This window comes from Trachurus trachurus (genome assembly GCF_905171665.1).
Source record: "Trachurus trachurus genome assembly, chromosome: 22".
In the NCBI taxonomy this organism is placed as follows: Eukaryota; Metazoa; Chordata; class Actinopteri; order Carangiformes; family Carangidae; genus Trachurus; species Trachurus trachurus.
Window position 1 is genome coordinate 13,276,269 of NC_139907.1, and position 251,454 is coordinate 13,527,722.

At 41.5% G+C, this 251,454-nt stretch overlaps 13 protein-coding genes across 28 annotated transcripts; 5 read left to right on the forward strand and 8 right to left on the reverse strand.

Moving 5' to 3' along the window:
- Window positions 1-14,581: 14,581 nt before the first annotated feature.
- Window positions 14,582-37,530, reverse strand: LOC311005389 (uncharacterized protein C14orf132-like). Its single transcript, XM_083997778.1, has 2 exons — window positions 37,466-37,530; window positions 14,582-14,853 (listed from the first exon to the last, which is right to left on the reverse strand). Exons 1-2 carry the CDS (start codon window positions 37,490-37,492, stop codon window positions 14,617-14,619), a joined length of 264 nt encoding a protein of 87 aa, XP_083853904.1. The 5' UTR covers window positions 37,493-37,530; the 3' UTR covers window positions 14,582-14,616.
- Window positions 37,531-65,782: 28,252 nt separating this feature from the next.
- Window positions 65,783-71,432, reverse strand: tunar (TCL1 upstream neural differentiation-associated RNA; the record flags this gene model as incomplete). Its single annotated transcript, XM_083998667.1, has 2 exons — window positions 65,783-65,968; window positions 71,397-71,432. The coding sequence occupies 2 exons, from the start codon at window positions 71,430-71,432 to the stop codon at window positions 65,783-65,785; spliced, it is 222 nt and encodes a 73-aa protein (XP_083854793.1).
- A 41,207-nt stretch (window positions 71,433-112,639) lies between these two features.
- LOC311005712 (kelch domain-containing protein 1) lies at window positions 112,640-118,168 on the reverse strand. 3 transcript variants are annotated; one of them, XM_083998241.1, is made up of 15 exons: window positions 118,028-118,168; window positions 117,519-117,632; window positions 116,893-116,963; window positions 116,551-116,668; window positions 116,331-116,443; window positions 115,979-116,066; window positions 115,757-115,840; window positions 115,530-115,610; window positions 115,355-115,413; window positions 115,032-115,141; window positions 114,867-114,939; window positions 114,593-114,677; window positions 114,357-114,409; window positions 114,007-114,141; window positions 112,640-112,785 (listed from the first exon to the last, which is right to left on the reverse strand). In XM_083998241.1, the coding sequence occupies exons 2-15, from the start codon at window positions 117,624-117,626 to the stop codon at window positions 112,728-112,730; spliced, it is 1,236 nt and encodes a 411-aa protein (XP_083854367.1). In that variant the 5' UTR covers window positions 117,627-117,632; window positions 118,028-118,168; the 3' UTR covers window positions 112,640-112,727. The 3 variants fall into 3 exon arrangements, with proteins under 3 accessions (XP_083854367.1, XP_083854368.1, XP_083854369.1); XM_083998242.1 differs by having other exon boundaries at window positions 118,024-118,150; XM_083998243.1 differs by lacking the exon at window positions 112,640-112,785 and having other exon boundaries at window positions 113,747-114,141.
- Window positions 118,169-118,574: 406 nt separating this feature from the next.
- On the forward strand, window positions 118,575-123,628 carry pole2 (polymerase (DNA directed), epsilon 2; the record flags this gene model as incomplete). The annotated part of the gene is made up of 19 exons (XM_083998721.1): window positions 118,575-118,645; window positions 119,113-119,213; window positions 119,303-119,378; window positions 120,236-120,313; window positions 120,472-120,565; window positions 120,643-120,717; window positions 120,814-120,897; window positions 121,024-121,119; window positions 121,188-121,233; window positions 121,351-121,423; window positions 121,777-121,949; window positions 122,035-122,124; window positions 122,228-122,282; window positions 122,372-122,431; window positions 122,515-122,592; window positions 122,742-122,850; window positions 122,963-123,139; window positions 123,291-123,358; window positions 123,478-123,628. 19 exons carry the CDS (start codon window positions 118,575-118,577, stop codon window positions 123,485-123,487), a joined length of 1,614 nt encoding a protein of 537 aa, XP_083854847.1. The 3' UTR covers window positions 123,488-123,628.
- A 279-nt stretch (window positions 123,629-123,907) lies between these two features.
- klhdc2 (kelch domain containing 2) lies at window positions 123,908-129,325 on the forward strand. The gene is made up of 14 exons (XM_083998722.1): window positions 123,908-124,019; window positions 124,706-125,014; window positions 125,121-125,200; window positions 125,301-125,418; window positions 125,583-125,695; window positions 126,006-126,090; window positions 126,269-126,352; window positions 126,501-126,581; window positions 126,696-126,754; window positions 127,118-127,227; window positions 127,327-127,399; window positions 127,563-127,650; window positions 127,741-127,793; window positions 127,901-129,325. Exons 2-14 carry the CDS (start codon window positions 124,724-124,726, stop codon window positions 128,022-128,024), a joined length of 1,359 nt encoding a protein of 452 aa, XP_083854848.1. The 5' UTR covers window positions 123,908-124,019; window positions 124,706-124,723; the 3' UTR covers window positions 128,025-129,325.
- nemf (nuclear export mediator factor) lies at window positions 129,010-138,190 on the reverse strand. Of its 2 annotated transcripts, none has more exons than XM_083998720.1 (32): window positions 138,019-138,190; window positions 137,798-137,866; window positions 137,353-137,455; window positions 137,079-137,204; window positions 136,837-136,985; window positions 136,684-136,751; window positions 136,496-136,585; window positions 136,301-136,374; window positions 136,144-136,214; window positions 135,981-136,056; window positions 135,716-135,856; window positions 135,313-135,521; window positions 135,052-135,225; window positions 134,887-134,950; window positions 134,497-134,585; window positions 134,303-134,406; window positions 134,140-134,202; window positions 133,901-134,013; window positions 133,698-133,755; window positions 133,521-133,579; window positions 133,316-133,436; window positions 133,002-133,227; window positions 132,850-132,889; window positions 132,699-132,745; window positions 132,139-132,316; window positions 131,487-131,564; window positions 131,091-131,315; window positions 130,461-130,496; window positions 130,246-130,352; window positions 130,120-130,163; window positions 129,923-130,002; window positions 129,010-129,605 (listed from the first exon to the last, which is right to left on the reverse strand). In XM_083998720.1, the coding sequence occupies exons 1-32, from the start codon at window positions 138,075-138,077 to the stop codon at window positions 129,528-129,530; spliced, it is 3,219 nt and encodes a 1,072-aa protein (XP_083854846.1). In that variant the 5' UTR covers window positions 138,078-138,190; the 3' UTR covers window positions 129,010-129,527. The 2 variants fall into 2 exon arrangements, with proteins under 2 accessions (XP_083854846.1, XP_083854845.1); XM_083998719.1 differs by having other exon boundaries at window positions 132,850-132,892.
- A 691-nt stretch (window positions 138,191-138,881) lies between these two features.
- mok (MOK protein kinase) lies at window positions 138,882-143,450 on the forward strand. The gene is made up of 12 exons (XM_083997530.1): window positions 138,882-139,070; window positions 140,458-140,572; window positions 140,975-141,064; window positions 141,162-141,232; window positions 141,354-141,432; window positions 141,516-141,564; window positions 141,665-141,843; window positions 142,092-142,193; window positions 142,315-142,488; window positions 142,645-142,804; window positions 142,882-143,076; window positions 143,284-143,450. Exons 1-12 carry the CDS (start codon window positions 139,037-139,039, stop codon window positions 143,359-143,361), a joined length of 1,326 nt encoding a protein of 441 aa, XP_083853656.1. The 5' UTR covers window positions 138,882-139,036; the 3' UTR covers window positions 143,362-143,450.
- A 1,489-nt stretch (window positions 143,451-144,939) lies between these two features.
- On the reverse strand, window positions 144,940-152,444 carry wdr20a (WD repeat domain 20a; the record flags this gene model as incomplete). The annotated part of the gene is made up of 4 exons (XM_083997666.1): window positions 144,940-146,301; window positions 147,763-149,112; window positions 149,665-149,847; window positions 152,181-152,444. 4 exons carry the CDS (start codon window positions 152,442-152,444, stop codon window positions 146,248-146,250), a joined length of 1,851 nt encoding a protein of 616 aa, XP_083853792.1. The 3' UTR covers window positions 144,940-146,247.
- A 515-nt stretch (window positions 152,445-152,959) lies between these two features.
- LOC311005622 (uncharacterized protein) lies at window positions 152,960-154,953 on the forward strand. Of its 5 annotated transcripts, XM_083998086.1 has the most exons (6): window positions 152,960-153,076; window positions 153,152-153,212; window positions 153,410-153,465; window positions 153,568-153,642; window positions 153,911-153,997; window positions 154,075-154,953. In XM_083998086.1, exons 2-6 carry the CDS (start codon window positions 153,176-153,178, stop codon window positions 154,681-154,683), a joined length of 864 nt encoding a protein of 287 aa, XP_083854212.1. In that variant the 5' UTR covers window positions 152,960-153,076; window positions 153,152-153,175; the 3' UTR covers window positions 154,684-154,953. The 5 variants fall into 5 exon arrangements, with proteins under 5 accessions (XP_083854212.1, XP_083854213.1, XP_083854215.1 ...); XM_083998087.1 differs by having other exon boundaries at window positions 152,965-153,212; XM_083998089.1 differs by having other exon boundaries at window positions 152,965-153,212; window positions 153,571-153,730.
- A 1,170-nt stretch (window positions 154,954-156,123) lies between these two features.
- On the reverse strand, window positions 156,124-183,670 carry dync1h1 (dynein, cytoplasmic 1, heavy chain 1). 2 transcript variants are annotated; one of them, XM_083998602.1, is made up of 78 exons: window positions 183,324-183,670; window positions 181,962-182,049; window positions 181,601-181,774; window positions 181,208-181,463; window positions 180,904-181,090; window positions 180,536-180,807; window positions 180,217-180,444; window positions 179,381-180,034; window positions 178,828-179,250; window positions 178,530-178,709; window positions 178,245-178,394; window positions 177,968-178,114; window positions 177,646-177,786; window positions 177,286-177,462; window positions 176,950-177,060; window positions 176,715-176,834; window positions 176,366-176,605; window positions 176,089-176,244; window positions 175,830-175,943; window positions 175,617-175,727; window positions 175,275-175,484; window positions 175,000-175,146; window positions 174,732-174,898; window positions 174,397-174,570; window positions 173,940-174,294; window positions 173,662-173,856; window positions 173,293-173,575; window positions 173,068-173,168; window positions 172,733-172,892; window positions 172,359-172,599; window positions 172,082-172,265; window positions 171,752-171,964; window positions 171,364-171,602; window positions 171,112-171,268; window positions 170,782-171,006; window positions 170,467-170,697; window positions 170,221-170,361; window positions 169,864-170,097; window positions 169,512-169,718; window positions 169,021-169,142; window positions 168,725-168,890; window positions 168,454-168,617; window positions 168,187-168,316; window positions 167,936-168,069; window positions 167,713-167,827; window positions 167,462-167,623; window positions 167,106-167,320; window positions 166,812-167,016; window positions 166,543-166,716; window positions 166,301-166,420; window positions 166,053-166,173; window positions 165,162-165,357; window positions 164,673-164,790; window positions 164,361-164,576; window positions 164,037-164,249; window positions 163,619-163,746; window positions 163,352-163,505; window positions 163,111-163,257; window positions 162,811-162,961; window positions 162,392-162,645; window positions 162,171-162,305; window positions 161,984-162,078; window positions 161,726-161,900; window positions 161,521-161,596; window positions 160,938-161,098; window positions 160,731-160,842; window positions 160,580-160,640; window positions 160,374-160,497; window positions 160,123-160,236; window positions 159,853-160,023; window positions 159,492-159,709; window positions 159,271-159,374; window positions 158,062-158,270; window positions 157,658-157,811; window positions 157,369-157,511; window positions 157,075-157,243; window positions 156,727-156,851; window positions 156,124-156,598 (listed from the first exon to the last, which is right to left on the reverse strand). In XM_083998602.1, the coding sequence occupies exons 1-78, from the start codon at window positions 183,571-183,573 to the stop codon at window positions 156,470-156,472; spliced, it is 13,923 nt and encodes a 4,640-aa protein (XP_083854728.1). In that variant the 5' UTR covers window positions 183,574-183,670; the 3' UTR covers window positions 156,124-156,469. The 2 variants fall into 2 exon arrangements, with proteins under 2 accessions (XP_083854728.1, XP_083854727.1); XM_083998601.1 differs by lacking the exon at window positions 165,162-165,357 and adding an exon at window positions 165,527-165,722.
- Window positions 183,671-185,083: 1,413 nt separating this feature from the next.
- tmem30b (transmembrane protein 30B) lies at window positions 185,084-187,924 on the reverse strand (the record flags this gene model as incomplete). The annotated part of the gene is made up of 7 exons (XM_083998021.1): window positions 185,084-185,385; window positions 186,091-186,297; window positions 186,532-186,669; window positions 186,759-186,849; window positions 186,940-187,047; window positions 187,177-187,284; window positions 187,739-187,924. The coding sequence occupies 7 exons, from the start codon at window positions 187,922-187,924 to the stop codon at window positions 185,207-185,209; spliced, it is 1,017 nt and encodes a 338-aa protein (XP_083854147.1). The 3' UTR covers window positions 185,084-185,206.
- An 866-nt stretch (window positions 187,925-188,790) lies between these two features.
- Window positions 188,791-201,379, forward strand: kdm1a (lysine (K)-specific demethylase 1a). 8 transcript variants are annotated; one of them, XM_083998901.1, is made up of 22 exons: window positions 188,798-188,855; window positions 189,577-189,613; window positions 190,166-190,459; window positions 190,741-190,927; window positions 191,038-191,171; window positions 191,283-191,361; window positions 191,496-191,588; window positions 191,788-191,894; window positions 192,040-192,121; window positions 192,464-192,558; window positions 193,579-193,596; window positions 194,358-194,500; window positions 194,634-194,724; window positions 194,901-195,035; window positions 196,458-196,531; window positions 197,066-197,177; window positions 197,374-197,506; window positions 197,617-197,804; window positions 198,771-198,885; window positions 199,089-199,216; window positions 199,765-199,911; window positions 200,289-201,379. In XM_083998901.1, the coding sequence occupies exons 2-22, from the start codon at window positions 189,584-189,586 to the stop codon at window positions 200,487-200,489; spliced, it is 2,586 nt and encodes an 861-aa protein (XP_083855027.1). In that variant the 5' UTR covers window positions 188,798-188,855; window positions 189,577-189,583; the 3' UTR covers window positions 200,490-201,379. The 8 variants fall into 8 exon arrangements, with proteins under 8 accessions (XP_083855034.1, XP_083855027.1, XP_083855029.1 ...); XM_083998903.1 differs by having other exon boundaries at window positions 190,741-190,909; XM_083998902.1 differs by having other exon boundaries at window positions 190,744-190,927.
- Window positions 201,380-210,279: 8,900 nt separating this feature from the next.
- Window positions 210,280-221,988, reverse strand: luzp1 (leucine zipper protein 1; the record flags this gene model as incomplete). The annotated part of the gene is made up of 6 exons (XM_083998946.1): window positions 210,280-210,697; window positions 211,423-211,716; window positions 217,944-218,123; window positions 218,235-218,824; window positions 219,356-221,603; window positions 221,857-221,988. 5 exons carry the CDS (start codon window positions 221,986-221,988, stop codon window positions 211,465-211,467), a joined length of 3,402 nt encoding a protein of 1,133 aa, XP_083855072.1. The 3' UTR covers window positions 210,280-210,697; window positions 211,423-211,464.
- Window positions 221,989-251,454: the final 29,466 nt, after the last annotated feature.

Genomic DNA, 251,454 nt, shown 5'->3' on the forward strand with positions numbered 1-251,454 from the left:
CTACAGGCCAGATTTCTGTATCAGATGAACAACAAGTCTTCCTATGACGTGTTGTTTTATGGAAAGTAAGGATGAGTGACAAAATCACAAGTATTTTCCTGTTATTACATGATACCCTTAAACATGATTAATGCAGACCCTCATACCTCTTCCTCCACTCACCCTCATCTTCCAAACTAACAACAGACAAAACTGTGTATGCTGTGACCTCAGAGTGACCTTCAGCAGATGGGAGCCTTGTACTGTAGCCGGACAAGCGTTTTGCATTCATTTGCATTATTATTTAGTTGGCACTGGCACCATTCTGTCTCTGCCAGTAGGTTGTCAACATTGGCATTAATAATGGAGAAGTTGGTGTTGCGGTGGACAACATGTTTCTCCCTTTTCTCATCCTCCCTTTCTTTGATTCTTATCATTTCAAGAAACAGATTCAGATGTCATATTTGACGGATGTTTTTATTCATTTGTATGGGCGACTGCTTTGTACACTTCCACTGTAATGGATTTTCATTTAAGACATTTCCTTGGAAGGAAATGCGTGTCAGTTGAAAGTGGATGTCAAACAATAGAGCAAAAGTAGTTATGTAACACCTTTAATGTAAATAATTGAAGTTGTCTAATGGCAAGTGTTTATATTAGAATATTAAAGCAGAAGTGAGTGGTCCGGTCGTTTTCGCTAATGCTGCGTTCCAGGCAGGCTTTTGAAATCGTAAATTACAGCTTCAAGTCACAACTTACGACTTTGTAGCGTTCCAGGCAACCCACTCGTGTTTTTCCGACCTGTTTTACCGGTGAAAGTCACTATAACGGCCACTCGTAACTTCCGACCGGTGAACTCGTACCAGATCGAACTGGTACGACTTCACGGTCGGAAAAATACGAGTTTCCTTGAACGCACCATAACAGTCCTCGTCGCTACGTCACCACATTCACGGCGTTCCTTGGCTGCACACACAGCCCTGCATGCCGTTCTCTCTCCTCATTGGATAAAAACTGTAGGATACGATAAATGTTTTCTCCTCGGCTCAGAGCAGAGCAGAGTGACTGACAGACCCGTGTTTCGGACCAAACACTCTATAGTGATTGCTGTCGGAAGATATAACTATTTAAGACTTATATTAACACAAATATATCACTTACTTCTGCTTTAACTTATTTAATGTTTAATACTGGCATCAAGTTGTCTTAGTTTTGGATTTTAAATTGTCAACAAAGGCTGCGGCCCCTTGTTTTTTCTGTGAATTTCCATGGAATCTTTTGTCTCCTGCCAAGTTTAATTCTGAATTTATGTGCCCTTGAGCTTTTCCATTTGCTCTGCCCTGACTAGACTAGACTTGTCTTAACTTGGAGAGAAATACAGTTGTAAGTTTAGTTAAACTATTTTGATTTGTAGACATGTATAGACAGTTAATATCCGCTGTAAATTGTGTTGCCTTATTGATGTGGATAAATGTTTGATCTGGTTCACACCTTTTGTCTTTGAAGAACAACTGATCCACAGCCTATTTCACCTACATCTTTAATCCTAAATTTATTTCTCTTTGATTTTAGTAGAACATTTTCTCCAGACCACCTCAGTTGAATCTAAAACAATAATTGGTGTTATAATTTAAAAATGCACACAGTGTTGTGTTGGTACTATAGGTGACTTATGACTTGCGTATCGTATCGTAATGCAATGAATCTTACAATGAAAACTCAGCGGGTGACAACATTTCTCCTGCAAATCATTATTTTGGCATTTTGAAATGTGCAACTACTGATTATTCTTAGCAGCAGAAAAACATAATTGTGCAGACTGTCTATTCAAAGATATGTAATCTCTCTTCCTGAAAAATATCCTTCAGCAAACAGTTTTAGTTATAGCTTTGTTTTTACAATGTCATTTGCACTGTTGCTGCCCAGAAATAGCTCCTGTATGTCGGTCCAAGCTTCTTCTTTTTTTTTTTTTTTTTTTTTTTTTTACCAGCAATTGAATAGTAAATCGCTGCCAAGGTAGGCATGGCACTCTTATGATAGTATGTTACAGGAAGTTATTTGCATTTTCCTGTTTCCTGCTGCAGTACAGAAGAGAACTTGAAGTTAACAAACACAGTTTATTTCTATTGTCTTGGGGACAGTTTTCATCAGGATCTATAGGCGAATGTAAAAACAAAAAACAAAAAATAAAGTGTCAACAATGAGGTCTGTGGTTTATCCTGTGTAACCCTTGTGTTGTTTATGGAAGACAAAGCTGCTCTTTGGTTTTTTAAATGTAATCTTTCTAGTAATTTGCCCACAACAGACACAGATCTGCTTACCTATGTCACACTGAGATGGTGGTTATCACAAAACCACAGCAAATAAAGGTGTACTTGTCTGCACGAGTGGTTTGTCTAAGTAAAATAAGAAATCATCATTCAAATGTCTGAACATAACATTTATTAAACCTCACAGCCTTGGCCTATTCCTTCATACAGACTCACTCCATGAACCGCTTACATTACAATACATTAACTGACGTGAAGTAGACTCTAAAATAATTTATTGTAGTCTGTCTGCTGCTGTTAGTTATGTCTCAGTAGTGTGTAATGAAGTATATAACAAATGTCTGGACAAGGGGGCGGCTAGGCTCAGAAATACTAGCTCATTTCCTGTCTCCTTCTGCTTGTCTCTTAAAGTTTTTTCCAGGCAGTGAGCCACCCCCGCTCCCTTTTTCATAACTCATCACAGATTTGAGACGGCGGGGAACAGCTCCTCTTGTACGGTTTACATATTGTTTTCACAGCTGTCCGCTACAATCAGGGCCTTTAATAGGGGAGTGAATGAGAGCTGGAAGAAATGGAATCAAATTAACCCCAGGGTTTTGGATGCTGGGAGTGGCCCTGGGCCTCAGCTCTTCTTTGAAACCACTAATGCAACTTTGATGAGCACTGTGTGACACCACTAATGCAGCCAGCCAACACAAAGCCATTTCTTCAAAAAAGACCCTAAGTTAAATTCAAGCCCTTCTTCAAATGTTACTGTTAAAATATTCCTGGCATAAGATTAGACAACCGAGTTCTTCTCGACTAGTTGTGTGTCTACAGCAAGTTTGGGGAAGTTACTGTATGTGTATCCTGATTTCATTTCTGCTTTTAAACTTAGTATTTGATTTCACATCCACTTTTTATGTATTAATAATCCAACTACCACCAGACATTACATAATACTGTGAGTCAGTAAACTGGTGATCTTGTTTTTTTTTTTTTTTCAGTATATTTGAATGTCAAGAAGAAAAAAACATTCAAGTTACGCAAGGAAATATGCCATGTATGGTGAAATAAACTTGTTTATGACCACAGACCACAGACCACAGACCAAGCTGAAAGCTTGTGTTCCTGGCTGAGTTTAGATAAGAACTGAATTTCAAGCCCTTTCAGGTAAACTATGTGGGAGGAAGCCACTTGATTGGGAATATTTGGTCATTCAGCTGCTTGCAGTGTTGGTAATCGTGCGTGTGACAACAAAGTGTCTGTTTAACAGTCAAGAAGATTTTCCATGTGGCATACCACAGTTGTAATTTCTACATGCTGTATCACCACCATAGCAAATCATTTAATCTCAGTGAAACATTTTCTTCATAAAAGTATCTATAATTAAACCCATTAAAATAATTTCTGATAATTAAAAAAACACACCACAAGACAAACAGGTGAAAGGCATGTCTTATCTTGAGCAAGTTGAGTATTTTGTCATTTTACTCTGATGCAGACTGACAGACGACGTAGTCAACGTTTGCCTCAGAGCGCCAAAAGAGATGACTGCATGTTTCACTGAATGACTTTTGACAACATGGTGACACTAACAGAGGGTTGCTACTACATATCCCCAACTTGTCTCCTCCATGGACCATGTCCAAAAAGCATGTCCTTTATTCAAAGAGAACAAACCCTGATGCAATGACAAAACACTGTAACAGTACTGTAAGATTACTGTTGCAGTAGTTCAATATTTTATCAAATTGGCCCATTGCCATAATCCCTATAGTCATACAGTACTGTAGGTTCTTTACCTTTAATTGTCGGTGCAAGCTATTTTTAGAACGGCGGAGCAGAGCCGCAAACCGCTCAGAGCTATGCTATTGAGGCTCATGGGATTTCTTGGTTTCCCTCATCAAACTCATCAAATACACAATTCAACATGAACGCATTGCATTAAGTTACAGTACCTCTAAAACAACTCTGTCTCATAACGTTTCCTTATTATCTCTATATCTCAAATTCAATGATTTTAAATCTGTTGGGAAATTGTCTTTTGTTTATATTATACATATTAATAGTGAGATCATACAGTAGCATCAGGAGACAGGGGAAGAACAGACACTTCCTTGGAGTTCAGTTAACCTCCGCTCTGTGCTGATAAGTTGGAAAAGAACGGGAAGTTTCTCAGTTATCCCACACAAAAAAAGATAAATTTGTGCCAAATGAACAAGAAGCATCAAGGACAAGGACACTAATGCACTTCAGGTCATTTGAAAGTTTACAAAAGCAGAATATTATCTCCATGTTTGTATGGTAATATAAATACATTTTGGTCCCACAGGATCATCCTAAATTGTGTTGCAGCAAAACAAACAAAACAAATGCAGTCACACATTTTAATTGTCAAAATGTAATATTAATTGTGTACAGTTCTCTGTCCATCAATAGATACATGTAAAACATGTATAACATGAATAGAAAATAACTTACAGTACTGGACTATGCTGCTGTTTGTTTTTGTGAACTCTGATTCTATTGCCATCAGTGAGTAATGCATGTGGGGTATATGGAGCCCTCTACTGGACAACATGAATCCTAAAGTGTCCTTTGCACAGAAGATGCAATAAAACTGGGAGGACAGTCAGCTCTCCTCCTTTGAAAACACACATGCGAATCTAAGGTACATGAAAATACATACTGTTACACACATGTAGTGTAACAATACCAAAAAAAGAAAATGTTCTTGAAAGCTATGATTAATGATTTCTTCACAAATTAAGATCATGCATTTTATCATTTTATAAAACATAACTATTTTCAAAATAAAAAAATGTAAATTTAAATAAAAAATATAAAAGTAGTCACTATTCTCAATTCAGATCAAAATAATAAATCCTTTAAACTGAATTATGATCATTGATGCATTAATGTATACTTCACGTTAATGCTGTGGCAAGTAGAGGGGTGACTTTAATTACTTCATACTGCCTTGTGAATTTCCCTTGGGGTCTTATCTTGAAATCTTACATTATAATGTATGTGTAGTTATACTGTATATTGATTTATTAATCTGAAACTGCAACTAACAAAAGTGTTTAGATTTAAATATAGTGCAGTAATTACAACATGCTTTAGATTAACAAAACATTTTTGCTATGTCCTTTTCTGCAAAAGTTTTTTTTTTTCTCTTTTCTTTAAGTTGTTTTATTTTTGTAGGTTGGGGTTATCTAATCTTTCCTGTCACGTCAAATTTCACTTTCTGTCATCATGTGTTATCCTTTCCTGTGATTGTCCACCCTGCCTCTAATGCGTTGCACCTGTGTCTCCTTAGCTGTGTCCCAATTCACAGGCTTCATTCCTTCAAAGGACTCTGCCTAATGAAGGTGGCTGAATGAGACGGTCTGATCTGTGGAGGATTTACACTGTGTCACCAGCTGCTGTGTACTGTTACTTTTATTCAACAGAGCTAAAACCCAATACTTATATTTAGAAGTCTTTGTTATTTGATTAATTACTGGCATACAATGGATTTGGTCCTGACGGATCTACCCGTTGGATCTTTTGTTACTCAGGATAAGAAGAAAGCATTTCTTGGCTGCAATTGAAGGCCTCCGAAATGGGACAGCCTAGTCATGCGGCTGTGATGTAATTGGCCTTCAAATACAGCCAATGTAGGATATGACCCCTGAACTGGGACACAGCTAATGTCTTCCTAGTGTATTTAGTCTTCACACTCCCTGTGTCTCTGCCAGCTCGCCTGCATTCTCTGTAGCAAGCTTTCCAGCAGCTGCTTCTGTTTGACCTTTAGCGTTTGAACAGTTTCTTCTGTGATCTTGAGTTAAGTCTTAGCCCTTGGATTTGTGTACCTACCTGCTTATATCACACACCCTGCCTCTCATCCTCATGTGTGGGTCACCCTGTGGTTGTGTTGCATTGGAATGTAAATATGTGTCTTTAATTCGCACAGAAACGACCTCACAGGTTATAAATTATACACAACACAGCAGATAGTCGAGCTACCACAAACAGGAAACAGTCTCACCGACTGACTTGTTTGTGTTTCTGAGCGAGCTTGAGATGACAAAGATCCACATCGATCAGCCTAAGCTCTAAAATAACACCTGTCAGACAGTCATCACAACAAAGAGAAATGGACAGAGGCTTCCCACTGTTAAATCCTGATCCCTTTCCTCCCTATTCTTTTGAATTTCTTTTCTTTTCAATCATCCTGTCATTTTCTGTCAGCCTTTGCATCTGTCCATCTGTCTCTCTACGTGTCTCACTCTCCGTTCAATAGATCCTCCATTAGCCCCCAGGAGTAGCATCTACTTCAATTTTGGCCAGCAACCATACAAGTGGGACTCAACTATATATCTTGCCAGTGGGTGCGACACGTGACGAGTGATACATGTCAGTCTCCATGGTGACAGGCTGCATGTTCTGCATGCTGATATCCAATCATATTCAGTGTGGTGAGAGGGCTGTGAGAGTGGTCTGCTGAGGGACGGGTGTCTCATATTCCCAGGACTCCTCTGGTCCTCTCTGAGACATGCATTTACATCTGCCACACTGTATTGTAAGACCATCGAATGTCATATCTGCTTTGAGTGTAATGATTGAAGAAGTGCTTCTGTGACTTGAGTGTATTTCTCTTCAGCCAGCATCATAATGACAGCTGGGCTGGTGGGTTTTTTTTTATCTAGTCTCTGGCTCAGGGGATGGTAATGTTCGTCTGTCAGTGGATTGGTCCATTACTTTCATGTGGAGTGAAATATCTCAACAACAACAACAACAGGATAGATTGGCATGGGAATTTGCATTTGTTATATTACTCAGATGACAATTCCTGCTTATTTTGGTTTAAACTTGGTACAGATTATTGTCCATGGTGCAGTCAATGGAGGTCAAAGGTTGCACTTATCTGCATTGATATCTAAACATAGATGGATTTGGTATGACATGTTGTTCAAACATTTGAGACTCAAACCCTAACACTCAGTCAAAGCATAACCGTAACCTCTAAACTGGTCTGATTTAAATCTTAAAGAGGAGCTATGCATGATTTTTACCTTAACTAGACAGCTTCAGAGTAATTGTGTTACAAGGGGATTGGAGGCTCTCTGCCTTTCCCCTTGTGTCTCTTGGCCAAAAAAGCAACTTTGCAAGAGTCTCTGACGCTGTGTCCCAGCTCTTGTCTCGGTGTCACCATGTTACAATACTACAGGAGGCTGGGATTTGAATCCTTGTCAGGATGTGGTCATCCAGTGAGGATGGTGGTGGACTATAGCTTGAACATCAGGTGTGAGGTAGGCTATTCAGGAACCATTGAAATGTCTGTAGATTAAGCCACCATTGCAATTGATGAGGTACTATCACATCCAGAGAACAAGTTGCTGTACTGTGGATCTAAACCAAAATGACCATTGTGAACATTATACCTGTTACATGATCATGATAGTGTTCTCATTGTGAGCACACTGGTTACTAATATTAATAATATTTTCCTCACAGACACCATGATCATATACTCTTGCTTCTCTATCTCTATCTATAAATAAAATTGCCTTGCCTTGCCTTGCCTTGCCTATCCTACGGACACATTGTTGACAGTGTGAAATAATAGGCTACAATACCAAAAAAACAAAAACAAAAAAAAAAGCAGTGATAACAGTAATGAGCTTAAGAAGTTATATATTTATCTCAAAGCACAGAGGGGTAAGGATGCATCCATCTTGTTCAAAGGGCAGCTCCCTCATAAATTCCTCTCTCTTTTTAAGGATGTTTTCTATATTAGCTGACAGGCAGAGACAGACACTTTGTCTGTCCCCCTGCCTCATTGCAGAGAGAGTTAGCCAGTCCCTCAGTGGTAACACTAAATCAAAAGAATAGGGCTCCTGTCTTTTGGATGACGTGTGATGCTGAGCTCCCATCATGGAGCAACAGTAATGAAGTATTTTCACTGACGCTGCTGCAGCGTCAGGTGGTGTAGGAGCCCATGGGATTGCATTAAAGACTCTCCGTTCCCTGACACACTTGGTGCAGCATTTTCCATCCCATGTGATTGGAGGTAGAAAAGGAAGTGTAATGCAGAAATGGCTTACATGTGACTTACTTCAAATTTCACCTGTGTCCTTACAAATCAACAGTCAGTGAGAAGTGAAGCTTTCAATTACTAATCTTATTACAGATACAAAATATCAGATAACCTCCCTGTGTCAATGCTGTGCAGCAGCGTTAATGCCATCCTGTCACAAATGATCCTGCTCATGGGGTTATCATCTTGCCTAATCAGTCTGATTAGTCAGAGCTGTAGGTGCTGCTGTGTGTGCTGACAAGCGTCTGTAATGAGCAGCATCATGAGAGACTGAGGGTGTGTTCGTGGGTGAGAAGGAAATCATGGAAAGAAAAGAACCCAAGACAAAAACAAACAAAATTAAGGTCCAGAAATGGCTGCCACAAGCCAAAGGTGCTGTCCAAATCCATTATAGCCTGCTGTTTCCATGGTAGCAGCCCACCTAAAATCCTTTCCTCACCAACCCTTCTTCCCTGTTACATGTTATCAAGAGATAATCACACAATGGCAGCTGGTGAAATCTATGTAAAACCTCTATTAGCCTGACGACACCTCATGCAGTCGTGCCGATGTGCTCATTTACCATCACAAACTGAGCTCTAACACTTTGTGCCATATGAGTGCCTGTTTTAATCAGTTAAACAGTTATGCTGCCGGTGGGCTGCTGATGAGAACAACCACTCACTGTTCTTCTGTGAAGGTGGCCACAAGCAGGAAACTTTGCGATCAAAAGCGCGTTATTGATTTCGATAACAACCAAATCTTATGAGTCAGAAAAACAAATCAACATTAACCTGCAGCAAAGAAATGTATCTCCATTATCCTCTCTCTATTGTGGTTTGCTGTCATGAGCTCATTTCACCAAGGGACATCTGGAGAAACAGTTAATAGGCTCTAGAGTCATCATTTGGGTTCAACAACCTAGTGCTGGGAAGTACAAAACATCATTTTGTTTACTAGCCAGTAGCCACACCCAAGTACTCTCCAAAGTTTCCGCTGTAGGTTACATCACCACTGTGTTAACATGTCCATGTGATTTTTATTTATTTAGTATTTTATTTAACCTTTATTTTAGCAGGTAAGTTGCCAAACCAGTTCAGAACCCCTTTGAAATGACAACCTGGAAATATGAGAATGTGTTTCTACTGCGGGACTCTAGTAAACGAATGACAGTCTCATAAAATTGATTTAGACAGCCTCGCAGATATGTCACGAACCAAGCAACCAAAATAAAGCTAAAGCCTTGTCAGTACTGAGAAAGCGTCCACATTAGTCGCTGCCAGTTACAAGCTAACAAACCAGACAATCAAGTATGGTTACTGATACAGTACGTCATCCAGTCACCAGTTTATGTCTCAAATAACTCTACGTCTGACTGAGGATAAAACCTCCAAGATTTCCCTCTGCTAACTATCTTGGTACTGTATGTACAGTACCATTATTTTACCTGTCAACATGGTGCAATCAGATGTGATGGGTGATGGGCTCAAGGTCTGATCCACAATCTCTCAGTGAGGAAGTATAGATGTGCGTCCGGGCAGCAGGATTGACAGGCTAACAGGATGACAAACACTGTCTACTGTATAATTTTCGGTATATGCATAAATATGTTGAGCCCTGGAGCTCTTAAGCATTCTTCTGCACACAGTCCGCAGCCCTAAGCCTAGCCTTAGTGGAAGTCCAGTACCCCCTACAGTATGTATACATATGGTTTTGCTACTGAGCAGTCAATGTACAGATCCAGGTATGCCTGATGAACTTGAGGGGAAATCTGTCAGTCAGCACTGCACTGTTTAAAGCTAAACTTTGTCACAAAATACTCATGTGTGTTTGTATAAAGGCTGTGATGTCTCTGTTTTGATGACTGCAGTATGTGCCAAATGAAGACCTGCTGTAAATCTCACAAGCAAGTTTGTTTGTTGCTCTGCCAATTGGCAATGCTAATGTAAGACACACAGACAATATAATTGTTTGGAGCAATCCAAGATTGTGGGATTTCTGCTGCATAGACTGACGATGACGGAAAAGTAAAGCTTTGTGAGAAACAAATGTTTCTTGCTCCACACCAAAACTTCACAAAGGCCACAAACCCAAACTGGCTGGTTTCAAAATAAAGCTGGTATTTTTGCACAACTTTTGATCTCTCAAGGCAATCCATGTTTGCTCATATAGCATCAAGCTTCTTAATCACTAAAACTACACTTGCGTGGAGCACTTGTCACTGCCAGTTTTATTTATTTGTTTTATACTTCATCTTAGACAAGGCTGACAGCTGTATTTGCAATGTAATTAAATCTACCCAACCATTAAAGGCAGAGAAGTGCTACGAGCTCTTATTTCTCAGTGTTAGCATACAATGCCAGTTCTCTCTCAAATTACTAAAGAAGCCTAATCACAATTCTCAGCTTATTACAATGTCAGATCAGTGTGGGAAAATTGCAAAATAAACTGTAAACATAGATAACAGTGCTGTGGGTACTGTTGATGTGCAAAGAGTTTGCAGTTCTGCATGTCTTCATTGATGGATAGGTTTGTGTTGAAGCTGCACTTCAGAGAAGTCTCCAGGCTCTGGATGATACAGTATACGTAGCACCAGTGTTACTCACTCCCTCATACACCCACATAAGCAGAGGCACTTGTGCACTGTAATAGATATCCTCCCTTACCTCTCTGCTAGCTGCTGCACAAATAAAAACCTCTCTTACGGGTACATTTATGTGACACATTATATACAGTAGATAATAATGTATAGTCTTTGTTATGGCACAGAATAAGTATAGACGCACACTGTACGTTTCAATGCCTCTGAACTGACAGTTTGACGAGATGCGTCTAAGCGGCTTGGCATACATTAGCATACCCAGCACCTCATCGCAGAGCTGTCAGTCTCAACTGGACGAGAGTGGAGCCAAAGTAACACATCCTGTGAAATTCAAGGGCAACAAGGAGTAAGTCGACTTCTCTTTCTCTGCTTCTGTGTCACGTTCCTTTCCTTTCCCTTCCCTTCCCTTCCCTTCCCTTCCCTTCCCTTCCTTTCCCTTCCTTTCCCTTCTGTACTTCCAGACTGATTAATCTTGTCCTAGCCTTAGATTAACAGGCAAAGGAGCCTCATCTTGCACAGACCACATAAATGAAGTCTTAGCCACTGTGGATTTCTTGCAAACCATCACCTGCAAGTGTAATTATTACCATGCACAGAGCATTAGCACAGATTAGCCCAGGCAAGGTCACTGGTTATCCATCTCATCTTGCTCTTTCTGAGGGATTTTATGAGGCTCTGTTGCCTCTAGGAGACAGAGACTGCTTCCAAGACCCGTGGGGCTTTTATTTTTGTTCACAGTCAACTCGCTTGACAGGATGCAGAGGGAGCACACAACAAGCAGTGAAAGCAATGTGAAGGTTGTTGAAAGATCATGTGCAGCTGACTTCACTTCCATCCCTTATCTCGTCCGCTGAGGGGGATCAGAAAAGCCCACGGCGAATTTGAAGGGAGATGATCCATATATTATCAACCCAAGCTGCCTTTTCAGTGGGGAACTGGCTGGTTTAGTCTGTAAGGTGGCATAAAGGTTGAGGAGTGTAGATGAATATGATTTCTAAATGTATTTGACATCACATCTCTGTAGAGGGACACGGTCACACTGGATATAATTGTTATGGTTATAAAAAGCACCTGTGACTGCTGGCATGTTAAGTTACTATGAAGTATATAATACACATTTTCTATACAGCAGCATTTAGTATATCACACCTACACAACTCACAGAGATGTTACTGTACTTCACTGAATCATTCATAATTTACAAATAATTGTATCTACAGTATCTTAACTTCCTGCGTACTCTGCCTGTTTGCACAACAAAACAAGTATGAAGATAGAGAGAAGGGTGCGTGGGGATCCACAGAGGTGTGAATCCCATTGGTTTCTAAACAATGTGAGCTTGTGTCAAAATGACAAATGGCGCCATCTACGATTAACATCTCACCTGATGCTCAACAGCGCCTAGCGATGTCTGCCAGGCGGTTGGCTTCAACTGGAGTAATGCCAGGTGATTGAGGTGGAGGAAAGGTGTAACTTAAACACATTCTGACATCATCAAACACTGAGTTACTTTTCTAATCATCAAACACTGATGATGACCGAACCAAAAGTTTACATGCAGCCACCGGTGCTCACAGTGCATGGACTGGTTCAATGGATATTCATCAACAGAGACAAACAATTCATATTGATACAGAAAGTTTAATAGTAGCATATCTTTACAAAAGGAGCATTGTGTATGTGGTTTACAACATGTCTAAATATCTCTACATCAACCATTTATTAAAAATAATAGGCTTGAAAAGTCCTTCTTTGAACATTGTATAGGCTACTTACACTCATAATAACAAGAGATTTGATTAGTGTTTGAATTTCTCCTTACACGGTACAGCAGATACACTAAGCCAGTACTGTTTGTTGCAGTGTATGAACATTTGAACAGATATGGTGTTTACAAGACAGGTTTGTATCCTTAAATCTAAAAGCACATTGATGTCGTCTAAATCCCAGGAGGAATATTTGTCACTGAAAAACGTGCTCTCTTTCTCTTTGTATTTGTGTCTAAAGGTCTGTCTAAATAAATAGATCAGTCAGGTTGTCAGGTACATAAAGACCAGTTGACAGATGCAACATTGAACACACATTAAAAAATAAGAAATAAAAAATAAAAAGCGGGACAAAATCAATATTATTTTTATCCACTTTTGTTTTTTAGCCAGATGTCATAAAAAAAAGAAGAAAACTCTGTCAGAAAAGCACAGACATCAGTTAGCAGACTTAAAATCCAATTCTACCAGTTATATTATGTATTAATGTGGTGCTTTGTATAGTACACGTGTATTCGCATCTGTGGATGCAGGTTAAGTTACTTTTCTAATTACTGTAGGATGATGATTGGTTGCCATGGAGACAGCTGCCTCCAGATTCCACGGTAGCACAACTAAAAATAAAAATAAATAAATAAATCAACTGAATTTAAGATGGGAGGCATCACTCCTCCAATCACACGATGTTCAATGAAGATCTGGTCGGTGACACATTATATTTTATTATTTCCCCACATCATCTGCCCTAATATTTGCAATAGCCTACCGGGAACTTTCATCTTCTGTTGCTGTCAATACTTATTCTGCAAGATGAAAAACAATAATTTACAGGCTGTACTTACGGAGAACAATCCACTGCAGAAGGTGAACAAGTAAAGAAGGCTACACATGTTTAATTTGTGCTTCTAGCTCTATTTTGTTTACATCTGTAGGTAACAGCCATATATAACCCAACAGACCACGACTATACAGTTAGATTTTCTATCAATCCCCAGTGGATATGACTGTATACATGTAGGTATTTGACAATAAGATCATCCATTTGCAAGGGGCTGACTTAGTTTTACAGAAAACCTAATTATTAAGTCATTATTCATCACATGTAATTGAGTTACCATTTGCAGAAAACATTATCATGACCTTTAAAGTGTGTACCGAAGAGAGTTTAATGTCAATAGCTGTCGCTGTGTTCTCTGTTTCCTGTCAGTGCAATTGTGTAGGCTACTGTAGAAACATACTATATACACTTGTACTATACTGTATATCAGTGTCCATACTATGTTTCATCCACAAATAAGTCCTTAAATGACCTTTATTGTCCTTAGGACTGCCTGACATGAAAATAATCCCAGTACTTTCTAAATGTTTTAACATTCACCATCTCTGTTCAGTCGCATAATTAAACAGCACTGGCCTAAATTGCTTAGCAACTATCCGGTGCATGTTTAAAATGGCCCAGATCAACCTGAATCTTAAGCCCCATTTAATCTCCATTCTTCTCTCTGTATTACAAGTGAGGGTGTTATCTGAGGAGAAACACGGAAACAAACTTAGGATGAAAAAAAAAGAAGTTATTTTGATCTTGGTTGAGAGAGCGTAGGTCTGTTGTTTCTGTTTTTAACTACACAGCTGTTGAACACAAAAGCTTCTTCTTGAACTTCCCGCTGTACCTGAAATCACTTGATGCTGACAAATGAGGCCAAGTCCCAGTCTTTCCCTCTGATAAAGAAATATAGTAGTCTATATATCATTGTCTAGTATTACTACTTCCACACCCTTTCTCAAGGGCCAAAAATGATCCAAAAGCCAAGTGTGAGGAAGAGAGAGAGAGAGACAGAGACAGGGGGAGAGGGCAGACATAAGGATGTGTAACTGCAAAGCATGGCCTCACTCAGGGGTCCAGAGATCCAGAAAAAGGATGTGTGTGAGTTTGTCTTTGTAAGCATATGCTCATCAGAAAGTGCAGGCGTAGACAACACCCACCACCACTATGTTTCCAATAGTGGCGACGATGGCGATCCAGAGCCAGATGGCATCACTGGACATGGACTGTGACTCGTCCTGCTGACCCTGTACCGAGGCGGCCGAGGCAGCGGCGTGGACACTGGCTGAGGAGTTGAAGAGGGAGTGTTCACCGCTGTAGTCGTCATTGGGTGATGAGTCCATGAAGGCACCCGTCATGACTGGGATCTGTGACGAAAGGGTAAAAAGAGAACAGACAAGGTTAAAAAATTATTTGTAGTTTTAGCTCTGTGTTTTATGGAGAGAATATGGCATTTTCACCAAGGTTTTACTTTTTCATTTACTGGCAACTGGAGCCATAGCTACTGTTAAAGACATTGTCCCTGTATCTTTCAAGGAAATTGAGGGTTTACGCAACCTGAGGGAGCAAAAACCTTACAAATGGTGGGTACTTTAAATGTGACTACAATGAAGCCTTTCTGCGAGAATTTCATTGCTGTTAAAACATTGTCGAGAGGCCATTGAAAAAACATTAACATGGGAAATAAAATGGTGAAGCCTCATTTTATGGATCTGTAATTCCCTAATAATGTTTCCTGGAAAACATTGTGCTGTTCCAAGTTTATAATCACCTGAGGAATGTGCTTGAATGAACCAATCAACTTAAAAACAATGTGCAGAAATAATAATGAATAAAATATGTATTTATTTTTTTTGAAAGACTGACTCACTTAGGATCTGACCTTTTTTAATCTTAAGGTCCTAGACTACGGCCTTAAAAAATACTGAAAGAAACAAACAAACCCCTCTACAATGGATGGCAATATTGGTGGTTTTGGTCAGACCACCACTTTGGTTTAGGCTGAAATATCTCAGCAACCACTACTTGGTTTGCTATTTTGAACTCACTTACCCCCTGACTTTTCTTCTTGTGCCAAAATTAGGGCATTTGTGGTTTTGACTGAAATATCTCAATCTGGGTTGACATGAGGTTGTACACTCATCCATGCAGGATGAATGTTGATCCTTTTCCTTCTAAACTGGAGGATTCTGACTTTAGCATGTTTGCATGTTGTTGTTAGCATTCAGCATGGCTATAGGGCTTGTATTTTCAATGATTTTGGCAATATCAGTTTTCAGAATAAGAAATGTCATTTATAATAAAAAACAAGCAGTTGAGGATTCTCCGTTATGGTGTCAGGTCATGGTGTTGAGAAAAAGAAAAAAAGCTCCAGTGAAGTGAGTCAAACCTCCAGTCAAAATCTTGCTTTTCCCAACATTCATAGCATGTCAGCTTTGTTCCTATTGGTCGAGCATTAGCAAGTTTGAGTGCTATATTAAAAGAAACGAGAGGCAACTGCATCACGACATCATTAGTAAAATGGTTACAAGGTTTCCCACACAGACATGCAGGGTCCCAGCCTGTCTCACACACTGTGCTCTGTGTATGTGTGTGTGTGTGTGTGTGTGTGTGTGTGTGTGTGTGTGTGTGTGTCCCTTTGTATGTGTGTGTATTTGGGAAGTAGTGCTTGATTAACATGGAATAAATATTTCAGATGTGGCAAGTGAAAATGATTTATTGCTTGGGACAATCAGAACCCTGTGAAGGTTAGCCATTAGAGCAGAAGCAACTGAATGCTTTCATGAATTTGTATGTGTGTGTGTGTGTGTGTGTGTGTGTGTGTGTGTGTGTGTGTGTGTTACGTGAGTCTCCGCAGAGGGGTATATGATTGAGAAATGCATGAGAGACCCGTACCACGCTCAGACTGGAAAACAGACTCTGCTGAAGATAGCTGAAAAACAATGCTATAAATACCTCAGAGGGATGTCGAGCTCTTACAAACACAGAAATTCTCTCTAGCTCGCTCATTTGCTCACCTTCACTCTCTCTCACACTCACACTCACTCTCACTCACCCCCTCTCTCTAATGTACACACAGGCTAATGCAAAAAGATGTTAACAGACACACACACGCACATACGCACACACACACAGAGGTCTCTCCCCCCCACACAAGGGAAAACACTGTTTAGAAACATGCTGCTGCTCTTTGCTCATTGGCCCCTGGTGGTGAATAATGACATGACACATCCTGTGGAGCGCCTGCTGTTCACATGAGCATGATGGAGGCAGACAGGCATGCATGAGGTCCACCAACCTGGGTCTCCCTGCCCCCCACTCAGTCACTGCCACTGCTGACTCCTCTCACCACCGCATCTCGTACAGTAGGTATCTTTCATCCATTTTAATATTATTTTTCTGTAATATGCCCATCACGCCTCACCTCAGCGCTAAGATATTGGAAATCAGCATGACACGAAAAGATAGAAGCACAGTGGCTCCTAACCACCAGTTTATTTTAATGGACAACTTGGGGTCAAACGTATGTAAAAATAGTCCCCACTGCCGAACTCACCCAAGGATATAAACCTCTATTATAGTATATGTATACAGTAGGCTACACATTACTGACAATACTATACTGACAGATATCAATGCTATTGCAAAAACATGTAAAAACATTTACAAGATTTTTATTTCTTACTTTTTGTTTACATTCCAGATCCTAAACACGTTCCTGGAGATAAATGGTGTGAACAACTGGGGTTTGTCAGCTAAAGCACAAACATAAATACAGTACAGTATACTGTATGTCACTTGGGGAAAAAAACAGTATCACCCAAAGTAACCTTCAACAGAAACTATGAAAAAATAAAAACTTTGCAGCTTTATAATGTATAGCTTGCTCTCGACTGTCTGCAATGTTTTGCCTTATGTGATTTATTTGTTTTCCACATGGAATGGGTGCCTTATATGCATGATACAATGAATAATATAACCAGCATAACCCATTAACTTATCTAATGATAAAATAAACAACATTTATGTTTAATATTTAAACTACCCTGCAGTTGTTAGAAAGTTATACTGGGCCAATTTCAAGAGGTAATAACAGTTTATTTTTCCTGACATGCTGCCTGCATTGATCTGCATGGATAACTCAGGCTGGAAAAGTCTGTGTCGTTCATTATTTTGGTTTCTACTTGTCACTTTGAAGGAGTTCCTCTGACCTTTTTTTTTTTACTCTTAATCACACCTCTCCGTTATCTCCAGACACTACATTGGTGAAAGCCTGATGGTGCATTCAAAGCTGCATCTTGCCTAATCTAACGTTCAGTTGGACGATAACTGAAGCTCTCAACCCTGTCTGCATTCTTGATATTTATGTTTTATTTATAAGAAACTCATTGTCCAAAGGAGTGAGCTGTTTGCATAAATGGGGAAGTGTACCGGATAAAATGAAGTGGATACTGGGAGTGTGTGCAAAAATAATCCAGTAGTAAGCCTGAATCTAAATATTTGATTGCCCTGGTTTACTATTTTTTGGCAGACATGTGTGCCTGGGTATATAACATGGAGATAGGTGTTTCTATCACATGGCAGTATATCATAATATTTCCTGGGATGCCCCATTATCCATTCATCCAAACCCGCAACTCCCACATGGATCAAGCACATGAGGTTAGTGCTGCAAGTGGTTGAGCGATAATGGAACACAGGGAAATAGCGACCTCAAGACAGAGCGCCCAGAAGCATCTGAGCACTTATGTCGGTAATGATGGTCATCCCCTATGAATTACTGCCAGGAAACCCATACTTGTTGACATGCATGGATGAGCGAGTCCAGAAACAACATTCTATGGCACACCAAAGTTTCCTGGAAACCATAAATGTTCCCCTCTCCAACATGAACTTTTAAGTCAGCATCAGATTAGCTTAGCAATCATTTCCTGCCAAACATTTGGGCACTTATTGTTTTTTTTTTTTTTTTTATAAATATGTTAAAAGCTTCCTAAAGAGCTTCCTATTACCACACAAACTCAACACTAATGGAAAGGAATTCAGGATTTATTTCTCCTAGTCGTCCTATAAAATGTTTTCTATAAACATCCTTGGAATCAAACTGATGTTAAAGTGAACAAGCAAACAAACAAAACACCAAAAATGTGGTGTGACACTGTTTTTTACTGTGTAAACCGATTGGCTAGTGTGAATGAGGAGGCTCTTTATGTTTTAAAAAAAATACATTCAAGACTTCCTATGTCTTTCTTTGTCTCTCTATCCAGACTTTTGGTATATGACTACACCAGTGTCTAATGATCAGCTGTAAGTGATTAGTGAGTCACATAGTGAAAACGGTGATAAACAATAAAAAGCAAGTCCCTATTAAACTGCATGCTATCTAATTTATTTTTACTTGATGGCAAACAACAAAACTGAGCATCATCTGGTAAGGAGGGGGAATGACATCCAACCAAATCTTTACATATGATGATGATGTGATGTTTTATATTAATAAAACTAACATACAGACGTATAAAGAAAAGTAATGGGCTATTTTTTTTCCTTGCACCATTGAGACTATTTGGACAAGCTATTACACGGAGGGGGCTGAAACGTGTAAATGACACCAGACTTACAATCCCCATGGAGGATGAGGGTAAATGATAAAATTAATTCATCCAATTAATATGAAAGTTAGAAGAACATGAACGGGGAGTTTTAGGAGAGAAAGATGGTCCAAGTTAAAGCTACTGAGAGAGATGTCTGTGTCCATGTCTATTCAAAGCAACAGGACACTGTTGTTTGCGATGACATGTAGCCACTGAATTTTTCAAGTGTAATTTTTCACTCCTCTGAGCAGCATGACATGGTCCACTCCACTGTACTAATGTTGTGTCAGAGCTCTCAGTGCATGTAGCTATCTGTATGGCTAGACTAAAAATCTGGCCTTTTTGTGGTACAAGCCTTTATCCGCTGTGGATTATTTTACCACACATAACTGAAGTTTGGATTTGATATTACAAGAACAACTGGAAAATAACTTTCCTGCAGCGCCAGAGGATTCTCATGAATTGCATATTCCACGCCCTCCTGGCTGTGAGTGATGGTTCTACCTGTGCAACCCCCGCCCCCCCCACACACACACACACAGCGAAACCCCGCTCTACAGCAGACGACACAGTGAAGATCCTCTCACTGTATGACTCCACCTGCTCTGCTCCCACAGCTTTGATTTATTCGTCCCAGCTGTTCCCAGAGCTGTGCCATCCTACACGGATGATCACAGTAATTGTGAAATAGAATGGTCTGTAATTGCCTCCTGTGGGATGTCGCCACCAGGAAAGTGCTCGGTGAAATGGCTTCAGAAGAAACAGGCAAAAACCCAGATAAATGTGTTTGGATAGCAGACCAACCAAAACATACTGTACCTAACCACATAAGCACTCAGGCATGGCTGTTAAGACAAACCAAAAACACCAAGTTGACTTTCTGCGTCCTGGGACAGTATATGAGGTCAGTTTTAAATCAAAGTCGATGTTTGTGTCCTTGTGAAGAACAAACTTCAAGATGTTCTTTTTTAACATGCGCAGAGACGGATCCCTGCAGTGTAAGGAATGGACTTTGTGCTTGACATCGCACGCACAATCGATGTAAACGTGCAGCTGTTGATCTTCCCAACTGTCACAGCTATTTCTGCTCTATTGACTACAGCACCGTGTGGACCGGTGATGCTCTCACAATGCATTTCAGGGCTTCATATTTGTCTCCCCACGATGCTGCCCTCAGTTTTGCTGGACGTCTAACTGGCTTTTGTTTTTATCACACAAGACTGCACTTTAACAGAGAGTGCTGTAGTAGCCTCTGAAAAGTAGTGATTTGAACAACTTTTTGCTTCTGGGTTTATTTGGATTCGATATGAACAAAACAAAATCCACAGCTTCTAGAAAAACAGTGCCCCAGATTTGGAAAGAAATGCTTTTTTAAAGACTGTGCAAGCCTTTTTCTCTCTCTAGGGCAGCTCGGAAAGTTTTACAGCTTTCAGCGCTGCACAGGAGAGTGATACTACTTTACAATCTGGCCATATCAGTTTTGTCATCAGACTCTGAAAATAAACTGTTCTCATGCATGTTGACCTCATTTTTGAAGCTTGAAGTTTCGGAAATCCATATAATAATAAGAGTCAAGTGCAATTTAAAACACAGACTTCTATTTTTCCTTCATACATTGTATACTATTAGGATATACTATTCCATATTTTATGTTTATATGCTCGTTATATTTGTGTTTATTTTTCATCTTCTCTTGTCTTTGCTGAGGGATCAATTGTATCTAAACCCGATTTTCCCTTGAGATGAATAAAATATGATGATTCTGACATTGCAATACCATGGCTTTCTTTGAATTATGCTTTCCTTTTCTTAATAACTTTGATGCAACATTACCACACACTTGATTTAAATACAGTTATTTTAATAAAATAAGCTTGAGTGATGAATACTGTCCATTTCTATGACTGTCACACTTCTCTGTGAATTATCTGTGAGCCATGAAAATATTTTATCACACCTAAAAGTTAATGGGTCTGTTTCACAGCAGACATTTTTGAGTGCTCTTAGCAGGAACCACGCAGGTGTTAGTGATAACAGCGATGATAGCTCTGTCCCAGTGAGCCACAACAGTGAGACAGTGAGTCAGCATGCACCACACCAAGACCCCGAAAACAAAGCAGCTAAATGGAATTCAGCCGTCATCAATTCACCTGTGCTTTCTCCTACTGTGACCTGTCAAACTGTCAGGACAAGTTCCTGGATAAACAGGGCTTTTCTCTGTGAGCTGAAAGCAGTACACTGTGTCATCCTGCAGCAGCCACCGACACACACACACACACACACACACACACACACACACACACACACACACACACACACACACACACACACACACACACACACACTCAATCTGGCACACAGGATTTAATTGCACACAGATGTGACTTGTTGTTCTGACGAGCTCATTGGCATCTCGCTGCCTCAGCGCTCAATCACCACCCTGCTGAACAGGTGGGTGTCACCATGCAGATGAAAACATCAAACGCAAACGTGCACTGTTCATTTAATCCATAATGAGAAATGCTAAGTGTCCAAGGACAACAATGAGGAGGATGTATCCTAGTTATGTCGCATAGTGCTTCACAAGGCATTGTTGGATTGTTATCAAATCAAATCAATCTTTATTTATAGAGCACCTTTCATACATGGGAATGCAACACAAAGTGCTAGTGTTAGTGTTAGTCCACATACCATCAACACTTTTCTTTCTATTGTGGGAATGTTGGAGGAAACTATACGAAGCATACATCTAGTCTCAAATAAAAACACATGATTGTAAATTGAAGTGGCGAGGGAGATATTTGAGCTTTAAGCTGGTTCACACAGTGATTCCCATAAATACTGTGAAAAAAGCAGAAAGTGGAGTTACAGAAAAACATACACATTTGCATAATCATCTTGATTATTCAAATTAATAATTCATCTGATTTTGGTAGTCTAAACACTTAAAAAAAGGAAAACATTTCCCACTGCAACTGCTTTCATCCTGTGATTCTGACAGTTCAAAATCTTTTTATCTTCAAACTCTGGCTCATTTTTGTTTATATTTTTATTTATTTCTTTAGGGGGAAAAAAGCGACTTTCAAGCTGTAAAAAGTTGCACATCATCTCTGATTTCCCTGAGGGACGGTAAAAAAAAAAGTCAGTCGATTCAATTCATGTCGTACTGTAAGTATTGAAGTAAAGTATTGAAAAAGAGCAGAGGAGTAATCTCTAATAGTGACCAGTAGAAATATGTAGCCACCCCTTGCACACAACAGCCACCATAGTGAAAACAATAGATTTGACCTGTAGGCTAGTTTACATCACTGGAGCATATTGACCGAATCATGCCTTAAATCCAGAGGGAGATTTACAGAGGTTGTATAGAGGCTTGTTCACCTGGGCGAAAGTGGTGAGACCTCTGGTTTCAAGAATGATTCCTGCTGGGAAGATTTACAGCTGTGCATTCATTGATTTTCTTTTTCAGCACCCCAGCACCATGTTTTAATAAATCTTATAACTCAATTGAACAAGTGTAGCCCAAGTGATCCTTGGTTGATGCCTTGGTCAATCTCTCAGAATAATGGAAATTCTGCAGCACAGAGGAAAGTATATTATAGCCTTATTATCTCTTTGACATCATGACTTGTACATTTTTCTTCAGCGGTGTTCCTGACCACAGTGTGATGGATTTTTGTACAGTATCTACATGGAAATGATGAATAATACAGAATGAGGGCTTGAAAAAACACTTCTTTAAAACATGACAAGTGGAGGAAATAATGCATGTTCACATCTGGGACTGTTACTCACTCATATATGCTGCTACTGTAATTACCAGTTGCGTGATGGCTTGAAGTATGTGATGAAACTTAATTCATCAGCTATGAAACATTAAAATCCATCAGAAAGAAAGAGTAATTTCTTATTCCTGCCAGATGATCACTGGGATGCGGTGCCCAACCTTGGCTGCATCTTCTGTTGTCACAAAAATCAGCATATCAGTCTCTGAAAGTGTGTGTGCGTGTGTGTACTGTATGTTTGACCTACGTGACAACACTAAATGTCTTTTTGTCCCAGTGTCTGACTCCTGTGTACATCTGAGTTTGTAGTACTTTGGTCTGTGACTACCCAAGCTGCACAGACTCAGTCCACACGGGAATAAAGAAAGAAATCCTAAAACTAAACATGACAACTGTCATGTTTAGTCCTCTGACGGAGGATGAGGAAGTGGAGCCGGAAAGTTAAAACTCTTTTACATCCTGATGTGAAATCTGGATCCCCCCCCCCCCCCCCCCCCCCCCCATCTTAATCCACCAGAAAATGTACTGACGGCACCCTGCTTTGCTCCCCCAAACAAGGAATTAAGAAACTCAGATCACAGATTATGGAAAAGTTCTTTGAAATCTCCACTGACATCCATAAATACTCTTTATTTTGGTATGTTTGGAACTGATGAATTCACATTGGTGGCATTTCTTGATTGTTTTCAAAATTCACAGAAAAAAGACATTATTCACCAAAGCCTAGGCTTCTATATTATTCATATGAGCATATATTTTAAATATGTATAACCTGGGATTATGTGCAGCATGTGTTTTATGGTAAAGTTTACACCAAAGAACACATCATACTATAGCAAAGGAGGTTTCTTGCTGTGCACTGTAACGCACACATACATAGACACACGGCAGAGCTTCCTCATGTATTTTACATCGTGAGCAATTTCAATTAAAACACACCCAGTGGAGTCGCATGTCGCCTGTTCAGCGGTTGCAGCTAGTTACAGCTGCAATGAGCCGCGGTGGAGGGGATCTGAACCTGCTCCCCCTTGTGCCAAGACACATGCAAACGTTCTTGTATGTAAAGAGCGAACAAATTCAACGCCAGCTCTGTTGCACACACTGAACATGCCATGAAAAGGTGATTCTCTCTCCCCCCGGAGAAGCCTGAGGGCGGAGCTGATGGTGATTGTGGAAGATTTACTGTAGTCCACCTATGCTGGTTACCTATTGCACTACAAGAACATGTAGCCGTCAGCTTGTCTCCCCTGCACCAAATTTTAAGTGTTTGTTTGTTTTCTACATTTTTTGTTTTGTTTTGTTCTTTTCTGTTTAAATTTGTGAGATTTACGTTGGTTTTAAAAAGCTGGCTACTCAAAAACCATATTAAACAATACACAGATACAGTCAGGAACACAAAATGAAACCAGTGCTTAAAAACAGTGCTTGGGCTGCGGATATCAAAGTGGAGAAAGAGGGTGGCGGATTTTTAAAAATTCATATATTCTTACTAGGAAAAAGAAATATAACACAAAATAAAATAGAAAAATTATATTCACATCAGAAGTTGCGTAAGATTTCTGCCTTACTGAGGTAGAGAAAATAAATTCTTCTCAGTGTATCTGCTACTGGTGTCGACCGCCCCTATGGCTCCATCCATGTCTGCTCATTCACTGTGCAATACTGAGAAGTTTCAGGCATAGAGATGGAAGCCCTTAATTGAATCTCCACTCATGTAAGACTTCAGGGTGAGGTGCAGTAAGCGAGAGGGGGTGAGGGGGGTGAGGGGGGTGCGTGGCCCTGCTCCGCTCGGTACCCACTGTACGGAGCCAGCAGAAAGACCCCAATCTGCTTTGATCTCTGAAGTGCAAGGCAGACGGCAATGAAATGAAGAAACGTCTTCGCCTCTTTCGAAGAGATGATGACGAGTAGCTTTTCCTCAGGGCCACTCTAGCTATGTGATTCATACTGCCTTCGCGTGTGTGTGTGTGCATCCTTCATTCAACCACTGCCATTTCTAGGTAATCATTAGTGGAGATACGGATTGTGACAAATTGTGACGTTGTGCAAGTCACTCTCATGGTCAGCCACTCTAGAAATGAAAAGCCATCATTTTCACCTCAAACACTGACTGAATATCTTATTTTTTTTATTATCAATAATTCAATGTATTAAAGAAAACTCCCTGTTCACATTGGCCAACATTTCCTATAAAAGAACACAATTCTTCCAACTCTAATTTCTGTCACTCATAGGGTAGAAACACACATTTTATAAGTCATTAAAAGCCAGTTTCAGCAGAGATGTCTCCTCTGCTTGGGGTGGCGTGGGGGGGTTAATCCACTGTCACAGTTAAAGTAAGGGTGAATATATCCAACAGCGCTTTATGATGCTAAAACTGAAATGTGCTCGAGAGAATATTTTAACCATCTCATTGATATTCACTTCCTCTGGTTTAGTGTTGGTAAAGATGAAAGCGGTTGTTTGAATGTTTTGGTTGCGTTAAACTCTACTAAATTGGAAACAGGGCTGGTAGTAGCGTCTTAAACAATGCATGTATCCTTCACTGTTTGAAGTGTTGCGGAGAGAATTGCATCAGCAGTATGAACAAAGAACATTGACTTCAACCCCCTCAAAATCACTTCATCCTGCTTCTCTCACTTCAAAAGCCTAAGAGGCCAAGGAGAGATCTATGCTCCAGCTCCGGGTCATGGTTTTAGTCCCGGATGCCAGACCTCACTTTGCCGTCTACCGTCTCTTTTAGCTTTCTCTGCTCTGACCTCGTCATCACTGGTCTCCAATATTTTCCCTCCTGCCTGCCCGAGGCTGCCATACTCACTGCTCATCTCATGTGGGCTGGAAAGTCATCTCCTCGAGAAGTAAAGCACCTCACTCATTCCCCTCCTCTCCTGTCTGAGTCATATCTAGTATCACACTGTACTTTCAGCCAAAACTCCCTTTTTTAATTTCTTTCTCATGTTGCTGTGAGGGCTATAGAGTTGTCTTATGCAACATCCTATGGCATACATTTAATATGTATGATTGCGGCGCTAAAGTAACTCTAACATGTGTTACAGCATCTGCTTCATCTTCATCAGCATCTTTTCTTTTTTCACCCGGATAATTTGTATTCAAACATCCCTGCCCCTGTCTCATTACTGTAGCTGGAATATAGAAATTAAAGTGATATGTATTCCTTGCATACCATTATATCTTTACATTGACAGACGCTCTTAACCACAGGAACTTATTGCTATGCTTTACTGTACAATAACTCCACTGGGAAATGTGAGTGAAAGGTAGCAGGAGTTAGTCATTAGCGATAGTAGGATAGAAGAAAGTCCTCTCCCTTGCACATATACACAACATGTACTATGCATGTGCACAGGACTGCAGGCACACTGTACTGTACACAGATATCATTAAAGCGCTTGCAGCTCTGCTTGGTGCATATAATTTGAAGCTGTTTAGAGATATAACCTACAGTGCAACATTTTTATTAACTTCCAAATACACAAATTTGAAAGCACTCTTATTAAACGCAATCAGAACTTTCTCCACTCACATCTCTGTCATGGTCTTGCAAGTGTGTAATGTATCACTAGAGCCGGTTTCTATAGGCACACTATGTTATTAATGAAAATCCAACCTCACTTTTCTGACCAGCCAAACACTGCAGCCTTTCTTGTTGTTCACCATGTGTCAACCTGCTCTGCAACCCTCCACTACTGCTGCAAACTCCTCTATACCACCACTCTTCCTGTCAAATATATATTAAACAAAACATGTTTCAATTCCTTAGAGGCTCCATTGTTTTTTTTAAACTCTATTTCTTACATATAAAAGCACCTTTACAATTATTTTTTACCTTGTTGCGGTCCTCTTGTGTAATAGCCCTGCCTGCTTCTGTCACAAACTGTCAATCTCATGGAGAAACATGATTAATTATACTCTCTGTTCCAGCTAAGAAGTTGTAGCTTGCTTACATACCAATTCTAAGCCGGGGTTGAGTGGGTGTATTATGTTACCATAATTTAAAAGAGACAAAATTAAGCTTAGTTGGAAGTAAATATGCATACTAAAAACAGCCTGTCTCAGTGCATTACACAAAGGAACTGAAGTAGGAGGAGGAGGAGGAGGGTGCTGCTGCTCAGCTGAAGGAAGATCTTACAAAACAAAAATATAAGTCATAAATCTTTGAAAACATTTGTCTTTTGAAAATTTGAGGTTTGATGTCTGTCAGTGCAGATTTCACATCTAAACTACAAAAGCTGCATTGATTTTTTGCACACTGCAAAAACAGCATAGTAGGGACGTTTCATAACGCACCCTTTACAGGTACAGTTAAAGCTAACCTGGGCTTGTGAGATGGCTGTCAATCAAACTTTGAGATGATGACTTGAAAGTGAGACAAGGTCCAGCTCCGAGCTGACTCAAATGACATACTGTAAGGGTCAGTGAAGTGCTGGATGACTGTCCAATGAGTGAGTTGCTTGCAATATGAAATCATATCCTTGTTTGTTTTGCCCTTGGCATTTAATACATTCTTTAAATAATTACTATACAGCAGCACTGAATTGAACCATATCACTGGCTGTTCATATTTATCTCAGTCTCTATGATGTATTTCTGTCTAAATACTGTCCTTAACCCAATTCAACCCTAACCCCCATGAAGAAGGGACTAACAAAAGTATGTGCCACACCTACATGAAACCTTTGGAGCTATGGTGGATCCCACTGTTCTCTACAATGTGTAAATTGCCAACAGCACAACAGCACAAATGCTGTAAAATTAAATTAATGTTATCACCGCCTGTGGTGCTCCACTGTACAGTATATACCACTTCTGGTTGGCATCAGCATTTATGAATGGTTGCTGTATGCATTTCCCCCGTGGGAGGAAGGGATGTTATGAATTTGTCACGCGTGTGCCATGTTGGCCTAGTTACAGTACAGTGTTTTCAGATACAGAAACAGTTCAGGAGTCCTCTTTCACGATGCACGTCCTCACTACTGAAATTATATGATAGTTACAGTATGTTTTCATGTCTGTGTTTGTGTAAATGTGCTTGCAGCTACACTATGAGGCATCAGGGAAGCGCATGTTTGTTTGTTTTTTAATGCGTAATGTCATTTGCAAAGTAGAAATATTCATCTAATTACACACATTCATACACACACACACACACACACACACACTTGCACTTTAAGGAGCTGTATTTATTGTTTCGAGCCATCAGTCCATAAATCACTGCTACAAATAAGTGGATTTATGAGCCTTTCACTATCTGAGATGGATATATATCACAAGGTGGGCGTAAACATGGATCTTCGCCTTTTCATGTTTGTGTGCAGGCTGGGAGCATCGCATAAAAGTGAACAAGACTCTCAGGTGTGAAATTAATCAATTACAACATGTTCACAGTCTTTGATTACTAATTGCAGCAATAAACAACATCATTGCTCCTAAATGATACCAGCCTTTGAATGTTTTTTTTAACACATGGGTGGGTAAGTGGTAATCCTTCACAGCTCTGACCATAGGGGCCATGTAATGCTTACAGAGTAGCTGTAAGCCCAAATGGGTATGTGATGTACATGCTGCATGCCAGGTTGTTGTGTTGCACCACAGGTTGCAAGATGAAGAATCCTAATAATCGTTCAGTCATTTTTACTGGAACAAAATGCCTGAAATTGTGATGAAAACCCCATGATGTGATGTGGTGTTATATGCTGCTCCTGTAAATAGCTCGAGGGCACAACAGTGAAACACAGCAGCAACAGAGAGACCAATACATCCATACACACTATTGAAATCAATGCTTGGGACTATCGTTGAATGCAACACCGGGATATTTAGCTTAAATACATCACAACATCCGCCAAGGAAAAGCTTTAAGGTACAGCTGTGAATTGATTCACAACTTCAAGCAGAGGTCATAAAAAATTCATAATTTTAAGAAAATCAAAGTTGGTCTACTGCTCCACCACTCATGCATACCAGCGGGCATTCCAAATGATTTCCATACGTAATACAGCTGACTGTACTCTAAGTGCCTGATTCATCATCTGGGCATTAAAGTTGCATGCAACCGAAATGAGGAGGTCATAGTCACATTTGCATCATATAAAACATGGGCATTAACAGAGGCTTGGCTACTACTGTCTGACAAAAAAATAGGGCTGCTATAAAGCTGATGGTGTGAAATGTCAGGGAGCTATTTGCAGACGGCATCGGCAACACATTGTAGTAAAGAACAGAGAAGGGGTGTAATTTACCTTTCACAGAGTACATCAGGAGGAAAATTGAAACTAGTCCATTAGTGGTCTGAATAATCAAATGGAATATAACCCAAATGAGCCATGAGACTGACATACAGTGCTTGATTTCTAATAGGAATTGTGTCATATAATCCCGGATAATTAGATGCTGTACTGTTATCAGGCTCTTAGGCTGTCGCCAGGCACTGACACGGTCACTGAAACCTTTAATACTGCTCTGGATTTTTGAAGAAGGATTGTTGTCTTAGGGCAACAGTATTTCTTGAGCCATGAAGGTACATTATGTGCTATAACCTCAGCTTCTTTGCAGACTGGACAAGAGGTGAGTGAGGGAAAGAAGGAGCTGTATATATAAAGTTGTTTGCTTCAGGGCAGCTTTCTTTGGCTGAATCCAAGGTCAGACTCAAAGAGTGAGGTCCAATGAAACAGATCAAATTGGGACCCAGTTTTGCTGTTGGTGTTATTATAGAGGCATTATTTGAGGTCGCTGGGTTTTACAGCTCAAAAGATGAAAAAACAACATGAACCAGACATTTAGTTGTCTAAAAACTGTAACTGTAAAACAATGATGCCTCTTAAAAATGTATTTTGTATTCCAACCAACAAGAAATAATTCTTCCCTGACTATTTTTGCTTATACTCACAAGGGTGATTTACTGAAATTGCATCCAGGGATGAAAACGTTTCAACTCACATTTCCTGGCAAACTGGAAAAGCTGTGCTGGAGGAAACAACATCACACACTTGTATAGTTTATTACTTTATGTTTAGCATGCTAATGATTCCAAAAATGTATAAAGATCCCAATAAATTGCAGCAGCCATGGCATTGTTTAACTACAATCATAACTTATCTCTGCTTCCTCACTGATATTGTGTAATCAGCTGCTGCCATTCAGCATTTCGGCAGCCAACCAAAGAAGCACACACCCCCACTGTTTAACTCTTCCTAATTTCCACCTGTGTTTCCATTTCATCCAAAGAACAGCTCATGAGCTGAATTCAGATTAGCGTTTTACAAGAGCCTAAATGGCAAAAATGTCAGTGTGGAGCTTATTTTCATGATGAACAGGTTGAAACAATAATCATCAAAGCTTTACCCCAAATTATAGCTCAAATTTACTCTGAAACATATCAATACAAAGAACAGAGCTTCTTTGAAATCATCTTAGGATGGTTGGAGAATAGATTATTTATGTAGAAATACATAATGCATACCTGCTGAATATCACAGGCATATATAGGAAGCATCATGCAGTTAGGGGGTTAGGTCTATCAGGGAAAGATGTTATTACTTCATACTTGGCTGTCACAGTCCATTAAGTCTCCCTTTCATTCTCCGTTGGACTTCTTTCGAAATGCAATCACTCATTTCAGGTGCAAAACAGCTGGGAGATGTTTACAGTGCAAACATGTTGTAAGACGAGATGGCAGAGAGACCTGGGGAAAATTATGCACAGTGATGTGGCAGCTGATTCACATTATTTTCATCAATCACTGGATTTTTTCTCCAACCAGTTACTGACAGTAAGCTAAGCCCCGCCTCCCTCAAGTACACCTGTCAGGTTATGGGTCCCTTTATTTCAGAAAGAAGTGCAGAAAAACTGATTCTCATGAGGCACCTGTCAGTCTTTCCAACAGATATGACTGCTGATGTTAACGGTTATCAACTATAAATAATAGATAATATAAGTCTGGGGTGGCTTTTTGAATGTTTGGGAGTTACCGCCCATTTTATAAAACCTGTAAATATGGACTCTTGGCACAGTGTGCAAAACCATACACACTTCACTTGCATGTGTTAGGCATAATTTTGGCATCCTCAACAGCTGACAATCCATGCAGAACACACAACTAAAGAAAGATCGCTTAAAGTATACCAAGACCATCAAGGCAGATTTAAGTTATATTGCTCATACAGTATTTATTCCAAAAGAAAGGCTTTTAGCAAAGGACAAACCAATATGTCAGGTCAGCGTAATATTATCTCAGGTAATAAGTTTGGCTCTTGGGAGTGTTGAATTCCTCACATCCAAGAAGCAGGACAGAGCGGCTAATGTTCACCATTATATCTGATACAGTGATATCTATGTGTGGAGAAACAATACACTTGTTTTATATCATAACCTGTAATCCCCCAAAAATTATAATGTAGAACAAAATGCCCACATACTTTGAGGGGATGGTGGGTTGTCACTGTAGGGAGTAAACTGGTTAACCTGCTAACCTTTGTGAATTACTAATTTTTTTTGAGTGGATGAAAACAACATGCTCTTTCTTTATATACTGAGTGTTGAACTTCCTACAGCTCCATGCAAACCACTTGAACATGCAGAGAAATCTGAAGCTTGATGGACCTGCTGTGCCTACTTATGGTTGCTAAGCTACGCCTGGAAAATTGCTGTTTGGAGGAGGGGTCTAACAAATAGTCAGATGGTTCCAAGACTGTTTGGCACCTGCTTCAAGAGTGATCAAAGTCAATTACAGAGACCTGCAATTTCCTGTTCAATTGTTCACTGAGAGCATGAAGACATGTTACACTGTAACAGGGTCAGACCTGAACCTGGTGCTGCTCATTTGGCACCAGCATGTGCAGGAGCAACAGCTAGAAAACAAACAGCTATTCATTTAATGAGTATTTGGTTTGGTTATGAGGAGGATGACACAGAAACCAGTCAGCCAGAGCAAACCTCCTAAGTAGAGAGTACATTGTGTTTGTTCTGAATGCCCCCGTCTGCCATGCATTCTGTGTTCTCGCTGCATGAGGTACATCCATCAAGTGAGAGTAAACTATGAAGTGGCCCTGTTGTGAGGTGCCGACCTCTCCTTCAACCCTGCAGTGAAAATCATCTATTAATGGAGATGTGTCAAGCGGGGTTACATCTTCATTACTGTGAGGCTTTTTGTATAGGCTACATGTTCCTCATTGACAGTGTGTGCTTTTTTGTTGGTGGTGTCTTTGAATGATCCTGCTGGTTGTGTGAAATTGCACAGTCATAATGTACTTGCACAGAAACACACACGTTATTGTGCCAACTTTTGATTGATTTTTACGACTGAATGTGCAAGATAAAATAACACGTGAAAAGCACCGAAATGAAAGGGCTTCAAATCTTCACCTTTCTGAAAAGCTGCTAAAAATAGATTCACCTGTTTTTCATCTGTTTTAAAGCATTGATTTTCCCTGAGCATACAGCTTCTAATTGATTTGTGGTGATTGTTATTCCTGTGGTCCGTTTACAGCCCGGCAGGGTAATAAAAGTGGAAGAAGACTGAGAATTGGGGCTATTTAAGTTTTGACTATCTCCAGACTACAGCTTTCATATAAAACCAATCACTGAAAAACAGCAGACAAAAGACCAGAAGGCAAATCAACTCCTTCAGATGAAAAGGCTGGTATTGTGCCATTATTACACTCCTCGAATAATGCTCCACTATAGAGACCATGAGATCTCTTTCTTTTTTTTATTTATTTATTTTTTAAAGGGACAGCCTGGGCTTGAAGAATGCACACTGAGATAATATGATTATGTAATTGGATTTTTTTTATGCAACTGAGAACAAAGATGGTCTTGATATAGGCCCTTGTGGAGTCTGCCATTTTTGAATACATCATTTAATAGGAAAATAATCTCATCTGTGAACCTTTCAATTCACGATTCCATATATAGCTTCATATTGTGGGGATGTGATGCAGGCTCTCTCTGATCCTATGCCATGTCATCCTGGTAAATCTGGACCAGCTGTTTTATTATGATCTTTTAATGATCAAACAAGCTGCAATCATCCTGGACATTACAAATAAATGCTGGTTTTAACTTGCATGCCAGTGTGTAGAGTTGAATTCATTAAAACATGCATTTAAATGCATCTACTTACTTTAAATCATCTGCTCTGATTGCAGCGACTTTCTGGCACTTATTATGTGACTTATCATTTGGCACCAATGTAAACTAAAGTGCCAGCCCTGGCTGATGCTGATCTGGGGTTAGTGGTGTCTCAGTCATCCTCATCCTTTTCACTGTCGTCTGAACTCACAAACATTAGAGGAGATGGACAAACCTGTCAGGTACAATGACTCAGAGCCACATCTTCTCTGAATAAGTAATTCAACAACGAGAAAGGCTGATGGCCTGTCATGAAAAGACAAAACATCTGAAGTGAGAATATGGAAAATGACCTCTAGTGTCTCATTTATGAGCAAACTGTCCAGACATGAAAGCAATAAAATGGAAATGAAATAAACAAGGAGAACTCTCCTCCATCTGTGCCTTTTCCTCACAATGGGATCAAGCCTTAACTATAGCACATTTCTTAAAAAGGTCTGTGCATGCATACTCATGTATCCATTCAAAGTGAGTAAAAGGCCGAGGCCAGTGGGTCACTGTGTATTGGATAGACAGAGCCTTAAGGGCTTTGCTGCCTTGTGTTGCAGATCTGTTAGCTGAAGCCAGTCTGAGACTGGCAAAATTCCCAGGATGGCTCTGGAGCCTGTCTGCAACACATCAAACTTGACCTTAACATCAGCCAGTAACCGGGGACCACATTGACTTAACATCTGCCATTTTAGTCATTCCAATAGTCGCAGCCTGCGCCTGCAAGTTTACAAGAGGCACGCAACGTGATTAACCTTCAGTTGTCGGTGTGACAAGAAATTCATAAGTGAGTGCAAGTTGAAAATAAATCTTAATATCCATATCTAAAGAGCTGAAGGAAAGTTGTAGAACAAGAAACGTTAACTAAACGTTAAATTCTGTGTATTTCAAAAGACGGAGAGCAAATCGCCTCATTGCTTGCAGCTTAGTATTCAGGAGCTTCATTGTGATTGTCAACTATTAATCCATGTATTGCAAAGCTTGAGGATGCCACCACTTTCAGCCTAATGAAGTATGCCCTTTTTCATTTCAAACCAGTGAGGCATCGCTGGCAAATGCAAATCAGTCACTAAACACAAAAGTGTGCACATTTTTCTGCAGAGAGCTATTTAGCATGTTTCTATGATATCGTACAAATCTATCTCAACAAAAGGAAGAGGGACAAATGCAGCAAAACAATAGCTGCTGCAGTCTGAGCCCGTATTCTGTGGCGTCGTGCGCACATAAATGAAGTTCCTTCAAGAAATTAAACTGAATATATGTAGCTTATAGCCTATTACTAATGAGATGCATATGTTCTCTTCAAATGCACTGTAGCAATAACAACCCAAACATCCTCTACTCATTCTTCATCCTCTGCTGCGGGGAGAAAATCTGCAAGCGGCTTCTCTGAGTTTGGCTTCTTCTAAAAACTTTTCTGTGTTTAGGACGGAACAGTTATGGCAGCATCCGTCATCTTTTAGAGACAAAGTGACGGTGAAGGGCCCAATGATTTGCAGGCAGCAGGGCTACACTGAGATGGATGGGCAAAAAATAATCCATTGCAAAGTCAATCTTCAAACTCCAGGGACATTTCCCTGACTTCATTCACAGTCACCATTACAGAATGACTCTGGAATGAATTTCACCTCAGTCAAATTAGCCATTAGCTTTCTGAAGGGGCTGCATTCTTGTGGAGGAGGTACGTGGATCTTGGGAAACAAAGGTGGACTGGAAGTAAGAGTATAGGACCCAATAGAGATAAAGTAATGCAATAATGGAAAAGTGGGAGAAAATCTGACTTTTTCCACCAAATATCTGCTCAACAAACTTGAACATTTTATAGCAACTGGTACAGTTTAACTCCATCCACCATTTTGTGACGAAGCAAGTCTTTTGTCTACTCTCTAAATGCTCTTGTTGGCACATCTATATCTATGGCTATTATGCAACCTGATTTGTGATTTATTATTTGGTAATTTATAGCTCTCTGTAAATAGCTCATTGCTAACCTATAGCCAGCCACTGTGCAAACTGCCTGAAGCTGAGCTACTGTTAAATAACAGTCAAGGCTCATTTATGCTGTATGACAGATAGGAATACAGATACTGACGAAGCCTCTGTCTGTATTCTGCGCTCATTACTGGTGTGTATTTTTGCTCGGATCACGGAAGCTACATTTAGATACGGACCAAACATAACAGTACCACCAGAAACTGTGGGGGCAGTGTTGTGCAGTGTAGCCAGACCAGAACATTTTGGAAAAAGGTGGAAGTTTTTGAGGAACGATTTGTATGTATTGTTGAGAAATTGAATAATGTGACATCTTTGGGGCACAGGGTCAGACAACATATTACAGAACAACAGAGATCAAATGGAGGAACTGAGTATGAGAGATTTTCGTTGGATGCACGCCCTCTAGTGGACAAACTGTTCAGCATCCATCCACATGTAAAGGCTGTGTGGTATTGTCTGGTCAGTGATGGTTATAAGTAACATTAAAAAATGTGCATATACCGTATTTGATAAAGGAAGCATTAATGACCCTTAAGAGCAATCTATCGGGTTTTCCCTTAGAGTTTTGTGGACTGTAATATTATTGAGCTGCTTCTAATTAGCATTTTCAATCTTTATTCATATGCTCATACTGTAGCTTTCTCCATTAGTCAATCAATATTTGTCTATCATATAATAGCAAATAATGAAAAATGTCCCTTTGTTTCACAGAATCCAGGACCAGGGCGATATCTTAAAATGTCTAACTTTGACTGACTAACAATCCAAATCCCAAACATCTATTCTCTGTTTTCTATCACAGGACGCTAAGAAATCCAAAAAATACTCATGATTGAGAATCTGGAGAAAAATAATTGTTGCTGGAAAAATTACTAAGACAATTAATCATCTATGGTTTGGATGTGAAATTAATTTTATGTCATTCTTAAAAATCAATTCATCAACTAATTGTTTCAGCTTGAAATGTTACATGAATGTTTACAAGATTAATAACTGTTGTAGTTTCCCATCGGGACTTAATGTTGTTTTTGATTGGCTATACTTGAGTGACACTGTAACTAATGTCACAGTCTATATTTAGTTTCCTTGTTGCCACACTAAGTCATTTTACAGAGCCTTTAGTCAAACACTTGTTGGTGGTATCTCTATTTTTTGAGTTGTCATAACTGTCACTCTTGTTTGGTTGTATTTTCATTATTTCCATAAGAATTTGAACCTTTTACTAAAACTACATTATGTTTAGCTTCACACTTTACAAAGTTCTTTCATGTGAACCAGGTCCTTGCTGCTCCAGCTTTGTGGTTTCTCTATGCCACTCAGCCATTGAGAGAAGCTGACTCCCCACAGCAGCTCTTACAGATGGAAGGTTTTCATCCTCCTTCACTGTGCTTCGTCATTTGCTGTTAGTCTGGCTCCTGTGAACTGCTACACAGCCAAAGTTTTTGAAAACACAAGAGGTCATTATATCCTTGAAGATATTGTATCACCATTAGTTTTTGTTTTTTTGTTTTTAATTTACTAAAAGTTTAAGCAATGACGTTTTTTTTTTTTAAAAACGGATGATTTGAGGTCATTGTTTCACACCCTCTTATGGCTCCACCTCTTTTTCAATCAGGTTACATTGGACTGAAATTATATTCTCCACATGCTCTAATGCATTTCTATTCAGGGGTCCTTGATTTTAGAAAAGAATTGGCTCAGTCTGGCCTGCACAACAGCCAAGATAATGCTATAAACCCCTTTAATAGCAGCTGCGCACAAAAAGGCAAAGTAGTCTGTCACCAGACAACCCATCAGGAGCCAGACGCCGGAGAGAGAGAGAGGAGGAAGGAATATAGCTACAGCTCTTAATGGAAACAAACCACGTGTGTGGAACAGATACACAATAACACATGTCCTCTGTGGAGGCAAAATCAATTGGGTGTAACATATTCAAATGAATCGCTATGGAAACCATCACAACTGAGCATCTGCTTAAGAAACACAATATGCCACAATGTCTTGGTCCAATTGAGCCTGTGCAATTTGAAATAAACAATATAAGGAAGTTTTAAATTGTGTTCTGGTGAATCAGCTCTTGCTCCTTTGTCACACAGAATTAAAGTGTCAACATCTCAACATGGACAACAAAACTAAAGCCTAATTAACTTTGAGATGACAACAGTAGCACTATAGGATGATCACAGGGAATATCAACATAAGTATAAAGCATTGTGCAGCTACAGAAATAATGGAAATATTCAGTGAGTCTTTTTTGCCCCCCAACTGGGAAATCATAAATAATGTGACGCCGTCTGATATGAGCAACAGTGTCCAGTCTGCTTACGGTCTTCAGTGGTGAAAGCCCCACATGAACTTGTTGACCGACCACGCCCATGGCATCAATGGCCAGAATTATGTGTAAAAACAAAAAGAAAAGTTCGGACGAGCCGAGAATCCGCGAAGGGAACTGATGGAAACGGACTCACCTGCGCGGCCATGAAAGACAGATCCATGCTGGCTGCTGCTGCTGGTGCTGCTGCTCCGCTCAAGCCGCTCAGTGAGAGATGCAAACGCGCCCGGTTGTTTCTCTAATTCCCCGACTGAGCATTTGCCTGTTTGTTCTTTCTCTTTTCCTTTTTTTTTCTCCACGTTTTTTTTTTTTTTGAGTGTGTGTGTGTGTGTGTGTGATTCTTTGTACTGATGACACTAGCTGTGCAAATTGGCGGACTTCACGTGAGGAGCATGTCGACGAACTGGAGAATCAACAGAAAAAGAAGAGAGGGAGAGAAGATGAAGGGATGTGAAACAAAAAAAAGCATGAGCAGAAGCGGAGCGGACGGAGGAATGAAGAGATGTGGATGCGAGACGGAGATGGAGAGAGAGAGAGAGAGAGAGAGAGAGAGCGAGAGAAAGAGAGAGAGAGAGAGTAGGAGGGGGGGGCTGTATGGGATGGATTGTCACATAAGGAAGGAGGTGCAAGTCACTCTCTCCCTCACTCCTTCACTGTCTCTTTTCTCTCTCTCTCTTTCTTTGTTGTTTCCCTTTTCCTTCCAGCTTCTTTGTCCCTTCTTGTCTTTGCCTCTCTTTCTCCAGTTTCCCGTCCTTCAATTCTTCTTCATTCTTTTACTCTTCTTGTAGTTCATAGTTTCAATATGCAGGAGATGGCCAAAAGTATTTGGAGACGTCGTGCTTAATGCTGTCTGCTGCTGGGCTACATGTGCACAAAATCAGGAAGGGGATTGTTCTTCCTCACAGAGCAAAACGTCTGTTTGCCCCCCCTCGAGACCCAGGAGGTTTCTGAAGAAACTTACCTAATCCTAAAAGACTGTCTCACTGTCTGGATGAAAAATATTCTGTCTACTGCATGAAAAAAACATTATAATGGCATATGTCAATGTACAATTTGTATGACATGAAGCAATATTAAAATTTTACTCTCATTTTATTATTGATGTTACTTTCTATTTTCCATTTTCCACATTTACTTCATTTCCCCCCTTGATATGTTCTATTATACAAGCATTTTACAAACTGGCTAATCCACCAGAAAAAAATAAATATTTACTCTATTGGAAATAGATTTATTTTCCTGTGTAAGAATCAATCCAATAGTGCATCACTGGCCTTTTGATATCAGGTTTGTTTAGGTTTTTTAAGGGAAATCTATACAGTGAGATGTCAAGTCAAGTCGATGTTATTTCTACAAGATTAATTCAAACAGAGACAGGGCAGACACAAATTAAACAGACATTAAAAACAACAAGTCCGTGGGAATGATGGGATGGGAAGTTCTCATGAGACTGAATTAAAAGCCAAAGAGAAGAGATAAGTTTTTAGCTGAGTTTTAAGGATGTCTATGGAAGGTGAAGATTTGTGGGAGACTTCAGCTATATGGCAACTATTGGATTAGGACTTTGTCCTGCTTTACGTGACGATGCCTATACAGAGCTCTGGCTTGAACCTTAGTGATATTTGGGAGGGAAAAAAAACTGCAGCAGATTTCTGACTGGAATCTGACACGAGACTGTAAAAGTGTAAATGGTTTCAAAATACAATATCTAATGGTCATATCAAAATGTGTCAAGGTGTCCATGTATTTTAAAGATTCAAGAAACAACATAGAACCTACAGTAAAACACAACAACAAACATACAGTATATGCACATCCATATCATTCAAGGTGCCAAAGAATGCAAAAAAACATAGTGGTTTAAAAAAAATGAATAAATAACACCTAATAAAATTAATAAAATGCTAAAATTGTAATAAGTAAAAGTGCTAACCTGTGCAAAACAAACAAAGTCATCTGTCGTATTATCCGACCTTGTTTACCAGCTTAGTTGACACAGGAAAAAACAAGTTTTTGAATCTGTTCAGTCTACTGTAAAGTGAGGAACTCTAAACTCTAAAGTATAGTGTAACATGTACAGTAAAATTTCATCCTTTTAAAAAAGGAACCTCATACTGTAGTCATTTTTTGGAAACGGTGTTATGACCCATGGGCAATACCTTTTAAGCAAAAGCTCCAAAATGACAAATTGTGATCTAGTGACAACGTAGAAGGCTAATTATTATGAGCAAAGGAGGAAAACAGATGATGTTATATAACCATATTGTCTGTGTGGGGAAGAGGTAACCAGAGAGGTACCATAATAACCACAATCAATCTCTCTACCAGCCATGTCTGTCTGCCTGTCTTCCAGGGTGCACACAGGAACATGCTGCATACATATTTTGGGATTGGGCTCAGTGGCCCATCACAACAAGGTTTCAACGCTCAAGAACCTAACCCAGGGACAAACCAGTAAACCTGGAGTGTCCTCAACATCTGCACTGCAGGCGTTTGAAGTTCACAGGTGAATAGAAACTGTTGATGAACAGATGTCAAAGCTGTTGGCGTGTGCTCTTCACTCATTCTCCAGAGCCCATCCAAAGATTCATTGAAAACTTGTGACCTAAAACTAATGACACACTCTTGAATTAACTTGGCTTGTTGAATAGAGGATGCTGCTATTATTATTCATTGAAGACTCTCTTCAAAAAGCCAATTAACAAGCTCTACTTACAGTATGTGAATTGTATTCATTTAATAGTGACCCAGTCTTCACTCTGAATACAAAAATTTGATTTAGTTACGACAACAGAGTCTACATACAAAGTAGTTTCAAAGAAGTCCACCGTGGCATAGTAGATGTTCTCCAAGGTATCATATCAGACTATTTGTTTAGCTTATCTCACAGTTAGTCCTGCTCTCAAACTAAAAGTTATTTTCCCTTGCAGATAGAAACTGTTGTGAAAACACAGGACTAATTACATTTGGAGTTTGGTGTAAATGGATTCCTCAGGTCCTGGCTTGTCTTAACATCTTGAGCCTGATCCCATGTTGTGTTTTTGCTATATTTACCATAACCTCTGATAGATCTTCCAGATCAGCAGTTCAGACTCTTTCTCCCTGTCGGATTTTTGCTGAATGAGCAAACACAACATCCAGTCCAGTCCTCCAGCGAGGGGGATTTTACTACTGCTTCACTTTCAGATTCTAACAAGAAATCTTACAGTTCCTTTATTACGATCCTTATCATTTTTGTCTCATTTTGAACTACTACATTCTCCTGCATGCTAATCTTGATGTTAAAGAGAGAGCACATGCACACAATATTTGTATTACTGTGCCGCCATGCATATTGATCTTGCATTATTTAAGTTTTCTCTTGCATTTATTTTTTTCAAATTAAAGCACAATATGTAAATGACTTAATTACTGGTTTATTACTATAATGCCTGGAACTGACACTCTCACAGTTAACATGCTTATATTTTTCTTTTCAGTATTCAATTAGCATAAATTAGAGAGGTTCACAGTTTTTTTTTTTCAACCAAGAATTTATTAAAATGTTGTTTCCCACCATTTAAAATCATACACAGCAGAGCCTCAATAATCTGCTGCAGCTTTCTCACGGAGATTAAACACAGTCCAGTGAGGAAATCGTTGAGGCCTTCAAACGCAAGGATAAATCTCCCTTTCACAAACGGCAAGTTCACAGGATTGTCCGACTCACACAAGTCTGTATGTTCTGTCACTGACAGGATGCTGGCATGTTTTCTGTCAGGTTATTTCAGCTGTATCTGTATCTGCATCTTTAATTCAATCATGGAAAGAAAGTTTGTGGGCTGTTTAAGAAGCTGCAGCAGAGAGAAACTAAAGTCATGGCTGATGGGGGAAAACATTTGAGTTTCTCCAGGCCCGAAAACAATGAATTCATCCTGTGACATCTAGGTTTTTCCTTTATTTATTTATTCTTTTATTTCATTTTTATAAATCTAAATAAAAGATAAATTACATCGAGGTTTTTCACAGAAGAAATGTTGAACTCTTCAGTAATATTCTGACACTTTGCGGACTGTCATTTCTTAAACCATACGGTGGAACACTTTGCCTCGAGCGACTCACTGATCCAGTTAGCGAAGCAGCTTATATCTATTTCCCTGCTGATGCTCTGGTTTATTACCATCAGTGAATCTTGGGATTGAGTTTACTGAAAGAATGAGCTTGAAAAATTACATTGATTAATGATCCAATATTGCTGTAATGCATGATGGTGTTTCAGAAATGTTATTTTTAAGTCATTATACCTGAGCACAGATCAATGAACCAAATCTGTGCTTTACAATATTTACAGTATCTGTTTTATATAAGATAGGATACATTTATAATATAAAAATATAAGATAAATGTGAATTTTTTGAGAATAAAATAGAAATTTAAAAGAGATGTCAGGATTTGTCGACATTACTGTACTTAGAGAGGTTTCATATTGTTAGGGTTATTTTGATTTTCAGTTAAATTAAACAGGTGATTGAAGTCTGGTGGCCTTTATGTGTTAAATGAGGGACATGAAATACCTGCGGTTTAGTGTTTCACCAATAATTATCACAGATTTGAAATGAAATGAAACTCAAATTACTTGATTCATGCGTCATCTATATTATACTGTATGTATACATACTACATTTGTGCTCATGTAAGTTGACTTTTTCCACAGCATTGCTGTCGGCAAACAAAGTGTCACAAACACTAGACACTAGATTCTCTGTCACCTTTGGCGTGTGTTGAATGTGATAAAATAGCAGCCACAGTAACACTGAATTTAGCCTGATGTGTGTCTTGGTAACAAACCTTGTCTGTTGTGCAGCCTCCTTCATTTTGCAACGGCCAGGCCACTGGGCATTTGCTGGCCCCGATTCACAGCAGTATATAATCTCGGTAAAAATAGGTAATCAACGAGGATCAAACAGGGTCTTGTCGTGTTGCGATATTACAGGTTGATGGTAATGAGTTGGAATAATGCCATGCCACCTAGGTTGGCCCGTGTGTTCAACATTTATGACGCCCTGTGGTGTGACTGATGCGGTCACCCGAGCCTAGAATCCATGTGTTTGTGTTTGTATGATTTTTATGTATTTATGTGTCCTCTGTTTGTGCATGTGCGGGAGGATCCTTGGGAGATCAGTCATGCTCTTTGATTAATCCTAAATATCCCTAATCTTGGGGGACCTAGGTTGTAGTTTAGGCTGCGACAGTTGCATGTCAGAACCTATGAATAGCATTACGGCTGTTGAAGATCTTTGCGTAATCAATCAAAAACCAATGTATCATGCATGAAATATGGGGATTTTGTGTCAAATCCGCCAGGGAAACAATATATAATGAGAATTTTCACACACCCCGGTTTATGTTTTGTCAAAGGAGATATGAGTAAATTCATATTCCTCCTCCTCCCACACTTTGACACACAAACACATCATGCCACACATAGCCACAAATACACACACCTTTAATGCGCTGTATAACCTCTTTTCTCAGCTCCATGGGCCCACTACACAGTACGTCTTAGTTTGCCTCTTCTCAACTGATGCATAGCCAACAAGGCAGGTGATTCATAATTAATGCTCAGCTGAATATATTGAAATTCATCATGTGTGTGTTTGACCATGGGTAGCCCACAGGGATGCAATCTTCACTCTGCTTTACACACCATGTTTCTCTACACATTTCTCACATGAGCCGCCTGTGAGCTCATATTGCAGACATGCAGTCAAGTTTCAGCATCTCCCTTTGAAACTATAGTGGTTTCCTTACTTGTGACTTACATGAAACATAAACACATGACCAGAGCCACAGCCATTTATTATCAAATTGCCTTTTTTAGTTTCCACACGACCAAGTCAGTTTACTTTTCATTAGCTAACAATACAGGATGAAGATGAAGCTGTCTGGATGAGCCTGTCTGTGCATCTGCGCTCCACATCTGCTCTGGCTAAATTAATGCATTTCAACCATATCACAGTCCAAAATTGCAATGGGCTCACTGGCCTTGTTTCCGTGACAGCGGCTGTTATTGGCCAGTCAGATGTGATAAAGCACATGGGACCAGATGTACAGTATGTGTCAGTGTTGTGTGTCAGTGTTGTGTAAAGATGCGTTGTCCATGGTCACATTTTTCAATGCCCACAGGTGAGAAAGCAAATTCCTACATGTGCACAGAATGGCTCATGATTGTGTACATCACCTAAAAAGTGTATATTTTGTTATAGCAGATTATAGAATATTCACATTATATTTTAGCAAAATTAACCAAATTTGTATGTTCTTCTGTCTGCCTCTTTTCACCCTGTCACTTGGGGGCACTAAAGTGAGAATTAGACACATAGTGAAAAGAGGCATACATATACATATACATATGGATATGTTTCTTTTCATAATAATTCTATTTCTAATTCAGGTTTATATGTTGTCATCAAAAAGACCTGTGTTAGCTCTTTTCATAATATTCTTTCTTGGGTGCCGCAGCCACTTTGTTGTGCTTTAATGCAACCAGGCAATTTCTTCAACATGGAGGTGATTACCAGTCACATCAAAAGCTCCCAACTGCCAATCTCAACCTGATGAGAACAGGAGAGTTTCTTCCCTTAACTTAAAAGGATTCCCAGAGGCAATCCTCCATCCTTCCACATGTCGGCCCATGTGCGATCAGAATACCAACAAGAACCCAATATATTTCACATTTAGTTGTTTGTTTCAATTTCAATGTCCTTACTTTCTTTTAAAACATATATTTCTGTTGCCAGAGCCACTCTAACACCTCTTACGAGTTGGATTTATGCCAAGGGCAACTACACATCCAACTAAATTGGTATTTACGGAGAGGACAAGCATGTACATATGTACGTGCATGTGTGTGTGTTTGTATGTTCACTTTAGATGGAGGAGAAATAAGCACAGCGGTTTGACCCCTGACCGTTTATCCTTCAGCTCTCATTGCATCAGTACAAACACTCCTTTTTTTGCTGCAGTAACAATATCAAGGTCCCACGTGAATAACCATGGCCCCTGGCTCTCGAAATGGGGCCACACACACACACACACACAAACACACACACATGCAAACATACACAATAAACACCTGACCTGGGTTAAGCTTTCATTTAAAACTCCTAGTTTTTAATCTTATGAAAATGTTTTGAAAATCTGTTTATCATATCACATTAACAAAAAATGTATTGAGCAAGAGCAGGAAACATTTATCATCTTTATTCTACACGTTGTCACAATAGCAGGTGCATTCATAACAGGGGTTGGGCTGAGTAGATCTTTATTTTACTTACATAAGGTGACAATGATTTCACAGTCCGACCACTGTCTCATGAGAGGAAAAGCCTTGGGGTGATGATTGCAGAACAATCAGTGCACATAAAAGTGCCACTGCAGACTGAAGGGCAAGATGTTAAACACAGTTGATGGATGTATAGAGCAGAGTAGATGATGATCTTTGATGATGATCTTGCATCTCCTTGGAAAGATTTTTTATTCAAGACTATGGGCATCTCATGGAAAAATACTGAACACCTGCTCACCTGAATCGCTCATGGTCAGCTCGTTAGCTAGTGTAAGTATCGATGTGTGTTTATGATTTTTTTTTTGTATTTTTGTGTTTTCGCATGAGTATAGTGGTGGTTGTGGTGGTGGCCTAGCCTAGACGCACGTCAGCCAAAACCTAGGGGTTTAGGTTTTAACAAGCTCTAGCATCCACATCAAATTTACTTTTTAAAGCTCACACTGCTTTACACATTCAAATGGTGAGGTCAACATGTAAAACAAAAAAACAAAAACTAACAGAAGATCACTTCTCCTGCACATGTCGTACTGTGTGGCTGTTCACTCATTCCTTAAAAAGTAACAGTGTTCAAATGGGTCAAATGCTGACAGCAAATTTCCCTCAGGGGATCAATAAAGTGTAACTTGCCGTGAATTCTGGTGAAAATCAATATTTATTATCAAAAGGATATCACATAACATGCACAGCACGGCTGTCAACACACCCTTTTAGGCGCTGTCTTCCTTTTGATCCATATATCTGTTTAATCCCATTTTGGTTGCCTCCTCTTCCCCCTTAAGTAACATTTAATACAGTCTCGTATCCGTTTCCTTTTAATGGAAGGCTCATGACATCCTCACCCTGGGGAGAATATGTGACACAGTCAAACATTTATTTATTTCATTTTTGGGGGTCTGTTTGTCTTCCCACGTCCTCCATGTGTTCTCAACCATCCGAAATGAATGTAAATGAGCTGCTCCTCCAAAATCTACCTCCATGATCACCTGATTAATTTTTGGTATGTCTATGTAAGATATTCATCTTAGCCCAAGGCTCTGCCCTCCATTATAAATAAAATTGACTTTCAAATGTCCTCTTGTCATTTTTGTTCACTTCCTGGCGCTGATTGCTTTGTCCTCTGCTAATATATTCAAACTGAAACGAACCAAAACAAGTTATTAAATAAAACAAGCTCTTGCAACAGGTTTGGTTTCACACACGCACACGCACGCACACACACATGCACACACACACTCTCCGCTTAGTCAGAGTCTCTCATGCCTGAATGCCACGGCACACTGCCACTCTGCCGGGCCACTTGCCAGTGTGTGTGAAAATGTGCACACGTTTGACTTTTAGCAGCAAATGCGGGGGCAAAATGTCCTGACCTTTTTGTGTTATTCCCTCCCTCTGTGGCTGTAGTACGTGAGTGAATGTGCGTATGTGTGCATGTGTATAAACACACTTTAGTGTGAGTGGAGATCATCACTGAACATCAGACAAACGAGAACACCTTGGAGGCTCCACTTGGCTCAGGTGCATGTCATGTAGCAGGAGTGTTGCGTGTGATTCCAGCATGGGATCATTGTTGCATGTCATCCCCTGTGTCTCTCACAGTGGGTTTTTTCTTTCTATTTCTACAATGAATGATCCAGTAAAGTGGTAGACAGCCCAAAGTAACACCTTTTTTTTTATGAAGACAACAATAAGGTAGAGATCAGCTAAAGAAAATAAAGTATAGGTGATCTATAGGATCTATAGGAAAAGTGATTGCAGCATCCACAGTGCAGAGAAGGGGAGAGATTAAGAAGAGATTACAGAAACATTGCATTACATGTGTGCAAAAAAAAAACAAAGGTGGGCTGCTTATCAAACAAGTAACCAGAATATCCATTGCATGTACAGTATACATACAGTACTGTACAGCGTGAATCAAAGCAAACACTGTAACTGACTGACAAGCAGCAGCTCGCCTCCCTCCCTCCTGGTCTGTACTTCTGCCAACGTATTGTTCTGATTTTACACTCTGTTGAGTTTGTAGTCATGTGTCTTTCATCAGTATGCGTGTGTGTGTTTGTTTGCCATCATTACCAACAACATGGTTATAGGCTTCCCTTGTGACCTACAGAGACATACTCTCACAACACGACCAGGTCAAAGGTCGCACTGAACCACGAATTGCATTCAAGGACAATGGGTGATTCATCTCTCTGATCAGATCAGCTACAGTAAATGTCATCTGCTGTTTTTTTGATTAGGAGTCAATTTTGGTATCAATTTCTTTTATTACTCTGTGTGCAGTCGGGAATAACCCTCATGTAACCTGCACAAGGTCATTTTATAAGAGCCATATTTTATTTAGAAGCTACAGATAAATGTCAAAACACAATGTTCAGCATTTAATGATTTCATTTGATATGAACTGTGAAAAAATGAACTGCATCTAATATTTAACTTCAGCATTTAGCCTTAAAGGACAATTCCGGGCAAATTCAACCTGGGGCTATAGTTTCCTAATATTTTAGGTCTAAAAGAATGAATTTGAAGCTTGTTACTGCCATGGTTAGGCTACAGGTAGCCTAGGCTATTATTCCGCTGGCATGGAGGCAATTACCAAGTGAAGTAGAGTCCAGCAGCTCAAGGATGAAAATGTGTGATTATTACTCCATGCAATGCAGTCAAAGTTCCTATGTATGTTGCCTATCAGTTTATAGGCTAAAAGTTATTATCGAGTGTTCACAGGGAAATGAACGGAGAGAATCACGTAAACAAGCGCGAGATTAGACGCAACGTTGCGCGCGAGATCAGGACGACATTTGTTGCCGGAAGAGACTGTCTGTAACACAGTGAAGCAGACATCACAGAAGGGACAACACGGCTGAATTTATGGAGTTTGAGAACAACTACAACTGGTTTAATTTCAATGGGCGCCCTTATCAGTTTGTAATTGGACCATGGGTTAAACTTGAGCATTGGATTTGTTTCATTATTTGAAAAGTCATCTCACTTTCCTATGTTGGAGTTAAATAACTTATCCGTTATCTAACTCTTAGCTGAGGCAACAAAGTTTCAACAACAACTAACTGTATGACACATATTTTCCCTGTAGACTGTCATTAAGTAAATGTCTCTCGTTATCTTAAAGTTGCACCTTTGACAAGTTATCCTCTGGCAAAGTGAAAAGTCTGCTGCAGTAGATTTGTTCCTTTAATCTAGGAAATGAGTTACATGTTCTAAATCATCGTGACAGCAGGATTAAAGATGTTGTAAACCACAAAGTAAATACAATGAAATAGGCACTTTCTCCGCATGAAAAGCCCAACCTTACTTTCCAGTTTTGCACAATAAATAAGCTGCTGTGAGCTCCTGCTGTCTCACCTGCCACCTTTCTCACCTCTGTAATGTAAAGTTTTGCTGCAAGCCAGTTGCTTTGTCAGCTACTCGTTATGAGTCTGATTTTAGTTGAATTTCAAATCTGAGCTCAAGTATTTGCAGGCCAGTTTCTGTTGTGGTGTTTGGGATGTAAAATCGTGGGCTGTGGGTGTGTAATTCAAGTTGAGTGAATTTTATTTACATGGCACCAATTCACAGCAGAAGTTATCTCAAGGCACTTTTGGTCTAGACCTCTTTGTAATAATATTTACAGAGACCCAACCATTCCCACCAAGACCTAGCAACCATGGCAGCAATGGCGGGGAAAAACTTCCTTAAAAGAGGCGGAAACCTCGAGCAGAATCAGACTATGGGTGGGCCTCAACCGGTTGGGTTGGAGAGGAAGAGCGATGATGAAGAAGAAGAGATACAAGAGACAAATCACAAGTATATGTTGATCCTAAAAATACATCAAATACTGACAATAAAAAAATAGAAAACTTGAGAGTGTTGGAATACATTAATATGCAACACAATAAATATTAAAAAATACTGCAGATAATATTGTACTGATATTGATGCACATGTGCAGTTGATGATACATTAATATACCTTCTAGTAACATCGTGGTGTATTTTGTGGAGAAATGAAGTCCCTGGTTTGTGATGGAAATGGCAACACTTCTGTCTCTTTCTTGCTACACTGCAGGGCTCACCATCAAGACAGGCGGTTTATCCCACTGAGTCACAGTTATCCTCTGTGATTTAATACAAATAACATGGCCTGTCCATCAACTGGCACCCATGAGGTCCTCCTGGATGGAGCTGCTGTGTCCTCATTGTCGGCTGTAAACCATAAACAGCAGCTATATTTCTCAGAGCTATAACATGTACCTGCCAACACGCGCATCGACAATCCCCAACTGTGCACTGTGCTGTCACCCGCAGCCCACAGCTTAACCTTTCCCGCCTCGATGTCCATATCCACCCTTTTCCTTTTCTGCATCTCATATTCAGATTGCTTCCCGAATATGTGACGGTGCATTGGGACACAGGAGGTTATGACTTTGTGCTGAGTGATAGCTGGGCCATGCCGAGTGTCACAGAGTATCTATTGAACATCTGGAAGCAGGAAGTGACAGGTGCTGATGTGCCCACTCTTAAGGCGATGCCCTTTAGATTGTATATGAAGAGCAGCTGTATTGTTCTAAGAATAAATATACACAGTGCTTCATGAGCAGGTTCTTAATTCCCATTTGGTGCTTGAAAAAAAAACGTTGCACTACTAAAAGACAAAACGACTGCTCAGGAGAATTGTTATTATATTATTGAAGAAAATACATTTGCTTATTCCTTTTTGAATCCAGATGATATCAAGCTTTCACTCAGGCTTCAGGCTGAGTTTGTGTGTGTATGTTTGTGCGTGTGCTCATGTGCAGGACTCTGTGAGTGCTCGAGATCCTGATGACAGGGGTCTTATCCTCCCCCTGAGTCTCCCCTTCAGCAGATTTCCCTGTGGAGCCAACCTCTACCTTTCCACACACTGTGTTGTTTTCTCCTTCCATTTGTGTCCTGGCTTTTTACTCTTGCTTGAAGTTGCAGGCCATTTCACAGCTTTCTGTTTGATCCTGAGCACCAGCAACACTGTGACAGTACTATAAAGTACAAATGAACTGAATGTAGTAATCAAATTTGATCATTTTTATCTGCAAGCATGCGGACTTCAACGGCATTTTATACCAGGAAAAAACTGGTAAGAAGGAATATCAATTAGATCAGCACTTTTCTATGATGCATTCATACATGTAATTACATGCTACTGTATGAAATGCTGTTGCAGCACTTTTGAGTTTGTTTACATTCTGCTTGATTGGCTCTAATTAACAGTAGGCCATATAGTGTGTTGGTGTATCACAATTAACATCATCATAGTTAATTTGGATCCAAACAAATCTAATTACACACCTGTGTGGTTGATACAAAGACTTTTGGGGGAGTCTCAAGGAGGGCACAGTGAGAGGTGTTATCCGCTATCTGATGATGAGATGAGAGATTTTTTTTTGTTTTTTAGCTTTTTTTAGCTGGACCATTTTTTAGCTGCTAAATTAAATTATTGCTGTTATTTCACTAGCTTGGTAACCATTAAATAAATAAATCAGAACATTTCCTTAACTTGAATGGGACAAAGATGTAGGCTTTCCCAGAAATTCTTTTCAAAACAAATAATAACTGTCAGAAGAGGCAAAGATTAACATCCACAAAAACATCTGCAAGACTGTAGAACACAGATGTTTTGTGTCATTTTGTGTTTTTGAACCCCACATTAAATGAATTCTCGCCAGCTGAAGGGAAACCGGAAGTGAGTTCACGTTGCAGGCTGAAAGATGTTAAAAAGCTCTGCCGAGTGGGGCGTCATATGGCTCAGTAGGTAGAGCAGGTGCCCCACATATGCAGAGGCTATCGTCTTTACCGCAGCAGTCCCGGTTCAATTCCACTTGCAGACCTTTGCTGCATGTCATTCCCCCTCTCTGTCTCTCTACTCTCCTATCCATTAAAGGCCTAAAAAACAGCAAAAAAATACTTAAATTCATCATTTGATTCATAATCAATGTAAAAATGTAGATTATATCAGCATTGTTTTGGTGGACGGTTTAAAAACTTCTTAAACTGAATAATTACAGGAAGCGCCCAGATACAGACATGTGTGTACAGCCATCATAGCACTTTAATACTAGAACTGTGTTGGGAGTTAAACAGCTCTTTTGAGGTTGCTGCTTCTTTAAGACAGTCTCCTTGTGTCTCACAACACATAAAGATAGGAGACCTGTTTCGTATTTCTTTATGATAGCGTTTAAACGGTGTGTTTTATCTGTGGACATAAAATACTCTCCAAGGACCATTGCTTCACACCAGAAGGCAAGGAAAGAGTTTGTGGGGCCAGTGTGTGAATTGTGGGAGGATTTTCTTCTGATGATGTTGGTGGGCAGGAGCTGTGCTATTTAGCCCTTTAATTAAGAATCCTTCAACCTTAAATGTTGAGACATTTATCAGCACCTCGGGGTCTCTTCAGAGAAGTAACTAAAACTCAGCTTCTTCAATGTGTGGCTGGTAGTTCCTGCATGTTCCCGCCCTGTGATTTATCACATCAATCAGCCAGTTACTGTACGTATTGTTCTCACAGTCGCAGCGGCGACCCGGCTAAATGAGTTAGGATGCAATTGGGTGATGACGTCCAGAGGAAGCTCTAGCGGCCAGTAATGAGCTTGTATGTCAGAGCTGTAATCTCATCTAGATGTAAATGTATTCTGGTACAAGTTGGCCACTAATTTATTCATCCAAATGTAACTTCATCAATTTATCCCTCACCTCAGTATCAACACATAAGTCTGTCTGGAGAGGAGTGGGAGGCGAGGGGACATCTGATGCCACTTTGAGAGCAAAGGAAAACATGGAGAAAGAGAGGGCACATTTTTTTCTTCACCTCAAATGTGAGATTGAGAGGCAGCGTGGCTTGTGTAGGGCTGTGTAATTGCTTCATATTTAATATGACAAACATGCAGCCGGGTGGATGAGAGGCAGCCTCAGACGAAAGAAGCAGTTGCGTGTCCTGTGCTGGTACTCTTGCTTTTATCCTTGTTGGGCCTGTTTCCGGTATGCACTTCTTGTGTTTGCTGCAACGGTGCATGAAACGTGTCGCCGGATGAGTGTGGCCAAGCACTCGAGGTGCGCCTGTCTTACTGGTGTGTATGTGTGGACATGTGTATATGCGTGTGGTAGAGGGTTAGTCATGTAAAATCTGTCTCGTCTTGTTGCACTCGCGAAATGTACTTCGACTATTTTTGGAAAATGAAACGGAAACAAATTAAAGCTTGAACTATTTTTTCTTCCCCCGAATCTCAGTTTCTTGTTCTTTCGCTGCACACTGGAGAACTTCTTGTTGCTCATTTGTTTGCAGCACTGTTACTTTACAGTAAAGTTCCTGGGTTTGAACCCTGTAGACATGATCATTGTCCGGGCTGGACACCTAATTCAAAGGTTAATCCATAGACTGTCACAGTTCTGGTAGGAGATGAAGTGAGGTTCAGTTAATCAGTGATGAGAGAAGAGGTCAGCAACAGATGATCAAGTAAACTCTCACTAGAAGCATTATGGAGTCTAGCCCCATACAATCCTGCATAGTTAACCAGGTATAGAAAATGGATGGATGAATGAAGAGATGGATGGAAAACCGTTGCATGTTGCTGCCACGATTCCTAAAATATGAATCCTCACCACTGAAATATTGATTTTTGTGTTTTCTTGCTGTCACTATGCTGTCTAGGGACAATGATTCGATCACTGTGTTTCATTGGACGGCCTAATCTTGTAGACCAGATGAATGGTAAGTGGCCTCTAAAAGGCTGTCAGTGTTTATTAAACGATAGCTCTCTGAAAAGGTCACCAACCCTGTCTGTTCACATACAAACACAAACATAACCATCATTCCTCTCCTGCCATCCCCTCGAGCAACGAAGATGTGCAAGCGTGAGCCGCAACATTGAGGGATAAACACGGAGGCTGATCGCACTTCCTCAAGTCACTGTGCCTGGAAATCATGGTATATCATTTCCAATACGTTAGCTTTATTAAGCTGGTTAGATTTGTGAAGAATGATGGCCGATGCTGTTCAATACCACTACAATTGAGATGAATGAATCAGATGGCAGGTTGGACTAAGAATTAATGCTTCCAGGAAATGTAGTGACCATGTGATTCACTGGTTCCCTGAACAAAAACATTTGTATTTCAATACTGCAAAAAAAAGAAAAAGGGATATCTTAATCCTCAAATAATGGCGGTCTCACCACCAGAGGAACCTGTTTACTGTGGTTCTGTTTTCATGTGTTTCACTTGAAAAGCCTTTGGTTTGTTTGTGAGTGAGGGTTAGTTGGTTGGTTGAGCAGAGTTGTTAGCACTAAAGGCATCTTTAGAATTAAAAGAAAATGTGGGGAACAGGAGAGTCTCACAAAATACCTCACATGTCAAATGTCACTCTAGGAGTGATATGATTGTTTTAAGGTCCAGGCTTTTTTTAAAATGAGGATAATAAGTTTTCTGTCCTTACATCATTTCAAATTCTGTCCCAAACCCATTCACCAGCACAGTGTCCAAGATGAAATATGTAATCATGTAGTTTCTTTTTGAGGGGGTTAGATAAGGTCGTACAATAAGGCGCAATTAACGATTATGAATTATTCATGTATACACGAAGATGCAATACATTAGCCATTCATTCCCAGAAGGTGACACATCCTAGGCCCAAGCTAATGGAATAATTGTCTCCTCTAATTTTATCAGTAGAGTCAAATGAACAGACACTTGAAAATTACTAACTCTAAAGGTCATATCTCATGATTGACTCATATTTTACCACACATTCAAGGAAAAAAGGGGGCGATTACAAGGTCATGTGCGTTGGTAGACTCATTAGGTAATTGGTCAGGTGCCTGGCGGTTGGCATGGATGACAGATTTACTGTCAGTGCTAATGTGTAAATCTCTAAAAACGCTATAGTTCATGAATGTTTGATGTCTTTATTTTCCTTTCCAACATATAGCATTAAGTGGTATTAACGTGGGAGCTGTCTCGCATAATGATGTTTTGACATAATGTGAGTTACTCATCAGCCTGTTAAACAGCTTAACTTAGCGTCACATGGACGCAACACGCCTTATATGTCGAAACAACCTTCATGTGAAACATGTTTATTTCACAACACTCAGCTGCAGCCAGTGTGGAGGCGGCACACTGCTTAGTTCTTTAAGTAACACCAGAAATCAATGAAACAATTGATCAGCATTTACAGTGCAGGCTCCCTCGTTGTATTATTCTCTTGTTTATGTGTGAGTTGTTGAGTCTTTGGGTTCACAGTGATTACTTGCACGATGATTTCATTCAGGGGGTGGCTGAGTAAGCTGTAGTCTTGACATAATCGCCTGCAAAGATGGACAACTACACCCCCCTCTGTACTATGGTTCACTGGTATACACTATATAAAAAAAATGCTGCGAAGAGACTTAACCACGGTTAAATCACAGTTTCCTGTTTCGCCTCGCCCTACCCCCACGATCCAATCCTACAACACAGAAACACTCAGCTGTCACTGTAGATTCTGTGTTTATGTGTAATTTTTCAAATATCACTTCAGTTTATTATTACTGAGAACACAAAGTCAGAAATGAGATTTTTGTTCGGAGTAGAGCACTACCTGTTTAAATCAAATGCTCCCCCTGTTGAATATCAATGGACTCTGTCAATGCACTGCCAAGTGGAGTGGACACTTTGCTGCAGACTGAATACAGATCAGGCCACAAAGTCACACTTTTAAATGTCCAAGCAGGATGGAGCCAGTGAAACAAGCTGTCAAAGTCTCAAGCAAAAAAAATATGATTTTACATTTTAGTTTACATGCTGCTGTCTTCTGTTTGTTTGCAATTAAATTAGTTTTAGTTGAGTTTAGTAGGTATTACTCTTTTGCTGTTACCTTCTGTGTCAAGTAGAGGTCAGCAGCAGACAAATTTTGGCGTGGTTGCATATTTGTGCAGATAAGATGATGGGATGACCTAATATCATATATCCTTCTGGATGTTATATAGAGTATGTATTTATGTAGGAACACAAGCACTTTCTAATGCAACCCAGTCTAATGGTAACACGATAGATATCTGGTTTTCCTCCTTATATTTAAATTGTATGTTTAAGCTCAGAGGTTTATGCTGTTTGTGGATCATTTAAATTTGATGATAATCTGTTTATTAGACTCTATTTGTCATTCATGAGTGCAATGCAATTCATTATTGCATTGATTAAATTGTGTTTTGACTGCTTATTTAGTAATGTATTCAATAAACTGTCATCTATAAATTACATGAGGAACATCTTTTCATATGCATCTCATTCATGTGCAGAAATCCTCAACCGAGTATCAACCGTGGCAGTGGCCACCAGCAGAGGGCAGTGTGTGTCCACTCTCCACTTCACTCCTTTTCTCTTTGAAACAAACTCATCTGTAGAGCTGTGAAATTACTCTGGCGGCTCCAATGAAGACATCCCCTCCGCTCCTTGGCAGTCATCTGCATACTTGTTTTGTCTGCCTCTGTATCCTACGCCTGTCCTCACTGCTCTGTTTAATGTAGAGCAAATCAATGGCTCTGTGTTTTTCAGCCTGACAGCTGAAGGTGCTCAAGGCCAATGAGCAGACAGCCCCTGTGATGATCGTGACCCCATTAGAAGGTGAACGTGCCAAACTGCACTGGACTCATTCTGCCTCTGCTGCTGCTCAAACACTTGATCAGTTGTCCACTGATTTGAAGTGTTTCTCCAAAGTGGTCACTGGTCATGATAGTGAATCTGTAACTCACTGATAAAGTAGGCCTACATAGTAGGTCCATTTGACTTTCACCTATAGTGCCAAACTTAGCTTGTGAAAAATGATTTGAAAGGATTAGTGAAGACATTAAAAGATATTTATCCTTCGAGGTCACTATTTTTACTGCAGTATAATTGCTCAAGTTTAAATTTAGCTTCACAATTTTAGCTTTTCAAGTCATGCTCAACTGCCAGGAAAGTTACAGGCTATACTTGATTGTTTTTGTAACTTAGCTGACCTGAGACATACATATTTTTATAACTGCTTGACATTACAGCTTCTTTTTTTCTTTTTCTTACCTTAAATATGATGAGCATTCTGTGGCTCTCTGTTGTGTTGCACCTTTGTATGCCCCTTGCTGAAGGACAGGGACTGAGAGACCCTCTGCAGAAGCTAAGACAGGCTTTACATACTGTACAGTACAAAGTCTCATCTTACATGTCTAAACATTGTTTACCTTGATGCTGTGATTCATCCTTCCAGATGGAGAGCTATTAGTGGTTTTCAACTGCATTTTAGTATTTCTTCACAGCGATATATTATTGTTGTGGGAAAACCTTTCCAAAAACCCATATATTTATTATTGATACCACTTCCTAATAAGGCGCCTCATGTAAAGGGTTTAGAAATTGTGACTAATGGATGTGGTTAATAATTGATGCCAACACTAATATTGATCATATATTGTTGCCTGAAAGCAGTCTACATCATCGTCCCCCATTTCCATGTGAAGTTATATACCACCCGAGCAAAAAATCATACAAACATTAGATGCTCCATATACCAGAGATGTGCTTAAAACAGCAGGAATGAGTGAATGTACACTGAGAAACTGCACGGTGTGTGTGCTACCTCAACAACCGGACTGATTGAAGTGCACTGGGGTGTTTCAGCACTTGAATACGGCTGTGTCTGGTCAGTGGCTTTTTTCTGCTTAAATCTCGCCTCTACACTGCCTTAATCATTTGGCCAGGGAGTCATCCATTCCTATCCTCTGGGTACAAATCAGACTCAAAGTGAGAAGTACAGTAAGAGCAAAACCCATTCTGCTGAGCTTGTCCGCTACAGTGTAAGTAGTTAGCAGGGCATTGATTTCACACCAGATCAAATCTATCTTGTACTTTCTGACTGGCACTCTTTGCAGTTTAATGCTAAAGTTCCAATGCAAAAGAAATGAAGTTCTTATTTGAATCAGTAGTTTTCATACACACTGTGCTCATAAACAGACATTCCACCATAATAGTCAGTTTTCTGGAGGCCCCGTGGTCTGCACTCTATCGATCAGCTCAGCAGTCTTTGTTTAGACAACAGTGACAGATACTGGGAGCTGAGTCGTCCAGTCTCAGCTTGAGACAACACAGCTGCCCCCCCCCCCCAACCCCACATACACCCCTACCCCCCTCCACCTCACCCTCCACTTCCACTTCTCCTCTGCCTATTAAAAAAACTGCTTGCTGTGATCTGTCCTTTTCAATGCAGGCACCATTTCTACGTATTATTCTGAGTCCTTGTGTCTTTTACAGTTCTTTTCCTGTAAATCTATTCAGTGATATTAGGTATTTTATTACCTGTGACTTGTTATTAACCTATAAACTATTACATATTGTAAATCGTATAAAATGTTGGGAAAAAGAAAAGGCAGCACAGTAAGCTGAGACGCAGCGTGATCTCCAAACCACAAGTGAAAATCTGCCAACTTACTTTAAGACTTTCCAGTTGGCTAACACAATACTCAGGCAGATCAGCCTGGATTTCTCAAAAAAAAAAGAAAAAAAAGTAAAAGTTAGCTGACAGTTGACAAGAGAGCTGCTTAATCATGCTGCTCTTTACCACCTAACCCTAAAGAAATATTAGCTCATCCCTCTCAGCGAGATTTCAACACCTTTCACCTGAACAGAGCAGAATGTATTAAAGTCAAGGTGCATTTTCACTTCACTGTGAACACAGATTTTAACCTGGTTGCAAAGAGAAAATATATATTTCATGGTGATTCAGGCTGCAACGGGCTCATTATTCTCTATTTCATCATTTGAGGCTGGACTGAGCCTTTAGATATTTCCCAAATAAACATATCTGCATTTTCTGAACACTTGGAAATGACAGAAAATTCCAGTTTAGTGTCTGAAGTCACAAACCAAGGCTCAGAAAGTTTCATATTCCATCCTGTGTTGATAACTATGACCCACTTTCTAAGGTAAAGATGACTACAAAGCATGTTTGCTCTGTAAAATGAGCATCCTTGGCTCGTGTCCTAAATGCAAGACAAACTGCTTTGAAGCATCTCCTTCTAATGACTTTCTCTCCCTCACCCTGTCTGCTGCTAATAAAGCAGCATGAGGGGGTATGAAAGTGTCTGAGTGTGTGTGTGTGTGTGTGTGTGTTTGTCAGGGGAAAGAGGAGATCCACGTGCGGGTGTGTTTTATGATCTTAACACAAGCATAATGATACGAGAACACTGTGGTTCTCGCATTGTGAGGGGGAAACTAATGACTTCTTCTTCTCAATATTCTCTGCTGGTCATGCTTTACTTGAGATTTTTACATTGTGCAAGTATGGCAAACACATGATAATATAATTGTCCTTACAAATAATATGTGACCATTTTGGTCATAATTGTGTAAACAAAACAGTCTGATTGTCAGGCCTCTGGGTGGGTGTTTCCATCATTGGTGTTGAAAGCCATGGCTAAGAGACAAACCATTAACATATATGTAGCTACTGTACTATATCATAGCTTTTTTTTTTCTTTGTTCAGCATCTCCACATATTATACGTTTGGTCATCATTTAAACTATAGTATCTGACCCTTAGTAACATTGAACATCTGGGTGGATCTGTTTCACTGCTTGGCTTCTTCTTGTAAAGAGGAGAAAAGCAGCCAGCTAAGATGAAAACACCTAACCTTTAAATTGAACTTAGTATACTGAATCCCCATTGTCACAGACTGCTCATCAATAGCTTACAGCAATAGCTTCTCGCTGTCCTATGATGTGCCAAGTCACACTAACTGAGGTCCCTAACCTAATCCAGCCTTTCTCAAAGAGTGGTCCGCGGACCACTGGTGGTCCGTGAGCGACCCTTAGTGGCCTGCGAGGTGACATGGTAACATATCATGTTTCAAAATTTACAGCTTTTCAAATTGCCTGTGACATACAGTAGGTATGTTGTTTTCAATAATAAGGGTCTTTACACACATAGGCTACTGGTGTGAAAATGATACATTGTTTAATTTCTTAGCCGGTGTGTTTGGCATTCACACACGTTTGTTTTCACTCTGGTCCGATTGTGTGGTACATGAGTCCCGATGTAAAATTTGAACTTTGAGGAGTAACGCTAAACTTTAACAATGGAGACACACATACGGCTGCACTGCCCAGCTAGCTACGTGTGCCTTTTTAGCTCAAACTTGTCGCCAGGCAGTTGGAGCGGATCGAGGTCCGGCCGCATTCACATAACAAAAGGATCACACCGTTGTCCGACTGTAGTTCTTTCATTGCACACCTGAATGCAACGGTTGTGTTCACACTGAACTAAACACACCGAACTCAGGCCCACAGTTAAACTGGGCCGACCCAAATACTACTGATGTGAAAACACCCTTAATCAGCTATGTAAGTATGTAAAATCAGAGATATGATTGTAATTTGTGAACTGTTGACGCCGGCACATTGTTTTGGGCCTATGTAGAGTTAGGCGGTCCGCAAGTGTTTTTTTTTACGGGTTAAGTGGTCCCTGGTCTGAAAAAGTTTGTGAAACACTGCCCTAATCCTCACCCCAACCCGGACATAAGATCTTGAACCAACATCTAGCTCATAGCTGCTAGAAATCAGCACATTGCAATTATATACACGGTGATGCATTTGCTTACTGATATGTGCGGTGATGTGCATTTGAACAAGTACACAATGACAAACTGAACAACTAGAATCAGCAAAGTGATCAGTAATTTCCACCTCTACAGCAAAGTAGGCCAAGTAGCTTCCATGCTGAGAGGCTGCATAGTCTTGCCTTTAGCGCTGATTCCCACTAAATGTTGTTTTTTGTTCATATACTTAAACACCTGCTGGGAACAGCTCCCACACACAGTGTTGTGTTTGGCGCACATTACACAATGCAAAGGAGCTGGCTGCTTTCTCTCTCACTATCTCTGGGTAATCCTCTAACCTCAGCACACTTTACTGTGTGATTTAATCATGACAAAGCACTACAAATGCAAAATAAATTGGACTTAAATATCATTCCATCTGAAGAAAGGGCAGACAGACAATACAAGCAAAGTATCCTCACTTGCACCTCCCATACCTTTCTAATCCCCCTCACCTCGCCAGTACAATGAGATCTCCACTGAAGATCCCAAACGTTTGTGATCTTTAGCACCCGTCTTGGCTGACAGGTTGATCTTCTCTAGCATAACGCAACTGAAAATATTTCCCATGCAAAAACAAAACAAAAAAAGAAAAGGAAAAAGATTTGTAATCTCAGTCAAGCTGAACGTGACACTTTGACACTTTCTTCTCTCAAGTTTTACATTTATATCAGGATTTGTCACGGCTTTCAAGTCCGTTCCCCGATTTTGATCACAGGATTTATTTCTCTGCATGAATAAATGTGGAGAAAGGCAGCTGGATATGTGCACCCTTTGCGACAGGAAATCTATATAGGACACATCTGTTGGGGAAATCGTCTCAGATCTCTAATTGAGGGAGGATTTTGGATTCAGGGAAGTCACGATGTCGATGCCCCAGAGTGAACTCTGACCTTGTTAGGTAGAAAAAGTGTTGCTTTGTTGTCTGACTTTCTTTAACCACAAAAGGTTAGATGGAGTCAGTGTGACCCCGGTTGAATCTAGTTGACACTTTTCCCAGTTTGTTTTTATGAGTGCGTCACGGAGGAAATATTGGGGTAAACTCTTCCTGCTATGCTCTGTTTATTCCAGGAGGTGTTTGATTCATACTGTTTCATCCCTCAATCCACCTCAGTGCCAAGTAATGATTAACTGCATTTCCCAGAATGCCTCGAGACAACCTCCTGAGAAAGTACCTCCAGCCGTCAACCTTTTATGTGTCTAATAGGAACAAAATAATAATGCTGCCTGGTCTGTTGAAGGAAATGATCAAGAGCAACTGACCTTAAACTTGAGTTCTTGCTTCAAACACTTTTAATTTGAAGATTGCACGTGTATTTCAATTGAAACTACAAATTTGCGTTTGCAAAAAGTTTAGCTGGGAATACTTTCACATTTTGCACCCACAGTAACACCTGTGGTTGTTACTGAGAAGAGAGGAGGTGGTTCATTGATGTCCATCTTATGCGTGACCAGGACCAGGCTAATGTACCCAGGCTTTTACATTTACCCAGACTGCACTGATTTGTTTATGTGAAATTTTCCTTTAAAGGAATATGAATAATAACACACTTGCTGGTTCTTTTATAATGATAAATTGTAGTGTAGTGTCTTTGTGAATTCAACAAACAACATGCAATATAAGGTATTAATTATGAGCCCTTGAAGCGCTGGTTAAGGTGGATTTCATTAACTTTGGTCAGTGCCACACTTTCTTTATCCACCTGATTCCCATACTAAACTAAGCTAATGAACTGCAAGTGGTAGATTGATCCAAGACTCATCTTATCGACTTATCTAATAAACACATTTCCAATGGTGTTGAAATTCTTTCACTCGTAACATGAACAAAATACAGAACATACACAGAGAGTAGAAAAGGGATCGAGTCACATTTAGCACCATGCTAGAAAAAACCCCACAGATATTCATCACACACAAACTGTAATGTTTAATTGTTTTGGGTAGGGACACACAGGTAAGAAGGTTGGTATGCAAAATATGTAAAATATCAGGTAAATTGATCCTGGATCAATTCACTTTCAAGCTGCAGCCTTACACATTATCTATCTATTTATCTATTTTTGTGACTTGATCCACGTTACAATCCAAAATGAAAAGAAATAAACCATGCACATTTCTTGTAGAGAATGTTTTTAATAGAATAAAAATGCAATCGGTTTAGACGTGTTTGTGTGAACCCATAGTTAAGATCAACTTTTAATTCCAAAAACCCATTTGACCCCTTGTTGAATTATTTTCGTACTCCGTGTGACCGCACTTGACGGCTTCTGCTTTGTGATTTAATGATCTGTATTCTGCTGATATCATTATGGTAAAAAAAAAAAAAAAAACGGCAGTGACTTTGTGTCCTTATGAAAACTATGCTTTGCAGTTTGCAATGTGGCATTAAATTGTGGCGAGCGTGTGTGTGTGTGCAGCTGCCACAGGTTGAATTGCCTTTGAATAGCAACAGAAGCAGCCTGATGTTGCCAGCCATGAGTATGTCTTGTTGATTTGGTGTGGCTTGTGTGGTGGATGGATTAATCGCCTGCACAGCTTTTCTGTGAAACCATCAAAACGATGTCAGCTCAGCTAGATAGAGATGGAACGTCTGCGCGGACAATCTGCTCGCTTGAATCATCCATCTGCGATGCACAACAATCTCCTGCACATTGTTCACCAAGCATCTCTCAGCTTCAAAAGAGGGAGGGATTTTCGGATGCGGCTGGCTCCTGGATCCAGGTGAAACAATGGCTTAAAGAAGGCTTCTGGGCATGGGAGAATTTAAGCAGCTGGGGTTCCTCAAACAACACTGTTTTTTTCTTGGTTCAATGCCTAATCCATTATATTTAAAGAAAATGGAGTCAAGCTGCCCCATTTTTTTCTTCTCCAACAGGATTATTCCAGTATGTTTGCAGTCACAGAGCACTCTTAATGGAGTGAGAAATCATTCTGACACATACAGTATATGACCTAAAAGATACAAACCAAAGGGAGATGAAATTAAAAATAAATCTGTAAAGACCAATTTGGTTTCCATGTCTTTGTCCTGCAAGCTCTCTGCTTTGTCCCTTTCTCTACATCTCTCAGATTGATTTGCAACGAGACAGCAAAATATGTCTCGTGGGATGTAACACTGTAGACTCTTTAAGGGCTTGGTTTTTTCCTCTATCTTCTTCTTCTGCTGTAATCTCACATAGCTGTCAGATGCAGGAGAATATAGATTTTCAAAGATTTTTTTCTCACTGCTACTGAGTGAACAGCTTCCATTTAAACGCTCTCTATCTCTGAATGACGTTGAAAGAGTCTCTCAAAATTGATGTATATTGTATTTAATGAATGTCGTTGATGTGCACTGATGCTTCAGTTGCATTACATAAAACTGAATATTTTACCATGCATCTCCATCTCTCCACACCTAGACAGCACATCCCAAATCACACCAGTTTTTAAGATGTATTTATTTGATGTTTTGTAACAAAACTGCAAGCTGAAAAACTTTTCACCCTTCACTTTGTCACCGAGAGACTATTCAATGAGTTTAAATAGATTTAGCATACACATAAATAAAACATGAGAAGAGTTCAGATTATCAAGCTTCAGGAAAGATAAGTGAACAATAAGAATAACAGGAATAATCAACTTTTACATCAGGTATGAATACATTCATAAGACTTGTCCATGTGCTTACTAAGCTTTCAATTCCCTCATTCTGTAAAATAAGAAGGGCTCACTCAAAAAGAAAAAAGAAAGGCTGACTTTATATTGTCTAAGCCATGTAAAAATCCAGATCCAGTCACATTGTGAATGCAGTGGAGTAGATTAGGATACACGATTTCCTGCAAACCTCTTCCACTCTCCTGGTCTGGTGACAGGTGGCCTCATAAAGATACTCCCACTGGTTCCTGGTTTGTGTTTTTTCTTTCCTTCCCTTCTCCATTGGTGAGGGTGAGACACTTTGATCTCAGGCACTTTCTGAAATCATGAGGTTGAGACTCACAAAACAGATGCAATATTTTACAAATGATAATGTAGCTTGTTGTATTTACCCTCACATCCTCCACATCCTTACAGGCATCTTCCCTCTCATATCTAACTGAGTGAAGTCCTTCTTTTAAAATGAATTCCACATTTTGGTAAATACACTGATTCACATTCTGTCCAACCTGAACTCAATAGCTTCTCAAAATGTTGAACTTGAATGCAGATCTGCCAATCAACCCTTTAGATGCACAAAATATTCCAGTTTCTACCCATATGCCCAAAAATACAATATATCCACAAAGCTGTTAACATCATAAATGAAAACAGGTATTCCACTAATATCCCCCCGTATATGCAGGTTGTGAATTCTCCAGCCCACTATGATTGCAAGGACAGTGTTACTTTATTTGCAGGTATCCAAAAATACTTTTGATATTTGGGTCTTTCAAATGATAAATAAAAAATAAGGGCATTTCTTTCTGATCAAAAATGCATCTTGACCCATTTTGTGGTCTGCATGTCACTTGTGTGAGCAAGTCTTGCTAGCCCTAGTTTGAACCAAAATGCTGTTAAACCCCAACTGAGGGATTTCCAAAATGCAATGCATGCTTGTCCAAAGAAATGTCTGAATCAGACACTGGAAAATTCAGAAAAAGAACAGTTAATATGATCAAATTCAGAAAAAGAACAGTTAATATGATCATATTCAGAAAAAGAGAGTTGGAATATTTTCAGTGCATGTAAACATACTGAGTGAAAGTAAATCACCTGACAGGTCTAGTTATTGTAAATTCAGCTCAGTTCAAACTGTCAAATGACCTGATTTAATTTGTACAAGCTACAGTTGTCTGTGTACAGACCCAGATTCTGGTCAACTCGTAAATGCAGAAATCTTTTTCCCCCTCTTTCTTGAGTTATCCCTAAATACAAAAATTCAGCTTTATTTCCAGTCCTGGACCTGCTTCACTTCCCAGTGGGACAGGAGTGTATGACATCAAGGACAGTCAGTCCAGTCAATCGAAGAGAAAAGATTTGTGTGACTATATCATCTTCCACACAGTATCATCCAGTGTGGCAAAACCCACACCTGTCTTACACCACAGAAATTAACAAGCAAAGAATAAGAATGAAAAGTTGACCCAGGTCTGGAAATAACTAATTTCATTTCCTAAAATTCAATTCATAATTTAACCATTAATCATTTAATTTAAAAACTCATTAGTTTTGCATGTTGTTTAAGACAAGAGCAGAATACGATAATAAAACTACCCAATAAATTACCTTTCATCAATAAAATGACATTGTTATTGAATTACATGTATATACATTTCTTTCACAAAGTAGTAATAACCTGATAATTTTATACATCATGGAAATTGCCATTTCCTCACGTTTTAAGGCAAACAGTCATTATGCACAAGTCTTAGAATCAATGATGTACAAGCTGAAATCGGTAGCTGAAAAAAATGCAAACTATTGTAAGCTCTGAAGCTCAGTAAACTATGTACATTTATGGGTGGAGATTTCAGTCCCATATGTAAATATATGTAAATGTGAGTGTTTATATACTCATGCAGCCTGAAATATATGGTGGAACTCACTGTTTAATAGCTGCAGCTGGCTGAAGAGACTTTGTTTAAAAAAAAAAAAATCATTACTCACACATGGATGCATCTTATTTCACTGTTAATGACACTTAAAAGCTGAAGTGGTGTATTGAAAAATGAATAATAAATGATAATCAAGCCATTTTCAGCTAATCTCTCGCCACCATTTTATGTCGAGCACAAAGTCAAGTGCAGCCATTCATGGATGCATCTCAGGGATTTTAAGCTAACACATTGCCCCTCCATGTTTCAGTAAATTTACATTAAACAGCAGAAAATTGTGTGAATGTCAGGTGATGTAGTCTTCAGCAGAAAACACCATCAAATGTTGTGTTTTTCCCCAAAAAGTAGTGAGAAATACATAAAAAAAAAAAACAATACACCAAGCTGAATAACAATTTTCTAATAATATGTCTATATAAATCTCATGTAATTTGATGTATGTTGTGTTTGAGAACTAATATTCAGCAATTAAGATACCTGTGTTTACTGCTTCTGTACATCTTCATCTCTCATCCCAAACCCTTTTATAACTCAGATAATAAGAACATTTGAAAAATATTTCTCAAAAGTGTCTCTCTGCAGTCTTTCATGTCCCCCGTGAAGGTAGAAGCTGCATCTTTTGAGCGTCTCTCATTAGATTCATGCATTTATGTACAAGTCAAACGTGTCCGGATATTCTGGATTTAATTCTACCTGTAAAAAGGGACAGGAACAAGCCAGCTTCCCATAGTCTCAGCTGATTGAAGTGATGCAGGATGGACGCCATATGGCGATCACACAGTCTTAGATCCAGTTCACCACTTGAGAAGGATGGCCTCATCCTTCCTCCTCCCATTCTCATCCCCATATCAGTCAACATACTGTCGCTGCAACAGCACAGATTAGCTCTGATCTGCCTGCTGGTGTAACACAATACGAGTTCGAGGCCTACAAGGTGGTGTAGATGTAGACAAAGATGATGACTACCAAGTTGAGGATGGTCCCAATGATGCCCAACATGGCCAAGATGCTCTCCTCCTTACTTTCCTTGTCTTGGATTCCCTTTTCCTCATCACTGTAGACAGTGTTTACCATTTTCCCTGGAAAAGTCTGCAGTTTTCGTCTCAGACCAATCTGGAGCAGGCAGATAAGAGAGAAGAGAAAAATCCACGTGTTAGTTAAAGCAGCTGGTTAATTTTTATTTTATTTATTTATTTGCCTTTGTGGTTGGTCTTTCCATAGTGAATGGTGGCCAGTGATAATGGCAGCAAAACAACAAGCAAAGCTATCTGCTGGTGAGATTGCTGGCGATGCAATAAAAGAATTAAAAAGTAATTAGGAAAGTAATATTTTTTCTTCTTTGATCACCATGCTAATATGTGTTTTAAAGGAAATGCTGTGAAAGTTAATTGGATTACACTGAACAGATGGAAAGCTGCCCAGCAATGTCAGTTTTAGTGACACAAACCGCATTATTATCAGGAGTCGAGCCAAATCTGTTTCAGGAAATTTAAATGAGAGAAAATATGTGGAAAACTGTTCTGGTCGAGGGAATAAATGAGCAGATTTAAGAGTCTGTGTCTGGGATGAAAAGACGGGGACGTGTGAGGTTTGCTTCTCTTTTATTCCGACAGAGCTTTTACTGTGGGTTTTGTGCATGAAAGATTAAAATACAATTCGTCGACCAGAGCCGTCCAATAACCACACCAAGACCAGTGGCGTACACAGACTTTTTGAAGAGCAGGGGCAAAAAGAAAAAATAAGGCAGCGTGTCCTTGCCACTGAAGAGGTTCATTTTAGCACCTCCCCTAAGAGGGCATTTTAGCACATGCTTTTCAACAACTGGGCCAAGAGGGGGGTGACTGCCCTCCAAGCCCCCCCCGCCCCCCCGTGCACACCACTGACCAAGACAACTGTAAATGTGCAGGGTTTACTGTAGTGCTGCTCTCTGCATGTTGCACTGTTTCCTATAAGCCACTATAAAGCAATGTTTTATTCAAGGGTATGAGAAAGATTTTCCATCAAAAATAAATTACTTCCTTCAATAAAATATAGTCATCTCCTGAGTTTAAATGCCGAAAAAAGGAAGGAATTCAAGAGAACACACGAGATTTATAACCTGGTGTTCGACAGATTGAACTATTTCATTAATATGAAATGCAGAACCAAACTGGTTGAGTTCAGCCCTCCTGCATTCATGAAGTCATATAGATGCAACACTTTGTACTTATATTCAAAACAAACAACCTGAATACAGGTCTCAAAATATATGTACAGCAATCTCTTTTTGTCAGTTTTCAAACTGTACACAGTGTTCCTTGATAAGCACACAAGGAAGTTTAACAAAAACAAAAACAAACCAAAACATTGATTAATCAGAACAGTTTGATCTTATAGATTCTCAAGGTTGTCAACCAATGGTTAATTGCAGGGTTAGTTTTTAGTTTTTAGTTTAATTGGAAGCTAAAAAAGCTTTTGGGTATGAATGTATCAGTCAACAAGTATGTCCCCAGTATTTCTTATTTTGTCTGTAAGGCATATATTATTTTCTTAGATATGGTCCTTGCAATGTTGACATTTATTTTGAAAGGTCTGCAAGATGTTGCTCAATTCCTGTTGACACACAGGTCTAATACTATACCCACACCACACTTCATTTATTTTTCAAGAATTATGAATATGTTATAAAGGGTGATGTAAGTAGCGCTGGATTTTCGCTTCATGTGAACTGCTGTATAACATTTTGTAAGGATGATAACAGTGTTCTTGTGAAAACAGGCTCCAGCTCTTCTCCTGAATGACACACTGGACATAAGAGGGATGGCTGTGGTAGCACAGTAAGAGGATGGAGGGGAGAAAGAGCAGAAGTTCCTGCACTAGACTCCATTCAGCTGTTTTATCTGATAAAAGTTCTGAGTAAGCCTGCCCACGTGTGTGTGTGTGTGTGTGTGTGTGTGTGTGTGTGTGTGTGTGTGTGTGTGTGTGTGTGTGTGTGTGTGTGTGTGTGTGTGTGTGTGTGTGTGTGTGTGTGTGTGTGTGTGTATTGATTTGTGTAGCCTGGGTTGGGGTATTAGAAACTAGATGTATGTTTTTAGCAGCTTGTCCAAGTTGGCGTCCAACCCCCTCTCAGGAGGAAAGCGCTCCTTGCGGGTCAGTGGGTTTTATACGCATTTTATACACAGTAAAGCATGTGAGTACATGCAGACCAAAAATAAACCAACAGGAAACTTTCTCTTAGTAAAAGCTTAGATGCACAGTAAAATACACTTTTTTTTCCCTCCAGTAAAAGTTAAGAGAAGTATCTGAAGTACTACCTGGGTACACAATGTGCCTTTTTTTGGCTGATGGACTTAATGGGTCTTACAAGAATAAAGACAATCCAGAAGTTTCTTTTTAGGCCTTTGTAAAGTGACACTTCATGGGATATCGATTGGACTGAGAACATCCTGCTGTGACAAGTGATCCAATGATCCACTCATTTGCCATGACATCTGGATTGCTGGATCTGTTCACACTGTGCTCCCTGTGCTGAATTCATTTGAAGAAGAATGATCCCTTTTAAAAAAAAGAAAACTGTGGTATCATCCATTCCCCTGTTCGCAAATTTTAGGTATAAAAACATGTCTTTCCTGAGCTGTGTACTGGATTTTACCTTTGCAAAGCCCAAATTATCAAAGCTCATTTGCAGGTATCCTTTGCTTTAATTGAAATGTGTGTAACCTTTCTGAACAGTGCTGCCAAAGCAAAGATTTTTATGTCACCAGTAGCAGCACTTTCCCCTTTTGTCTTTGACTCACTGATTGCATTTTCAGACAGATTGGCAAGAGATAAAGGTCTTGCCTGAAACCATCACATGCCAGGAATTGGCTTCAGTACATCAAAGTCTATGTGTTGTCTGGAGATGGATTATAGAAAAGAAACTGATGAAACTGACTGAGATGATCACAACAAGAGAAAGTCAGTCATTTTAAGAAACTGAATGTGTGGCCAGTGCTGCTGTAGAGTACAAGGACAACTATGAGGCGATGGTTTTGTGTTTATAGATGACTAATACGTTTATATAAAAGGTGTTTTATACTATAAAAGTCAAAGGCTTTTTTGTTCAGGCCTGTTTTATAAGAGCATCAAAATGACTGTCCTCTTTAAAGGCAAACATCCCACACACCGACTCTGAACAATCACAATGTCCAATCATCGACATGCATTGTGCTCTTGACGTTCATAAAAACCCCATCAGGCTCTGTTTCTGTGTTAAAGTGCGTCCTCCTCCTCTGATCTGTAACAATGGGCTTTGATTGCCTCTCCTGGGGTTCGCTATAAACAGGGCTTCCCTCAACCTGAATGCCGATGTTTGTGTGGCGCGCTGGATGTGCCCTCATGCATGAAGACGCCTGCTTGCTGCTGATATAAACAAGCGCTCAGCAAAAAAGAAAGAAAAAAAAACGGTGGGGAAATTGTGCCTAGGGGAGATCGAGAAGGAGGAGGAGGAGGAGGAGGAATGATGATGATGATGGTGGCTGTGGCTGTGGAAGTGGAAGTGGTGGTGAGTTGAGAGGCGGAGGGGAGGGTGGTCCAGGTTCTGCCAAAACCTGAGTGCTGAGGAAACAGCTTTACCACCGAGTACAGCTGTATGTCACACAGAAACCCCTCTGGACGCCTTCCAGTGTTTCCACCATCCAACATCTCCGGTCTGAACAGTGTTTAACAGAGAGCGTTCTGTCTCCAGCGCTGGCATCCTGCGATGGACCATAATCATTAACCACCCATAATGACTTCTTCTGTCTGTTAAACACTCGGGCTGGACGGTGTGTGACAGGAAAAGATCAGAGCTGTCATAACCCAGGACAGGCCAGAAAGGAAAATCACTACCACGGCTTTAACACGTCAAATGAAGAGATTATTAATCCAGCCGAGATACAGTGCACGGTTTCCTCTTTGCCACCCCTTATTGATTAGTCATTTGACTTATTCCAAGGTAAAGCGGATTTAGTTATCTCAGTATTGATTCCTGTTGTCACTCTGGAGCACATTTCCCAACACTTCCAATACTCTTATGTGTTAACTTTTCCCCCCGGTGGTTAATCCGAGGAGGCCTGTGGCTGCCAGGGGAAATCAGGATTCAAATATGAAACATTGTAGCACGTCGTCAAAATGAACAGCATCTCCTCCCGAAGAGAGTTTTTCTCTCACACCTGGCTCTTCACTTGTACATCAACAGCCGTGAGCATATTTGTGTAAAAAAAGGAAAAAAAAGAGAGAGAGAGGGAGGGGGCTGCCAGACAGAGACACAGAGAGAGAGAGAGAGAGAGAGAGAGAGAGAGAGGAGGAGAGAGAAAAGGGGAAATGGCATATACCTGGGACAACAAATCTGGACACTTCAGCTACACCTAACAGAAGCTACCATCCTCAGATCAGACCAGTGGAGAGTGAAACCTTTTGCCACTTGAATAGTCGCGAGCATGTCAAACAACTCCAGATGCTAACAGGGTCTGACAGGCAGAGTCGCTTTTGGCATTGTTTTAAAGTGGAATTAAAGCAAACAGCTCCCAAACCCTCCCGAGCGTGTATGTACACACACAAACACACACACACACACACACACACACACACACAGACACACACATCTATACAGGTTGACGCCCATAACTCACACTGACACAAACACACACATTCAGAGCATCACATGCAGAACCAAGTATGTGGTGAAAATTAAAAAGTAAAAAGAAGAGGAAGAGGAGGAGGACAATGAAAAGCATGAGAATGATGAGAATTCAGTTTTTGGTGAAATCAGATGAAATGTTTCCAACACTGAGCATGACCCATTTTCCATAACCAGTGCTCATTGTTCTGAGAGCGAGAGGAAAGTGAAAGATCTATTTTGGATACAAAAGGAATCGAATATGCAGAGGACATTTTTTATTGATCAAAAAAAAAGAAAGAAAGAAACTAGTAAAGACCTGAGGAAAAAAAAAGTTCAGACATGCAGGAAGTTGCATCTGGATTTGACAGATGTAGAATTTAAATTTCACTGGGGATTTTGTGCTTTTTGTTTAGTTTTTTATTCCTGCGTGTCATTTTCACAGAGAGATAGTGAAGCAGAGCTGCTTACTGCTTCGTTTTACATGAATTCAAACTTCATCAAGAAAACACTATAGGAGTGCAGAAGCTTATCAGACATCAAATGAACTGTTCCTGGAATGAGAGTCTGAAGAGATGATGTGACATAAGTTGGTGACAACATGCACGAGGAGCAACTCAGAGAGAAGTGTTGTGAGGATGTATATGGACAAATAACCACCATATCCTTCAAAGTAAAGCAGAAAAACCGTCCTTTCTACCTCAATTAATGATTCATACAAAGACAACTGAGCCTGGAAATATCCCACATTTCTAAAGAATATATCACAACGCATGATAAATTCATAGCTACACCCTGTCATGACATTTAAAAACGGTGAAAGATTCATGAAGTATTTGTTGACAGTTCACAGATGCTCTGCACATGATGATGAGTTTCAGCGGAAAAAAGCTGAAAAGGATGTGGCGTGACTGTGGGACCTACCTTGCAAAGCATCAGGAATAACATAGCATTGGACATGCTGTGAGGGGACGTCTTTCTGTAGTGCACAGACATCCCTGGCAACTAAGGTGAAAGTCGACCCCTCTCATCCTTCGGCTGTGGAGGGGCACAGGATCCAGAGAGGGCTGGCTCGTCTTCCGGGCGGTCCAATTTAAGGGCTCTCGTTGGATGTCGTACCCTGCAGCGCTCCGGCGTCTCCTCCCCGAATTTCATCTCACTAGTGCCCAAGTTCTCGCTGCCATCACTTTCTCCTCCTCAGCCTTGTGAGAGCTGAAAACTGTGCTGCCCACCTCCTCTCGTGCTCCTCTTTCTCTGCCTGTTTTGTTTGCCTCCCCACCTCTGCTTCTCTCTTCTTCTCCTCCTCCTCCTCTTCTTCCTCCTCCTCTTCTTTTTCTTCTTCTTCTTCTTTTTGTCTGTGTGATGTCAAGTTGAAGAATGGAGTCAGTTGATGGGCAGATGGGGGTGGGAGGGTAACAAAGCTGTTTCATGTGAGTATTTGCATCCTCCTTTGTCTTTATTCCGCAAAGCTTACAAAAAAAAAGGATGTTCAGCCTTGTCTCTCCTGCCAAGACAACCTATCAGCCCTCATTAAAGACTCACCTCCTCCTCCTCCAAACTTTTATACTGCTCAGCAAGGTAACGCATGTTTAGCTGATGCCTTGCCTTTTCAATGTTTAATAAAAGCTAAAGAGGAAAAAAAAAAGAAGGCACCCCTGCTGACGTTGTGGAAGCCCCTGCTTGCTCTACACAATGTGTAACCTAACATACCTTTTCTTGCGCTCCAGTGGCTGAGCGTGTGTCCCTAACTAACTGAGCAGAGCGTGAATGCCGGACGGCTATAAGGCAGAGAGAGAGAAGGAGAGAGGGAGAGAGAGGGAGAAAAAGAGAGGGGAGGGGGGGTGCTGTGAAGGAAGCCGTCGCCTCACACTGACGCTGTTGTGGTTGCTTTCACTCCACAGGCAAGAGGTAGGCTATCCCCTGCTCCCTTTCTCCCGCGCATATTAATGCAGCCACGGTTGCCTGGCAACCGACTCAGGGGAGTCACACAGAGCCTGACGACAAGAGGCATTTGTGACATGAGGCCGGGACGAGGGGCGAGGGGCGAGGGTCTCCTCCTGCATGTTGTTGTGTGGATTTTTGTTTTGTTTTGTTTGTGTGTGTGTGTGAGTGAGTGAGTGAGTGAGTGAGTGAGTGAGTGAGTGAGTGAGTGAGTGAGTGAGTGAGTGAGTGTCTATATGTGTTTCAAATGTTGCCTTTAATGGAAGATATGAGTTAAGTGTGAGTTTGAATAGTTCATACAGGAGAGTAATTTTCTTTTAGTGCATAATATTATAGACACTGCACATTATAGGTCTACACACTTTTAAAATGCAGAAATATGCAGAAAAAACTAAACTTTGACCTCTAAAAATTAACCTCGGAGAGTCTAAAAAGGCTGGAGTCTTGTAGCTTTTTAGCAGTGGTTGCAGACAGTTAGGCTAATGGTGCAATTACATGCCCTTGTTAGGTTAGCGAGTTCGCAAGTTAGCAAGTTTGCTGATTGTGTGGTGAATCAGAGCTACGCAGCCTGAATGAAAAAGAAGTCTACCTTGTTTTTTTGTTTCATCTTTATCTTTTTTTTTTTTTTCTTTTTCTTTCAACTAACAGACAGACAACAAAAAACACAAGACAATGTGATAAAGTAAAATAAATAAATAAAGAGAGCAACTAGCCTACTAATTCAAATAATTACATTAGGCTTCAATCAGAGGATACATTTTCATAAACATATGCACTAGGTACCATAACAACAAACACATGTGGACTGAGTAGCTACTTACTTACAATTGCATATGCCTATATTCAGAAATAAAGACAATGAGGAAGTATAAAAGACAAACAATGAAGGCTACCTTGTTGTATTCAAGGTGGGGGAAAGAGGTAGGGGGGGTTGTGTTTGTGCTACATGTGTCACCTTAAACATTCACTGCATCTCTTCATCATGTACATCCACAGTACAGGGCTGCTTCATCCCGCCGTCGGACATGCGACACATCAGTGTCAGCAGCCGGAGCACGTAATGGATACGCTGATCAAACATGAATAACCTCTGGGACATTTACTGTGCAATCCGACACCGGGACGACGAACACTCCAAGAGTCAACCGTCCCATCCGGTCCCCTCCCTCCCTCCCTCCCTCCCTACCTCCCTCTCATCCCATTTTCTCACTTCACGTCAGCCAGAGGGGAGGACATGAGCTTTCGTTTTTTTTTAAACTGCAGCTGAGAGACTTATCTCTCTGTCTTTGAAAAGAAGTGACTCACCCGGGCCATGCCACACATTCCTCATTTAAAGAAATAGGCAGTTTCACCACTCGCATATTTATAGTTATTCGTCAGTTCACATTCGGGGCCTTTAGCGTTCTGCGTGGGATGTAGCTTTCCAGTAAAGAGGCCAGAATGAATGTTAATATATTTCGTTATGATTTTTGAGGTCCCCAACTCCCAACAGCACCATATTTTCCTGTTGTCCTCTGCCACAGCTCTGTTATTAATTCTTAAAGAAAGACAACGGTCAAGAGTTTGATGCCATATTAAGATGCTTACATGCTGAATGATGAGGTTTGTATTGTCAAATCAAATATAAGTTAAGAAACGCATTTTCCTCTGAACAATATTTCATGATGTGGATGGGTTTGGCAGCTAATGGGAATGTTTAGAATGTGAAACAGCTGCCAACAAATTAGTTTAGGCTAGATGTTGCTTTGCGCATGAAATGACCTGGAATGGACAGCAATAAAAATGGAAATGTAAAGGAAACATTCCCCTCCGAACTGGAACCACTGGTGTGCATAATTTTATTGCCGACTTCCCATCCCTCTCTGTGCTTCAAGATTAACTAACTTAGACTGTCGCCGCCTGCGTGGGCATTTATAACAATTAATCAAGTTGTCGGTCGAATTTGTTTTTGTCATGTGGTCGCTAAATCACAGAGAGAGTTTCTCCGATTGCACCATGATCATTCTTTGCCTTATGTCAGTTTCTATTCAAACAAGCACAAGTTCAGGCACTTCAGTACAGATCTGAATTGTTTTCAGACAATGTGTCTTCATATTGACTAAAGAGTGGGCAAACAGTGTGTCGTCGTCCTACACTCAACTCCCATTGTTAGAGCAACACTAATGATTATATTTGCATTAACAATCAATCAAATGACAAGGTTCACTAGTAATGGTGAAAGCAAAGAGAATTATCATTGTGGAGCTGTTATTTATATGTTTGAGGAAAAAAAGCTCAGATATACTGCTAACAAGCCAACTGTCCAACTAAGATGACAAATAGATGACAGTGGCAACTACCGACGGTGGGGACCACAATGGAGCTAAAAACAGAAGGAGTGATTATTGCATGTTTGTGTGTTGGACAAAACACACCTTGAAATGAAATTGGCAGAGGGTAGGCTATTACAGAAATGTGTTTTATGTAAAGCAAGCTGAAAAGATTGCTGAGAGGGTGTCAGATTTCAAACTCTGAAAAGCCTTGAGTTTACTTTAATTAATTTCACAGGGTAAGCAACTCTAGCATCTTACATTTCACGAGGTAGATCTAAGGACACAAAGGCCTTGTTGTAAATCGGTGTGAGAGAATATCTCACCCCCACAAAAACTGGGTATTAATGTTTTAGATTCAAGGGTAAAGCTAATGGAATCTCAGGATCTTAACAAGCCATATTAGTGGAGACGTAATCACCGATCAATGCCTCTGGTTTTCGTCTTTGCATCGGCTCTTTTTAGCGAGCTTATGTTCGCTCATTCAACCTGTGCTCTCTAATTTGTCCTTCAGAGAATGAAGCTCAGTGCTGCCACCTCATTAATTATTGAGAGGCCAGAAAGTTGTACCCCTGAACGAACAAAGTTTACCACAATCACAGCGCTCTACACACCGCGTGTCAGCTCGCATCAACTCCCATGCACTTCAGCTGATTTCAGAGGAAATGTATGAAAAAGTTTAATCCAGTCAGTGCGTTGATGTCAGTAAACCTTGAAGAAACATCAAACACTGGCAGGTTTGAGAAACCACAAAAGCATTGGCCAGTGTTGAAAGAAATCTCTACAACACCTTAGTCTCTGCAGGCTTCTTTCTTCTGTGCAGAGCAGAAAGACACGGTTGAAAGTCAACTGGGATCCCATGAGCGGTTGAATTAGGCTAAGGAGTAAGGCGGTGTCATGACTGCCATTAATCCTAATTGGCGGAGAACATGACAGTAGCATATGGGTGTTCTCCCGTCAGAGAGGCAGACGCTTGCTCTCCCCAATCCTGTCCCTGTCACTAATAGAGATGCCAAGATGAGGGAAATAAGAATTAAAACTTTGAAAGATGTTTTATTCCTTCATTCTCCCTGGGAAAGATGGATGGGTCAAAAGCAGAGGTTGGACAATGTAAAAGCATTCCTGTTGATCCTGTAGTAATGGGATCCTGGTAACCTCAAATTGGTCCTGCGTGTGGACAAAAGAATGGAAAATAACAAGAACAGCCATTAAAGATTGATTTGAAAGTTTTGTGATGTGAGGTTTTTTTTTCTACTTTGGTGCTCAGGTAGCTTGAAGCCTGATAGAATGAAAAAATGAAAAACGCTTGACCTAGAGGGGGGAAAAAAAAAAAAAAAAGTAAATCACTCAGAAATAGTTGTAGTAATGCTTTTAGGCTTGATTGGTCAAAGCCTGCTGCGGTCCAACCCAAGACTTGGCTTCTTATTAGCATTTTCATTCAATTATTTCATTGGGGAGTTTCATAATCAAATAAGATGCTATATGTTCATCAGGAGTCTGATTTGACCCCAGGTTCAAGATTTTATCAGTCTTCCATATGGGAATTATGTATTCCATTCAAAATGATGGATGGAGGATAAATTAGTGCACATACTGTGATTAGGAGTGGTTTAGCTGGAAGGCTACCATAGGCTTCATTTCTGTAGTCGTTCAATTTATTGCATATTCAGATTATGTGTTGTTGTGACAGATGTGGTGTCAGGACATGTAGGCATGACAGGTGCTTGTTCACCGTGCAGGTTTGGGATTATAAGCGCTTTGTTTCTTAGATAAGCAAGCACAGCAATGGTTATGTCCAAAATTTATTTTTTTTAACAACATTTTAGGAGCAAAAGAGTTTGACTCTCCTCTTCTCTCTTTCTCTAAAGGCCAGTCCGATATCCTCGGAGCCTAATCTCAGACTCTGCTACTTACATCAAAAGCCTGTCAGCTTGAGCACATGAAAGCCTGTTTTCTGAGAGCTGCTCGTCGTCTGACTGGAACACTCAGCGCTGCTTTTATTTTTATCCTCCGAACATTCGGCAGAGGAGCGGATGTGGAGGCCCATCCTGAGATGTCCATGGGTCAGCACATATTCATTTTTTTAGAAGAGTTTTCTTCTAATGGAAATACATTCAAATCTATCCCGCTTTATACGTAACCCTTTGACTATAAGCAGCATAAACTATAAAGTCTGAACTTCTGCAGCACAAACAAAACCTCATCATCAATCAGGCTGATACATGGGATAAAAAAGGCATCAGGCAATCAGCTTTGATGTTCAGCTCGTTCAATATTACTGTCAACTTTCAAAGTCAGTTTTGGAGGCCGTCTTTGTTCGCCAGCAGGCATACAACGTTTCGACACTCTGACTTCAGCAGCTACAGTAAACAACATCTGGCTTTGTTGGAGATCTTTTCATGACATTTATGCATGTATGAATAATTGCCCATAGTGACACAAAACAAATGGATGTAGAATTGTGTGTCTTAACAGCTTCCTGAGTCTTGTGGCGTGTGCTTGTTTTCTGGTATGAATGACTAAATGAATGGGTGACTGTCTGACGATGATATAATGTCGAGTTGCCAGCAGCTCCAGGTAGGAAATAGTCTGCAAATTAATCAGTTTCATCGTTTCTGAAGCGGTTGATTAATAGAAAAAAAAGGATCAAAAGCAACAGCAGTTTGAGTTTGTTGGGGAGAGTTTTTCTAAGAGCGTGCTGTCTTCTGAGGCTCTGGTGGTACAACAGAAGGTGCAGTAATAAATCATGTGTTGCATACAAAAGCATCATAATAGCTCAGAGGTTATTCAATATTGAGATTCTGAGGCCTGAATCCGAATGTAGGGAACATTCTTTGTCTGCTTCTCTTTGAAATCAATGTCTGCAGAACATCAATTTGTTACTCAGGTGGATTTCACTCTCAATTCTTTCTTCACAGTCATTATCACACTTTATTCAAGTCAACAAATACACAGTGTTGTCGTGGCTCAATAAGGCACCTCACATATAGAAATGCAAAGAAAAAAAATGTGAAAAAAATTGGCCATAAGCTATTAAATAATAAGGGTTATAATCAAGAACAGAGCAGCATTAGCGAGACTAAGAGGCATCCTCCATGTTGAACGATTATTTTTCTTCTCCAACTTAGATAAGTAGGCTAAGTAGGACACTGTGGAACTGAGAAATAGATCATTATCTTGATGAAAAATAACATGATGAGAAATGATTCTGGCAATTCAAACATACAAAAGCCTCTTTTATGTTTGGTCTTCTGGGTAGTGACAATGTGATGCTCATCCTCCACTCTGCACCATCTTTCAAAAGCCTGGAAAAAAAATGATTTCGGGTAACTCATTGGTCCTGCTTACAATGGATCCTGTTTTTTTGTTTTAACGCATGACTACGTGCATTTATTGTTGTATCGACGGTGATTCAACACACATGAAAAACACACAGAGATTTAAAAGAGGGTTGTTGATACATCTGCCTTTTTTGAAACAGTTGCAAGCCCATCTGCCAAGTCTGTCTGATGAATGATCCATTTGGTGAGAGATATTAACATATTGAACATGGAGGATATCGAGCCAAGGGATTACAGCAACGCAGTCCTGGATGGATCCGATCTGAAGGTATTAAAAACGAAATAAGAAATCTCATGGCCTTGCACCAAGCTGCTCTGTTCTGCTCCGCTCGCTGCAGGTGATTTAAGAGGTTTAACAATAGTACTGATCCTGCGGGAAGATAAGTCTTCCTCTCTCTGACCATCACTCCCACTCATTTCTCTCTTTTTCACACTCTGGTTCACGCTGAAACACCAGTTCTAACTCAGACATGAGAGATTAGTCGTCGCACCTTTGGATTGAGTTCATGTAGAGATCTTATTTTTATCGGTACCACAGCTGGTGCCATATGTGAGCTCAGTAACTGGGTCTGCAGTGGATGTGTGAGGGTTAGACAGAGGGTTAATAAATGATTCAATACAATAATGAGCCTCTGTCACATGCACAGGCAAAGAAATACACTGCATTTGCTTTAAGTTTTAATAAATGACTGCTTCCTTTCATCCATCAATGAATCAACCTCTGAAACAGTTTGTTTTCTCATGTTGTGAACATAGAAAAAAAAACTATTGCACATGTACCAGACCAGAAAAAATGCTGCACGAGAAGTATTTTTGCCATAGACAAACAAAAGACTTCTTAGTGTCTTAAAATGTTGTTCTTTAGGTTTAATGTTTCACTTCACATGTTGATATTAGGTAAATTGAGTTTAATCTATGTAAAATAAAGCCTTACTCATTTAACTATAATCAATTTGATCCATAATCCATCCAAATCATAATATGTAACGTTTCCACTTTGCCAGGTTTTCATCATTTGTTTAATTCATTTGTTTTTTTAAGAAGCAAGCATCTGTGTATATCTCACACCAAATATCTCCTGGACATCAACTGATAACTCAGAGAAGCTGACTGCAAGGATGTCACTAGGATGATGACAACAACTCCTACGCTACACCATGTCACCAAACCAAACTGTCTGTTGTTATTCTTTGGTTGACAGATGATGTTTATGTGTAAAAGCCCATGTTGATTTGAGCACTGGATCATTCCCTTCAGTCTCCGAAGACCAGGTCTCCCCCGGTGAAATCTCCCCAGTATCAAATCTGTTCCTTACTTACTTACTTAGCTCAGTAGATACAGTACTGGCCCCAGTAGGAAGTTATACATTCTCAATGACTGCTGATAACAGTCTTATTTCACTATCTTCATGATTGGCGAAAAGCAGAATCGCCATTCGCTGTCCGCTCAGTGAAAAAGGCTGATATGGAACATGTCATTTTTTTAGATGATAAACTTGTTTAATTCCACTGTACTTGACACAGCGCTGAGAATATGCATGAGTGAGTATGCATTATTAAAGCGGCCTGTTCAGGCAGCCCTGACGCAATAAGGAGAGGGGTCCTCTGTTTTAATCTTACAGGCGTTCCCTGCTGCTGACTGTGCATGTATCAAACCTTAGAAGCTATGTTTCAGGTCCTACTTCATAATTACATGCAGCATTTGCATACTTTACTGAAGAGCTCAGAAGAGAAGGAATCATGATACTCCCCCGTTTAGACATTGATTATATCTAAACATAGATATCAGATAAAGTGATTGAAGCGACGAATGTACCTTTTTATGTTTGTAAATGTCAGGTGTGTGTGTTGATTGGCAGAAAAGAAAAGCACAAATATGAGGCAACTGAGCTGTTACGTTTGAAAGAACATGCAGTTGCAGCTGCCATTTATTAGGAAAATTGGATGAATGTCTACATAGTTTTGTAAAAAAAAAAATATTCTGATTTCTAATCTCACTTACAACGGTGTTTATCCAACAAGTTGTAGTAACTGAGATCCAGTTTCACACATTAGCATTGGCAAATCTATAAATTACCCATGAGATTTAAAACATCTGTGGCAGTGTCACAGTAAATATAAAACTGAAATTGCTCTCTACATCTTCCCTCCCTCTTGTGTTAAGTTTTTGAGAGTCTTGAAGCTCCCACCTCTTTATGCAAAAAGAGATTTCATCAGCACATTTTGAGAATTTATTAGGATCCGTGGGAAACTTTTGATTGTCAAAGCCATAATTTCATAAAATCACTGGAGGAATGTTTATCTGTTTCCAGCCTCCACCTTGATTTATATTACATTTCATTTCAAAAGGAGCAATGAGCAACACATGTCTATGTCAGATTTAAGTGTTTGTAAATTGCAGTTGTGGATGGAAAGTTCAGCTTTTTTTCCACAGGCAAACGGGGGAAGCACTGTAAACTCAGGAGTGCACATTTTGATTTGTGAGAATCTGACACTTTGTCATCCCAAGTGTGTTTATCAATCTCTTCACAGCCCCTGAAAATTGACCACAGGCAGACACAGGCTTATGAAAATGCCCCTAATAAACGTTTATCTGAATTGCTATTGTCACCCCTCGTTAGTCGTCATTTCATTCAGCGAACAGCTGAGTATCAGCAAATCTTCATTTGCTGGAGCCACAGCCCAGGCCCTCGTGTGGCCCCGGAGCAAGTCCAAGGAGCTGAGGGAAGCACACGTCAATAAGAGTAAGTCAATTAAAATCACTCTTCATTTAAGCTGTGATCTCTATTGATTTGGCTTTCAATTCTCATCCATCAAACCAGCAGACTGCCTTGAAGGGCTGGAGGGAGAGGCTGTCTGACTGACTCAGTTTCTCAGCTGCCACTGTACCCAACCAGAAGCAGCTTTTCAGAAAATAAAGGCGGCTGGTTACACAAGCTTTTTTGAAGACTAAACAAAACCCAGAGCCTTCAAAACTGAAGGCTAGAGGATTTGATTCTATTGCAAAACTGCAGCAAGTGAAATGCTGACTGCATACCAAAGCAACTAAACACAGAGCACACAGAAAAAACTGGACATGAGCAAATGTTGTCAAATGCATGTTTTACGTATCAGATCATACTTTACATTGTCGTCATAAACTGATGTAGAATCAGTGCAATTCACTGTACTTCCAAAATGAATATCAGTTGTGTATTACAGCAAATATAAAATGATATTGTGAGAGAATACTGTAGCATTAATTCATGGCATCAGCTGTTTCATTCATGTTTTGCTCTCATTGGCTCAATCAGTTGTGGCGGTCAACTGACTGTTCACATCCAATCATATTCATGCAGATGTAGGCAGACACTTTTATCTTGTGTGTGTGTGTGTGTGTGTGTGTGTGTGTGTGTGTGTGTGTGTGTGTGTGTGTGTGTGTGTGTGTGTGTGTGTGTGTGTGTGTGTGTGTGTGTGTGTGTGTGTGTGTGTGTGTGTGTGTGTGTGTGTGTGTGTGTGTGTGTGTGTGTGTGTGTGTGTGTGTGACCGAATTCTGATAGCTGGTGCTCAGATTCTGTCATGGTTTCTGTCTCATTCCCTGTTTAGTTCCTGTTTTATTTTGAAGCTCTTGTTTTGTCTTCCTGTGCTCTCCCTACTCTGTGATTACCTCTTGCCTGTGTTGGATTACACGATCTGTGTCTCGTCTCCTTGTGTATTTAACCTCAGTGTTTTCCTATTGCCCTTTATCAGTTCGTCTGTTGTCCATGCCCTGTGTTGATTCCTTATGTCCATGTCTTGTGTTCTTGTTTTTTTCCCCTGCATGTTCCTCTGTTAACTGTAATAAAATCCTTTTGCCTCATCTACCTGTTTTGTCTGCATTTTAGGTCCAATTACACCCATTTACAAAGATCTCTGGTTGGAAGTGCCTCGGGCCTTTGAGCAAGACACAAGATAAGAAAATATATTCCTTTAGTCCTGTGATTAGCAAATTTGCAACTTCACTGGTTACAACATGATCTGACACCTTTGATAATGGGACAAGATTTGAAGCATTTTTTGTCACCATTAAAACTACAGGGTCAGCATCAGTAAAAGATTATGGTCATGAGTGAAAGAACATAACTGTGTTTCTCTTGAAAGATAAAAAATGGATTGTTAAGGCATTCGAAAAGTTTAATGCAGTCTGTGTCTGAGATAAACTCAAGGTCCACTTAGTATTTTTTAATGATTTTACCTTATCACCACATGCTGGTGTTTTTCTAGGTAGGACGGCCTTGAGAGAGAATAATAAATCACCACAGGTTAACCATACCAGTGTCTAGTCTTTGTTTTAGTCAGAACATCGGCTCTGTTGAGATGAGTTCAAAACACGTTCCTCACCGGTGTCAAAAAGCTGTCAAAAACAATCGGCTTGATGATCAGCTCCATGTTGAAGGTCAGGTATAAGTTGTGCACTGGCCCGGAGGCGTATTTTTCTTCCTTCACTTCATTCCTCTGACTCCATCTCTCTCTTTCTCTCTCTCTTTCTTCCTCCAAAAGGCAGAGGGGGTCAAACAGCAGTGTGGGGGTTGGTGGTAGTGACTTGACATGAATTGTAAATGAGTGAATAAAAGTGTGGACGTGAGTGTCCATCTACACCGCACTGCTTCAGCCTTTCTTTCTTTTTTTCTTCTTTTTTTTGCTTACTTTGATGTAATACTGTCTTGTAAGCATACCTAAATGTTAATAATTCCAGTGCTTGCGGATGCATTTCTACCAAGCTCTCTGTTTTCTTGCAGACTCAAAGGCCTTGAACTGTCAGTGTCTTCCCCCTTGAGCACATGCAGCAAACTGTATCAACTTTCTGGTTCAGCAGCTTTGATAATAATCTGACCTCACCTGTTTGGTTGACTTGGGCCGTTATGATTTTCTGTATTCTGTACGCTCCCTCCAAGTGGGAGTGAATATTCATCTCACCATCTGAAACGCTACTTTATTTTACAAAGGTTATTTTGTGACAGCAACCCTCCTCTAATGCAATGTCGTCTGAAGCAGCTTTGTCCTGGACTCCAGCCACGTTTTTTCTACAAATCACTGCCAATTAACATTAAAAGCCGGCAAGATGTGGCACCTCCATTTTTATTATTACCCCCTGATAAAGAGCACCCGCACAAACACACAGGAACAACACGTTAAAAGGTCACCATGCCACAGTGACAAGCTGGTGATAATTATTAACTTTTTTTTTTTTTGGGGGGGGGGGGGGGGGGGGGTCTTACAAGCCAAATAAACTGGATTTTGTCATTGCTTTGTATAGTATGGCTGAAAAAGCCGCACCTGCATCCTCCATACATTACTGCTTGTAACTTTCATAAAATAATGATACACCGGAGAGGAAGGTTGCTGTTATGTCTTTGATTTATTTATAGTGACGTTCCAGAGAATGTGTGTACAGCTGACAGACCTGAAGTAGGTTATCTGTACTTCTACACTTAATACACCCTGAAAGTCCGGGGCACATCTGGCTCTCTTTCAGCCTTTGTTCCTGCCTGCAGGCTGTGTTTCCTTTTCATGCCTTGTACACTAGGTTTTACAGCCCTGACAAGGTATCAGAGGTGGCAAATACATTTATTCAAGTATTATACCTAAATATAATTCTAAGGTGCTTTACTTGAGTATTTTTGATTTGTTTTGTGACACTTTTTTTTCCTTGTTAGATTTCTGAGGACAACAAATGCTGTTCTTCTTCCTGTTCAAACTCATATTATGTCCAATCTGGGAATGAGTCAGGCACAACAGTAACCCCGTCTTCCCCAAGTCACAAGTCACGCTGTGGCACAAAGTGTTATAGTTACAACATTTTTCCATTACAAGATTTTTCCTGCACAGTGGCCACAAACAAAACAATAAGAAACACACGCAACCAAAAAATAATACAACCTCAGTCATAACACGTATGTACATTTTACTTCTACCTCAATTCAAAATAAAAATAACAATCCATCAATGGCATTTATTTGAAAGAAAAAAGCAATGAAAAAAATCCACGCTGAGATGGATTTTTAATATCACTGATGATTTAAACATTTAATTAAACATTATGGAAATGTAATTCTCTGCAAAGATTTTTATGTGGGTATAGCTAAACTTAGCTGGGTCCTGGAGAAAAGCTGTTTCAACACAATTAATTCCATAGAGCTGTTCAAGAGAGAAAATCTCCTCTGAGTTTGGTTCTTTTAAGACCAGAGAGTCTGCAACTGCAAAGATGAATGGCTGAAAACTCTCAACCTCAGTACCATTCAAAGTTTAGAAGCGTCATACGTTAATCTTTCTTTATTGTCCACAATGTAGACATGTGTCTTTGGCTTCACCACATAAAATCACATGATAACACACATTAAATAAATAACACCAGTAATATCAGTTAACTGTCCATGCCACCTTGGTTTCCTAAATGCTGAGTAACCTGTGATTTTCAACACTGAAAGTTGTAGGAGCAACACAACCAGTAAATTCATTTATAAACATTTATCTATTGTACGTTCAGTTTCAACCTTTTAATCACAAACATCTGTCTGACTGTGTTAGTGATCAAAGTTCAAATAGAGTTTCCTACTGACTGTATGACTGAGCTCAGAGTGGAAGAAATGCAAAGAGATAAGGGACTGGCAGATTGTAAATATGAAACAATGTCGGTTAACAGTTTTCAGCCATGTACTCCATTGTCCAGCTATTGTACAGTATAGCCTAAATAGGCTTTGACATTGACATGTAACTTGAATAAGCACTCTGGCACTCTGAAGCTTCTCCTCTCTCTCTCTCTCTCTCTCTCTCTCTCTCTTGTGCATGCGTACGTGCACGTTTTAGGACATGGATAACCTGTCCATGCCTCATTGTCATAGATAATGGAAATATACGTAAATTAAGCCAATAATTGTCTTTTGAATGAAACTTATATATGTATATTAACCTTTTTCTCCAGCTGCAGAGATGGAGATATTGATACAGTGTATTGCGATACGTAGTAATATTATGGAAGTATGCATTTGTACAAATATATATGCACAGCACATATTCCTTGTGTTTAAATGGGACAATATTTGAAATTAATGTATAAAGATATATTAGATAAGCTGCTGTCTTGCTGTGATTAATCATTTGTGAATGGATTTGTTTGCTATCATTTTGTGCAGACATGGACCATGCTTCGTAGGTTAGAGTGGCTGCCAATGATGCCAGCACATGTCCCAGTGAGATGATGGTCCTCGATGCTGCCGAAGCGTCTCCATGGCAACGCTTTGCCTGTCGCACCCTGGCGTGTGCCAAAGAGGCCCTTGGCAGCCCCTCGCTCTCCCCTCCTCGGCACCGTGGCAGCCATGGTGTTCTAGGCCACCACATTGTTTCACCAATGATTAATTACCGTCCTGATGAAATGTGAAGGCTCTGGAAATGTCACAGGGATGACACGGGCTTGTCAGCGTGGGCCAGCAGGGAGGGGCGTATCACACACCGACATCTGGAGGGATACGGAGCTCCATCCTCTCGCTGCCTTTTCCAGGAAAGAACTTACTATTACCTGTTACTTTACAGATGGTTTCTGTTGGATTTCAGGCAACTTCATTCCTAGTATTCATATTATGTTCTCATGTAGGCAATTGTGCGGCCTGGATTTTAAGCTTCACCAATTGAAAGCCTCGATCGTTTACCTGACTTCTTTACTCATCTCCTCACTGATTAAATGCAATGTAAACCCAATTAAAGTCAAACCCATTCATCACAGACCTGTCAGAAAATGTGTTTTCTCACCTAACTCAACAATCAATATTAGCTCACAGTATGTGAGCAGTAAACACCTGAATATATTAATTATTACGATGCCTCTGCACATGCACTGAGCTCTTCTCCTTACGCTGTCGGCACACAATAACCTCTCATGCAGATTTACTGTAGGTTCAAGATGTCTGCATAAGTGTTTAATCCATTTGTGTTCGTGAAAAACGCGGAGGAAGGTATCGCTTGATGAAAAACACAAATGACATACCAAATTTCCCTGATGAATTGGTCCATTTACTGAAATAAATTGAATTGATGCAAAGGATCCCAGAGGAGCAGAAAATTGTTCAGCTATGGATGAAAACCCTCTCACAGAGCCACAGCACCTACGAGCAGCCAGGCTTATTTGTATTACACATAAGACTTGTAAAGATGTGCTGACAGCCCCTGTTTATCCCACTTAATAAGAGCAGCAGATTTTTTTTCCCCGAGATAAAATGTTTGCTAATTAACTTGGGACAAAAACAGGAACAAATGCAATCATTTAAATGAATAACTCTGATGCCTGTGTTATTATATGAGAGATGCATGTCTTGAAATCTAAATGACAGCTTTGATTTACACTATGGAAATTCAGTTCTTGTTTACCTGTTATTTTTAGTTCATCTGCATAAGGTAAACCATTCATCAAACACGGGTTATCCGTATGGTGCAGCAGATTGTGAGTTATATTGAAATCAAGTATCTGGGCAGCCATGACCATTTGTTCATATGTTCAAAAGTGATAAAGATGCAATTTCATACTAATCACTAGTTTAGTTTGGATCTTTCAAAGTCAATTTCAAGGATCTTGTCACATATGTTCGAGCCTGTAAGTGAAACAACATCATCAGGGCCCAGTTGTTCAAAAGGTGTAATCTGGATAAAATTTATCCGGATTTTGAAATCCCTTTTTTTGCTATCCAGGATCACGTAATCCGTCTTACTTCTATCCCAGTTGTTCAATGCAAAGTTGGATTGGATCAGTCTGATCCAAATCCAAATTTTCAAGATTACCAAATCCGGATAATGAGTGCTCTAGATGGGACTGTGCATCACACTGAATGCTGATTGGTCGGTAAACAACAGGTAGAACAGCAGCATGAGGTCACTCAAAGTGTATTTATTTGAAAACGGAGTGCATGTGTTTTCTGTGCTCTTTGTTGTTTCTTCACGGCCAGACTTTGTTTATGACTTAAATACTTGTTTGGGACTTGTTTTTAGGACACTATAATGTGTTACTTATTTTATGTGACCTTTTTTTTCTCTTTCTTTATCTTTTTTAATATATTCGTAATAGAGACTAATCAATCAATCAATCAATCAGTCAATCAATCAAAACAGCCAGACTCCATGTGGTTGGGCTGTTAAAATACATTTTAAAAAGCAAATATACAGTACATTAGGGAAATGTGTTTCAAATTCAAACATCAAATTTCAAAATTCAAACTTCAAATTTTAAAATTCAAACTTCAAATTTTAAAATTCAAACTTCAAATTTCATTACATTCAGTTTGGGGAAAAGTAGTTGGTGAAAAGTTTTTCAGTTGTAGAATATTCAAAAGTTAACATTATTTACTAATCACTGTTGTGGTTTAAAATTAGGTGCAAAATATAAATCAATACATGTATATATACTACATTATGAATATTGTTTATTTGACCAGTTTGAATTTAATTTAAATCGCATTTTGTTCCTGAAATCCCCCCTGAATCCACCCTACTGCTGGGATCAGAATAATCCAGATTTTTTGGATCAAAGTTATCCCGATCCTACTGAAAAGTTTTGAACAACACAAACTGAGGGTTTTATCCAGATCAAAACCAAGATTGGATTACGTGATCTAATCCGATCTCAGAATCCGTTTTTGGTTTTGAACAACCCATTTTCAAGATTTGATCCAATCCATTATCCAAAATCCGATCGGATTACCTTTGAACAACTGGGCCCAGGGTTTATGGATTTTGATCTTTTCTGTTTCTCATTTTGGCACCAGACAAGTCACGCATCCATCTCTCGTCATCGCCACTTGGAGGTTGCGAAACATATGGCAAATCACCAGAATGGCTGTGTGAGCAGATGTTATTGGTTAATTGAAATGCATTTGATCTTGAATGATTAGTGTCCATCAGAGCATTTTGTTGTTTTGTGTCCTAATGATCGGGCTGCTGTGACAGCGTGTTTCCTCATGCCGGCTTTATGGGCAACTTATCCACACACCATTACCAGTTCCAGATCACTGATGTCAGCTGCATAGGTCAATTTATGAGCATTATCAACTTATCTGGATGCACGGAGAACAACATTGTTAATTCAGCAACACAAGAATATTTACTACTGATATTTACTGTTTTATTTAACAATAAACAGGGCAGTTTCAGTATATAACTACTGTAGGTCCAGGGAAAGGGCATTGTGTTGCTTTTACTTTCCCTTGACCCAATCTTACGCCCACAGAGGAAATCAAAGGTCAGCTACAGTTGAATTCCCTGTGTCAAGGTAGATGTTGGGTCAATTGCTCTAAAACAGAACCATTCTGTTTAAGAAGTGGCACTAATCTCATAATCTGCAAGTCATTTCTGTGAAAGAATGAGAACGAGCTGGTTAACACATCCAGACCTGGTGGGCACGTTTAGGCAATTGGGAAAATACAGAGAAAAAAAGGCCTTGAAACTAATATACCAAAAAAAAAAAGTTTCTCTTCCCTCAAGACTAGATTTTCAGCCTTGCAAATTGGATTTTAACAGGACGTGGGTAAAGATTCAGCAACGTCTAATAATTTACATGATTTAACTGGATCCACTAATGTCAGTGTGCACACTGGACAGACACAAAAAACATGACTTTGGTACTGATTTCTCTTGTCACATCAGATCATACTGGATAAGTACACATTTAACAGTTTACTTCCAATACCAACAATCAGGGCCAGTGCAGGAGGTGGTGTAGGCTCACAGCCAGGCAGAAACAACAGTTGTGGACTAAACGGTTGGTTTGCAGAGCGGTGGTTGAACAGAAGTTCTCAGACCTTTAACTTAACAGTACCAACACAACAATGCAAACTAGACATTTTATGGGAGTGCCACAGGGGGCACTGCTGGTGATCTCTGTCAACATAGGAATTAAACACACAACCTTAACATAGAAGTCACACACTGCACAGACAGAGCTACTCAGACAGACACATAATCATCTCTCTTTTTCTGTCACTGACATAAAAGATCTGCCAACCTGTCTGTGTGCATTTATGTGTGTGTGCCAGAGTCAGAGACAGGCGGCCATGCACATTTTTCACAGTGCATTTACATCGTGAAAAATTGGTATTGTGTACAGAAAAGTAATATCACACCAATCCTGATCGAGTCGCACGTTTTGGATTTTTTCTTCTTTTTTTTTAATTCGAAGTCTACAGTGGTTCCAGCTGAAAGCTCCAATACAGGACTAAAAATGGAAACAAATCATAGACAGTACTTGATCTGCCGAAACCGTAGAAGATCAAGCTATCCTCATTTGTGTCATTCATGTCTAGTGTAGGATTTGCTCATTAAGCCATTTAACTGGTATAAATAGCATAAGATGTAGTTTCCATGTATCCTTGACTTGTTCATTTCTGGCTGAGGAGGTAGAGACAGATAAAGTGAGCTAGACTACAACAACATTTACAACCTTCTATCAAGATCATTTCACAGATTCCCTGCTGGATGGGAAAACATCAATGAAATTTGTCTCATAGTGTGAGGAAAATTAGACCTTGGCATCCAACTTGCAGTAATATAATTTAATAATCACTAGTAGCAACCTATGTTAAACTGTTCACTCGTCACATATTGATTTCCACAGAAAGCAGTCAGTTAGCATCAAACTAACCAGTGTAAAAAAAAAAAAAAAAAGGGAAAATTATTTCTGCGTAGAAAAAAAAACACTGCCTCCAGTGTATACAGCATTGCTGTTACATTTTAATCACTCTTACTTCAAACCGTCTCCCGACATCAAAGACGGTGTTTGGGGCAGAAGTCAGACAGTTACCTCTAGAATCAGAAAGAGTGGGAGCTGATTTACAGGAGGAATATTCCTGCCAAATGGTAATTTGCTGCTTCGGCTTCATATTGGCAGTGACCCTCTGCCCCTTATGCTTTTGAAATGCTCATCTGATTAAGGGGGGGTCACGTAGAAAGAAGCAGAAATGGAGAGCAAGTTCTTCATATACACAGGCAATTATACAGCTTCCTGTTTCATCTGTAAATGAGGGTCTGCTGCAGAGTGTGGTCCAGACAACTGTGTTTGTTTGAGTGCATGTCTCCTTAAGAAATGTCATTTTGACTGTGCAATTTTCTCTTGCTTGGTCATCAGTGGGTTGCTCTTTCTCACCTTGCATTTTTACATTGTTTTACTTCTAAAAAAAAAAAAAGAAATGTTGCAAACATCAACTTCAGACTATAGAATTCATAATAAAGCACACCTCTAAATTGCACCAATAAGCAAACATCAGCCACATCAACACACTTCGCTGAACAAAACAAAACAAGGCAGGAACCAGCAACCGTCCTTGGGCTTGGTTCAGGCTGGACGGAGGGGAAACCTAAAGACTCAGAAAGTGTGTAATGAGGATTTTACTGCTCATGGGGAATGGAGGAAAACAGTGGTCTGCTGCCCTGGTACTTGTGCCGGGGATCAATGGTCATTAATCTTCCTAGAGAGGCTCCGGCTGCACTTTTTAGGGGGTAGAAGGATTGCTGACCCAAGTACAGGACGTCTTTCTGGGTCCAACAAGCAAGGTTTTCTCTGTTTGGACGCCAGAGTGCTTCTTGTCTGTTTTGTCCATGGTGGATACTAAGAAGTGAGATACAGACATGAATATAAACATACTTTTCTTCTCTTTTCATGCAGGAAAATAATCACAACCAAAAATGTATATTGATACTGTGCATACATAAAAACAAGTGCTGTATTGATAAGTAGGAATTTGAAGTACTAATGATAGCAGCACTTAATATGTATTGGGATTATACATGGTTGCCCTTAAAGTTGGAATAAAATATTTACCTCTTCTTGTGAAATGATTGTGACAATGTGATTTATTCTTGATAGATAAAGTGTATCTTCTCAAAACTTTATTGATCAATCTCTTCCAAACGTATCACTGTAAAAAGAAAAATGTAACCAAATGTGTCACAAAATTATTCCAACTTTATGGGCAACCATGATGAGTTTGTAATAGGCACGTCATGGACACCGTTACAAATATAATGCAAAAATGCTACTTACTCATCAATGCATCAGTAATAATGACCCAACAATTTATGAAATAACAAGCACAGTACCGTGTTGTCCAATGATGAGTGACATTATGTAAATAATAGTTACATACTTGCATTTGTCTCTTAGTGCAGGATAATGTGTAAGTATTTAGATATTGCAGCATTCACTCCAGCTTTTCAACTGGATAATGGCTCTGTAGAACACTCTGTCTTCACTAGGCATAATAATTTAATGCAAAAAATGTTTTAAAGCATCAAAGACAAATAGTTTGAAAATTACCAATAAAACCTCCAGGAAGGAAAGAACAGACCTCCCTACTGCTGTGAAAAATATTTGGTGGGTACCTTTCATTCTCAAGTGAAGTTGTGAAATTTAATGACATGAAAGTATGGTTGAATAGTTTAATGAACCTGCACATATAATCCCTGTGTGATTCAGCCGCCCACGCAAGTCTTCCACAGAGCAGCAGATGTAACAGTATAAAAAATCATAGGCAGCGCTCTAAAGTAAAGTATATAGTAAAGTAGAGCCGTCATTACACAAGAAATGATAACAATCTTTTATGCCGTCACTCTGTTGACTGTCTTACTATAAAGGTGGTTGTGATAAAAGACAGAAAACATTTTAGCGTATGAGAGGATGTCTCCAAAGCTAGTCAGTGCTTCAGTTTCTCCCTCAGGTCGACACAGCTTGAGCAACTAAATGTCTGTCACTTGTGGAGGAGTTAGTATCCTTCATCTGTCCTACACTTGTGATTCTTGGAGGTGTGTAGACTGTAAATGTAACTCCAACCTCACCATCAGGCGCGGCACAGCTTGACTGGAGTCAAGGGCACTTAGTGACATGATACTAATAGAGGTTGGCACCAAGACATAAAAAATACAAACACATTTAGTTAAGAGGGCTTCAAGGATCTCATAGGGCAAAGCTGTAACTCTTTACACCCCAGTAACAGCACTGGTGCTTTTAAGGAACCATAAATATGAGGTTTTCAGACGGAGCAATTCATCTCTGTATCTGACATCTTTTAAATTTAGTTCTCAGTATAAAGAAATACGTGAAAAGCCAGAGGCAGATTTCTCAGTTTTCATGTAAGTCGTCTAAATTCTTCAACAAGACAAAAGAGTCTGTACAATATGTGCCCTTGCATTTATTGATGGCGTTCCTGGTTATAGAACAGCCTTAACTTTATAGAGAGGCAGCAATAACTTAACCTAAAGTCCAAATGGGCAATGGCACATACAAGTTTGTTTGACCCTTCTATATAAACAGTGGGCTCGTCATGCATCACAACCTTCCCTCTGTTTTCTAGTGTCCACTTCTTCTTTTTTTTCTTTTGGTCATTGGCACAAAGGAAATATTTTATACATTCGACTCATTATTCACTATCTCTAATTAATGCTACGCTGGAAATAAGGAAAGTGCAATTTAGCATCTCCTACCTGTCCCTGTAGGGAAATCCATTTAGGTGCTGTGTAAAAATCCGCTTTGATGTAGAAATCTATTTTCATTGGTATCCCAAACTGTTGATGTGCAACACAACAGCTGACCCTCCCTCTTGTATCCCAAAAGGAATTAATTTTGCTGCAGCCCGTGTAGCTGTTTATACTTTATAATTTCAAGTTTGTTTTTATTTATTTATTCAATTATTTATTTATTAATTTGTTATATTTTGTAGGATTAACTGAATATCTTTTTCACCCACTCTCACCAGTTGATATTTGTCTCGCATGTTGAAGAAAGAAATAAGCAGACTAAATCCACCATTAGGAATGTTGACACCATTCCTCTTTCACTATAAACCATTTTAACAGAATAACAGTAGACCTACAGAAAAGACTATAATCATCCACAAAGTTTAAATATATATATACAGTATATGTGCTGGAGGAGGTCTATCACTTTTTTGTCCCCAGAAACACCAACAGTTTTTGCAGAATACGCTTTTCTATTCTGTTACAAATAACTCTAACCACCGTCATGAATGGGGTTGAATAAAACGTAAAATATTTAGCTCTGAAATTATGTGAAGTTTACAACAACTGATGATAAATTAAAATACCACAATTCTTGATATATACATCATACAACAACAGCACAACACATACTAAGTGCATGTTAGTGACATACACTCAGTATGTCTCCTGGCACAGCCTCTCTCCAGAGAGTTTATTCACAGGGAAAAAAGTATTACACTTTTTCAATTAGAGTGTCCCATTTTTCTTGGACCTGTAAGCGCAAAAATAATAATATAAAAATTAAGCTCTCAACTGCAAGATGAGGATAAGTAAACAGGCTTCTTGTTATTGCAAGAACAGAGCTTGGCCCATGGCAGGCTGTGGTGGTTTAATATTTAATGATCTTCTCTGACTCCAGGAGCAAACCTTGGCAAAATACAACTGTGAAGAAACCCTGATAATATTTACAATGCTACTAATGTTTTAGACTGGTCTGTCTTTAAAGCTGTGTCGCACATGAGAAGTCAATATAGTAGATCCAGCAAGGTTAAAAGCTGTTTCTCGTTCAAATTGCAGATAGTTTGTCGATTGTCTGGTTTTTATAGTGTTGTGTTGTGTTGTGTTTGGTGAGTGTACGTATGTGTGTGAGTGTATATATGTGTGTGTTTGTGTATGTGTGTTGGGAGGTCTTCCAGTAAAAGGCCCAGATGACCCAAATCGAGGCCAGTTGAACTGAGCAGAAAACAAGGGACCACTGGGATCTCATCTGCTCTTCACTGTGGCCACATGTAGAACCTCAGCTGGGTTAAAGTTGACCACAGTGGAGCCAAATAAACACATTAGTTACATAAAAATGTACTTTCCAAAACTAGATATCAACCATCATATCAAGCCTGACTCTCTATTCCAAAAAAGCAGAAGATTCAGAAAAATATGTGTGTCTGTGTGTATGTGTGTGTGTAAATGTTGTAATGAGCAAACGCTGTGCATGGCTGTCAGTCTGTGAGTCTTTGTATATTCATAAGAGTGAATTACCATGTCGTATACTTTACAGACACCTATAAAACAGTGCTGATTTGTTGTCAGAATAACTGCGGTACATCTGCATTTTCTTGTATAAATGACAGTTTTCCTGTAATTTTACACTCCTAAAAAGCAGAATGCCCCATTAAATCTCTTTCAACATTCTTTACGCTCATGTGTATGCCATCCTACAGGTCCTGCCCTAAAATCCTGACAGACACTCTTCCCAGTAATGAGGCTGACGCTATAGCTCCCAGTAATGCCCCAGCAGTGTTGAGATTCCCTGTGACAGAGTGGCAAAAAGTGTCAGGTTTAAATTATATTTACAGAAAACTCAGCCAGGGGAGTGTGTTCAGAAAGCCGTCAGCCCTTCAAATGACATAGTTTAGTTTTTCCTATCCCATGGTGCAACATTCACCATGCAGCATTAGCAACAAATGTTTTAGTTGGTGGTTTGGGGCTCACACTGACTTGAGCTTATGGATCCACTAATATTGACTGCAGCTCTTAAAGGGACAACAAGGAGTTTTGGAAAAGCGAAGAGTTTTCACACTACATTTATGAGCCTCCGCGCGCACCGTAAAATTCTTTGACCGGCGCAAGACGGACTCATGTTTTCATTCATCAAGAATTAAAGTCAGAACTTCAAAGACGATCACATACCGTCGTAGTTCCGACCATAAACGGCGATTCGGCTGCGTTATTCTCATGACTCGCCACGAAGGAAACGCTGGTCGGCTCGACCAGCATTTCCGCCACCACTAATAATAACAAAATAACGATAGAGACAGAACGATATATTTATCGAAAATGGGCCCATTAACAAGTGTGGGTAGCGGAGATTCATCCACATTAACGTGAGACTTTTTTTATAACCGAATAGAAACTCCTCTTTGTCCCTTTAAGTCACTGACTTCATTTTGTTTTATAAACTGTATTACTCACACTATATCCCTCATTTCTGCACTGTCTTCTTGTGTATGTACATTCAGGTTCTGCATTTGCTTAAAGCAGAAGTAAGCGATCCAGTCGTTTTGGCTAACTTCTTGTCAGCCGATGGAGTTTGCAGTCCCCGCCCTCGTCATGGATCTATTGGTCCTCGTCCCTACGTCACCACATTCACGCGCATCCCTTGGCTGCACACACAGCCCTTCATGCCGTTCTCTCTCCTCATTGGATAAAGGTTGTAGGATACAAGGAAGTATACAAGAAGTTTTCTCCTCGGCTTACAGCAGAGCAGAGCGACTGACAGACCCGTGTTTCGGACCAAACACTCTATGTAAGTGATTGCTGTCGGAAGATATAACTATTTAAGACTTATATTAACACAAATATTCCGCTTACTTCTGCTTAAAGTATGCCATACAAATATAAGTAGATATAGAGATATAGAGAAATAATGTTTAATCTTTACCTTTGTTTTAAAAAGTAAAGCACTTACATCCCTGGTTCGTGTTGCCTCTGGTTGAACTCTGTTGTCGCACAGCATAAAGAAGTAAATGATGTTATGTAGATTGAAACCATGAAGGGCCGTGTCTATCAAAACATTTGTCATCCAAACTAATCAAGGCGAGGCAGCTACATTCATTAGCTCGCCTCAGTTCGTGCCCACTTGTCTGCAGACTTCAGGCTCCATTATTGTTATGGGATAGCTCAGTGACATTTGGCTACCACTCTGAATATTCATAATGCCCAGAGTGCAAAGTGAATGATCAGCAGGCCTGAGATGCTCAATGTATGAACATCAATTGGGACTGTGTGCCAAAATGAATTTCAGTCAATGAATCACGGTGTAGCAGTGTAGTATGTCTCTATTTAATAAAGACTTCCATAGTGTAGTGGTTCCCTGTTGTTTTGGCCTGTTTCAACACTATTGCTCATGTTTACAGCCAGAGAGCAGTTCATTAACACACCTTGACCGCCAGTTTGGGAGCCCATGGAGCCAAATAAGGTGTACATGTGTATTCTCAGCTGCAACCATAAAATAAAGGACTTGAATAAGACTTAACAGCTGTATTGTGAATTTTAAATAGGAATAGTATAGTCTTGTTTCTGTGATCTGTTTCATTTGTGTTCAATATTACAGGAGTTCATGTCCCAGACTGCTAACCAAACTGACTCTCATGTAACTCCAAGAAGACAAATATATAATGTACTGTATAATATAATTTATTATATAATGCATTACAATAGAAAAATAATCATTCAAACATGGATAAAATAACACTCAATAGATTTTATTTTGAAAATTATTCAAATAACTTGCAAAAATTGTGACAATGAATAAATAAATAAAAATCAGACATGGAGAATCTTGTGCAGCTCACATTTTCAGAAAAACAGACTTGTCCTTCAGTAGATGACTTGCTAAACACAGCAGAATTTCAGTGGTGGGTGGGAAGCTGGTAAACAAAGAGAACCCCCCCACACACACACACACATCCTCACACCCCCGTTCTTGTAGTGAAGATGAAAGTAAGTGTCTCTGTCAAAATAAGGGAAGAGAGCCTGACGTTTTTCTTAGTAATGATAACTACAGGCAAGATGTTAAAGATTAATGAGAGGACTCTGTCAGGAAGGAATCAGTCAAGTTAAAGCTCAGGCATCACAGGGAAAATTGGTGTCTTGCCTTATTCTTATCACCTCCTTCTTTCTCTCAGTCTGCCACTCTCATTGTGGATTTTCTCAATAAAACAGACAAGATGACAGACTCCAGTGTTGTAATGTACCAAAGTGCAAATACTTTGTTACTTTGTATAAGTAGAATTTTCATGTATCTGGACCTGACTTTGACTTTTGAGATTTAAGATAAGAACAGTAAATATTAGATACTTCAAGAGTAATATTCCTAAAGGTGACCATAACTTCTACCAAAGTCATTTTCTGGTAAGATGCTTGTACTTTTACTCAAGTATACAAGAGAGACTCCACAATAAACACAGACTGCATGACTAACGTACTGCACAGTACATGTGCCTTGTGCTTTATGATGCTGCCTTGCATGCAATCAAATCCTTGAATAGTGATTGGTGTTATCCTGCAAAGTGACAGACAGTGAAAGGTCAACCACAAAAGTCCTAGACAGCATGCAATACTAAAAGGCTGCCATGACCTTCAGGCAGTGGCATTCTGGGAAGAGAAGTGTGCTGTTATGATGTGAGGGTAATTGAAACACAGTGCCGTGATTAGTGGAGGTTTTTATTCGTGACTTCGTGGTAGTGAAAGGTCGCGACGGAGCCGGGGTCTTTCATTTTGATCTGACTGGTGCTGAAGCATCACAGATGGTAACAACGACAAAACAGTGAACATGGTTGGATGTCCCAGGAGGTAAACCAGATTTTAAATAAAGTTTCTTATAAATAAACAAAGAAAAAGAAATAAGTAGTTGCAGGAAATTCAGGAAATTATAGTGGGAGATTGTTCTGACCCTTTGTGGTATCACAGTTTAGAGGATCAATAGTTTACAGCTTCTTCCCTATCAAGTGATCATCAGATGTAGCCTACACACTCCTCATGTTTTTAGATGCATTCACTGGCCCAGAGGCATATAGGTTTAATAAGGGCACAGCAAAGTTAGTCTTTTTAAAAGTCTGTCAATACAGGGCAGAGCATCTTATCTTTTTTTTTATAAGGGAGAAACTAAATGACCAAATTATTCAGTCAGTATAGTGAGTGTTGTGTATGTTTACATGCATGGAGACAGGGAAGATGTGCCGGTGATGGTCGATTAGCCTATGTTGTAATTAGCTAGCAAGCCCAATCCCAGAGCAGACATGAAGCATGTTCTCATGTGCATCCCAAATGACAGGCACACACTGAGGGCCAATATTGAGACTGAGAGGGCTGGGAAAAACTTAATGAACTTTCTGACCATCCACTATCCCACAGATGTGTCAATGCCACAAGATCTGATCATTTTTTGTTTTAATCACTGAAAAAATACCAACGAAAAAAACAACAACGTATGTTTTATCCCCACTTTTTATCCAAATAATGATTGATAGTGCAGCCAAAATACCCTATAATATTAGCTTATCTGTTGTTGTTGTTTTCTTTTTTTGTGACATGACTAATATCTACATAAATTCTACTCTGTCAAAACACCATAATCAATCTTTGAGCTGTAACCGCTAAGGCACTACATTAGATTTAGGTCTAAAGAACAAAGACAGGTGGGTTTTTTCATTCCCTAATGTCCAACCAGTAAAATCTATGTACAAATCAAAGCATAGATGAGTTGAACTACAACAGAAGGCCAGCTTGCTCTATTGCTGCTGACACTCGGGGTAATTGCCCTGCTCCACTGCTGAAATGTCACGGCTACTCTTATCCCAGGTGGGCTATTCCATCAACTAATAAATGCCATTGCCCCTCTCTCAGCACCAAAGCACCATAAGATAATATGACACAACACGCATAAAAATCAACGGACGACACACACCTCACCGCAGATGTAATTAGCAGGACTTACCAAGATCTAATTTGCTCGCTGCTAATATGGGTACTAATTTGGATGTGTCTGGTGTTTTAGTGTTCTTTGTAATCAGATAGCATTAAGGGGATTAACTGGATTCTAAATAAGGCTGTTTAGCTGTGGTAATGTTTTCATTTGGTCATATAAACATGTTTGATTTCTATATGGCAACACTACAATCCCATCTTTTTTTGCAATAGATAGATGTTTAAGTTAATAAACTGCCCTGGTACCTTTATAAAGTAGATTTCTCCCTGTGAACCACATTTGGTTTCAACAAAGACAAAAGCTGTGGAATAAAAAGTATAATCTGAGATATCCATTTACAAATGCATTAATTCAGAAGAACCATGTCAGTCTACTGTTGGGCATCACGATTTCCTTCCACATGCAGACAAACTGTCTCCAATGGATTGACTATTTGGCTTTAATTTCAGCCAGCAATTATCAAAGACCTTATCTCATTTATATGGTAATAACACCTCTGATGTCAGCCCTGGCAGCGCAGATTGCGAGCTAAGCAGGGATGGCCTTTTGTGGCCGGGACTCGTTCGCTTCATTCTTGTGCCTGACTGCACTGACCGGCAAAGAGAGGTCAGTGTCTGAGGGGATAAGGCAGCGGCTCCAGCCTGTGTAGGGAGGAAATTTAATTTACTGTGACATATAGTTGGGAGCACTTACAGAGGTAATGTGTAGTCTTTTGTTTTGGGATGCCTGCACAAGGGGGGTATTTTGACCTTCAGCTGTGTTTATTAGCAGTAGGGATGTTCTTCTTTATGTTGTTTGCGAGCCTGCGTTACTCAAAGTTAAATAACAAATGATGGCATTAGGTTTATTAACCAAAACAAAAAACAAAAAAACACGAACACATAACTGTGGCTATTTTCTAAAGTGAAATCTGCTGTTGTATAGAGTTTGGAGGGTGGTGGCTTTTATTAAAGTAGCCTAAATCAATAGAAATAGTGTTTTTACAAATGTTAGCGTATCCAGTTAGTTTAGTTTAGTTACTGTAGTTTAACACTTAGGCAACAGAGCGGTTCATAGACCCACATCTTACAAGTTATCTTCAAAAAAGCTTGACACATCAACTGTGTTGTATGAAAGTGCTATATTGTATACGCTGGCAGCTATATCCTTTTGTGTTGGTTTTGTGGAAGCAAGGGAGCTCATCTGAGATTGTGCCATTGTAGCACGAGGAAGGCTTCACGCTAGAGGCCTTTTGTCTTTTACGTTTTAATGAAATATGCCGTTTGATCATGGAAACCGTAATCAAACCCGTCTGGATTTCTAAGCAGCTAAACAGCCAACCAACCAAGCATTGTTATGATAGAGAGAAAATATCTTCCCTCTATCATATTGTACATTAGTGTAGGACTTAATAGTGCTACACTAATAAACCTTTTTCACAGCAGACATTGTACTTGTCAGAGTGGAAAACCGTGGGGGCAGCAATGATTCACTTTTTATTTTATGTCCCAGTGTCCCAGTAAGTCATGCCAGTGAGAAACAGAGTTTTTCTTTCTTTCTATGTATCAACAACTGGTGATTGTGGCAAATACTGTATAACTTAATCTGAGTTGGCCACCTAGCACCGAGCAACAGTAGTAAAATCAATAACCAATGACCTAGAAAAGGAGATGCTACGTTAACCTATTATTTGAAAATGATTAAGAACCATTGTTTCATAAAGGACTAAGAATTTCAAGTGGTAAATTGTTGACATAAATGAAAGACAATGTTATATTTTTAGCAAATATGTCTGTTGTATGAATCGTAACTAACAATATTCTAGAAATGAAACATTTTATTTGAGTCTAACAAGAGAGATTTTTAGTTATACTGAGCCACATGGCGGCTAATTTTTCACATCTAATCAGTATTCCAAGAAAACCTCTCACAAGTGTTTTAGGAAAGAGTTTTTTTGGCAAATGGGGATATAATTCTTTGGTTTTTGCCCAGAATGGATTAAGAGAGACTTGGCAGGAAAGGCCACTCCACATCCGAGGTGCGATTTGAATATTGACCTGAAGCAGTGATATCCATGTCAGGCTGCAACCACAGACTGTCATAGCTGCTGCTAATGGGAGGTCGGCCAGAGGTCAGAGGAAAGTGGGAGATGTGCCGCGGACATGGGAGGTGAGAGTAATGAGGCTGCCAAAATATCTCTGGGTGCAATGGGGGAAACTCTTTCAGTTAAAGGAGATCTTTGAAGGGGAGAAATGATAAACAAGCTCCTCGTCTGCTTTGTTTTTGAGGTAAAAATTTTGTGTATTTACAGCAAGAGCATTCCTCTCACCTGACCGTCGAGTGTCTGCTCTGAGCTCTAATACTGACACATACCGCACTCTGTTTGATCTCTCTTTCCCTGAGTGTTTCCTGCATGTTGAAAAATCTGACCTGTCTTCTACACAGCAGTACGAGGACATTAATGAGAGACACACTATTGATTTTCTATGAAAACACTACACTGCTTTGTTGCATTTCCTTAACCTTGGCTTGCCTGAACCTGAGGCTGCCCAATTCAATTTTTCTTTGTTGGATTTTTCATCTCTCTCCCGGGGGGAAATTTCATTAACTCTTTACTCTGGTGCTTGGCATCTGTTGTTCCACCAATAATTTAAAAGGAGAAAAAAAGGAAAAGTCAATTTATTTACAAATGTAAGTGCACTGCCCTTAGTCAGTGCACAGAGGGAAAGGCATTATACATACATTTACAATTTCTAAAAACTTTGTGTTTTAAGACATGAATTTTGTGTGACAGATGTGTGCTGTCACCTCTCAACAACTCTTGTATCCGGAGCTTGTGGCGAACAGACTCCCACTCGCAGATGAGTGTCGACAGCCTGTGTTTCATGCCGCGTTTTAAGCTCATTTGGGCTCAACAGTCTTGGCAGGTCAAAGCCACACTATGAGCACCACCAGGCTTGTCACTGAGCTGAGCTTTTGGATGTTGGAGGTCTGTTTAATAGGCGTAACATTTCTCCTCTGTCAGCCTGGCAGGTGGTTGAACTAACACTGCGCCTCTGGATGGAGCTCAAAGTTGGAGTCCTGCAACCTGTTTGGCTTCTCGTCTTGTGCAGCTGCAACTGTTGTTTGGAGATCAATTCCAATTGACCAAAAAATGTACATTTAGACAGCTTCAGTGCAACACAGTCAACAACTTCTAATAACGTATTCTGACTTAAATTTTCATTGCTGTCAAAAACCTGACCAGGTATTTTTTTTCCTGACCTGGGTTGATAGACACGGCTGTAAGGCTGCGAGTCTCCAGCCCCCAGCCCAACCTGTATACTCCTGATGTAAACTAGGTCGGTGCGAAGAGAGAGAGAGAACGAGAGGTGCTGCTAGGAGCCTTGAATTATGCAGCCCAGTCCGCTGAGCTCTGATAACACAAGCAGAACAACAGCCGCATATATGAGTTTTGCAAGACAGCCAGCAAACCAAATCAGCTCATATGGGCAAAACCTCACACCATGTTTGGACTCAGAGTTAGCCTCACTCACTTTTCTTTTTTTTCTTTTTTAGATCAGAGCAAGGTGAAAAGAAGAAATGCCATGAATCTCTGAGCGTACACAGACAAGAACGCCTCTTGTGCAAACAGATTAAAACATTTTTGTGTGGTGCTTTCCCATAAAAAATTGCAAATGAAATTTACATACATGTCAAAATTACAAGCTTTCTTTTAGATATTCAGATAAAAAAATGTCATAAAGTGAAGAAACGCTGAAACCTCGAACCCCCTCTGCTTGCCCCTCATCTAAACCCCATCGTACGGCTTTGATCAGCATAAACTGCCATATGTCAGAGTATGTTTACTGCATTTCTATTATATGCAGAGGTTGTTAACTTTTACAACCTCTTTTGAATGACAGGGAAGTGCATACGTCTTCACAAAAAACTGTTGAGAAAATCTCTTTTTTTTTTTCTCATCATGGACTTTCTGCCGTGTCTGCCTGATCCAAGTGAATTAGATGTGGATGCAGTGGTGCTCATAAATCTTACAAACACTGAGGTAACGTGTTTCAGACTTGCTTACCAGGTGTAATTTGTCAAGAATGGGTAACTCTATTCCACACAGAGCGCGGCCTTCTGCTTCAGTAGCTTGCTACAGCCGTCAGGGTTTGGTGCTCAGTGTGGCATCACTACATCAGGCCATGGCAGAGCGGCTAAAGGAAGGTGTCTCAAAACCAATATCACAACAACACAGCATGCCAGTATATTATGTTATGATATTATGATTACATAACCATAATGGTATGTTTTTCATGAATCAAAATCTCCAATTTATATGTAACTAGATGGATTTGCTTTTTTTTCATGCTGTAAATATTTTATTGATAATACGGTATTTTTTCAGGAAGAATTTTTATATTGCTACTTTTACTTTATAAAGCAATTGATCTGGACTTGAAAAGTCTAGTCCAATACATCAAATGACAAGATTTAATAACTTAAGCTCCATAAAAATTTAATAATTTAAGTAAGAAATCAACAACAAGCTAAATATATTTTCAGTCCAAAACAAGAAAAAGCTGTTGATATAGTGTATGTAATAATGTCTATTTACTGCTGTGAAGTCCTCTGTGCAGTATGAGTTAACCAAGAGGTCAATTGGGAGCTAAATAAAGAGCTCATTATCTGAAACAGCTTAGGCCTTTTATACTAATGACATGCTAACTGCCTGCATAATGTATTCCTATTGACTGTACATGGCATCGTGTGCACCAGTTTGTCACGTGTGTGTTAGAAGTGTAAGGGGGAAAAAATAAATAATCTGGGCTCATGGATGCAGCAAATGACAATAAGGTCGTACCACTGACTTTAACAACATGTTAATCGAGGGAAACGTTTAGCCAATAATGCTGCTCTAATCACACTTCAGTAGATTCCCTCCCTGGAGTCTGATCTGTAAGCTCAAGATGCAGCGAAGGGAAGAGCGGAGAACGTCACTCTAATAAATAAACAAGGAATTACCTCAGTACATCCAGATGCTTCTACCTGATATGCACATGCTACATCAGTGATATGTATTTTTTTAATTTTTCATAATAACTTAATCCGTAATCCCATGAAATAATGGAGTTAGCAAATTATACGATCCTAGGAAGGGCTTGCTTTAGAAGCAATTCTCTTTTATTAGGCTACTGTATTGTAGGAACAAGCTAATAGTTGCAGCTTACATCAGAGCAGAAACACAACGTTTCTTGGTATTTTGCTCTTGTGTCTTAGTTTTTTGTAGAGGCTACAACTCTCATAAGTCTAAGTATTGCCTTACACGAGCCCCATGCATATATTTTTGAATGTGGAGAAATTAGAAGATAGGGTGTAATGACATTTTGATCTTTGTTCATAGTAGGGGTCGGTTCAAGGTCACGCTCTCGAAACTCAGTGAATCCACTTCATAGCTGTGTGGGTGTGGTTCCTTCAGATTTGATTGACAGTGGACTTGCAACAGGAGCAAACAAGTCCGCACCTGTCAGATTTGAGGTGTTGCTAAATTTTGATTGGTGCATTGAAGTATGTGACACCTTTTTCACCACATCAAACCATTGAAGAGGAAAGACCAAACAAAAAAAAAAACGGAAATTACTTGTGGAGAAAAAACTTTTCTCATTCTTAAACATGGCATAAGGCAACATCCACCCGGAGAAGAAAGCTGGTGGTCGCTGAAGTCCGGTAGCAAGAAGAGGCAGTGAGGTAAACAGTCCAAACAGGGCAAGACGTACAATTAAAAGCAAGCACAAAGTTCTTTGGCATAAGTGTCCATGTTATTGTCCATGTGAATGTTAAAAGAAGGATCCCAACTGGGCTGCAATATGATGAAGAAGAGGGAAAATAGGAGAGCAGAGCACACCTGGGATGCCAGGTGTCGCTGTTGAGCCGTCTGGAGGTGTCATGGGCTTATTAAACCATAAACCACTTGATGACCCAGATGAAGTCTTTACCCCATCCACTCGATATCAAGAAAGTGCAGATTAATCCTGGTATTGTAATCTCAAGCCCTATGAGCTCAACTGGCAGAGGAATATGTTTTTATGTCAGGTCAGTTAGAATAAGAAGCCATTAGTAAGTGAAAGTGAATGCTATTTTTTTTATTCTCCATTGACTCCGTGACCTGACTGATATTTAGGGCTGTTCCTTTAATTTGATGAACTTTATTTACAAGATGAAATTGAATTATTTCTTCTCTCTGTTCATCAGAGAGTGCTGTTGGTTTGCAATAAACATTAAAGGCATAATACCATTAAGGGTTGCAAAATTAACTGCATGAGGCTGTTAGTGTAACGTACTGTTGCATTAGCAGAAGATAAACCACAGTTTGAAGAAATGTGCTGCAGATGTGAGAAAGTTTCTTTGTAGGTGGCTCTTGCAGGGACATTTAAAATGTGCACAATAACGGAGCTGAGACACCTCCACCTCCTCCACACCTCTGCCTCTACTCTCTCCATCTCTCTCTCAACACTCCCCCTCACACACACTCTCACACACAATTCCCTCATGCTCTCTTTTTACTCTAGTATGGATCTCTCCTCCTCGCCCGCCCTCACTGTCACATTGGCTCTGGACTGTCATAGAAACAGCTTGTGATCCAAACCCCTCTCCTGTTCTCTACAGTTACATAAATGCCACATACTGTTGGAGTCCTGAACCATATTTTTAGACCGGCGTAGACAGGGCCGATAATGATGCCAGCCATCAACAGTCCCATTACATAACAAGGAATATAGGAAGAGGAAGGGGATGGGGAGGGGGGGCGGCACATGCATAGCACTTTTTTCAGCAGCACACTTACACTATACTTTTTCCCGCGTCTGGAAGGCTTGCTTGAGGCCAAGTACAAGCATCCACACACACGGTAAACACAGAACTGTGTTATTGTACGTCATGCAGTGCATCCATGCTTGTTGCAGCAGGGAAAAATACACTGTGAAAAGTGATCTTTCTGCAACCCACACATGCTCTGTTGTCTGACAACTCTGCAACCAGACCAAACATGGATGTTACTTTCCTGTTCAGCCACCTGTGAATGTTTAAACAGATCAGTTAAAAAACAAAAACAAAGTGTTTGCTGCATAACAACCCTTGAAAATCTGCTGCAGAAGAACAGGTAATGTTACTGTATAATCCACATACATTTTAAAGATCTGTGGGCTTCTCCTGAGGCAGAGAAACCGTGGCATAGTAGTTGTTCACCCGTGGGACCTTGTCAATTAAAAAGTAAGGTTTATAGTTCAGCTGTCCATTCAGTGCCATCTGTGGCCTGTCAGCACCACGGACAGCATCAAACCGCTGCTGCTTCGTCTTCTGGACCTTCTGTTCTTTTTCTCTTCCTTCGAAATGTTTTGGAACAGAAATACCTAGGGAGAGGAATAAGATCAAGTTTCATATTCTGTGTGTTGTACTGACAGAGAGTAAAAGAGAAAAGACAGAAAAAAATCCCTGACAAAAACTTTTTGAGGTGCTGTTCAGCAGCTGGTTTTGTCAACAGGATATTACAGTCGCAGCATAATATTTATTTTTTCATATTATGGATTTCATTGGTCTATATGTTAACATCAATATGTAGTTTAACTATCAGGGTCGTGTTTAAAGTTATTTAAAGGTTGCTTTGGCTGCAGCGTCCCATGCTGCTCACAGAGAAAAAGTAGTATAATCCACATCTAAAATCGCTAGATATGTTTTTTTAAGAAGCTGTGAGCGCTAGAAATGAAACTCTTTGGAGATAAGACTTAAGTATAGAATAATTACAATTAAAGGTGAAGGGATCACCAAAATATGACATTTTCCCCAGGGGGGTAACGTATGTACCACATTTGGCAATCCTTAAGGTTTCTAAATCACTGCAACTACAGCTGTTAAAGTGCTGCTGGTGCTACAGAAAAAGTCAGACAATCACCAAGGTCATGAAGTTTCCTCCTCTGCGGAACATGAACAGCTGCTCAAACTTTCATGGCAATCTACCCGGGTGGATGTTGAGATATTTCAGTCTAGACCAAGGCAGTAAACTGATAGACCAATATAGCCATCCTTCACTCGCATGGCTAAAAACAAGCAAAATTGTGAAGGAATCAGACTTTATACATCTTTGACTCTTCATATCCACTGTTAACTCTGTCATTTTAAACACACCATTATGAGAGAACAAAAACACAATGCGGCCAATGAGAATTTGAGAAACTTCTAAGAAACGGGCTAAACCACAGCTTCACCTTGGTGTATTTCTTCCACATCATCCACGGAGCCAGGACTTGACTGAGGCAATGCTTCACAGTAACTTGCTCTAATCAACATGACACACTGTCTGCCAGAGGAGGTATCTGGAATAGCTGGAGAAAAAAGGCTCTAAACAAAGAAAATGCATTTAAAATAGTGTGCTGTGGGGGCAGCACCAGGTTAGCACTTAGCCTGGGAGAAATCGAGTGAAATGAGCCTAAGGAGTGAATCCTGATATACTTTCAGGTCACAAGTTTACACTCGATTAAATTAGAGGAAAAGTTGCAACGAGTCAAAAAAATATATATATCTAAATAAAAGGTATAAAGGTAAAAGAAAAGTTAATCAAAGAGAATTGCATTGAACAGACCTGACACATCCAATCCAACACATTAGGATGCTGACAAACAAGCCAAGCATAATGCAAGGATTGATTGCTGTGAGTTTCTCTCCAAATGAAGCTTCTTACCTAGTAGGTAATTAGGAAGTGAACAGATGCTGGTATCGAGCGCTGTGAGTGCCTGAGAGAGGCAGTAATTGTTTTCTGTTGATTACATGGCCTTTTGACAGAAAAATGGGTCACTGCAGTAGTGACCACAGACTGAGATGAGTAGACCCTCCAGTACACAGTGCTGCTACCAATACAAACGTATGGGAATATGTGGGGAAGTCAGTGCATGGAGACGTTATAGTTACACACTGTGATTTCATCTTCAAACACAGGGCTGTATTTTGTGTTAAATACAATTGTTGCAGTTGCTTTAAGAGGATGGTATTTGGGAGTTTACTTTCAGATTTGACATAGGTAATAACAAGTAACAGTGGCAAAACACTATAACAATGTGAAAGGAGTTGTTTCTATGATTAACCTACACTGAATTATCACCTGACTCTAGAGTTAGCCCCAGGTTTAAAGAGCTTGATAACAAGTCTCAGCTCATCGCTACAGTAGCTTTTAAGTTACACAGTTAGAAGCCAGCGGGGTTAACATAATAGAGCATTTATTACCTTAGGGACAGATATCTAATTCAACTCAGGAGTTGGTGGAGACCAAAAACAGAGCTAAAAGAATTCATTGCATTCAACAAGTGGCCATAAATACAACTCCAAATGAAAGCTTGTGCTGCTACGTAAAAACAACATTCTGCTGACAAGCTCATCTTATCGACTTGTGATGTATCGTGATGTGATGTCATTAGAGGTTATTGGAAATAATTAAAACGATGTAATGTTGGTTTAAGAATAAGAAATATACAATTATCTCTACTACCAATTACTAAAAACTATGAACTCAATAATAAAAAAAAAACCAACATGTTTGTTTAATTAATACACTTATTACACATCAGTGTGCTAACGACAGCTAAGCAAATAATGTAGACTTCATGATTGATCTATTACTACAGCTACACCAATAACAGTAATTATCATTTTTTACCACACAAGCATTTTCTTGTATTAGGCTACCTATATTTATACATTTGCTTCCTCATTTTGATTCCCATTCTTCAGTGCCTTGTAGTTAATTGTTGGTTTCTTTCATGTTTCTTTTTTAGCTTTTTCTTTGCCTCAATTGTCCAATGATCAACTTTGATCGTGCAATGTTCTTTTTCGTTATTAGCTGATTTTTTTTTTTTTTTTAAGAAAAGAAAATCAAGATAAAGAAAATCAGTACAGAATGTTTTGGCATTAAACAAACCCTCACACAAGTACAGTTCAAGTTTCCCAATGATCTCAGCAGAACTGTTCTCACATCTTTATTATTAAAATCAAAGCTGAAGATGAAGTGAGTGTTTCTATTGTAGAAGGGCCCTGAAGCCTTTTTATTTGCAAAATAATCAATAGGAAAGTGGGTGAGTGTGATTTATTTTTCTTGGATACTGGTGCCATCTGCTGGTTGCGGCCTTAATGCACCTTTCACTATGAGCTCTGTTGGCACCGAGAAACAGATCTGGAAGCAGGTCGGAAACACATCTGTTACAGCGAACTGTCGATGACAGATATATAAGGCGTGTCACTACTGATGTGTTGATTGGGAATAGAAGGTTTGCGGAGGGGACTGAAAAGATTTCCCACAAAACCTCCTCCAAAGGTCAAAAGATCATCTCTGTGACGTACTTTCAACGTCAACAAAACAGCCAGAGTCTTAATTTACATTTGGTAATCTAGCAGATTAAGAGGGATAGCTCAAAGATAAATAGGGCTGACCCTGTTTCTTTTACTACAGTTGAACCCCTCTTGGCTGCATTGAACGTTACCCTGGCAACCTTATGTCACTGTGTCAGAGTTACAATATTCCCCTTTCTCAGCTCCGCTCATCTGGTCAAGTTGATTACGTCTGTGCAGTGCCTCGATGGATGTAATGTCTGACTACAAAGAGGATGACTTTTATGTTTCACCTAATTTACAGTGCAGTATGTAAACATAATCTACTTTTTGTTAAAAGGAAGGCAATACGTAAGTGCTAGTTAGACATGATATGAGGACCCCCTTTTGGAAATATACGCCTATCTGTGGCAGTGAGATACTTTTAATGTTTTATCTACTGGAATAAGAGCCACTTTCACTGTTCACGCCGTGCAGACAGCAATGACCTTTCTTTTTTTATCTACTAAAAAGACAAGATATTCATTGTAATTGACCAAGATTACATTTGTATCTTTAATATATTTTAATGTCATTGTAAATTTTGTTTATCACAGAGCTCAAACGAAACCCTGCTGAAATTGTGTGTTGTGTTTATGTTTGTGTACCTGGAGGGGTTAGGGGGCCCAGGCCAGTTTTACTGGAATGCCTCTCAGTGGGCAGCTGGCTTGTTAAATACTCTCTTGAGACATATGGGAGAAATGTTTGTTTTTGTTTTTAGCTCAAAGATGGCAACAATAGTTTTATTTGTTCCCTGCAAATGGAGCAGTTGAGTCATGACAATTAAAACTTCTCGCATATGCTCTCCTGCTGTTAGGAGGGGGGGAAAAGTAGGCCTATCCTTAAGAGTGCAAAAGCAACAAGCACAAAAGAGACAAGAGAAAAGACTTTGACACGCACCCTGCAAGGACATGATGCAGTATCTAAAACCGTGCAGAATAAGGAGCCATACTTACAGTAGACATAACTTTCTCTACGTCTTTCAGTCTCCATTCACAGAGGAGGAATATTGTTGAAGCAGAGCGAAGTTAGAGAAACCACAGTTATGTGGCGAGCTGGGCTGTGGCCTCCATCTTGCGGCAGATCCTCCCCCTCGTCTGGAAGCTGTTGAGTTCTTCACCAGATGTGGCTGCCTGTCTGATCTTTTTAATGATACGCCGAAGCAGGCAGAGAAGAACAGAAATGGAGGCTGAAAACAACACAAACAAGACTCAGCAAGAAGCATTGCACTATTGTACAATTATGGGGAACAGTCAGGAGCATCTTCCAGTTTTTCTCTGAGGATGTTTTGGGGAGGGGGGTTGATTATTGGGCGGCAATCACACTTAGATGGTTATGATCAGTTGCAGCTGAGCAATCTGCAGAAGTTACTTTTGTCATGTAACATGAATATTTTTCCGCTTTAACAGCTTGTTTTTGTAAAATCTAAGTCAAAGAGCAAAGCAGGAATTTCCTCAATGAGAAATCTCTCACACTCAGTTAGAAAAAAAATGCAGTTGCTTAAACAGCAGGTGTCTTTGACTTGGTCATCCTCCAGAGAGAACAGGTTGCACAGCTGTCTGGAGCACACACACACACACATACACAAACACACACACAAATGTGTGCAAGGAAAGACAGAGCGAAAGAGGCATTTAATGAAAGATGGCAAACAGCTTCTTTACTTGGGTGGACTCTGGGTTCTTGTTGGACAGCTCTGGGCAGGGAGATGCCCCCACTGTGTCTTTTGTATGTGCAAGTGGACCAAACAAAAGCTTATTGAGGAATCTCTGGGAAGCCCAAGCTGTTGGAAAGGAATGCCCCCTTCTCTCTTGTGGCTCAGGGCTTCAGTCTTAATCAGTCACCAGAGGGGCTGGTGAGCTGGGGGCCTCCCAGACCCGGCGGGCGGACAGGAACTCACTCACTCTTGACCTCACTTGGCTCAATAAAATCTATTAGCTGAACCCAGACAGGCAATAGGCTGGTCATTGTTGCTGATGTGATACAAATAACTCACACTAATTGCCTCCTCATCTTGCATGCTGTCTAAACGCTTATGTAATCTCAGTGCCAAGTGCCAAGGAATGACTGTAAATGTAACCTATAGGTTGTCTCCCTCTGTTAAAAAACAAAACAAACAAAAAGAAAAAAACAACGAGAAATATTGTAACTTAATGCAAAACTAGATGAAGAAGTCCAGCTTCCAAAATAAAAGTCTATGTTACTCCTGTTCTATTGGAAACACTGGAAACATAAAGGGTGCGTGTTTCCCACTATAAGAAGGCGGAGTTTTCTCCCTGAGGTCCAGAGCTAAACTGGTGTTATGTAACGGATACACTGCTTTTCATCTGATGTGGAGTTACTCGAAAGTTTACAGGCAGCAGTTGTGAGTAGCCTGACTGCGGATGAGGAGTGGGGGGGTTATTTTCAGCCAAAGAAATGTTTAACAGCCTCAAACTTAACTTTAAACTCTGCCAAGCATCAAGTCTGTGCGGGTTAATATCCAACTCCGGGAGCTTGTTGCTGTGCGTGAAGGAGAATTTGGAGATGATGGGACTTTTCTTTTAGATTGTGGAAACAGCCAGAGACACTGACATCATGGGCAGCGGTCCGAGCAAGAAGAAAGTTGCACCTGCGTGTGTCAGCGAGGTGAACTCCACCAAAACAGCTGCGGGTATCACTTCACCCAAACAGGACAGCCGTCCGTTCAAGCCTCTCAAAATCCATGCAATTTTGGCCAACGCGCGCAACCGTGCGCCACCGGACTGCAACAGCGAGGGGCACGACTCCGACTTCTCCGCGGAGGACGATGATGTTGATGGAGAGCTGGACGGGGCTCTGAAAGACTACGAGCAGCTTTCTGTGGTGAAGAAGAACGGGCCTAAGAAGACTTTTATAAAATCCAGAAGTTACGGACTGTGCCACTTCAGCCGGGAGGACACCGAGGACGAGCCGGGCTCCGCAGCGCCTCGAGCCAGTGCGTCGGGAAGAGCCGAGGGGCCACGTGGCTCGCGCGGTGGATCAGTAAACAAGAGGAGCAATGATGCTTTCACACAGTTACAGAACAGCACACCTCTGCGCCCCAGTCAGCAGAATGTGAGGACTTTATAATTTTATTATTTGCATTTATCATTAGCTATAATGGATGAGACATATTTCTGTTCCAGTCCAACAAAGTTTATAACTGATGATCAACAGCAGAGTGATTTTAAAATAACAACAATCCAGGAGAAATGCCCAAAGCTGAGATGAAAACACATGATGGTCTCTCTCTCTCTCTCTCCTCTGTCAGTCCTCCTCACAGGGCTTTTTGACAAGAGAGGCTTTGCTGGAAGCTGTTCCCACATCAGAAAAACAATCGTAAGTAGACAACTCTAATAAATAATGGATCTGTGAGCTCAGTGGAGTAGTAAAAGCCGAGCTGGGCCAGATCAAATTCACCTTGAAAGTATCATAATACCAGCCCATTGTTTTCTCAGTGCAGCTCAGATTAGTCAAATGTCTGCAACAGCACAGAAACAAATAAGCATCTGTTGTTGCTGCTTTGCTGGTGGTGAGCATGAACTTATATTTACAAAGTGTGTTCACTGGCCATTTCACTATGATGGATCTTAAATGCAACATAAACTGATCACTTAACTGATTCAATGTTGTTGTTGTTGATCACTGCACTCAAAATTATACAGGTCCACACACATCCCTATTTTAAACCAACATTTTATTGACATGTTTCTAACCTCTCCCCAGGACCTTTGGCAGCTGCCATGGCTCTTCTCTTACCACACCAGTCATCCTGTACGATGGGTCAGAGGAGGAGCTGATGGACACTATTGAGAGAGAGTTCAGTTGACCCCCAGCTGAGAACTCTGCAGCTCAGCTCTGGAGCTGTCTTTATGGGATCTGATAGTTAAAAAAAAAAAGAAATTTTGAAAAAGAGAAAGGGAACCAGGGTTTTTTTTGTGACAAATTCCTTGCTACATAGGAAGGCTATTGGACTGTATTTATGCAGGGTCTCCTAGATACATCCAACATTGTTTGTGTTGAACTTAAACAGCTGTACTCCAGACCTTTCCATCTACTCAAGTCTTACTTAACAACAAGAGGCAGTGTAATTGCACCAGCTTGAACTGATGCCATGGGTTCTCCTCTCAAGAGACCAAAGCTGTTAACAGACACACGCCTCCTTATCCGTGGTGCTGAGGTGTCACTGTCACACTCTCAGTTGCTGCTGGGCTCCCACAGAGCATGCAACAACTACCTATTACTTTCTGAAGTTTAACTTGTCTGTTCATAGATGAAGGAGAACATGGGCGTTTCTCTGATTGCTTAATCACAACAATTTTGCACAATTTAAACATTAAAACCACATTTCTAAGACCTTATATGGTATATGCTGAGACAACATTTTCCACCAGTTTAAGTGCACAGCATAGGGTTTGAGTTTTCCATAAATGCCAGACCAGCAAAGGTAAAAGCTGGGACTGTTTATTCAAGGTTTCCTTCCTGACCACAGCTGCTCCACCTCTCTACCCTGATGAAGAAGGAATGTGTGGCGAACGAGAACGAGAGTCAGGCTCACTTTAACACTGCCACCTTTCTGCTGATGAGTCAGCCAAACACACAGGCTGCTGCCACTCAGTGGTGGAAAAGAGTAGTGGGATTCAAGTGCTCTTATGTGTCTACAAACTAAGCTCCACCAGTCACTGTTTGAGAAAAAGCAACATATCAACCAGATTTTGTAAAATAATCTTTTCTACTGTAAATAAAATTGACTGTGCTGTATTTTTTGGGGTGTCATATTTCATTGCTTAGTTTACCTCCAAATTAAAATGAATAAGTCCAATAATCTTCATCAGCCAAACACATTTCAGTGTCATTTAATCACCATTATAGAGTCATTTAGTCAGAGGGTTTCATGAGGCAGAGTGTACAAAATAAGATTAAAATCTGTAAAACAATAAAATAGAACACCATAAAATATCCTGGACAATATATTTTAAAAATAAAACTTGCTGCCCTACAGTGTCAGTAAGATGTTTACACTGAGGGGAGTACTTAAATAAAAACAGCTTTATGATATTGCATTGTTCTTGGCATTTAGGACATTCTTTTCATTATTACTGTTTTTTCTTTGAAGGCCTGTAGAAAGACATCCTTCCCTGTACTGTTGTCAACAGTTTAGGAGGCAGCAGAGGAAGTTGATTTCGGAGCGTCTCATTGTTCCTCACATTCTTGGCAATGTAATCCTCACAAATCCTGTCAGAAGATAAAGCCTGTCACTGTCTCGTTTTCATTTTAGGAAAAAGATTACACAATAAATTGAAAATAAAATCACTAACAATGAAATAGATCTTGCTAAAAAAAATCAAGACAGACAGGTGAAACTACTACTGAGAATGACTTTTACAGTGTCTGAGTATATGTTGCAGGTTCTTTTTGTTGTTAAACATAAAACACAGAACAGGTTTTACCTGAATAGAGGATATGGCTGCATCTGGAAAACAAGTGCATCATTGCAGTGGCCCTGTAGAGAAGGATGCACGGTTTAGAGAGTTCTGTCAGTTTTCAGGGGGACTGTTTTTTTACTGAGCATACAGCACTTTAACCAACATGCATTTTACAAAACTGAGTATAAACTGTGATACACATACATATAATTTAGCTTTGTGTAGAGCTGCAATTTTCTATTACTGCCTGTGATACTTACAGTGTCAACAAGGAGGATGTAGTCACAGCTTCCACCAAACACAATGACATCAGAGTCTTTCCCTGGACATGCTGTGTGCCACAACCTTGAGTAGGAAAAATGTAAAAAGACTTACAATTTAAAATACTGCTCATATTACAAATGTTTCTTAACATTTGAGACCAAGGTGGCAAAGGCCTGTAGCAGGGGGGTGGGGGGGGGGGACATCTTAAAACTGTACTGTACTGTCAGATATTGCCCCCCCCCTACATTGGGGATATTGATACTTTATTACCTTGGCTTGTTCTTATAGGGATGTTCGACTTCTCTCCATTTCTTTGTTTCAACATCAAGCAGCCACCCATCGCCTGGTGGAGGAAAGTGTTTTTAATATAAACAGTTCAGGGACATAAGCAGCGTACATAAATGTGAGGGGGGGAAAGTGTGTGCATTTTCTTACTCATTGGTTTGCAGTCTACACTGAGACCTCCAAACAGGAACAAGGTGTTGTCTGATACTGCTGTGAGAGTGTGCCACGATCTGCCCACTGGATTGGTCAACATTGGGACTCTGGAAAATATATTTTGCACAATAATTACAAAGTCAAACCTGGCTAAAAAAAAACAAAAAAAAAACGCTTTAAGTGTTAATGAGAATGAGTATGTTTTTTGCATTCTCTTTGCACTGTCTAAAGTTTTATCCCTTAAAATCAGGATGGAGGCAAAACAAAGCACAACAATTCTTATAAAATGGGATTCCCCTTGGTCACAGTCACATACGCACATTTCTGACCACGTCCATGATTCAAGGTCCAGACAGTGAACGTCACTTGTCCTGGATTCCTGCATTTGATGAAACAGGAAAACAAATTACAAAATGCAGGATCTGACTCATACTTATGTATATAGTTGACTGTGAGTACGAATGAGGGAAGAACTAATGAAGTTCTTCTTCTCACCATAACTCTGCCTCCACAGACGTATCCTCTGGAGCCAAGTGTTGCACTGGCATGTGCTGCCCGTGGGGCAGGAGCACGGCCCTGGACACAAAACCATCACTATATTATCTTGAGGGTACTTTAACAATTTAGCTGTCTTTGCAGACTTTCAACAGTGCTCAATCATTTGTGTCCTAAATATCACTGATGTAAATCTCTCTCTTACAGTATATCTTTAACTAACTCACGTGGGTTTGTGGTTCACTCCAACTGGCTTGCACGGGGTCAAATATATGAACCTCGTTGTTCCATCCCCAGAAGACATCCTCCACCTGAAAACCAAATACAAAGGCAAAGAAACTGATTTCCTTGATATATTTAGACCAGATGCTGAAACATCTCTCTTCGAGGGCGGATGCTTTCGAGTACAAAATCTAATATAGAAATTAGGCCAATAAAAAAAAAGTTACCCATGTAGCTTCATCTACAATGAAGCTTCTGTTCCTGCTGTCAACATCAGTCAGTAGTTTGTGGCCGTATCCTCCAAAGTAGATTATTCTGGGTTATATTAAAGAAAGATGATTACTATTATGTTTACAAATATACATGTCACATATGGAATAATAAAAATAAACCAAAACATGGAAGTGATGCATAACAGAGAACGATTGGAAACAATATTCAAAGGATTTTTAAAAAATACTGTAACTTATACTCATCCCCAAAAAGTCACTTTACTTTACACAAAAGTTCACTTTACTTTAGCCTGACACTTTATCAAACTAGAGGAAAGAGCAGTTGGTTGAAATTGATAGATCTTACCGTCCTTTATAAATCCAGCAGGATAGTTTGTCTCGAGGTGAGGGCGGGCAGCCTGTCTCATGCATGATCTTCTTCCATGTGTATTTACCATCTGTCAGGTTGACACAGTAGATCTGTTCGAAGGTAAATACATATTACCTCTTAACTTAATCATTGCAGTATTCACTTATTCAATTAAAAAAAAACATACTTAATATGCAGCACCAGTTATCAAGCTCACCTGATTGGTCTGTCCATTATCATCACAACCTCCAAATATGTACATGTGTCCATTCAGGGAGCAGCCACATGTACCAGACATGGGGGGAGGGACTTCCCCTGACATGTGAAACACCTCCCTTCATAAAAAAAAGAAAAGACAGAAAATGTGGATATACTAGTCAGATACACTTTAGTCATGACACTTGACGGTAAAACACCTCAGGAGAGTACACAATGCATCAGTCCAAACATGGTCTGAATATTACACTGTATGTTTGTGTGTGTGTGTGTGTGGGTGGGACAACCACTAGAAAGAGAAAAGAGAGTGAATCTATGTTGGGTGAATATTTAATATTCTTACCATACACCTTCTTGCAAGTCATATGCCCAGATTTCATCATTGGGAAGGAAAACTTCATCATCAGCAACTGACTGTAGAGAAAATGTGTGTCTATTACATTGAAATCCGTACGTGCAGCAGCAATATGTCATTGCAATGTGATTTTTGGCAATCTTAACTTTAAGGCAGGTTTAATTACACACATGTAAGTATACTGTATGACAAGTATTGTAAAAGTATTCTGATCCTACGTTAAACTAAAGCAGAAGTAGAAATACCAAATTGCAAAACTGTTTCAGGACAACTGAAGGAAATACTTGTTACACGATGTTTCCTGTCAAATCTCAACATGTTGTTTTCTTGTGTTGCTAATAAATAGGCCTATATATAGTAGCCTGTACATACTCTTACTGGATTATTATTGATGCATTATTACTGGTGCCTGCACTCACATGTAAATAACATTTAGTATACAGGTACACTAGCTGGTGGATTTATTAGTAAATCAAACGAACAAATTATATTATTCTTATTATCTATCTTAATTATCAATTAATAATGAATGTACATTTACTCTGATCTGACTGACTCGGACAGGGTCTTTTATAATTCGCTTTATGTTACTTTTTTGTTTGTTTATTTCTCACCATGTAGCCTCCCCAAACATACAGCAGGTTCCCCTCCACCACAGCCGTGTGTCCGCTCCTCTCTCGGGCCACCAGCTCCGAGCAGTGCCTCTCAAATGCGGAATCCATGACTGGCTGTTATTAATAGAAAGGGCAAGCGAGTGTTTGAGCCAGAAATAATAAGAATCTGTCTAAAAATGTCACCTACGTCCTCACTCAGCAGTATTTACACTACCTGAGTAAAGGGAGTGACAGAGGACTGCGGGCAGAGCCGTATAACACCAGATAACCATACTGTTGTTATAGGGTTAAGATCAATGACAGTTAATTGCTCCTGATATGACACTATTTCAAATAGTGTCATAGCTTATGCAGACTAATTGTAGTCTATTTGTGCACAATTAGTCTGCATATTGCTATGTAACGTAAGGTTACAAAGTGTAACATAAGGTTACACACATATGGTAAACAGAGACCCGGACTACATAAACAGAGAAATATTTTCATGACAAGACATTTTACATACTCACAGGGTACAGGACACTTTCAGTCGGTCTTACAATTTTTTCTCATGTTGTGAATGGTGAAAACCACAACATTTCGTCCACGAAACGTAAAAACAGTGTCAGCAGACCGTCGTTTCTTTGCTCTTGTTGCTGTGTCGTTAAATTATATGACACTTCCGGTCTTCTTCCCTTTTCAAAATAAAATCATCATTGCCCTACACCGGCAATGACAGATAAATGTTCCAAATAACAACTATGTGAGGAAAAATAACATGATATTTTAATACCGACCTTGAAAAAAATCCAAAAGATTTGTAGCTTGTTTTTCTTTTACTGTTCTAGCGACAATCAATATTATATTATCATTATTAATAACATTAACTTTGGCCACTACATATCTTATGTTAGAATACATTTTAAAATGTCATTAAAATAGTTCGTTATTTTTATCAGTTAATCAATATCTGCTAAAAAAAAAAAAAAAAAAAGGATTCGGCGGAAGTGATGAAATATATGCGGAAGTGGGCATTTAGCGCCAAAGCTTGAGTTGGACAGAGAGACAGAAACAAACATGGATGTTGCTCGCAAAATAAAGACGAAAGTATCGGCTGGCTTCAGGATGCGGGGGCTTATACTGCGACCGTATGTATTATAGTTGTTGTTAAACGTTGTGGAAATGTTAAAACTTCTGCTACGCGCGGTGAGCTCGAGTGTATGATCCCTCAAGTGAGGTGCACGGACAGCTGGTCCATACCTTCTACTATAATGTATGTGTATGCTAGTGAAAAGGGGGAATAAACAAGAACGACACCAGCAGGTTTTCGTGCTTTTATGTTGTTCTGTACCCAAGTGAAGGATTCAGCTGCTTTCACTTTAACCAACAGTTCAAGTGTTTTCAACATTTTCATTTTCTCAGCTGGTTGAAGTGTCATTCAAAATATTAGGTGAAGTAAGTGAGCATCAAAATATATACATCTAAGGTAAATAACTACAGTACGTTGTAATAACTGATAAGTTAGCAGTAACTTTTATGTTGCTTCAGCTGTATCTCCTGCAGCCCTGTCTGACAAATAAAGTAAAATTATTTCCCATGCTGTTTTGTGCTCCAGTGAAGCCAGCAAATACCTGGTGGAGGTGCTGGAGTCTGTCAGTCCCTCTGAACTGGATGATATTATTGAAAAAGTCCTGGATGCGGTGGAAAAACAACCATGTAAGTACAGTGCAGCCAGTCCATTGACTTGTTCTCTCTGTAGTTGTACGCAGCACTGAGTGTGTTTCTGTTTGTCTGTTTTCCAACAGTGTCCTCCAGTATGATTGAGCTGTCTGTGGTGGAAACCGCTGTACAGGACTGCACTCAGTCTTGTGACGAAACCATGTAAGTGACAACTTTTAACAATGAATTTTTGGGTTGAGTTATCTTTTTTCTCTCTTACTTGACTTTATCCTGATACAAGTTATGTTACTTGCTGTATTTTCTATGTAGGCTGAGGGTGTTCGGGGTCAGTCAAAACATTATGTTTCTTTTTTATCAGGCAGTAATAGAGAGCGTTATTAGATATGGCATAACAGCGTGGTATGGCAACCTCTCTGCACAGTCTAAAGCCAAGCTGCAGAGCCTGGTCCAGACTGCTATGAAGGTGATGGGGAGGACTGACAAACCCTCCCTCCAGTCCATCTATGAGCAGTCTGTAGTCAATCAGGCAGGCACGGAGGGTTTTGTCAGACCCGTCCCATATCCTTCTAGAAAATTGCGAGCTCTTGCCTTCCGGTAGAAGGTATAGACTTCCTAAATGCAGACTGAATCGTTTTAAATTCTCTTTCGTACCCACCTCCATCAAACTTTTGAATAGCTCTGTAGACGGTGTACGCTGAGGCCTGGGAGGTGTGCAATAACTCTTGTTTTTATTTTATTTTTTATCTGGGAGATGTGCAATAACTGATGCTTGTTTGTTTGTTTGTTTACTTTTTAATCTTTTTCAACCCTTAACTGGGTGTGTCATGAGTGTGTGTGTACATGTCAACTGTCATTTAGTCCACAACAAATTTCCCCTGTGGGAAACCTATTCTATTCTATTCTATTCTATTCTATTCTATTCTACATATTGTTGTATGCATAAATATGTACCAGGCTTTTTTTTAAAACAAATCTTTAAAAAAATATTCATAATTCAAGGACCACTTTGGTTCTGTACAGGAAATATTTTCTATATGAACTGTTTAACTTTCTTACAGAGATAATGTTTTCAACATCATTGGAGCGTTCGATGTACCCAGATACATATACAGCGTGGAGCGGAAGAAATTTGTACCGTGAGTAAAGTGACTGTTTCTTTCTCCTTTGTGCCATAACGTACCTAAAATATTTAATAAAGGTTTTTCTTTATGCTGCTGATGTCAGATCTAGTGTATAGACTTACATGTTGTGGGAGGCAAAGTTTTTAAATTCTATTTTTGCCTTTTCTTTTCAGCATCAGTATGACCAGACATCCAGTCCCTAGTGTGTGTGGGTTGGCCAGAGACAAAGCTGAAGTCTTCAGGGAGCGCTACACAATCTTACAACAGGTTAGTATAAATAGATTTATTGGCTGTTTAAAGTTTTAGTATTGTGTGTTGTATTTATAAAGATGTGTTTTCCCTAGCGTACGCATCGGCATGAGCTCTTCACTCCACCTGCAATCGGAGCTGCTGTTGACGAAGGTCAAAACAAATTTCAGGTATTGAATCTCAATGAGTATTTATATAAAATGAAACCCATTTTACCGTTTCGCATCTTACTCACATAATGTTTTGTTGCCATTTGTCCTTTTTAGCTGAAGACAATTGAAGCATTGCTTGGTAGCACAGCTAAACTGGGAGAGGTGATTGTACTCGGGATGATCACACAAATGAAAGAGGTGAGCTAGTGACCAGTTTAGTTTATTTGTCTCAAGTGCACATGGAAGAAATTTGACTTTTTTTGTAGTTTTTTGAAAATTATGAAATTGAATGTCTATCTGAAATATTTCTAAACTATTTTTAAGGGTAAATTCTACCTGGAGGACCCAAGTGGAACAGTACAACTGGACATGTCCAAAGCAATATCCTTTAATCTGTTTGTCAGAGCCCATCATCAAAGAGTGATATATCTTTTGCAATTAGTTAAAAAAAATAAAACAGATGTATTCCTTAACAACCTAATCACCAGTTCCATAATGGCCTGTACACCGAATCCTGCTTTGTACTGGCGGAGGGTAAGATAACTACTAATACAACTGCAGTTAACAGAATGAGAGAGAAAAAGACAAGCATTCATCAAGATTAATATAATATTGCGTTATTAGAGGTCAAGTTTTGCCTTTGTCCTGTAGGTTGGTATGAGGATTCGGTTTTCCACGTCAATGGATTTGGATTTCCACCAACAGAGCCGTCATCAGCCACAAGGTCAGTGGGTTTGAAGAAACACATTTAGACAGGCTCATTTCAAGAAGAAGTGGCTAGTGTTCAGTGTTGTCAACCTCACATTAGACTTGTGGTGAATCTGTAGCTTGTTGTGCGTGTATAAAGTCATCTTATTTTGCTGGTGAAAATGCCAGTGAAGCAACATGAAGGAAAAAACAAACATATGTTTTAAGTTTTGAAATCAGCCATGTCAACCAGACAGGCACAAACTAGCAAATAGTTCTCTATAACTTAGTATGGAGGCTGTCTCCAATTATGTTAATTATCATGTTTTAAAGTGAACTTAGCTTTCCAGTTCCTGCTCCTTCACAGCATGATCCTTGCTTCATTTCCAGGGCATACTACGGCAACATTAACTTCTTTGGTGGTCCATCCACCACTTCAGTGAAGGCTTCTGCTAAGCTGAAGCAGCTGGAGGAGGAGAATGAGGACGCCATGTTCGTTATCGTTTCTGATGTGTGGCTGGACAGCGTTGAAGTGATGGAAAAGATCAACGTCATGTTTTCAGGTCTGGTACTGCATCAACGTTGTTACAGGACAACAATACATGAGACACCAGTCACAGTTAACTTCACTTTGTTTTTTTCTTACAGGCTATGCTACGATGCCTCCCACTTGTTTCGTTTTCTGTGGAAACTTTTCTTCTGCCCCATATGGAAAGGCACAGATCAGATCACTCAAAGGTGAAACTTTTGGGTCCCCATCACACATAACCTATTTCTATCTAGCGTGAGGGGATGAACAACCGCATTTCAGTATCTGATATATATATATTTCTCTTTTTAGAGTCACTGAGGGCTCTTGCTGATGCCATATGTTCATACCCCACCATCCACAGCAGGTAGGATCTGTGGAAGTTGTTACCTTGGTTTATTCCAAACTTCATGTTTCATTACCATTGACTTACATTTGTTCATCCTGAATCTGCAGTAGTCGCTTTGTATTTGTCCCTGGCCCCGAAGACCCTGGTCCAGGCGCCATCCTGCCAAGGTAAACATAGAGACGCATGTGATTTTTGACATAAATTGTGTTCAGTAGTTTGAACAGATGTGGACAAATGTTGTTTCCAACAGGCCTCCTCTGGCAGACCACATCACAGAGGAGTTCAGAGAGAAGGTGCCGTTTTCTGTGTTCACAACAAACCCGTGCAGGTGAAACATTATCTGGCTTCTATTATATTTGAATTTGAATGATTTTACTATAGGTTGATTTTTAAGGCTTTGAGACAAATGTGACCAAATTCATGACAGAAGACACTGTAAAACTGACTTTCATTGTCATGGCATGTTTCTCCTGTCAGGATTCAGTACTGCAGCCAGGAGATCGTGATCATCAGGGAAGACCTGGTCAACAAGATGTGCAGAAACTGTGTGCGGCTGCCCAATAACAATCTTGACATTCCCAACCATGTGGGTTTCAGCTTCTCTAAAACAAACCCGTTCATTACTCCGCACACATACACTATTATTATTGTGTGTGTACAAATTAATTACTTTTTCATTCTTTATTCTCTTTTTCCAGTTTGTCAAGACCATCCTCTCTCAGGGTCACCTGAGTCCACTGCCTCTGTATGTCAGTCCTGTGTTCTGGGCGTATGACTACTCCTTGTCTGTCTACCCGGTCCCTGATGTCATGGTCTTTGCAGACAAATATGACCCCTTCAGCATCACCAACACAGACTGCCTCTGTGTCAACCCGGTATGAAATAAAATAAGCTTAACTGAAGTGTGTATTCATTTTATCTTTGGAAAATTTGTGTTTCCAAATAACTTAAACAAAAATATTTTTACAACTTAAGCATTTCTCATATTTATCGTTAATATATTTTGTCGTTAATTTATTGTGACAGGGCTCATTCCCAAGGAGTGGCTTCACATTTAAGGTGTATTACCCATCCAACAGGACTGTTGAGGACAGGTTAGACGTGCTCTTCATCTTTTTTAAGGCCAGTCATTACAGAATGCAGTAGTTTTAACAACCACTAATGATCATACTGTTCTCTTGTGTTCTTACAGCAAACTTCAAGGACTCTAAAGCAAATCGTGATTCACGTGAATCGTAAATTGATTCACAACCGCAGCTGTTTTTATTTGTTTTGTACATTGCCTTTGTATGATACTGTATCTTTAAAAATGGATTTGTAACCAGCCCACTGTAGTGTTTTTTTTATGTTGTATGTATTTTCTGTCATGATTAATAAAGATTTTATCTTCATACTGAACAATCTGATATTCTTGTGTATGCACATTGTGGTGGTGCTATATCTAATATTTGCAAGTAATGGTAACTTTTATTTTGATTTTTTTTTTGGTTTCTTTATGAATTAACTGGGTTTGTTGGGAAGATTAAATATGACCATTGGGCGGTCTTGGACACTGTCGAGTGTAAAATAAAAAACATACATGATACGCTGCTTATAACGGAAGTGACGTTTAGCACATTTTTTTTACTTGACCCTATGAAGATGGCGCATTTAAGCAGTCGACAACTTCCGGTCGTGCCCCCAGAATGCTTGTGATGACCTCACATAAATGGCGTACTGCTTTTGAAAACCTCAGGAAAACAAACATCTGACAAGGTAAAGGAACGACAGCTGCGCATATACTTTTCATCAACGCTGAATTTGCGTGTAGACAAGCTTACACACCATCGTGCCGAGTCAAAATTTACAACGTTTCTTTCTCCGAAACGAGTGTATTTGCATTGTGAAGTTTACAACCGTTGTGTCGCTAATGGCCACATTGACGTTGACTAACTGAACAGCTGTTTGGAGCGACTAGCTAAGCGCTCCCAGCTCATTTTTTGCTTTGTCTGCCTTTTTTTCATGTTTAGCTCGCCTTCTTTTTAACGCAAAAGCGAAGCTAATAGCCGATGGTCTTTCAGTAACCTAAATAGTTAAGCTAGCAAAGTAGGTCAGCAGTAATCGTGCTGCAAGATACGGTAGGCTAACGTTGTGTGGTGTGGTCCGTTGTCCTGAATTATCAGAAATATCATTTAACAAAGTGAAGTTGACAAAAAAAAAAAGCTAAAGGCGTGGATCCAGGAAATACTGTACACTTTATACAAAAATAATATGCAGAAGCTACGGTGTCCTGTTCGCGTATGAGTAGCTGAAAATGCCATCATTTCTAGTGTTTTGAATGTGGGTAGTCTTGTTAGCCTATTTTTAAATAATTGGTCAAACTAATCAGTTAATAAAAAAATCCTATCAGCACTACCCTAGATGATTTCTCTCTGTCTCTCTCTCTCTTCTTGCATTGACAGGAGACAGGAGAAGCTGGCATGGCTGACCCTGAGGGGTTCCTGGCAGAGATGGAGGAGGAAGAAGCTGGGGATATGCCATCAGGAGAGGAAGACAATGACTCAGGAGAGGAAGATGAGAGACTTTTTGCTTGGATTGTGAATGACGACATGGATGAGGACGAGGAGGAAGAGGAGGCGGAGGAGCTGGAGGATGAGCCGCCATTAGACACTGAAGCATCTGAATCTTTTGAGTTGGACACCCCAGCTGAGCGCAGTGGTCATATAGCAGTTGTTGACAGAAATGTCATGTACGTGTGGGGTGGATATAAAGTAAGTGTGTTGTGTTTCCCCTAAAAGGTATTTCCCCTTTATTCCTGTTACCCTATCAGTTCCCAATGTTTTTATTTAATTATATTCAATCTCTCATCTGTACCAGAATGCTCAAAATCACGGATTCTTTGACTTGTATTTACCAAGAACGGAAATCTGGACATACAACATGGAGTCAAGTGTATGGTGAGAATTGGTACCATTGTAATCTGCACTGAATTTATCATCTAGTCCGTTTACACATTAAGCGGACAAATACATTAAAAAACACACTCCATGTTTGCAGGACAAAGCATATAGCCGGGGGTAACCTACACACTTCGATGTCAGGCAGCTGTGGGGTGTGTGTTGACGGAGTCCTCTACCTGTTCGGAGGTCATCATGCCAGGGGAAACACAAACAGGGTAAGTTTGTTCTGCTTGTTGCAAATTTCCTAATGTCTTCTGGGTATTTCCAAATTATTGCCTCATGTTTGCACATCAGACCTTGAGGCATGTCCGCCTGCTGTTCTTACTAATCATCATTCAGAACTATCTGTTGAACTATTGTGTGCTGTGAATTATCATAGATCTATCGTCTGCCCCTGAGAGCTCCCAGTCTTGTGTGGGAGGAAATGACTGATCTTAAAGGACTCCCTCCATCAGCCAAGGACAAGTTGGGGTGCTGGGTTCAGAAGAACAAGTGAGGAGTGAATGCATTTTCCCTTTTTGATTTTCTGAAAAGATCCAGACATTAAGACATGAATGATTTTACAAAAAATATCTTCGATGTGTTTTTATCTCCATGAAAAAACGAGACAACCTGGTTAAATGTCTTCTTGTTGCAAGGTGTCAAAAAATACACTTTTATAAAATACGTTTCCTTAGTTATCCGTGATTTTCAGTGTTGACACATTTAAAACATATTAATGTAGTCGTCAAGACTTGGGAGACAGATTTCATTCAAAACCTTTTAACCGTAAAAACCGTTTCATCTTGAACTTTTTTCACAGACTTATATTCTTTGGAGGCTATGGCTACGCTGCACAGGGATCTCATCAAGGGACATTTGAATTTGATGAATCATCTTCTCTTATGGTTTGTAGACGAACATGGTTTTCAGATTACAATTAATAGAAGTTTTTCATTACGTATTTTGAAGGTCTGTTTAATACGCTGTTACGTAATAACTGTTTTGCGGTGCAAGACATTTGATTAATTTATCAGTCATTGCAGTAGCATGACTAATAATGTAAATGGTGTCTGTGTGCTACAGTGGGACAGCCCTGGGCGAGGCTGGAACAACCACATTCATATCCTGGACCTGGAGACATATACATGGAGCCAGCCTGTCACCAGGGTAAACACATGGCAACCACACCCCCACACACTGGTGGAGGCCACTTTCCTCCACTTTTTCTAGTGGTCAGGTCATTAGCTCACCATATTAAGGTTTTAAACACTCCTGGGGTAATAATATACTTGTTCTGTTTATGGCCCAATTCCAGGGGAACACCCCATCGCCCAGAGCAGCTCATGCCTGTGCCACAGTTGGCAACAGAGGCTATGTGTTTGGGGGGCGATACAAGGTAAGACTGTCTTTTCCAAGCATGACATTGCCTCACACTTCAGCTCTCACAGTTATGAGTGAATTATGATAGATTAGATTTTGCCAATGATAGTAAATTTCCATTGGTCCACAGAGCTTCAGACTAAACGACCTGTACTACATTGATCTGGACACATGGGAGTGGCATGAAATGTAAGTTCTTTTTTATATATGTTGCGAGTTGTGTCTGGAGAGTCTTCATGCTGTTGTTTTATTCTGAATCCTACTCAGCTCCACTCTGATTTTGTGCAAATAATTAGTAGATTGAATTTCAATGCAGATTTTATCACAGAATAAAAGGACCCACTTCAAAACCACACGATGCCGATGAGGAGTTTGTCCTCATGTAATAAACTCACTTCCAACTAATTTAGCTAATAATCTGAGAGGATGATTGTTGAAAGCCATCCTAAAATCAGGGCATGTCCGCAGGGCAACAAGGCCTTGTTATCCTCAACTGTGAACCATAATCCACTTTTCCTGTATGAACATGCGTCTTTTCTCCCCGTCCTGTAGGAGCGCTCCCCAGCAGTGTCCTGTGGGCCGGTCCTGGCACTCCTTCACCCCTGTGTCGTCTGACCTCATCTTCCTCTTTGGAGGGTTCACCACAGAAAGAGAGACACTGAGTGAGTTTGACACTTGAGTCGGGGAGATAATCACAATCGCTTCCAAATGATGCCTGACATAACTTCTGTTTTTTTTTTGTTTGTTTGTTTGTGATTCAGGTGATGCTTGGCTGTACTCTGTCAGCAGAAACGAATGGAAGCCTTTCAAACACAACCACACACAGAGCCCCAGGTGATTATCTGCCCTGATTGGAAACATTTGGTTGTGTGCTCACAGATCAATGTTTTGCTAAATGACCTGATGAGGGATGAGCTCTGATCTGGCTGTGTGTTTGTGGAAAAAGGGAACACGATGAATGCAGATATGTTTTGACACCGTGCTTGTCTCATTTAAGGCTGTGGCACACGGCGTGCTCCGGTCCTGATGGGGAGGTGTTCGTGTTTGGAGGTTGTGCCAACAACCTGTTGTCTCATCACAGAGCTGTAAGCTGTACTTTTATACTTTCATACGACATATTTTCTTTATATTTCTGCCACTGTATTAAACTTTTTTTTCCCCCTTTTACATGACAGGCTCACAGCAACGAATTACTGGTTTTCAATGTTCAACCCAAATCACTAGCTAGGTGAGTGAAAACAATCCCAGATAGCGTGAACTTGTTTCATATTTAACACTGAAAGATCGATCAATTCATTGTTTTGCGCTCACATGTATATGTTTCCCGTGCTGCAGGTTCTGTATGGAAGCCATTCTGCAGCACAGGGAGCGTTTGTCAAGTTACTGGGACTGCTTGCCTAAACCTGTCTTGCACAGCCTCAAACAGAGAATGTCACGTGTCAACACACTGGGCTCGTAGATGAGGCGGCGGCCAACAATCTAGTCCAGAGGATTACAGGGAGAGTATGTATGTGTGGAAGAGGTGACTGTTAACTCTTAGAGCAGGTAGTTCTGATGGAGCATTAGTTTAGTGTGTGAGGACACTTGAGGACACGGTCTTAAAGCAATAGCAAAGAGCTGTGGCTTTATTGGTAATGGTTCCTCACTGGCACACTAGCGTTCACACCCTGGAGGCTGTTTATCATCGTCTGTTTATCATTATGTATAAACAGCTACTCAGCTACTCCACTGAGCCGTCAGTGGAGTAGCTGAGCCAGTTGTTGGTACAGCATGTATCAAAGAGCTGAAGTCCCACGCTACCTTCAAGTTGGTCCTCATTCAGTTTTCTTTGCTCAATGTTTTTTCAAGGATTTTTTTAAGACTCCCTCTAAAAATTTGAAAATGATACAGAGGTTTTCTGTCTGTATTGTTAAACGAATGAGTTTCATGTTTATCTTTCACTGTTCTAGGCAAATGTTGCTTACTTTATTTCTGTTTGCAACTACAATGAGCATGCTCAGGGGGAGCAGTTTGTGTTATAAAGAAAAGGACTTTCATCTTTGTTAACATTTGAGAATCTTGTACTAGCCTGTGTGGTTGTAAATGTAAACATTATGGACAGAAAAAAAAAATGTTTCAACTTTTCAGGATGACCAGTGAAAGAAACCCTTTAAGAAAATTCTGTGATTAGAGGCTAATGAGGAGGAAAGACACATGAAGACTTGAGCATCTTCATTTTATCTAACCAACTTCAATAGTTTCCACTGTCTTAACACTAAAATCAGTGGTGAAAACCTGAAATAGTCTGCTTTACCAGTACAGATTTTTTTAATTTACTGATTCCTCTAACTAATGTTTGGCACAATCACAATCTGGGGGCTTGATCTTGGATACGGTAGTTTGCTGAAGTTCTCACAGACCTAAAACTAGTGCTTTATGCTACACGAGGCCATGGACTCTGGAAGTAAACTTTTAGTTTTTATTTGTATATATAGTTATTTATATATTTGGAAGGAAATGTGTGGGTTCTGTGTTTTGAAACAGGCTTTAAAAGCCTCTCAAAAATTGTGAAGAGTGGCTCCTGTAGATTTGAAATTTTATTAATAACTTGAAATATTGCAAGTATATTGGATGTTTAGCCACAATGCACTGAAATGCCTCATGTCAGTAGGACTTTGTTTTTGCCTGGTTTGCACAATGCGCCCTTTGTGTTTTTTTTATTGTAGGGTTTAATGCATAGTGTTACTTTGTACTCAAAGAATAAACATACCATCAGTTGTGTTCTGTTATTCATCTTTGTTAATTTACATATTTCCATTTCAAACATTGTTGGTCAACAAATACAGTCTTAAAAATAATATTGTTCTTTTTCAAACAAGGGCTCTGATCTTAACCCTTGTGTTTGAAATGACATGAAGTTGGCAGCGTCAAGTGGAATAAATCAATGAGTGCAGATCTCGCCAGGTCTATGTTCACCTGTCTCTCATTTCTTCTTAGCAGCGAGCAGGTTTGGAGCAGACACTTTAACTTTGCCTGGCATGTTTCTGGAGAGGTCCGAATCCTGCAACAAACACCAAGAAATAGACGCTGTTACTAAGGACTGATTACAGATGAATCAATAATACATTTAGCCAATAAAATGGTGATAAAGTCAGACTACTTGTGTTGTGTGATCAACAGTCTAAAAGACAGTTACTGATATGTAACAGAAGTGGCAAATCTTGACATTTAAGAAGATGAAAACTGAATGTTCCTCAGTAAATGTCTTGAATCACTTGAGAGAATGCAGATTATTTTACCAACTGTTGTGAGTCATCGTCCATGACATGAAACTGACTAAACACTTGACAGAGTTTAGATTGAACTCGACTCCTTTACCTTGACACTGCGGAACAAGTCTTTCTCTCTGGTTGAGGCCTCTTTGGCTTTCATGAAGCTGAAAACAGCGGTGCGAGCAGCTGGTAGGAACAAAAAAAATGAAAAAATAATATTGCCATTGATTCTAAAATATGTTTCACTTGTAAAACATTAAGTAATGGGCTTAGAAATATATCAGAATTGATCACTGTTCTTACCCTTTCCTTTTTTCTGTGAACCTGGTGTGAGCTTCACCTTGTGTCTGTGGATAACAAATGACTCATTAGCCTGTGCACTCTTCACATAGTCTGTCTCTTACACACAGAAAGATTCATTCCACACACTTGTAGTTGGAGAGGGCGGTGTATGGTGCACACACTGGCACAGCAAACAACAGCACATCCTCAGGATGAGGCTGGCCGCTCAAAGAGGTGAGCAGATTCTCTGCTTCCTGGGGCGACACACACACAAAAAAAAGATTTTTAATAACAAGTTTTTAAGAGTATTATGGGTTGAATAACAAGGTAAATAGTGCTCAGGTTAATGTTTATGAACCCACCTCTGCTCCAGGGTTGTCCGGGTCCACATCATCCTCCTGAAAGAGAAGATACCATTGATGGTTTAAAAGAATTCAAAATACAAGGTTGTTCAAAATAATGTTGAATGTACAGAACAGATCACCAATATAAATTTGAATCCATTTATGGTGAAAATGAATATGAAAAATAGGAATCAAGTAAATGTTGGTAGTTACTAGGTGGCATAGGATATTGTTGCACTTATGGAGACGTACACATTTATGTACATTTACACAGGCTAATTGAAAGGAAGTAGTATTTCTATCATGTATTCATTTATGGAGAAGGGGTGGGAGCGAATACATTCATACACTCCTTTTCGAGTATGGAACTTATTTATCTGTTTTGCATATTTGATTATTGTCTGCCATGTTTTTATGGCACATCCTTTGTCTATTTTATACATTTGTGTTACATACTTGCATATTCAAAATAAACACACTTCACTTCAAAAGAAAATGATCCCTCCCAGCTGCCATACTAATTACTTACAAAGCTGGACTGAAGAGACAGAGGGGTGTTTAAATGTTTTTCTGACATCACCAGTCGAACATTTCCAACAGTGGTATTGATCCTTATCCAGTTCAGTGTGCAGTGTTGTTGTTGTCTACCTTCTCCTCTGGTTCAGCAGCACCTCCCTCCTCTCCAGGCGGCCTCTCCTCCTCCCCCTCCTCTCCCGCTGTCCGCTCCGGTTTCTTTGCAGCAGTCTCCACGTTGCGAGGTTTCTGGGGTTGTTTCTGGGGGGGCGGTTTCCTGACGGGTTCGTCTTTACCTTTCCCCTTCTTTCCCTTCTTCCCCTTCTCCTTCTCCTTCTCCTCCTTAGTGGGACCGGCTGACTGAAGAGGAAAACACAGTCATGATCTTATCTGTGGTGCGAATGTCAAAGATTGTGTCCTGTCGAACTGCAACAACACAACATCTAGCAGGTGGTGTCATGACCCATGACACTGTACAGAGCAACAGTAACAGTTACCATGTGTTGCATGGTGGTTTTTATTCATCCTTACACCGAGCAGCTGCATCATCAGCTCCCTGTCCTCTTCATCCTGGTCTTTGTACTTCTCTTTGATCTTCTTCAGTTTGTTCTGAGGGAGAAACACATCAACAGGCCAGAGTCATTAGTCATTAGTACTGTATCATCTTAAAATGTAACGTTACGTAACCCGTAATCTTTTGTTTATGACAGCTAAGACTACACAGATAGACACGTTTTATGTGTTATATAAGTTATCAACTGCTTCATGTATTGATTTTTCGCTGGCTTCATTGTAAACAAATGCACATGGCCAGGCGTAGGGTTAGCAAAACAGCGAAAGGGACCAGACTTGCATAGTTCCTCTTTAAGTATTGTCATTACTTCGTTGTTTATTCTGATCCTTTTTCATCTCTTTCCTTTTGCAATGTTACTGTTCATGCACAAACACAGCAGCAAATTCCTTATATTTAAAAATAACAAAAAAAAAACAGACAATCAATACTGTTCAAAAATACAGCATTTCTTCAACATATATCCTACTGATGCTTTCAACTAATACACTTGTCTCATTTGCCACCTAATGTCTTGTAAATTTAGTATGTCAGTTCTGGGGTTTTATCTCTCCTTCCAGATAAACTCCGGCAGTTTGTCTTTGTCGTTTTATCTTTGGACTTCATTCTTACCCTTTGGCCTCTCTTCAGCGGCTGCTGGGAGGGGCCTCCTCCACTTTTGGACCCCTGATCAGCTGCCGATCCACTTGATGAAACCTCTGGCTTCTCCTCGGGCTTCTCCTCGGGCTTCTCCTCGGGCTTCTCCTCAGTGTCAAAACCTTCCTGTTTCTGCTTTCTCTTCTTCTCCTCTCTAAGGGCGAGGACAAAAACACCTGGTAATTACATCAATGCCTGATAATACAGAGCTTAAAGAACAATACATTTACCACCCTTTTTTAAAATCAATAAACCATCCAAATATGTCAACACCACCTGCTGCCTAAAGCTCATTATTATTTCTTAATCTGAAAAACTTAATAAAAAAAAGAATATTATGAAAGAACTATGTCGATTAAATTCACTCTATCACTGTGTTTGAAATCATTTTTTTGCTCTTACTATTTAAAGTCTACAGAGGATGTTGTTATGATGCCATGTAAAGCCTTTGCCTTTTATAGTTAGATGTTTACCTCAGGTCAGGTCTATTATTTAAGCATGTTTGTGTTAAAAATGCAAATCTTTCATTCACTCACCTTCTCTGTTTGGCAGTCATGTGTTTCACCTGTGAGTCAGCCTCAGCCTGGAGAGACATGAATGAACTGACTTTATGCAGAGCTGTAAATGTATCATTAGACTTTGACTGAATGACTTAAATGTACCTAGCAAACGGCAGTAAGTAATTACCTGAGGGGTTGTTTCCTTTTTGAAGCCAGGTTTCTGAACACTTCTAGAAATAGGGAGAGACAATTTAATGAAGAACGTGTCATTATCTTGTGCAGTTATATTTATTAATTGGGTAGACAGTTGGTAAAAGTGTGTAGCGGTGGTGACGTTACCTGCTGGGCTGTAAGTGACTGAGGGAGATGGTCGTATCTGGAAAGCTGAATTCTTCACTCTCTCCGTTCTCCTCCTCTTCCTCTCCCTCAGCCTCCATGTTGCTCTGCTCTGCACCGTCAACCCCCTCCTGTTTGTTCTCCTTTTTTATTTCCTGTGTCAGCTCCTTGTTCTGTCCATCACCCTCTCCTCTCTCCTCTCCCTGATCTTCGTTACTGCTGTCATCACCTGCAGAGGCAACAGAGTTTGTCACTGCGCTTGCTTGGATATTGCATCTCCAAACATAGAAACTGAAGTCAATGTGTCCTCCTCCTACCTATCAGCTCCTCTCCTTCCTCTAACAGCTCAGCAGTTTTGGATGTGACATCTTCCATGTCTTCCTCTACGGTCTTCACTTTTCGCTCCCCTTTGTGCCGAAACACGCTCTGTTCATCCACCTGCACACAGGCAAGAACGACACTTTGTTGTAAGGCGATGACAAGTAGTTAAAATATAATTCACATCTTAATGGTGTAATTTACCTTGAAGAGGAATCCAAAGCCCATAATCAAGTACGAAGGTGGCAGAAAATTTTTCTTTCCTGGAGAGAAATACAACAAAAGTTCAGTCCTCTGTTGCACTTCTTTTATTTTGTCCTGGTGCCTAATAAAACTCATATACTTTTAGTTGTGTGTGTGTAGTTTAGTTGTGTTCGATACCTCTGATCATGAAACTTCCAGTGGTCAGGTATTCTCCTGTGGGAGCCGTCTTGGACACCTGAACAAATACAACAAATTAAAAATCACAGTTCAAGTCTTTGGCTGTTTGTTTGTTGAGAAATTGAACCACCAGGATTCGGCAATTTGGTCAGAATCAGAAAGATAAACCAGGTCAATCTGACATTGTAATATTCCTAACTCACCTGATGATGATGGACCCACCAAGCACTGGTGATGATCTTGGCATCCCAAGCAGCACTGTAGCACACAGACATAGTGCCGGCCTCTGTTAAGGTACGAGGAGGGATGGGGTCCCCTGATAGGTGGAGAGGGACACAAACAATTAACTAATGATCTAAAAGTACCTAAACTAACATAAACTATCATCAGAGCAAATTGGGTCAAACTGTGGAGAGAGAGGAGGTGGGACACTTGCAGATACCTGAGGGGTTTTTGATGACACAGCTAGTTGCTCCATGGAGGTCGGCGTGAACATAGATGTCACCTGACAAAGCAAAAATGTAGACATGATGAGCTCCGTTTTGAAGATGATTACTTTTTAAACTAAGAGGGAGGGAACATTATGTGTAAGTTAGTTGTGTTACCAGCCCGAAGGTATCGTTTGACAATCATCTCGTTCTGCTGCTGGTCCCTTCCTGCGATGACCAGATAATTCTCCGAGCTGATGAACCACAGGAACTTCTCAAACCTGCCACAAGGAGAAAAGCGGAGACACTGGTTATCAAGTACAAACAAAGCTGGATATGTGAATAACACGTGTTAGTAAAGTGGATCTTACCAGTAGACCTTTCTGGCCTTCTGAATGGTGGTCACTGTCTGGACTTCCTTCAGTGTTTGCTGCGTTTTTTTCTCGGCAGATTTCATAGCCTAGTAAAAAAAAAAAAACTTAATTGTACATTTATTCTTAATCATCCATCCATACATTAGCTATACAACTTATACCCGTGGTATAAAAGCCACACAGGAAAGCATTTGAACCCTGAACCTTAGGTGCTCATCACTGCACCACAGTGCCGCCCTACAGTCTTACTTCCTACAGCTGTGTTGTGGTTACAAAGTGCTCAAACTATGTTCTTAGAAAAACAACCTTGCCTTGATCTCAAAGACAACTCACAGATTTTTCCCACCATCAAACTTGACTGTGTAATAATAATAACAGGGTTCTCACCTTATCTGCTGCTTCAACGGTTTTCTGCTCCTTCTTTTCAGCACTGCGTTTGAAGTCATAGTATCTAAAAGCACAACACAATCCATCAACTCTACAGATAACACCTGTGCCTCTCTCCTTATATAATGTTCAATTCCATCTCTGAAGGTTTATGTGTAAACCTACTTTTTGGCATTAGCATAAGCCGACAGGCCAAGATCCACATCCACCAACATGGGCTTGTTCCTTTGTATCTTCTTGTTTTGACCCTTGTCCTTATTTTTATTTTTCTTCCCTTTCGCTTCCACCACGTCCTCTTTCTCTTCCTCTTCCAGGTCTTCTTCTGAGATGTATGGATTCCTAGAGGGGAAACGACACAGAGATGAAATGTTACAGTAACAGTGAGCAGAGCTAGGTCTAGGTATTCTGTATTTGTGATGGTCTCACTTTAAAAGCATGGTGATATGGTTAGTCTGCAGCTTCAGCTCCTTGATGGCACAGGCCACGGGGTCTCCAGCGGCCTGAGCGTCCTTGACGATAACGCCGATCTCAGTCCAGTCCACCTGATTGGCCAGTGCACTGCGCACCACCTGCAGAGCCCTCTCTACCACAGGCAGGTTCATCTCCACCAGTTCACCTTTTACTCTGTCCACTTCCTGCAAGACATGAGACCCAGTTGCTGACTGTGTGCACTTTTAAATTCAAACTTAAATTGATCTTTATGCAATTTGCTTTCAATTCTTATCAGCACAACTTGTGACTGATGGATGCATACATGAGGATGAGAAGGAATCAGTGTGTGCAACATTTATTTATGGCAGACAGAGATAAAAACTGCTGTGTTGCTAACCTGTGCTTGGTGCAGGGCCTCCAGCCTCTGCACATGGTCCTTCTTCACATTTTCCAACTTCTTCATCGCATGTTTTTCCTGCTGCAAGGCCTTCATGTCGATCCTCTGGCTTTCCATCTTAGAAAAGAACTCATCCACTGCCTTTGTAAGAGGATCACATTTGTACAAAATGTTCATTTACATTGCAGCAGAGAAGGTACTAATATTCTTTACAAAACAAGGCATCAAGGAATAAACCAAATAACTAAAAAGAGCTAATATTCACCTTGTCAAAAGTATCCAACTCCACATAGGGACTCTTTGCATGCTGAGCAAAGAGGAATGGATGGAATTCATCATATCTGCAGATGGACATCATCATAACCAACCATATTACAGGACATCAGGTTAAAAAGTATGAATGGTAGTCTAAACACAACAAAACATACGTGAGCAGTTCTTCGGTAGGTTTCCCAGGAGTTAAGCTTGGTTTCTTCTCACTCTTCTGAATGATGTAACCCTTAAATTAAACAAAGCAGGGTTTGTGAGTGTGAAAATCCATTACAGGACCTTAAAGTATTGTCCCTCACATGGAAAATTTCTTACTTTGCCATTGAAGTTCTCTGTTTTTTCCATGTATGTTTCTGCTATTTGAAGGGCCTCAAGGATTTTAGGTGCAACTGAAAAAAGCAAACAGACCAAATGTTGTCAGCACTTTGGATTACAGCCACTATTAAATAAAACTAAAACCAGTACTAAACAAACATGTCAGAAACCTTCTCTCCAATTGCTGTGCTTTACCTTGGGCAGCATCAACTTGGCTGTCAATTTTGACAGAGCCCGAGAGTCCAGCTTCTATCAAGCTGTGTTCGATCAGAGTGGCTCCATAGGCTGCAGAGGAAATTGGAAAAGACACAAAACAGGGTTGCGTCTTTACATAAAAGAACTTCAATATATTTTAAATGAGTATTTGTTGCCTGGATACTTACGAAGGTGAGGATTCAAGACCCTTTTCACTTGTTCTCCATTTGGAGCTTGGCTGATAATTTCAGTAAGTCTATATTTAGAAGAAAAATAAAACAATAATAAAGCTGATGACGATTTTATCCACAAAATCACAGGCACATTCCAGATGTGCTTACCGCTCTAGACTGATGAGAGGTTCAGGCGGCCTGGCATTCTCCACAGGATACCGCTCTCTCACAGCAATCTTAACGTCTTCTACCTCATCTGTGCGAAACCGCAGCAGATTCAGGATGGTGTACTCATGGTCTGCAAGTATGACGTTACCCTGAAAGTGGATACAGACAGACCTACAACTCAGCTTTTACGCAAAACAGCAAAATGAAATGACACAATTTCAGGTGTACTGTTGTGTACTCACCCTGTCATACAGTTCAATAATCAGGTGGTAGGCAGCCTCATCAGAACCGAACTGGATGTCAACAATCCTGTCGATACCGAGCTGTTTAACCTGAGTCAATCGCCGTGACTTCAGGTGTTTTCGGCACTGATGGGAAAAACATTCAGATGAATTGCATTACATTCAAAGAGAATGTCGGTACAGTGAAAAATGATATTAAATGGAGATTGCACTGTATAACCATGTAATCCAGTCCTAATCAACCGCAACAGGCTATTTAAATAAATGCTCTTACTTTCATGGCAAAGCCTGAAGGCATCATGTTCTTGGGCCATTCGAAGTCTGTAGAGTGAATACGAGTCCCAGACTCGATGAGGAGAATAGCTTTGCTGTCAGGCCTGAGAAAACAATGTGACACTCAGTTATACACACTGACTGACTGTGCAAAGTTACCAAGTATATTTATTCTAGTACTGTACTCTTATACAGTTTAAGATACTTGTACTTCAGTCAAGCTCTTCCATTTTATTCTATAATGTACTTCTAACTTCATACTAGTACACATGACAACTTTGCAGACGCAGATATTTCATCCAAAACACATGACCACTTAAATAACTATTTATATGCATTCATTTAAGGCATTATATCTATAGACAGTTTTTTCATGGTAGGATTACTACTTGGTAACGTATAAAAACAGTGAAAGCTTTTGAGGGAACTTTTCAAACAGTGCTCACTTCTGCAGCCGGATGAGATATGTCTTATTGTCGATGTCATACACGTTGTTTACTCTCATGCCCATGTAGCTGTAAAAGAAGAAGGCAAAATCAATGAGTGGCCGATCAACATGTGTAAACAAATCTACATTAACGCTGGTTAGCAGTAGCACAGTCAGAGCAGGCTAAGTTAGAGTTAGCAAATAGCAACCCGGCTGGAGACGATCAAACATATCACGTACTTGGCATTGATCTCGGCAATAACTGCCCTGATATCCACAGTGGTGAACCTTGTCTTCATGGTGACTTAAAGGCTGGTTGCAAATGCAAAAAAAAACAAGGTAAACACTGAATGAAAACATTCACATTTCTTGTGCAACATCAGCAGAGAAACATGCAGGGAATCGCAGCACATGCGCAGTAAACACACGGCTCTACGGAAGCCTACGTGGAGCAAAAACGCCCAGGTCCACGCCTTTATATACACACACACATTGGCTGTGTGAATAGAATGCATTGATTGTGTATTGGGATGCACTGGTACCTGGTAACGTAATGCTATAATATGAACGCAGTGAACTAGGCGCTGTGCTCTTGCGGGGTCTGCGTGTATACCTCATTAAGCTCATGGTAGGCTCTGTAGCATTAAATAGTGCATCAATGATGCACTACTCAAACTGGCTTATTGGCGTTAAAAACAGGGCAAGCCTTCGAAATGCATGCAAAACACCACCTAAAACCGACTGGAACAACAGGGGGACTGCTGTGGATGTGAAGAAGAAAAACAACCCGCGGCCTAACAAAGAAAAAACATCCGAGCACCTCTGGAAAAAAGGTAAGGAGCTGAATGATGAAAAAGGGAAGCAATCGCATCAAATATCGGGGCCTGCGGCAAATTATTCTGCTTGACTGACATTTTCTTATCATGGTCAGCTGCGTTGCTCCTTTTTAACAATGAGTATTTTGAGTTTAGCGGGCCAGACTGAGGTGATATATGCACACACACTCACACACAAAGTCTCAGCCAGAGTTTCCAGTTTCCTCTCAGGTCAGAGCGGAGGGCGAAGGCGTGCTCCGTTACCAAGGCGACGGTCAGCTAACAGCCAGAGCTCACCAGCGAGCGGGGCTAAGCTAGCAGCACCCGTAACAAGACGAGTTTAATGTCCGGTTTGACACCTCGGTACCTTAAAAAAAATATTGTATTGACAAGATTAACATTGAAATGTGCTGTCCGGACGTGATGGACCATCGTCGACTTCCATGCGGCGGCGGATAAGACTCGGAGAAATGCATTGTAAGTAGCGGAGTTAGCGGAGAGTCAAGACTTTTGACAGGAGGTCGCACTCGTTCAAAGATTTCACCTCTCCGTTTTTTTTTTTTATTTTTTTTTTTTATTTTTTATTGTGTTTAGCGAGCAGACGGTGGCTTTTAACCGTGACGTCCGTAATAACCACATATGCATATAGCCTATAACGTCTTTTTTTCCTTTACGTTTTCTCCACCATAGTTTGTGAACCTGGTTTTGGTGGTGGTTGTTAACGACGATGGTGATCATCGGTATAACACATGTAACAGTAACGTTAATAGTCTGGCAATGACAAAGAGACATCATGTACCAACACATCACAGGTCACAGTCTTTAGTGTCATGGCTCTTCGGGGTTGTGATTATTAAAAGTGAAAAGCTTAAGAGTTTAAAGATGCTGTCAATTTTTATGCTTTTGAGATCAATCTGCAAATTTTAGTCTCATAGATCATAGTCAATCCACGGATGATTTATCAGGTGATAACAGTTACAGCACAATCAATGCATCATTATTATTTAACAGAAAAATAAAATGCACAGCATTAATCATATTAGTATTTTTTTTCTCCTTTTAAAAACAAACAACAAACCAACCAAACATTTTCTAATTCGCGATTCTACAAAAAAAATGCCTATTATCAGCTGTTTGTTATCAATCAATGAGATCTATTAAATTAATGAATAATTTCATTTCACTAAATGATCGTTAGTTGCAAACAACCGATAACCGATAGATTACAAATAAAGATTACAAATCAGTGATAAATCAATAGGAATATTTTCCTTTCTTGGATTAATCAAGGGAATAATGAGCAAATAATGTAAATAACAGTGCCATTTTTTTTCTCCATACTTCGTTTTTACATGAAGATAGATGTTAAAAGTGTAGGCAAATAAAAAATGAATCTATTTGATGTTGATCAATTCATTTTCTGACCAAAATGCTTCTATAAAAGACTGAATTTGTTTTAGGTTTTTAGGTTGCTGTTGGGAGAAAAGAAGACATGAATGCTCTGGGGAATGATGGCGTGCATTTTTCATGGCCCCCCAAAATAATCAATAAAAGAATGAACAGATCAATTAGAGATGAACACAATCTTCATTTGCAGCCCTGTTATGTGTGAATGTAGGGCTTCCAGCTGTCAGTCAGAAAATATTAATTCCCCATCCCAATGAAATTATCCTGGGCTTTAATGTCCAGTGGGTGTGTTCTACTTTCTGCTCTCTCTGGAGTACAGGGTTTCCATGCACATTATACAGGCTTGTGTCTCTGCTGTGTTAACTTACTCACAAATACATTTCAACTATTATAGAAATGCAGTCATGCAAGCATTTCATTCTTTCAGTTTCTGTCTTTGTTTGTAATTATTGTGCAGGCTACAAAGTAATCAAGAAAATTGGGGAGGGCACGTTTTCAGAGGTGGTGAAAACTCAGAGCCTGAAAGATGGGAAGTTCTACGCATGTAAAACCATGAAGCAGACAATTAACAGGTATGTAATCAGAATATTGCCCTCCATGCAGGCAATTAGTACAGGAAACCTGAAACTTGACCAAGCAGCCTGACACCCTCTGCCTTAAGTATCCTATTAGATGTCAACCTAGTCTGGCTTTGACCTTGTAGTGATGAGGAAACAATGGATGTCAGACAGTGCTTGAAATGTGAGTTGTAGGAAGGTGAAGTGGTTTTTACAAGTGCTGATAAAGTGTGCAATCATTTTAAATCAGTGCAGCCACTGCTTCTGTCAAATGAAGCTGTGATACATAAATGCATGATTTCAAACCATAAAACCCATCACACAAAAGCTAATATTAAAAAGGCATCCAACATTTGTGCACATGTGACTGTACAATAGAGTATTTGTGCAAATGTTATCCTTTCTCGCGTGTTTCAGTCTGGAGCAGGCCAACAACCTGCGGGAAGTCCAGGCAATGAGGAGACTGAGCCCACATGCAAACATCATCCAGCTACATGAACTGATCTTGTGAGTACTGGAGTGTTGATGCGTTGGTATCAACTCACTGTATTGCCTCCAGCTAGTGTGGTGTGACACGTTTCTTTACTCTAATTCAATTTTTCAGTGATAAAGAAACTGGAACTGCGTCCTTAATTTGTGAGCTGATGGAGATGAACATCTATGAGTTCATACAAGGTAAGTCCATGGAGTGTAGGGATATAATAAATTAAAATGAAACTTGAAGATATAGATGTAATCTTTATACAGAGTTTCTAAATAAATTATGGGCTGATATTTGGTTCTTCATTCTTTGCAGGAAGACAAACTCCCCTGCCTGACCACACAGTGAAGAATTACATGTACCAGCTGTGCAAGTCACTTGAACACATGCACAGGTGATTATGAAAATATACAAATATGTTCACATCAAAATGTTCATAAAATGTAACTAGGTTAATATTTTTTTTCCTCTCTACAGCTGTGGGATCTTTCACAGAGATGTGAAGCCTGAGAACATTCTCATCAAAGTGAGATGAATTGTTATAATTCTGCCTTATTAAAAAAAATAAATGCTAATTTGGTTTTGATTTATGCACATTATTAAAATGGTTTTGTACAACTTGACAGCAAAATGTGTTGAAGCTTGGGGACTTTGGCTCGTGTCGGAGTGTGTACTCCAAGCCCCCGCACACAGAGTACATCTCCACACGCTGGTACAGAGCCCCAGAGTGCCTCCTGACCGATGGCTACTACAGCTTAAAGATGGACATCTGGAGCGCCGGTTGTGTCTTCTTTGAGGTCATGAGGTACGTCTTCAGGGAAAGGGTATATCATTTAGTCTGTAATATAAAACAGGACAACAGTTCTCTTGGGGGGACGCAGGAGTGAACACTTCAAGGTTAATCTAAACTACATGACATTATATATTTCCCTGAGTCTGCAACACTTTTCCCAGCTTTGTACTTGTGCCAATCCTGTGCGCCACCACAAGCGTAAACAAATGTCAAACAAATAGCATGTAAATTGTTATAACATGCACATGTGTGTGTTTCAGCTTGAATCCCCTCTTCCCTGGATTAAATGAGTTGGACCAGGTTGCCAAGGTCCATGATGTGTTGGGGACGCCAGACCAAAGTCTTCTCCAAAAGTTCAAGCAGTAGGTCCTCCTATTAAGTTCTTTGAAGAGTTTGTCATCTTGTTGCATGCAGCAGCATCTATAAAATGAGAAATATCTGGGAAAACAAAACATTTCAAGTTGTCTTCTTCATGTCTTCCAGGTCCAGAGCGATGCATTTCAACTTCCCTGCAAAAAAAGGCTCTGGTATCTCACGACTAATCCCGAACTGCCCAGCCCCAGCTCTGTCACTGCTTTATCAGATGCTCGCCTATGATCCTGATGAACGCATCACTGCAGAAACAGCCATGCGACACACATACTTCAGGGAAATCAGGTCAAGTGGTTAAATATATATGTGCAGAATTTTACAAATTTTCGTTGGCAGTTGGAGGGAAAAACTTTCCTGAGAACAAATGTGGAACAACTTAAATTTTAAATGAGATATTATCCTAAAAGATTCCTGCTTTGCGGGGTTTTTTTTTTCCTCCAGGCTGGCAGAGAAGAGAGCTGAGAGTCTTCACAGAGTTTCTGGGACTATGGATGAAGTAGAGAGTAGTGTAACACACAGCTCCTTAGAGCACATCTGGCGTCCAACCAGACTCGGCAAACAGCTGAGGGGAAGACATACAAGGCAAACACCTTTAATGCGCGTAAGTTTAACCTTAAGAGAAGTGTTCAAGGCCCATGAATACAGCTGCTGCCATCTGATACTTTCTCCCCCTCGCAGCACATGAAGCATGTAGCAGAGCCGCTCGTCAGACGGAACGTCCCTCATTACCCCACAGAGCTGCCCAAACTCAACATGGTTGTACCAGGACCTCAAATCTCCTTCCCAGTCTCCACTATGCCTGCATTCACCGTCACGCACCGGGGCACACTGCCAGCCATCTCATCGAAGAAGTGCCAGTCACAGCTGGCCAAGGTAAACAGAGGAGAGTTACACAAACATCAGGCTTTTATATTACTGAATCATTCAGCCATTTAGGCCTGCTAGAAGTCACATCAACCATTAAGGACACTGACAGGTCTGCTTTAAATATATTACTATGTTGTTGAGTTAATATAGACAAACAAGTGCATCTATGGTGTTTTGATTTTGGCATTCAGCCTGCATTTCCTCTCTCTGCAGCCCCGGGATGAGTCAAACCACGCAGCTTTCAAGACCTACTGCATGCCACCTCTGGATAGGAAACATGGAGGCTACTGAGAGGCAAAAGCACTTCCAACCTTTGTTTTGAAATCACTTGTTACTGTACTGATAAACAGACTGTTGCAAGGACAATGTTTGGACAGGCCTGATGTTAAAAACTGTAAAGCAACTCAGCCATATTTGAGAAAAAAAAAATGCAACGAAGACCACTCACTCTGTCAACTTACCAGTTCTGACTTCTACACCAAACTGTTGAATCCTCATAGTTATGATGAAATTCAGTGTGTTCGCTACACATATATTGATAGATTCTGCACACATTGGATTAAGAATGTGTAGATTAGCCATGGCCTTACTTGCCCCCCTTCAAGTGTTACATGTTTACAAATGTGGAGGAATATACTTCAATCTTAGCCTATTACACAAGCAAAGCAATAAGATATTGACAAGTAACAGCTGATTTCCAGAGTTGAAGTGAATAGTGGAACTTGTTTGCTGAGGAACAAAGTTGTCACACCCCATGGACTTGTTCCAGTTGTATTATTTTACAACTTTGAATCACAAATGATTAGGCTATGGTTATTTATAAACCAATTAACAAAAAAAAAAAAAAAAGGAAGTGACAAGTCTCCACAAACAAAAGAAACACATGTACAACACAAAATGTGTGCAAGTTCACAGAATTTACTCAGGAGTTGGAGGAATTTTAAATTGTTCAAATACTACACACAGCTGTGATTCAAAGTTGTAAAGTAATAAAACATCTCCAGGGGCAGAGTTGAACACTTCTCATTGGTACTGTGTATTGAGATAGTCAATCACTTCCTTGGCACAAACTCATTTGAGGGGCAGAAGTCTTCCTGTACAAAAGCAAACAGCAAAATTATTCACATTAAGTGTGTCACAATTGTTCTGCCACAAAATTGCAGTTGCAGAAGTGATTTAATGGTACATTACATGGCCCCACTGTAAATTAAATAATCGACCACACATGGATTATAACACACACAACTAGAACAGTTAATAAGAACAAATGACTTTACTTCCAAATCAATTCTATATGTGAAAACAACAGTCAAATGTTTAAGATTGGGCCTTTAAAAGTCCCAAACCAGATTTTTTTTATTGCTATGTTTAGAATGTAGCTTTACACATACCCTCATACGCCTCTCATTTAAAACATAGTGGCTTAAAAATGTAACATTTCATTCAGAGCTGTGAGCTCATTCAAATGGACTGTGACTCAATATGCACTTTATGGTGCTGGTTTTTGTGATGCATAATCAGAGTAAAAAGTTGTCAAGTATTGTTTGTTTGCTGTTGTTGTCATTATCATGTACTACAGACCTCTTACACTGCCGACACAAACATATTGAGGAAAAAAACTGATGAGATCTTTTTTTAAATAAATCATCAAAGAGGGAAATGTTACCCACTTCAAAATTTGATTACCTCGTCTCCAGCTTTCTGCCTGGAGCAGGGACCACTGAACTCTTGGCAGCAACAATGATTGGTTATTACACAGAAATGAAGTACAGTAATATCACAGAAGTGTTGCTCCTTATCTGAAATCTTTCATGTGGTTGTTGTTAAAATTCTTCCGAGGAAGTCGGGAGCATATCAAGTTCTGTGGTTTCTTCTCAAAATAGTTTTGGCGACTAAGGCATAAAGAGAGCCTGAACTAAGTTGATGAGTCTTTTGAGATTCAACTCTTGTCTTTGAAACGTCCTGAGCTTCAAAGACCTCCAAACTTGACAGCTCATTTTGTGCAACTACTGCATTAATATGACAAAGTCAGCAAGTTTCATGCCCCGAGGCATTACAGCTTGTTATTTAAATACAGTGCACGTGGGTGAACAAAAAAAGAACAGTAAACAGTGTATTCAAGATTATTTTAATATTATTAATATGTATACTTTAGGCTTTAGAAATATAACTATCAATGACAAAACTTCCACTGGAGTAATGGTAGTTTGCTTAGGCCCCCATCAGATCAATTAATTACAATATACACATTATGATACAGAGCAGATTTGAATCTGAAATAATATTAAAATAAATGCTCAATAGATAAAGGTTTTAATAGTTTTTTTTTCTTTTTTTAATCATTTTCTTCACCTACTGTATTAGCCATCTGTGAGTTCTGAGCACACCCAAAAATGTAAAGCCATTTTCTTCTAATAAACTAATTTAAGTGCAAACAATTTTTTTTTCTTTAAAAAGACTATGATTGCAGCATCAAGCTTTATAGATTCAGATTTCAAGACTGAGGATGTTAAAGCCAAGTGTAACAAGGCAGTCCTCAACCTTCTTTTTTTTGTTCCATTAGAGTAGTTATAAAAACAAACAACATAATAACTAACAAAATCAGTGCAAAGTCGTCAATGGGGAGATTCTACTCAAGAAAAGACAGAAGTGGAGGGTGAATGTGGATGGAAGCAAAATTTTCAGATGCTCACGCACTTGGTCATAAAAGGATAGTTCACTCAAAACTCATGATTTAGTCAGTAACCCTGAGCTAAATCACAAAAAATGGGTTTACACCTCATTAATGAAAATTGAATGAACTATCCCTTTAATCTCAAGCCACAGTTTGTATGCATCTAACAAAGCCAAGCCTTAATTCCAGAGGGGACAACAGTTTGATGAGATTTGACAAGAAAGAAAAGATTTTTTAAAAAAATTCTAAAAATGTGTTAAAACTCCAGAGAACAATAGCACATTAGCGCAATAGTCCACAAATGCACCACAACTTTTCTTGCTTCATTCCTCCTCTAGGTCAAGTGAGTGATAAACAAAAAAAACAAAACAAAAGAAAAGCCATAAACAAAATCAGGAGGGAGGAAGGGTATAAAAGAAAAAGGAAAACTTGCAATGCTTGCAGGGTGAAGAGCAGCATCAGACTCTGGGTTGCAGGGTTCTTTAGCAGCAGAAATATTGTGGCTATACTACTGTTCCACTGGGAGAGCTGGCTTGGTTTTGGGATGACAATAAACCCTGGAAAAAGGAAAACAAGGAGATTTGCATTGGGAAAGTTCACATACTGTAGCAAAAAAAGATATCAAGCAACAAATAGCTCATTAAAAATTAGCCTCTAGCTTCCTCTTTCCATATCCCGGTCCCCTGCACTTAATTAAAAGGCTGTGCACAGCAGTCAAAGTGGATGCCGAGTGTACAGTGTGAGACTAATGCTGTCTTTGAGAGGTTTGCTTCATCAAGGCACTTTTAACGTACATGACCAGACCGATGACTTTTTTTTTTATCACCAGCATCTTAATCTGACCTTTGATTGTCAAGGGCAAACTAACTCAATCGTTACACTTTTATTGCTTTCTCCTATTTAAAACTTAACGCTACGAAACATGGTCTGTTAAAGCTCGTTCTTAAATACTCGTCATGCTTTCCCCAACACAGACCTTGACCGCTGCAACTTCTACCATCACCGCTACTAGTTTATGCATCAAGTGGCTTGTGTAAATTCATAATTTATACCCACTAGAGGCTGTGGTGCCAACTTTTTACACTGCCCCAAGCTAAGCATTCAATTATTTTTGCATCCTATTTGTTCTATTTTTTGCAGAGAAGCCATTAGAGGGAATACTTTAGTCAGACAATCCCTCATATCACCCTTAGTAACCATTAGAAAACAGTAGTCCCATTAATTATTATTGAACAGTCAAATGACTCTTACTGCAAAGGCTGGACTGTACCCGAGCTGAATGCCCCAAAACCTCTGTTAATGTCAAACTGGTTCAAAGTAACAAATCATTGGACTAACTAGCCTTCAAACTGCTGGTTATGCTCAAAATACAGACAATTATTTATGTGCCTCGTTGTGGCAAAGGCTCTCAAAACACAGACAAAAGCAGAGTATACAAGGGTGTATACAAATATTAAGCTGTAAGCGTGTGAGAGACTGCAGAGATTCTTAGGGCAAAGTGGCCATTTGCATAAAAGCTGAAAAGTGGGAGTGTATGCAGATGACTTCTTAGCTATGCTGCTATGCATTGTGGAATGTTTTATGATGAACCAATGAAAACACTTTGTATGGATTAACATCCCCCTTCCCCTCACCGGTCTACACAGGAAATCCTTCTTATCAGAATGTATAATGTAACCAGCCTGTAATTCTTTCATAGCGTTGGTTATATATTTGAAACTAAAGAATAATAATTATAATAATAATAATAATAAAAATAATAATAATAGGTCTTTCACTGTGAAGAAATGCACATTAAACAAAGCCTGATATGTTATTCGCCTGCCTGCAGAGACTGACATTCTGACTATAAAAAGCTAAAAATGTTATTCCAAATGTCCATAGGTTATTTTAAGCTCCAAGAGCACGTCTTGATTTAAGGTTACAGCCCCACCAACTGATTCCATAACAACTACTCCTGACAAAACAATGCTATCACTTCTAATTTCCCCACATTTCCTGCATTAAAATGAACTTACCACTTTGCCTGGCCTCGCCCATGTGCAAATAAATCCCTCCTGACAAGCAGTCACTAAACAGTCCTCTAAAAATATGAGAACAGTCAGTCTCTCGTGTGCTATCTTTTTACAGATGAGGGGCTCGAGGAGGGGCACGTCCTCCATGCGCGGGCACAGCAGAGTGCCCAGAGTCTTAGCAGGGTCTGTTTTGGTTTTTGTCAGCAGGTTGAGCTTGTCGCTGCTCTTACTGCTGATGTGACCCATGCTGTGGTTGCGTTTGTGGTCCTTCTCGTGGTGGCGCTCCTTCCTATCGTGGAGTGACAGCGTGGCAAACTTACTCACACCCGTGGCGATGGCACTGTCCATAATTCCACTGCCGATTCCACCGCCACCACCGCCGCCGCCGGCCTTGTTGGTGTTGTTTGCTGTTGCTGTGGTGCCGGCTGAATGCGGTAGGCTGTTGGAGCGCGGTAATGTCGTCGAGAGGGAGTTAATGCCAGGAGTATTGGCACCACTGTTGTTTCCATTAGTAGTGTTACTAGAGGTGTTAGTGATTATTGTAGCGCCCGCAGGGGGGCTGGTAGCATTCATCACGTTAGTGTGCGTCCGTGTCCGTGAGAGTGGAAGATGCGGGAAAAGGATATCCTCAGTGAGGTCCCATAGGCACAATTGAGTGTCCTGGCCCACTGAGCCAAACCGGTATGTCACACTAACAGGCCGGCTGTCCGTGGAGTTACGCTTGGAGAGTCGAGACTGCGTACTGTTGGCCCGGTCTCGTCCAAAATGGATCATCTGATCCTGGAAGTCCTCGTCGCTGCCGCTGAACTCCATCGGGTCGCTCTCTTCCACGCTGGTGGTGTAATGATCAAACGCCACCACACTCACCCACGACTTGTGCCCATGGCCTCGGGCGATGACTCTGCAGTCCATGAAGGACCACACAGTCACTAGATCGTCCTCTCCGCCGGCAACTATATACTTTCCATCGGGGCTCCAGCAGACACACAACAAGCCACCAAAGTAGCTCTTCATGGTGCCGTGGAGCTCGACAGCATCGAAGTTGAACACCCGTAGGAAACCGTCTTGGCTTACACAGGCTAGGAACTTCCCATCTGGAGAGAAGGCAAACTCGTTCAGAGCCCCCTCACCCACTGTCCATTTAAGAAGAGGGTTCCTCGTAGATTTACTCTTACAAGTGTGTACAGAGTAGTTCTCTCCCTGTTTGAGCAGCTGGTAGTGTGGCGCCGTGGTGCCGCAAGAGTGCTCCACATTGTACAGGTACATATTCCCACTGGCATGAGAGACCAGAAACAGGCTCTCAGAGCCTGGCACCCATTTCACGCATGTTACTCTGGACTTGTCTATTAGTCTCTGCAAGGACAGAAGGAGGGGTGAGGTTTGAGAAGCAGACAGGGAGGGAGGGAGTGGAGAGAGAGGGAAAGGGGGTGGGGAAGTTGTCAGTACAGTATCATCAGGAAACACTGACAATTTAACCTACTGTAGAATGCTCTGTTCAAGTCTCAGTGCCTTTAGACCAAATATTATGTTTTACTTATTACTTGTTTAAGTTCACTTGGCAGTGAAAAAGCTAAAAGTACCAGACAGGTTATGGAAAGTCCCTTATACAGACTGAACGTCTCTTCATTCAGATACTTTTAATCATACATAAAAAGTTGTAAAAGAGTAATATGGCTATGTAAAGAATTAATTACAATTTATACAGGGCAATGTGTTTGTAGAATCGCGTGAGACAGAAAAATTAATGACCTTTCACTCACAAAGGCAGAAATAACATGCAGATGTCTGTCTGACAGCACGGCTAAACTTTAACAGTGCAGTAAAACTAAATGTAAAACTCTGAGCCTCTCCTGATGATTTTAACTTTACTGTTCAGAAGCTACAATATGTTCTTTGGAGACCTACCTCCTCATTGAAGAGCTTGCTCGTCTCCTTCTTGATGGGGTCAATGAGCTGTACCTGTCCTGCAGAGAAACCCACCAGCAAGGACACGCTCTCCGCTGTGGCTGTGAGGTGGTTGAAGTCATGACAGGTGGGCTGCGTTCCCTTGTAGATACGCTTGTCTATGGGCTTACTCAGGTCAGCCGCCTGATGGGAGAAACAACAAACACACACGTAGTGAGCACTGTAATCTTAAAGTATCTAAAAAGAGTTTTGTCCTATTGTTTGTCAAACTGTCAGTAATAAAACCACTGGAGCTGCATACATATTGTTTTGTTATTTTCCTGCTTGTGCTTTATCTCAAACAGTGACACTGAATGAAGAGGAGCTGGGGTAACAATGCTATTTGCACTGATAGGGACAAAAGATCTTGTAACCATGGTGTAAGAAGTGACATTTGAACTTAAATACCTGTGTGACTTCTAGATGCATATCAATGAACTTACAGTCACCAAGCAAAAATGAGGAAGAGCATATAGATGTACGCCCTTCCTCTGTAGATGCTTGTCATATACTGCTTGACATGCAGTTTCATTTTTATGTAATGGAAACAGTATTTTACAGATGTGACACCTGAGCACATACTGTGGAGCACCACTGTGACAGCAGTTTCATTGTTAATGATCTGTAGTTCACACTACTGGCAGAATGGAAAATCCTAAGATGATGACTCAGTTGTTCCTTCAGGACTCGTAGATATGACACTGAGTTGTTTATGTCCCATTTCAGGGACAAAATACCAAGCCAAAATTGTTTAAATCAAGAGGCCAGTCAAAAGCACAGCACTTGAGCCTCACAGTAGTATGAAGGCACTGAAGGTGCAATGCTACAGACGTATACGCACAAAAAGTAATGAGGTCATTGTGAGCTAATAGATTTTTGTTAACTGCAAATCATAATGCATACGACAGAATCATTATTCTCCATTTACTTTAAACCTCGGGCCATGTATCTGCTCCAACAAGCCTTCACCAGAGAAATGAAACAAGCATTTTTATTCACCTCACTAATGGGACAAATCATCAATAACATGACATATAGTTTATCTAATATGAATACAATAATGTCATGTGATACTGATACGTGACTAATTTCCTTTTACCGTTATATCTGGCCAAAATTAAATTGTGAGAATTAAGAAGCATACAGGTCCTATTAGTTTGGTCTTTTTCTACAAACTGTGGTACAGCTGCTCTAATCTTTGGTCGTTCAGCTGGTCTGTTGCTGATTTACACAAGAATGGCCACACACATGATAAGGACATGGTTCGGTGTGAATATTTAAAAAGGCTATGATGACACATTGCTTCAAGTAAGCAGTCAGCTGCTTTGAGTCAACCTGTGATGTCCAGTCAGCTGAAACAATGGCATGACTTACTTGTGAAGTGACTCAACATCTGAACAGAGCACAGAAATATACTGTTAAAGAAACAGATCCTTCATGGACTATCATGACCTATAATTTACAGTGTATTCCCAGCAGCAGAGGTGGTTAGCTAAGTTTGACCATGTCATAAATTTGGCCCAGCAGACACATCCCCAAGCAAGGAGTGCTGCTGTCACACTTCAGGGATCCAGACTAACTTTTTACTGGGAGCAGAGTGGCCCCTAAATTAAACTTTTAGGAGCACAGACAGAAAATGTACAATTTTCCTTTTCATTCCTGATCTTCGCAAACCTTATTGGCCTGCCACCTGTAATGGCAGATTCCAGACTATTTGAGTGTTAAAAAGACAAACATTAAATTTACTGGCCCATGCACATGTGCAAATAGATAGAAGATGTACTTGCACTGTCTCAACTTTTAGGGGCAAAAAACAAAAAACAACGCCCCCATTTAGGGGCAGTCTGGACTGCACTTCATGATGACCGCAGCAGCTAGCCTGCTAGCAGAAAAACACCGTCCGTATTGTTGAATCGACATCATTGCGATGTGTCGACACCAGGTCGACACCTGTCAGTCAAAGGGCGTCGACAGGTGTTGTGGCAACGTAGGAGAAGTATCACTATCCACCGTCCAGTTGTTGTTGTTGCAGCAACAACAACTTCCAAACCTGACAACTTAAATCAAACCTAAAAAAAAAATAACACAAACTTCACTCTAACAACCCGTAACCACAGCCTCCCCAACCTAACACCGACTGCACCCGCAAAACTTAAACAGTGTCACGGACTGGGGGCTGAATTTAGCCCCCGGCCCTTTTTGGTTTGTCTGTAGCTGCTGGCTCGCTCGCTGGCGTTAGCAAGTGGCTAACTGGCTAACTAGTAGTAGTGCTAGCTCCATCATAGCTCCGAGCTAACTTAGCTGCCAGCTAATTTGAAAGTCAAGTCAAGCACCTGCCAGAGTTAGTTAACGGCTCCAGTTCAACGACAGTTCAAACGGCGGCGGTGTAATTTTAACACGCCCGTATCACGAAATCCCCGCTGACATTTAGCCCCCCCACCACCACCACCGTTAGCCCCCCCCACACGCTACGCTACCTTTCTAACGCCTTTGTAGATGTAGAAGTAGAGCTCACGGCCCACATTGAAACAGATCCTGTCGCCGTTGCCCGACTGGTCGTTGACGTTCACGAAGGAAACCTTGACGGGGTTGGAGCCCTGCGAGTTGAAAGGCACCCGGTTGGGACGGCTGTATTCAGAGTGAGTGAGGAGTTTGTAGACGCCTTCCCGAGTAGTGAACTGAGTTTTAATTTCGTTCATCTCCTTCCCTCCTCCCTCCGCCGCCATCTTTGAAATTAACATTCATCCCTTTCCCCCAGCCAGGCCGGATCTTACGCATAGTAGCACGGCACGGCACTGCACGGCACGCACGGAGGAGGGGAGCGGGCATTCCTACTCTCCCGTTCCCCCCATCGGTTTACCGAGGAACTGGTGGAGGAGGGTGCGAGTTGTAGCTGCTTTACAATAAGTTATTATTATTATATCATTGTCAATTTAACTAGTTTCCATGTGTTTATAGTTTTATTTGGAAACATAAACTAAGGCAGCAGGGTATCCTCCTAACTTAAATGTTAAGTTAGATAGGCTAAATCCAATAAACCCTTCTACTTTTTACTAATTTTTTAAAATAAAAGATAACAAAAAACATGTAAAATACTGTTTTGGTGATGCTGAATTAGGTAAAACTAATAATATTTAGCCTATAGGACAAACTCAACAAGGATGTCATTCAGCAGCAACCACCACAATTTGAGTTTTATTTTGAAAAAACAAAAACAAAACACCGGACGTATTATTTTGTTAAAATGTAGAAATGAGCAAACTCATGGCGCTTTTGAGTCCGTGTCCGTGTCACCGCCGTGTACCCCACTACCCGTGCCCACGCGCTGCTCACCCGCGAGGCCACACCACCACTCGAAGCACCTGCAACTCAGGTGCGTAATTAATCTGCAGGTTGGCCCGACTACTACTACACATTATTTCACTATTTTTACTTCCTCGTGGTCCAGAGAAGTTACAGGCTCTCAAATGTCATGGCATGTAGAAGAAGACGACAACGCTCACACCCAGGTAGGTATCAGTATTTTTGTTTAACATGTGGTTCAGGGGTTGATTTTCTTGGTGTTTTTACATGAGGGAGCTTTTGCTAACCTTTATACTTAAATATTTTGCAAACACAAACTCAGCTGTTTTTGTTTTGGTATATTGTTTTCTTTTGGTTGCATAAATATCCCACTATATGTTTGTTTTTTCTCCCTCCACTTAAGGTCACAATGAAAGACATATACCAAACAATGTGGACCAACTTGCTTTCAAATACATGGTGAGATTGGTTAAGCACATTATATGATCATATTTCAAACTGAATATTCCCTAAAAACTTTGACATGTGAATGTGGACTTGAGTAACTGTTTTTTCTGCCAGGAGATGTGTAAAGTGGAGTCCAGCACAGATACAGACTCAGAAATCAGTCCAAGATGGTCGGACACCAGCACTATGGTATTGTTTTTGTGTAAACCTTACACACAATGAAACAATAAGCACAAGAGAGGACAAGTGTGTGTATGTATGTATGGTGTTGGTCCAGGTACAGGACTTTTTCCATTATATGTCACTCCAAATTTTGTTTTGAAACAGGATTCAATTGAATTTCTTCCACAGAAAGTGGCTACCCATGATCTCAGTTGCAGTGTGCATTGACATTTTTAATTAAAAAAACAACTACTATCTTGTCAATGCAAAAATCACTGATTTCCTCATTGAACAGGGATGTGCAAGCAGTGCACCAGAGCGTGGGACATTACGTCGCACACTACCACTGAAGCCTGCAGCAAGGCATGGCTGTTATTCTCTGGTAAGCATTCTGTTTTCATTTCATTTATGTTCTTCAAGGTGTTTATGAATGAACTAATAACTACAATGTGACTGTAGTTTTTGGACCCATATGATGGGAGCTCGGAAGATTCGGACGACTCAAACAGCGATGTTGGTGTCTCCAGGAGAACCAGGCAGCAGGGACAAGCAGGAGGTGGAGGATGTCGGTTTTCCGGCCGGAGCAGGAGATTCATCCTTCATCACCCTGCCTCTGTTGCTCTCAGAGAGGTGATGAAACATGGGATAAGAGATCCTGCAACAGAGCAGCAACATGTTTTGGATGTCCAGATGAAATGTGGGAGTGACTCTGAGCTGTGGGTCTGTGAGCTTGACACTCTGCCCTCCCACAGTGACAAGGAGAGTTGTAGAGACGTCACAGCAGAAATGGCTGATGATTCAACAATGCACCCTCTGAGCATGGATACTGGACTGCAGCTTGATGATTCAGGCTTGCACGCCACAAGATCCTCCACACCTCACACGCCAGTGGGAGGGAGCTCATCCTGGAACCTGGACAGCTCTTCTGAGAGATCCCCCAGCCCGTGTAACCTGGGGTCTCTTTACAAGAGGAAGCTGGGGCTTCCTGGAGCAGAAGTGGGGCAAAGGAAGAGGCAGTGTGTCGTCAACACGGACGACATACAAGAGGCAGGGGACTCTGCGTATTGAATCATGTTAAAGCCATGTGGACTGGCAAAATGAAGAACTGCAGTCGTATTAAATGCCCTGATGTAAGGTGGAATTAAATGCTGTAAATAGTTACTTTATGCACCTTGGTTTATTTTTCTACCTCCAGCTATTTTGAATGTCTCAGAGGTATCACACTTTGTGCTGATTGCATCTTTTGAACAATAGTGATTTATTTTTTTGTTGGGAGGAATTACAATAGCAACCTTGCCCATGGTTGACAAATGTACAACCTGGTGATGAAAAAATCAACTTTTCCCAATAAAAGCAAACCTGTATTGAAAAACAAACATGATAGAGCTTCTTTTTTTTATTATTGCATATGAATCTTTGGGCAACAATTGAATCAAAGGCAACTGGACTTCTATTTGTCTAGGAAGACGTTCCGCCTCTTATCCAAGGGGCTTCATCAGTTCGTAACGCATCGGTCTGACTAATCCTCACTAGTCTGCCTATGAATGAATATCTAGCACTGCACGGTTGGAGTCTGAACTTAATGTGGCATTCAGAAACTACAGTTCCTCATTTGAATTTGAATCAAGGTGCCCTTTCAACTTTAATTTTCATTCAGTTGATGAGCTGTAGAAAAGTGTTTTCAACAAGCTAGTCTGCATGAGAAAAGTATTTTTCAGTATTCACCTGTTTCAGTCATTTGTATGCCAGTCCTATAGCTTTGGCTGGGGTTGTCTTGCTGGAAAACAAATCCTTAGCGATCATCCAGGCTGCAGTGCTGTCCATTTATAGGCCATGCAAATTCCTCTTGGAAATCAATATAGTATCCATGTGACAAATTAAAATTGCACAACTAACTCAATTTTCTTCAGTCTAGAAGAAGATACAAGTGTCAATGGTATTTGGTATACAATATGGTTTTCCCCATATTTCAGACCTTATGACCTTACCCTTACATTGAGTCACAAGCATTGAAAAACTTATTTTCTTTTCTCATTTTTTTTCTAATTGCAGTTATTGAGTTTAATTTCTAATCTTTAAGGTTTATCCCTCCAACCAGCAGGTGGGAGCAACAAACCATCTCATCTGCAGAATTACACGAGTCAATAGGTAAATTCTCTGCAATATTGTTGAATATCAGTTTTCCCCACTCCAACTTATAGATGAGTCATTCCCCTCAGAGAGATTTTTGCCCGTCATGTCAATTTAATGTAAGATGTAATATGATCTTGTCAGTAAATTTGTGATTTTCTTTTGAGTTTACTCTCAAGAAGTCCTTGGTAGTAACACAATGATTGAGAATACATGACTACAGCATTGAAAGTAGGAGTCTCAATGAAATTATTAGGATATAGTGAGAAGTGTGCAAACCTAAACTACAGGTTTTACTATAGGGCAGTTACAGGTACCATGTATGTGACTTTAAACCAAACATGTATTAGTACACAAAGACCACTCTGAAGTCATTGATGTAGTTCATCTTTGTTCTTCCAACAGACTTTATTCAACCTAAAAACATACTGCTTCTTTCATTTTTTAAAAACACACTTTTCTTTCAACCTTCCTTTGCCACATTTCCTTTTCTCATCATTTACCATCTGACAACATCCCCCAGACCTTCTAAGACACTTTCCAAAAAACACTACGACTGTTCACTTGTTAATTACTACCTCACAAACTTTGCTATGTTTTATACTGGAATGCAACAGGCTACATGTTACTTTTTAAAATGGTGGTTAATAGTGTAATGAATGTAAGAGATTAAGTGTGGTTAAATCGTCAAGACTTTCTGGTCTTGAGGAATGACTTGTTTCATTTACTCTGTGCACAGGATGGCAACTCCACGCTCATAGAAGCTGTGTGGATCTTCCTTGGTGGCGATGTCAAAGTCAACAGTGAAGATGAGGTCAGACCTGGTGAAGTTCAGGTAAACGGGCAGAGTGACCTGTGGTAGGAAGAACAAAAGAAGATAAGGTCAGCAAAACTAAACTTAACGATCTTGTGGCTTTTTGTTGCTCTGAAAATGTTTATCTTTACATAGGAAGATGTGCAATTGTGTACCCATATACATACCACATGTCTCTTCTCAGAGTTGCCTTGCTTGATCCAGCGGAGCTGAGTCAGAGGCAGCTCAGTGGAGATGGAGGTGGATAGAGACAGCTTGTTGTTGGCACAAGTAGCTCCCTGCAGTCTCAGGCCTGAAAGAAACATGCAGCAGGTTTGATATTAGAAATAATGAAACTAAACTTTATACGATATTCTGTTGTAAAATAACTCAGTTTATCACAGTTTGACAGCTATAGTATTGGGGGGAGGTTTCTTTTCTTTAGCTTTATAACATTTTTTTTTTAAAGGAAGATTTTCTGCCCATGTTTTATAACTTCTTTAACATCTGTTTTATTATATCTTTCGAACTCTGACCTTTGATGCCGAAGCTGCAGGCGTCTAGTGTGGACCCCTGGGCAGTGGTGACATTGACCTCCAGACACAGCTCTTCCAGAGACCAGCTGTTTGCTTGAGCCACATACTGGCGGGTTGCAGTGATGTAGGCCTCTGGTACAAACAGGCTGCCGAGGCACACGTGGATGTTCTGGAGCAGGGGAAAATAATAGTACTATGAGTGCCTTGCTTTGCTTGATTTTTGAGAAACTTTTCACACTGTTTAAGACGCAAAGGTTGTGGTTGATGCTGTACAGAAACAGCTAACCAAACTACCTTCAGTTCCTTTGCACCCCCGCTGGCAGCACCCTGGGAGATGTTCTGCAGCTGTTTGATCCTCTCACTGAAGTCTGCCACCCACTGGATCACAGTCATGGCGGTTGGGACTGTGTAGCGGCACCAGCTGCGAGGGAGGATGCCTGCACAGACAGATTTTTAACATACTTTAAGTATAATCAATTCAACGGCATCTTGCTGGTTGAAATAGCAAATGTGAACTACTTTTTTGTACTCAAGTAATAAAACTAAACCTATCCAAAAAAAAAAAAAGAAGGAAAAAGTTTACCTTTCACAAGTTCGCTGATGAGTGTGCGCAGGTCGTTGGTCTGCTTCTTCTTGCCCTCACACACGTGCACCACATCAGTCAGATCCTGACGGACCTCCTGCAGCATCTTGCCGCCCATCTTCACCTCACGCTCAAAGAACCTGAACAGTGGGTCCTGGTGGTTGTGTGTTGGGATGAAGAAGACATTAAATCAAATACAGAAGAGCAAGTACACATTCATCCACTGGAATTCAAACCTCTTTACTTTTCATTTTACCTCCTGTTTTCTTTTGAGTCAAACACAACAACCTTACCCATAACAGAAAGGCTGTTATGCAGCTTCTTGTAAAACAAAACAACACATTTTTGCATTGTCTCATGAAGTCTGCTTACCAACCACCTTTCACTCTTATCTCTGCCATTACCTTGATGTTCTCCACTGTGCGTTTGAGTGGATTGACTGTTTGAGGCATGAGCTGCAGCCAGTTGCAGGCGGTGGTGTGGAGCGTCCTCATCCAGGCCGGCTGGGTGTCAGATGTGGAAGAAGTGCGCTCCTTCTTCTCCGTCTCATAGGCAAGGTCATCCTCATCCTCCAACATCTGCATTTTCAGCATCTTACCCATCATGTCAGTGCCTATGCAGCCCGGCAGAGGAAGCGAGTGAGCAGGGAGGGAGGGAGGTGGAGGAGAGGTGGGAAAACAAGGCCATGGTGGCAGGTGGGGAGGAGAAGAAATTAATAGTGGAACAAAGAAATATCTTACCCCAAGGATGTTTTGATAACAGAACAAACATAAAAGGAATTTGTGGCAGACAGACAAACAAATCAAGAGTACGGTGGGTAGGAAAAAAAGACACACAAGGCTTAAGGCAACATTTACATCAAACGTAGCCATTCAAGAGTTTGAAAAATGGATAAATTAACTGCATTCTCGACTGACTGGACCTGTAAGAGGAATAAGGTAACAAATAGAGGGTTTAAGGTTTGGGAGAAACTAAGGGATGGGAGTAAGGATGAAGGGGAGATGGAGTGTGGTCCAAAGGGTAGATGCTTCAGGCACTGGGATTGTGGGGATTTTAAGGTGTGGAGAGGAATCTAAAAAACGGGAAGGGGTATCATGGGGTGCAAACAGGAGGGGGAACTGTGTGGATGTTTATATCCTGATCTGAGGGCGGTGTGGGGATAAAATCTCAGCAAAGCGACATGATGGCTGTGAAATACAGCTGCTGGAGGGTGAGGTGACACACACCCATCCACCTTTTGTAGTACGATGGCTATGAAATACGCAGCTAAACCGTAGGATGATGATGCACAAGACAAACTAGGGGCTACTTCTGAAACCACAGGAAACTGCTGATGTGAACTGATGAGAAGATAAGATTAGCAGGAGTATCCTCAACATATGTTATGCCACCACACACAGATGCAAAAATACGAGCTCTTGACCAGTCCACTGCACTGGTACAGCCTGTCAAAATAAAAGGTAAGACACTAGAAAAGAGGAAGACATGGTTAATGATTGGTCCTGTGGATAAATGACATCCTGAACAGGAAGAAGAAACAGGATGTGCTGTGTTCCAGTTACTGTGACAAAACACCAGACTACAGACGATGAGGACGGCCAGTTGCTGCATACCCTGAGTAGTGAGCAGGACCTTCTCGGCATTGCTAGGCAACCCGAGCCAAGAGGGAGTTTGAGTGTCTGGAAGCATCTCGACCCAGTGCATGAACTCCTCACGTCTGTAACAGAGCAGAATGAAAACATTACCGGTTGCAGGCATCATGAGTCCTTCAACATTCAACAACATCGGGGTGACAGTGATTGTGACAATGTTAAAAGCGAAGCAATTAACTGACCGAATGCCATCTGGCATCTTGATGTCCTTGTGTCCGTCAACCTTGAAAGCCAGTTTGAACTCGCTGTCGAAACTTCCTTTGGTGAAAATGCGATCCAGGAAGGTGATGAGCAGGCGCTGATCGAACTCATTGTCGATGCGGCCGCCGTAGATGGACTGAGCCATCAGGGTCTTCAAAGCTGCCCACGGGATCTTGTCAGGTGCAATGTTTTGACGTCCCTGCACGTGTAAAGACAAAGCACCACAAGTTTAACACACTACGTCAAAACTATTACTAGAGCATTTCACCCGATAGATTCAGTAAATCAGATATTTAGAGCTGTATGATATAATGTGTATTATTTCTGCAATATTCAGGAAACCTTTGCTGTGTCATCCAGCCAGGTGTCAACGGTGTCACAGGCAGAGCGGAGGTCAGACTCTCCAAACTCGTATTTCTTGGACCATCCCAGTGGTGCATAGCGCAGACGCTCCTGAATAACTGCATGGAACCAAGCAAGCAGGAAGTAGAGGCGAGCACGCTCATTGGGAGCCTGTAGAAACGTAGAAATTGAGTTATTCGGATAGTAAATGTGAAAAGGCACAATGATTTAACTTATTACTCGTATTTGGTGAAGTAAATCTCCAGTCACCTTGCACATGCGAGCCACAGGAATGCTGCTGAAGGTCCTGAGCATGTTGGCCTTGACACCAGGAGGTGGTTCAAACACGAAGATTCGACCAGCACGAAGCAGATTCACTGGCACCTGGAAGAAAAACACAGTGATGAGACTTTGAAGAGGGAAAAGGGACAAGAACTATGGGAATGAGAAGTGAGGATTATTTCATAGCTACGCTGCCAATGAACTTTTGGTTTAAAAAAAACTGTAAGAGTGACAGTTACCTTGGGGTTGATCTCCATTGTCAGGAAAAGCCTGAAGCTGGCATGAGGCGACATGGAGTGGAGCTTCTTCTCCAGCTGCATCAGCCACCCAGGGGCCAGGTGGACGTTCTCCAACATCACCCACCTGCAGGATGAAGACAATCAGGATGAAGCACGACAAAACAAAGTCTTCATTCTCACAAACACTCATGAACAACATTACTCACCTGCCAGACTTGACAGCAGTGTTAATATCTCGGTCGGCTTTGTTGAAGCCCTCAGCTGAACCTGTGGACAATGGAAGAACACACAGAGTTACAACATCTTCACTAAAGCCTTTGACTTTTGTCAGGAGTTATGAGAGGATCATTTCCTTACCAATAGAGATGGAAGTGATCTGTTTGTTCTCCTCAGCAGCCAGATCTCTGACCAGACCGCTGGCATCATAACCTGGTACAGAGCACATCAACACTGGGGTGCTGGGCTTCACCTACAGACACAAAGAGGAGGATTCAGCACCGTGGTGACTTCACATGACAAAAAGGCCTCTGGAGTGAAAATAATCCAAGAAATATTAGACACTACCTCATTGTCCACAATATTAGCCAGGTCAAGAGGCTGCTCAACGATGTTCATGAAGCTCTCTCCCAGCACCATCGACACGAAAATGTGCGACATGGCCAGCATACGGTCGGGACGGAAGGCTTGAATCAGCAGCAGCTGATGCACTGCCTGGCCAATTTGAGCTGAGGTGGAAATACACACATAAAAGTATTTAATTCCAGATTATACAGGTAAAACTAAATCTTTTTGGATGATGACCCCAAAAATGACCCATTTACTGGTGCGAGACAAATATCTTTTAAAAATATTTTTAGTGGCCAACAAGAAAGCTGTAACCCGAAAATGATTGCAGGCCACACCTCCAACAGAGACAGACTGGATAGATGTCGTGACTAATATTCAAAATCTGGAAAGGACGACCTTTTCGCTAAGTCTATGGATGGATAAGTGTTTGCAATACGGGGAAAATGGATTGTGTTTGTGACCACAAGAGATGTTCACTGAGCCATTACTCTATGAACTGACTCGTATCTCCATCAGTATGCTCTCTGTATGTTGTTTATTCTCTTTCTATAAAAAATAAAGTACAAAATATGATACTCACTGGACTGCTTCTCCTCTGACCACAGGTAAGGAACAGCCAGCTCTGGAGTGTTGCTTTCAATCCACATGAAGAATTGCTGAAGCAACAAAAACAAGAGATAGAGATCACTTATTCAGTTCATATTCAAACACAGTGCGCTATGGTATATTATTAGATGTACTCTCAGATCCTCAGTGTGCCGCGGTTCAAGACCAGCAGTACACACCTCATCAGCCTCAACTTTGTCCACCAGGTCTTTGAACGCTGGCAGTCGGTTGAGACGGACCATGGCCTCACTCTGTTCAGTGGTCAGACCCTTCACTTTGGGCAGTGACATGCCCTTAAGGACGATCTCTTTGCCACGGAGGAAGTGCTGGAACTCTGAATCATACGAGGGCTCGCTGGAAGAGATGGATTTAGATGCTTCAGATTCATGTTGGAACTACTTTTCGCTGATAGATTTGGTTTCACATTGGCATCTTACCTGGTCAGGCCCTTCAGACTGATCTTAGCCAGCAGCATGGCGAAGGTGATGTGGTCATTGTGAAGCATACCCTTCGCTATCCTGTTGAATGCCACCTACGGTCGAGAAAATGACACGTTATACCCGTTCAAGTCGTTAAAACACCAAAGAAATTTTGCCTCTTGTTTTGAAAACGTGTGGTTCAAACCTGGAAGAGGTCCTTGGTGATGACAGCAAGTCTTTGTGAATGATCAGTTGCGTTCTTCAGGTTGGCGTTCTCATACAGCACAGTGTGGTAGGTGTCCAGGAAAAAGTGGAGAGAGTACTGGTACAGGAAGTGCATCTGGAACAAGGTGCAAAAAAAAAAGTTAGCTTGGTATTGAAATCAGTTTAGGATTGAGTTACTGAACAAGTCAGATGTATCCAGACCTGGTTGAGAGCCTCCATGGTGAAGTAGATGCTGCTGCATGCAGAGGACAGAGACAGGTACTGCTGTGACACGGCCTCCACCTCAGCCATGACGATATCCGTCTCTTCCACCTTTCTGGTCACCTCGGCCGCCTCCTTCTTCAAGTTCTCCAGTGTGGTGATGATGGTGTCGTCATCAAGGATACGACCCTTGACCTCATTGAGGGCCTGCAGCAGGGATTTTTCCAGCTGACGCAGACGCAGCTGGAACTCGCCTACGAGAGAGAGGAGGAGTGTGATTGATGGGATTTCTCATTTCTCACTGAACTCTTTTATCTCGTCTTGTATCCCTATCAGTGTTCATCAACGTCACCGTTATCACCATCGTGCCCAGCTGTGTCCTGTCAGTGTGTTAGTACATCTGCCACTTTGTTTCTCACCCTGCAGTTTGAGGAGGTCAGAGCGTTTCTCATCCACGTCAGGCCTCTCAGCCTTTAGGACCTCGTTGAGACACTGGCTCTGCAGGCTGCTGCGCGTCACCGTGAAGTTGACAAACGTCACACGAGAACACAAGTCTGGTGGGAACTCGACCTGTGTCAACAAGAGACAGCATGTATAAACTTAACTTTGCATAAGAAATTATAGAAGGAAATGCTCTACTTCAGTCCAACACTAGACTTGACTGTGTTAGTAGATAAAATAACATCTTACAGATGAAACCTGAATGATCATCTACTCACAGTTGGATCTCGTGTTGAGAGGAAGATGACAAATGAAGGTGACAGATCGATGTCCTGGTCTCCAAGGGTAATGAGGACACGTCCACCAGTCCTGCGGACCTCTCTGTTCAGCACCGGGTTCAGGATGGGGTCGTAACTTTCTACATCCTTCAGGGCAAAGAAAGGTGAATTAATCCATGACAAATTCTGGAGCAGTGGAGAATGATCACATAGTTGGCCCTGACTAAGTACATGTTCTTACCTGGACCAGCAGCGGGTTTCCGAAACGCAGAGCACTCTCCAGGTTCTTTCTGAAGGCATCATCCAGGAAACTGGTCCTGGTGATCTTGCGCTCTTTGTACTCATTCATTATGAACTCTGTGGCTTGGCCTGATGGATCAATGATGAGCGGGTACCTAGAAAGTACAATGATATATAATAAATCAATTTGTGCTCAGTATTGTCGCAACACTTGTAAAAAACCAAAAACATTGCCTGAAAGATACTGATACTGATGAAAGATACTGACCTGTTGAACCTGTTGAGCATGATGGCATTCTCAGTACAGAGGTCATCAGCTGGGAGGGAGTTGGCTTGCCAGCGAAGTCTCTCGTCAGCGTTGGACAGGTACTCAGTTCTGGCAATGTCTGTACGGAACTGGGGGAGAAATTCAGGGAGTTAGGGACCTGACATCAGATGACAGGGAATGCAAAATGTGTATTTGTGCGATGGTAGTATCTGTAAGCAGGCTGTAAGTGTTCCACAAATGTGGTTGGTCACATTAGACATGGCATGTCCTCTTTATGATTAAAACATCTTATGAATGTCCTGAGCAATCAACAAATATGTATACTACGAAGAAGAGTTGGATGTGATCTCTTATATCTCGTAGTATCAGTATAGATGTGGTGATCAAAAGTGGCCATGCATATCAGAGCTTCACATACCTGAATGTTGGCCTGCTGCAGGTGGTGAGACCAAGTAGTGAACAGGTTCTGCCTCATTTGCTGTTCAAAGTAGCCAGCATAGGTAATGAATGCTGCAGAGAGCAGACAGTCTCCAGCGATGGTGGACATCTGGTTCTTGAAGGTCTCGCTGGTCTTCTCCCAGCGTTCCCTTTCAGCAGACAGACTCTTCAGAAGGGCTGTGCTGCGGTTCACCTGAGAGTAGAGATCAAGAGTTCATTAAAATGCTGCAAGACTCCTTACTTTAAAGTGGAATGAAACGGACCCATAACAACGGGGCAAAGCATTTCTTTGAGGACTAATTACCTTAGCTTCAACTGCAGCCAGGTCGGCCTTGATGGCCTGGGCCTCTGAGATGAGGACGGCGTACTCTTCCTTGTAGCGAGCGATGCTAGCCTCCAGGTCTCGGATCATCTGCTCCACCTCTTCTGCCTTGGTCTTGTTGTCCGTGGCATCATCCTCAAGCTTCTGCAGCTCATTACGCAGAGGCTCCACACGTTTCAGCATGTCAGCATAATTGAGCTAGATTTGGGGACGAACGTAATTAAATTACATTAGAAGAAGTATTCTTTTTACCCAGTTGTCGTCTCCATTTTTTAATTGTTTGAGGTTTCGTACCTGAGCAATCGCCCATTTCACCATAGGCCCACAGGCCAGAGAGGCCCTGTTGACTTGGTCATAGTTGTAGCTTGGGTTAGACATATAGTTCTTCTTCATCTTCTCACGGATGGAGTCACTGGATAAAGGAGAAATAATCCAAGTTGTAAGAATCCAGCAGGACTTTTTACAGTCCAACAACTTTATGTGAACTGAGGAGAAATTATCATAAATCACCAAAAATTAAACGTGACTTTAAAAGCATTGGGGGATGGGTGTAATTTCTACCATTTTTACTGTGAGAAATGCAAAATCACGACACTGACGGTGGATTTAAGTCAACCACAAGTTGTCATCGGTTCTTTTTCTGATTCAAGAAACATTGACCAACGAGACTGTTCAAGACGCCTAAAATCAAGTGATAATCACAGGTGTGGTCTGATTAATATACTGATTGGGTATCATTTAATCTTTCATTACAAGACTCAACACATATTTCGACACTGGTACCTCATTTCCTCAGAGGAAAAGTTGACTATGCTGCTGATGAAATTGTCCCTGATAATAACTTGTCTGATTTTTTTCCAGTCATTGGTCTCCTCGCCCAGCATAAGGCAGATAGACTCCAGGGCCAGTTTGACTGCAGCTGGGGGATTGGTCATAGCCCGCACTTCTACTAGGTGATGCCGCTTAATAGAACTCACCGCTAGTTAAGTGGAAGGAGGAATGTTTTTGAAAGAAAGAAAGTAGTAAGGAAGGGGAGAAGGGGCGCATTTAGGGGGAAGAAGAGGGGGAGGAATTCGAAAGATGGAGACAAAAGAGGGAGAGGGGGCTTTTTAGTGAACAATTGCACAATGCATTCTCTCTTATTTCACCTGATCTCCTCTGCAGAGAAGTTAACAATGGTGGGGATGAAGTTCTCCCTCATGATGATGGATCGGATCTGCTTCCAGTCGGTCGTGCTCTCTCCCAGGAGCAAGCAGATGGACTCCAGGGCAAGCTTCACAGCTGCGGGTGGATTGGCCATGGAACGCACCTCCACCAGGTGCTGCTTCTTAATGGACTTAACAGCTATTATCAGGCGAACAAGGATGGTGGGTTATGAAAAGGAAGAGGTAGTGATGGGAGGATGTAAGCGGAGATCAGACCAGAAGTGAGTGTGTGACAACATTTTATTTTATTTTTTTTAAAAAGGGAAAAGCCAAAAACTATTGAAGAGAGGAAGATAAAATGATTAAATAACTAGTGGACTAAAAGCCAGAAAAATACTCTTCCAGCTTATGCTGTGCTATATTAATACATTTATTCTAGTGCGCAAAGTGTATAAGAAACTATCTTTACATGACAACATATCAGTGAAACACACTATTGAAACAGAAGTGAGTAAACAAGCCACTGTACCATTCTGAGCCTCAATAACAGCAGGCTCCACCTGGTCCAGGTCCTCTTTGACACTCAGCTGTTTGTCCTTGATCTTCTCCTGCTGCTTGTACACAGATTCCTGGATCTCCTGGCTCATCACCTGGAATCATAACAAATATACATTAATAAATCTAAGTCCTTGCAACGCAGGGATAAAGGGATTTTGTCTATAGACGTAAAACATGATGACATCTTTTGATTCTTTTCAAAGGAGATAAAATGTCTACCTTTTTCTTCTCAGCCTCCTGCTGGTCTTTGACCATCTTCTTCAGCTTGTCGTTGGCAGCAGCATTCTTTGTCTCCAACTCCTGACTCTTGATTCTCAGGTCACGACGAAGCTCCTCCACCTTGATGACAAGGCATAAGTACAATCAGGGAATTGGATTGAGAGCAAGCAATGACAAAAGGATGGAATAAATTGGTGCTAGATGTACGCAAACATATTAAGTGAAATACAATTTTTATTTACCTGATCTACAGTCTCCTTAATCTTGCGGAGACCAACGTTGAGATGCATCTGCTGCTCCTCCAACTCACTGCGTTTCTCATTGAACAGGTTGGCATACTGGTTGATGAAGTCCAGGTAGTGGCGAGGAGTGATAGCCATGGTATGACCACCTCGCTTGGCCAGACGGTTGTTGGCCTGTGAAGAATTGATAAGGTTAAAATAAAGTATCCATTAGGAAATTGAATTGTACACTTTATTGAACAATGTCAATGCAAAATATGCATCATTACCTGGTGAAGTGTTTGGTGGACAAACACGCAGCCATTGACAATAGCCTCGCGATGAGATGGTGTCTGGGGCAGTTTGTCGTAGACGATGGGCATGTAGTCTGGCACTTTGTAGTTTGGTTTCTCCAGATCCATCTTGCTGGTGAACTCCTTGCCCACCTGATAAAGGGCCTCTGTGGACCAGTCTCCAAACCAGTTCAGCACACACCTGGCACAGAGTAGAAGAGTTTTTGTTTTGCCTTTGCCTTAATAGTTAAATTCACTCTTGCTATTATATAATATGCAGCATCCATGTACCTGTTGAAGAGAGCAGGTGATGTTGCTGCTCTGTCCTTCAGGCCCTCTGATGAGGGATTCATGGTGAAAACCACATGGAGGTTTCTGATGACTTGGCTGGTGAACCACTTGTACAACTCTTCATGTGTGTCGAGCATCAGGCCCTCTTTCTGGGCTCCCTCCTTACACTGAGTCATCAGGGTGGCATACTCATCTCCCTCGAACAGGCCAGGAACCTACAAACAATAGGTTACAGTGACATACTGAGAACCTGAAAAGTAGGTGTATGGTAGCAGATGGATTTATTTCAGGAAACTTCACAATGAAAACAGAGAACAACTGGCACGATGCAACAGACTCTGATGTTGGCAAGTTACCTCTCCATTGGCCAGCAGTGTGTTCATTCTCTCAAGGAAACCAGAATCCAGCACGTTGGACTCGTCCATGATGAAGGCAATCTTCTCGTTCTTGCAGCCTGAGCGGCGCAGCACTGTACGCAGGTCCTCGTCAAAGTCCTCTCCAGTATATTTCCTGTGTACCTGAAAAACACACACAAAAAGTCAATGAATACATACATACATGCGAATGAACACGTATGCCATCAAATTACTTTTAATATTTTACCAACCTTGATCTGGTAGACACTAAGTCCGTTCATCCAGGCTACAAAGCGAGACAGAGTGGTCTTTCCTGCTCCACTCACACCGATCAACAGGAGATGGCCCTGAGGCTGACGGAAGATACTACACAAGGATATAAACTTTTACAAACTTGCTCGAAAAACAAATATGCCAGTTCTTAGAAGTCAATGTGCAACAGTGTGGCATAAACACTCAGAGGCTTTTACTCACCGGTCAATCCTCAGGACATGGTCAAGCACCTCATTAAAGAGCACCAGCGGGACATCCAACTCTTCTTCGTAGAAGACCTTCAGACGGGCCTTCACATAGTCCCTCAGCTCCTCCTGTTCCACTGGGATGTAGTCCTGCATTCACATGCACACACAAGAAACTCGATGAAAAATGAAAGTAAAATGCCAATGACCAGAGGAGAACATCACCAAAGCAAAGTTCATAGTAGAGACAACAAATCTCTAATTCACCTTGGAGAGCCAGTTGCTGTAGAGGATTGGTCTGTTGAGAGCCTTCTCCTTATCGATGTTGGGGAAATGTTTGAGAGCAACCATGTCGATGTTTTCATCAGTCCACCTTCTCTCTTCATCACCAACCAGCCTGGAAAAGTGCAAGTTCATCCATTTAGTCACTACATTTGATAGCTCTGCAATATCATTGGTCAAAAAAAGTGTAACTACATTCACGGCCTCTATGACAGAGTGATAAAGCTCAGCCTCTCTGTAAGCAACACTCACCTGTCCTGGAAGAGGCGGAGAGCCTCATGGGCCCAGATGCGGATGAGCCCCTCAACAGGCAGAGTCTCAAGTGGCCGAAGGGCCTCAAAGATGCCCCTCACCCAGCGGGTCATCTCTCTGGGAGAGTAGATGTAATGGGGTTGGGTGTCCTGGGTGAAACGCTCCTGAGGGGGAATGATATGATATGTCATATTGTATCAATTAGGTCACTGAAGGGTTATGTGATCAGACTATTATATAGCACTGAAAAATACACTGTCATCTCCTTTACCTGAGACATGGTGTAGAACTCGACCATAGCAGCAGTAAGAGGCTCAGCATAGGTACGGAGAGACGGGATGAGGCGCAGCATGGCACGGTTAAAGGTACCATAGATCTGGGTGAGGGAGGCTGGGCCAGGGTAGTCCACGTAGACCACAGGAACATGACGCAGGAACCTACAAACATCATGGCAACATTAGATTTCTTACTAACAGTGTATTTAAAAATATAAAAAATAATATCAATATCCTGATATAAATCTTACCACTGTATTTTCTACTCAGAAATTAAGCCTGTTTATTGTACCTGTGTGTAAGAGGCTTTCTGCCGGGGTCAGTAGGAGGATTACAGGCACCAACAAACTGGATCCTCTCCAATTTGACCCAAGTCTGGTCTGAGGTGCGATAGAAACCTCCATGTTCTACCATCTATAAAGACACAAAACAAGGGAACAGGGTTATTATAGTTGACTAAAACTAAGAGTAAAACAAAATAAAAATAAAAACTATTGACATTTTTAAAACTATAATAACCTTGCAAGGGAAAAAACATAACAATACATCTTATGTATGGCACCAGCCCTGCTCGGCGACTAGTCACCTGCATTGCCTTGCACTTATTGTACTGCCTGAGTTGTCAATGCTTGTCATGTTGTAGTACTGCGTGTTGGATGTTGTACGTACAGAGTGACAATCAATTTCCCTTCAGAGGGATTAATAAAGTAAACCAACCAACCTACATGGGAAAGTTATTTGGATCAGGGTAGGTTGTGGCCACCTGCAAACAATGCATCATACCTGTCTGATGAAAGAGATGACCCTCTGTGTGCCGTATTTGTCCATGTCTGGCAGATTGATCTCATCACAGAACAACACCAGCCACTTGCCCAGCTGCACGGGGGCGAGGACCACGCCATTGGGGGTACGGCGGTATTCACAGTAGTGGTCGAAGGTCTTCAGCAGCAGCTCTGGGGTGGTGGCGCTGGAGAAGTTCAGACCCACAACCTGGAACGCAACAGGAGGAAATTTGGTAATTACAAATGTTGACAATTACAAAACAAAATCGTGGATTTACTCAAGTTTATTTGTTTTTATTTGTATTCAGCATATGCTAACGAGATAAACAAGTTAGTGCAGTCCCGTCTCTCACCTCCATATCAGGCAAGGCCCTGAGGGCGCTGAACAGAGTCATGGTCTTTCCAGAACCTGGAGGTCCACACAGCACCAGTGGTTTGTGCTCTGCCAGCCATGTGTAAAGCAAAGCCTCGTGGCGGACAGTGTCCAGGGTGGGAACGACGACGTCGGGCGACGCCACCTTGTGGGTCTCTACCTCAATCTGTGGCACTTTGCCCTGCCAGGACTGCCATTCACCTGAGATGCACACCTGAGTGCAAAGGAAATACATTTAACTTCCAGTACTTCCATAACCTTCAGTTACAAAAAAAGAGGCATTTTCAAGTAAATTTACTTAGAGAGGGATCGATAGTTGTTTATCGTGAGTGTATACCTCGTAGTCGATGATGGGGACATTGGGAGCAGAGGGAAGGGGCACAGTGGTGATGCGACGGATGTATTCTCCAAGCTCAGCCCTCATCTTCAGCCGTCCATCACCAGAGAAGGACCACAGCACGGCGTAGATCAGATACTTCTGTAGAGAGAAAATGTCACAAAATTTCACTTGTTAGAAAATGTAGATAGAGTAGACGGTAAAGATCAGACATCTATGCTTCTTTAAGTGAACCCAGGACTTTACCTGCATGTATTTCTCCAGCTGATCAATGGGCATGGGAAAGTCAGGGTGGTTATTGTTGTAGAGAGCCACATTACGACAGGCCTGGTGCATCATTGAGAACAGGGAACCTAAGCAGCGCAGGCGGGTGAAGTCCATGATGTGCTCCATCTTGGAGGCATGCTCTAAAGCCTTGATCACCAGGCCTGTGGAGGTGAAGTAAGGCTGCAGGGTGGCTGCTACGTCACGCTGGATCTGAAACACACAGCAGCATGTCGGTAATGAAATGTTTGGTCTTATTTTGTTTTTATACATCCGAGTGTATTTTCCTCGATTTACCTGGAGCATTGGTGATGCAGTCTCCTCCTCGTCCTCTGTGCCCTTCCTCTTGCGCTGAGCTTCATCCTCTCCCTCATCCAATGGGATGCTACGAATGCGAGCCAGGAAGTTGTTAAAGATCATGTCAGTGCTGAGAACATCCTCACTGAACCAGACCATACCACAGCGAGACACGGTGGCCAGGGTGGCGTACTTCAAGTCCTGCACCTCAAACATCACGCGCACCTGTGGAGAGAGAGATAAATAGAAACTCAGGGTTAAAAAGTCAAAGACGCTCCCACCAGATCAGATTAAACTGAGACATCTGTGCTTGAAGCGCTGTGCTTTTACATTTGGTGGTAAGCTGAGACGCTCTCCATTGGGCAGGGTGAGCAGTTTGTTGTCATCCAGCACAGAGTTGAGATTTTCAACCCACTCAGGATCAACATCGCCATCAAAGATGATCCACTGGCGTTTCTGCAGTTCACCGCGAACATTGTCAATGATCCTGAAATTGAGGAAAAAACAGAATCAGTATCAGCCATTTTCTAAAAAGCTCTGTTTTGACTTACACCCTCAATAACAAACGGCTCACAGACTTACTTCCTGAGAACGTGTGTGAACAAGCCATCGGTCCATTCACGAGTGTTGGGGTCCAGGGTTCCGTACAGGTGATCCTTGCTGATGGCCTTGGGGTCAATGATGTGGGCCACACCCTCAATGCCTTCCAGCCTTTCCAAAGCTTTGAGCAGCACTCTCCACGCCATGGTCTTTCCACTACCTGAGGGTCCCACCATCATGAGGCCGTGGTTGATCTGTGTGATCTGGTACAGCTGGAGCACCTGGGAGAGGTTGAACAACAAAGTTTAAGAGAAGTCACTTGGATACTGTGGAACTTGATCCTATTATTGGGGAACTTATGTGGGGGCTGTAACCATTTAGAAGCTCTAGATAGATATACATTCAACAAAGATTGGGTTGAGCTACGTACCTTCTCCACCCACAAGGTGCCAACATCATCACCGTCTCCATAGGTGAGGTACATCTCTGCGCAGACCTTCTTCAGCTCCTCCCTCAGAGCGGTCATTTCTCCTCTGTGGTACTGGACTCCAGGGAAGACATCTGACAGCAGGCTGAAGAGCAGGGGGATGTCCTCTGCCACCAGCTTGGGAACCATGGTCTCACACACACTCTGGATCAGAATCTAAAGCAAACGGGACACAATGGATGAAAAATTAACATTCAAGCTCAAATTTCTAGAGATGCAATGATAAAAACAAAGAAACTTAATCTCCAAGTGTAATCATTTATAATTACATACCTCCTGTTCAGGAAGGTTTTCAGCTATTTCATTTTCATCTACATTCTCTCCTCGTTCATGCTTCTCCCTTTTGATCCTTTGGATGCGTTCACGCTTGACGTTGCCAGCACTGATCAGCACACTCTTGAGAGCTCGCAGGCCAAAATCGTAGTGACTCTGAGATGACAGCTGCTCATCACACAGCCTGAAATAAAAAAAAAGAGGCAAGGGATAAATTCACAGAAGCAAAAATCTGAAATATCCTGTAAAAGCTACTCCGACTTCATGTAGTACGTACTTGAAAAAGGGTACAATCTTCTTAGCGAGGATCTCAGCAGTACGGAAACCTTGAGAGTAGAGCATGACCTGTGCAATGAGCTGCCGGTCGGGCTTGGTCATGGCCAAGCTACGGAACAGCTTCTTCAGATTGTCAGGAAGGTTGGAGCGGCCGGCGTAGCCAGGGTTCATGGTGATGAAGATGGCCATGTCTGGGCTCACCTTCACCTGCTTGTTCAGAAGCTCTGTCATGACGGGCACACCTGAGAGGGGGACAGATGACATCTTATTTACTCTGTAGCTCTTGTGCAAAATTATAACCGTTGGTGAGACAGTGGGCCATCTCATCTGGATTTTATGCTTAAAAATGTAGGGTTAGGCGCTGCATATACATACTTCTGTCTCTGTTGGGATTGCTGTGCTCTCTCAAGGCAACCTGGATGTATTGGACTTGCTGGGACACAGCAGACAGCATTCTCTCCTCCAGACGGTTGAACTCGTCGAAGCAGCCCCAGGCTCCCACCTGACACAGACCCACGAAGATACGACCCATGGCCTGCGAAAAGAGAAGATCAATAAAAAAAGGGATAAGTAAGTTAAATTATCAACATGAGAGCTAAATCCTGTAAAAACAAAACAGTAACAGTATTATAGTGATCTTCAGTGGTGTTGTTGTGGCATCTTGACAATAAACTAGCCTATGAATAAAGAATCTGAAATGAGTCATGTACCTGGAAGTCAAATGTCTCATCACAGTTGAAGACCAGGACAAAGCGTCCGAGCTGGTGACCAAGGGCTTTCACTGACTCAGTCTTTCCTGTGCCAGCAGGACCTTCATAAAAGAGCAAAACGCTTAGACAGAAGTTCATTGTTTTTTCAGCGTAAAACTGTAATTTCGCTTAGTTATTTCTCATTTTTTTGTCTGCAATAAAATATGCCACGTCAGGTTTTCATACCAAATGGTGATCCTCCAAGGCGGGCCTCCAGAGCCTGTGTCATCGTCAGATAGCAGCGGTCTGTCAGAGGAGTCTGGACGAGCTTGTCCTGGACACCCAAGTACTCAAAGCCATAGTTAAACTTGGCATTGGCCATCTGAATGGAGAGCTGTTGCAGGACGTCTGTCTGCTTGGGGTCAAAGTAGAAGCGCATCTGGCTGAGCCACTCAAAGGACTTGGGGTTGTCGATCTTGTTCTTGATCAGCGTCCTGGTCACATCACGCTGGTGCACGAGCTCAGTGATCTAACAGGGGGGCAGAGGAAGGACTTCAGACAGTTTCCATCATACTGACATTCTTTGAAAAGAAAACAGCTTTTCATCTCACTGACCAGATGCTCCAGTTTCCTCCTGCGGAGTGGGGGCTGCTCCATCAGCACAGTGTCGGCCAACACATTGAGGGTGGCCTGCACGTTTGACAGAACTCCCTGCATCAGTGACATGTCCCCACCACCAGCGATGGTGGTCAATGCACATTCGATGTTCTCAGACCAGGCAATCTGGGTGGACAGGACCACGAGCTGGGCCTGTGGAAAGAAGACACTGTTAAGTAAATGATTGCATACCAGTTGCCAGATTTACATGTCTAATCAATGCTCTCAATGCCCACCTGGTAACGATCAATCCAGTTGATGTACTGGCTCAAGTCGACGGCCGTGCCCTTGTTGAAGGTTGTGACCTCTGTAACAGACTCAGCTAGCAGCTTGGCCAGCGTCACCCTCATCTCCTTCTCTACCAGCGTCAGCCACTCGTTGATCTTGGGGTGATCTGTGATGGAAACTGGCGTCTTGTACAAGATTTCTTCGCCCTCCCGGGAGGAGATTCCCAGCACCACCGTGTTGTCCTCGTTGAGCAGGATGCTAGACACACCAGCAAACATTTTTTTGAAGTGCTTCTGTAGTTTGGCCACATTCTTGCTGTTACCAATGATCTCAAGCAGGTCCTCATCTCCAACGAAGTAGAACCTGTGGACAAAGAGAATAGATGAATGCACGAATCGGCATATTGCAAACTAAGAGCATATGCATATTGTTCTCAGTTTCAATGCATATTCGTCATCTACATACCTCGGGAATGAGGATCTCTCTCTCTCCAGGTATTCTCCAAGAGCTTTCTGAATTTTCCCCAGAAGGTCAGCCAGTCGCTCCAGTGACCTCTGTACTCCCTGTATGTTCAGCACATCCATCACCAATGGAGACTTTGTCACCTTCTTCATCAGGGCCAAAAACTCGGTGCTGATACTGTGAAATAAAGACAGATAACATTAAGGTTATAGAACAGTAGTAAGCGAAGGGGGTTCCAATTTGTTTCCTCAAGCTTGTCTCATAAAATCCTTTAAATGTTGACTGCCTGCTGGAATTAATAAATAAAACCGGTTTGTTTTGAATAAAGGTCTATTTACCTCTGGAATCTCTGGGTTTCGACTGGCAGCAGGTGTTTGATGTCAGCGCTGCCTGTGAAGATGCCCTCCAGGTACACCCAGCGCCTCTGGACATCAATCCAAACATCAAACAGAGCCATGATGCGATTCAGCTTGTCCTCCCAGCTCAGAGCGTCTTCCTCAAACACCTGGCAGAAAAAAGAGCATAGTGATTACAGAGCTCTGAAAAACAAAACATTTGTGTAACCTTAAAACATTGTCGCAAAGAAAATAATATTAAACCGTTTACCTTGTAGTATGGAGACAACTTCATGGCAGACACGCTGTTGATGTGTTCTTTGACTTTGTTGAAGAGGTCGTCCCAGCCTCTGATCAGACGACACTTGTTCTGATAGTTCACCAGGTCGAGCTCATACGAGTTCCACACTTCACGGATCTGAGAAGACAAAAATAGGATTATTATTAAGAGAAACAAACATTTGATCATGAACTTTAAGATTAATAAAAACTGCCATAAGCATTACAGCTACACCACATAATCTCTTGAGGTCCCTCCCTCTTCACCTGTTTCAGGAACTCCTCCAAAGCCATCTCTCCCTGGGCGACCAGGAGAACATCCTTCACCACCATCTCATTTTTCTGCAGATCCACATCCCAGATCTGTCCCAGGGTCAGCTCTGACGGGACCCAGTTCACATGCAAACGCTTCATCAGCTGCTTCCAGTGGCGGTCCTTGAGAGCCTCTGATTTCAGCTCAATCACCAACATGTTAACCTGGTAAGAAAAAGGAATAAGAAAATAATTATTTAAAACCGTAATATTTAATAACCTAATATTTGATTTCTCCCTTTAGCACATATACATATACATATTACATAAATTAATGCTAAAAACCTAGTGCCTGACCTTCAGGTATCCTTTAAGGAGCCTCTGGACAAACTCATAGGAGGCATACTGTCTCAGTCTTGCTTGGAAGTTCTTCAGCTGGTTCAGAAGGCCATCCAGGCTTTGACGAAGCTACGAACACAGAACACAGGCATGTGGAGAGTCATACACAAGATCATCTTAAAAATATACAAGAGAGACATATTAACCCGAATGATTGCTGTTGCGTCTTACCTTGCGAGGCTGTACAGACACCCACGGCTGCTCTTTCATCTGATCGATTTGCTCCCAAACCTTGGACAGCTCGGACCACACCTCCTTCAGGTCATGCAGCTCCTCTAGTGCCACCTGTAAGTCATCACAAACACAGAAGAGGGGGCCCAATAGGCATTTACTTGGTGATCTCTTGTCTTGGAGGGAGTGTAACAGTTGGAGCTGAAACGCATGCATAATGAATGACTTGAACTTTCGTGCGAGTGTGTACGGGCATTACCTGCACCCTCTCCTCACTGCCGCTGAGCAGGCCAGTGTCAGTGAGCTCCAGAGCCTCTTTGGCACGGGCACACTTCTCTCTTTCAACCTTCAGACGGCCGAAGTTGCCTTCATAGATGGTCAGAGACTGAAGAGCCTCCTCGGGACGTAGGTTACCCTGATGGAACGGATGGAGACATTTTATTAATTCATCTCAGGTTACTATCAGTGATATGAAGGTACTTTAAAAATGAACAGTTCTATGCAGAAGCTATGCATCACTTCCATGTGTGACTTACAGCAACTGGTTTGGTCTTCTCCCAGTCACTGAGCAAGTCAGTGGTGCGGTTTTCCACAGCTTTGTCCTCTTGGACAATCTTCATCTGGAGGTTGGCCACCTGCTGCTGAATAGCAGTGTCTTTGCGCTTCATGATGTCACTGAAGGCGCCCCATTCGCCTTCAATGTTGTCAATGTACAGCCAAGAAGGAGGGAACTGGAATCTCTGCTTCTCCAGCAAACGCTGCCCATTACGGAACAACTATAGGGAGGAAGAGGGAAAATCGGATTAGAACCCAAAACTGTCCTTAAAGCATGCAGTTATACAAAAGGCATGAGGGAGAGGATACTGAATGCTTTATACTACTTACATCCACATTTTTCTCAAACTGTTTGATCTTGCGCTTCAGAGTCTGGACATACGTAATGAAGTTAACAGCATCTGAGGTGCTGGCTGTGTCCACTGAGTGTTGCTCCAAATCTTGACGGGACTAGTGAGAACAGAAAAAGTTGAGAAGAAGATAGAAAATGTAGTTCACAGACTAATCTTCTCATTGCTTTCTTTGAGAATAATGTTTTTAATTTTTCCATTATATGATGCATTACCTTGGAGATCTGTGCATGGAAGTCCTGCATGTTCTGGCCAAGCATCTGTCCAAACTTGCTGAGGACTTCTTTGTGCCAGGAGTCATACTTCAAGTTAACCTTGGACTGAACCTGTTGTCAGGGAAAAATAAACATTTTTATACAACAATATTATCGAAATAATATTGCATTTTAATTTTTTACAACAAACAGGTTGTGAGAAGACCTCCCTATTTGCTTAAAGTGGTTTTAGTACACAAGTATAAGATTTTATATGGGGCTGTCATTTTTGTAAGAACTCTAAAAGATTGTCTTGTGATTAATGGCTTTCAAACCCAAGTGCCACTTCATCATTACCTTGCCATAGTCAATGACCACAGGTCCAAACTCTTTCCGTGTTTCTGCGTTGTCGAATGTTCCACGTGCTTTCCGGATCTGGACCAGCAGAGCCTGCCACTTGGTGAGATCTTCACCCAGACGGTTATAGATGTTCTCTGCTTGCATGTCCCATAAGCACTGGTACTGCAGCCACACCTGTTCCAATAAAGAGAAGTCAATGACTGAAGGAGGAATATGTAAAACTGTATGTACATATAAAGAGAAAAGGGAAAATGCAAGCACAAAAAGAAAATGTTTGACAATCATTGAGTTGTCCAACCAGCAGGGAAACTAATAATAGCACATTTTAATTGTGCCGTAGACCAATGAGGCTCTTACCTTGACATACTGCTCCACTTCATTTACAATGTCTTCAACAGCATTGTAGGCTTCCTCCAAAGCTGAAGGACCATCAGGCATTCTGGTCAAAGCATGTCTGTAGAACTTCTCCTCCTCTGACAACTCGTAGTGGACGCCCACCTGGTGACGGAGAGGAGACTTGTGTCAACATGTGTTGTCCCTCATATATGGATCATGTCTGAGGTAAAAGATGTCAGCAGGCCTACTACATATCCAAACTCATTTCCACCATTTAATTCTCTATGTATGAATATCAAACCCCAGCCATTTAGATGTGTCCTACTACTTTAAGTGTCTCTACCTGGTATCTCTGACTCTGGATCCTAGGGAGGGAAAGGATAACCATCTTCCAGGCAAACATCTCCTGGTAGAGCTTGAAGCGGCAGTCTTCAATAGGTGGGTTCAGGTAGATGACCTGGTTGGTGATCCTCAGCTCATGCACAACATTCTGGGGATAAGAAGTAATCAAATGGTCAGATATGTCCAGGTACGCAAAGTATCTCAGGGCTTATATGTAATGTATAAACATGAAATAACATGACCCAGAGCAATACAAAGTCATTAGTCGCAATGCTTACCTTGATCTTGGGATCGCCTCCTGGTTTGTGGCTCACTTGTGGAGCTTCTGTGTCCATGTCCACATCAGCCTTGTCTTCTACCTGGCCTCGGAGCACCTGGGTCCAGGCCTTGAGGCCAGCCTGCAGACGTACTCCCAGGATGCGTTCAATCTAAGGAAACAAAGCAAAATCAGTGTGAATAAAACAAACGGTTACAATTTTCAGAGCAGTTTCCCTGCGTTTTACTGCATTAAATTAAACTGAATGAGAGCAATCCGTGTCTTATGGCTAGTTTGTGGTACCAACCTCAATGTCGAGCTTGTTGACCCAGATGGGCAGATTGGAATAGGAGTGCAGATTCAGGTCATCCACTGCCTTTTGGACTCGGTTGAGGATTTCAGAGAAGGTCTTGTTTTCAAACATGCAAGTCTCCAAAGAGCGAACCTCCAGATCTATTTTCTCTTCAATCAGCAAGAGGTCATCCACCTGGAAACAAAAAGAAAAAGATTTTGTTTGGAATGATTAAATATCTATCATTTCACTCTGAGATGAAAGCTTGAAGCGAGTCTGTTTTTATACTGGATGTATGCAACTTCCCACTGACCTTCTCTTGGAAGTTGAAGACCGTCTCAGCCAACCTCTGAACATACGGGTCGAGCTTGTAGGACTCCCAGACCAGAGTGATGCCTTCAGTAACGAGAGCCTGCACCTCTTTCTTTAGACCTGCCACCAGCAGGGAGATGGAAGACCTCTCCTCCACCTTCTCGCAAGTGCGCTCATAGGTGCGAACGCTCTCGATCAAAGAGATGGCAAACGGGTACAGCTGGTTAGCTTGGTGGGCCTTGTTGACGATGGCCAAAGGAACGCGGAAGCTCAGCCACTTGAGGTTGCGGACCTCTTTGGACAAGGTGATGATCTCTGGCAGGAAGTTGACTTTGAGCTTGAGCATGTTTCCTGTGCGTCCACGGGCACGAGTGCTCTCAATGGTGAAGATGCGGCCGGACACTCCAAGGTTACGCTGCTGCACCTGGTTTGCGACGGAGAGGGATGACAAATATTTTAAATGTAGTCAACAACAACAAAAAGATATATTCTTTAATATTTTCTGAATATGGATAGCATCAAGAAATACCAAACTAGTTTCATGAACTCCATACCTTGCGAGCCCAGTCATCAAATATCTCCTGGGTGTTGAGTTTAGCTCTGAAGCTATCTCCATCCTGCTTCAGCTTCAGGCCCTCCACGTGGTTCTCCCAGCCTTTTCCCAGAACATCCTCCACCCTCTTCATGTACGCAGTCAGCTGACGGTCGATCTGCTTGGCCCAGATGATGGAGCCGGACACAGGCGGCAGGTCACGAACGTGGCTCATCTTACACGCCTGGCTCTGAGGATACTGCACTTTGAACTTGTCGTGCAGCGACTCGATGTCGTCTTTCACGCGCTGGATGAGCTGCGTCTGGTACTCCCGGATGGCACCGCGGATGTGTGGGCGCACAAAGAGGGCGTTGAAGCGGGAGAAGATGCGGAACATCTCGTTGGCGTTCTTGGCGGTTCCCAGCTGATCGCGCAGACGGGCGGTGATACGGGTCTCCACGCGGTCGATGCGCTCGTCGTAGCGCTTCATGGCAGCTTCCCATGCTTCCATGCCTTCCTTAGACACATCCAGACCATCGACCTCTTTGACGTTCTCGTAAGCCAGGTTGACCTCCTCGATGGCGTTGGCATCAGCTGCATCAAAGAGAACTCCAGCGACCTTCATGTCTTGAGGCTCAACTGTCTCTCCAGGAGCATGCTGTGGCACAGCAGAAACCTGGGTGCAAAAAGTTATAAGAAAAAAGTTTAAAGTAGAGGCAAATGAAATAAGAAAGTCAACTCTAATATAAAAAGGAGCATTAAAATGACTACTAAAAATTGATAAATAAAAGTTATAAAAAAAAAAAAAAAGACTACTAAAAATGACTTAATATTGGCAAAATATTCCTGTCAGTTCACCTGGGGCCTGAGCACACGGACGATGACAGCCCTCAGCTGCTCATGCTGCCTTCTGAAACGTCTCATGTGGTCCAGGCGGGATTGGAGCTTCCTGTGGGCGGGGCTCAGACGCCACACCATCTTCAGGTTCTCCTCTCTCTTTCTCTTCACAATGTCCCTCAGAAGCACCTGGAGCTTCTCGTACTCATCCTCCCAGGTTTGGAACACCTCGAAGCAAGCCACCATTACCTGCGCAAACAAACACAAGGATGATTTAGGAGGATGTATTATACTTTGAGCGGCTAAAAGTAAACGTGTTCAGAGACAAAACTACGCCCACCTTTTCAAATTCTTCATAGGCGACATGCATGAGCTTCCTGGTGCCCAACACCTTGAGGAGCTGGGAGCTCAAGTCCCTGGAGATGGCCTCCACTAGCCGCAGTGCTCTTTGGATAGGGTACTTGGTGTTCCTAATCTTTTTCAGGTGAGTGAATATGGCCATCAGAGCCTGGCGGATCTTATCGAGCTCTGAGGCAGAGAGCAGGTCGTTGAGAGGGAAGTCCTTCATCAGGGGGTTGTAGTCATTGACAGTTTCCACAGCCTGTTTCAGACCTGTGAGAAGTAGAGGAGGCAAAACAAATGTTTTTCGTTGTTCAAAGAGATTGCAAGTTGCAAAGACTACAGAAGTTTTGACTGGCTGCTACTCACCAGTGTCAGTGTCGAAGCTGACAGTCGCATGGAAACGTTTGCCATGCTTGAGGATGTCCAGTGTCAGCAGAACCTCGGGGCTCTCTCTCTTTTCTTGGATCCTGTTGAGGGCTCTTTCCAGGTTCAACCAGAAGCTGATCTCCTGCAAGGCCGTGCCTGAAGCTGGGTCACGGTCAAGTTTTGTCACCTGATAAAAAAGGATGGGTATCGGAGGCAAATAAATCCAACAGCAAGCATGAGAGTAAACCATTTTCAAAACTACCACAGCGCTGTTTAGTTTAAAATTTCAGAAACTGCCTCGCACCTTTTGGATCTCCCTAATCCAGCGGTTTACTCCAGACTGCAGCTGGTTAAGGAAGGTTGGGTCCTCCACTTTGTCACCAAAGTCAGTGACCTTGGGCTTCTCCCCGCGCTCATAGCACTGCTTGGCAATGTTTGTGATGATGGGGTGGATGAGCAGGCTGATCTCAGGGATCTCAATGTTCTGCTGCAGGTGGAGAAGTCCCATCTCCAGCTCAGCAATCTTTTTCTCCACGGAGGGAGCCATCTTATCGCCATCCCTAGAAGGTGATAGAGTTTTTTAAGTGGTTTGGAATTTGTTTGTATAAATGTCACTTTTAACAAATAAATGCAACATTTATAAAAGTTTTTTCTTAAATCCATCAAAATCAATAAAAACAACTAATTTAAAAGTTACCTGTCTGCTTTGCCCGACTCGCGGATGTAAGACTTGAAAAACGGTGCAACAGCATTGCTGATGAAAGAGTGCAGCGTCTCGTAGGGAGAGTCCTCGCTCAAGGTCAGAACTCGAACTTGTGTTGATATGGGCTTGTCTGCATCAATGACTCCTGTCCTCTTGATCAAAGCCAAGCTGAAGGGAAACAGATGATGAACACATTCAGGGTTAAGAATTTAGATCAATGAAAAACCATTACCATTTCGAGTCACTGTAATAAACCCATATAAAGAGTGTTTTCTTTATTTTACAAATGGAATTGCATGCTATGGTATGATTGCAATTTTGACCTCCTTTCTGCATAAGAAGATGCATAAATTACCTGTTGGACTTGAGCCCATAGTGTATGTCGATGCTGATGTTGTAAGTGATGCACTCTTTCTCCTCCTCTCCTTCATCTCCAACATCCTCTGTGAAGAAAAAATAAATAAAAAACAATGTCTTAACAAGTCAACAGAAACTCCAGAGGCCCCATTTCAGTCAGGTCAAATGGATGTTAGCAGTTGCTTAATTGTAATGTCACATCTACGTTTTATTATCACCATATCACTCAGCCAGAGCATCAGAAAAAGCTGTGTGCTGTTCACCATGTACAGTATTTAGGGACATTTACCAGTAAGTAAGTTTATTGCTCAAGGCCAACAAAATTACTCTGTTGCTGATGGTAAAAAATAAATTATTGGGAAAGCTGACAAGGGATGAGTTCATTTATGTATTTTGTGCCATGGTGTTGCAGGATGACAGTGCATTTATACTGTCTGGTCTGCTTCCATCCATCTGTGTCCCCACCATCCTTTGCAAGTGAGGTCATCATCATGGGTTGTAGGAAAAGATAGATATCTGCAGATACTGCACTCTCTCTGCATTGCAGCATCAGTATTCTTAGCACAAAAACATGAATAGGCTGTGGCTGGGAATCCAAAACCAACAGGCTCCGTCTCTGTGTCTGCCTGGTCATGTGCTGTATCAAGGGATCAAGGTTTAGCGGTCATAAAACATGACTAAGGGCAAACAGGCCTGGATTTTCCTGCAGGAAACTAAAGAGAATGTGTTCTTTGACACAAGCTGATTCTCATGACAGAACCGCAGGAAGGTGGATACAACATGACTTGTAGTTGCCACAAAGGATTCATTCTCTTTGGATGAACGTGATTTTGATCCTTGTGGCGTCTCTTAATCTCCAAAATAAGGAGTTTTATGTTTCATTAGCGCTGTGTATTTGTTTTATTCTCTTTTGCAGAACACTATTGATTATGAATTTGATTTGCTTATTTAATAAGCTGCTTTTTGACATAAACACAGGGTGATGTCCAAACATTTGATCAGCTACGGCTTGAGTTGACATGCATCATAAAAACATATAATTACACAGCCAAACACTGATCACCTGCTTTGCGTTATCGTTCCCCACCCAGTGTGGCGTAGTTACCTTTCATGTTCCTGATGGCTGGAGATAGCAGCCAAGCTAGGTTTGTATAGTTTTCTAACCCGTAGTCAAATAAAACTAACCCATAAAAAGATTAATTTAGCTAATGTTATTTGTTTTTAGGCCTTTCTAGTGATGGAAATGCATAGTTAGAGACACGTTGCGTTCATAATAACGAAACGTTGAACAAAAAAGTCCAGGTATTCGCGTCACATTAGCTGGATAATCATCTCGTTGAATGTATGTAACGTTATGTACCTTTGAGTGCACTTCTTTCGACCAGGACGGTGTGAATTTGGGGATCGGCCAGAAATTTCCTCATCTGCTCCACGGCACTCTTCTCCTCTAGGGCGGTTTCCAGAGAGGCTGGGGCCTCGCCGCCATCTTCCAGGAGCAACGGTACCAGTTTCCGAATGTGCTTCTGCAGCACCAAGGGGTCGGCGACCGTTTGGACCGCGGACACCTCCATGGTGCCGGAGTTCTCCTCCGTCCCCCCGCCGTCGGACATGCTGCTTTGAGCCGCTCAACGACGACCTGTTAGCGGAGCGGAAAGATGATCCAAGAAAACAAACTGACTGGCGCTGTGTTAACTTAGCTGACTGCGGTGGCTGCTGAGCTGGCCAGACGCTAACTGCTGTGCTGCTGTCAAAACGCCGCAACAGTGGAAGTCAGATTTATCGGCGCAATGGATTGTGGTACTTGTGGTTCCTAAGGAGGCGCGTTTGAATGAGCTATCCACACGTTAAACTACAATGCCCATAATGCAACTGATCTTTTTTTCCTCCCTTTGTTTCTGACCCTGCATCACAGATAGGGGGAGAAAGGGAGTTGTCTCCAATGATGTGGCTGAATCTGAATCCCCCCAAACTATTAGCTTTTCCATCAAAGTGATAATAAACTCGATGTTACTGATTAAATGAAATATCACAACTACATTTTCTATAAAAACGTTCATCTTTGGGGCAACTTGACTGGTATTAGCATAACAAGTACACGTTTTGCTGACTCATTCTGCCAATAAATGATTAATTATGTAGATTTAATATGCATTACAAATATTATGTATTACTTTTACATATGAACCTAATCATCCAGATCTATCGAGAATATTGATGAAATAAATAAACATTGATGATGGAAACCTTGCATTTCCATAGAATCCAACACAGGGTTTAAACCATAGACTGGTTTAAACTAAAAAGGGCTATTACAAATCGAATCCAACATGGCACATATGCAGTTGCCCATTGAAGTGTCCTGATGAGACAAGGAAAAGTGGACAACAATTTTTTTGGTGTCGATTTATTAAATAAATATCAGCATGAAGAGTTACAAAGTTACAAAGACCAATCAGACTTAAAACTGATAAAAAATCATTTAGAAAACATCTGAATAGCGTACACCATATCCCTGAGAGCAATATAGCCTAATAGCAATTTATTTACAGCATTGCAATTCACACATACAGTAAAATGTAACTTCCTGTCCAGTAGGCTATCAATAATTTATTAGACAATTTATGGCTTTAATTTTATTACTGGCCGAAGATCAAGATGCAGCTCGTTTTAAGAAAGAAGTTAAAGAAAGGCAGTACAATACTTCTGTAAGCCTGAGAAAAACACCTGGAAAACAACAATAAACTAAAGTTGCATAAACCGAGCCGCTTTCATTTCCACTTAGAAAAATATACGTCTCCATATGTCAATAATCAGTCAGTGCACACCAGTTCTGCCCTCACTTTTCTACCTTCATCTCAAGAACTCATGGTGATGGCTTCATGTTGATAGAAATTAATAAATCTGGCATATACTGGTAACACAGTTTTGGACTGGAATCTGACATACCAGCAGGAAACAATTTTTATATAGCTATTCTGCTGGCAATGAATGGTAGTTTACTTTGTGGTGTTTTGACACTCCAGAGAGCCTAACCACAGACAAGTACATTTACAAAATGCAAATAATACCAGTTTTCAAAAAGCCTCATCCTATTTTGCAGTCAATGGAGAAAAGTATTGACTCACAAAACAATGTCAGGTTTCCTCTGTAGCTTAGGACACATCTTAATGGCCAGAATAAAGTAATGACAGTTTTTTGATGGTGTAGATAACCCCTAATCATCTGCAGTCCATAAGCAGTGGTTTATTCCTCTTCAGGGAACTTGAATTTAGCATAAACGATTAGCATGACTACGGACATGACAACACACATTGACCCAATCACAAGATAGGCAATACCCAGGAACTCATTCTTGCCTCCCATCCAGGAGACATTGCTGAACACCACCGTCTTCCTGCCATCGAAGCTCAGGACAGGATAGTCTGGGGGACACAATGTTAAGGAAGTACACCAAAAGGGGAAATACAGAGATGTGTAGAAGACAAAATAAGATCAGCTTCACGACAATACTTTTTCTAAAGCGCATTATATACACAAAGAATTTTTACCATTTCAATGTTTTTCTAGCCATCGATTGATTTACATTAATGTCAGTGCTTAATTTGGCATCAGTAGTCCTAAAACTTTTCTAGTTGTATAAACACCTGCATTGCTTGCATTGTAAAAGATCAGCAAAAGAGGAGTTTACATAGGCCTTACCCAGGTAGACTCCAATCAATCTTGTGAATATCTATTTGCCTAACTCATTTACTTATGTTGGAAAATTTGCCTTCTCTTTTCTCACTTGTAGGAACTCCTTAGTCATTGTGTTCACATAAAAACAGAACCCCACCCAACCGGTAAAACAAGTCAGACAAAGCCGCTGTGGGTGTAACATGACACGCCAGTTCAATGCCTGACTCCTTTGGCTTGAGATGATCCAATGTGAATGAAACCATTAAAAACATTTAAACAAACCACAGCTTAACATAAAATTATTATTTCAATTGCTCTATCATCTGAACTTACAAAAAAAAACCACTGACTCTCCATGGCTACGAGCATGAGTATGTCATACAACCATGAGATTCTGGTCCCCAGTTCTTTTCTTTAACTCATCACTGCACATGTAACATGCAAAAGGATACTGTAGGCAATTTCAAGGGAGTAGTTTCCAGCTGGAAGGCCTTGTGCGAAATCGCCCTCACTGATTCGTCGATACAACTTCCTGAAATTTGGCAGGGCTGCCCTCCTCATCCACACCAGGAAATCTTGGTTGATGAAGCCATTGTTGGCAGGGTCACTGGAGTCCAACTCATAGGCAGGCCTGGGCCAAAATATGGGTTTCACAGTACCTGAAAGACAATTTTCAATGATCAATATTCTGACTATAATAACCACAATGTAAGTTTTCATGTAATGTTTCCTAAAGGACACTTTGAACAGCTCTATAGCCCACTATTTAATCCCTTCTCCACTTTAGTAATGTTTTATCAACACTCATCTCTCCCCTCATCAAAACATAATCAACCAGCATCGTGACTTCAACAGAGCTAGTAACTCTTACAATAAACTGAACAAGATACTACCGTTGAAGGCGTTCTTCAGAGGTGTGACAGTGGGGTTTCTGTATTTCACGTTGTAGTCTGTCCACCAAGCAATCCCTTTTCCATCCAAGGGCACCTGTTTATTTGTCCCATTGACAATCTGATACAGCTTGAAGGTGTCTTTAACACAACAAATGAAAAATGTCATACTCCCTTGACATTAAAAATACATTTGTTTTCAAATTTGTTGCAGTCATGGCTTTACGTACCATTGAACATGCTGTTTGCAATGGCTCCACATGGTACAATCGGGTTTTTGTTGTTGTCATATTGATAAGGAGCACATTCGTCATCGGGGTCCTTCAAGGAGACATAAAACAGTGTAATTTTAAACCTTTGTTTGTATTACAGATGGGCAGTGAAAAAAAAAAAGATTTGTTGTTCACTCACCGTAAAGTACGATACATCTCCAGACAGCTGGTTATAATCTAAAGATGCACCATACTTTCTGTAGTTCTGGAAGTAGTTAGACAAACCATAATAGAAGAACACAGGCCCCTGTTAAGGAAAACAGAATCAGAAAAACGACCAAGAGTGAGAAGGAGGTGTATTATTCGGCTTAACAAATTATTAAAGTACTTTTTCGTGTGTGGAGTTGAGCAACGCTCCACTGCCTTAAAGATCTACCTTTAAGAGAGTGTCAATGGAGAACCTCATTTCGCATTTGCAGTTCGTAATTTCATCATCACTGCATTTGAAGCACGGTGAGTCATTTTCAACACCTGTGTAGTCTATCTGTAAGAACAAAGAACAAGAAATATTATTATTGATTTCCATTCTACAGATAACGCATTTAAACTCACAAACACATATCACTTAGCTACAGGTGACAACTCTGTGCGCAAAATTATTGTCCCAACACTGAAAACACATCAAGTCTATTGCCACGTTTCCACTATACCAGCTCAACTTGACTATGACTTGACTACTCGACTATTACTCTACTATTCGGCAGGCCGTTTCCATCACAGGATAGCAATAAAATTAACTTTAATATAGACTGATTTGTTCATTTTAAAACATGAATTTATTGAAATTGAGTGATATCTATAGAGCCCCAAGGCAGTGCTGCTGTTCTGTCCAGTACAAACATGAAGCTTCACTTTACATTCAGACAAACTGGTGGCATCAGACCCCTAATTCTTTGCATAACAAATAACAAATTTAGACTGCCAGTGGTTAACCATACCTCCATCACTTGGATGCTCCGTGAAGTCACAAGGAGGGCGACGCCAATGCCGATGAATGCCAGACCTATCAGGACAAATCCTGGGATGACAATGCCAGCAGAGAGCATGGGCTGCCATGCCGGAAGCCTCTGCTGAGTGAAGGCGGTGTTGTCAGGCCGGTTGGTTGATTCCTGCTCCTTCACCATTTTCTAGTTTCTGTTGTGAAGAATATTGAACAGTTTGCACTTGTTTACAGTGTGTACAGTGCCTTACTTTTAGTGTTTTATATCACAGTCACAGCAAACGTGTGAAACCCTCCCTAGTATAGACTAAACTTCCCCACTTCTTTGGTGTCTTCCCCTCAGTTTGATCAAATGCAGGGTAATGAGCACATATCTGACTTAAAATCCAACAAAACCCAACCACCCAAAAGGCCCCATAGCATATGCAAACCTCGAGATCTCAAATACCAGCAACACCCAAAATCAGCCAAGCCCAAAACACAGATCAAATGATTGACTTTTAAATTCTCTGGTTAAGAGAAATTGTTCAATTGATGCACAGTCACACATACTATCGATGAAAATCAGGATTTGAGGCTTTACTTACACAGAATCGGCTCTAAAAGGGAAAACAAAGAAATCAACAAAACATCGGCGAGCTTCCCTGAGTCGAAGGCGCGACGGAACAGATCACCTTTACCTGTCCACCCCCACCTTCCCTTCCACTCTGTTCTTCCTCCAGGCTGACGTCAGTTTGTCTATCAGGCAGACATACCAAGATCTGGGATCATTGATGTTTCTCAAACTGTGAATGTAATAAAACAAGTGGGGCGGTCACGCTAACACAAAATGTCCATTAAAACAGATACATTTCCACTTTTTATAACACATATATTTCTCTCACAAACGATGTACAAGTTTAGACCAGAAAGTAAAAAAAAGGGGGAAAAAAGAAGAAATCTATCGAGCAGTCTGGCCACGCCCTCTTCTTTGATTGACAGTTATATTGACCAATCGTTTGGCTGCATGGTGTTGGGTAACGTTTTCGAGCAACCAATCACGAACGAGCTCATTGAGAGGGGGGCTGACCTGCTACTGTGCCATCTTTGTGTTGACATCTTCGGAGGATTGAGAGGTAATATTAGTATTTTCAATATTTTAATTCTCAGCTTTATCGCCCCAAAGTACTGTCCATAAATGTAAGGGACTAAACGAAGTTTTCCAGTGTCCAGTTTATGAGAACAGGTCGATTTGCAAGTGAAGCCTGCGCCTCCATTTTCACTAGGTCGCACCTGCTGCAGTGCCACTGTTGGTGCTAGCCACGGTCTATTGTTAGCGGTGGAAGCTAACGTAGCATGGTCTCGTTGGATGAAATTTGAATGGAGATGCATGTAGAATGGATTCAGATCTATGTTTGCAGTATAGTTTATGTTATAATGATTTTAAAGTACCGCGCCGTTGTTATAAAAAGTCCCATACGCTCGTCGCTCGTTGAGAACAAAGCAACCGTTAGCTGAAGCAAGCTAACGTTAGCCACAGCATTGTACTGCTTAACGTAGGTTAATCAATTTAATCAAATCAATCACAGAAATACTATCGGTCTGGGCACAGCAAATGGTTTTAACATTCATATTTTCAGGTTTCAACGAATGAGCACTCTTAGTTGGAAACATATATCACAGTTGACGCCGATGAAGCATTATGATTAATTAGGTCCTATCAATGTAATCAGTTAATTGGGTTTTCAAAGCGTTTATCCACGTTTAATTTCAGTCGCGGTAATGTGTAAAAGACCGACGTTTTGTTCAGCTGGTCCTGTTCGTAACACTGTTTCTGGTTCTGTCTTCATTTCTCAGTGTTTGAATGGATATTACCAGGTGCACGGAGAAATGGGTAAAACAAGACAAGGTTTCTGTACCATGGAGCCCTCATTTCATAAAACCATGACATTCATGCACAGTCAAAATGATTTAAAACATCTAGTGAAACTTCAATGACATTTTTGGGTGATGCCAATGTTGCACAGTCTTTTGTGGTTGTTAGTCTGTTGTAGCAGGTGCGTTCACTGCCCCCAACAGCAAAGTGACCAGACGACAAAGGGGTTTTAATCTCATATCTCTGATATTTGTTCATTTGTATTTGACAAACAAAGCACTAGTGAATTAATAAATGAGCAGGATATTTAGGTTTTTTATTGTAACTAATTTATTCTATAGTTTTTATACACATTTGTCTTCATAATTGGGAATACCACAAACGGTAGACAATTGTTTTGTTTGTTTGTTTTTTCTTAGTACACACAACCCATTTTCATCTAATGTTTTTGTAATATTCCTTTTTAACATTAAAATTTGAGCCATTTCACATAAAATTGTAACCTGGGCTGCTATTGCTAATGTTTTATCTATAAGTGTTTCATCTCACTCCTGTTTCCCATTTGTTCAGGAGAGGCCTCCAACATCCTCCATAATGCTGTCTAGCAAGAAGTCAGATGCTGGCTCCTCTTCCTCCTCCTCTTCATCCTCTGCTGGTGCAGCAGGAGGTGATAGGGCCCCGATTTCTGACGCCCAGACTGGCTCCTCAGCCTCAGCTGGAGGAGCTATGGAGGCAAAGAAGAAGGAGAGGTCATCCCCTAGTGGGGAACCTGGGGGAGCCCCTCTGCCCCACCAAGCCGGCCCTGGTGGGGCAGATCAGGACTCAGCAGAAGTCCGCAGGACGAGTCGAAGAAAGCGAACAAAAGTAAACATTTTAGGTTTCTGCACGCTACGCGAGGATAAGATAGGGATAGGGATAGGTGCAACATTACTCTTTAATTGTATCTTTAATCACATTTTCTCACTGACATACATTGTACAGATTAGAAAGAGAAGTTATTTCTTGAGATTTTACTGTGTGATATTCACTATATCTTTTTCTCATTCCCGGAAAGGATTCGACACTTTGAAATAAGGTGGGAGAACAGCAACCAACCCGTACCTAAAATGCTGGTTTTAATGATGCTTTTATTGTGCCTACCGTTGCAGGTGGAGTACCGCGAGATGGACGAGAGCCTGGCCAATCTGTCGGAAGACGAATATTACTCGGAGGAGGAGAGGAACGCCAAAGCAGAGAAAGAGAGGAAGCAGGTCATCCCCCCTCCAGCTCCACCACCAGAGGAAGAGAATGACAGTGAGCCAGAAGAGCCATCTGGTGAGTCTGAAACTGGAGGTATCTGATATGTTAATTTCTAACTCACGTTTATTCTCTGGCTTTTGATCTTTAATTGACCCTACATTACACTTAGAGTTAATAACAGAGGTATGCACATTTATTTTTAGGTGTCGAGGGAGCTGCTTTTCAGAGCCGTCTTCCTCACGACCGTATGACATCTCAGGAGGCCGCTTGCTTCCCTGACATCATCAGTGGCTCCCAGCAAACTCAGAAGGTCTTCCTCTATATCCGCAACCGTACAGTAAGTGCCATTTCTAACATCTCAACACATGTTCATTGTTCAAAGACTGTGGGATACTAGTTTTTTATGCATATTTACTACACTGTCCTAATTCATATTAATCTCATCCAGCTCCAACTGTGGCTGGACAACCCTAAGATCCAGCTGACTTTCGAGGCTGCAGCACAGCAGCTAGAAGCTCCATACAACAGTAAGACATTGGATTTAACATAATATTTTCTTTGTACTTCTCCACATTTTTTGTTCTTTGTTTATTTTTTATTTTTAAAGAATATTACATTCATATGGAAATTGTAATGTGATGTATTTTTCTTCCCTGTTTAGGTGATGCTGTGCTGGTCCACAGGATACACAGCTACTTAGAAAGACATGGGCTCATAAACTTTGGCATTTACAAGAGGGTCAAGCCCTTACCCAGTGAGTTCTCTTCATTCATTCCACTTGTTAAAAAGGAAACCAAAAACAAGGCATTTACCAAATGTCAGTACAATAAAAGTTTCTTCCGCTGGAAAGCAAAAACATCTTGTTTCCCCCCTCCCAAAAAAAACACATGTTTACAAAAGTTTCATCATACCTAGTGTAATGATACCTAATTAATGTGTGCTTGTCATTACAGCTAAGAAGACTGGGAAGGTTATAGTTATTGGTGGAGGTGTGTCTGGCCTTGCTGCAGCCAGGCAGCTGCAGAGTTTTGGGATGGACGTTACAGTATTGGAGGCCAGGGTAGGTTTTTAATACCGTTTTCTAAACGTTAAGTTGATCAGCTGACTTAGATTTACCTTGATTTTTAACATTTTATAACTGCCACAGGTTTAGCATCTAATTCTTTATACTTTTTTATAAATTTGAACTTAATTTTTCCTCACAGGACCGCGTTGGAGGCAGAGTAGCGACATTTAGGAAGGGCAATTATGTTGCTGATCTTGGAGCAATGGTGGTGACAGGCCTGGGTATGAATCTGGTTCTTTTTTTTTTCATACTAGTATGAATGTTGAGTCAAAATTTAAATCTGAAGTCTCCAGCTGTATCATATGGGGACCAATTTTAAAAAAAATACATTTTCATTTCCACATGGATAATCTATCAGCTGATCTTTGAAGTATAAGTTCTGTGTTATGTTTGGCTGGAACAGAAACATGCACTTTATTCTCAGTACCACATGATTTGAGGTCATTGCTTTAACAGAGCCACATAATGGAGATGCTGTAATTACTGATGTCCACCTACAGAGGGTGACGTTGCCCATGTATACGCTGTTTCACTGTCAGCTTTGTGTGTTGTTGCTTGTTCAGGAGGGAATCCCATGGCAGTGATCAGTAAGCAGGTCAACATGGAGCTGGCCAAGATCAAACAGAAATGTCCACTGTATGAAGCCAATGGCCAGGCTGTGAGTATCACGAAATATCTTCATGAATTAACTGAGTTGCCTCTCATCCATTATCCCGCAGTAGCCAAGCTCCTAAGAATTTCCTCTCATTTTAACAAGTGGAATCCTGACATACCTTTCAAGTTATTTAAATGTTTACCGTCATTGTAAAAAGGCTCCATTTTCTGTTATTTGTTAAAATCACAGGTATTCTCATAAAATCCAGAAATTTACCTCACAGCTTGAAAGATGGCGAGAGGCTAATGGCAGCAGAGGCATGCATGTGTTTTAATCTAGCTCGCTCATGCCTGAAAAATACATGTCTGCTTTAGTCTCACTGATGCTTTCACCTCTGCATTAGATCAAGTTCGCTAACAGCTAACCTCAGGAATAAGCATGCATTAGGGCAGCACAGTTACATCTGCCTCAGATATATCCCAACTACATGTTTTAACCCAGGACCTTGTGTTGTTTACTTCCTTCAATAGGTGATGTTTATATATATATACAAGTGTTTCCTCTTGATACTAAAGTGCTCTGTGTCCGGGTTTATTGCTGTTTTCCAAGCCTGTTTTTGTCCCGAGGCAGGGATCTGGCTTTCCATGGGGCACAGATACACTCTGCCTTTAACTGCTTACCCCAGTGTGTCGTCAACAACGGCTCCTGTTCCTTTCAGAGCAGAACAGAAAACAGATATAACCTAATGTCATTAGCTTAGAAATAAACAGTGCTCTTCCCTTTTATTTTTTTTGTTCTCTCTGTCAAGTGGCAGCAACAGTAGTAGGATGTTTAGGTTCACGTTCAGGACACTTCCATTGAAGTAGAGACAGACCAGCAGGGCTCTTAAGCCATTTACATCATGTGTAATTGGTTTCCTCCTCTACAGGAAAAGGCAAATTAAATGTACATGTTTTACTTTGTGCAAACCTGTTTGAGGTTAAACTTGTGTTTACTTAATATTTTTCTTTCTCTCTCTCTCTCCCCCCTCCCCTCCTGTTTTCTCAACCCCCTCCATGTTCATCTTTTGGTGAACCACTATAGGGTGAACGGTGCACAAGTGTATGTATTGGTTTATTTACATAATACCTTCTTTACCTAATATCCAGTCAGTTCTTAAAGGCACCAAACCACCGCCATTCATTTTCATTTTACTCTTTCACCTCCATGTATGAGATAAAAAAGAGTAGGACAATTACAATAAATGTGATTTACCATTCATTATATATTAATGTCCACGTAATATGTTGATGTTACACTTTTCAGGAAATGCAAACAAGACATTTCCATTCTAAATACCACTGTGTGGTACTAATGGAAATACTGTACAAGTTATCTGATAGCACCATTGTGCCTAAATTGTAATTATAGAGATGACAATATCTATTCAAATCAGCCAAGGTCGTCAAATGTGGATTTGTGTTTCAGACTGTTGCATGTTGTCCATATCTGATGTTTTTAATTTTGGAAGCATGTCTGAAGTCTGTTCCTGCATGTTCTTCCAGATGTGGGATTTTGGTGTCTTTTGGGGCAATGAGTGTATATATGCTTCTTCTGATTATGTACTGCAGGTCAATCGCTGATTCAAACACAAGCATACACTATGATATAAGTTAAAATGTTGACTTGGTATAGATATAAATATGAATATACATTCTATCAAGACAAAACATAACAATGTTTTTGTGAAATTCAGTTTATTTATCTAGTGATAGTACTCTTATTTTCAGTCCATGTATTTCATTGTTTATATCTTCAATCTCAGCTTTCTTTAGTGTTACTGATAGAACAGTGTATTCATATGGTTGGATGTGTGTGTCCAGGTGCCAAAGGAAAAGGATGAAATGGTGGAGCAAGAGTTCAACAGACTGCTGGAAGCCACCTCCTACCTCAGCCACCAGCTGGACTTCAACTTCCTCAACAACAAACCTGTTTCTCTGGGACAGGCCCTGGAGGTGGTCATACAGTGAGTGTGCCGCGCACTACATGAGGTTATACACAGGAGATGGGGACGGATGTATCCGCCGGCACATGTGGAAACAAAGAAGAGATGTATACAGATACACACAAGTACTGATTTTAATTGTGTGTGTGTGCAGGCTGCAGGAGAAGCACGTAAAAGATGAGCAGATAGAACACTGGAAGAAGATTGTGAAGACTCAGGAAGATCTGAGGGATCTTCTCAACAAGGTGAGAGCAAGTTAGGTTTTCTTTGTACTTCAAACTAATTAGCCTTTGTCTGATTACATTGAACCTGTTGTCCAGTGTTAAAATTCTGCCTTCGTTCCTGCCATCCACCCTCCACTCATGAACCATCTTCCTCTCCCTCCCTTCACCCTTCCTTTTTCGTTTCTTTTCCCCATCAGATGGTGACCTGTAAGGAACGGGTTAAGGAGCTCCATCAGCAGTACAAAGAGGCCAGCGAAGTCAAACCACCCAGAGACATCACAGCTGAGTTCCTGGTGAAGAGCAAGCACCGTGACCTCACCGCGCTCTGCAAAGTGAGCTCAATTATTATTCCAGAAAAACAAAGCTGAAGAGAAGGTTTACAATCAAGCTCACACTTCTCCCTACTGATATGTTCAAGCTGCGAGCCACTATCTAGACTGGTTGTTGTCCAGAACGGATTCCTGCGTGGCAGTGTCATTACTTCCTCAGATCTCCGGCTGCATGACTTAAAATAATCTGGTCACAGCAGTTAGGTTTAAGAGCTAACTATTTCCAACTGTGGCGTTGTGGGTAATACATAGTGCCTGTGTGTTGTTGCTGTAGTTTAAGCAACTTTGAAGCAGTATTAGATTTCCTTGGTTCATTATTAAGTGTATCAAAAGGTCAGAGGGTCAACCGCCACAATTTCCAGGAGGAGTCAGTGTTTCTGCTCTGAAAAATAACATTTGTAAGAAGAGTGTTGTGCTGAACGTACGAGCATGTACAGGGGATGTTTTATGGACTACTAGGTCAGGGTGCCTTGCAGAATTTATTTTAATGCCGTGCTATCTAAGTAAACGAGACAGGCTATGTTTAAGTGGTTTAATGCCCCGGTGGGATGTATTATTAGAGCGAGTACCGCTGTTTTATTTTTGGTGCGGACAAATCACCTCCACTACGGCCATGTGTGTATTTTAGAGGGAGGTTTTCGTTGGTTTAAACACAGCTGGTGTCTGAACTGCATTTTGTCTGCAGCCCATCCGCCGTCTGAGAAACCACTTCAAGGCTTTGAATCACGGTCTGACTGTCTTTATGTCTACAGATGCATACACACATTTTCAGGAACGCAGAATGGACATTTATGTGCATGACTACAACATGTAACAAGGTTTAAGGTGAAGTAAAGTCATGGCTGTAGCAGCAGTTTCTAAATAAACATAGCTGTATATGGGTCGAATGTTGTAAACTGGCCTCGGAGTACCTGAGTCATGGGGCCTGGCGTGGTAGGTGGTACTGCCAGGACCGCGTTGCTGTCATAGTTGAATCTGTTGTGGTGAACTGATGAACAGGTTGAGTCAGCCCTTTCTGTAGAGATGGCTTGTCCTTTCTACATGACCTGAAACCCTCTGGGTGTGTGCCGTGTACACACACCCAAACATGCATTTGCATTCCATACACTCTCACCTGGTTTAAGATGTCACCACCACTTTTAGTCTCCAAGTCATTAAAGAGCAGTTTTGGAAGTTAGCTTGAATGTATAAAGCTAAAGAAGTGGGACATTAGTAATACTGGGACAGTGAAATCCACTTCCATCTCCACCATAGTTAAAGATTAATGTGTTCATAAAGTGTCAAGTGCTTGTCATCAAATTGTTGATATGTGATCACAATCAATAAGTGTTTGTTATTTCAAGAAAACAAACGAGATTTCCTTGCTGTAGAGCAATTGTGCAAAGATCTAATCTAATCTCCTCGCTGTCTGCTGTGTCTGTGTAGGAGTACGATGAGTTAGTGGAGATGCAGGTCAAAATGGAGGAGAAGCTGCAGGAGCTGGAGGCCAACCCACCCAGGTAACTCACCCCAAGGAAGTTTCAATAAACACTCCTTCAACAGCTGCTGTTCCTTCTCTATGCTGTTTGGCACCATATTAGTTAAAATGTTTGTTTACTTACACATTAATTAATTGTTCAGACATGTCTGCCCTCTATCCTTTATTAGAATCACATTTGGCTGAGTGCATGTGCCTGTGATGTAACAGTTAATAGTTTTTATTAGTTGTTTTAATCAGGAGCTATCTAGGCTATGAATACTAGACTGGGTATCTTGAAGCAGTGTTGCTGATGTGGCCTCGTCTCATGAACAACTTGCTTTCTACAGCCCTACAGCCCTTAGTGGCACATTTCTACCTGTTATGTCCTGTTGCCTTTTTTTTTTGCAATTTTGTTTTCAGTTAGTATTATGTCATTTAGTGTGTTATGTGTTGTTGTGTTTGTGCATGAGCAGTGTTTTTTTTTCTGGCCTGTGCATGAGCAAACCTGTCACTGATGTCTGAATAGCTGTCTGGATACATCACCATGTCTCTTTGCTTTCCTTTTTTCCCACAGTGATGTTTACCTGTCATCCAGGGATCGGCAGATCCTGGACTGGCACTTTGCCAACTTGGAGTTTGCCAACGCTACGCCCCTCTCCACCCTTTCTCTCAAGCACTGGGATCAGGTATACACATGTACCCATTTAAAAAAGTCATAACCGTGTTATCCTGACAATAGTCTTGCACAGCAAAGAGTTAAAAGTCTTTAACTGTCACTTGTGTGTTCCTGCAAGTTTGACTTGGACACTCCTGCTGTCATGTTTTTATAAATTACTATGTTCATTATGGTACCTGATTGACAGGTTGTTAATTTGTCCACAGGATGATGACTTTGAGTTTACTGGCAGCCACCTGACAGTGAGGAACGGTTACTCCTGTGTTCCCGTGGCTCTGGCTGAAGGCTTGGACATCAAACTAAACACAGCGGTGCGGCAGGTCCGGTACACAGCATCTGGTACGTGCTTCACTATTGTTTGTGCATCTTCTATAATGAATTTCATACTTCATGTCTTTATATGGACGCACCATGTGTGCATAACAGTTCTTCGTCTGTTTGAACTCCAGGCTGTGAGGTGATAGCAGTCAACACTCGATCCACAACCCAGACGTTCATATACAAGTGCGACGCTGTGCTGTGCACCCTGCCCCTCGGTGTGTTGAAGCAGCAGCCCCCCGCTGTGCAGTTTGTACCCCCGCTGCCCGAGTGGAAAACATCTGCCATACAGAGGATGGGCTTTGGCAACCTCAACAAGGTTGGACTTCTCATTCAGCTTACATTGCCATATGGTGCTTAAGCTTTATCAGAACAATCTTCCCTCATTCCTTCCAGATCAAACCAGTGGATCACATTCCCATTTGTCCAGATTTTATCCTAAACTGTTTTCATTGTCTGATAGTCAAGTGGGAGGGCAGAGGTTTGCTGATCACCACAGAACAACGTGCAACTCATTCTAGTTTTGAGATGAGTCACCATGTCAAACCAGGACCGTGTTTTCAGTCGTTTAGTGTGTTTCCAGCCGGCCTTTGGGTCGGTTCCTCAGGGAGATCTCATGCTGCAATGTCCTCATGCTGATAAGTCGACCTTCAGCTTCTACAAAGGCTCCTGCAGCCAACAACACAATGAGCATTCAGAATTAGCTGGGTATTTTTCCATGCACATTCTCTCAGATCCTGCTTTGTATTCAACAGATTTCCTCCCTCCTCTTAAAAGAGTTTAGGTGTTAGCATGCAGAACAGAGAGAAGGATTCCCCCCTGTTCTATAAATAGAGGGTTTTTATTGCTTCATCCTGGTTCTCTGCTTGGATGTAACATGGACAGTGGTGGGACAGACACTGACAGTGAGTCAGAGCTTGTTGCTTGCTGACAGAGGATGCTTTTTGTCAGTAATCGGATCAGAGTGCTCATTCTGCGTCACTCCTGACCCACCAGCTCTTCACCCTGCCTCTCTGTAGCTGAGCATCGTCTGCAGCAGTGTAGTTTAGCTCCTAATTCTGCTGCAGCACACAGACTACTGCATGATTATGCAATTTGGGCTGCTACTAAGGCTTCATTTCCAGCAGAGGGAGCTCTGCCGTTCACACCACAGTCACTAGTGTTGGCACTAAATGTGCTGAACATGAGATGTACTTCACAGGCAACTGAGTTTTTGACTAAAATAGTTCCTATGGTTGTCTTTGCCTGTTATTTATATATATATCGTTTTCCCCTCTGCCTAAAGGTGGTGCTGTGCTTTGACCGTGTGTTCTGGGATCCAAGTGTCAACCTGTTTGGCCACGTTGGCTCCACCACAGCAAGTCGAGGCGAACTCTTCCTCTTCTGGAACCTCTACAAAGGTGACAGGAGATCACTTGTTATTTCAGTCACGCTGTTGATTTTGATATAATTTGTATATTTCATTATTCTCACTGATTCTCAACGATTCCCTCAAGATTAAACAATAACCCAATGGTGCTGAAATAAATTTTCTGGTCATATTTGTCCCTTTTCTCTCCAATAAAACTCACTAGTCTGTAACAGAGTGTGACTTTTCCCTCAGCCCCAATCCTGCTGGCCCTGATGGCTGGTGAGGCCGCTGGCATCATGGAGAACATCAGCGATGACGTTATTGTTGGACGCTGTCTGGCCATTCTCAAAGGAATATTTGGAAGCAGCGCTGTACCGCAGGTACAAACGTTTCTACATCACCCATGACAGACAAAGACCCACACTGTTTGCTCTCACATTCATAGATGTTATGTTCTTCATGACACTTACTCCTTGACCTCGCTCTTTCAGTTCCTCTTTCACTTATCCACATAACCAGATTGCGTAATAAGTTGACAAAGTTTTATTCAAGGACTACTTCATTGTGTTTGTTTACAGAAAAGTAGTACTGAACTGTATTTTTCTATTTTTTTTTAAACCTCAGTCATTAGAGCTTTCTCTGGTTTTTCCAGTACTTTTAGTGGAATGTCAAACTCGTTGCTGAATTGACCCCCACAACCAGCACAGCTTTACACAGAGAGCATATGTGAAAGGCACTCGCAAGTGGAGCCGTTTCCAAACCACCCGTCATTATAAATCATTTCTTATGGTTTCAAATAGGATAAAATCATATGCATGGGAGCCAGCGTCGTAACTGTTTGCCATCCAGCTGTTTACAGGTCCCCTCTAATGTCATCATGGAAACTCCTTAAAAAAGTATGTGTTGTTGTTGTTTGTCGTCATGGCAGCCTAAAGAAACTGTGGTCACCCGTTGGCGCGCCGACCCCTGGGCACGGGGCTCGTACTCGTACGTCGCAGCAGGTTCCTCGGGCAACGACTACGACCTCATGGCACAGCCCATCACACCTGGCCCCGCTATACCAGGAGCATCACAGGTAAATAGAGAGAGAGAGGAGAAAAGTGTTGATGCTCATCAAACCGTGTGTGTGTGTGTGTGTGTGTGTGTGTGTGTGAAACTGAGGAAGAGAAGGCATCCCAGCCTGCCCACAGTATTCACCCAAACCAAAGCTGAGCAGTTTATTCCCAACACAGATGTTTTTTTGGCTCTTTTGATGCACCGCGCTGATGGATGTGAACAAGTCATATTTATGTGCTGGCTGATGACTTCTGGCACTTTACTACCACACTACCCCCCCCCTCCTCTCACCAGTCCCCCTATTTTCTTTAAGTGCTTTATTATGTCAGGACAATCCCACATCGATCTCAATGTGTTTTTCTTTTTTTTTTCCTCTCTCTCTCTCTTTCCTCTCAGCCTGTCCCTCGTTTGTTCTTCGCTGGCGAGCACACCATCAGGAATTACCCAGCCACAGTTCACGGCGCCCTGCTCAGCGGGCTCCGCGAGGCCGGACGCATCGCAGACCAGTTCCTCGGCCCCATGTACACGATTCCCCGACAGGCCACTCCCACAGCCGCCAGCAACCCCCAGCAGGCGCAGCCGACCCCCAGTGTCTGAGATGGTCCCTGCCAAACGACCTCGTCACCCATGGACTGTTGATATCTCTGTATGTGAAAGATCTTGGAAATCCCAGAAACAACGTTGCCTCTTTGCCTTTTAACTAAAACACACGTCTAGAGTTTATTTCCTGGTTGTATTTATAATGTGGAATTACAATTCTTTCAATGGAGCACACTCAGACTTTTAGTTTGGGATGTTAGTGTATTTATATATATATATACACATAAATATATATATATATACACAGTATACCTACATTTCACTAAACAGACAGGTGGAACCTACTACAAACACTGGGCTGGTGATAAATCTCAATTATTACATGCTATTGTAATAATCTATCTGAAACTTTATAAATGTGGGATTCTCCTCTAAAAGAGAAGCATGGCATTACTTTTGGTACTTGGAGTGATTCAGTGTATTTGATCCCATGTGGAGTTTGCTTTCAGAAACCAGCATCTATTTATGTGTCCCTGCCTGAACGTCGAGGAACGACTGGAAACTTCTTTACTAAACGTACACACAACCTACAACCAGATATTATACAAGGCAGACGACCAACTCAGAAGCACAGTGTCAATCCACTGAAACCGTCCTCGCTCTTCTGGGCAGAAGATGTTTCCCTCTGTCATTCCAGAGGCCTCGTTTTGGTTGTCTTAAGATTGAAAACATTGCTATGTGCTGTAGCTCGATGCCTCGTAAATTTAATTTCTCTTATTTAGGTTGCAGAGTGTAGTTAAAATAGTTTAAAAGATAAAAAAAGACAGAAGTCAAAAGAAGTGTGAATGTTTTTGTTGCTATAGCAGTTTAAGTATTTTATTATGGTTGTCATCACATACTTTTTTTATATTGTCAATTGTTTTGTTATTAAAAGACAAGAAACTGCAGATTGAAATCAGTGTGTTTTGTTGTGGAACACCATTTTCCTTCACCTGCAGATGTGGACTTCTTAATGTTTATCCATGTATGTACAAAAGCAACATGGCTACTTCTGCTCTGACCGTCCAGCGACCCCCCCCCTTCACTGCAGGTCTGGCTGCTTCCCAGGGTCTGTGGTACTGTGTGAAGAGGGGGGGCCGGTGAGGGTCCCTGGCAGCAGCTCCACATAGTGGGGGATCTGATGAATGAGGGGGAGAGATTAAAATGGTCAACCATGAGCTATGAGTTTTTTTCTGGGGGAGTTATATTTCAGGGCTCTGTGCCCCTCTGTTTCCATGCACTCTTTGAGCGTCACAGGCCTTGTTTTCCCCCAGAGCTGTGGTTATTATTATCGTGACCAAAGGAGATGTTTGATGTAACAACAGTAATTTGAGCTGGGGTTTTGGACTCCAGCACTCGGGTATTTTCACCTCCCTGGTAAACCATAGGCTCAGAGCAGTGTGTAACTGTTGACTGGTGAGGTTATTTCTCATCACAGCCTCCAGCCCACATCAACTGATTACTTGATAGAGAAGCAGAGACGGAGAACATCAGATAGGGAGAGCTGTGGGTCTTTGGATGAGAGACTGCAGCCAGCGTGCCCGAGCACATTGCAGGTAATTTATAGGTGTGAGGTGGAATGTGCTCGTTCAATGGCACAAACACCTCCCACCTGCTCTTACATGCATTTTGGTAATTATGCAAATCAAATCTCCGTTAAGATCCAGGAACTACAGTACATCGTCACTTTGCAATCACGCTTGTATAATGTTGACAATGTGAATCAGCTCTCTAAATTACGTAAATCCCCATTTTGAGAGTTATTTTCAGGCTGTAAGCTCGACCTCAACAGCTCAGGATGTATGAACACATTCAGCATCCCACTCGGTCTCTTGTATTTCACACCTGTTGTGGGCAGTGAGATCTCTGTCTCACTCTCACACCTACTCTTCCTCCTCCTCCTCCTCCTACAGCCTGGAGTGCCACTGAGTCATTTCTATGGTTGACTTCACAGCACTAATTCAGGTCAGGCATCAGTGCTGAGGCTCACGAGTACCAGGGTCCAAACAGGCACCAGTGTGTTAGGGTAGCACCTCCCTGCATCTGAACTTAGGACAGATTAAACCACACAGGCAAGAGACGGTGTTAACCCATGACTCTCAACCACTTTTACTCATGACATCCCACAAACAGGCTGAGGCATGCCCTTACTTCTGTTAGTCAAGTGTAGCAGACGTTGAACTTTGACAACAGGTGATATTTTTAGTTTCCTTTGACTCATCACTTGATTAATTACTTTAATAAGAGACAACAAGTACTCAGGATTTACATTAGGCTTTTTTTCACACCAGACATTTTGACTTATAGCAGGAAAAGTCCAGACTTTCTAATCACGTTAACAATGACTGTATAGTCAGGTTGTATTATTCAAATCTATATATTAATGTGTTTATTAAGGCTTTTTGACTTTAATTGATATGATAGTTGAGAGAGACAGGAAATTGGGAGGCATAGAGAGGGTGAATGACATGCAGCAAAGGGCCACCGGATTCGGGATTCGAACCAGGGCCAATATGGGGCGCCTGCTCAACCCACTGAGCTAAATGGCATACTGTGACCTATCAGAACGTGTTCTGTGAAAAAAAGTATATTTCATCATCACTATCAATATTGTATCTTATGAATCTAAAAAAATATCACGAAACAAATTAAATGGCGGAGAATATAATGACTTTTTTTTATCTAAATAATAATAAAAATGTATATGAAGTTGTTAGCACTAGTGACAACTTCACAGAAAACAGTCAGTCTAATACCAGCTCATGGTTGTTTGCCTCCACCATCCAGTCAAGCTGCAGGAAACGTGGTCACAATCTCCTCTTCCTGAGGTCCACCGCTGAATAATGACCAGAAGTGTTTTTGCAGGACATTATGATGTCACAGTGAAGTTGACCTTTGATGACCTGGATATGAAATGTCATCTTTTTATCGTTTCATCTTCATACTCAATTGAGTCAAATTGTTTTGTAATTAGAGTAAGAATAGGTGAGTTATGGCTAAAGAAATTGGTTTTTGGAGGTCACAGTGACCTTGACTACCAAGATCTAGTCAGTTCATCCTGAAGTCCAAGCAAAAATACAAGTTTGCCAAATTGAAGAAAGTCCCTCAGTGGGTTATTGAGATCATGTTCAAGAGAAAAGTAAGAAGTGAAACTTTTTCCAGGTTAATTCTGGCATTTCAGCTCCGTCAGTGGTCGTATATCAGGAAGATACAGTCCACATCACTGAGATGATTAATGTAATTAATATGGACAAAGAATAGTAAGTACTATCCAATAAGAGCTGAATACGTTGCAGGCAGGGACCAGGACTCAAAACCATGAAGATCTTTTGCACTTCCACTTCCACATAAAGTCATGTAGTTCAACATGTCCAGGCTTGCTCTCTGGATTTGCCCAAAAACTATTGTGGGAAATGTAGGAAATAACCAGCCAGAGAGGCCGAGACGCACCGAGTGTTAATAAAGTAACAGAGAACCAGGGGCTGGTTATTTTTACATGACAAGTCAAACTCATCAGATGAGATTGTGTAGATTAGATCATACAAAGTGAGGCACAGTGGTGAGAACAGAAGGGCTGGCTCTCACATTGTGAGGCGTAACTGTTTAAGGGAAAGCTGTGCGTGCTGACTTTGCATTCCACAACAGCTTGTGGTTTTCCTCTTTGTACCTGACCAATTTGCCTCATTTGTCTGCCTGCTTATTTTGCATACCGTCAGCTGCTGTTCTCCCCTATTTCCTCTGTACAAACCAGGGGATTGGGTGCATGCACACACACACACACACACACACACACACACACAGAGGGTGCACCACTATGAAATTAAAACTTGCTGAGCTTGTTCTTCAAAATGTATAAAAGAGATTAACATACGTGGTTTTTTACACATGATCAGGTTCGCACACGCACACACACTTGACACAAGTTCCAGCCCAGAGACGTGTTACAAACAGGTTGGTTTTTATTTTTATTGGAATACATATGGTCTGCTGTACGGTTGGCAGCTTCAAGAGACCTACATGCAGAGTGCGCCAGCCACAGTAAGGTTAAAACATGCACAATGTATTAAGTCTAAAACGGGAAAAAAAACAAAAAAAAAAAACAGAACAGCCTCCCGATACAGTCCACCTGGCAGTACTGACACACTGAGAAGCAATGATAAATCATAAACTCTGATTGCATTACACACATTTGACACCTCTGTCTGCCAGTCTCCTTCTTCTGCGCATAAACACATAAACACAGAGCATTAAAAACAGTTAATTGTAAAGGCCTGAAGTTCTTGTGTCTGTGTATGTATGTATGTATGTATGTAAGTAAGAGAGATGAGATCCAGTTATATACTGTATATATATATATCATCTTGTATTTCCTATTAGATTGCTTCAATTGGATTATTTGTGTGTGTTTATATATACACGTGTGTGTCTGGGGTCTGTATGCTTCTTTCTTTGGCAGCACTTACAAACATACAGCACAGAAGAAACCCTGAATTTATGAGTGAGGGAGAACAGAGCAGTGAGGAGGTCGGAGCGCTGAATGGGCCCCGATTTAAAAAAAAAAAAAAGAAAAGAAAGAAAGAAAGAAAAAGAAAGAAAAGAAACCCTGGACGACACATGGTGAAACACTCAGCACTGCTGACCTGCTCAGCTCTGATAAAATGCACATAGCTCTCTTCTTGAATGACTATGACACAACCCTGGCTCCCTCTCTCTCTCTCTGTCTCTCTCTCCCTCTTGCATTGAAACTGTCTCTCTCTCGTCCATGGTGTGTCACTGTGTCTCCAGGTGATAAGAAATGTCTCGCATTAAAAATTACAAACACAAAATACAGGAAGAAGTACTCTCCAGGAGTGTAATAATAATGAGGAAGATACATTATCTTGCAAAAAAATATCATTCTTAAAATCAAGATGGACAAATACTTAATATATTTCAATAATAAAGGCCCACTTTACAAAAGTACAAGATTTTTCCTTAAATAAAATCTATCCGATATAGCTTCCAAAATAAGACATCTTTTGTTTAACAAAAAAAAAAAAAAATTAAAACATACATAAGCAGAAAACAAACAAAAAAGAGAAACCCCTCAAATTGAACATTTCCTCTTTATTTCAGTATCGAAGAGACAGGTTATCAATCTTAGGGAAAAGTTGACACCGTCTCTCGCTGTAAACTGGAAATACTGTGGAATGATTTTGGCACTATGTTAGAAGGCTGAGATGCAGGCATAATAGGGCGCCATGCCTCGGTCAATATGTTCAAACATGACTCTTTCGCCGAGTGCGCTCCAATTTCCTTCTTTTCACTGGTGAGATGATTCTTAAATACTCTTAATCTGGCTGGTGCAAAAAACACATACCTGACTGTGGTACATTCAGCGAACAGCTACTGAAATCAGACTTAAAAAGTACAATGCTGGGACAGGAAAAGGAAAACTTTTTGACGAAGGGGACTAAAGGGGGCATTAGTCGTTTGAGGTCTTAAAGTTAAGTGCTGGTTAAGTGCAGATTACAGCCTACGCCACCCAATGACACCATGACCCTGGCTTTACAATGCAGGCCTTTGAGGAAAAGGGCCTGCGCACGCTGCCCATGAGCCATTTCTACCGAGCCACTCCAATCTCCACTAAGTACATTCTAGTCTACTTTATAAAGGGGAAAAAACAATGACTTAAATAACGGATGTTTATACATACACCGGCAGAGCTTTAGAGGATTTCTGTTAAGTCTTTAGCTGGTTCTTGAGCAGGAAAAGCAGAAGCAGCCTCTTGTCCCCTCCACTGCTTAACCACCTCTTTTCCATGAAGGAATTTTCAAATGGTAACATCCAAAGTAACCCATGTCCAAAATATTTCAGAAGCTATCACACCGACTCTCCGGTTCCACAAAAATGGGTTTTGCAAAGCTGCCATCATTCATGGATCAGAGGCACCGACAAACTCTGAAACAGCACCCAGCTGTTTCTTTATGGCGCCACAAAAGCCATAGAAGTCTCGAAACCTGTAAAGTCTTCACTTGAGTCCCAGATGACCAGTCAGTACATTCCACCGTGTCAACACTAACGCAGGCTCTCGCCACTGGAAGCAACCAATAAGACCTGTAACATGTCGAGTGGTGGCATGATGCCCGAAAAGTCACAACTGGTCTTTATTCTGAAGGGGGTCCGACTAGGGGGTTTCAGTGGACGGAGTGGATGTACAGTGGGGTTAGCGGTGGTGTTAGCGTACTTTAGGGCCTTGTAAGGAAGAAAGGCAGCATGCGTAGCAGAGGATGGAGTTTCAACTTTGCCCTTTAAAATGCCCTTCTTTCTTTGAAGCCGGGCCTCCAAGAGGAAAGACCCTCCAACATGTCATAAAACCTACAGGTTCCAACAGCTGGGCTCTTCCTGGGACCCCCGACTCCAATGCTCCGGGAGGAAGGAAAATGAAAGAGACACAAATGGTTAAGAGGTCACACTGTTTAGATTAGTAGTAGTAGTGAAACTGTTAGATTGTCTGCATGGTAGAGTAGCTTTTATTGGGCGGAGGGACAGAAGTGACAGAAAGAAAATTTATGGCGGCAGTAAGGCAGGATGAGGGTTTGAGGGTTGTTGTTAAGAGTTTGCATCACCGAGTTGCTATTTACAGAAATCCTGACCCACAGTGATGATGTCAGCCTTAAAGATAAATACAAACAATCCCTGGAGGCCAATTCTGGCAAACACACGTGCACATAAGTCATTCAGCGTCCTCTTACTCTGGGATGTGCAGCGGCTTACAAACACACCAGTTCACATGTCCAGAGAGCCCTCGCTGACATATTAATGACAACACACACACACGCATACACACCGATGGGATGATCACGTGTATCTCTGGCAGCGTGAGAGCTGGACATTCGATACCGTCGACTGTTTTAATTATCCCTAAAGTGGACATCACCGCCAAGCTGCCCGTCTTCCCCTACCCTGTATTTAGAAGCCCTGAGCCAAGATGTAGAGACAGGATTAGATGCAGCTCTGACCTCTGACCTTTTCGGGCTATACCCTTGGAGCTGCCCATCACTATTCGCTGACAGGCCACTGGCCTTCGATACAAACAGCTCGCTGAACCAACAACAACACTCATCACTGCTGTTTAGGGCCGCGGCTTTCCCTTTCAGAACCAAGAGTCTGAGGAAGATGTGGAGAAGCAAGAGGATGAAGGTGGAAGAGAAGAAAAGAAAAGGCATGTTCAGCATCTCTAAAAGGAAAATTGGAAGTGGTTTAAAGGATGCGAGATTGGGGAGATGGCAAATGAGAAGAGTGGTAGTAAGTAGAAACAATAACAGAGAAAGCAAAGCACAGAAGGACCGTATGATCATCAAGTCTTGGCATGAGCACTGAGAGCTCTGAACAGTATGTCTGGTCTGTTTTTGCCTGCAGTGGCCATGAAGAGGCCACTTGACGGTCTTTGCTGAGGCTGAACTGCACCCTCCGACTCGAACAGACAAATCAAGAGGACGTAGCTTTTGGGGCGGTGCGGCCTAAATTCTTTCAAAGGGGACTTTAAAGTTGGGTATGAAAAAAACAAACAAAAAAAAAAACAGGCTTTTTCTAGGGGAAAATGTTTGACGTTAACATTGAGAACATCTTTTTTCCCTGCTTGAACCAAAATACTTTTACAAAGCTCCATAAAACAATCACTCCAAATGTAAAAAATATATATGAAGTTAATAAAAACACATGTAACCTTACAATCAGTACTAGACGTCAAGTGGAAGAATAGGGTGCAAGTCTGGACTTATAGGGACAATCTAACTTTCTCACTGTATCTCAAGGCACAGATGAACATACTGTTGTTGATATTTCTAGCAAAGGGTAAAATGAACATTAGTGAAAATGTGCATTCTGAAGGTAAACAAACATTTTAGTTTGGACTTATCACTACACAGTCAGTCACCACCTACGATCTGTATGATCAGCATGATGGCGGACAGTTACAGTCATTAAATGGGAGGGGGGCGTGGGGGGCAGTTCGATTGCATATAATCTCCTGCTTGCATAAACAGTAAAGTGACAAAGCGGCGACAGACGGGGCTCCAGACCTCTTCACAATACAAGAACCTGTACATACTGTTTATGGAGACTTATAAATATTACAGCTAGATGGCGGCTGGTAGAATACAGAAGAACTGAGAGATGTAATAAGACTGAATCAGATTATCCCCCAGCAGGGTCTGACTCAACAGCACTTAAATACATAACAGCAGAACAACCAAATGGAGAGCAGGCTTCGAAAAGTTCTTCAGCAGATCCCACATGTTCAGAGTTGTCACAGTTGTGGTTTTGTGTTACCTTGTCTGCCCTGTGCAGGAGATTCAGGACACAAGCAACGCTGTCAAGTTGGGATTGGTGCATCAAGCCATAAAGCAATAGTTCATTCAGCTGCATTCCTTAGCGTCATTTATACATTTTGTTCTGGGATCAAAGTTTACGTCCTCTGTCATACTGCAGTTACTCCGGTGTGTTACACCTAAAAATCCAGCAGTTGGGAAAACTCAGACAATGTCAGTGAGGTTTCTGTCATAGATATGCACCATTTCCCTCAATGAAAACAACTTATTTCATTTACTGGCCACAACTAAATCAGTTTCCATGGCACCCCCATTGCTGCTATGGCCCCCACCAATGAGAGATTGCTCTGACATACCAACCATAAGTTGATATTTTACGATGTAACAAAATAATACACATCTATAGAAATGAGAAACAGAGAAAGCTGAGACGATTCGCACGGCGAACCCAGTCACACACACGCAAGCTGGACCGTCAGTTTCACGTTGTTAAAAGTCCAACAGCGCTTGTGTCTTTCCTATGACTGGCTGGCGTGCACACAGTATTTACAGCAGCTCTGAAAAAAAAAAATGTCCGCCCTGCCTGGTCAGGTTTGCTGGTTATCTATCAGTTTAAACAGAAATCCACTTTGCTATGGCTCTCAAAATACGCGACTGAGGACAGTTGCATCAGCTGTACGACAAAACACCATGGAAGCTGTAGCATGGTTTGAGGTTATAAACAATGCCCCCATCCTCACCTTTTTTTTCTACATGTGCATTGCATTTCATTACGTGCAAACTACCATCTTTTTGTCTTGATATGGTTGAAGCAGAATGGTGCAGAACAGGAAGCGAATTCCAAACTGGTGAAAATGACAAAAAAGCATAAATAAGAGGTCCCGGTCTGTCAGAAATAATGAGTGTTTGTGTGTGTGCGTATGTGTGTGCGCACTCCAAAAATGCGGCAAACCAGCAATCGTTTCGGCAGAGTGCATGCTGAGTCACAATCTTTCAAGTGCTCTTCATTTATTACTTTGAAACATGCAAATGTTCACGCAACATCCGAGACCTCAAATTAAATCCAGTTTGAGGTCACGTGCGTGCCAGAAAGTGGCGACACTGGTTAAAAATAAACCTGAAGTTTGAAATGTGCATGTGTCTGCTTCTTGTTTGTGCATTTGTTTGAATGGTTTGTGGATATGTGTGTGAGGAAAACATACAGAAAAGCAAAGATGAGCTCAGTAAGGAAAAGAAAGTTATGATACGCTTCTGCAAAGAGGGTAATTCGCTTCCTGTTTTTGGTCACATTTAAGGTAAAGATCCTTTAGTTTGTGAAATATTCTGCATGAAGATCCAGCCCCCGTGAGATGTACATACGTCTTTAACATCGTACTGTTGTTTGACTGCAGTTCGGGTTGTTGATCAGCCTTCCACAAAAGGTTGAAAAAAGTGACATATCCAGCTGTAATGGTCCTCTGAGAAAGGCTTTCTCAGTGTTTGAGTCCTTCCTCCTTCCTCTCACTGTCTTTAAACCCTCTCTGGCAGTCAGGAAAGTCTCCAGATGTCCGCAGCATGCCAGCCTCTCCCTTGTCAAAGTTCGGGATTACATTATAATACATCCAACACAAGAAGCAGAAGAGGATAGGTGGGCTGGTGAGGGGACCTCCACATCGCTGCACAGGCGCTGTCTTTCCATTTATGTCTCTTTAGGGGCAGAGAAAGTTCCGGATAGGAAGAGCCGTTCACATCTCCGTGTACGCTCAGGGTCAGATGTGTGGTTTGTTGTTCTATATGGCTGCAACTGCTATTTTTTCTTTTCTTGGTTTGTTATAAAAGCTGCAGATGTTGGAGATGGTGGTAATAGGTGCAGCCATTAGTTGATGGGAGACTGGTGTTTGGCTCTGATTTTGCCGTTGAGAGCTTAATGGAGTGCTGTTTAGGAAAAAACGAAGAAAAAGATCTTGCTTAATCTTTCATATTTTAATACTTTATCGCAACTGTTCATCTTTAGATACCTGATTGGTCCACAGATTTGAAGAAGGTTTGCCAGAAAGAACAAGGTAATTGGGCACTAATTATGGGGAAAATAGCGACTGTGTCGAGTTGGTGCTTTTCCAAACTAAATTATTACAGTTAACTTCCAGGGAAACATGGCGAGTCTTTCAGTTACTGCACAAATCACAGACATGTAAAAATGTGAAATCTATTGCATATATGAAGCATTACATTTCTAATTCTAATTCATTCAATCATTAATAATTGAATAATTTGTGAATATTTAAAATGGGAGTTACCTTTCCAGGGATTTTTTTTAGCTGAGTGAGTTTGGGTTGTCTGGTCTGACAAATATTTAGAAATTGGAGTCTCTTAAAATAAAAGAGGATTAGCTTGCAGGTTTAGCTGCAGTATTGTCTAGCTTTAAGGGCGACTCAGCAGACTGTTACATGTAGTGAGGCTGCGGCTTCCTGCTGAGGGGCTGTAGGCTGGGGTTATTAAACCACCACATAGCTGCAGCTGCAAATTTGATGTGAAATCCTCTTTAGAGATGTGATCATTAGAGCAAAGGTAATTAACATTATATTAACTTAATGAATGAGTCTCAGGAGTGAGAAGTGAAGAGAAGAGAAGACATGAATTGATAAAAAAAAACAGCTTACCTGTCCTTTTAGTTGTAGAAGTCCTGTTCAGACCCTGGCGGTCTAATGATGATGATCGGTCTGACGATGGCTCCATGGTCGGCTTCCCGCTCCTCCACTTCTCCCCTCCGCTCTGGCCCCTGACCCTTGACCCCGACCGGACCACGGCTCCCCTCCTCTGGAGGAAGCTCCCGGTGTCTTGGGAGCCCGGTCGTAGGTGCTCCCCAGGTGGTGTGAGTCGCTGCTGGGTACATGTCGTCTCCAGGAGGCCGGGCTGTGGGTCAAGTGTGGACTGTGATCTGTGCCATCAGCAGCCTGGAAGGAAATTAGATAAAGACCATTCTTGTAGCCAAACTGTCATCTGCAGCAGCAAGTCAAGTCCTTGTTTATATGTGGAGCGGGCTGGCACAAATGCAAACAGAGGCCAGTTCATTCAGTCCTATATTCTGGAGCTTTGGGCATTTTGTCTGGATGGTCTTGGGCTGGGCCTTGTTTAGGCTTTTTTTTTGTAATATGTGGGCATTAAATACATGCTGTTTACTGTTAACTGGTGTGTGACAAGGAAAGTCTGCCATGTGGACTTTTGCCAGGAGAAAAATCCCCGACCAAAAACCCCAAACATACCCCAAACTGAGAGATTTATAATTTGGTGGGCTGACTAGAAAACAAACCCCAAGTTACTAGTCTGTGGTGGCTGCAATGGCACGTCCCCTCTCATAACCTCAGTAAACCCTGCTCTAAAAAAGTGAGAGTTAGATGACGATGCAGTTCCTACGGCACACAGAAACAGCACCCCGCTCCTGTAATTTCAGCTTTAAAAAAGCACCATAATTAGTGACATTTGGTGGGTTGGAGTTGGCTTCTGATGCAGTTTTAGAATGCATTCTCGCTAATTGGCTTTAATGGAGCCCTGCTGGACTGCCTTTTCTCGGTCTCCCGGGGTAACAGACAGGAAATCAGTCACCAGCGAACCCTGCCAAGTGGGCGTGTTCAGTGTGGTCACTTCCTGCTTCACTCACTGGGGGAGGAAACGGCAAAGTGGCATATTCTCCTTCTATGGTAAGCTGCTGCTGCTGCTGCTGCTGCTGCAAGACCGTGGGCTTTCACAAGGTTGCCATGTAATGCATTTCCACTGTTCCTCCTACACTCACCAGGAGGCTTGCTCATTGTTTGACACATTGTAACAGACTGGAAGGAACAAAAATACAAATACACAAGACAAAAAAAAAAAACCTGGCAAGTAATAATGGAAATTTAAAAGAAAAACTTTGAAAATTACAATGAGTGTGCTGCACTATACAACTAAACAGCTTTTCAAAAAATGTGTTGCTTCAGTAGCGACACCACAAAAACTTTTTCCCAAGTGGCTTCCAAGTGTTAATTTAAGAATATATTTGGCCACAAGAGGAATGTCAGCCTGTAATACATGCTGTTCAGTAAGGTGATGTGCCACAGCAGGGGAAATCTGCTGGGAACAGCGAGTGCTGTCGTCATCACAGACCTGCTCCTGCTCACATGCCTTCAGCCTGGAAAAACCCACAGTTACAGGCCGTCACTAAATTATCTCTGGCAACACGGCATTACACAAAATAAAAGAAGAAAAGGGAGCAGTGCTGCTAGGTACATAACCTGTTCTAACCTTTAGATATAATGAATAGGACAGGTATGATCAAATGGGAAAATAGACCTGTTAAATTAGATAAGAAGATGAATACTACTCGTATAGAGAAGATAAAACAGACAGTTAGCTTAGCATAAACACTGGAAATAGGAAAAGCCTGGTTCTCTCGAAATGTAGTGTAAAAGAAAAGTCGTAATATTCACTTGGTACACATGAGTGGTTTTGATCTTGTTATTTATCTCTTAGTAATAATCATGTTTTCTAAAAGGATGTTTTACTCTTTATATGTAGCGTCTTACTCTTTACAAATTTACCATTCACCTCATGAGCTCTGAAGTTTAAGAATAAAAAAAAGGCTCTACATTAAAGAAGTAGTTTTCCAGGGGTTCACTTTGATAAACAAACGTGTGAGAAACCTCTGCTTTCTAATATAGAATAAATGCCAGTTTAACAACTGACACATGTGGCATGTCAGTGCTTCTGCAGAACAACTTATATCCCTGCTTTAAATCTGTCTGCCCTTGGTCTCACGCCCAATATTTGGGAATTGTGTTGCCTTGCCAACCCAAACTCTTAAATCTGCTCTCCAGAAAGAGCGTACCCCCGACGCCCCAGGTGAAATGTTTCAGAAAAATGTGGGATTCATGTTATTTATTTGTTCATTTGGTTTGTTTTATTCCAAGTGATGATCTGTTTATTGGTTATCAGTTATAAAAGCCATTCATTTGTTGCTTTTCAGGGGCCATTTGTACAGTGTGTCATGTCCGATGTTATGACCTACTACTGAAAACACCACGCGGTCCAACTTCAGCTGCTGTGCAGACTGTTGTTCCGGAGGGATTTTTCTGTGCGGGTCACGTTAGGCGAATGTTGAACAGTAGAGCAGCTCTGATCCCACACTTTACCTTGCTGCCACTGGTCTTTGATTCAACAAAGGATGTTTTGGTATCTCGCTCATAGGCCATATCGGCCCCGCTGTCCGCGGCCAAACATAAGTTCACGGCTCATTCATGTACAGTCTGAGGTTTCCTTCAGCTACAGCGGGGAGGAAGTACTACAATGCTGTTCTGTTCTGTACGCTGAGGTGTGGAGTGACTGCTGCAGAAAGCAAGCACTCCGTGTTTTAACACTGAGCTGTTATTCATATCACAATTGGGCTTCAAGTGTGTTTCAAGTGTCTTTCCCTGCTGGTCATGTCCATTATCAGACTTGTAACAAGAGTGTACAGTTACTGTATGCAGCTTTGATAGTGTTTTGACTCCTATGCTAATGCAGCTCTATGCTGACATACAGGTGATGTTTATCATGACTAGCATCTTAGATTAGCATGTAAACATTAGTTTGCTACATGAAAACTAGGACAATGGGATGATGGGAGTGACCCTAATGGGAAGCTGGTTAAGAACAAAACATTGGACCAATTAATATCATCATTAGGATAGAATTTATTTTTTGAATAAAATCTAGATGTTGAGATATTTGACTTGATAGAGGTGCTGACCATCCACTGACCTGCTGGAGGTACTAAGAAAGAAAAGCCAGAGGGTCAATAAAGTCGCATGGACTCATCTGAATCTCAGATGAATATCGCCAAAAACATTAGGCTTCATCCTGAGGAAAGTCGATTCATATCCGTCAATTCAGTGGCTATTGAGAAATGCCATTACCTACTGTGGCTTCACATGTTAACCAATAACATTGGTTTGGACAAATCAGAGGCAATAGTCAAGGTTAAACTGCTGCCATTATGACTCAACCATGACCTTTAGATAGGTGAAAATACATTCTCAGTCCTGTAAAGTTTTTAATACATTACATCCAAATAATTTATGCATGAGGTTAAAAAAAGAAAGAAAATCAATAACCCTTTTAGTTCCAGGGTACTTCAAAGAATTGAGCTTGTTGTCCCCTCTTAAATGCCTGAGTATCGATGATCAATGATCAATAGTGTCTTTCTGGGTGCACACTAAGCGGATTTCCATCATTACTTCTCTCTGTACTGGGACGGCTTAGAAATGAAAGATCAGGACATACAGATACCCCGTGAAAAAATGATCAATGGGATGTTAGTTAATAATGATCAGCTACATTTCACTCCCATCAAACTACATGTCTCCATCTGCAAGCTTGTAATAATACAACCGTCTTCTATCAACCTTTGACACTGCAATCACAAACTAATCCCAACCTCCCACTATCCTAAGTACAGCTGTATTTATCCAAACCTCTCGGGAATGGATGGTTTTCAGACCACTGAAATGTTCTGAAAATCCAAACCAAAGATGATCGGCTGCACTCCAAGACATGCTTCAAAGCCCAATCATGATTTGAAGTGTGTTTTTTTTGCACTGTAGCAATTTTCGCTCATAATTACTTTCCAAATGAAGTGGTCAGTTCATGCATCAAGCATCAGGACGAACAAGGTTTTACTGTACCACAGCGCCAACCAAGTGGGTTTAGGAAATTCCCATAATAAAGCACAAAGTGGATGACTGATGACAAAATGTACAGTTCATCAGGCCACTGATGATTTACAACATCTGTGCCATGGCAGTTAGGCGATAGGGTATCTCCAGGGTTACTGGGGACATAAGTGGTGTGTGATGCGGGATAGGGTGTGACGATAGAACGAGCAGCTGCCGCCTTAAAAAGCAGCACTGAGGTCAAGGCCGTGTGCTGGAAATGACGGGGGCGCTCACCCTGATAGAGTTCCTCAAATGCATGATGTGAAGTCACTTTGTTCATGTCAGGACTTGAATGACAAATTAAATAGTGGGGGGGATGGTGAGAGGATGGAAGAGAGGAGGAGGGAGGGGAGGAGTTAGAGACAAAACAAAGGTGGCTGTGCCCTGAGTCTGAATCAGCTCTGAAGAAGGGGGCGTTCAAGGTCAAGACTCAGTGTTACACAGATATCAATGAGGCTAATGAGAGGGATGGACCCTGTTTACAGCTCCAAGGACATGTTGGCTGTTGCAATTTGTTACAGTGGCTCAGCAGGCTGGAGAGAGATGAGTGTTTCAACATCTGTGTCCATTGTCTTTTCTGTGACTTATGTACTGTATACTGCAGTGTGCAAACAAACATCACTTGTGATTATGTAAGAAAGAGGCAGTGCATAGAACAGCTGCTCATTTGGGCCACAACAGATTGTGGTTGACATATTTTATAGTGGTGCTGATATAAATACATGAGTTTTGTAACGTACTTCTAAACATGTTTTTCTATGAACCTACTAGAAAAAAAATTATTTAAAAGAAGCTAAAACTCATATGATATTAATATATAACATATTAAATGTAAAATGCAAGTGAAATCATCAAGACTATAAATTTGATCAGGAAGTTTTGGTTATTTTAGATGCATTTTAATTGATTGGTGTTTAGAAAGATGGTCAACACTGAGCTGGGTTAAATGTCACAGATTTAACCAAACCACAAAACTGATAGATGGCCATGAAAATGCCCTTGCACTGCATGACCTTAGTCCAGGACATAACCAAGCCTTTTGGGCATAAAAGTTAGAAAAACAACAACATTTTGATACATCACAGGATCAAGGTTACCTCTCTGAGTTAATCTAAAAAAAAAAACTAAAATAACACAGTAAGTGAATTTTGGGAATATATATCTCTAGGATTATCCTCTGCAGCAAATCTCTGTATATGTGAGGAAAAAAAACAAATAAAAAATAAACAAAACAAACTTCAGATATCTGTATTGCCCCAAATCGTGAATGAGACGGTGACATATGAAGGGCTGTCTCCTTGGCAACGTCCAGTTTATTTATAGGGGAAAACATGGGGATCTTACTCAAAGGCCTCTAAGTCCAGGCTAGTTTGTCAAAGTGACAGACTGACATGTTATTGTAGCCATGGGGCCTGCTCTGAAAGCAGCATTACAGTCATTTGACAATATATTATATACAGTAATAGACAAGTAAGTCAATACTGTGGCCCATTAGTAGTTTTCACCTCATCTTTCTGATGACTTGTGTAAACTTTCACACACCATTAGGTTAGGTCATAGATATGCACACAATCTCACGTGTGAATTCATGTGCTCACATACACACGATCATCGGGCTCAGTCTGGTTTTTTATAGAAACAAGTTGCATGTCGAGTTCCTCCATACTGGCTGTGAAAATAAAACCTAAATATCTCAGCATTTCTTATTAAGATGCACCTATGCTATAATTTGATCTTAAGTAAAGTTTGTATAGAATAGAAAACACATAGAAACGCAGCCTGGCAGGGGCACTGACTGAAATGTGGTCGCGCATTTAAATATAAGAAAGCTATTTTCTTCTCCTTGAGGTTTTCCTAACCTTTTTTTCCCCCTGTTGAGGTCTTTTTCATTTCCATCCTCCCTCTGCTTTTTTTTTTTTTGTCCCACCCTTTTTTCTTTGTCCTTGCTGGGGCAGCAGGAGTGGGGCCTACAGAAGTGCTGTGCTAAGCTTGAAGTCGCAGAGCCTGGCGTCAGGGAAAAATACAAGCTGAGCTCTCATGCAAAGTGGACACACCAGGAGCTAAGCCCTGCGGCTGTACTTTCTGGACTTTTATCTTCAAGACAAAACTATGTGCAGAGGGTTACAGATTTTTTTTTATCTGACAGAGACTTTTTTTAGAAGCCACATATGCAGCAACAGCTAGTGGGGATGTTTGTGAGAAACTGAGAATGAATGAAGGAGTAGGACAAACATGTCAGTATATAAAATTTGTATGTGTGTAAAATCTTTTGAATTAGTTTCTTGTTGGTAGGATCTAGTTCCGCCTTTATTGTCAAGGCACAAAGTAAAATAAAAAATACAAAAATGAAAGTAAAAAGTAAAATTAAAGGGCAAATTCTGCTAAACCTTGCAAATTGTTTTGTGTGAATTCATTCTTTGTCAGACAGGAACAAAATCTAAAGCTGGTTGTCTTACCGGTGGTTGTTGTGTATATGATCGGCTCCAGGACTGGGAGGTCACAGGTGCGTGGGGTAAGGTCCTTCCCGGGCCGCCCATTTCCACACTGGGGGACTGAGAGCGCTTGCCTCGGCGCCCCACTGGTTCCTCCACTTCTCTAGGGCTAGCAACCCCGCTGTTGATCCGACGCATGTACACCTAGGGGAGCGAGCGACACAAAAAGGGTGACATCATGCAGCCATGAAGTCGTACACTCCTTCATTCCACTTTATTTTCACTTTTGTGTGAGGACTCCAGTCATTCTCTCACCTCAGCGGGGGATGGCTTGGCTCCCTTCTGTGCTGCAGCATTCCCACCGGCCCCTGTGCCGCTGTTTGTGTCTTCCATGTCGAAAGTGGTTGCCCGGTAAGCCCTCCATGTTGTTGTGGCTTCTCCCTCGTCTTCAGACCCCCCGTCCGTTATCGTCTTAGTAGTGGCTCCTTTTCCTCGGGTTGTCTCATCCACCGACGCAGCACCTTTGTTCCTCCAGGTGCTTCTCACGGTCACGTTCTTCATGTCTGCTAAACTGTCTTCTTGGGAGTGCTGGTTTTGTCTTTGGCTCCTCCAGCTGGTCACCGTGGTGGTGCTGCTGCTGCTGCTCTCGAAGCCCGACTCGGTGTCGTTGAAGTCTGTGGACGTTGTGTCTGGAGACTGGAGGCTGAAGTTGCTGCGCTGACAGCACAGATGGCTGGTGGTGGTCTCCACCCTGGAAGTGTTGTGGAGTTTGGACTTTGATGCGGAGTCACTGTGGTCATCCGCCCCACAGTCCTGGTCCTGGCAAGGTCGCAAGGTGATCTCACTCTTGGGGATGGAGATTTCATACGGGACGGAAATACTGCCGTGGTGCTCATTGCTGGGACCTGGCAATGAGAAAATAGGATCAAATATTTAAAAAAAACTACTTTATACATGCAGCAATAACAAAATATCATTAGTAATATACTTTTTTTTTCTTTTACCTTTAATGTCCAAAAACATCTACCAAACTAATGACAATCCCATCAACCTCAGCTTTACTTTGAGTCTAATGCTCCTGAAGTTTCAATTAAACATGTTGTAGTGAACATGCTAAACATCAGCAAATTAGCATTGTTATTGTGAGCATTTTCTTTTAGTTTAAGTGCAGCTTGGCAGAGCAGCTGGTGTGGCTGGAGACTCTTGATGTTGCTTATGTTTTATCTATTAGGAAGTTATGTCATCTGATAGCACTGGTAGAAAATATACATTTATATGAATCATCATGTGGGATATCAACTGATTAATGAAAATGTAAAAAAAAAAAAAAAAAAAACACCTTCATACAAATTGTGTGTGTATTAACTGCCTTAACTCATTTAAGCAAAACTGGTTTGTGGTTTTGATTGTGGTGTGGGATTTTTTTTCAAACTCACCTATGACGATGTTACTGGTCGAGGTGTGTCGCTCTTTGACAGGCAACGGTTCACTGCACACGCTGCTGCTGCGGCTGCTGGTTCTGGAGGAGCTCGGGTCGTTGGGGTAGATGGTTATACTACTGGTCATTTTACTGGTGGTGGTCACGACCGGCTTGGTGGAGATTTTGGGTTTGCCGTTGGTTGGCAGAGGTTCTGAAATCATCATTTCCTTCCTGTCGATCTCAACTATAGCGGGCTTGATGACGGCCTTCGACCTCAGCGCCTCGCGTGGGCTGCACATTCGCTGGATCTCAATTGCTTGTGAAGTGAGCATGGCCCCATGGTGGCCGCCGTCCGCGAACTGTGCCCTGTTGTGGAGCTCTTCATCAAAGGAGCTCCTGGAGGAAGAGCCCTCTGAATGCGAGTCATGGCCATGGGAGTATCTTGGATATCTGGAGCTTGGGGTCCTACTGCTTATGGTTGTAGTCGTCTTCTCAACCACAGGCTCCGGCTCAGACGGCCTTGAACCAGTCGACTCGGCATCGGAGGCGGAGGAGTGACCTTCTGACCCCTGGTCGTTGGGCTGCAGAGGAGTGACGTGTGATCTGTATGCCGTGTACGATCCATTGGCTTTAGACAGGTTGGGAGAGACAGAGACTCCTGAGTCCTGAACCTGGTCTATTGATTCTTGATCCGAGGCGGACGCCGTGTCCTTCTCTAGTGCAGAGATGCTGTTGATGTTCCCAGAGCTGTCGGGCATCACGTCGGAGTTGTTTGATTCGCTGTCACTACCTACGTACAACCTGGAAAACTTTTCTACTTTGCTCTTTTTCATCTCCCCGTCCGTCTGTTTGTGAGTCGTCTTCAGCGGCTTCTGGTCGTTAGCGGCCGGAGGGTAGCGACTGAGAACAGACACCTTTTTGACATCACTAGAAGATGAGCCGTACGTGGCTCCTCTCGACTTCTCCTCACGTCCTCGTCCTGTGTCTCTTATTCCATTATCGGATGAAATTGCAGTAGTTGGGGTTTTGGGTGTCCTCCTGCTCTTGTGAGCAGAGTGAGCAGAGTGAGCAGGACTGAGGGCTCTCCTCACAGACTTAGGAGACCTCTCCTCTTTGCCGAGCTCTCTGTTCCTCAGCATATTCTCTCTTTTATGCTGAGGAGAGAGCTCCCTGTTCCTGTGTTTGGGGGAGCCCGGTTCTGAGACAGTGGCTGCGCTCCAGTATTTAGGTTTCTCTTGTCTGAAACCACTCTTCACAAGAACTTCTTCATTCTCCGCTTTGCCGTTCTCCAGGACATTGGTGGGGCTGTTACTGCTTCCATTGTTACTGGGTGCTTTTCCGCACAGCTGGGTCCTGAGCTGCTCCACCTGCTCACTCAGTTGGCGAGCCCGGTTTCGCTCCATCTGGAACTTCTCGAGAAGTTCGTCATTTTTGGACTCGGAGTTCTTCAAATCGCCCTCAACTATCTCGAGCTGTTTAAGGCGATTCTTCAGCTTCTCTATTTCCTGCGTCAGCTCCTTTACTTTGTTGTCCTCCTCCTGTGAGCCTTCCAGGCCGCTGTTCTTCTCATTTTCAGATTTGTTTACAAGGCAGATGTCGTCATCGGGCGACTTGAAGTAGTCGAGGTTCTTCTTGTGTCCGTCCAGTTTGCTGGAAAGGATCCCTGTGGATGAAAGCTCATCTTCAATTCGTGACCGCATGAGATCGGCCCGGCCTGGGTCTGCTGACATGCCGAGGCGATTCTTCTGGAGCTCCAGTTTTTCTGTCAGCTTGAGAATGATCTTCTCGTCCTCCCTCTGTTTCTCTAGTAGCCTCTTGCGCTCGCTCACAAAGGTCTGGGTGATTCCCTTGAGCTTCTCCAGCTCCATCGCCAAAGCCTGCTCTGCTCTGTCCAGCTTTGTCTCAGACCCTTCCACCTCCTTCAATCGGGCTTTCAGACTCTCCAACTCAGACGAGAGCTTCTTAGTCAAGTTCTTCTCCTCGTTGAGGCTGAGGCAGAGCTGGCTGCAGTCAGATTTGCTTTTTCCAAAAGCCTCTTCCAGTTTCTCCAGTTCGGCCATTCTACGTTGTAGACGTTCGATCTCAGCCTTTAGCTCCTTTGTCAGGTTTTCCTCCTCTTCCAGTTTCTCTCTGACTGTGCGGCAGAGGTCCTCAGCTTTGCGTACCTCCTCATCTTTTCCCTGGATCTTCAGAAGACGCTTCCTCAGGGCCTCCACGTCACAAAGCAGGGAAGAGTTGCTGCCCTCTGCCTGGATGATCTTGTCCTGTAGGGGAGAAAGATTTCAACCATTCATGAATCTGCTGTGCTTGTGACACACACACACACACACACACACACACACACACACACACACACACACACACACACACACACACACACACACACACACACACACACACACACACACACACACACACACACACACACACACACACACACACACACACACACACACACACACACACACACACACACACACACACACACACACAAGTCACAAATGAACCAGTACTGACCTGTATATCAAGCAGCTCGTCCTCAGACTTCTGCAGTTTGTTGGTGGCTTCTTCAAGTTCATCCAGTCTTCGGCCAAGGCTCTGCAGCTTGTGCCGCAAGTGGCGATGTGTCATGTCTTTATGATCAGACATGGCTACAAACTATGAAGTTTTGTTGCTTATGTTTGATTTGCTGCTCAGATTATTTGATGACAGCGTTTTGGGGGGGTCCACATTTGTGTATTAGTCCTTTAGGCTCTCCAGGAAATACTCCTTTCTCTTGGTGGCCTTGGTCTTGCTTTCTTTCAGGGACTGTCGCTTTATCCTTCAGAGCGGCGTTCAGCAGGCGAATCTGTCATCTGTAGGAGGAACAGAGGAAACAACAGTTAGTCGTTGCTAATTTGTCAATGATAGTCATTTACATTCTCAAAAGAGAAGAAAAGGACAGAGAGGAGATCAGCTGACAGCACACTGGAGCAGACGGGTGAACTGTATGATTGTACAGTTCCATCTAATTGCTATGATACAAACCATAGGACAGGACAAAATGAAGCCAAACACCAACGCATCGACTATAAAAACACACACAATTTGGCATATGCACAAATAAATCTTGCTCTGGCTAGAATTACAAAACAACAGGGAATTGTTTTGTTTTTTCAATTACAATGAACTGCACAGTTCTTCTTTTTTACCTTTCGATGACTATGTATGTCACCTTGTCTGTCCGACAAAGCAGTCACGTGTGTGAATATGGGGGTTTCAACATGCCTGTGTGCAGGCATACTCACAACAGACATTCACACACAAACACACACACGGACACACACACACACTTTGCTGTTGTATCTAGCATTGATTTCTGCTTGCCTGCCTGCTTCTGCTGACAGCAGCATATCTCAATAACACCGGCCTCCTTCACATACCCCGTCTGCACACATACACGGGCCATCACCGTGGTAACCACATCCCAGGCCCGTTAGAACATAACACCATTCACAGTCACCTGGGATGGTTTCACTTTGCAATAAAGACTGCATGGCATAAACACAAAGAAAATAATTGCTACAAATATGGATATTAAAGCTCTGTGTCCTTAACCTTGGTACTCGGTGCATTTACGTCACAGGTTGGCTCATATCTATGTTTCTACAGCCATTACAATTTGCTAGTTTCCATCTGTGGGCCCAGCGTGGCTCAATGTGATGAGAACATGGACTATTAGCACACAGCAGTCTACCTGTCAGCACGACCCCCATAAATCTAACAGCGGATGCTTTTGGATTTATACATGATTCAGGTAGCAGGCTTTCCTGCTCCTTCTAAATCCTATTACTCCCCCCTCCCCCTCGTCGTTCAGCCGAGCTTCCCCCACTGACCGCAGAAAGAAATTGACCCGGGGCTAGAACATAGCATCTGCACACATCATCACTTATCGATCCCTTGACAGCCAGCCACCACTACATGTCTCCTCTTCCTCTTCATATACAGTACCATGTTCAAAGGCTGCCTCTTAAAGCTACAAACCACTACACGTAAAGTTTTCCTTCGCATTAAATCACTTTTAACACCGTGAAAACATCAGCTAGAGCAGTAAATTCACTAAGTCCTTTTATGTATTTGAATTGTGTGCGTACATGGTATACAACAAGGTATAACTTGCCATTATGGTTTGCTCCAGCAAGGCTTCGTATATTTTCTATCATTTCATTTGGTGTAAAAAACCCAAACCACTCTCCCCACAATTCATTGTAAGTCTCGCTGAACATAAACCAAGGCAATGAGCTTTGAAAGTCAATATGGCAACGATTACTTTATGAAGAAGTACAATCTGAATTCAAAGCATTCAGCTGCAGCATTTTAATTATTCTTTACTTTCATGAGGTCTGGTGGTTTGGTAATCTTCTCAGTGCAGTGCGAGACTTGAAGGAAAAAAATGGACGTGGAGTGAAGAGGGAGCAGGGGAGAAGACAAATGAGGAAAAACATCGGAGAGAAAACTGCTAGCCTAGCTGTCCGCTTAAATGCCAAAACACCTTAGTCAATAAAGTCATTTTTGTGTTGCATTAGCTTTGCCCAGCTGTGGCTTGTTAAGTGAGTTGTAGACCGATTTTTCTTTGTTGTCTTGAGGTGGTCACTGTGGTCCAAACCTGTCTTGACTGATCCCTTTCCAGTGGAGTAAAAATACTATGAAAAAAAAATTCCCATGCATCCATTAAAAACAGAAAGCACTCGTTGGCAACAAAAATAGTTCAATTCTTTATGACAGCTCTTCAGACTACACTATGCAGCTCGGGGAAAATAAAACCACTGAAAAACTTATGAGAATGACAATGGGCCTAAGGAGAAAAAGTGATCCTTGGACACCAGAGAGGATTGATATTTTTACGATCCGGTGGTCCTATGTCCTGTTCTACTTAATAATGAAACATCCTTCAAGTTCAGTCGATATAACATCGGCCTCAACAGATTTCTGATTGGATTGTAGATGCTTTCGGATGATTTTTGAAGTTCGGCGACTCCATTAGAGTCCCGTCCTGGTTAATAATGACGTTTTTGCTAGGTCCAGCTACTCCTGGCTTGGCAGGCTGCCTACCTCTCCTCTCATTCTCCCTTTATTTCTCTGCCAGCTTTCTCTACCTCCCCTCCCTCCATCTCTCCCCTCCATCGCTCTCTCTCAGACACGCACACCGGCGTGGCCAAGTGGGCGCTTTTAAGGGGCGGCGGTGCGTGCAAAGTGACTCTGGCAAGGGCCCGCCTCTGCCAAACCAATCAACATACCTGATTCACTTATCGCAGGGCTGGAGCCTCATTAGCTACATTCACGACAAGACAGGAGGGAGTTCGAAGGATGGAGGAGAGTGAGGTGGAAAAGAGAAGAGACGAAACCAGTGGAGGAAAAGGGAGGTGAGGTGAAGAAATATTAATATTATAAGTATTAAATCTTAAATCACATATTCATTCCATTAGAACCTCGACCCATACAGATAAGTGCTCATAAACTCTAATATTTCTATATTACTTTGATTTTCCAGTCCTGGCTGGATACCTATTAATCAGGGGGATATTGTGAAATTTATAGTCATCATCAAGGTTGCAGCATTATAAGTAAAAGATGAGGAGTAGTTTGGCCAAGAGCAGGTTTGGAAACAGAGAAGGGAAAGAAGGAACTAAGGTGGGAGGTGGGTTGCTGAGGTATTCAGTGCTTGGCTCATGTTGAGCACAGAGTTTCATTCCCCCGTTCTGTGCTTTGTTTGACAATTATGGAAAACCTGGAGGGGGGTAAGGGGCTGTGAGGCAAAGAAACTGACCCCTTTTATGCAGACGCATTCCTAATGACGGACTAACCAGGGCACTGCCAGTCCCTCGCTCTGCCTTGAATGCTCTTAACCAGGCCACTAACAGACTCTCTTAGGCCCCGTCTCTGCTGAAGCTCTTTGCAAACCAGGGCATTGTCTGGGTCCGATAGCTGGGACTCTAAGAATACACGAAAATGTGTCTAATATGTCTAAGCTTTATCTGCTCTGAGCATCAGGACTTTGGTTTCAAAACATCCCTCTGACTGTCTTTTTTTTTTTTTTTGCAGTAGTTGCATTGTCCCGATTATGCAGCGGAACCTGTGTACATTCTGTGACCACAGGACCACAGTGTATTGTCTGCATCAGAAAACACTCTGAAAACAGCTTAAATCAAGCCCCAACTGGCTGCTCAGTCCAACACTGTGTTACTCTGGCACCTTCCACTTCCTGAAACCTGGACAGGAAGTTCCCTACTTGACCCTGCACTCCATTTTGCACTCTGCTGCTGCCGTTGTTACGAGACGACGCGGGGCACAGAGACTGTTGACCGGCAGGAAAAGGGGTAGGCTGCCGGAGTGCATAGCTAATTTGAGATGTACGGTACTCTTTCTGAATAAGTCTATGTAGCTCTGTGGATAGAAAGTTAGTGTGGGGGTACAAACACGTTAGATAAAGCCAGACCACTGCTTTGCCAAAGACCCCCAGTACAGCACATTAATCTGAATTTTGGCCACTGCTCACATTATCAGCACATTTATTAACATCTACCGGTAGTTAATATCTAAATCCTTAATTTGTTTAGTCTAAAGGTTTTATTTTTATCACATAAAAAGGCAGGATTTGACTGACTGTAGCATCCTTCATTCACTTTCTTCAGAAGGAAACGTGTTGCTTCCACACTTCTACGCAAAATGCTGCTCTCTTTGCCTGTAGGGGGCGACATAAATGCAACGTCACGTTCTGCGATTTATTTCCTTTCCTGTAGGTGGCTCAGGTTGGCGTGTGTAAAACTGCTCACAGCCTCCCATGAGGTGAATCTGCAGCTTGCTACACGTGAGTTATTAAGCATGTGACAAAGTTGTCTAAAGAAAGACAAAATGAGGACCAAACAGATGTCGAAAGATCGAGGGACTTACTTGTTAGTAAAACTTTGAGAGAGTGCAAGCAGCGGAGTGGATGGACCTCTTCAACACACACACACACACACACACACACACACGGCAAGGTTACAATCATATACCATATCATTAGGGCTTTAGCCACTCTCTTCCTGCCTGCCTGTTGCCTTCAGTACATTCTGTTCTCTCCATGAAAGAGAGAAGGAAGGCAAGAGAGAAAGAGGAAAAAAAATCCCCTTCTCTTTTGCACTTGACGTTAGGTTGGAACTTCTGGGTTTGAAGCTCTTCTGCCTCATAAACTCTAGTTAATAAAGGGCCCGAGTCCAATCAAAATGCCTCAACCACATCTTCATGTAGGAGGGTTATTGCTCGCTTGAAAATATGAATGTGTGACGAATACTGTGTGTGTGTGTGTGTGTGTGTGTGTGTGTGTGTGTGTGTGTGTGTGTGTGTGTGTGTGTGTGTGTGTGAGGGAGAGAGGGATGACTGCAGTGGATGGATGCTGGCGCAGCAGTGGAAGCCACAAGATGGTGGAGACCTGATGCTTGGCCTGAATTTTTCCGTTTTTCCAAGAAAAAGAAAATCTGCATCCCATAATGTTCGGTTTGTCGTTTCCTGTGCTGTCATGTTACTTTTTTCTCTGTTTCTTTCACCCCTTCAGTTTTGCACTGCTTCTGGAAAAATGGTAAAGAAAGGAGAGGCAGTGTTGCGTTTCAGCAGAAATATGGACAAGGAACTAAGGTCATGTAGTTAGTTCGTAAAGCCGAGCTGAAATGTGACGGGAGAAACTACCCTCCGCGGATTTTTCCTTAAGATCCTGGGTGAAATGACCACTTACACTCTAAGTATCGAAATGTGGTGAAATAGTGGGTAAACATAATGTCGTATCTGGTCAAAAAATAGATTTGTTTATGGGAGAGGACATGGAAGTTAACCACAACACCACCATAAACGACAAAGCAGATGCTGTCTCCTTGTCAGGGCAACATCCCTTAATGTTCAATGTTATTTTTAATAGCATTTTAGTGAGATTATTTCCTTTTTATTCATATTTTATTCTCTTCCACCAGTTATTTGCCCTATTAAAAGGAGACTGAATGCAAAATAAATCATTCCTCCAGGCCCTGGCTGACATTTTAACATTTTAATTTAATTTAATTTTGCATTTTAAGAGAACAAGTTGCTTTTTATGGATTTGGAAGCTTACTGGAAGTTAAAAAAAAAAAAAAAAAAAAGGAAGACAAGAAAGAACAGGAAAAAGGCAATTTGTTTGTGAATTGAATACAATATCTACTATATTAAATTGTAGCAATAATAATTTACATATATTTTCATTCTAAATTCTTCCCATTAGGAAAACTATATTCAACAGGTTAAAGTAAGAGCTGAAACAATTAGCCAACGAGCTGATCAATGTGTGTACAAGCCCATGAAGTCAAAGGTTATGCTTCATAGGTGAAGATTCTCCTCATGACAAACTCAGATGAATGTTATGATGATTATTCTGAAAACTTGGCCTGAAAGTTATAAACCCTCTCTCCAGTCTCTACAGCTTTTTCTAGGTCTCTCCTCCCCTCCCTGTCTTTCTACATCAAGAGTCTTGTTGCCGGGGCTTAAAAAAAGAAAGAAAACTGCACTCACCAAGAGGGCATGATAAGAGGAGAGAGTGAAATATGGGGGAGGGGGATGAGAAATGCCAGAGACAGGAGGAAGGAAGGGTGAGACAGGCATGGCAGGATGAGAGAGAGAGAGAAAGCCAGAAGAGTTACAGTGTTTGACCCGTCAGCTCTCGAGCGGGAGCATGATGACTCTACACATGTACAACATTTCTGGCTCGTCCGTTTACGACCTGATTGAAGATGTGTCTTTGAATCCAAACTCAAAGCCCCTTGAAGCTTTTCAGCATTGCTCCTCATCTTAGCGGCGGAGGAGTTAAATGAGAGCATGTTCTTTATCGGGAGAGCAGCACTACACACAGGATTACACATGCAGCAGTCACTGTTGCTGCGATCAAGAGGCAGAGCAGGGGAAAGACATCAGATGCTCTATTTAAAAACACCGGCAGCTGAAAAATACTGGCCAGTAAGTTGATAGTTGGTCCTCAGGCAGAGCTGCAGCCAAGGAGATCTGGAGCTACTCAAATCTAGAGTCAGGTCAATGAGAAGACAAAGTATCGCTCGGTGCAGTCGGCGGGGGATTCGATATCTTGCTCAATAACGCTTCAGCCAAATGGATGCTCACCAACACTGAGGGAGGGTTTCTATGCTCTCTAAAATTTCTCTGTTGCAGATAATATTTTTCCAGTACCTGCCTGTCCATCTCAGCACTCCCCAAAAACCAGCTGAATCAATTACCGAGTGTTTATAGTTATTGGCATTTCAAGTTATACTACAGATCAGAGGCCCTTCAAAGGTCCCATCTGGCCTTGGTAGTGAAACCAATACATTTTAAAAATCATATCAAATACACCCAGGTCAGGTAAAGTCCAGGCAAAGTCAATCAGTATGTTATATGCACAGTTAATTCAAGCTATGGTTGCAGCTCAACTAGGCCATTTGGTCTGTCTTTATCCCTTTATATAAGCACAGGAGGGGAATTGATTTAATGATCAAAGTATGTCTGACTCTGCTACAATAGGTGGTGATATGCAGATAGAGCACCAAGATGTTTTGAGTCCAGCTAGAGGAGTATCTCAACTCCCAGCAGCTTTATCCGGGTCTGTTTGTCTCACTTTGAGAAATTTGATTTCATTTCATGATTTTAACATTTGACATGTATTTGAAAAGTTCAGTTTTATTGGGCCATCATAACGTCATATAATGGTACTAAGTGATACCATATGTTGGAAGTAACTGAGACAGCGCATCCACATAACATAACTTTCCTCCACATTAAAAAGTTGACCATTACATATCTGTAACAGTTCACAAGGTATTTTCCCTCCTTTCTCTATAAGCTCCTAAAATCTAATTTCAAGTGTGATAGTGTTGCTATCGACAAAACACTGAACTGCGGGATTTGTTTTTCCTACGTCACTTCATTCATTTGTATTCAATTTCAGAAAAAGCAATCAATGCAAATCCTTTTTTAAAAATTGAAACTGCTTTAACTTTATACAATAGTAAAAACCACAGTTAAAGGAATCACTAATAAATCTGAATTAGAGTGTGGGGCTACGTGGATACACACTTGAACATGTGCTTCAGTTAAACCACAAGTTTGGCAATGCTCTTGTTATTGTTGTAAACACACGAGTTTATGTCCCGTGTGACTTGCCATCAAGCTTCCATGAAATATTTCCTAACTTCCAGTCCGGCATGTCCTCAGCCTGCTGCCCTCTGTGTTCGGGGTCGGAGGTCACTGACACTGTAAACATGCACAACACTCCACACGAGACACTGGGGGGCAAACAGGAGGGAGGCCCTGATTAGGAGAGCAGATTGTGTTGTTTCATAGAGCAGCTAAGCCAAACCGAGCTTGAGCTGAACTGCATCTGTCTGAGCTGGAAAATGAGATGAGGGTTTTTACTGCTAAATAGCGCGGTTGCTGTACAGATAACAAAAACCAAATGGATACTTCAAAAATCTGGGGGAAGACAATAAAATGTTAACGATCAGAGCTTTGTACAAGAAACGTCTCTAACAAATTAGTCACTTAAGGGTTTTACACACGGTATATAATCAGACAGCAACATAAGATAAAAGCACCAGCAGCATCAGTCATGTACATGTACAAGTCATGTGTTCATATACTGTAAGTCACATGCAGCCATAAACTCTTATCAAAGCAGAAGCAATGCAACATGTTTCACATATAGACTGAACATTTTTGACCACACAACAATAATTAACATCAGTCGGGGCCATAAATTCACACTAAGAATCTTCAATTATAAGGATCAGCAGGCTTTTTTAGTGTGTGAGTGAGTTTATGTGTCTGTGGGTGTCATTTACTGTCTAACTGAAACCATGGGAAGCCCCTGGTGTGAAGTGATAGACAGGAAGACTCCAGTGTGAGACGCAACTGTCCAAGCACGCTGACATGACATTAATGTGAGCCACGATTAGAGAGCGTGACCAGTAAAGAGAGAGAGAGAGATGGCTCTACAACAACAACAAGCTGTCAAACACTAAACAGAGAGCCAGGAAAGTAATGTGTGTTTATTTAAAACACTGATCAGGTGATTGTCGAGGCAGTGACACACACGTAAAACAACAGTGTCCAGGCCATATGTACATACATGTCATTCACAGTGGTGGACAGTAACGGAGAAAATTTACTTGAGTACTGTACTTGAATACATTTCCAAGACAAATATTTTTACTTTTACTCGAGTTAATTTCTAGGAAGGCTGAAAAGTACTCGTTACTTTCTTTTTTTTCTAAAATACTATTGGACACAAGCTGTGTTTGTCAAAGAAGGAAACCCTAACCCCTAAAAGCAAGCACATCAGTGCAGGTGGTTTCAAAGAATTCATTCTCAGAAACAAGAGTTAAAAGGTCCTTAAATTCATTTAGAAAAAATTATAGTAATTCATTGATGTGAAAAATAAGAGATTTACTCTTACTCTTACTTTTACTTAAAGTAAATTTAAAAGCATGCACTTTGGGATACTTAAGTACCTTTAAAAGCATGTACTTTTTTACTCTTACTCGAGTAACATGTCGACTGAGCTACTTTTACTTGTAATGGAGTAAACTTTGACCAGCAGTATTTGTACTCTTACTCAAGTACTGGGGTCGAGTACTCTGTCCATCTCTGTTCACATATCTGTATCACTAAATAAAAGAGTTTTTATAATAATTAGACAAATATTACATGTCTACATCATGGATCATGTGTCAATGTAGAGAAATAAATTACTAATAGCCTCATTAAGGCTGAATTTTTTGGTCAATATTGATATATGTGTATATAAAAAGAAACCTGAGAACATAATAACATTATGACTGATTCATCAGACTTGTTCTAATATCAATCCTGATTTGTTCACATATTGATTTTGGCCTCAAACATTCAGTACAGGCATCTATAAAGAAAGTAAATCAATGAAAATGATGAATACTTAAGGTTATGTTGGAGAAAATCAAATGTTGGTCCCAAAGGTTTTCAGCAGAATTCAAATACAGCTTCTCTCTGCCTCATATGTTACTGTATGTGGTGTTGGAGGACCAGTGGTCTGGGGTCATAGATTTAGTCTCCACAGCAGCCACTGACTTCATGAATCACTGTGTCTGGATGAGCTGTTGAGAAATGGATGTGAAAGGCCAACTTGTTCACCTCCTCAGGTTTAGGAGCATCAACCTACATGTCGACCTGAACACCCCTTTAACATAACGCTTTATCTTAGAATAGCGTTGTAATAGACAAACTAAGATGACTGTGAAGAGGCTTTGAATTTGCCGCTTCATTAACCTGGAATCCAAGGAACACAAACGAAAACACATCAGACACAGACGCTTCAGGACAACGTGTGACGAACTCCGTCTGACTAAATCCAAACTCCGTGACCTCCCATTAACGCAGCGTCTCTGTCGGGACCAACACTGGCTACCTATTTAAAGCTATGCCTAACAGCTGTTCAGGCACTCTCAGGTGTCAGCGGACGTCAGCTGTAATCCCTATTTGACTCAATGAATGCCCACTGATATATTGACTACAGTGTGTGATCATGAACTGCCCTGGAAGGAATGTGTGTGTGTTCATGTGTCTATGTGTGTGTGTGTGTGTCACTGCTTCACACCATTAGGAGAACATGAAAACATCACAACGTGATGACGCTTGTTAAAAGTCAACACAGCCTGTGTCCGTGTGAACAAGCATGAGTCAAGCTGACAAAGAATGAGGCGAGGCAGAGAGATGAGCCAACAGAAAGCCAAATTAAAACTCATTGTGACAGATCAATTATTTGGTTCGGTGTTCATCAATTACCTGCACCCAGAGAGGTTGTGCTGTGTGTTTTGTTTGTTTGTTTGCTTACTTGCTTCTTTAGTTTGACAAAAAAAAACAAAAAGAAAAACAGTATCAGGTGACAAGTTCAGCTGAACGAACAATTTTTTTCTTTTTTCTATCCTCTCATCTCATTTTCATATCTCCTTTTGACCCTCCACATTGTTTTTGTATTGTAATTGTGTTGTTATTCTGCATTGTTTCTATATTTTAATTGTGTCATTATTTTAATGTAAGCATCTTTGAGCATCTGTAAAAGCACGTTATAAATAAAATGTATTATTAGTAGTAGTAGTAGTAGTATTTGGTGGCATCTGTATCCAGGATTTTAAAAATGTTCTTAAAATGGACAGACCAAGTATTTTTGTACAACATTTTAAAACAAACTAAAAACATACTGTATGTGCCCACATGTTGTCCTCAAGTCTCCATTTCTGTAACTCATTTAAATTCAGCTATAAATAGCACTTTCTTATCATTTTCTGCGAAGTAGGTAGGAACACCTGACTTTAGACCACGCTCACACTCTGTTCAAATATGTGTGTGTAAGAAAGTGTGAGAAATGTAACTATGCACCAGGTGTCACAGAGCACATAAATGCATTAACAGGCTTATCAGACGGCCGAGGTGAGATTTACGGCGGAAACTCACACAGATGGACGGCGTTAAGAGATGTAAAGGAACCAACTGTAAATCAAGCAAAACTCTGTGACTTAACAGGCACAGAAGAACAGAGGATGGAAATCATGTGGTAAACTATGATGTTGTAATTTGAATGTATTTGTATTTGAAAGGGGAAATACTTATCATGATTAAAGAAACTATGTGAGTGTGAAGCTGAACTGGAAGGTCAGGAATAATGTGTTTCTCCATTTCCTTCAGCAGAGGTCAAGGAAACAACAGCAGCACCTTATATTATTCATTCTTTTCTTTCCTCCTGCTCTCCGTTTCCCTATTCTTTACCATCACTCTGTCACCGTCATTCCCCCTTCCATGTGACCTCTACCTCGACATACACCCCCCCCCCCCGCTGCATTCCTTCTGTTTCCTTCCCTTGCATTTCATCCTCACTCCCCTGTCGCCCTGCTGCTGCATTTCTATGCACCATGTAGGAGGAAGAGATGACAGCTGATCATCAAACTCTTGAGCGATGAAGGGTTGTGCATTTTAACAGGCCAACCAACTCCCTTCACACACACACACACACACACACACACACACACACACACACACACACACACACACACACACACACACACACACACACACACACACACACACACACACACACACACACACACACACACACACAAACACATACACACATACACACAGTCAATTCATAGACACATCAATAGCTCTTAACATCCAGGCCTTCAACCTTCTGCCTGGCTGCTTGACATCCTGCTCATTCATCGGTTTCCCATCCGAGCACAGAGTATGCATACACACACATACCCACATCTACACACGCATACCCACACACAAACACACACACACACACACACAACTTGGTTGGCAGAGCTTGGCAGTGCTTCATCAGCCTGAGCCTTGGCATTAGCTGCACGCTGCGGCTGAATGGAGACCTCAGTGGCTCTGTGATGAGGAAGAGAGGGAGAGAAAAGAGAAGTGCGGAGAGAGCAAGAGAAGGAGAGAGAGAGAGGGAGAGGGAGAGAGCAGCAGAGGAGCTTTGACAAAAGAAATGTGCGTAATAATGCGAGAAGGCGAGCAAAGAAAGGAGAGAAAAACAGACAAGGGAGGGAGAGACAGAGGGAGAGACAGAGAGAGGTGGGATGAGGGGAGTGACTCCACAGAATGCAGAGCAGGTAGCTGCCAGAGTGGATTACTGCAGCAGGAATGCAGCACTGGCTGCAGGATGAAGGGAGGGAGGGAGGGAGGGAGGGAGGGAGAGACAAGAGAGGAGGAGGTAGAGAGATAGAGAGATACAAAGATACTGAATCATACACACAGAAACTGATGTCATTAACAATACAATATCACATGCACTCGCTCTGTAACTATTAACTGATAATGAATGATAGACTCTAGAGTCAATATTTATATCAATATTTGTGCAGCTCATGAAGTTGTTTCATTTATAACGTTTTAAACAGCGAGTGTGTGTTTTTTTCTTCTTCTTCCTTGGAACGACCTCTGGTGCTCAGGAAGCAGGTGACACCGTTTGTTTTCAGCGCCAGCGAGAACGAGAACGAGGCAGTTCGTTTCGCACGGGGGAGCTGCCTGCAGCCAACATGGCCGAAAAGGACGCCAAGAAACGTGCCAGCAACAGAAAACTTCAAACAACTGTAAATCAGCATGAAACTAAATGTTAATGCAACTCTTGATTGCATGCACTCAAAATGTGAAGCCAGATGATTCGTTTTTAACTGCGCTGTGTACAGTTGATGACATCCCCCTTTTCAACAAAATCAAGCTCCTGTTGATGAGAGACCGAGCTGTAAGTGGGATGTACGTGCCTTTAGTGGCAGGACACTGACACGAGAAGCTCCTTTTTCCTGTTTGACTGTCGGTTTTCATGGTCTTTGTTAGTTCCGGTCTGTTTAACATGAATTCGGCTCAAACAGGATGTGAAGCAGCATCTGGAATAATAAAAGGCATGTAAATGCAGCTGAGTGAAGACGCACAGCACACGCCTTGGCAACACACTGACCTGAGACAGTTGTGTGAGCAGACAGCCAAGGAGGAGACAGTGACACACACATACTAACACACACACACACACACACACACCAGCTGCTGTCCTTGAGAGGAAGTGTGTGAATGTTTACATGTAGGAGCACATTCACCCACATGCTATAGAAAATGCACAGGGCAGTATATATACACGTATGCCACTCCTGTGTGACTTCAGGCAACGGGGAAGGAAGTGCGGCGCCGGCATTTGTGCCCAACAGGAAACAGACTCACAAAGAGCATAGGAGGGGCGGAAGAGGCGAGGAGGAGGAGGAAGAGGAGAGGAGGGGGGGAGGAGAAGGTGGGCAAAGGAGGAGGAGATGAGGAGAGATGGGGGAGCGGAGGAGGAAGAAGTGAAGGGAGCCAGAGGAAAACATTTGTCGTTCTGAATTCTTCATCAGTAGTTCAACTAAGGTGTCTCTCCTGTCTTGTCTTTAAGAGCTAAAACGATAAATGTCGCTCTGAGAAAAACAACACAAAAACATCCGTAAATATAATAAAAACAGGCTTCTGTTCTTCCACAAGCCAAACTTTAACATCAATATGACAGTCACATCCGTGCGTTAGGAACACATCATCATGCTCAGGTGTTTCCGGAGGCGGCTGGAGCCACAGGGAGATGGTGTACTTGGCTGACCCAGCGTTGTTTAGGGGGGAGTTTTATGTGCTCTAACTGTTTCTAAAGAGACAAACTACAGAGCACAGCGACTTCCTTGGATCTTCCTTGGCCACATTTCCCAAAAAGCTGAATTTCTTGTTGACGAAGATCGGATACATTTGTTTTGAATTAAAGGTCTATCATTAATGGATGTAGGATGTAGATTGTATTTCAGTTTAATGTGAAGGCGTCCCACACTGTCAGAGAGACATCTTCCAAACAACAGGGAGCCATTACTCACATTTTAGATGTATCCTTCTGTCCGAGGCCCGTTAAGCTCGTCTCTGCAAACTCTCCATCCTGTGGTTGAAATACACAAAGTGGGGCACGAGGTTAGTTAAAGTGGACTCACTGGTCATCATAAGATCAAGACACACTCACTCACACTCCATGCCATCTTTTTCGCCATTATTATGTTTGGCAGGGGACAAGGCCGCGGAGCCTGTGGCCAAGGCTGACAATGCAGCCACTGTAGGGGAAGTCGCTCAATCACAGCGAAGCTAACGGGGGGCTAAAAAAAATGAGCTAACTGCTCAGATATGGGGACACGTTCGGAGGCTTTCGCCGCTGTAGACTCATGCATGAGCAGACAAGCAGTGTGTTTGGCCGTGACAACAGAAGAGCCTATTCAGTTCTTTGGGGAGGCACTGGTACACACACAAACACACACACACACACGCACCATTATCATAATCATCATCATCCGAGAAGCTCTCATCGTCTTCAAAACATGTGCAGGGTTAAACACACACACACACACACACACACACACACACACACGCATGCAAACACACGCATGCACACACGAAACAAGCCAGACTTGGAGCATTCCACTACAGTAGCATTCCATATGTTTGGTTAAGCACAGAGAATCCAGATTTAAGACTGAGGTCTGGACTGAATTTAAAGGATGAGAGAGGGAAGTGGAGGGAGGGGGAGAGCTGAAGAAGAAGAAGAAGAAGAAGAAGAAGAGGAGGAGGAGGGGGCTTAAAGAGACGGGAAACATTCCTGAGAACTGTGTATGAGCAGCAACGAGACACTGTGTTGCAGAACTGTGCATTAGAGACAACAAACATTACACTATCAGCTTAACCTTTATCCGGACATTAATGAGAAATCCTCGAGGTGTCTCTGAATAAGGAAGAGTCTGAGTCTCCATGACAACTCGGCAAACTTGATCTGACGGCCGTGTGATATGTTTGAAAGCTCCAGAACAAGTGAGAACATGGGATTGTGTAACGACACAGTTAAGACTTTTGCTGTAATATCAAGGAGAAGGCGAAAAGGAGCTAGATTTAGCCTCTTTTGATTCTTTTATGATTCTTTTAATCATCAATTAATTGGTCAACTAATTGTTTGGCCTATGAAATATCAGAAAAAGTTGACAAATTAAGCTAAAGCATCAAATCTACATGCATATTATTGAAGTGTCCATTTCAAAATCATCCGTAAACACGTCGTAAAGAGGTTTCTCTGTTGTCCAGGTCTAAACTATGTGAGGATAAGTGTAAGTGACGTGCTCACAGAGGCTTCGATCATGTAAGTAGCTGCTGACGGACACGGAGCTTCAGTCTTTTAGTTGCTTCTGTCACTCTCAGCTCCTCCCTGTGTCATCTCCTCTGCTCGTTCCCACACATCTTTTCTCTTCGCAGGAGAAGGAGGCAAATACCCTGCTGCTCTGTGCTCAGCTGCATCATGTTAGATTCATGAAGGCTGCGGCATAACATCAACACACAGGTTTCTGCTGAATCATCCCACGTTCTCACGCTACACAACAACATTTGTGCACTGCGCAGAACCAAATGTATGATTCTGCTGAGTATAAAGAAACGGCTTTTTCAATGTGGCGCGATCAGTAAATGCTTTTAATTAAAAAATGTGATTTTTACAAATGAGATCCGACACATTCTTTGCGATCCAGACGACGCCAAATATCCTAGTGACCAGAGACCACATGTTTGTCTGTGTTTGTATGTGTTGTTGGGTTGCGGGTCTGTGTGTGTGTGTATGTGTGTGTGTGTGTGTATGTGAGGGGGGCTCGGAGCTATTCATTCAGACAGTTAGCCAACTCGTATCCAAACAAAAGTGAAAACAGCTGTCTCTTTCTCATCCCTCGCTCCCACTCACTTCCCCTCACGCACGCACGCACACACACACACACACACACACCATGTCAAGTTGGGGAGGATTCATTATGTTACTCAGCAGAATACACTGAAACGCTGTGAGGTGGCACTTCCTCCGGGCCCTGTCCCTGTCTCTGAACTACCAGTCGGCAGCTCAGTTTGCACATTTTCCCCTCACAGCCACTGCATTCCTGGCACATTCAACTCAACTTCACATACACTCGATTCACATGAACAAAACTTCTAAACTTTAATCTCATAGGGCCACGCTAGACTGGAAATCATGAGAAATACATCTGTCAATCGATTCAGATATTTAGTAGTGGACCTTAAAGAGATATTATTGAAGTGTTGTTAACTTAAGGCTAGACATACTCTGACCTTGTTTTTCTCCACAGACCCTTCTGGTAGCATCAGTATGGTAAACTAGCAGAGTCATTTTAGCTCACAGCTACAAACCAATTTATTTTCGGCAACTGATTCAAACTATGGGTCGGGTGAAAAGGACAATATAACAGAACATGAGTTAATTGAGCATGAAAAAAAAAATTGCGTCAAAGCAAATAGCTTTTAATGCAGTTTGCATTGACGCATTATTATCATATTAACTTTGACAGCCCTAATTCATGAACTATATCAAGATCACATCATCGCATTATGAAATAAAAAAAACAAAACATTGATAACTCGTCTCGATATAAAATATTTGTTATGACCAGTACATTCTTCAATTTAGTCCAAGTTAATTCCAAGCTTTTACACTGTAGCCTTAAGGATTTTTCCCCTGAGTCACAAATGTTATTAAGTTGTTCTGACAAGATGTAGAGCTCCGACACAGATTTCATATCATACTTGAGCTAAACAGAAATGTCACTGAACTGTTCCTGCACAGTTCATGCCAATATGGAACATGATTTTCACGTATCATGCGTTCCTTGTCTTGGCCCACAAACATGTCCAGTCAGTTTCTTCATATCAAACTACAAACTACAAACACTGATATGTCCACTAACCTCTTTTCATTCCACATAAACATTTTATCATGTAGTGTTTATCTTTATCACACATATCCGATATCAGCGTATGCTTTTGTGCACTTAGGATTACACTCTCTAAACACATACGCCATATGTTAGGCCACACACAGATATCCATTTTGGCACCGAGTCTATAAACTGACACTGCCTGGTACGGACAGCACAAAATAAATATAATTCAGACACAGATGCTTCTCCAAGTGTCATTTCCATCCACTTGCAACATATTTACTCCATGGTGGCACAGAGGGCATTCACCAGTGGAGGAGAAACTCTCCATTAACCGGGTCTGAATGGCAGCGTTGGATGCATTCAGATGTAGCATGGCAAACACCATAGTGTCAAAAGAAAAGGAAAGAGAAACAACAGCGAGCAAAACAAGAGAGGAAACGAGGGAGAACGAAAGAAGAAGGGGGGAAGAGAGCTCGTGTTCAATTTCCTCCACTGGAGAACATTTCAAGGCCTGAAACTCCATCCTGGGTTCCACTGGCCAGGCGGGCCTCGTTTGCATGGGAGCCCATTTCCTGTGAGTGATTAGCAGAAGGGAGAGAGTGTGTGTATGTGTGTATACGTGTGTGTGTGTGTGTGTGTGTGTGTGTGTGTGTGTGTGTGTGTGTGTGTGTGTGTGTGTGTGTGTGTGTGTGTGTGTGTGTGTGTGTGTGTGTGTGTGTGTGTGTGTGTGTGTGTGTCTGTGTGTGTATGCGCACTGGGGGCTGCAGTTCAGAGAGGTCTGGGGTTGTTTTGTCTGCTTGGGGAGGAAAGGAATGCCCAAATCAAACACAGTGAACAGGATGCCTAGAGAGAGGGAGAAAGAGGGAGAGGGAGAGAAAGACAAGGAAAAGACAGATACACAGAGAGGAGAAAGATGTGGAAAGACAGGAAGCAGAGATCCAGAAAGTAGCAGACAGATGGAGTTCACAAACGAGAGGCGGAGGGCGAGGGGGTGGGGCGGGGGGCGAGCTACGAAATAGAGCGAGAGATTGATTTTTCATTTGCCGCGGACGGCATTCCTCCTGCTACTATTTGCATTCCAGCAGAGCGGCAAGGTGGAGTAGGAATGTCACATGGAAAACCATCCACCTCTTTACCTTCACCGTGAACCTGCAGAACCTGTCCCAATATCTAATGGCTTAACAGCCCTCCCTGTTTCACAAACAGTTCACACAGTACTGCTGACAGCACAGATAGACAAGTGCTGTAGGCTATTACTCATTTATACAACAACGGTGATATGACAACCAGCAATGTCACAGAACGGCTTCTGCAGGCATTTGACGCGTCGCGGCAGCACAGAAAACGCCTCGCAGGTGAACGGGGCAGACTGTGATGAGTATTAAAAGGTCAAATCCGCTGACAATCACATGAGAATCTGCAGTTTATATTAAAAAAACCCACTGGTATATAAAATACCCAAAGTAATCCCAAAGGTAATCCCAATCATTTGAGATTTTACTTTTGCAAGTCAAAGAGCACAGGGCTACATGGTAGTGCAGAGGATTAGGGTCAGAGTTAGGGCCTTTGCTGGCACAGGGGTTTAAATCTGAGGATGCTGGTTTGCTGATGCTGATCCTCAACTATAGGATGGGTCTCCATGGTATTCAGTATAGACATAGAGGATGAATCCCTCTGACTTTGACTTTTCCCAGAGCATCACAATAAGGTTGACAACCAATGGGTTGATTGGGTTCAACTGGGTTCAACTGGGTTGTCATGACATTTGCAACAGACATTACTGGTGATAATAATAATATGTTATATTATCAGTAGCATTGAATTTGTTACTGCTGGTCCAAATTGTCAGACATGGATATTATTAGGCTGTGGGCATTCAGACTCATGGTATTTTGGTATGTCCTAAATCGTTTGCAGCCCTGTAGTGTACACACAGTAGACAAAAAAAAGAAAAAAGAAAAAAAAAAAGAAAACTCTGGGTGTATTGCGTCTCTCATTTCCCAGCAGTTTCAAAGTTCAGCACTTTCCAAACACTTCCTTGTGCCGTGAGTGTGAGCTGGACCCTGCCCATGCAGGAGTGGGCCATTCCTTGACTGGCAGAGCAGAATTGATAGGCCCCTATTGTTTCCTTTTAAGGTCAATTGTGTCTCAAATGCCTGGCACGGCTGCAAGGACAGATGCAGCTGGCTGGCAGGAGAGATAAAACACTAATTTAACTGCATTCCTCGGTGCATGTCCACACCTAGAGAGAGAAAGTGGAACGGAGGCACAGAAAGAGACGGAGCAACAGAGTGGGGTGAGTATTCAAGGTGAGCGGCGAGAGAGAGACCAAAGTGGGTGGATGAGAGTCGCTCGTTGCCACGGGGCGTCAAGTTCCTCCAAGTCGTTCTGTGACCAGACAGTGAAAACTCACCACCGCCACATGTGGTATAGGCCTGTTTGTCAAGGACACAAGAACAGGGTACACACACACCACATACCCGCATGAACTCCTACTCTGAATACAGGCTTCGGCTTCATTTCTAAAATGTAATGTTTTAAGTGTACTGCTCCAGAGGGAAGGAGAAAGGAGGGAGAAAGAGGTAGGGGAGGGGGGGCTCCGGATGGCCAGACCGGCTTAGCTTCACAAATAAACCCAGACACGGGGAGAAAGAGAGGGAGCCGGCTGAAGGTTGGATCATAAAATATGCCTGGTATTCCACAATGTTCCACAGTGCACAAATGAGCCACTCAGGGACCCGGGAGTGTTATGGGATTCTTGTGAGGCTCCTGTGTCTCAGTGTGTCCGCATACACACACACACACACACACACACACATGCCAACACAACCTAACTGTGGGTGAGCAAGACTTTCAATGTTATACCAGGCAGGACTGTGTTATCCAATGATGAGTGCGCTCTAACTATTACAGCTCAGTTAGCAAACACAGGACTAAGACACGAAGGAGGCCTACCTTTTTTTTTTGACTGTAATTACTAAGCAAACTTTGACTGAAAGTGTCTTTCAGCCCTAGTGGTTATTATTAGCTGACGTTTAGCCATAAATTGGTGTGCAGAGAGGAAGTAAAGGGACCAGATGACTCGCTCATTATCTGAGTTGCTGAGTGTTTTTGTCTGCTTCAGTCAAACGGGAGAATATGTCTGTGAGCCAATGTGCCTCAGACCATCTTACTCACCCATGGTAGTTAAACTATTAGTCAGACCACTCACTATTTTTTATAGTCAATTAATCATTTTAGTCATTCATCAAACAAGGTGTCAAACATTCTGTGGTTTCTGGTTCTTCAATGAGAAGATTTGCAGCTTTCCTCCGTCCTCTGTACTGGTGTAAATTTAAAACAATAAAAATTAGGGATCGACCGATTATGTTTTTTTCAGGGCTGATACCGATTATTTAGTAATCAAGGAAACTAATTCATTTGCAGTAAAAATTAAAATTTTGGTGTCAAAATTTAGAATAACACACTTAGGGATCAGACTGAATACAGTTATTTTTGTACACTGTGAAAATCTGTGATAGTAGTCCAACACAAATCAGAGACAAAGGAACACGGCAGATGTTGATTACTGTAAAAATTCTGGCCATGCCGATAATCGGTTGACGCCTGATAAAAATGCAATTGATTGGACAGGATACTATATAATAATGTGTTCTTTGACTGAGCGGTGCTGCAGCGGGTAGCACTGTTGCCTCAGAGCAAAAAGGTTCTGGGTTCGATCCCCTGGTGTGTGGAATTTGTTCTCTGCGGCTTCCTCCCACAGCCCAAAGACATGTACATTACATTATGTGTTAAGTGGTGACACTTGCCTGTAGGTATGAATATGTGTGAGGTATGAGGTGTCTATGTCAGCACTGTGATGTACAGGCTACCCGTTCATGGTTGTCGCCCTGTGACGACCAAGACTGACTCCAGCCCCCGCGCTACCCTGCATAAATAGGGGGTATCTCCAATGGATGTTCTTAAACTTAAAAAACCACTTATTTCACATTTTGAACTGTCGGTAAGACAAAAATAATGACATTTGAAGATGTCAACCTGGACTCGTCTGGACACAAGTGAATAACGGCAACAACAATTCAATTTTGAGACAATAAACGAATCAATCAGTCATTACTGGGACATCCAGGTAGCCAAAAAGTTCCCGACATACCAGATTAGACCAGCTGGGGGCCTTTGTTGCATGTCCAACTCCCCTCCCTCTTTCCTTGTTTACTGTCTGTCCTTGTAGTATTAGATGTCCAATAAAAAGCCAAAAAAATGCACTACTAGCTGCAGCTCTACTCAGTCAGAATTCTTCTTCTGCTACTACAACATAAAACTCTGACATAAAAGGGCTTCAAGTCTCTTAAAGTAGAATCTGCACTTTAGCAAGTCTATTTTTGTGGCCTCGCCACGGCTCGCATTGTGCTGCTTCACTTCCCCTGGTCGGGACAGCTAGCATGAGAAGCAGCTCCAAAAGCAATGTTGGCATAGAGGAGAAAACCAGCCAACCCAGCCCTCAGCTGCCCTTTACAAAAGGCAGCAGTGCAGAGATCTCCTCCAAAATAAAACCAAAGCAGAGAGAGAAGAGGGGAAAAAGAGGGTGGAGAGGAGGGGACCGAGGCTGAAAATAGCCAAGCAGTCGGGGTCTGCATGCATCAGTACCACAATGATGAAAGCCCCTAAAACCAGACTTGCTAATACATGGATGGATGGACGAGTGGAGGGAAGAGATGCCTGTGGGAGAAGAAAAACATCTTACCATTTTAGGTTTGAATGAGGGTGAGGGTGAGTGAAAACAAAGGACAAAACAGAAAAGAAGGGTACTGCCATGAAAACATAGGGAAGTCGAACAAAGGCCACGCACATCAGAATTGTGACAAGATGATTAAAGATTATTACTTTTCCTCGCAAAAACTCTCTGAAGGATGAAAACAAGTTGGTTAATAAGTAGAAACAGAGCACGGAGGACAAAACCGACGGAGAAATCGAGAAACAGAAGAAGGGGGGAAGTGAGCAATCGCCAGGTTGCCATGGCGTCCGAACATTCCTCTGTCCGAGAACATGTATATTTTCTGATCACAAGAAAAATAATCTGCTGGAGGAATTTTATTTTGAGAGCCGCCCAGTAGATCCCAGGCTTAAGGCAGGACAGGCGGGCGTGTGAGGTTTTTCTGTGTGTGTGTGTGTGAGTGAGTGTGTGTGTGTGTGAGTGCGTGTGTGTGTGTGTGTGCAGCTCTCACACAGTCCAGGTGGAGGTAGAAGAGCAAAGACTCTCTGTGCCAGGCAGATGATTTGCGAAAGGAAGAGCACGTGAGGATCCAAATCCAGCCTGTCCAAGTCACACATGATCAAACAGTGCACACACACACACAGGGTTTCTGTTGACACACTGCTTTTTTTTCTCCCACAACTTCTCAGCTCACTCTCTTTCTTTATTTCATACTGTCCTGTCTGTTGAAGTGACAGAGACACAGATCTACTGCTACTGCTGCTGCTGCTGCTGCTGCTGCTGGTGTTTCAATACAGAGGCAGCAAACAAGAGAGCGCAGGGGGATGAGAGTGGGAGAGACTGACATTCACAAGAACTGCCCTAAAGGCTGCAAAAACTCTGATTACTTACAGTCAGTGTGTGGGACATAGATGCTCAAATACCTCCCTCGCTTCTTCTTTTTCTTCTCTCTCTCTCTCAATGACCACAACAGATAAATCACAGCTCGTCATCATTATAAAAGTCATGTTTTACAGGTAGCCTGCTGCTTCTTGTTCCCTCTCTCCCTCAGAGCGCTTCACTCTCAACTATTTTTCACCCTGTCGCTTTCTCTCTCCCTCTCTGTCTCTCTCTTTCTTTCTCACCCACTCCTGACTTCAGAGCAGAGCGTTGCTGTTTGGGGGAATCTGATACAAGTCGGTATGGAACGAGTTATCGGGTGCAAAATTGGGACAGAACAACATATTTATTTTATCCAAACAACATTCATGAATATTTTAAACAGAGCTGTAAAACATTTAGAGAAGGAACGGATGCAAACATCAACATAGGTTGGGATGGTGAGCTACTAATAACACTACATATGTTAAATACGATAAACAGGAAGCTGTAGCTTACAATTCTTTTAGTTTAATGGGGAACTATTTTCTTGTTCGGGACCAGTAAACTATTTTCCATCCAAATATCTCAATTAGCTGAGAATTTAAACTCATAATATTATTTATCTTCATTCCAGCTGTCAACATCTTTCCCTGTGTATACCTGGAGGCTGTGGTGAGTAGAGATGAAAGTCACTACGAGCCCCACGACACAATATTATCATGTTTTGTGTCATTTGTTATAAGTAACAGTACATTGACATTAAGGACCTTTTTGCAACTCCAGAAGTTCTCAGCCTGCTAACTTTACTTTAATCACTTTTATTCTTGAAAAATGGGATTGTCATGCAAACACAGTCATAAAAAGTATCCTAGTATCTATGACTATGGATCTTGCAGTACACATAAAGTACATCAGGAATAAAGTGATGAACAACCACAGGAAGCCGGCTTGGCTCCTTGGCAGTGACGGACAAACATCATTATTTCAAAAGACTCTCCGCTCTTCCATTGATGCTCTGTCTTTAATTTGTCATAGTTTTCAGTTAAGCAGTGGTTCCCTGATCCACATTTCCCTGCTAAGATCAAAAACAGAAGCAACATCAGACACATCAAAGCACAAGACAAGACGGCAACACCACATTTGATGTCGTCTCTCTGGGCCTCACCCAGAAACAGCAGCACCAGTGTCAGGACAATAAAACTTCTCCACCAAAGAGGCTTTGTTTGATATTTCACTTCATCACTCTCTTTTGAGTTTGGGGTTTAATATAGGTCACTACTTTCAAGCTAAAAAACCAACAAGTCTTTTTTTTTCTTCTATGAGACAGTTTCAGAGACTGGGATTAAAGTTTGGGCCCCGTTAAGTATACATTTGTACACTCTGCTCCAAATGCGTCCTTAGTGTTGACATGATTGACCTCGCAATGAACCTGACCTCTGCTGCTGAGCCCTGGACCGGTGCTACCACACTGAACTCCCACCAACAATTGGCACATCAGTCAGTAGCCACCCTGCTGCAAATAACTATGCCTAAAACATCATAAATTCTGGGGGGGGAAGGAACTGGAACTTATAATGCCACAAAGGAAAGGTTGAAAAAAGACATATTACAGCCCTCAGCACATAAACATTCATTAAACTGCAGTGATGGTACCCAAAGCATACAAACCCTGCTGCTGGGCGAAGGACTTTGGTTCAACATTCAGCCTTTTAAGGATATTATTGAGGTTATAAAACTTGGTGTGTGTGTGTGTGTGGGGGGGGGTTCCAGCTACATCTGTAGGTGGCATGAGGAGGGATTTCTGTTTTTACCACCTGTGTTAGCAGCTTCTTGGCTCCATCACAGTGAGATTATGTGCAGCAGCAGCGGGTCTGAGCCATCTTCCATCGCCAGCATCACGAGGCTGATGGGAAGCCAAGCGTGATGTTCACCTTTCCTCCGCTTCCTTGATTATTCGCTGTCTGGAAGAAGGATGCATCTTGAACCAGACTGGAATGGCTCCTGAAATATGCCAGATATGCCCCTGAGCCCCCCCTCACTCACCCACCCACCCACCCACTCACCCCTCAATCTCCTCCTCCTTTCACTGAGACGTAGGCCTTCTTATGAGCCCACCCTCCTTCCCCTCCAGTCCCCCAACCCGCAGCATTCCTGTACTGTACACACACACACACACACACACACACACACACACACAGCACCAACAAACACACGCAGATGACCCACTCACATAGAAAATGTTAAGGGCATTAATAACACAAGTTTCCACCCAGCTGACCCAGACATGCCTTTTAAGGGTAAGCGGTTCAGATTTCTCTTTTCATTAACTTCCAAAAATACTCCTGGACCAGGCAGGAGGAGGAGGAGGAGGAGGAGGAGGAATGACAGGAAAGAGGTGGGGGTGGCTGGGGTGGGGGGGCTCTTCTTTAGCGAGGAGAAAAGAGAGAGAGAGAGTGAGTGAGACAAGATAACAATCGGAAGGAGAGAAGGGAAATATTGGCCCTTTGAGGAGGAGAACACCTAAAAAAATAAAAAGTGTGGCTGAGGAATTTACAAGAAATGTCTTAACTTTAGCTCTCCCCTGTTAAAATGTCTGTCCTTTATCCCTCTCTCTCTCCCTCCGCCTTGCTGTGCCTCCTACATGCTTTTGAAGTCCGTTTCCTTTGCACTTCTTTCCTCCTCTCTTCCAGGACCGATGAGGTAGCCATTTTTGAGGAGCCTGTACAGTGCAGGAACACAACAGGCTCACAAGGGAACTTCTGTAAAACAACTTTGTTGGAGGCTGAAATGTATTAACAGAAATCCAAATTCCACACAGGAACCGGCTGGAAAAACTTGAAAAAAGAAAAAAAATCCCCCCCCCCCCAAAAAAAAAAGTGGAAACTCCTGTGTTTCAGGTCAAGCTGAAAGCATGTGAAACATAAACACAGTAGAGGAGTGACCCACATTGTTAGTCAATGTGGTCCAAACTCCAGCCATGTGGGGTCGGGTGGCTGCTCTGGCCGGGCTGCAGATTAAACATTAGAGGACTTATCACCTGCAGCTATCAGGGTCTATCAAACGGCCACAAACACAGTCTTGGCAGGGGTGTTGTGGTAAATAAACTGGCACTCAGCTTTGGACGGCAGAGGGGGGGGGTGTGAGAAAAAGGAGACAGCTTGGAAGAACGATAGTTGAATTCACGCTTCACGTGTAAGAGCCTCAAAACACACAAAGCACCGCCGCGATACAGGTTATCTACAGTCTTTGCACCTGTGATAGGGCCGACATGAGGTTGCATCCACTAAAGATAAGACAAAGAAACAGACATCAGACATCAAAAAGATGACTCACATGAGAAACTTTGCCCTGGGAAGTCTGGAGACTAAACTAACAAACTCACTCAAGTTGATTTTACTGACAAAGACTACACAACTGGAGGTAGTGGCAAGACTTGAAAAGTATTTAACGCACATGAAACATGGAACAGAGGTGCAGAAGAAAATAAGTTATACTCTGATGTAGCATCTGTGCACACCAGTGGCAACTCCAGCTCTGTCTGTTCCCGTGTGATAAGGAAATGGTGGAAGGTTGGGAAGCCAAAATGAGGACCAGATGATGAGATGTTGTTTTTTTTTCCCTCTTCAGTTACATGCCATAGTTTAAGAACCTTCACATGGTCAACAGCAGGGCAGCTGCCTGGTTTTGAGGATTGCAGGGGAGCGATGGGTGTCCATAAATTAAAATTCCTGAAATATGGCACTAGGAGGCAGTTTGGAAAACCAGTACAGGTCAGCAATACGAGCTGCGGATAATTCCTGAGGAGTGGTGATAGAGCAGCATTGAAGACATCTGTTTGTCATAAAAGATGAACAGAAGTGCAAATGTTATCAAGATCCTGCTAATGCCAGAGTTTTTTTTTAAACACACTTAAATCTGATGTGTGCAAGGTTGTATAGTTTTGAACATTTCAGTTAGTGTAGTCGATAGGCTATAGGCTTACAGTGCATCAGCTGAAAGGTCTCCTGACATGCAGCGTGAACTGCAGGACCTTAAATACACAGGCGTGTCCCTGTGTCCAATTTATTCAGTTTGCCACAGGTGGACTCAAGGATAACTAAAGCAAACAGGAAGTAGCTGATCACAATTTTCCATGGGAAATAGTCTGAATACTTGTGTAAATAAGATGTTTCAGTTTTTGATTCTTCATACTTTCACAATTTGAGAGAAAAACATGTTTTTTTTTCACGTTGTCATACACTGAGTTGTAAAGTTATGAGGACAGAATCTGCAGTTTTATCCATGTCACATTAAGGCCCAGTCCCATTTCTCCTCCCTTAACACAAGCACTTTTTTGAGTTTTGAGTGGCTTCCAAAGGGAGATACCCATTGACGATGAAGTCAGAAGAGTTAGAAGTAGAGATCTAGGATACCATTGAGCGTAGTCAACGTGTTCACCAACATCACGAGTAGCGACGACGTAGGAGTCACAACCTGTAGCTGGCTTTCATTCAGGTTTGAAGATGCCAGCTGCAGTGGGATGCGTTACCTGTTCCTTGGGCTTTGATGATCTTTCTTCGTTTGATGAACCAACGAAGAGGAAATGCAGAATACAGAAGACACCGTCAACGCTTTTCATCGTTCGAAGTCTGCATCTGGCTTTTAAGGGCTGAAAAGCCCTATCCCCCTTGCTCTTAAAAAAATTGGGACACCCTGACCCTTCCCTTACACGAGAACGCACAAAACCGAGTGCTCGAGCCAAAATCGAGTTAAGTGCAATACAAAGAGAAGCCGTCGTCACGCTGTCTTCTTGGCTGAGTATAGACTGTGGCTTCCTGGAGGATTTACAGTCATAACTGGGGAAGAACAATCATAGCTCTCTGCTGAACCGAGTCCGACTTCTTCATAATTACAAATAAAAGGCCGATAAAAGGTCCATCTGACAGTGTGCTGACTGGCAGGCTGGCTTGCTGTCACACGTATGAAAATACAAGGAAATGGGAGTGCGTCATGTGTCATTAAAGCTTCAGTAAACAATTTAAACACAAGTCCTTTCCTCAGTCTTGATGGCTCGTTATCGTCAGGGCCCTCAGCGGCACACGGCTGTTATGCATACACATTTGCACTGAGTGCACAAGAGAGCCTTACAGTATATGTGTGAGAGAAAAAAAATCCCATTTCATAACCACCTGTTCATGTAACATGCTTGACAACAGCCCAGTCACTCAATAAAAGCTTTTGCAGGTCAGTAAACACAAGAGATGCCACTTCAGTTTAATGGTTAAATGAAAGTCAAGGGTTACACAACCCTGCAGTGCTGAACATTTGAACACAAATTACATCATACAAGATGCTTTGTAGACTTTTGGTGGCTTAGCGAGAGGTTTTATGCAGCAAATCAAACCCTCACGAGTCAAAGCCGTGTTTGTGGAGATCTGCTGCAGGACACCGGACACAACGGAGTCACATGCGTCCGCGGCCGTCTCTGTGACGACACAGTCACCTGCGGTCACAGCAGAGTGGCGAGGCCTCAGCGAGTGACCACGGCATGACAGCACAGACGGCCCACCAGAGTAGCGGGTAACGAGGAGGCCGTTTGGCACGCTTTGCAGGACTAACGAGGGGGATCCATTCACACACACACACACACGCACGGAGGAGGTTGTATGAACAGAATCCATTCTTGCTTTGACATGGGATTCTTTAAAGAGTGAAAGCACATATCTGTCACTCTGCATGTTGGTGTATGTGTTAATGAGAGCCTTTGCGAGGCGTGTGAACGCTTGGCGCTGAGATGTGTGCTCCTGGCTACTACTCGCTGAGTGACTGACACTCTCAGCCTCTAGTATCTGATGACATATCTACACGGCCGGTGGAACAGCAGCGCCCGAGCAAAAGTGCTTCGCACAGACATGCATGCACAGTACACACACACAGACATGCACAATGGTCCCCATGAACACACACAAAGTTCAAGTGGTTTGAACTGCAGCTGGAATCACAGAGCCCTGCCCTGTCACTGGGACACCACTGATAAAAGAAAAGCTGGGAGGAGGATTGGAGGAGAGAGGAGCGGAGGGAAGAGTGGGAAGAGGAGAAGGAGGAAAAGAGGAATGCCAGTGGAGGAGAGAGATGAAATAGAAGGAGAAAAAAAAGCTCCAGATGTACACATAAACAGAACTGCAACGTCATGATTGATAAGTGGGAATATCCTTATCACGAATTCCAAGAGATCCCAAGATGAAGTTTTCATATCTGTTGTTTTGTCTAAGTTAAAGTCCAAAGCCCAAATTCTTCCACTGAAATTGATTCACTGTGAAAACAAAGAAAAGCGGCAGCTAATCCAATCTGACAAGCTGCATGTAGAAACTGTTGAACATTGATAAAGACAAATTACTTGAATGTTTAACTGACTACAGGTTAACCATTGCTGATTAATTTGAAGATCAGCAACACACAGGAGTCACGACATGTGCACACACAAGCAGCTGACATCTCTGTGGCTGCAGCTAACATTTGTTTTCATGATTGAATTGCTGATTACTATCTTGACTGACTGGGTATTGAAACAATTTTGGCCTGTGATATAGAAACATTGTGATACCAAGGTCAGATCTTCAATTTGATTTTTCAAATGTCCAAAACATTTTAATTTTTACTATCACAACAGAGTTGAACATGAAACCCTTTCCAAAGAGAAGCTGGAGGACCATGTTTGATAACAAGGTTTATTTACTGTAGATCAATTAACTAATTGATTGCCTAATAGTTTCATCTCCTCCCACCTCCCCCACACACACACTCTCTCTAGAGATACAGTACGTACATGCACAGTCTCACACAGGCATTTTTATGGCATTAACCCATCTCCCTGTGAGTCTGCTAACACACAGACGGCTACTCCAGCTGGCCTGCGTATCATCAACAGCAGCAGCCTCTGTCCCGGATACTGAGCCCATTATTGCATTATAACAAAACACACACATAACACACACACTCACAAAGGATATACACTCACAGACTGTGTGTGGGCTTAAATACAAGCCTCCGAGAGCCCATGATTCAGACTGTGCTATTTCAAGGAGGCGTCCGTTTTGTAACGCCTGCGATATCACTCTGTGTCTTGTGAGTGCATCCTCCGCTGTGCTATTCCCGGGTGAAAGGGCTACCTACAGAGGCTAAAACTGAGAGTCCAGCACTAATAATGACCAACACCAACACCATCCGGTCCTA

Coding starts and splice junctions, on each gene's coding strand:
- LOC311005389 (XM_083997778.1), bottom strand. CDS start 37,492: ATGGATCTGTCTTTCATGGCCGCGCAG. Junction 14,854..37,465: donor TGTCTTTCATGGCCGCGCAG/GTGAGTCCGTTT, acceptor CTTTCGTCACAG/ATCCCAGTCATGACGGGTGC.
- LOC311005712 (XM_083998241.1), bottom strand. CDS start 117,626: ATGGATTCCGCATTTGAGAGGCACTGCTCGGAGCTGGTGGCCCGAGAG. Junction 116,444..116,550: donor ATAATGGACAGACCAATCAG/GTGAGCTTGATA, acceptor ACCTTCGAACAG/ATCTACTGTGTCAACCTGAC. Junction 116,067..116,330: donor TGCTGGATTTATAAAGGACG/GTAAGATCTATC, acceptor AATATAACCCAG/AATAATCTACTTTGGAGGAT.
- klhdc2 (XM_083998722.1), top strand. CDS start 124,724: ATGGCTGACCCTGAGGGGTTCCTGGCAGAGATGGAGGAGGAAGAAGCT. Junction 125,201..125,300: donor AACATGGAGTCAAGTGTATG/GTGAGAATTGGT, acceptor CCATGTTTGCAG/GACAAAGCATATAGCCGGGG. Junction 127,400..127,562: donor AACCACACACAGAGCCCCAG/GTGATTATCTGC, acceptor GTCTCATTTAAG/GCTGTGGCACACGGCGTGCT.
- nemf (XM_083998719.1), bottom strand. CDS start 138,077: ATGAAGACAAGGTTCACCACTGTGGATATCAGGGCAGTTATTGCCGAG. Junction 136,752..136,836: donor CCTCTCATCAGTCTAGAGCG/GTAAGCACATCT, acceptor TTCTAAATATAG/ACTTACTGAAATTATCAGCC. Junction 134,014..134,139: donor TGTCATCAAAAACCCCTCAG/GTATCTGCAAGT, acceptor TCCACCTATCAG/GGGACCCCATCCCTCCTCGT.
- mok (XM_083997530.1), top strand. CDS start 139,037: ATGCGGCGGCGGATAAGACTCGGAGAAATGCATT. Junction 141,065..141,161: donor CAGCTACATGAACTGATCTT/GTGAGTACTGGA, acceptor TCAATTTTTCAG/TGATAAAGAAACTGGAACTG. Junction 141,433..141,515: donor TCACTTGAACACATGCACAG/GTGATTATGAAA, acceptor TCCTCTCTACAG/CTGTGGGATCTTTCACAGAG.
- LOC311005622 (XM_083998085.1), top strand. CDS start 153,171: ATGTCATGGCATGTAGAAGAAGACGACAACGCTCACACCCAG. Junction 153,213..153,409: donor ACGACAACGCTCACACCCAG/GTAGGTATCAGT, acceptor CCTCCACTTAAG/GTCACAATGAAAGACATATA. Junction 153,731..153,910: donor TATGTATGGTGTTGGTCCAG/GTACAGGACTTT, acceptor CTCATTGAACAG/GGATGTGCAAGCAGTGCACC.
- dync1h1 (XM_083998602.1), bottom strand. CDS start 183,573: ATGTCCGACGGCGGGGGGACGGAGGAGAACTCCGGCACCATGGAGGTG. Junction 173,857..173,939: donor ACTGGATTGATCGTTACCAG/GTGGGCATTGAG, acceptor TTCTTTCCACAG/GCCCAGCTCGTGGTCCTGTC. Junction 170,698..170,781: donor CTGCATCACCAATGCTCCAG/GTAAATCGAGGA, acceptor TGTGTGTTTCAG/ATCCAGCGTGACGTAGCAGC.
- kdm1a (XM_083998901.1), top strand. CDS start 189,584: ATGGATATTACCAGGTGCACGGAGAAATGG. Junction 194,501..194,633: donor GCCCTGGAGGTGGTCATACA/GTGAGTGTGCCG, acceptor GTGTGTGTGCAG/GCTGCAGGAGAAGCACGTAA. Junction 199,912..200,288: donor CTATACCAGGAGCATCACAG/GTAAATAGAGAG, acceptor CTTTCCTCTCAG/CCTGTCCCTCGTTTGTTCTT.